This window comes from Indicator indicator, chromosome 13 (genome assembly GCF_027791375.1).
Source record: "Indicator indicator isolate 239-I01 chromosome 13, UM_Iind_1.1, whole genome shotgun sequence".
In the NCBI taxonomy this organism is placed as follows: Eukaryota; Metazoa; Chordata; class Aves; order Piciformes; family Indicatoridae; genus Indicator; species Indicator indicator.
In genome coordinates this window covers 18,245,659-18,534,016 of record NC_072022.1, presented here as the reverse complement: position 1 = coordinate 18,534,016, position 288,358 = coordinate 18,245,659, and the positions used below count along the sequence as shown (strand labels likewise).

Sequence of the window (288,358 nt, the reverse complement as noted above, 5' to 3'; positions counted from 1 at the left end):
GTTTTTTTTTTTCTAGGCTGGTTTTTGGGGTGGGTTTTTTTGGTACCAAAACTCATGTTACTTTTCAGACAAACTCTATGTTTCAGATCCTTGGGTAGTTGTCTCTGTTGCGTTGGTACACAGCTCACTCTCACGAAACTGCCTTGAACTGCATGGTGTTTAGACTTTCTGTCAACCAGAGAGCTTAGTGATGCTCCTGGGAAGATGAATACCCAGCAACTGTGGGAGAGAAGCTTCCCAGAAACTTTGCTCTTGGTGGAAATGTGGCTGTGATTTGAGTTGCAGTTGGAATGTGCACACTCTGCCTCTGTGGTCACCTCCAGGAGTGGGGACTCATTGCTGCTCTCCCAAGAAAAGGCAGGTTCCTACACTGTCCTGCAGGTCCAACACATTAACTACCTGCTCATCTCCCACCTGCATCTAGCTTCATAGCTAGGTAGCACTGAGTGTCTTCTGCTACAGGCAAGAAAGCATCCTTCTAGGTCCTATGCACAGGCAGAGAATTCCCATAACCAGAGGAAGAGCTGGGGGACTAGGGAAGGTGTTTCCTTGGGGTGTCAACATGGTTGAGGGCATTTTCATATGGCTCCTGCCTGAGATCTGTAGTCCTCCAGTGGTTTAGGTAGAATGGACCTAGCAGGTCTCTTGTGTGGCACCTGGCTCAAAGCAGGATTAGCTTCAAGGTTGGCGACGTCCTGAGGTCGTTCAGGACTTGCCATGGTAATGGTTGTCTGATCTTATCTTGAGGCATGGTGATGGTGTGTGCCTTGGCCAACAAGAAGAAATATTATGGATTTGGAGGCTATAGTCTGTTGTCGTGTAGTGGAGCAATCAGGTTTCTGGAAGAGGGCCCATAAGAACAGTCAGCTGTTCTGAGTGCTACAGTGACACAGGTCCTATGTCAAATTCCCCTTGTCAGTCAGGGAACACCATGCCCAGCACTGCAGGATCAGTGCTGCTTGAGACTGGATGCCACCACAGCCACTGGAAAAACCACATGGCTCTCCTTCATGGTGGATGGAGAGGGATGATGGAGGAGATAGGTGGTGGCTGCGCACGAGCACATCCTCCTTGAGGAGGAAAGTGCCTGCATGCTTCTTGCAGGGAAAAAAATTGGCTGAAAGAATTTAGCTGTGATAAATGTCATAAAAATACTTATGCTGGAATTTGTAAAGCCTGGAACATCTGTTCTCAACAGCGCTTTGATCATGTTGTGAGGCTTTTAAAATGATACTTCCATGAAATAAGTGAGATCCTTATGGCTGCAGGATTCCTTTCAGTGCCCTTTTTTTTTCATGGAGCAAAAAGGCAAATTTCACAGGGAACATTACATGACTTGAAACACATATTTTAATGGTTAGTATCAACCAAACAATGTTTTATTAGGTGCTAGAAAAATGTTCCAGTTACATACCCCAGGAAGCAAAGCACTCTCATTTACTTTTAAGCTTATGGGAGCTGTACTTTTAAGAAAAAAAGAGACATTCAAGAATTCTTTGCTTGTATATTACTGTATTCAAAAACCAAAACAAACACAGCAAAATGAGCTTAAACATTTTGAAGCTGTTGTCAGAAAAAGGCCTTTTTGGGTTTTGTTTCCAGGCAGAGCTACAGACGAGCTGGGATCTGCATGAGGGACACACAGGGAACAATTGTGAGACACTGAGAATTTAGCTTCCTCGGTGTGCTGCTGTGGATTGAATAGCTTTTTAGTCATCCATTTCTCTCTGAAGACTCATCCTTTCCCGTTTCTTTGTTTTAGCAGGATTCTGCCTGTTGTCCTTCAAGCAGTTGTGTGCTTGTGGCTGAAATGTTGTGATACCAAATGTCTCGGCATTTTAAGGAGCATGGAGAGCTCTAACTGCAGAGCTGGGTTCTTGTAGTGTGATGCCTAGCAGGAGATTTCTGCTCCTCTGCCTTCCTGCTACACGTAGGAAGGAGAAAAACATCTCCTGGGTTGTGTTAGCTGAAGCAGCCTGCAGGACATGAAGAGTGGCAGGCAGAAGGGACAAATTGAAAAGGAAATGTGGAATAAGGGGGTCTTCTCCACCACCTCATCTCATATGTGTCCATATGAGGCTATTCCTTTCCTACTGCTTCAGCCATCAGGTCTGGCAGCTCCCAGTTGGATGCTGGTGCAGGACTCCTCATTCCCCATCTCCCCTTTGCTGGATGGATGAATGGCCAAGGTGTCCCTGCAGCTCTCCCCAGCAAGTGGAGCCTGGGGTGGTTCATGGTTTCTTTGTGTAAAGACTGCCCAAGCTGTGAAAGAGTTACGGTCATAAATAACAGAGAAGGAATATGGCTGTGCTTTCTAGTAAGGTTCTGGGTGTCAGGGGTTAATGTACGAAAAATAAATTGTTTAATTAATTTCTGCAGCACCCAACAGGTGAACTGTGCCATATCCATTTATAGCAGTCCTCCAACACTAACACCTGCGGCTCAGTTCTGTTTCATGCTTATGCTGTCTGTTAATTATTTACCAATGATTTACATGTACAGAGTGCAGATAAACTGCTTTGATGCTGAAGATTGCATTGCACACCTAAAATTCCTGGGATTTATGCCATTGTGCTACCAGGTACAATCCCATCGTCATCCATGGAGTTCTGATGGAGAAAAGTGCATGATCAAGCAGTAGCCTCCTTTGGGGCTGTGGTGTTAGTGAAGGATTTGCTGCACGCATGGCTGGGGTGCATGAGTGGATCTATGTCCTTTGCTTCCTGCAATCTGATTTTTTTTTTTTTTGCCATTTTGAGGGACTTTCTCTTCCCTCCTACAAAAGCTTATTCTTCTTCATAAGTGGTGGCAGAAGCAGACTGTTTGAAAAGAACCACTGTGTGATGTGTTTGTTTTTTTGGTGGTGTGGGGTTTTTTAAAATTTTTATTTAAATAGTATAAAAGTCAAGTAGCAGATCGAGTTCTGACTCAGCTGGTAACTTATGATCCTGTGCTATTTCTGTAACACTTTTAGCTTATGACCAAGTTTTTCTAATATTAGGATACTGCCATAGAAAGTGTGTCAGAGTCTCAAGCTGCCAGAATCTATCACTGTACAGTAAGCAAGTGTGCAGGAGCACACTTTTATTGTGGTTTTAAATTGCTGCAATTTTTTTCTTTTTTATTTGTTGATTCTCTTAGCAAATATTGCTATGCAATAGCTGCTCCTTATAGCTCATGGAGTCAGGCACCGGTCTTCTGTCCTCAACTATGCCCTATGCAGACTGGACTTGCTTTATTGGTACATTTTCAGCCAGTGTGAAGTTCTGTGAATCAATTCAAGCTGTACTAACTCAGTGGATTTTATGGAAGTTGAGAATCTAGTCATACAGCTCGTGGTATTAGTCAGGAAAGACTTCTGGAGATGGTTGTCTTGTCCTAGGCAGGCAAGAAAGTACATGCAGAGTTTCCTTAAGCTCACTGAAAGCGTGTGTGAACAAATAAGCATCTGTGTGGCAGTACAAGGGAAGGCGATCACTGAGGAAATCCCAAAGTTTACCAGTTGGATTTTTTAATAGGTTGAATTCTGGTGTGGTTTCAGAGTACCTAAGGACACTTAAAATAACGAAGCTCCAGACAGTCCAGCCCAAACATGCATAGCGCACAACAGCAAAGCAATCGTTGTGTTTAGCACTACCAGTCAGTTAGCTAATGCAGCAGCTGCTCTGGGATTTTGCATTTCATTTTTATCTGGATAATAATGAGGAACGCAGGGGTAATGATCTGTGTCTGGTTTCCCTCTGGAAGTGCTGTATTTGCTCTTCGTAGCTGCTTTTCGTGGTTGTTTGCAGCAGCCCTAAAATATCAACTGACCTGGAGAAATTGGCAAGAGATACTTAAAGAATCTGAAAGAAAAGCTCAAAAGGATGTTGCTTCCTAGCTTGTCATGTGAACAGCTTCTGCTCAGGCTCCCTTTGATTAAGTAACCAGCAAAACCTTTTCACATGTACTCCAATTAAAATTTAATGAAGCAGGAGGATGTACTGATATATGCTGACTAATGCAGGAGAAATAGATTCCAGTAAATCAGCTCTGGGAGCCCTTTGCTTCATGATCAGTGCTCAGTTTACTAGAAAGCTTCTCAGCAGCTGTGGACCTCCTCTGTCATGAACAGCCCTTGCAAGTCTGAGTTCTAGTGATTATAGCAGGAGGTGATGGTGGCTTGAGTATGAAATTATGTGGTTCTTTTGTAGGGCAGAGCCTTCTCAATGAAGCTCAGTTTGGTTGATTGCAAGAGGTGAGGCAGAGATTTTTGCCCTCCTGAACTGCTGCAGAAGAGGTCAGGGAGTCAGTGCATGTGTGTGTTTCATCTGCTGTTGTATCAAAACTCTCAGCAAGCAACAGCTGGGGAGTGGAGCAAGACATAGCAAGAAGAGAAGCCCTACTGGCCCTGATTTTTAAGGGAAATTGGTGCTCAAATGGAGGCTGTATGCCAGCTATGCTGGTGTCAGAAAATAGCCATGCTTTTGGTGCCTCTGCCTTGCTGCAGGTTTACTGGGCAGTACCTTTGGTACATGGGTGCCCAAGGGCCCTGCTTTGCACTTCTAAAATGTTGCTTCCATCAGGGAGGAATGCACAAAGATCTGCATGGACAGTGGAGCAACCTGCCAGGGGCAGTGCAAAGACTGACTTAGTTTCACACTTTGTCTCTTCTTGTGTATTTCTACCTCTTGGACTGCTGCAGAGCTCTTGTGTCATCTCACACTGTGGATACGAGTTGGAGAAATGGCATAAAAAGAGCTCAACTGCTCATTGCACAGTGCCCTGTGGCTTCAGCTCTGCATGGGGTTTGATATCCCACCTCTGGAGTGGAGCATGGCAGCAGGGTGATGCTGCAGAGCTATGTTAAATGGCATTTTTGGATAAGCAATGAAAGATCCTGCTGTATCCAGCCTTGATAATGGGTTGGGCGACAGAACGGAAATGCCACGGTGGAATTTGCCTTTGCTGATGACCCTTGCATGACACGCAAGAGCTCCTCATCACCAGACCTTTGTTTTGCCTTATCCAGAGTACAAAGCAGTGCTTCATTGGCATGGCTGGCTGTTTTCCTTCTGGCTTGACTCAGTGGCAGAACTGCAGCAAACTTTCCCGAGGTTTACTGGGTTTCCAGCTATTATCTGCTTCAATCCCCATTCCATCCTGCAAAGGCTCTCACTTGGTCTCTTGCAATGAAGTGCTGAAGAAGCCTTCAAAGGGAGATGTGGCTCTGGAGCTGAGGTCTTGTGCTTCCTTTTTGGCCTAGAAAGCTGTCTTGGAACAGTAAGCATGAGATTTCTCTTGAAACCTTCTTTGTGTGTCTTTCTGAAGAAATAGCTGGAAGGAGAAGACCTGACAGTTGAGCTCTAAAAGAGAAACCTATTGGCTCTGAATACACTGGGGACATTATTTAAGGTCAGTTGATCTGTGAGAAGGCACAACTTATCTAACGCAGCCTAAGGTTAGTTATGCAGCAGCCAGGCTGTTCTTTGTTGTGAGGAACAACTTGAGTATGCCTGTGAAAATCAAAGGTCTTGCTGAAGGCGTGTTGTGTTCTGACTGGAAGCTATTGAGTGTCCTCCTCTAGTGGTTTTCCTTCACTAGCAGATTATCGTTGCAGAAAGGTTTTGAGGGGAAAAAGCATGCAGCAGTTGCAGGCTGCAGAAGCCGAGCTGCTCGTAGATGCAGACTTTAGTGGGTGGTGGTGCAGGGCTGCACACGTATCGTTACAGACCAGCCTTTACTTCCTTCTCTTCTCCACCTTGCATCTGTCAGTGTCATGGAGAGGGTCACTCGATCGTCTAGATGCTGACAAAGGGTGGCATTTTAAAGCTAACCACTGAAGAGGGGTGTTTTCTGACTCCTGAAGAGAGAAATGCAACAATTTGACGTTTATATTGGTTTGAAATGCATGGTTTGAGATTTGCAGCATGCTGGCTGCGTGGCACTGACATCTCTTTTCTTGGACAACCTTTCTTCCCTCTCTCATCTCATGCTAAAACACACTGCCAAGCCAAAGTGCCATTATCTCTTCAGAAAGACTCAGCATCACTCAGCAATTTGAAGAAAAGAGATTTTTCATTAAGACTAGAGTTGATGATCTTTGCCTTATGGAGTGGGGAGGAGTGAGCAGTTCTGGGTAACCATTTTTGGGTTTGAGCCTTGGTGCACAGTGAAAAATGCTTTATCCCTTGTCCAGAGCTAAGCATAATGCTCAGCAAGATTGCCTGACATACTTGTGGGCTGCCTGCTTTCTATACTTTTTATTTTTTTATTTGTGTGGTGTGTGTTGGGAGGTTTAGTATTTGCTTAATGAGGATATTTTAACTAGCTTTGCACAAATACTGGTCTTGTGTGGTTTGTTAGCTGCACACTCCTGGGCAGAACTGGGGAGTGATGAAAATAATCAACTGTCTCAAGTGTTTTTTTGTTGTTGGTTTTTGGTTTTTTTTTTTTTTTTTTGAGGGCTTTATGTATGAGATGGAAAAATTAAACCTTAAAAGGAAACAATCAAGATGTTTAGTCATAGAAAGGTGTTTTTCCTAGAAGCTCAACTTTATATTTAGATGACTTGGTGAAATCTAAGTTGCTTGCCCTGGAAAGGTGATGAGTGTGGTATGGTGTGACATTGGAGGAGTCGGGGAGCAAACAGCTCTGGCTGCGGTAGTCCTTGTTCTGGGCATCTCAGAGATGTTGATGCTCTGAGACTCAGAGACAGTGTTTGCATCTCCCTCTTGGGACTGGAAGGGTTTTTCTTAGTTGCCTCTTTCTCTGGAAATCTTTTGGTTGTCCAGCTCTGCTTTCCAGTAAGCTCCCTTTGAAGAACACTAAGGCGTTACAGTTAATGAGAGGTTTCCTCTGCTTCACAAAATCAGACTCCACCTTCCTTCTTCTCAGCATCCAAAACAATTAACAGTTTCTGTAAATCCAGGCCTATGGATTTTATCAGGACCCCTGAGGGCCAGGGGTGATCGTGTTTTCTCCAAGTGTTGCCTAAGTAGGAACAAATCAATGCATGAAGGGGGACTGTGCCTGACATCTGTTAATTACACTGTCCCCTTGCATCTAACCTACTGGAAAAGGGTCTGAAAGGCAGCTCCTTTTGCCCTGACTCATTGATACAGAAACAAATTGCCACAAGTGAATGTAAGCTGGTGTCTACGAAAAAGGCAACATTTGTTTGGTATTTGGAATTGGAAGGAGCAGTTGCAGACTGAAATAACAAGTACAGTAGTGTGAGATACTTGGCTGCAACACACCCTGTAAATGGTCCTACCAGCCCCACAGTGCCCCATGCTAAATGCTTGGGAATAAAACATGTCCTGCTGTTAATGCTGCCTCAAATGAAGGCATTGTGGTACATGCCTGGGGTGACGGGCTGGGGAATAATTACTGTTTTCTTCCCATATACCATAGATGAGATGATTTTTGAAGCATTACCATCCTGACTTCTACAGCACACATTAAGCTGAATGTGACATCAGTGTTAAGAGTTGTGGCACTTGTGGTTACAGCTTTGGGATTCCTTATGTTTACTTTCTAGGGAACTAAAATTCAAAGCAGCCTTGATGGCTGTCACGAGAATACTGTCAGTTTCGAAGAGGTGGGCAAATGTGCACTGACCTTTAACTAGTACAGCCCTGTCTTATTTTCTGTGTGTTTCCAATTAGGAGAAGTATGTTAAGATTTTTTTTTATTATTATTTTTATTATTTTTGCAAAAAATGTTAAAATAGGAAAGTTACTTAAGTGGAAGACGACTTCTGTTTTTTTCCCCAAAATAAAGATAGTGAGTTGTTGTTCAAGGGCAGGATTTTTCATACAATTGCTGTTATAAGCTAGAAGTCAAGATTTAATAATAGCCTTCACCATCTGGCAACACTAGTGGAAGGACAAGACCAAACCCTGGACTGCTGTAAGCAGTTTTAATTTGCAGCTTGCAGTGAGGCCGCAGGGCTTCACATCCCTCTGCAAAGGAGAGGATGGGATTATTGGTTGCTGCTGATCTGCTTCCTGAGCTTTTTGGCTTTTTAGCACTGCAGATTCCATGTGTGATGTCTTGTTCGTGGCTCAGTTTGGTGAGTTTTGCCTTCAGAGTAAAACAAAGGAGAGTGACTGTGCCACACTTGACCCAGCTATGTCTGAAGTAATCTACAGAGTCCTGGCTGTCATTGATGAAAGCTGGACCCTCTCTTTGGGAAGACTGTGGCTATTTTTCTCTTGTATTTTGTTGGTAGTGGGAGGTGATGGGCACATCGGATTGACATGGAGAGTCCTTCCCTCCTGCTTATTTTTCTGAGTGTGTGTTGCAAAATAATTTTGTACCGTTTTTCCTAGGAGTTGAAATCCTTTTCATGAGCTGCTGTGAATCTTTTGCTGCCTTAGAAAAAAATGAAACATACTTTTCCACTTTCAAAAACATACTTTGCTAAACAGATATTTTTGTCACATTGCAGTTTCCTCCAAAGCATTTTTCTTTATATAGAAAATGGGATTCCACCTCTCCTAGACCTTTGCTAACAGCTGTTCTGCTAGCTAAATGTCACTGAATTAAAATGAAACAAAAATAAGAATATGTTTTCAGTTAAAGATTTTAGTTGGCTATTTTGGTCCCAGGTGTAGAAGAAATCCTTCTCTCTTCTGAATACTAAGATACTCTGGGGTTTACTACCCTGCTATTTCCCCTTGCAGAACATTGTAATACTGAAGCATTTCTAGAAAACTGGTATCCATGCTCATGTCTATGAACATGCTCCCTGCTGGCTTGCCCCCCTACCCAGAGAAGTGCAGGGACACCTCTGTAAGACCCTTGGTAACTGTGAGTGCTGTTGGTTTTGGCAACTCAGTTTCTGGAGCTGATCTATAATGAAGGTGGTGCAATGGGGTAGTTTCAGGTTGGGGTGTGTAGGAAAAGGGGATGTGTGCCAGACTTTTGAAGGTTGCTTTGATTTGTTGCTGGGCACAGTGAGGACTCCTGAGGTATTATCTGAGGATTAAGTGCAACATTAAACATTGGAACCGGCTTGTCAAAGAAAGGGCAGTTTATCAAAATATAATTTATAGCCAACAGTTTACTCCTTGCTACGGTAATTAATACAGAACATGACGGGGCCCATCATTAATGTGCTTTGTTGTCTCAGCTTGCATTACTGCTGCTGGCAAGGCCAGCTTCTGAGGCTAATGAAGGACAGGGAAGAAAGAAATCTGTGCTGCTGTTAGCCGATGGTAATATTTCTCCAGGTCAGACACTGTACTGTGCATGGCATCTGATCACAAATCTCAGGCAGACATATCTGTCCAGTAAAAAACTGGTTTTCTGAATTCTTGCTTAGAGAGGCAAGAATTACTGTTCACACCAAGGTCACTCAGAGGCGATGACAAACTCTGTTAACGTTGGTATGGGGTAAAGGCTGTGCAGGCTGCTCTGGAGGATGGAGAGAAAACTTTTCACCTCATCTGCAGTGGATTACTGGTGAAGGATAGTAGCTGGCATCCAGTGGCGATGGCTAGTGAGCTTGTCTGAAGGAGGAGGAAAATGGAAGAAGCTTTTCCAACATTCTTTAATGGCCAAGTGCCCAGGTGAGGGCAATGGCTGCTACCATGTTGCTGATGGGAATTTCTGTTGGCAAGGAGCTTGTGGTCAGTATGAGATGAGTCCCACTTCCTGATAGCCTTTCTTGAGCTGCCTGAGAGCCATATGACTTCAAAGGAAGTTTTATTATCACATTAGTTTCCAGAGAGATGTTTGGAGCGGTTCCCAGCATTAGTTTTAAGCTGCAGCAGCAGTGTGAGGCTCCTTTCAGATGCTTTGGTGAGGGATAGGCCATCCAGTGGCTCTCTTAAGGTGTGTAAGGGGTTCATATTAAAACAAACAAAACAGTTCCCATGGTCTGTTTGCTGTATCACATCTGTCTTTGCCTATATTCCAAAGAAAGATCCCACAACGTCATCATACTTTAAGAAATAGCTGGGGCTGGAGAGGCTTGGGTGTGGGGTAATAGTCAGGTCTCCTGCATGGAGATAGCAGTGTGAAAACCAAGTGCTGTTGAAACTTGGCACACTTGAGCTCCGTGGTCACTGCAACCTATTGTGACATTTATTTAGAAGAATATTTTTGGTTTAACACCCACCCTTAATTTAAACATTTGGTCAAACAGTGCTTTCTGACCTGTGGTGGCCCATAGTGGCAACACCTAACTGGGATGCTTTTATAACAGAGTGTCTTGTCTGTTTGTTTTACTGAGCATTGTCCAAACAGTTGAGAAATTCTTTTTCAAGTGCCTTGCATTAGGCCAGATTTAGCTATTGCCATTTCCTGGCAGTGTCAGGGCTACCTGCAGGGATTCTAAAGGACCAAAACCAGATTTCAGCAGGTTTGCTCCAGGTAGAGCCAAGTAAGCAATATTTTCAGTTTTCTCTGTGCATCTCTTTCCAAAGGTGTCTTTTTGGCCATGTTTGATGATAAAATCAGACAAACTCACTTCATGTTAAGGTAGCAGGGTAAGTGTTACATTTCCCACTTTCATTTCCATGGCCCTGGTTTTAATAGGTTTTGCTGTGTGCTCTTAGTCGTCCCTGTTGCTGATTGTAAAAGGTGGAGGGATGTGCCTTGTGGGGAATTATATATACCCATCATGTCCTTTTTTAGATCACAGCATTTGACCCTCCTTACTTATCCCCTAAAGGAGCCTCTTGAACATTGGCTAATCCCACCTGGTCTTATGCAGACTGGCTGAAAGCCAAGTCCTCCCTGGCTAGGTGCAAGATGCATCAAGGAGGTTGAACAGCTTGCAGCTGGATGGCTAGGTAATGTGACATTATGCCATCACAGTTACATTAATGCCACATAGGGTATGACAATTTTATGACCATGAAGAATATTTGTGTGTGAATTATGAGGCTGATCCAGAGAGGTGCAGCAGAATGAAATCCCTGGGAAGTGGAGAGTGCTTAGCATGTGTACTTAGTAGGTTCAAACTCCAGAGCTGATGAGATGACTTGAAACAGGGTTGTTAGTGAATTTACATTTCTAGTTTAGAAGCATTTACTATTCCAGTTGTTTTGAGATTTTTATTTTTGGGTTGTTGTTTGTGTTGTAGCAGCAGGTGAATTCTTTTTATAGGACCTTTGGTATATTTGACAAAGATGCATTTCTCTGAGAGCCACAGGGGCAGTACAGGCAAGGATTCTGGAGTAGACTTCCATGGACAGAAACAGCTATCTGGAAAGGGAACACTTCTGGCTAAAATATTAGTGAAGAAGGTCAGAATGCTATAAATGACCTGGTTTGATTTGGTGCTGGAGCCAGCAGATTACCCATTCCCAGCACTTACAGTGTCCTTCTTGTTTGGGGGGGTTCTTAAATTTTTTTTTTTGCTAGGATTAGGTTCATACTCTGCAGAGGGTGGTGGGCAGAACTTCTAAATATTTGGAATAATCTAATCACAACCAATTGCACAATAGTGATATGTAAACAGTGGTTTAAATGTCACTCAGTGTTCTTTACCCTCAGCGTGTATTAGAGCTGAACTCAAAACTGGTCTTTTTCCCCAAAGAAGAGTTTGTGTTTGCTGCTTCATGTGTCTGTATCCTCAGCTGCTTGCATAGGTAGACTTAGTAACACTAATGCCATCTTCTGTGATTTGACGCCGTGTTAGCAAGGAGTGTGTTGTGGCAACCCGTGAAAGGTCTACACAGTGTAATAAAATCTTGTTGTTGGGAAAATTGTTCTAATTTTGAGATTGAGGGGTGTGAGAATAAAAGATGCTTTACTGTAAATTGTAGGTAGATAACAACAGAAACTCAAATATTAGAAGAAACTGGATATTGCACAAACCACACACTTTCACATCACTAAAACAAGAGCTGTGCTCACACAGAAACATGAACCTCTTTACAAACCACAGAAAGTAAAAGGGAGCACTCCTGTTTCATTATTGATCTAATTGCTCTTTTCTTGCTATGAGTATAGATATGAAATGCTCTTGAATATTCCAGCATGCACAAAAAAAGACTATCACTTTCTGAAACTTTTAAAGGCACAGCACATACTGATAAACAGCAAAGGCATTTAATTCTCAGTTGCAGCTACCTATCTAATGTCACCTAATTGAACTGAATATATTATGGCTTTGACGAGAACTTTCCACTCAGGAGTATTAAATGAAGTGAGCCTAGCCCATATTTTCATGTGACTAATCAGTTTTGGAAGATCAGTTGGTGCAATCTTTTGAAGTAAGTGTACTGTTTTAAGAAAAAGATCCTCTGAACAGTGGATGTTTTGGGGAGCCTCTGTGTTGGGCTCCTCCAAAGCCCTCCCAACTCAGGGACTACTCTGGAGTTCTTTGTGGTCCTTGCCTTTATCTCTAATCTTTTTCCTTTGATTTAAAATCCAATTTAAGACCAAGTTTCCCAAGTAACCTGTAAGTTTGGCCCTGCGGGACTTGTGCAAAATATGTGTGGTTAAAACCTTGCTGTGTTTGCATGTGAGAACAAACATGCATAGGAATGAGGTTCCTGGATCGATCTAGTGAGGGCTGGATGTGTTTCAAAGATTTGAGTCTAGCAAGGCGTGCTTTTCTGTGGGGGAACTGTGAAGGTGAGTGTCAGTCTGTGCTCACCTCCGTGTTTTACAACACTCTTCCACTTACGATCTCCACCAGCTTTGCTGCTCTGCCTGCTCCTGCCAGCAATTGCACCTCCTACTCTTCTGCCAGACTGAGCACATTCTGGAGTCAGGCAAGCTCTGTGCTAGTTCCAGGCAATGGGCAATGCCAGCTCCCTGTCAAAGCTCTTCCTAAGGCTGTAGCAGAGCTGAGGGATGGGGCTCCTTGGTTCTCCTTGTGTTTTGCTACTGGCTTGCTCCAGTGCTCCAATGGTATCATCTCTCTCCCTTGGTTTCAACAACTTCTCTCTCTCTCAGTTTTTGCAATGTAATAACCACCTGTATCATCAAATTTGGAACTTCCAGCTAGAACTGCATAGTAGATGTTTTCCTGTAGTGCATAGTCCATGTTAAATAACCAAGGATGAAAGAGAAGTAGGATGAAATCTTTAATAAAATGGTTTTGAATCAGTTTAATTCATTTTTAAGCTGTTTTGCTTCCTGAAGTCTCCAACACTTAAAAATCGTGTAGAGATCTGCAGAAAAGGTCACTTCCAGTGGTGATCTTATCCTTCTAATAATAATAAGTGGAGAGGAAGAATGACTTCTCTTCATAGCTTCTTCTTAAGCCATCTCAATCACTTGTTTGATGAATCAGAGATGATTTTTTGCCTGAATTCCCTGTCAGTTCACTTTACCTGTAAATCATGTTCAGCTCATTGTAACTTTCCCTTCTTGTTTATTGATTATTCTCCTTCCCTCAGGAAAACCAAATTAATTACTGTTTAAACCAAAATGAGGATGAGTCTCTAGCTGGTAAGAACATAACTGAGTGGTTGGAGAGAGGTCACTTCTATAGTGAAATGGCTTGATAGTAGTTGTCCAAATCAATGTATCACCATCCATGTTCCTTCTAAGGAATTAAATTCCCTTGAATTGTTATGCAGTCTCATGATACTGATGACAAACTCTCCCAAACCCATTCAAAATCCAGCCTCTCAGAAATGCTAGGAACTTACTGGCTTTGGGTCTCTCTTGCTGAGCCAGTATGAGAGGAAGTTGGCTTTTGGTTTAGACAGATCAGGCCAAAGTGACTTGTTTGCATTTGTGCCCCAAGTTTTGGGTCGTTTCTGAAATGGCAGCTGTATGTAGAATACAACGTGGGAAAAGATTAAGCAAGCTGCCTTCCAAAAAGCTTTATCAGATGTTTGCCAGAAGAAATAAAAAGTAAAAAAAGGTAAAGGTGATGATTTTGTTCATTATTTCCTCAGAGCTCAGAAAACCGTTCTTTTGAGTCAAGGTGAATTGTTGATGTGTTTGTAGGATTAAACAGCTGTTTCCAAGATGTAGGTAAATAGTCTGCAAGATGCAGGTGCTGTCAGGAGGAGAAGGAAACATGCAGATCACTTGCTCAGGTTTTCTTCCTTGGAGGGTTTCTGTACTTCTTTTTTGTTATTTCAGTAGTATGTTAAAATCCTGAGTATGGGTCACATTTCTGTAGACCAGTGCTGCAACAGCAGTCCATGACTCTCTCCCTTGAGGTGACAGCATGGACCATGGGCACAGCAGGGGGATGGGAAGGGCAAAAGGGAGAGGATGAAAATGTCGGTGTCTCAGCAAAGCTGGTGATAGGCAAGACCTGCTTTCATTATCAGTGTTGAATAGCAATGCTTTGCTTTCTTTCAGCCTGTTCTGACTACTAAATGGGACCTAGAGAGAGAAGTGATTTACCCTAAACTCCATTTGAAGATAGCAGATCAACCAGAGGCAGAAAATCCTGATCCCTCAGTCACAGGGACAGTAAGAAATTATTAGTAAACCCCAGTCAGGTTCAGAAATGAAATCTCTACCTTGCTTCTGTTTTCTGTAACCTTTTGAACCAGAAACTGGAGAGCAGTGGCGTACACAGGTTTGATTCCCACCTTTTTTACAGCTGGTCACTTTTAAGTACAAGATTGCATGCACTCAGAGTACATGTGCCCAGCCCACATTATGCTATTTTGAATCATATGCATCAAAATTAAACCAACTTCCACTTCCCAGTAGAGTGGTCCAGTTCCCACTGAAGGCTTATGCCTTTCTAAACTCTCACACAGTTTCTGCTTGATGATGTTCCTCCCTTCATCATGAGCTGTGCTGTGTTGCTGAGCTGAGTACTTACCCAGAGATGACCATGTTTCATTGGCAGATTAAAAGATTCCTGCCTTTGTGTGTTTACAGAGCACTTTGGGATCCTCTAGGATGGAGGTATTGTTTGTTTGTCTGAGCCAGCATTTTCACCATACTTTACTTCCATTGCTTCTGTTAGATGTGTTGTTTTTCATTATATCTTCAGATAAGGCTCATGTGAAATGGGCTTCTGTTTTGTTTTCTCACCAGAGGAGTGATTCATATTCAAATGGAAATGTATTGCTCTAAGCCAGCCTTCTCCCCATGTTCTAATGGGAGAAGAGGGAAATGCAAACGTGGACCAAGAAGGATTATTTTTTTTCTCCTACTGCATTTAGAAGCTTCCCAAATGGCTTTTCAGGAAGGCATGCAAACTTCACTGCCTGGCTAGGGAGAATCCCGGTCTCGCATGATTTAAGAAGGTGGGATGAGCCCAAAAATCATCACTTGTCAGTTTAGCCTGCAGGCTCATATACTGCCAGCAATGCTGCTGGGAAAAAAAAAAAAAATCTTTAGCTGAGGGGGTTTTGTTTGTTTGGGAATTTTCTTTTGTCTTCGTTAAAGGGATCCCATATTTTGTCTTTATTCATAAGACTCATTTTAAAGAAAGCAACTTGCACTTGCCTTGAGGCAGTGACTCCTCAGGCACTTCCTGCAGCCCAGCCGAGGCCATCAGCTCATGATCTCTGCTGCTGCCTGACACATCCTTCAAAGGAGCTGCTTGTCAAGGTGAAAGAGAGCTGCACAGTCTAGTAAGTTTCTGAACTTGTTAGAAATGGATGCTGACTAGCCCAGTCCAAACTTTCTCAAGAAACTTTGTCACAGGTGTTGTAAAGTAGAGAGAATGGATGCTGAAATTCCTGCTAGGGGGTTTGTGTGTTTCAGAGCTGTTGTTCTGTCACCTGCATCTCAAAGTGAATGTCATTGTAGATCTTGTGGAGCCTACTGCCTGTTGCATAAACACCCAGACTGAGGGAATATTTCATGGAAATGTGTTTCATGGAAATTTCATGGACTTGTATTTCATGGAAATCTAAAATTCAGCTGGTATCCTCACCTCAATTATAGTGACCTTAACTAACTGAGCCTACTCAAGAGGAGATTTGCTGTGTTTTGAACTTAGAGCTCATCTCTGTCTATTTGCTTCCTTGGTATCTCCAAATTGGCTGTGGCCATGTCAAAGAGTCCATCACTGCTTGCCCTTTACATCCCCACAGATTTTGTGAAACTGGTTTTAATGTTCTTAAGGTGCCCTAAGGTTTTTAGATAAATGTGACACTTTGAAAGTAGCACCTGAGGAGCCACTGAGCCTTGGAGGGACTTTAATGGAATATTGGTGTCCATGCCCTTTGTGTTGCTTTGTCAGTTCAATTACACCAACACCATGAGGGCATTGCAAGGATCCAAAATGTTCTGCATAAAATTTGAATTTATATATAAGGTTTTCCAAGGAGGAAGAAAGAATGGAGACATTGACAGGTCTTTATATCTGATTTTAGGTTTGTTCACCACTGGTGAGACAAATGTGAGGCCATGGTTACTCGTCACCTCACTTGGTTGCACTTTCTTACTTAAGAACATTTGAGCTAGAGTCACTTGAAATTAGGCATGGGCTTGGCAGAAACTGGCACTGCTGTTGTTTGCATAGCCATTTGCATAGTCCAGTTGTGCCACGGGTAAGTCTGCTCTTAATGAGTAGCATAAGAGTAATTTTGAGGTGGTGTCTGTTCAGTAACTGCTTTTACAGCAGCTGATGCTCTTGATGGCACAGTGGCAACTCTAAAAGCAAGAGCATTGCTGTCTGTCTCTGTACTGGTCTCTCTCACCTATATGTTAAGGTTTTTAACCTTATCATCATAGCCACATGTTTTCTAGGCAGCTGTTGGTGTCTAGGAGCTTCTAACTGCATTGCTTGTGAGAACCTAGGCCTGTGTATTGTTCAGGGAGATGTGACCATTGCTCTGCTCTTCACAGTCCTCTTGGGTGAGGCAGTTTTCACTCCAGTTTACTGTAGTCAGGCCGATGCAGAGTGCAACCTGCCGTAGACTCAGATGACCTCTCTGGGAGCAACTGCCCACCTGACACAGTAAATTATATCTAAGAGCTTGTTAAATTAAGTAAATAGTAAGGACCAGAGGGCATTTGCTGGTCCCTATAACTTATGTTGCTGCTTGGGAGTCTGGATAAGGTGTCTTCTGCCTTGCTCGATGGAGCCTGGGAGCTTGTGAGTGGGTGGCGTGGGAACTGGGGACAGTTGAGGGTTCGTACAGGGATGCAGAGCTGCTCCTTGGGGCGGAAAAATAAGTGTGGGATTCTTGGCCCTAGAACCAAGAAAGCAAGACGCTATGGACTTGTTGCAACCCGTGCAGTCTGTGAATGTTTTCTTCTTGTCAGATGCTGTTGTCACATAAGTAATTTTATTGCCAAAGGGCAGGGAATGAACTGCTGAAGTGGGATAGAGGGCTACTGATTGAAGGGCTGCATGTTGTGAAAATCTGGGCATTAAATGTATGATTCTTCACCTTCTGCTCTGGTAGTGTTTATTTATCTGTCTGATTTGCAGGGGGCAGGCATCTGTCTCCTCCAGGAGAAAGCATGTGTTCAGATGAGAAGGCATTATGCATACAATGCCTGAAAGTAGCCCTTAAAATAGCACACTCCACATCTTAGTAATGTATTGAGTATACCTGAGTAAGAAACAGTCTGATTGAAGTATTGAGTTTATTGTAGTGGATCTGCCGTGACTCATCAGGAAATTGGAAGTCTTGAGACAGAACTCACTCTGCTTCAGCCTTTTTGGAAGAGATGGGAATTAGTCTTAGAGGGGAAGTAATTGTTCTGTGATTGTCATAAATAGATACCAAACAACGTGCTTATACTGAAGTATTTATATCCTAAGCCCTGTCTTGTAAGCCCAGCTATCAAGAGTCTCCATCAGAGACAGGGAAAAAGAAAGTTTTCTGGAATGAGCAGCACTTCCACCTACATGCGTTTAAGTGAGCCAGGATGGAGGTGAGCTGGTAGGCTGCATGCTGTAATAATCCATTTACTGGGATAATGGCTGCAGGCTACAGATGCCGTTTTGACTTTGTCTGTTCAATGCAAACATTAAAAAAGAAAAAAGAAAAGCCCCGCTACCTCAGTAAAGTCTATAATGCTTTTAATCCCCAGTGGAGTCCATGAATATTAACTTCACCAATGTTGCAACAGTCCATAAAGGCAGAGGACTCGTGTGTGCAGCCTTCTTCATCTGCCTGAGAAACTGAGACAGTGAGAAGGGCTTTAACTTAGGCTTCTGGTTTTAAACAGGGACAAAGTCTTGGGCAGCAGCCTGGCTTGACAGTGAGCAGGATGGAGGTGTCTTTCAGTTCTTGTCAACAGTGTGGGAATTCTGACTTTCAGGGACTATTCTCATAAATTTAGGGATTCCTTTGGAGAGTTTTGCTGACTACTGTTGCAGGCAGCACTGCCCTGCGTGCCAGAGTCACAGAGGGCGTACTGGCACAGTTGGCAGAGCTGGATTGAGGGGATGAAGGTGTGCAAGAATATCACTCATTTAGTGAGTAGGTATAACCATTTATGTATCTGTCTGACTGTGAGATATTGCTGGAAATCCAGACGTTGGGAAAAGAAAGAGAATCAAGATGATCAAATACCTGTTTAAATGAAACAATGCCTGGGGAAAAGGAGCTTGATGGCTTTGTGTATGTCTGCAGTGAAGTCATGGCAACTGAGCACTCATTTAGCAAAATTAACTGTTTCTCCATCTTACCAAAAAAAAAAAAAAAAGATGGAAATGATACAAGGGAACATCCTTTTATCTCAACCAAATGAATCCATTTGTGCCAAAGCAGAGGAGTTATCCTGGGGAGTTTGCTCCAGAGAGCTTTATTAGAACAGAATGTAACAGTTGTCTCAAAGCCATAACTGTAAGCGCCTGGTGCCCTAGGCGAGCACTTTCAGTAACAGGAAAGGCAAAGTTAGGTTCCTGTGCCCGTATGATGTTGAAATGCACTTTAGAGCAAGGTTTGAAGCTCTTGGTTGTTTGGGATTTCAGCTCAGTTAAGCTTGGGATACAGCTTTCAGAAGGGCTATATCTCTTTGAAGTTCCTCATGTGTAGTGCTTAGTTTCAAAATTATTTAGGCACCTAGGGATGAAATGCTGATGCTCCTTTGCTTTGGGTGTACCCAAGTACTTGTAAAAAGCCAGTTGCCTCTAAGTTCATTTGGCTTTAATAGAGGCATAGGCTTCTGTGTGCCTAAGACTCCTTTTTGGCTCCTAACCTTAGTAGTATTTGAAGTAATTCTCATACAGACCCTGGAATCAACAATTTTGTGCTACTGGAGACAGGGATCTACTGGAGAGAGTCCAATAGAGAGTTATGAGGATGATTACAAGACTGGAACATCTCTGCTATGAAGAAAGACTGAGAGAACTGGGGCTGTTTAGTCTTAAGAAGAGGCTATAAATATCTGAGGGGTGTGTGTCAAGATAAAGGTGACAGTCTCTTTTTGGTGGTGCCCAGGGATAGGACAAGGAATAATGTATACAAGCTGGAACACAGGAGGTTCCACCTCAACATGAGGAGAAACTTCTTTACTGTCAGGATGACATAGCACTGTAGCAGGCTGCCCAGAGGGGTTGAGCAGACTCCTTCTCTGGATACTTTCAAAACCCACCTGGATGTGTTCCTGTGCTGCCTGCCCTAGGTGATCCTGCTTTGGCAGGGCGGGTTGGACTAGATGATCTTTGGAGGACCCTTCCAACCTCTAACACTCTGTTTTGATGCTCACTGCTGGTCTTTATGCATAGACTGCTCTGTGAAGCATTGCCCCAGGGAGGACCACACAGTGACTGTACTGGAAGGTGCAAAAGCTCATTTTGCATCACCAACAATCTCATATTTGGAATTCAGAAATTGTTCATCTTCGTGCTGAGCGGGGGCAAGCTCCAGGGAAAATATCACGAATTCAAACGTGTTGCTTGAGGCGCCTGGAAAGCGATGTTTCTCTTAAAGTAGTGTTTTCCAACCAGATTGAATTTTCTTTTGTGGCTCTCCTGAAGATAGTTTTAGGCAATGCCTTATGGCTTCCATGAAAGCGTTTGACAGCAGAGATGCAGAGCTTTTATCTGTGCAAAGGAGTGCAACGTTTTGGGGGAAATTTTTAAGGACGATTCACTTTGATGTGGTTTCTGTCAAAAATGTTGGGGAAGCTTCAAACTAATTGGAAACCTGACCATTCATTGACATCAGTGCTCACCAGGTGAATGTGAGTTGTTTTCCATTGCTTTTTATATGTGGATGAAACTTGTGCCTTTCTCCTGCAAGTTCAGCTTTAGTTTACTGAAAGAAAAGCAAGCACTGAGCAGAGGTGAATGATTTTTGGTCAGTCAAGGAAAACCAGAATCATTTTATATGCAGATATATATCTAGTATGTTGCTGTAGAGGTTTTCCACATAAAAACCCCTGTGTTTGAGGTCTTTTTTGGAAAGCATCTTGTTTTGGAAGGGATCTCACCTGAATGTCAGTACTCTTCATGCTGTTGAATTGTGCTCATCCAGTGGAGTGCAGAGGCTGGCTGGGGGTGGGTGACATTTCCCAGCTGGTGTATTTGCAATATAGTGCAAATAGAGTGTTTCTTCCTACTAGCTTCTCTTCTCCAAGGCTGGATGCAGCTCTCACTTTAGCAGTTAACAAGCTGAGAGCAGAAGGGCCAGGCTGTAGCAGCCTCCTGCCAGAGCAATGCTTGTGGGCTCAGATGTGAGTGCCCAGAGGGAGGAGAGGAAGTGAACAAGGGTGGGAGTACAGATCCAAGGAAGTGGCACATGAGATTTTGTAAAGGACATTTAAGGAGTAAAAACTCACATCTAAGGCTTTTTTTGGGTGAGGGATGAGATCTCCAAACAGGAATGTTTGCAATTTAGGCTGCCTCAGCCCCATGGGTTGTCCTAGTATGCAAAGGGCAAATAAGGGCGGTGGAAAAGCCTGAGAGACTGCTGCTAAACGGCTGCGAAGATGCAGCCCACGATGTCTGTTGTGTCTGAGATCTCTCTAAAGTCTCTCGCATCCTTCCTCAACTTTAGTTTTCCAGTGGAGGCTGTTGCAGTATTGAGAATGTCTCCCATCTGCTCCTCACATGGCTTGGCACATTTAGCTAGAATATATATATTTTATTATGGGGCTAGCCATGTGGTAACCATGACGATTAGACTTATCACGCAGCATTTTTTTTTCCCTCCTTGAGTCAGTTTGAAATGCTGACAATTAAATAGATACAGTACACTTTAGAGATCCATCAGTCTCTTTGTTGTCTTGACAACTGGACTATATTTAGAAATGTAACAAGTACATGGAGTTCAATTGCACTTTAGCTAAAACATAGTTTTGTAGCTTGAGAATTTAATCTGTTGTTTGTAGATGCAGGTGCTTATTTGAGCTGTGCCTGACGTTTGTTCTCTTTGGTCTCTCTGGAAAGCTTCTACATACGGGTGGGGAGATTTGGCTGGTGGTAGGAGGGTCCTCGTCAGTAAGAGAGCAAACCTGCCTATTGCTTGTTGGAGATGCTGTGCATGGCAAAGGCCTGTGTGAGGGGCTGACAGCCCCAGTCTCCTCGAATACTGTCTGTCCTTTACCTCTCTCTGGGTGCTCGTGGTGCCTGCACACTTGGGTACTTGTGGTTTGGCTATGGATTTGCAGTGCAAGAGAAGCATGTGTGATTGTTGTCCCAGATGTGCTGCTCCTGCAGATACAGCTGAGCAAACAGCTCTGGGGAGCAGTAAGCAGCGTGTTTGAGTGTCTTCCAGCCTCCCAGATGAACTGTTCTCACAGTTTAGTAGCACTTTGGTAGGGGAGGACAGTACCATGGAGCGTGACATTGGCAGACTGTGATGACTTTCCTCCTGTACCTGAGAAGCCTGAGCTTTGGTTGCAGCTGAGAGTTGAGCTTTGCTGCTGAAGCAGTAGTGGAAAGTATTTCTCCTTATCCCTTCTTCTGTTTTGTCTTTGATTTGCCAGGGGCATGTTTGTCTGATTGTAACATAATACTATTAGTACTAATATTCTGGGTTCTTCTAACATCACTTTGCTTCCACCATCCTTGTGTTTTAGTCATTATCTATCAAAAAATGTGGATGACTTTGATAGTTTTTTTGATTTTTTTGAGGTACACAGCCCAGTTTAATTTTTCTGTTTTCTTTACTCCCTCTGTTTTACCAGTTTCCCAATGAAAATCCAAAAACATAGCTATATCTCTACTCCAGCTTTGTTTGTAAACTATTAACATGCCCTTTTCAAGTGTTTAATAGCTGCTGGGGTTTACTTTTAAAATACAATTATCAAAACCCAATGATGCTAATGGGTCTTCAAGAGTGCTTTAAATAAGTTATCCCAATCAATCTGACAAAGATAATGCTCTTCTATTAGAAGATATTTAGCTGGAGGTTGGATGAGCTGTAACGTTTATGGGCCTGTGATTCCGTAACATGACAAAATCAGAATAACTCCTTCGATTTCAGTGGAGCTGTATCTCTTTATTACAATCTAGGCTTAGGCAGCACTTTAGATGCAAATTGCAACCTGTCTGAGTTAAGTGGGGTTTTGATTTAGTTCCTGGAAGCAGTAATGTCAGCAAAGAAGTGAAGAGCTGGGACCCACATACCCCGAAGTCTGTAACTTTGGGTTGCTCTCTTTCCCTTACTGTTAAGATCAGATTCCCTTGACTGGAGCTAGTAATTAAAATGCAGCTTCTCCTAAGCATCTCCCAAAGGCAGGCAGAGAGAGTGGAAGTGCAGCCTATGCAGATTATGTATATGTATAGATCTCCATACTTTGCAGAAAAGCCCAGCAGTTATGTTGTTCTCTGTCTGCTCATGGTTGGGCTCTTGGCCTGGAGCTTCTGCTCTCTGGTTCCAAAAATGCAAAGGCACTACAGATGAATTACCAGGCTGCAATGCAGGGAGGGCTGGAATCTCCTTTCCCCCAATGTATTTGTATCTGTGTGGTGCTTGTGAGACAGGGACCACCATTCATCACCCCCAGTGTGTGTGGCATGAATGATTCACCATGCATTCATTTCTGGTCACATAAGGGGCATTAGTTTAAAGCAGGCTTGAGGCACAGGTTAGCGTCAGCTTTTGAGGTCTTCAGTCTGAAAGCAACATCAAACATGGAGCAGAAAATGTATCATGTTAAGAAAATTCTCTGGGATTTGTTTCCCCTTTTAAAATATAACAATAATAATAAATTCCAAGCTGTTCACATATGCTACCTCCTCTGTGGCCAGGACACCTGTCTGCTGCTTTGCTGTTACTTGATATGGGCTTAGAGTGCTTGCAAAAATGTTAACATTAATTTTTTGCCTTGGTGAATACAAAAGGAATATCTAGTGTCTGTGTGGCCACATCCTCAGCAAATTTCTCTGGGCTTCTTGTACTTTGGTGTGGATCTGAAGCAACTGCCACAATTCTCCTCCCTTGTGCTCGCCTTTCTGCACTGCAGATCAGGACAGCAAATCTGCTGCCCTGCCAGACCCATGGTGGGGCTAATGAGTTTCAGCCTGGTGAAAACTTACGTATGTGCCTGGCTAGATATGTCTCTCCTCTCTCTCTTTTAATGATTTTTTTTTTTTTTTTTTTTTAGCTCATTGGCTAATCTCAGCCCTGTTTGATGAGACATCATTAGGCTTTAGGATGAGTGAGGGTGCAGTTAGGAAGAGCTAGGGGGTGACTTGGGGCAGCCAGGAGTGTGGTGGGCTGGGAGAGCTGAGGCAGGCAGAGGTGGACTGGACCTTTGACTGATCATCACTAGTGTTTTTAAAACTTGCTTATTTTATTCCCTGACTGAGATGAAAGGAAATAAAAAACACCAGAGAAGGCTCAGGGATCAATAACCTGGAAGTATGAAAGGCTGCTGGTTGAAAGCAGCTTGTGGTAACTTAAAAACCCCATGTTTTCTTTTTAACTGGTTGTCTTTAGAGGCACCCAAAAGGAAACCAGAGCTGGAGGTAGGTTTGATGCTTTTTCCACAGTTGCTGTGTGTTCAGTATATTCCATCTCAGTTTTGGTGGTTCTTGGTGCTTGCATGGCAAAGCCAGTGCTGTGAGGATGACTCATTGGTCTGAGGGGTGGAGGAGGCTTGGGAAGAAAAAGCCCTTTAGGCATGGAAGCCAGAAGGGTGTCTGAGTGAGGCTCTGAAAGAGACTTTGTTACCTGCAGCCCTTACGTCAGTGCCTTTCACCAGCTCTACCGTGATTTAAAAGAAGTAGCTTCTCTCCCAAATAAAGCTCAGTCACTCTGACACTTGCTCAGATGTAATCTGTCCTGCTAACGTGTGAAAAGCCCTTTTATGGGTCAAAAGAGGGACAGGCTGACACATGAGATGTATCAGAGAGGGGAAAAAAAGCTATGGGCTGCTCCATACAGGAAGGCAGCTGGTGTTATGGGCCCTTTTGGAGCTTTTTTCTTGGTGAGGTGTCACAGCCAGCTTGATTTACTTTCTGCTTTTACCATGAGCAAAACATTGATTCTGGCCTTTCTGTTTGCACCTGCAGAGGTCCCTTGGAAGAGCCTGTCCATACATCCATCCGGGTGCCTGACGCTGCCTTGTTTCCAGGTGAGAAACAGATCAGGTCCTGGGGCTTTTGCTAACTGCTGAGTTTAGAGAGAATGGGAAGATCCTGGGACCATGTTCAATCATTGACCAAATGATGGGCATTTCTCCAAAGCCTGGGATGGTAGGAGGCCAAGCTAACCCGGGAGGCTAGGGGTGGGTCCAGCTCTGGAAGCAACAACTCTGCAGCTTCCCCTGGGAATGGGGCATTGCTTGGGAACGATTGTGTGCTCCAGTGGGCTGTATTACTTTGACTGCTTTTTGAACGAACTTTTCCTGCTATTGGACTTGTGCTCACTCCCCATCCATGATGTGGCTCTCTACAATCAGGATAAGCTTCCAGCTGATGAAGGAGAGCTGTTACTGGCTTTAATCTAAATGTGCTTCAGTGGACAAAACTAGAAAAGTATCTAAGAATATTAGGAATAATTTGAATAGAAACTTATGTGAGAGGCCAAGTAATTTGTTCTTCAGAATTGTAAGTTCCATCAAATTCTCTGGAGATACTTAACTGTGACTTAAGAATGACCCTGATAAACTACTCCAAAGTCTTATAGGGGTCTCTTGCTGGATTGTATGTAGGATGTGAGTTGTACTCTGTGACAATCCCAGGATATGAGGATTTGATTGCAGTAAGGGTAAGATCACAGTGTCAGGACATTAGGTCTGTCCTCAAGCCTCTCTCAGTTTTGCCATCCCAGGAGGCAAAAGAGATGCTGGCGGTACTATGAAGTCATGGCAACTGAGGGAAGAAAGCAGCAAGAGGCTTGTTGAAAAGCAGATAGTGAATGAACAGGGGTAGCTGGTGTGTAACTGTTCAGTGGCTGTGAAGTTCTCCAGGAGGACACATGGCTTAGGAGGGTGTGGTGGTGATGGTTTCCTCAGCCTGGTGGCAGCACCAGAAGACCACACATGGCATGTGCACAGGGGCAGCATTATGAGCCAGTGTGTGTTCAGAGCATCCCATTGTGCCATGGCAGGGTGTGTGCTAGGTTTTGTTTTTCTGCTACCCTCTCATGATTTTGACTAATGGAGATACTTTATCTGCCTTGATATTACCTGACTTGAGAATCCTAAAACACCTGTATGCCACAGCAGAACTGGGAGTGCTTCTTCACCCTGTTGTGTCACTGAATATAAATGTGTTTTCATTCTGCCCTTTCGATACACAGCACACATCCCTCCCTTCTTCCTTTACTCTCTTCTTGTGATTTTTTTTTTTTCCTTGCAAATTACAGCTAGCTGGAGATGAGATTTCAGCATCCTGTTTACTGCAAACAGTTGGGGACATCAATAAATGTTGAAAGACAAAGACAGACAAGGGATTAATAAGTAGAGGACAGGAGATTAATAGCAAGAGAGAAGAATTTGGTTCAAGGCCTGTTCTTCCCAGTTGCTGGGTTATGGAAGATTAATAGCAGCTCTTCTGTTAGTCTCAGTCTTTCCATGGCAGCTTTCCTGGATAAATCTAATAAGCTGTCCCAATGGGTAGCTGTAAATATGAAATCTAGTAAGAAGCCTATTTTTATAAACTGTTAACTAAATGACACAGCATTAGTTTTGCTTTCTATTCAAAGCTTAAGCGATATATTTGTGAGTGAAGTCGTTCAGGTGCTTACAGCTCTTCTCAGGACAGAAACGTATCATCAAATGTATCTTGCCAAGCAAGATCAATTGTCGTCTCCATCAAATTATTTTTTACTCTTCTGTCCTGTGCAAGAGACTCATTTCTCTTCTCTTGACTGGGTTTTCAGCTTTGTTTCTGTGAGAAATTGGGCTCTTGACCTATTGCATCTGGCCTCTCGTTAGGCTTTGTGTGAGATTAGATCATTGTAAGAAAACGTTGCGAAGAGTATTCCTAGTTAAGTGTGTGGGAGAACTGTAGAACGTGGGACTGTGTCGTGGAAAGTCTTTATTCTGGTAGAAAGGTGCATGCTGTTCTGGGTGTCCTATGCTGAGGCTGATCTTCTCCTCCTACCTTAAGGCTGAAACTGCCAAATCAAGCAATGCAGTAGTCTTTTGGCGACTACCCTCATGTATTTTTCATAGTCTTCACAAAGATGATCCCAAGCCTTTCATGCATAAGGTTATAGCAATATATAGGTATGTGTGTGGTTGTTTTGGAAAGGCAGCAGATGTGTTCCTGTAGCAGTGAATGTGACAAGGCAGGGCTAACATGAGAAGTTCATGCAGCAGTAGCCAAATTTCTTTTCCAGGGAAGAAAGGCTACGCTCTACTCATGTCCCTGTAACAAAGCTCTTCTCTTCTTGTCTGCGTGCAGTGCCCTTGGCTTTTCAGAAGTTAATTGATTTGTCTATAGCATGATTCTCTCTTTAATTTTATTTGTGTAAAGAAGAACACACATTAATCTTTCTCCAGAGAAATGTTTCACACTGCTGCTCTTTGAATGCCTGGGCCTGGCTCTGCCACATTTCTTAATGAGTCTCTGACTAAACATCTACAGTTCCCACATGCTCCAGCCTTGACACACGCATATTTGTACACCCACGTGCCTGCTCCCAGTTGAACCCAGCTCCCCTCACATGCTTACTGCTTTGGGATTTGCATTAGCAAGGCAACACCTCCCTCAGAAGCCCATGAGAGCGAGCTTTATACCTGCAGGTATAGATAGATTTGGCATCAAATGAGCTGTCCCATGAATCAGAAGGGCTGTAACTTCTTTTTCACAGTCTCCCCACTCTTAGACTCATTTCATGTGTTTCTCTGGGGCCTCGAATTCCTGTGGGTCTCCCCACTCTTAGACTCATTTCATGTGTTTCTCTGGGACCTCGAATTCCTGTGGGCTGTGCTACCCATGGTGAGGACCCGAGCTAGTGCTGAACCTGAAGCTGAACACCCAACACTGACTTACTGTCTGGTATGCCACTGGCTGCCAGATCTTTCATAGCTTGTTTTTAATGAAGATTCCTCCAGTAATTCCTAGAATATCTTTCAGTGCAAAAAATGAGCTGTGTGTGTATTTTGCTGTGGGCTGAGTTTTTTTTTCCTGCTCTTCACAGTTCTTTCTGTGAACAGTGAGGAAAGGGAGGGGGAAGCAGCTGACTGCTTTTTTTTGTTGTTGTTGTTTTTCTCCTTGACTTCTGTGAAATATGTGGCGATCAATCGCTCACAACTAACAAAATGTTTTTGTTTCTCTTTGCAAAAGCATATGGGAGCTGCAGGAAAAGCATATGGGTGTTTTTAGGAAAACATATTGGTGAATGGACAAATTATAGTGGTGCCAGTATGCTGCTGATGTCTGACTAGACCACTGCTACTACCACACTTGCTGTCATGCAAACACATCCACAAGACTTCCAGCATGTGCAGGTGTGCAGTAGCTCTTGGAGAAATGCAGGCTATGCTGGATCCAGACCTTGTGATCCATCTTGGGTGTGCATGACGAGACTCTGGGCTTGTGTTTGTGGCAGCATATCCATTCTCTCAGTAGGCTAAGCTCAGAGCTCTGTTTGTAACTGGCTGCAAGTAATGGTAACCATTTTTCTTTCCTAAAGTACTTGACTGCAGTACTAATAACACCTGAGTGTCTTGCAGACAGGCTAGGCAGCCTCTGGCACTCCTCTGCTGCTCTGTCAGGTCTTTCTGTGTTAGCTGGAGTGATTATTTTTAGTTTATCCTGCAGGCTGCTTTTGAGGAAATGCAGAAACTTTTCCATCATTGCTTCTGGGTCCGGACCTGTTCTCCTTGATGCTGGTGATCCAAGGAGAGGGATCCATGAGCTGATAAGGGGATTGAGTGGTCTTGGTTCATGCATCAGTTCTGGTAGCTACAGCATCCCTACATCTGAGTTGCTCTGCTGTGGACCCCTGTGCAAGGAGACATCCTTGATAGCTCCACCTAGGTAGCCCTTCCTGCTCACTGTGGCAGTGAGGGAGTGCTGCATGCCCTGCCTCTGCCTGGGGAGAGGGCATGGCTGTGCTGTGTTGCAAGGGTTGATAGCAGCTCTCTACCCACATAGGGGTTTCATCATATCCTGGGGTACTAGTCGAGGTCTCCTTGCACAAGGAGAGATGCCTTCTGTGCATAAGAGCTCACAGTTCAAGTCCACAAACCACAGCTGTTGAGATGTAATGGTCTTTGAGGGTTGTGGGAAGTGGACAATAATTGAACTTGGGAGTGGTTTCATGAGCAGGTTCAACCAGTCTGAGTTCATACCATTGCTGGAAGAGATGGTCCTGCTGTCTGTATAACCCCAACCATCATTTCTGCCCATTTAGTCACTTTTATTCTTTATAGATGTGAGTGTTGAGACAAAGGAGTGTGGCTAAAAACTGAGGGGATAAGTAAGATGCACACTTGGACACCACATTGTTTGTCTTGGTTATGAACCTGCGCTCTCAGATGTTCTGAGTGGTAATTCAGCACCTTTTAACATTCTTCCTTTTATGCCAACTTCAGGATGGTCTGCTAGTGAGTAATTTTACATTATTTAATGTAGCCACTTTCCTTATAGCTCTTTTGTTCCATGAGACAATTCCCTATTTTATTATGCAAACAGTACATTAAAATCCTTGTGGACCCAAGTTCCCAGCAGTGCTTGAAATGGTGGCAGAGAAGTAGGTTATTTCAGAAATAATGATTCTCTCCTCTAGAAGCTTTCTTGGAGTTCTGCTTTAACTGCTTTTGATATTATACATGCTTTTAAAAAAAAAAAAAAAACCCACAGTACTTCCTAAATGTTACAGAGCTCAAAAACTACACGGTGTGCCTTGTCACAATATTTAATACAGAGTGCTATTTACAGTAATGAATCAAAATGTCAGTTTTTAAAATATGAACTGTCAGAGTGTTCCTACTTTGCAGAAAACTTTGATATGACAGTTTGTTAATCATATGACTATTACATCAAATGTGTCTCAGAGTACTTTTTTGCTCAACAAAGTCTTTTTTTATTCCTTCCCCCTCCCTTTCCACTGTTAATTCTGGCAGAGTTGTGTGACTGAATGCACTTTGATTAGAGGTCGGAAGAATCCAGAGCTGAACATTTTTGCATATTGACAGATGGAATGGATCAATGCCTGTATTCATGCCAATCAGGATCACCTAGTCTTTGGTACAGCCTGCTTTGGATCATCTTGACCTTGTGTCCCCAGTGTTTTTGTTTTTGTTTTTTTTTTTTTTTCCCCCAAGCCTGCTGTGACTGGGAGGTGGGATGCTTTGATTTTGATATGTACGGCCATAACTTGCATGCAGGCTGTGGTGGCAGAGATTCCAGCCTGGTGGCATTTTCACAGACTGGGTGTTGGAATGCAAGCAGCTGTCTCCTATCAAGGGAAATGGAAGAATGCTCTGGGTGAGGAGACCAAGCCTTTCTTTGGGATTAAAAATGGCTTTCCCAACACCAACCTAGGTATTGCTCTCCAGCATAGCTGTTCTGCAAGACTTCAGTGGTTTAGATGTGTGATAGCAGCTCTGGTGGGACTGGGGGTGCTGCAGAAGTGGATGGCCATCCATCTCCAAAGCCAGCTGGCCATGTGGGCTGGGACCAGGACAGCAGCAGTGGTGGAAATGCCACCCTCTCTGAACAGCACTGGTACCTCCTGGTGTAACTCTGCATTTAGGGCAGCTGGGGTAAAATTTGCCTGTAAAATAAGAAGAATCTGTCTTGTACAGTAACACTTCAAATTCCTATTACTTTGGCATGAAGGGGCAAGCAAAATAAAGATCTCAAGGCTGCCTGTGCATCCTTGTTAGCTGAAGGGGATGTAGTGCAGGGCAGGGTTGGTGTTGCTCCTGGAGCAGGAGGAGGCAGGGTGCTGGGGATGCCAAGGTCTCCTCCCCAGTGGTTTTGGTTACTCTGGATCCAGGTCAAGGAGTGTGTTTGTGCTCTGAACTCCCTTCTGTGAATTTAGACCAAGATACTGCCTTTGTTTTTTTTTTCCTCTTTTTTTTTTTTCCGCTGTTCTTTTGTTTGCTTCTCTGTAAAATGGGAGTAATTAATTGATATTTGTTAACTCACAAGTCCTCTTGAAGCTGGTTACTCAAACAACTGCACTTCATGATGAAGACAAGGGAGAGCTCATGTGGGTAACTGTGCTCTAAAGGCCAGAGAGGAGTCTCAGGTATTGCAGAGCTAGGTACCTCTGCCCCTAATGTCTTTGTGCCACATTGCCTGGGGCTTCAGATTGATTCCCACTGCTTATTAAAACTTGCAGAGTTACTGTTGCATGGGTCTTATGAGTGCAATATTTATGATTTGGAGTTGTCCCAGCACAGCTATGGGAATAGGAGGAGTCTAAAAAAGGCAAAAGCTATGTATCAGCAGTCCAGAAGAGTGGAGTGTGGGCAATGCAAGACAGTAAATCTTGTAATCATAAAATCCTATAAAGTTTTGGATTGGAAGGGAGCTTTAAGGATATCTGGCCCAACCCCCTTGCCATTTTCCTCTAGGTCAGATTGCTTAAAGCCCCATCTAATCTGATCTTAAACATTTCTAATGATAGGTCATCCACAACTCTGGGCAACTTCTTCCAGTGTCTCATTGTAAAATCTTTCTTCCTTAGGTCAAATCTGATGATCCTTTTTTTGTTGTGGGTGTTTCTTGTGGCCTGATTAACTTGGCATTTCAGCCTGGTATGTCTATTAAACAACCTCAACTCTTTCATTAACATTGTGGAAGAGATGATAATAACTTTTTAGGGGCATAATCACATATTCAACTCCACTTTTGGTTAGCACATTAGCTAGCTCTTCTATGTGGACAGCACAAACTGCACACATCTGAAAGTGGTCTACTGAGTTCCCCTGGGTCTCATGAAGCTGGGGAAGGTGGAGGCATTGCTGTTGCACTTCTCACAGTAATACCCTACTGATAGATGAGATGGGGGAAAAAAAAGAGGGGTAAAGGAAGGGAAGAAGGAGGCTGGTGGGTTACTGGTGGGTTTGGCAATGATGGCATGAGAGGCTCTGGAGCTGGTGGTTGTTCCTGGTGTAGACCACCAGGAAATCTGAAAGAAGTCACCCAGTGAAGCCATTCTCTTACACAAATGTGTCCAGGGAAGAGGGGCTTGTAGTAGCAAGGTCTGCCAGCAGGGCCAGTGTGAAAACATCTCTTTTTAGACTGTGTATTTGTCACCTTCATTGAGCTTGCTGCCTTCCCTCATCCCACAGAGGAAAACAGGTTATTATTTAATTTTCATTTTAGACAAACCACATTCACTGTTAGTGTGGTGATTTTTCTTTTTATTATCATTACTGTGGTGGATGGAAAAAGAGGTCCAACAGATGTATGATTATCAGGGCATGAAATTAAAAATGTTTGTGTACAAAGAAAAGGTTGTTTAGTACCAAATTCCTCATTTGAAAATTAAGCCATGCTAAGATTGGCCATGTGATTGTGCAAGCAGGCACACAGCCCTCTTCTCTCCCTCTCTCCCAGCAGCATTGGCTGAAAAGAAACAGTATTTTAAATGTTACCTTTATTTAAAAAAAAAAAAAAAAAAAGGTAATAACAACTGAAAGGTCAGTACCTGCCTTTGGAGGCAGAAAGAGCTTATTCCCTAGTTTTGACACTGATGGTGTCAATCTGAAAAAATATTTTGACTAATGCTTAAGCCCCCATTGATTAGGGTAAATTGAACCTTTTCTAGCAGAACTCTTTTGGGTGGAAAATAAGGATCTGGTTGAATAATTCTGAGTGTGGGTATGTAAATGAGTGAGGAGTATTTGTTGTCAAAATGCTGAAAATTTTGTATTTGGAGTTATAGCTGCAGCATATGCAGAGGGGTTGCAGATTGGTATGCACTATCCTGTTCTTTCCCCCTCTTTTGGGTCAGTCTTGTGGCCACACCACATGTCCTCAGTCTGTGCAGCCTGGGAGTCCCTGGTGCACTGGGGCAATGGTGCCTCCTGGGGTGTGCAGTCTACATGGGCACTTCAGAAACTAGAAATCAGCCTTCCACATCTACAAATGATGTCAGTGCTGGGATGGTAGTTTTCAACAGAAATGCTTTCAGGATCTAGTAGAAAGCCATCAGCATTTAGATTTTTCTCCTAAAAGTGATGTTTTGGAGTTGTCCTTCCCTCCCTTCCCCTCACCCCTCCCCCCCACCCCCCCCAAAAAAAAAAAACAACCCTATAATTTTTTTTCTTTTGTAATGAAATTTTTTATTTGAGAAAATGGTCTGTTGTCTAATGACCTTTACCTGTGATGCACAATTCTCGGGTACAGCTGCTCTTTCCTGATTTCCTTCTAAAATCTGGTACTCAGTTCTGAAAGCTAGTTTTAACATGTCCATCAGAAACACTTGTTCATCTGTGTTATGATGTTGAGGTAAACCTGGTCCTACCCAGGACTGACCATTCCCCAGGTACTTTGTCACCTATCTGGATCTATCCTTTTTGTCCTCTGAAAACTTTGTGGCCAAGTTCAAGGTTGACACTGGTTGAAGTCTGTAGGGCTGCTCATGAGTAAAGTTTTATCTGGGTGTTTGTAGGACCCAAACCCCAAGTATTCTTGTGATGGATTTTGCCCAGTGAGCCTGGATGGCATTAAGGAGAAAATAGGAAGAGGGCTAGAAGATTGTTCCTGCACTCTGGGAACAATTGAGACAGAAAATTGCTTCCAGGATTTCTTCACTTTTCCTCAGAGGGTAATCAGCCTGTGTTATTCTCTGCCAGAGGAAATACTGCCTGTATCTGTTACCCAGAGACAGCAAGCAGAGTTTAGGTAGCAGCCTGCATACCAAAGGTACTGCAGAGCAGGGACTGTGCCTTACTGGGGTTTTTTTGGTGTAGTGGCTGCTCTGTGTCATAGAATGTTAAGAGTGGTGCAGTTATAATATGACAGATAATAAAGTATTCACTCAAATACTTGGCGTGTTCCTGGTACGCAGTTAGTTTTCAGTGCCCTAAACAGGGAGACAAGTAAATAGAATTTTGCTTAGTGTGGTACTCAATTTATAAGCCTGAGATTGTGGAGGAGGTTAGAGCAGTTCTAGGGAGATGGTGGGTGTCTGTGAACTTCAGTCCTGTGCTTGGCTCATTTTTCATTGTTGCTCCATAAATGTAAGCAAATTGCAATTTCTGCACCTTTTATTTGTTCATCTGGAGGATGGGAGGGGCAGCACTTGAGCTACTTTCAGGGGTTTGTGTTAAGTTTTGCATAAGGCCTTTCTGCTATATGTTTTATTGCAGCTTTTAGGGGAAAATATTTAAATTATGTATTTGAGAATAGTTGTGGCTCGATGACTGCATGAGTGTTACACCTGCTGGGCACCAAAACTTGATTCCTAAATTTCCATTAGTGGGTCATACTGGGCCAAAGATTCTTGGGCTGCTAGAAGAGAAAAAGAACAAAACAGAATGAAGTTGGTATTTGGTTAGGGGCTCTGCGTGTCATTGTTCCCAGTTGTTCATCTGGCTAATGTTTGCCTTTGTGAAGTATTTGTCTGTGTCTGTGCTTCTGTGCACATGGGGAAAAGGAGGATGAATATCACTAGGGTGGATTAGCATTAAAAAATAGTTAACTGATCAAAGCCATAAAGCATGTCCAAGTGAATTCTTCAGAGAAATAGCTTTGAATTTCCCAAGCAGCCGCAGGCCATAAAGGCGAAGCGCTATCATTCAGAGATGCAAAAAAATCCCCTTCTGCTGGAGTGTTGGACCTATTTGTTCCTTTTTAGGAGGGCATTCAAAATGTTTTCTTAATTTTCTTCTGAACACTGTTCACTGTTATCCATCATGAGCCTTTGCCCGCTGAGATAGCTCTGTTCTCGCTCAGTTTTAACCCTCCACTGAAATCTATCTGTACTTTGCATTTTGGGTACCTTTCAGCTTAGTGCACTTTTCAGTGGGGGTAGCCTGCATAGAGCACTTTTTGCCTCTGAATGGAGGTGTCAGGGAAGGTAGGCTGCAAATGGAGAGTGGTGCCTGGAATGATTTCTTACGTGGTCAAAAGGGATGGCAGGAGAGCTCCGTTCCTTGATGCCATGTTCTGTCTTTTCATCAGTCCTGCCCTAGCAGGAGCACCAGACCCACCAGGTCTGCAGAGCTGGTGGAACACAGTGGGAGGGAATTTCACTTTACTTACAGGGAGGAAAGAAAGCACAGTGTTCAACTGCTCAGAGAAAGTTATTGAAGGATCATACTGAAGGTCAGGCAAGCAGCCTGGGAATTGGGCACATAAATTTGCTTTACACTTAGAAAAATCTCTCTTTCACAGTGTTTTGCTTTGTTGCCTCTTCTTAAGATGTGCAAAAGAGTGAAGTGTTGGTGTATGGTCCATACACAGAATATCTGGGTAGCATGGTCATTTACAGGAATGAAAATTAGATTGCCAAGAAAAAAAGGAATTAAAAACTCACAGAGGACATGAGGTGCTTTGTAGCTGGAAGTCCCTGCTGCCTTGCAAAGACTCAGCTGTCCTTTTTACTTCAGCTTTTCTCTTGCTGAAAATATTTTACTGCCTAATACCTACTAAGTTTTTAATACCTCTTAATTGTATGCACACCCTCCCCCAAAAAAGCCACACACATTTTTCTGCTCTTGTAAATGCTCAGCTTTAGGACCCTGAGGGAGGAGTGTTAATGACCATGCCCTGGGTACCTTTCAGGCACAGAATTCCACTGTTGCTTCCCTTGTGAAACTTGGAGTCTCATTCTCCAGATAACCCAGATTTCAGTATAGCCACATGCGAAGTGTGTGTGTTAATGAAAGTCCTAAGTAGGTTCCCCTAGAGCTGAGGTCATCTTTGTAACAGGTGGACAATGCATAGAGAGCAAAGCTGTGACTGAGCAATGAGGCAGCAGCTTTTGGGAATGGATTGGATCCTTGCACAGGTGCAGGCATGACATTTGTCTGCAGTGTATACATATGCTGTGCTTGGTTTCTGTGGTAAAGCAGAGATGATTACCCACATATCAGGGCCATTTGCTCTGGTGACATCATCAGTACTCAGTAAAGCAATGCAGAGGTACATCCATATACAAGATAGGGCAAAGTAAGTGTGAAACTCATCCCTCTTTTCCCAGATTGTTCTCTGGCCTCTTGTAGAGGCTATATCTTACCCTGAGAGGGGAGCAATGCTCAGCTGTTGATAACAGGGACGGAAATTGACTTGGAAGCCTAGGGCCTTTCTGCGCCTGGACAGTATTGTGAAACAGAGCCAGGGTGTGAATTTAAAGTGCAATAGCTGTTCCCAGCATACTTCTCATGTGGGCAGTCTTGTTCTGCTCTGAGAGGGCTTTTGTGGAGTTCTGCTTCATCCGTTGCCAAAGGCACTCTCAGTGCAGAAAGAAGAATGCCCACACAGGGAGCAAATAGCTTTTCCAGGCTATTTCACCATGCTGAGGAGTCCCGGGAGATGCACATGGTTTCATGTCTCCATGAATGTTACAGGAGCTTACTCTTCATTTTGTTCTTCCACCAGAGCTCTTGCATGGGGAGACCTGCTTTGTGATGAGTGGTTAGCAGAGTTGTCTTCTGGACCTTGCTACGTGCAGTACTCATCAGTGTTTTGCCTGAAGTTACAGGGCTGGCCTCAGGGATCTACGAGATCTTGGGCTTCTCTAGACTTTACTGCAATTTAACATTCTCCATCAATACCATCACCTGTCACAGTGTGTCCTAGCTGTTGAAGAGGGCTCTTCTGAGATCAGGTCTGTGTTCCTGTGTTGTGCCTTTTCCTATGAAATTGCCAAGCGAAGCTGTGCGCTGGGTGTGATCCTTATCTGCATATCCTTGAACGGGAGGGAAGAAAAACCCCATCTGTTCTACAAAGAGGCAGTGTAAAGAGCAGGCTCTGTGACTAAATAAATTCACATCTGTTTAGCAGAACCATCAAATGGTGAGCAGAGGGGCCTAATGTGAATCACATGTTGAAACCACAAGTATGAGTGAGATGAGCTGCAAAAGAGAGAGCCTGGAAGTGTTGATCCATGTGAGCAACTGTTAGTTTCTCTCCTTATACTTTCCCTCTACCAGTTTCCTGAGCAAATGATGTAGAATCAAAGGAACAGGGATGTGCACACGTGTATGCATACCTATGCGCATCTGTTCATACTCCTTGCATGATTAAATAATCTGCCTGCATCATCTTGAGCCATTAGATCACAGCTTCAGTTAGAAGAGCAGTGGATTGTAGAGGGGGCTGCAGAGGAGAGGGAGCAGAGCTGGCACAAAGAGAGCTTCTCAAAAAATGGCCTCAAGGTGGCTTGCTTTAAAAAGGAGGCTTGCCTTGGAAGTGATTCTTCAGGATGACGTCTCTAGCAGTGTCATCTCAAGGAACCTGACAGGAGCAACCTAGAAACTTCAAAGGATGGATTATGCCTTGATGTGCTCAAGCTAGTTTCAAAATATGTATCTGGATACCAGTCCTAAGAGACTGTATCTTTTTGTGGATCAATTTAATTTGTTGCTTAGGTTTTCCCCTTAGTGTTTTAAGTCCTGCAGAAAGAAAGGGCAGCTCAAGTTTTGATACTGGTTACATTTGCAGTTTGGTTTTTTTTCTGTGCCAAGAACATATCGATACAATTTCAAAACATAGTATTTTTATGACTTGAGGCAGCAGTTTCTAACTTGAAAACAAGAATGCTTTGGGGATGCAACTCAGGTGCCTTTGTCTTGTCTCTCTACCCCCTGGAGACTCTATGTAGAGGAGCAAGCATCTTCTCTCCCTCAGGATTTCATGAAAAGAAACATGCAATAATTCCAGTCTCAAAGGTGGTTTCTTGCTGCTGTCTTGCCTTTTGTCCTAGATATTTTGCAGTAAACGAGGCCAAACTTGCAGCAATAAAGAATGATGGTAGATAGGCTGCTAGACCTGATTCGCACAGATCCTGATCTCCCGCAGTTCAGTCTGCTTTCTTTAGCTGACAGAGAGCTCTGCTCATACAGCTCACCTGGGATGTCAGCTCTGCAAGAGTGTGCTGGAGGTAATGAAGCACTTAAGGGGCTGGCAGGGTTGAAGGTCTCCATGGAATGATTAAGGTGTTGGCAGCTGTGTTACTTTGAAAGAGAAATGTGTGCATGCTGAAATGCCTTGCAGACGCTGAGTTGTGTGTGGGAACGTGCTTTGCCTTAGTCTTGTGAGATAGCAGTAGCAACTATTGGAGGGTATTTGATTAAGTGAGCTGTGTGGGTACTTCCCAGCTGCGTGCCCCAGCTGCCCTGGCATAGTTCAAAAGCAGAACACAAGTGATTGCCAGCAGTGGCTAAAACACAGCAGAGTATCACTGTCTCTAGATAAATTAGAAGTTTGGTTCCTCCTTCCCTCCAAAAATTCCCTCTGCTCATGATTCATTTCCTCTCTTTCCACCCCCCACTCTCTTCTGAGAAGGTGCAGGGAAGATAGATGAACACTGTAATGTTTTCCTGGAGACTGTTGGAATTGAACCATTGTACATCTAGAGAACTGATGTGGCCAGTCAGGTACTGAAACTCTTTTGTCACAACAAACTTCATCTGGATTTCTGGGAAGGGGAACAAATGATTAATTTGCATGGTCAAAACCAGAAGATATCAATGCAATGGTAGAGGAGTGTCTGGAGTTACCATTTTAATATGATGAGCTTATTTAGCAAAATTGCAAGGCCAGTGTGACTGCCTGGCTGGGTTAACTTCATTGCTGGAACTGCGGTTTGTACCAGTTGAGGAATTGTCTCCCAGAGCTTTGAGTATCACTGTTCTTGAATGAATGGACAGTGAGATACAAGGGAAGTGCAACAGTTTCCTAGGGTGGTGCTTAGTGGTTTTATGAGTTTCAAAGAAGAATTGAAAATTAGATCTCAAGCGATTGTATTCAGTTACAAATTTCTATTCAAAGCAGAACTAATGATCTGCAGTTACTAAAGCAGAGCTTTATCTTGATGTGCTCCAGAGTGTCACAACATGCTTGTCTTTGCTTTTAATATTCCTTTTCATCCATTTCCCCATGCTCCCAGAAGACCTCTTCTTGAACAGCTTCTTCTCAATGAGCTCTCTATCATGTTTATTGCAGATAGCATAGAGATGGCTAACATCACCTTATGACTTACCCTCCTATCCATGTGACCATGGAGGTTCTGGAGCTCCTCCAGCCTAGGTGCCATCTCAGAATGCCTTTTATTAATTTTTATTAGTTGATGAAAGGACCTGTAGTAGGCAGTGGACACCAGGTCAAATCTGAGTCTAGTGTGTGCTGTCATTGCCAATAAAGAAAACTGGATATGTCAGGAGAAGCCTGGACAGTAGACTTAGATGAGTTGCTGTTCACCTTTGCTCTCTTCTGGCAAGGTTATTATCAAATCTTGAGTCCTTCATTTGAAGTAGGATGTTGAAGAGCTGGAGAGGGTTCAGAGAAAGGGCAGTCAACTACCTACAAGAAGGGAAGTTTGTCTCCTGTCCCTGATGGAGAAGAGACAAAGAGGGATCCAGTGGCATCCTGTGACTACTGCCAGGTGCTTCTGACCAGGTGGCAAAACAAAATAACATGGATATGCAGAGTGGATTGGGAGATTCAGCTGGAGAATTGGAAAAAAAAAAAACATTTTTACTGGTAAAGCAGTGCAACACGTTTTGGAAGTTTTCAAGGAGAAAGGTACAGTAGGTTTTATCTGGTGCTGGTGGTAGTCCAGTCTCCTGCTAAAACCAGGACTTGGTAACCTTCAGAGATCCTCTTTCTTTCCCAGCAGTACTACAGGCTTTCAGCTTCTTAAAGGAGGAAGCACTTAAATCTTTATTTTTGCTTTCTGTTGCAAAGGGAAACAAGGATGCATCGGAGTGCTCATGTCTTGATGATATCAAATCACCTGTTGTTGTGAAACTCAGGGAAATGTAGCATTTTTTTCTGACTGTTTATGTGAAGGGGTCTGTGCACTTCCTTTCCTTCAGTTCTCATTCACTCATCTATCTTTCTTCCATTAGCAATCTCGCCACAGCATCAGTTCCCAGCCATCTGGTAGCAATCACTCTTCCATGTCTTAGAATATAGGATTTTCCATAGGAAAAAGGCTGCTTCCCCTGACTATTTGTAAGATGCCATGGACTAAGCTGCCAATAATGAGGCACAGGTTGGTGCAGTGCTCAGGAATGAAGATAAATCATCCATGGACTTGTCATACTGGAGGCTGTGACTTCCAGAATGGCTTGGGATCTGGGGGAAGAAAAATTAAGTGGATCAGGTGGGAGGAAAAGAATCAAGGATTAAAGATTTTGATCCTGAACACATTAATTTATTTAATTGCTTTTTAGGCACTACAGTTTCAAAATCTGGTTTGTACTGCAGACCTCTTGAGGTGTTACAAGAAGATTATAGTGATGCTGGTCTCACACTCACATCCTTCTTGAGTGGGGCCCATGCTGTGCCCATACTCAGTACTGCAGCTCCTTTTCTATTGCTCTCAATGGGTTCAGACTGCCAATAGTAGATATGTTTTCTTCCAGGGACAGTGTGAGCTGACTTCCTGCAGCCACAGCTATTTCAGAAAAGGACTGCATTGCAATTAAAAAACCCACCTACAATCATGCCAACCTGGCTGGGTAGGACCTCAAGCTCTGTTCACTCTGTGTTGTCAGTTTCCCACTCTCTTCTGAGCTCGGATCCCTGCTGTTTCTCCCCAGGCTGCAACATACACACACAGCACTCTGCAAAGCTAATACAATTATCTGTGTGTCAATATGCTGCCATGGTCCCATTTGGTCCCACTGGGATCTTGTTGATATCTCACTGCTGAGATGAATGTTAGTTCTGCACGATTCCTTCTTGTTTACAGCCAGCATCAGCATCCAAACAGCCTGGGCTTTCTTTAACAAGCTGGCAAGCTTTAAACCTTGCCATCTCTTGTCATCCTGATTTCTTTTCCCTTATGAGGGATTCTCTTGGTAAGCCTGATTCCAGTATGCCTTAATTGGTTGAGAAGTCCAGTACCTTACCCATTTTATTGATGGATAATTTCTATGTTGCCTGGCAGTGCCTTGTTGAAGTAGAAAGCCAAGTATTGAGCTGTGCTATAGACAAGAAAATGCATACAGGCACAGAAGAAACAAAAGCAGCTTTTCTTGGCAGGGGGATCTTGAAAATAAATCATGTGCAGGAAAACAGTATTTGTGTAAGGGAGCTGATGGTCTGAGGTTCCTAAAATAACCTTTCTGCATCATCCCGCCTGCTCTTTTGTTGTCCCTATTAATACATTTCCTTTCTCTTTATACACAAAATTCTGAAACATCCATTTCAAACTTTTCTTTGTGGTGCAGCAACACCCTCACAAACTTGGCCAAGTTATCAGGAAGAGAAGTTTTTAAGAATTACAAGAAGTTCGTTTGGCTCAGAGCTACAGTTTCTGGCTTAGCTCTGAAGATTTAACCACAAACTTTGCTGTATTGGAGTAAGTGTTTTGGGCTGGCCACCAGCTCTGCCTCCTCTATTGCAATTGCCCTGGGGTTTGTTGTGACCAGAAGTAGCAGCGGCCCTGGGTTAATGTTTTGTCCAATACACTTAGGTTTTGGAGTGGCTGAGGATCGTTTTGTACCACAGAAGTCAAGAATCAGCCTGCTCTCCAGTGAGATTGTAATGTGATCACTAGAGTTGTATTAGTGTAGATAGCTCTTTCTTCCAGGGAGCCAGAACTACCTCCTTGTTTCAGTGAACATGGACCAGTCAAGTTCAGTTTATTGGGATTTTAAAGCCTAGCTTATCTAACACCTGAATGTGCCGTGGCTGTAATAGCAAAATCATGTTCATCAGCTTTTATCTGTGTTGTGCAACAGTCAAATTCAAATAACCCACATTTAATCCCCAAACTACTAATTCAATTATATTGGGGAGGAGAGAAGTCTTAATGTTTAGTTTGCCCTTTTACCTCTTCCCTTCTTGAAGCTGCTATAAGAGAAATGAGCAAAGAAGGAAACTTAAGAAAGGGTAAGTTTTTGGTTGATATCAAAATTGTCCCACTGGCAGGGTTTTGGTCTAAGAATGAATGTGGTATTGGGTTGGTAGCTGATGAACTATGTTCATGGTGACATAAACCTATGTCAAGCATCTTTGTAGCAGAGAGCTCATTCTTTACCATCATGTCTTTACCACCTCCACTATGGACTGGCTGTCTTCTACTTCAAGACTGTAGAAGTTGGAGTGAATTTAGTACATAAAACAAAACTTGCATCTCAAACTGGTGTAGATCTGCTGGCAACAAAACAAAGTGTGGATGCAGCCATGCTGGGAGGGGAAAAATAAAAAACAACAACAAAAAACCCAACCAAAACCAAGTTGTTTTCCAAGCATTGGTTATTTAGTTAAAAGCATGGGCCCTGCTGTGTTCATTTGTGAATGGTTGCAACTAGAGAATAAGGAATATAGCATTGCATTGCCAGTAGGTGATATTGCTGCATATCTTAAGTGGGATACTCCTACATTGCTTCAAACTCTTCTGAGTGCAGATGAAGTTACAGCTGGAAGTCTGGGGGTTTAGAGTCATAGAATAATTGATTTGGGGAGGGATCTCTGAAGGTCATCTAAGACAACCCTTTGCTCAAAGCAGGGTGAACTTGGAATTTAAATCAGATCTTCTGGAAGATCCCCTGGAAAATTGATTGAAACTGTTAAAGCCAGAGTGAGATGATACTAGATTATATGCTTCAAGGAATAATTCAGCAAAAGCAGTGCTCTAACTAGGTTTCCTTCTCCTTTAATTCCTGTGATTCTATTAGTGATGTCCTACAACAGGAAATTGGTGAATGCTTTGAGCCCTGTTTAACTGAAGCAGTGACTTCACTTTAGTTATTTATTTAGCAGGGATTGAGCTGAAGATACAAAACTCTAGGTCTGGGGGGAGAGGGAGAGTTAAACTTGCTTCAGTAGACTCCTGCTTGTGAAAGAGTGAACCAAAGCATTGAGAAATGGCCATAACAGTGTAAGCTGGGGGGCAAACAAAGAAACCTCTCGGGGAGAGGAGTCCCTGGGCATGAAGCTTGTATATAGTCAAGAAGGCAGTCACTGGGGGGTGACAGCATGTTCCATTCTTCTTCATCATATCTTGGGGTCACTTGGTGGCTCGGTTGACTCCTGTTTTGCTCTCCACTGCTCACCAGTGATGAGGGTCACATCAGCTTCATGCACAGTCCTCAGAATTATTCCTGGAGCTTTGCAGTTCTCTGGCTTCCTGACATGATGTTTGAGGAGCATAAGGGCCAGAGTCAATCTGCTGCTGTGAGGATTTGAGGGAGGAGCTTCTTTGGACTTAATATCACAAGACTTAAATTGGGTGCGATGTTGTGCAGATTGGCAGTGATTTAGTGAGTTCAAAAGGAATCCCAATTTCCCAAATCACATAATTTCCCATCAGATGTGAAACTGATGAGGATAAGCAGTACCATATGGGAAAGATATCCCAGGAGAGCTTGGGTTGAGTTTGTAAGTACCTATGGCACTTCCTATGTTTGGTTAAAGACCTCTAATGAGACCAGAATTTTGACATTTTATCCTCTTTTGGAGGCCAAGAAGCAGGAAAGCTTCATGGCTAGAGTTCCGTGGCCATAAATGGAGAAATAAATTCATTTAACATTCAAGCTGGACAGTGCCAAGAGAAACAAGCGGCTTTGGGAGTTTGTGAAGAGCAAATCTCTCTGGTCAGCCTCAATTACTGTTTTTGGCTAATTGAGGGAGTGTAGGTGATGAGGATATAGCAAAGACCTGTATTTTAGCACAGCATTTGTGTGCTTTTGGAAATTTCAGGGGAAAAAAAATATGTAAGCCTAGAGAAGAAACATCCAGTCTTGTAGGTTACATCTTTGCCTGAAAGGGGCAATGTCATGATTTCGCATCATGAAGGATGTTCCCTTGGTTCAGTGCTAGAGCTGATCTTTAAAACTCAGTTTGAAGGTGAAAAATGTTCTCTGAGTTCTTTTAAATGGATGGAAGAGAAAGTGCACAGAATGCAATGTGCCTTTCTAAACATGGATCCTGTAAGCCCAGGGAAGGGGATGTCTTGATGTTGTTCCTGAGTAGCATCAGATAGAAGCCACTGTAGGGTTTCCAGTTGCATCTAACATCAGCAAACAAGGTCCTGTTTCCCTGCATCTGGTCAGTCTCTTGACTTTCAAAGTGATGGTTAACTAGCATGGATGATATTAAGAGAGAACATTGTGGACCTACATCAAGCCAGTGGATTTAGGGAGGAGTGGGATGGAAGATAGAGCAGACTGTCTGAAAGCTCAGACTGTTGTTGCTCAATTTTTGTTAAACACTGGTGCTACCCACTATGAAGCATTAGCTTAATTAACTCAGGGACAAATTCTTCTGTCGTGGTAAAGTCCATCAACATTCAAGGAGCATTTTGGTCCATGTTTGGTCCAACTATAAAAATGAAATGAAGATTTATTTGGGTGCAGTCTAATCATAGAAAAGCCAGCCTGACTCAGAGATGAATGTGCTAACAATCTCAAGAGCAGACAAATTGATACTCTATCCTTCCATTGCTTATCTGATTTGAGACTAAATGGACTTGGAACCTTCTTTGTTTTACCTTCACTTCTCAAAGGTGAATGACATCCTGTAATTAAGGGCAAAACCAAGCACTTATGCCCACACATAAAAAGAGAAAAGGAAAAAAAAAAAAAAGAACAAAAATCCTTGTCAGGCTTTTATTACTGCCTGGTATTATCTTCTATTGATATTCCTCTTCTGACATTTTTAGATAATGTGGTCTCATCTTGGGATTCGTGCGTTCCAGTTCCTCTACCGCGGTGTATTCTTTCATGGTTAGAATTTTCTGAACTTAGAGCATTAAGATTGTCCTAATGATAGAACCAGAGCACACTGTTTTCCTTATTTATACAGTGTGATTTCACTCTTTGCTTTTAATGTTATTTATCATGGTTAGTCCGGTCTTATCCTCTGCCTCCAAAAGTAGGTGATGACTAATGCTTCCAAGGAAGGAAGGGTAACAGAACCTCAGGCAGCCGCAGCAGATTTCAGTCTGCTTTTTGTCTTTGATATTATTCATCGTTTTACCCCCTTCCATTTTAAGTTCCCATTCTTGGAAAAAAAAAAAAATCTTATGATGTACCCTTTCATAAAAGGTAGCTGGAAAAATTGAAGAGAGTTCAGAGTAAACATACATGAATGAATCAAGAGAAGCCTGCTCTTTACAGTCAGTTTAATTGGTACTTAATTTAAATGTTTTGATTTGATTTAACCAATGACCTGGCTGTGTTCTGAAAGGATCTGCCTAAGGCAGGTCTGTAATGCAGATGACAGAAGTGTTACAAAATCCAGTGGCTGGAAGTGGAGCTAGATAGGCTTTAAGTCAGATGTAAAGGAGAAGCTGTAATTATGGTGCTTAATTGCTTGCCCAAACAATTTACCCAATGCTGTGGTGGATTCTCTTAACACTTGCATTCTTTCGGTTGAAGCTACGTGTAGTTGATAACAAATACTCCTTAGCTCAACTAAAGCTTTGTGTAGTAACAGCTGGGTAGAGTTCAGTGCCCTGCACAGTGCAGAAGGGCTCGATGATATGGTCAATGAGAAGGGCTTTCAGAGAAGAAACGTAAGGAAGATTTAAGAGATCTTTATCTGAGGTGGGGCAGTGAATTTGTGAAAGGGTTGCTGGGAGAATGGTCAGTGAATATGAAGTCACAGGAAGGGCTTGTAGCAGCCCGATCAGGAATGGAGCTGCTGAGTTACTGCTGACCAAGGAGGATGGCTGTGTGAAAGTGGCAGAAATCCAGAAGGCTTCAGCCAAGAGAGGGGGAGATCTGACACTGATCAGGAAACAAGAGGTTGCTGTCCTTCTGGGAGACTTCCCAGGAACATGGGCTCTGATGATAAAGGTTGTTCCAGCCTGGCTTTGTTAAATGTTGTGTGCTTGATTTATTCAAGTTTGCTAGGAAGGGACCTGTTGAATGCAAACCATGCTGGACAAATGATTTGCTTGGAGCAGAAATGTGGGAGCAGCTGTAGAATTTAACCTACAGTGAGAGCTCTGTGGTCCAGCTGCTGACTTTGGCATCTAAGGAGCAGCAGTAGGTGGCTTGTCCAGCAAAACACTGGTGAGACTCACTATTCTCCAGTGGGGGAGAATTATTTTTGAAGAACTGAAGTGATCAGATTGTGCTTGATTGTTTTGCACCCCATCCACTATTAGCCTTGAAGGAAGAGCTTGCAGTATTCACCTTTAGAAATGGGTAATGTGGCTACTGGAACAGCTCCATCCCTGACAGCCAAGGTGAGCAGATGCACATCACCACATTATCCCCTGCCAGTCTGCATGCTCCTAGGATGTTTTTTTTCTTGTCTTGCTTCTTGGATTCCCTCATTCCATCCATTTTGATGCTCCTTTTGTTGTGTTTTATCTGTTCTTTGGTTATCTCAAGCTTGAAATATCCAATACACTTTGTCCTTTTTATTGTCTGAGTTTCTTAGTGAGTTTGGCCTTCTTGTAACCACTGACTTCTGCAATCCCCCATATCTCACATCTAATTAGAAACTTCTGAAAACAGCACTGTTTACTGCAGAACTGGCAGAAATAACTTGTTTTTCTGGAAACATCTCAAAGACAAAAGTGAAAGGTATGTTTGCTGGCTATCTAGAAAAGCAGTGGGGTTGCCTATTGGAAGTTCTTATCCAAGTGCAGGAATCATAGAATCATTGAAGTTGGAAAAGACCTCTAAGATCTCCAAGTCCAACTGTCAATCCAACATCACCATGCCCACTAAACTGTGTCCCAGAGTGCCATGTCTGTATGTTTTTGAATGTCTCCAGGGATGGTGACTCCACCACTTCCCTGGGCAGGCAGTTCTAATGCTTGACCACACTCTCTGTAAAGAAAGGAATTACAATGACACAGAGGTAGTGCCACATCTAGGAGAAAACAGAGTAGGAAGATCAGGCATAAACCTAAATTTCCCTGTGCTGTTTTGATTCCTTGTTCACATCACAAAAAGTTCATCTGTTTTGCTCTAGAGAAGCTTCTGGTTGAAAACCAGGCAATATTGCAAAGAATACCGAGGGATCACTGATGGCTTTGTCTGAACTAGCCAAGGTGCTCTACCATGGAGAAGTCTGCAGAGAGAGGTGGGGGACTGTTCCCATATGCAAGCTACTGTACATTGTATTTTACTTTGCTTTTCACAAGATAAAAAAATGGTGGGAAAATAACAGCAAACCCAGAAGTTTAGCTTCAGGTATTAAAACGAGATGAATTCATTTTCTCTTTCTATGATCTCATGAGTAGTTAGGCTAAATTGAATTGAGGCTAGGGAGCTGGGGTTGGAACAGATGTAGAAGAGGGAACTTGCTGAAAACATTGTCAAGGCAGATTGCAAAAACAAGTGGCAGCAAATGCATAACAGAAAATGAGAGGGGGGGGAAAGGGGAAGGGAAAAGGCTAACAGGGAAACAATTAGAAAATGCCAGAACAAGTATGTTAGAGGGTAAGTGAGAGGGAGCTGAGTGCTAGCTTAGAGTAGCAATTGTGTTACAGCAGCGTGGTCTTCACACTCCCAAACTGTCCATGAGAGCAGTCTGTTTTTTAAGCTCATTCATTGAGATTCACATCCTCTTCACCTGTCCTTGGCGCTGTGCAACCTGGCTACTGAAGCAGATATTCTTGCTTTGTACATCAGTCAAGCCATCCCTGCCATCAACCTGGCAGACCATGAGAGCTCAGTGGGCCCAAGGTGTGTTGCCTGGGAGGTTGTTTAGGAGCAGCTAGAGAGCTGCCAGAACAGGAGCGATGATGATCTGATCAGTACTGGGATTTTTTTTTTTCCTTTGAATTGGTATGAAGGTAATGTCTGAGGTCTGAGTGTGCTTCACCCAGCAGGATGCCCTTTCATATGAGATGTCAAGGCAGGAGCTAAAAACCTGTCAGAAGAAAACTCCAGGATGCTTCTAGCAATGGGTTAGGTATAGTCGTCTTTGGGTCTAGTAACTCTGCAGAGTGCAGAGTTGTCCTATTTAACCCTGAATGCCCTCATTGCTTTCTGCTAAAGCCTACATAGTTGCCTGAGTTTTATTGCTGAATTCTACAGTTTTGAAGGATGTGGGAGGAGGAGGCAGCAGTGTAGGTGAGTCTTACTGCTTGAGTGGCAGTTGTTTTTTAGGTCCATCAGGGCAGGTGTTGGTAATGGGAAATCCCAGGTGGTATAAACATGGTTTGTGTGCCCTCCAGCCCTTTCTGTCCTGGCTGGTTTCTTCTCTGGCCCTGTGGGGTGGACCTGCCTTTCACTTCTTGCTTTCAGAATGATACTCTGCACTGTTAATTTAAGATTGGAAGGCAGGCTTATATGGGAGGGAGAGTACATCCTTGCAACTCGGCCTTGGATGCTTGTCCATCTCCAGGGTACTCCTGCCGTCATCATGTCTGTCTCATTTCCAGCCAGTCCTACCATGGTGGCCCTGGTGTCTTCCTTTCATGGGTATCAGATGTCTAGCACAACAGGTTCATCTTCCAGTAGCAGGGATCATGGAACTGCAGTGTGCTTGCTGAGCAGTCACAATGCACCACGAAGAAGAGCCAAGGGTTTGGGCTGATACTTGGTGCTTGCCAGTTCCTCTCTTACACAAGAAGAGATGGACATAGAAGATGACTACAAATTGTATATCTCCTGGTATTGGGTCAGACATTGGAACTTCAAGCAGAAATGACTCCTCATGTGGGAAACCTGCTACCTGGAGTAAACTTACTGGACTGGAATAAGCACACACACATGCATAACAGTTTTGATAGTTGGAGGTGCTGTCCCATGCTACCCATGTGGAGACCTTGCTTCTTTCCACAAGGTTCTGTGATTCTGTTGATTTAGGATTGCTAGAATAAAGTTGCCTATTCAGGAACCCACAGGACTACTTTCTTTAGGTTATACCCAAGAGTCTTCATCTGCCTCTTTGATAAAGGACTCAAGTGAGTTTGCTCTACCACAAGGCTTGTAGGATGCTGATGCTTTGCCAGTCTGGATGAGTTGGCAAAATATTTCTGCTCCTAAGTCCCAGCAACGTAGTCTTCATATTTCTAGTGATGTGTGAGCCCAGATTAGAAGAAAGGGGAAATGAAGTATGATTTCTGCCTTTTTTTTTTTTCTTTAGCCAGACTTAAGTATTCTGTCAAATATGCCTTCTTCCTGACTGTATGTTCCATGCAATCCTGGGGGCTGGTTGAAGAGCTCAGTGTTGTTTGTTTCTCTGAGAAGCATATGTGTGCATGGTAGCCTTATCTGTAAGGGACCAAGAACATACCCAGGTAAGCTAGGAGTGGACCTGTGGCTACCTTCCTGCATGGTATCAACGAGCTGTATGTGACTGCACTTACCAGCTTTGGAAATACCTCCTTGTGAGCCATTCAAGTAGAGGTCTGCACACATGACCTCATAGCTGTGTCAGAATAGTTAGACTGTAGAGTTTGGTATTGATTTCACTCCAAGGATGTCTACACCTGCCAGAAGCCACCTTTTGTCTGTCTCCTTTCATCTTCCCACCCTGAGCTCAGAAGACTGTTCACACAAGCCAATACAGCCCTATGCAGCCATGCACAGCAGAGCTACAACTCTCTTGCTTCTCAGCCCCAGCAGGTTGCACTTGCTGCTGCAGTTAAGACACCACCTCCTTGCAAATCCAGCAGCCCCTCTGCTGTGACTTGTTGCCAGATGGAAGTGCTTTTCTGCAGTGGCAGTCTGCTAATGTCTTCCATGGCCTACATATACCTCTTGCACTGATCCTTTTCTGTGATCATAACAAATCTTTAATGAATGGGTTGCAGCTGCTTGGTGGTTTTGATGGCCTTGAGGAATCCTGACACCAAAACAGAGCATGGGTAGAAGTGACAGGGTGCTCAAGAGTTCCCAAATCAGTGTTGGAATTAGTGTTGGCTTTTGTCTGTATGGGACCTTCATTTCTTCATCACCTCTGAAATCCACATCTGTAGGACTGCTTGATGGCATTTGTAGGACTGTTGCTGGTACTCAGCAAGTGTGGTCCGTGCCATACAAAGCATTTGTTAGTGGCAATGAGCAGATTTTTTTATGGGCAACATTTTCAGTGGCAGCTGAATCCAATTCTCAAAAGTGAGGTAGGCTTTTAAGAGGCCAAAGCCAAGATTTTCATAAATAAGTAATGATTTGGGCTGCCTCTGTTTTCTTTTACACAAGTTGAGATGCCTAAAGGAGCCTGGTTGTCAACAGTTGTGCATTTCTGGCCTTTTTTTTTTTTTTTCAGAATTGGCATGCTTTTAAAATAGCTTAAGCTGGGCATTCAGGAATGGTGACATCAAGAATAATTAGCTGCTTTTGAAATCCTTTTTATTCAGAATTCGAATTAAAATCCCTGGGGTGTGAGGTCCTAAACGACATGTGAAAAAATTCTAAAGGTGTATTTTGGAAGTGCCTCTGCCTCAGAGCACCTACACTGTTGTGTGTTAATGAGCTAACAAAAGCCTAACAGAGAAAGGCAAATATATCACTACTATGCTGAATAGCTGCTGAGATTGATGAGCTTTTGCAAGGTACCAGCTTGCCTCTGCTTCGGTTTGAAGAGGAAAATAGCAGGACCCAGCAAGGAGGCAGTCAGTAATTCTGACCTAACAGGGAAAGAGAGACAAGTTTGTATTCTGAGTCCCATACATTAGGACCATTATGTTTAAAGATAAGGGTGCACAAGTTAAGCATCTGAAAAAGCTTGGTAGGTTTTAATTTGTAAACCATAAAAATAGTAGGCTTGCAACTGTTATTTCCCCAGCATGAATTCCTAATGGATGTGTGACTCTCTTTGCCTTTCCTCTCAGATCTGAACCATGTCCCACCCATCCTGGCTGCCACCCAAGAGTGCTAATGAGCCTGTTGGTCACATTACTGCAAGGATGGAGACCACACACACCTTTGGGACTCCCAGCATCTCTGTGTCCACCCAGCAAACGCCAAAGAAGTTTGCACCTGTTGTTGCCCCCAAGCCAAAGTACAACCCATACAAGCAACCAGGAGGTGATGGTAGGTACTGATTCTTTTCAGATGGAACCACAGCTGTCTAGTTCAGAAGAACTCACTGCTATTCAGAACTGGCTGCTAACACAGGCTGTTCTTAACTTACTCTTTGTAGATGAGTTTGTGGGACCCTCTCTGTTTAAGATCATTCAAATCAAGAAGAATGTGAAGTTACCTCTTATCTCGGTTCTAGCTAACTCCTCTCCAGAGGGATGCAGGGCTGGGGAGGACACGGGGGCAGATTTTTCTCCTTTTTTAACTGGAAGCAGATGTCCTGTGTCCAAGACTGGTACTTCTCCAAGGTATTTTGCCTGTATGATACCTGCTGGCATGTGTTGACCCAATGAGCTGGGCCTTGAACAACCCCTTTTCAATATTGCTCCCTTCATTCCATCACAGTTGGAATTCTTTCTTAATGTGGGATTGAACTGTGGGAATATGAATATAATTGGGGTAGCAGGCCGTAAGTTTGGCAGAATGGAGAGCTGCTTCTGCAGCATGATGGTTTGAATCAGTTTTACTTTTATTGTTTTCCCTCTACTATGGAATGCTCTTGAAAATGAAATAACTTAATAGTATAATTTAGAGGGTATTTACATGACCATTTCAATAGCCTCTGGAGTCATTATGTCAGTAAAACAAGCACCTGCCAATCACCATGTGTCAGCCTTCCTCTGTCTCCTGTAAAGTCCTCCTTTTTTCACATAGTCGAGCAGCAAGTGTGGGAGTTGAGTTCCTGGCTCGTGGAGCTCGGGGCAGTGGGAACAAATGGCTGGGAGCATCCATGGGGTGTGCAACTGGAAATCTGCCCACTGAAAAACCCAGGATGCCCTCCTTAGCTGGCAGTGGAGACTGTGATAGAACCTTACCACAGCAGAAATAAGACAGAAGCCAAGGATTTTAAGAGAGAGTGGTAGCTGTCTTGGCAGAGCAGTGACTCTTCTATTCCCAGTGATTTACTGTGGTTAGAAAGGAGTGGAAAACTTTTCCATATCCTTCTCCTCTCCTTTCTCCCACCAAAGAGAAATTCAGCTGTATTGAAGAAAACTGACCAAACCAGTTTTTGATTTTTTGGTTTTGGGTGCTCTGCTTTGTTCCATCACCACTGTTCCCTCTTTATGTTGCATGCAATAAGATGAATGTCATCTGTACCTTTTTCTTCTCTTTTGCAAGTGCAGGTATTTTCAGGAAGACTACAGAATAATGGAAGGGAGAAAGAAAAACACAGCAGCTTGTTATATCTGGTACTTGAGCAATTTTCTAAAGTGAAAAGACATTTTGTAGGAAAGTTGGAAAAGTACGATGACAGTTTCAGTTTTTTGCCCTGCTGCTCTAACTTTGGAGAATTCAGAACGAAAAAAGAAAATGTGTTGGAGGGGAGAAGTGAAGTCATATGCACCTGTTCTGTTGCCTTCAGTAACAAAACATTAACGAGTACTAGGGAGAGAAAGACATTTGGAATTAAAAAAGTTAAAAAGAATCCGTTTCTGAAGTACAGTGAAAATGTTGCCTCCAAGACAAGTGGAAATTTTTATTTTCCTAATTCCCTTAAAATTTGAAATAATGATGGAAAGTGATGCACTTTTCCTAGGAAAACTGCTGTTTGTTTACCACTATTTATTTTTGGTGAAAAATGTAAGAATGCCTTGATTATTGGTGCTTTAATGATTGTAGATCCAATTTTATGTGACCGGGGAGTATTACCACCTTCTAAAAAATTCTGTTGTTTCTTGGCTTTTGGCTTTCCCGAAGAGCAGAGCAGGTACTGCAGGCTGAGAAGGGAAAGCAAGGCACACAAATGTTTCTCATGCAACCCTATCCTGCAAGCAGCTGAGCGTTGCCAGCTCTGTTAGAAACCAGGATATATCAGGAGCTCACAAGAGGACTCACAAGGCCAATCCATTGCCTTCTCTGATGGTGGGCTTTTGGAGATTCCCACTGTTCTCCCAGGCCTGGAAAGAGCTAAGGATTGGCCAGGACCTGGTCAGGGACTGGCTTAATGGTTTGACAGTCTGCTTGCAGCTTAAGCTAATCCACTTTCACAAACTGACATGCTGCTGGTTGATGTGAGCATTGGGTGCAAAGCTTTTGAAGATTCCTACCATTCTCCCAGGCCTGGAAAGAGCTAAGGATTGGCCAGGACCTGGTCAGGGACTGGCTTAGTGGTTTGACAGTCTGCTTGCAGTTTAAGCTAATCCACTTTCACAAACTGACATGCTGCTAGTTGATGTCAGCATTGGGTGCAAAGCCATTAGCCAGCCATATATAACCCTGAGAACATGAGGCTTCTGGCAGGTGAGAGGGGAAAAGGGAGAAGATACTTAGCCCAGTGTGCTTCATTAACTTTCCATGGCTTCCTTCTCTCATCCAGGCTCCCTAATTCTCTTTTCACCAACCTCCATTGTTTTTGCAGCCATAATTAAGTCTGGGATACATGGCCATGCCCTACTGGTTCCCTGCATAAAGGGCACTGTGAGTCATTTTGCCTAAATATGTTCTCTGCTGGTCGCAGGTCTTTCCCCTCTGCTTAGCTCTGGGTCTGTAGGTGAAGGAGCTGCACATCAGCATGTTTTCATCCCTCCTGCCCTGCCAGAGCTGTATTGCTGGAGGTACATGGGCTTTCCATCCTGTGTTCTGGTAGTAGGCAGCACAGCATCCTTCTGCTGGTGATGAATGCCAGCAGCAGTGCCGCTCCAGGGAAAGGCTGTCCCAGGGCTGCCGTGGGGCAGAGAGTGGCCGTGCACAGCACAGCCTGGCACAGCCTTGCCTGCCCCAGCTGTGCCACTGAAGTTGGTTCCCTTCTGGTATCAGGAATCTCTCTGTGAGACCAGCAAATTCTATTCCCAGTAGTTGCTTCATCTTGTTGCTTTTAACGTTTGGGGAAATGCATCCTCTGGCCTCGCGTTTCTTCATTGCTGTTGTTTTGCTCGTGTGTAGTGGGTCTGCCTGACTGATCACATTTGTGGTTTTATTTCTTGATCACTTGAAAAGTGCAGGGGAAGGACACTGGAGTAACAGGCCATGGAGCAGACATTGTGTGTGTGAGCAGGATTGGCTGTACTCCTCTCCCACCCACCTTCTACCAAGGCATTTTCTTGGTCCACCTTGACTTTGATATTTTTTTTTTCCCCTCCTCGATACATGCACAAAAATCATCCAGAAGGTACTGATTAAAAGCTACTCAATGGAGCTTTAGAAGAGGTTAGAAATGGCTAAATAACTGAAAAAAGTGAAATTGCAATAGCCAACAGTTTGTAAAGCAGCAGCATTTTAATGTGGCTTGAAGCACTCAAGGCATGTGTGGTTCAGACCAGCTAAATGAGCAATTTTCCTGGTGCTGCCAGCCGCTCTCCTCACTATTAGCCATGCTGGCTTGCTCCAGCTATTTCAAACTAGACTTATCAACTCGTCAGAGCAGAGACCATGTCTTGCTGTTGCAGGGATCTGTTTGGAGGCCCCAAGCTATGACTGCAGCAGTGATAGTAGTAATGATGATGATGATGATGATGATGATAATAAAAATAAGACTACAGCTCTGATTAACATCCTACGTGAGTCTCTGCTGTGCAGCCAGACAAAGAGGTGAGCACAGCTGTGTTTTTATAGGCCTTAGAAACACCAGACCAGACTTCTATGTGCTGTGGCATGGACTGGGTTTATGGAGGATTTAGTGTTAGCATTCCCCACTGAGACAGTTCATGGAGGATTAATCTTGTGTGATCCTGGGAAGTGTGAGCACTGTGGTCCGTGGGATGTGCAGATGCCCGATGTCTTACACAGCTGTGTATTTACCTCACAGAGGGAGGAGAGCTGTTCTAGCTTGGAGAAGATGGTTTACTACAAGATAAACAAGTGCTCATGGAGGGAAGGTGTTGTTGCTAATGAATTAGGTTGGAAATCAAAATTATACGTCCAGATGCTCGAACAATGGTTCTGAAGAACAGAACCAAGACCAAGGGTGGCCCTTGGATGAAACTGGAGGTGTTCTAAGTTCGAGAGCATTTTCTCTTTGTACTGGGAGAAGATGGGTCCTGAGGTAGATGAGTGGGTCCTGACAGTCCACTTCTCACATCTGGCTTCCTTTTCTGGATTCTTGTTTTGGTGCTACTTACCTCCTCCTTCTGTTCCTCAGCAGATCCTGTTTAGCAGCATGCATAACAGATCTTGTCCTCTCTGGACAAAAAAATCTCTTGAGTGAAATAATGCTTCTTGCCAAGGAAACAGTAGTAATTTTGTTTCCTTTAAAAAGCATTGGCTGCCCCATTGTTGTAAGTGCTCAAATCAGGTTGGATGGGGCTTTGAGCAGCCTGATCAAGGGAAAAATGTGCCTGCTAATGGCAGGGACATTGGGTTAGATGATCTTTGAAGGTCCCTTCTAACCCAAACCTTTCTATGGTTGCCCTCTGTCCTTCTAACCCAAACCTTTCCATGATTGCCCTCTGTCCTTCTAACCCAAACCTTTCCATGATTGCCCTCTGTCCTTCTAACCCAAACCTTTCCATGATTGCCCTCTGTCCTTCTAACCCAAACCTTTCTATGATTGCCCTCTGTCCTTCTAACCCAAACCTTTCTATGGTTGCCCTCTGTCCTTCTAACCCAAACCTTTCCATGATTGCCCTCTGTCCTTCTAACCCAAACCTTTCCATGATTGCCCTCTGTCCTTCTAACCCAAACCTTTCCATGATTGCCCTCTGTCCTTCTAACCCAAACCTTTCCATGATTGCCCTCTGTCCTTCTAACCCAAACCTTTCTATGGTTGCCCTCTGTCCTTCTAACCCAAACCTTTCCATGATTGCCCTCTGTCCTTCTAACTCAAACCTTTCTATGGTTGCCCTCTGTCCTTCTAACCCAAACCTTTCCATGATTGCCCTCTGTCCTTCTAATCCAAACCTTTCCATGATTGCCCTCTGTCCTTCTAACCCAAACCTTTCCATGATTGCCCTCTGTCCTTCTAACCCAAACCTTTCCATGATTGCTCTCTGTCCTTCTAACCCAAACCTTTCCATGATTGCCCTCTGTCCTTCTAACTCAAACCTTTCCATGATTGCCCTCTGTCCTTCTAACCCAAACCTTTCTATGATTGCCCTCTGTCCTTCTAACCCAAACCTTTCCATGGATTGCCCTCTGTCCTTCTAACCCAAACCTTTCCATGATTGCCCTCTGTCCTTCTAACCCAAACCTTTCCATGATTGCCCTCTGTCCTTCTAACCCAAACCTTTCCATGATTGCCCTCTGTCCTTCTAACCCAAACCTTTCCATGATTGCCCTCTGTCCTTCTAACTCAAACCTTTCTATGATTGCCCTCTGTCCTTCTAACCCAAACCTTTCCATGGTTGCCCTCTGTCCTTCTAACCCAAACCTTTCCATGGTTGCCCTCTGTCCTTCTAGCCCAAACCTTTCCATGATTGCCCTCTGTCCTTCTAACTCAAACCTTTCTATGATTGCCCTCTGTCCTTCTAACCCAAACCTTTCCATGATTGCCCTCTGTCCTTCTAACCCAAACCTTTCCATGATTGCCCTCTGTCCTTCTAACTCAAACCTTTCCATGATTGCCCTCTGTCCTTCTAACTCAAACCTTTCCATGATTGCCCTCTCTCCTTCTAACCCAAACCTTTCCATGATTGCCCTCTGTCCTTCTAACCCAAACCTTTCTATGATTGCCCTCTGTCCTTCTAACCCAAACCTTTCTATGATTGCCCTCTGTCCTTCTAACTCAAACCTTTCTATGATTGCCCTCTGTCCTTCTAACCCAAACCTTTCTATGATTGCCCTCTGTCCTTCTAACTCAAACCTTTCCATGGTTGCCCTCTGTCCTTCTAGCCCAAACCTTTCCATGGTTGCCCTCTGTCCTTCTCTCGATACTTATTTCTCTTCTGCTCTCCAGTTTTCACACTTGAATCAATATTCCAATATCTTTGACAGATCTAAGGCTTTGGAGAAAGGCTGCCACACAGCTCTCTTCCTCCTGCCTTTCCCCATCTCCTCCAAATAAACTCCAGAGATGTGTAAGAGTGCAGGTTCAGGAGAAATCGCTCTCACAGACCTTGAGCCCTGGGGGGCTGCTGCCCAAGCCCAGGTGGTTTGCAGGGTTGGGCTTTCCCATCCAGCATTCACATGCACTACCACAGCTCCCTGTGAGTCAAATATACCTCCTTTGTCATCATATTTGGTCACTTGAAGGGTGATTTGATGGTGGCAGGAAGGGGAACAAGTCCATCCTTGCCTACTGGGAAGCCACTTGGCATCAGGAGGTCTCCTGCTCCTGCAAAGATGACAATTTCCACTCTCAAGAAACCAAGTTCTTTATGTTCTTGCAATGCCTTTCATTCATACAAATCAGACCATTTGTGTTTGTCAAGCTACCTGAAACAGACTGAGATACTGCAGCGCCTACCCTGGCCAGAACGGGGTGTGCAGACAGCATCCCTCCCAGGACAGTCACTTGGTTTACAGGACTGTACAACCTTTGGACTTGCTTCTCTGAGGAAATGCATAGCCAAATGCACAAATGCATGAATGTTGAACTCATGAAGTTCAACAAGGCCAAGTGCAAGCCTTGCCCAAGGTGCAGTTCTACACCTGGGTGAAAAGCCATCCTTTTTACATGGGGTATAGTGATAAGACAAGAGGGAATGGATTTAAGCCTAAGGAGGATAGGTTTAGGCTAGTTATTAGGAAGAAATTCTTTACAGCAAGTGTGGTGAGATGCTGGAACAGGTTGCCCAGAGAGGCCTGGAGGTGTTCATGGCCAGGCTAGATGAGGCCTTGGGAAACCTGGTCTAGGCTGGCCCTGCCCATGCAGGGCGGTTGGAACTAGATGATCTTTAAGGTCCCTTCCAACCCAAACCATTCTATGAAACTATGAATCTATGAAAATGAGCCATTTATTTGAGACCTTCTAAATTCAGAATTTATTAGCATTGATGTATTTTCCTTTTAAGCACTGGTGAATAAAATACATGCAGTAAATAGGGATTTATTAATGGAAACTAAATGAAGGGATGAGACTCAAAGCTGGTTCTTCCCTTCTCCTTCCTTTCCTTGGGTGACTTTCAGATACGGTGAACAATACTCATGTGAAGGACTCAGAGGTTTTCATTGGTTTTATGTTTTGTTGTTAAACCATCTCTTTCCATTTACCTTGATTGAAGAACAAGGCAAGTAACTCATGATATAAGGCACAACAATAGGACCAGCTCCAGGGCAAGGTTACATGGCTGGCACCAATGTCTCCCTCCCTCTTCCTCTTCATGTATGTGGAGGTTCTTGAACACTGGCAAATTACAATCTGCTATGTCTGCAGGGGACTGGGGGCATGAGCTATCAAGCTGGCTGTTGTTTTGTTATTTTTTTTTCCATAGGCATATATACCTGGAGGGTTCTGTTTACTGTAGCTGCTATCAGTAGCTCTAATCTTTGATGTTTCCTATGAATTTATTAGACTAGACAATCCATGGTTTAGCTGTGCTGTTGCCTGCCTCTTTTTGACAGTTCACAGAAGCTAACCAGGTTCAGAGTCAATTCATTACTTGGATGAAAGCCCTGAAAGAGCTAATTTGGGAGATTCTGCAGGTTTTGTGTTGCTTTCTGGTTGTGTGTGCCGGGTCTGCACCATAGCAAAGAGGAGTCCTTGCTGCTGGGAGGGCTGTGTAGAGTGAGAGGCAGAGAGGCAGCATGCCTGCTTCTTGGCACTTCTCATGACCTTCTGGCAGTTCTGTGTTCATCAGTGGAAGGAGACTGGGGCTCAGAAGCAGTGAGCTGTCTCAGCCATGCTCCAGTAGTGGTTTGTGTGTGCACTGTCCAACATAAATATGAGATAATAATTTGGGGGAGGAGCCTGGAGAAGAGAAGGCTCCAGGGAGACCTTATTGTCACCTTTCAATACTTTAAGGGGGCCTATAAGAAAGATGGGAACAATCTTTTTAGTAGGACCTGTTGTGACAGCACAAGGTGTAATGGTTTTAAACTAAAGGAGGGGAGATTTAGAACAGAGGTAAGGAAGAAATTTGTTATAGTTAAGATGGCAACATGCTGGAACAGGTTGTCCAGAGAGGTGATAGATACCACATCCCTGCCCTGGGAACATTCAGGGTCAGGTTGGATGAGGCTCTGAGCAACCTGATCCAATTGAAGATGTCCCTGCTTATTGCAGAGAGGTTCCATTAGATGACCTTTAAAGGTCCCTTCAGGGGCTTGCTGTCTTTCATGTGTTGTGAGTTATGTATGTGCACCATTGATGCAGCCCAGATGAGGTTGCTGCTGGATTGAGTCCTTGAGTACCAGAGTTTTTCCTGTGGGATTGTGCCTTTTACCTCTCTCTGCTCTGCCACCAGCTGAAATAAACAACTGATGTTCCAGGGGTTAGACCATGTCTCAATGGTGGGACAAAAAAATAGGCTGAGAATTGGGCCCTATTCTGGTCACATCATTACAGTGGATGCTGTGGTCTCACCCCTCTTAGGACTGAGCTTGCGGAGATGAAAAATGTAGTGGGAATGAAGAGGTAACCTTAATGCTGCAAATCATCTCGACTGTGCCCCATGTTAGTCCTTGTTTTTTAGAAAAAGTGCACATTGTAAACTTTCACTGCCTTAATCCTTTCTCTCCTTCTTCCCTGTGCTGCTTGTGGTGAATGAAATGGAGCAGATGAAGCAACACTTGATTTGTTAGTGTCAGAACTGCATCATCCACAGGCTCTTACATAATACAGCCAGGAAAATGAACTTAAAGCTCCAGGCCTCTTTTTGATGGCTTTACTACTTTCTACACAAGAACATTTAAAGGACAAACAAGCTCCCAAACCCTGCAGAGCAAACATTAAGGCAGGGGTCCCTCTTTAAGGGGTAGCTGTGAATCATTTCAAAGTAGCCTTTCAGAAGTCATTCTAATGACATCCTCTTCCCTGTTGGGAAAGAACCAAGTGAAGCTGGTTGGAGATAAGTGGTGGTTCTCATTTGAGTAGCAGCAGATGTAAAGTGTCCCAAGCAAGCTGAGCTGTGTTGAAGAGGCATGAAACCAAGCTGGTGCCTTTCTGCTTAGGCAGCATCCCTCTGCTTGATAGCTTCTGAGTTAGGGAGACATGGAGTTGTGTCCAGTTGTACGCAGTGACCAATATCAGGACTTGTGACTCTTACCTTTGCATAAGTCCTTCTGTTTTGATTGCAAATTTTGCTGCCTTTAAAAGCATTGGATGCCCCATCATTGGAAGTGCTCAAGGTCAGGTTGTTGTTGCTTGTGCTGGGTAATGGTGTTTGCAGCTGCTTTTTTACTTAAAGGAAAGTACGTAGGTCTGTGTTGTTGGCTTTGCTCTCAGGATAAACATTTTCTGTTTTGAAATACCACCAGGAAAAACGCAACAAAAAACAGGTACATAAAAGCTGTCATTGAGCCAATATGGGTATCCATAGTTCACAAAATGTCAATTTAAGCCACCAGTTTCACCCCCCCCCTCCCCAGTTCTGACTGTGTTTTGTTAGAATTACAAATATTAAACTTTTCTAGGCATGGGAACATGTTGCCTCTTATTTGGGAACTACTTGAAATAGTACCTAGCCTTTTTTTTCATTCTGGTGAGTGAGCTTCTATTTTCTGTTATTTGGTATCACAAAGCAAACATTACACTCCTCAGTAGGTAGATTTTTAGTTTTTTCTGCCATACCTTTTCTCCTCCCCCCCCCCCCCCCATTTTCTTCTGTCTGTTCTTCCAAGATACTGTATTTAATTTTTCCACTTCATTATTTCAAACACTGAATAGTGATTCATCTTCGCAGTGGCCTGTTCTGTGAACCACAATAGTTTGGGTAGAACAAAGAAAAAAAGGCAAAAACAGGAAGGGAAAAAGAGAGAGGAGGGAAGAAAAAAAAGAGACAATTCTGACATGCACTGGAATGGAATGAAGCCATCTTTTTATAACTTAGATGGCAAACATCTGCCACTGATATATCAAACCTACTTTTAAAAAGATAATGTTTGTCCTCTGTATAGTTTTAAAGGGCTGTGGTGCCCAATCAAAGTGAGAGAGCAGTGTTGATACAGAAATGGCTTGAATTCAAGCAGGCAGCACTTGTCCCTTTTAGTTTAATCTGAAATTTTAACATCATCCAGATGCTAGTCTGTTAAATAATAACAATTGTTATATAGCAGTTAACAGTTGAATGATACTATTATTTTTTTGTTGTCCTTGTTCACACAATGAGCTCTTCCATGCCCTGAAAAGTAGCTGTTACAATAAACAGTTAGTATGTATGTATATAGAGAAACAGTTAGTAAACAGTTAGTTATATATGGGTATTTGCTTTTTCTCTGCTGAAGCTTTTTTGCTCTGCCAGACAGAATACTGCTAAGTCAGAGCAACCAGTAAATGTCTATTGGATTATATTACAGGTTGGTCTAATAAAAGGTTAGAAGAATGAATGAGCAACTCTTGAACCCACAGAAGCTGTAGTTGTGGCCAAAGAGCAGGCATTTTTGGCAGTGAATGCTACACAATTAGAATTTGAACTAAATATCTGAAGCATGAAATGCTTGTTGCTAAGCAAGGTGTGTTGAGATAGACTGGGCACAAGAGCTGAGGGCCTGTGACTGGAACTGAGAGTCCTGTGGCTCTGGCTGCCCCAGGGGGAGGGTGGTGATGCAGAAGGGGATGAACAGGGATTTGGTGTAGTTCCTAATAAGCAGACATCACCGTCTAAAAATTCTACTTCTGTCTTCTTTTACTAGCAAAAGCACTGGAGAGTCATAGCCACAAAAGAACGTGCAAACTCATGGAGTCTCACTGGGGGTTTACCCAAACTATTCAAGGATCTGTGAAGTGAAAAAGACCCACAGGTCTTTTCCAACTCTTATATTCTGTGATGACAATGACTATGGAAAGGTTTTGGTTTAGTCTCAACACAACCAAACCTTATCTTATCAGCGTCTATAAATACCTGAGGGGTAGGTGTCAAGATGAAGCTGCCAGTCTCTTTTTGGTGGTGCCCCGTGATAGGACGAGGAACAACAGATACAAACCAGAACACAGAAGGTTCCACCTCAACACGAGGAGGCACTTCTTTACAGTAAGGGGGACGGAGCACTGGAACAGGTTGCCCAGAGAGGTTGTAGAGTCTCCATCTCTGAAGACCTTCAAAATCCACCTGGATGATGCGTTCCTGTGCAGCCTGCCCTAGGTGATCCTGCTTTGAAGGGGAGTTGGACTTGATCTCTGGAGGTCCTTTCCAACCCTAATGTTTTGTGATTATGTGAAACCGTAATGCAAAGCCTGATGTGCAGGAGTAACATGAGAACTGCCCAAGCACTCAGTTTATGGAAAGGCTATGGAGGGAAGGATTAATTAAAAGAGGAGGGACTTGTGCATGTGGGCCACCTCTGTTACAAGGTCCACTTGGAATGACTTAAAAGAGTTTTCTAGATATTCTGCAGTGGCATTGAGCTTTGTACAGTCCAGTCACCTGTGATGTGATGATTACCTGGGGATCCTGCTGTGGGGGCTGCCCCTGAGTAAGCTGGTAGGAGGAGAGGGGGCCCTAATGGGTAGAAAACCAGTACTAAAATAGTACTAGTAAACGTAATCTTTCAAAAGTAGGTGTAATGAAAGAAATCATAGAAGTTTGAAATTTATGTTCTAAAAAGTGAATGTGATGAGGGTTGAATTCTTACTAAGTAGACACTGCTGGTTTCTGAGGTTGGTAGCCCCACTCTGAGTTGTAGCATCTGGCAGCAGACCTGTTGTTTGGGAATAACATCAGCAAAATCAACTTCCCTTAACTTTTTGACGCATCTGCCCCTCAGAACAAGCTCACAATCTGACCTCCAAGTTTCCCATCTCCCCCGCTGTCCCTGTCACTCAAGGTTCTTCTGTAAAACACACAGTGCCAGGCATATTGGGAGTGTATTTGGCATACTAGTGGCCACACCTACACACCTACACTCGGGTGCATTTCCAGCTGCTTTCCTTGTCCACAGCAATCCAGCCCAACACTTTGAAGAACCAGATCACCTCTTGGCCCCTGAAGTGTGAAGCAGCTTTACAATGAGCTTTCAAACTCTCCAGAGGACTGTGCTAACATGACATGTGTTATGTGTTTGCAATGTTTGTTTTCAGGAGAGCGAAAGGGGGAGATCAGAGTTCCTGGGCCATTTCTTGGGAAGGGTACGGAAAGGAGGGTTTCTCAAGAAGGATCCATTAACACTGCTCCCTCTGCCAGGCAGTGGAACACGGGAGGTAACAGTCCATTCTTCTCCCTTCCCAGACCTGCAATTTAAAGTGTTTGAACGTTCACTTCAGAAGCCGGGGAAGTAAAAACCCCCAGTTGTGCCAGGAGACTCTGCAAAGGCCACGATGAGCAAAGAGGCTGTGGAGTGTTAATACAGTCCATCATTTTGTAACAAGCCCGATGTTCTTGTAGGAGCCGTGTCAGGCTGTTGTCTGCACGCTGTCTTTGCTGATCACAGTAATCGGGTCATAAGAGAGGGAGAAGTAATAGTGCGTCTCTTAGCAACCAGCCCCAGGAGAAAGAGAAAATTACTCAGACTATCCAGCCAGGGAAGTAGAAAGATGAAATTTTCTGAAAGTCTGTTGGAAAGTGCTCAGGGACATAATTCTTTTATGTGTGAGATCCTTATAGGCTGGATCCAGTGATTTTTTTTTTTTTTTTTTTTATTTCCTGACATCTTCCTGGTAAACTTTTATTTTTAATTGGCCTCAGAAAATCGGAAAGGGAAAAAAAACAACCCTCTGAAACAGAGACATTTTAAAAAATAAGTGGCAGATTTCTGTATTATCTTTAGCAATGCCGGGGAGAAGGGAGGGAGGAGGTCAGTGTGGCTCAGGCGGGAGATGATCGGAGTCTCTTATCTCTGCGTGAGTGCTTTGAATGCTTCCCACGTCAGTGGTAGCCAAAGCACGTTGCTGTATCTGCCGCCGCCGCGGTGGCACGTACAAAACAAACTTGTTGGTTCTCTGCTGCATTGCACTCAGTGTCACGTCTCATGAGTGTTGTGGACCATGTGCTGTGCTGATTGACAGCTTGGCAGAGAGCTGGACTCAGTGTGCTCTCGCAGCAGCTGCACCAGGAAAGCCCAACTGAGAGGTCAAACAGGGCAGGTACTCGGTCAGGTTCATGCCAGAAGCCTTTCCCTCATTAACCTGGTTTTCTGTCCTCTTTGAGCTACTAGTTTGTGTTAGACCTGTAGGGGAACATCTCTGCAGCCTTCAAAAAGACTCTTTAGCCAATGTTGACTCGAGGGCCCAGAGGGGAGGGCAGCAGTGGGGACAGTCTGAAAGTTGTAAGAAAATCATGCCTTTGTGCTGTGTGTGCGAACAAGCTCATGTGCTCACACCTTGTGCTTTTAAAAGATGTTTTTATTCCAGAAAACTACACTTCTGCAGTCAACTAGTTTGCATCCTTCCTGATGGGATGTGCTGGCTGCTTATGGAAAGGAGGACCATGTCTGGGATAGTTTGCCCACCTTCACTAAGCAAGAACACAAATCCATGTGTGTTCAATGGAAAGATGCATGTTTTAAGGTTGTCAAGCCTCCCTCAGATTTGTGGTTGCATCCTCAGAACTAGTGTGGGGACAAAATGTTTCTCAAAGCCTTGCTTAATCTGAGGAGACATAGGGATTGCATATGTGAAGAGGAACAGATTTTTAGGTGACTGATCCAGCTGCTAATCTGTGCTTTTCCTCATCTTTTGCCTGCCCTGTGATAGGTTGAGCAGGGAGATCTGTTTACATCTGCATTGGATAGCTTGACTTCAGTAACAGCTTTACCACAAAATCACAGAATCAACCAGGTTGGAAAAGACCTCTGAGATCATCAAGTCCAACCTATTTCCTAATACCTACCTAATACCTGCAGTTTTAATGTGGTTTAAGGAAGACTGCAACCGTTTTCCCAAATCCAGGGTCCTGCATGGTTGGGTGAAGGGTTCAGGCTGACCTCTGGGCTGCTGTGGTTGAACTGGCTTTGATAGCTGGGTTTGCTTGAGTCTTTGTGTGTATGGGCTTGAATTCAACCTATGGATAACATTGCAGACATGTGAAGGAGAGGACTGCTAGAGTTTTCAGGGACAGGGCTGACTTCAGCATCTTATCCTGGAAATAATCAGTAGAAGAGAGAGTAGAAAAACCTAACCTTGCAGCTGTGCAGAATTAATAGCTTAGGAGCAACATCTACTACTGTCAGGGAAAAGTGAGATAAGGAACAATATTAATTGTAAGTGCTTCCAAGCAAATCCTAGAGGCTGCTGCTTTGCTGTCTTGTCATAAAGCAGAAAGACTTTCTTCCTTAAAAGTTTAGTAATTCAAGAATTTCCTTGCTATTTTTGTGAGTGCCAGTAAGTGATGTTTCCTGAAAATTTTCCCCCAACTCTATAAATACAGCCCAAGGGCTTACAATGGTGACTCAGTTTGGGAAGTCAACACCATGCACTTCCCCAATGTAAAAGGCAGTCCCCTGGGCAGAGAGTGCCACATCTGCAAAGCCATTAGTGGGTTGTTAAAATGCAGTATAATCAGGCTCCTTCTTGAAAACTGGATTCCAATTTCTCAGGCTTACCATCCTGTCATGCTGGAGATGAAAGCAGGAAGGTCTGGAAAGTTGCAATGGTGTTTCTAGGTGCCAGCTTTCCTCTGGGGAATCACAGAATACATCTGGTTGGAAGAGACCTCAAAGATCATCCAGTCCAACCCTCCACCCAGCACTGAAGGGTCAACACTAAACTAAGTGCCAGGTCTACATGCTGCTTAAACACCTCCAAGGATGGTGGCTCCACCACTGCCCTGGGCAGACCATTCCAATGTTTGAGAACCCCTTCAGTGAAGAAATATTTCCTTACATCCAGCCTGAACCTCCCCCTGGTGCAGCTTGAAACCATTTCTTCTCATCCTGTTGCTTGACACTAAGGAGAAGAGGCTGGCCCCCACCTTGCTCCAACCTCCCTTCAGGTAGTTGTAGAGAGTGATGAGGTCTCCTCTCAGCCTTCTCTCTTGATGTGCTTACCAGATGAGTCCAACTGACAGATAGATGAAATATTCCTAATTGTCACCCCTGGGACCAAGGTTATCTCACAGATCATGCTTTTCTAATTGGGTCCTTTCCTCCTTCCTGTTACCTTTTGATTAACCACTTTTTGTACCACTTGGGCACAAATAGAGCTATTTGTAATTTCTTTCTGTGGGGCATGAGGATGAATAGGACTTGGCTGACGTAATTAATTCTGCAAGGATAAAAGGAAAGTTGCACTGGGAGTTTGTCTGCCACAGCTATCTTATGCAAAAATATATTTATAAAACTAAGAGGCACCACATGAGAGGCATGAGCCGGGTAAAAATCACAGCTGGCCTGCATCTCCTCCAGTATCAGAGTGGACATGAGACCAAATACAGTCAATAACAGGTAATGTATGAAGTGTTGCAGTATATTCCTCATCATCTGCTTAGTCCTTCCAGTGCCTTATGTTTGGGGTCTAAATTGAGTTTTCTGTGTTAACCCATCCCTGCCAACAGTGATCCTGCAGAATTTGAGCTTGTAACCCTTCTTTACAGCAGAAAAGGAGTTGGGTTTGTAACATGAGAATACTTGACCGACTTCTTTTGGCACATCAGGTGCTCAGCCTGTGTGTGTAAAAATGGGACATACGCCCTCAAGAGGGAGAGATGACCTTGCAGCAGCAGGAGGGGGTCAGGCTGGTGGATCTCTAGCTGCCAGGTCTCTAGATTTTGTTCAATTGTTTGCTTCCCTCTTTAGGGACAAGAGTCTTTGCAGGAACAATTAGTTTGGCTGAACCTATAAACTCTTGATATTTAAAACATTTCTCCATGCCAGATTCTTGTTGGCCAGACAGAAAATACTTTAAATTTAGCAGCTAATCCAAGACATGGTGGTTCAGCAATTATTTGCTTAAAAAGTTCATTGTGATTGTAGGAAAAGAGGTCATCTGTGATCACATGTTTCCATTCTGAGTGTAAGCAGTGTTTTCCTGAGATACTGAAGACAAGCTACTGAAGGATCCATTTGCCTTGTTATGCCTTCTCAGATGGGAAGACTGTTAATTTTCCTGTTTCTGCTCTGCCTGTTTCTGTGTGTCCAAAAGCTCTCTCACTAATGATCCCTTTTGCCCCGGCAAGAATGTGTTGTGTAACTGTGGTAGGGAAACAAGTAGAGGAGAAACAAGGTATTAGGGTAACTATTCTGAGAGATGAGCTTTCACTTGGCATGTTGATTTTCCCAAGATATGTGGCATGTCCAATACCTCCTGTCAGTTGCCCATCCAGCATGGCATGGGTCTCGCAGAGTGGGAATATTCCATTTTAAGAATCTGTTGGGCGAGATGCGGACTTGTGCTTGATTGATGCTGCCAACTATTTGAATGTTTAGTGCTATGAATTCCACCTGTGAAACTAGAGGAGGAGGTAACACAAGTTGGAGAATCTGGGCCTAAATGTCAGGGCCTAAAGGTCACATCTTATCAGTGGAAAGCGCAGTTGTCATCACAAATGGGAGGCTGCAGGAAGGGAATTTTGAGGATCCCTACGTATTTGATCTCCAGGAACCTGACCAAATGTGCTTAGTTTACACCAAGTCTAACAAACCTGCCCCATGAAAGCTCTTTGGATCGTAGGAATCAAACTCTCCTTTTTGTGTTTATTTCCCGCCATGATCCAAAAACAGTGATGAAGCTTCTGGGCATTTGGTCATTGACTGGGATGGAGCTGTAATTGGAGCTTTCTCTTGTAGCAATTCTGGCTCTGTCATGCCCAGAGTAATGAAACCTTTTTATGAGGGGAGCTGGAGAGCTCATGAGGGATCAGAAGGAACCCAAGGAGGCATCTTGTTTCTACAAGCATTTAATTGTGAAATCTTTTGGCTACTTAGAAAAATCATTAGTCAAGCCTATTGGAAGGCAGCAAATATCTATTTGTGGGGACTAGGGAGGGTTTAGTCATCTCAGATTTCTTACCTTCTTGTTTTCCCTTCTCTATTGCAAATGGTAAATAAGTAAATTGAGAGTGTGTTTTGAAAAGATTGCTAAGGAGAGCCAGGAGGAGTCTGTGCTTGTTTGCTCATTTCATATGGAATCATCATAATTTGCAAATGGCCAAGAAACAACAAAGCATTTGTTTGCTGATCCCCATATTTTAGCATGCTTGAGAATGAAATCTTGGGGTTTGTCTGGTTGTCCCTCATTCAGTGGTACTTCAGGTCATGTTTCCCTCTGACACTTTCACAGGTCAGTAGCTGCTAAGTTAGGTCAGCGGTGGCTCCTCTGAGTGGATTTACAGAAATGCAGCTGTCTGGACCTTTGCAAATAAGCTTATTATTTATGCACAAGGAAGATTTGAAGCCAGATCCTTTTTGTCAAGGTTGGCCCAGCAGAGCTGACAAAAGGCACAGCCTGCAAGCAAAAAAATACTTTCAGCTTTAGCCAGTAGCTCTAGCTCTTACAGGGAATAATCTGCACTGGGACACAGATGTGTGTTTTATATCATCCTATCTATGTGTTTGTTTTTTTTTTTTTTAATATATTTGCTTGAAAAGAAGATAATGGAATTTTCTGTCTTTGATAAATATTTTCCTGTTAAAGTTTGGAAGCTCTGTCCCACAAGGCTCATCACATAGTGTACTTCAGCTGTAGGCTTATCTTATTGGGGAGAGAGTTTGTTTTGCAGTTAGCTGGCACGTGAAGACTAGAGACTAGTGAAATCTCAGTTAAAGCTGAGTGTTTGTGAGTTAGCAAGTAGGAGTAAAGCTGTAAGCACTGCGTTATCTTCAGATCATCTTAACTCTGGTGAAAATCACCAATTTCAGTTTTGCCTCCTGGTTGTCATATGTGAGCTATTAGAGTTAAGGCATCCTTTAGCTCTAAGGAAGTCCTTTCTGAGCTTCTCAGATCTTATGACCCAATGGCATGGAAGTTACAATGCAGGAGGGGTAGTGGATTTGTATTAGTCAGCTGGTGTATGATCTATACTGGGGGTCTGGGACCTTGCTTTGAACATGGTGGTGAAACCTGATACATTGCTCATCAGCTTGACATGTTCTTCAATCGACGTCGGTACCTGAGAAGCGCAGTGTTACTTCTCAGACTTCATTGACATGTTGTCTGTTGCCTGTCATCTCATAAATTTCTCTGTGAAGCTCTAAGTAAACACCCCTGGGTGAAATCAACAGATCATCTTTGTGGCATTTCTTGTCATCTAAACAATAATTCATTAAAAATTTAATGACTCTTTTGCTCTGGAGAGGAAGAAAGAGAGCTGGCGCCTGCCTTTAAAGTTTCTGTCTTGTACTTTTTAATTATTTTTGTTTTGTTTTGGAGTTATTTTATTTTGGAGGAAATCAAGTTGATAAACTGAAAGAAAACCATCTGATTACAAAAAGCTTGAGTGCTTCTGAGAACATTTAAAACAAGGATGACTAGAAATGACCTTTCTGTCCTGGAGCGAACTTTGAGTGTGTTCTCCCTTTGGCATTTCTAATGATAGACTTTCCATCTGGTCTTTGCTTAAAAGCTAAGATGAAGTTTGGGGTTTTTTTTGTTTTGTTTTGTTTTTTCACATTAAAACTGTACATGCTCTAAAATTAATCCTCTTGATCATTTCACTTCAGGGAGAGGAGTGCAGAAACGCTGGGAATATTTTTTTATTTTTAGCAACTTCATTCAGTTCTTCTGTCAGCAGATTCCTTTTGTCCCAAATTAAGTAGTTTCTGATTTGGGGGAACCCTGGCTTTCCCTCTGCTTGAATTTGGGGAGGTTATACCCCTGAGAGGACATTTTAAAAGAAATTGAGTTGTCAGTGGTGCTGGTGGGGTGTCTGATCTGGATCAGTGGGAGGAAATTGTGGTTACATTAGCTACCCCGGGTAATACTGTCATTTGTAAGGCTGCAAAATTCCCTGGTCTCAGTTTCCCATACTGATTCCCCAATGCTGAATGTTCAAGAGTGATATCCTAGCAAAGGAATGCTTTGGGGAAGAATTGGGGATCTCCTGAGAGGTACCACTGCAACCTCTCAGCCTCTTTTCAGCAGAATCTTTTGGGGAAAGTATGCACACTGCTCTTTTTGCTTAGCAAAGCCTTTCAGCAAATGCCTAATTTGATACATGCCTTCCAAAGGCCTGTGGGACATAACATTTAAGCATACACTTGAACTTAAGCATGTGACTGAGCCCATGCTACACACAAGCATGTTCATGCACAAAGGGAATGTTTCTATGGATTGTGTGTAGGAACATCAGATTTTTGTGGTTTATTTCTGTTTTTTCATCCCTGTAACACTGGTCTCTACTGAATGTAATTGTTTCTCTCTCTTTTCCTTCTTTATCCTTGAATGAAGTTCTACAAAAACGTACGTAGATGGTAGATTACTAGTGAGCCATCTATTTCTCAAACATTGTTCTGGTGGGGTCAGCAAAAAGAAAGGCTATCAGCAAAGCTGTGTTTCTGTCAGAACTGCATGTGGGACATGCACAGAAAACATGTTTTCTGGACATGGAGAGGGCTTGGCAGAAAAGCAGATGTTTTTGGAGCTCTTGGCAGGTGGATGTTTTGCTGAGAGTATTGATGTTTCTGCTACAGGTTCTTCTGGTGACCAACTCTTTTAAAACAATGGGAGGGTGAAAGGATGTTGCAAATAATGGAAGAGAACAATTCTGGCACTCACAGCTTCCTCTTCATAAAGCTGCTTTTCCCTTGAGGCAATATATCTTGCATCTTATGGGAAGGAAATCTTCCAGTATAAAAGGAAGTCTGAACTGCTTAGCAATGAATTTAGAAGCCTAGAAGTTGGATTCCTTTTATGAAGAGATAATATGGTTCCTGTTTCAGTATATTAGAGAAGCTTTATTAAGATGCATCTCCAAAAATAGGAGAACTCTGGGAATCACTTCTTTAAAACAATATTTGTGTGTGGCTGATGTTAATATTCCTGGAACCTTAAGGGATGTATGCTCAGCAAAATGAAGGTGTTCAGAGAACAAAAGCAGAAGAGAGATGTTATCTTTAGCCTGAGCTGCTCAGCAGTACAGAACACGAGAGGATGGCTTTATGTTCCTGGGGATGCCTGTGACGTGAGTTAGAGTGGTCTGAGGGCTGTCCTCGCTTTGCTCTCCTGCAACAGCACCTGAGGGGCTGTTTTGTTTCCAAGAATAGCTGGCACATTGCAGTGCTGTGCTTATGCTTGCTTCCATACCCCATCTCCTGCACTGGGAACGAGGTGCCTGCTGCAGGCTTTACTGCCCAAAGGCTACCCGCCTGCTGGGTTTGCTCACTGGCAGCCCTGCTGCTGCAGATTACAGGTACCTATTGTATCTTGGGGTAAGAAGTGGGTTTTCTGAAAGCTTAGTCCTTTCAGACTCTTTCCAGTGCTCTCTTCTCTTCCCACTCACCTCAACTAAGATAAAGGCATAGAAAGAGAGAGGAGAAGAAAGCAGAGTTGATTTTCTATGAGAAGAACAAGCGATGAAGTCCAGGTAGCTTCAGTGTGCATATTCAAGTAAGGATATTTTATGCAGACTGTAGCAAGCTGAAAAGCAACAAACAACAACAGAAAAAGAACAGGGAGAAAAGCAGCTACAATCCTTCCAAAGAATTTCTGCATTTTCTGCAGAGTACGTAATTGAAAGGGACTTTTTTTTTTTTTGATAAAGGCTAAATTGTGTATGGGCATGAAAAATTCAGCAGGGAATTTAAGCCATTTCCAAAGCACATGAAACATTAAACATTTCACTCAAGAATAGCTTGAAGATGGCGTGCATCATCCCAAGCTTTAAGCAGTCATCTGATTTTTGTCTTGCAGATGTTAAATATATAGTAAAGGAGAGACAAAGTAAGTTCTATTTTCTTTCTCATGATAAGTGCAGGGCCATTGCATTGAATGATGTTGCTGGCTGACCTCACACACACCTTTGTTCAGCTGTCTTGGCTTGATGATTTTAGCTGCAACATTCTGAAAGAGGGGAGCAGATACCAGTGCTGCAGTTGCAGTGTGCGATTTCCTGCTTGTGATCACCTCCAGCTTTGGGCTCTTGTCTGAAAGGGCTCTCAAATTAGCCTTTTAAATCCAGTGGAATTAAAGATTTTAATATAGCAAGATGCTAATCACCATGACATGATGTGACATTTATGGCCCGATAGGGATACAGAGTAAATCTCTCATTCTCTTGATAGCAGAGTATCCCTTTCCTTAAGTGAACTTCAACATTCACATTTAGGTTTTGCCTAGATGTGCTACTGGATTTTAGAGCTATGTTATACCTGTAGTTTTTAAATTCAGTTACTTCTTGTTTTCTGGAGAGCCCAGGTTTTCTCTTAAAACAAATGTTGTTATTTACTTGGGTGTCTTTCAGCAAGGAAATCTGACTGCAATTGTTTAAATCCTCTAGGAATGAGCTTTGCTTTTGCATAAAGCAGTCACCTTGGATGACTGCATGCAGCAAGCCATGCATTGCAAAATTGCAGTGTGAGTTGTCAAAACTCAGTGAGTTGCTCAGTTTCAGTTAGGAAAGCTGGTTAGTGTTCTCCAAAGGAGGATGATTCTCTTCTTCTCTAAGCAGACTACCAGGGCCATGACTCAGGTTTCTGTCACTGTGCCAAAGATGGTCCTCTAAGAAAACTTTGTACCCTTAAACATCTCCACATGCACTCTTACCAGGGCAGACAGCATGCTCTCTCATTTTTATGCTGTAGAAAAACTGCATTAGCAAGCAGCAACACAACCTCCTTGTTGTTTCCCTGGTGCAAGACAGTGCTCAGCTCCAGGGCACTGCTTAGGTCATGAGAGAGATCTAGATCAGAGGCTGGATAGTGTTGATGCAACCGGTCTGCTACAGGGAGCCCTAACCTTAAGCAGTGTAGAGAGGAGTCAGTCCAGAGCAGCTGGCTCAGAAGACACTTCTTTCCTTGTTGTGATTCATGAAGAAAGTAGAGACAGTGGCTATCGAATTCTCAGAGCTTGGGGAGCCCAGGCTAATAAGCAACTCTGAATGACATGGGCTCTATGATTCATCATAAAGCCTCAGCACATCAGGCATCTGTGTGCATTAAAGTAATTTCTGAGCAGAGCACCTGCCTGGAGGCTCTCTGGCTCTTTGCACTTGCTGGAAATGTCTCCTTCCTGCAGCACCTTCTGTCCGATAGAAGAAAAGGTCTACTCTTTCAGACCCACTGGTAGAGGGAGTTTTTGAAGAAAGGGAGCTGGACCATCCACACTTCTCTTGTGCTGCTCAGGACTCTCTCCTTCCCATTCACTGCTGCAGGCATGTGCTTGTGTTAGTATGGGGGGATGCATGTGTTACAGTGAATAACCTTTTTATGGCACTACAGGCATCAGCAGCCCTCAAAGTATGATAGAGCTTTTTGTGCTCATAGAAGATTTATCCTCTTCTCTTCTTCCCTGAGCACAGACTCAAACAATGTATCCATTTTAATTGTTTTCTGAGAGGTTATTAATATTGGAGTGGGGATTTAGAATGAAGATCAATCATTAATCTGAAAAGAATGGATTTGAACTTTCCTACGCAAGGCTGGAAAAGAAGTTGGGATGAAAGAAAATCAAAAGAGGTTCCCCCCCCTAACTTAAGTGTCATCAAATCCCACTTGTCATTTGGAGGAACAATCATACATTATCAAATCTGTGTCTCCAGTACTCCATGTCTGAACTTACACTGCACATGGAGAACACAGAGAAGAAAGCAGAGTGGAATCCAGCCTCCAGCACTGCAGTCATGAGCTCCTCCTGCTTGAAGGGAAGGTCTCTCCCTGGCTGAAGGTGACCTATGGCAATAACTGAGTCAATCATGCAGGAGGAGCTCATGACTGCAGTGCTGGAGGCTGGATTCCACTCTGTTTTCTTCTCTGTGTTTTCCATGTGCAATCCCAAGCACAAATACAGGCTGGGTGGATGATGGATGGGGAGCAGTCCTGAGGGGAAGGACTTGGGGGGTGCTGGTTGATGTGAAGCTCAGCACGTCTGGAGAAGAGGAGGCTGAGGGGAGACCTCATTGCTCTCTACAACTACCTGAAAGGAGGTTGTAGAGAGGCTGCTGCTGGTCTCTTCTCACAGATAATTAATGATAGAACAAGAGGGAATGGCCTCAAGCTATGGCTGGGTAGGTTTAGACTGGACATTTGGAAAACTTTTTTCCCAGCAAGAGTGGTCAGGGATTGGAATGTGCTGCCCAGGGAGGTAGTTGAGTGGCCAGCCCTGGATATGTTTAAAGGTGGTTTGGGTATGGTACTTGGGGATATGGTTTAGGGGTGAACTTTAGAGCAGACTTATCAGTTGGACTTGGTGATCCTGAGGGTCTTTTCCAATCTGAATGTTTCTGTGATTCTGTGAGGTGGAGGTCAGTCTTTTCTCTCTAGTATCAGGTGATAGGATGAGAGAAAATGTCCTGGAATTGTGCCAGAGGAGGTTTAGATTGGATATTAGGAAAAGTTTCTTTATGGAAAGAGTGGCCAGCCTTTGGAATAGGTTGCCAAAGGAAGTGGTGGAGTCACCATCCCTGGAAGCGTTCAAGAAATATGGGGACAGGGCACTTCAGGATGTAGTTTAATGGTCATGGTGGTTTTAGGTCAATGGTTGGACTTGATGATCTTAGGGTCTTTTCCAACCAAAACAATTCTATTATTCTATTATTATTATTATATTTTTTTTTTTTTTTGCCTAAAACTATCCATGTAACAGCTCTGAAGGGGAAAGCAAACCTCAGAGTGAAGATTTCAGAAGTCCACCCTAGAAACTGTAGCAATAAGTTACTGCAATTTGTTATCAGTTTTTTCACATCATTTTATTTCAAGAAAAAAAAAACAAACCTCTGGCTTTTCAAATAAACCACAGTCTTTGCGGAAGATTTTAATTTTCTTCCACATTTTTCCTTTTTACAATATTCACAAGTATTTCAGTAATTCATTTTCTGTTGGTTAAATAGGAGAGTTTTAATTCAGTATGAAAATGATCTCACCTAGGTTTCTTTACGCCAAATAATTGACCCCGGGCTAGTGCCAGACCCTAATACTTTTTCTCTGGAAAAGAGGGCACCATATGCTGAGCAGAGTTCCAGCAAAGCTGCTGGTTTGATCAACTGCTTTCTTAGAATGGTCAGAAGCTGAAACATGTGCTTGGATAACTACAATATCATGGTCATCCCTGTTGGGAATGGTGAAAGCCATGTGTTCCTCAAAACTAGTGCAAGCACAGCACTGCCACCATTTGTCCCTGCTTCTCTTCTGAGAAGGGGGCCAACAAGAAGGATGGAGAGAGACTGTTTACAAAGGCCTATAGTGATATGACAAGAGGTAATAGCTTCAGACTAGAGCAGATTTAGATTGGATGTTAGGAGCAAGTTCTTTACTGTGAGGGTAGTGGAACACTGGAACAGGTTGCCTGGGGAGTGGTTGGGGCCCCATCCCTGGAGATATTCAAGGTGAGGCTTGACAGGGCTCTGGGCAGCCTGATCTAGGGGCATCTAGAGGATGCCCCTGCTGAGTGCAGAAGGGTTTGGACTAGATGAACTTCAGAGGTCCCTTCCAACCCAAATTCTGTGATTCCATGAATAGGTAGTCTGCCTGGGTCACTCTAGGGAGTGTGGTTTAGTATGAGAATATCATTCTCATCTGTGAGAACTCCTTTTTGTGCCTCTGTCATTCACCTCTTCCTCGCTCATTTTAGGATGCTCCTGAGGAGAAGCATTCTCCCTTTTCTTGTTTTCCCCATTGTGGTGTTCTGGGCTCTGTCCAGCAAGGAGAGGGTGGAGCAGTTTTCAGTAGGGGATTTTGTGGCATGTGGAAAGCGTAAATGCAGCTGCTTATCTAAATTCAGTTTAGCATGTTGTTGTTTCCTAACCAGTTACTTTGTTGTATTATGCACATGTGTAAATTTAAAAGCATTTCTGCTCAAAATATGGCAATAACTGTACATGTAAGTGTGTATAGTAACTTTGGGATGTTGGGCAGTGATCCTTGGTCCAGAAAGTTTATGCATCAGTATCTTAGGGTAAAATCAATCTAAAAGAAGAGAAAACCCTCTTTCTTTTTTTTCTTTTTTTTTTTTTTCCATGCCTTCTCTGTTCTCTGGAAACATAGGAGAGAGAGGATGTTGAGCACCTCCCTCTGGAATCTTTTTTTCTTTTTTCTTTTTTTTTTTTTTTACATTTTGAGTATAATCCCATTTCTCCTCCATGGTCAAACCAGATCATGTGTGACATTTCTAGTAAAAAAAAAAAAAACAAACTCCCTCCCCAAAACCCACCACTACTCCACATAAATGCACAGAGGGAGCATTAGTTATTTACTTTGAAAGAAGATAGAGGTGAATTCTGTTTACCCAACATTTAATTTTATCTTAAATTATCTTCAGGGATTAAGATGTACTTATTTATTCAACTGTTGCGCTGGTGAATAAGAAGGCAATTAGTTTTGTAGCATGAAGAAAATCCAGCTACTTTCTGCTCCCCAGTAGCTCTGACTAATTGCAATAGAAGGAAGAAAGCTAGGGCTGTTTGTGTTGGTGAAAACAGTGACCTGAGACACAGCTAATAATGCCACGTGCTTTGCTTTAATCTTTCCAAGTTTGGTTGTTTATAGGGAGGGGTGGGGAAGAGGATGTGAGGAACTGCATGAGCCAGTTTGAAAATCAGTTTATGGAGGTTTGTTTGATCAGTTTGTCCAAGAGCTGTGCATGCATTCCCCACTTGGTGTTTTTGCTTTGGTCTCTCAAGTGAGCAGCAGAAGACTTTGTGAAAAGAACATCTTGCAGGAAGGTTGACCTCATCACCCAGGGAAATGGTCTAGTTCTGGAAGTAGTTTTTGTTGTCCTTCTTTGCATTATGGGCAAGCAGAATGGAGCCAGCGCTTCCAGATGTCCTGCAGCAGGGGCCACTGCTGGCTCTAAGGCTTAAACCAAGGCTGCAGCACATCAGGTTTCTTCTGACTACTCAAACGTTTTCCTCCAAAGTGGAAAAACAACAGAAAACTAGTTACAGGCAAAGATAAGTCCATGATTGCTTAAAGACTCTTGGCTGCACCTTTCAAAACTTGAAGTCCCTTGATGGTAAAGTAGTCTGAGAGATACTTCTTTTTGAGGTCTGTGTGCTGTTTTGTGTTTCATCACAAGGCACAGAGAAGGTTTGGTTGGTGATAAGAAAGGATGTTTCTGAAGGACATGGTCTGCTTCTTCCCTGCCTGCCTGCTTGGGAGAAAGCTGACCAAAAAATCAAATTTGTTTTGATTGTGCCTTGCAGCAACAGTCAGGGAGAATGAGGTCTTAATCCAGTGGCACAGCTCATTTTTTTTCAACTCCTTCACAACAGCCCTCTTCAGTAAATTAATGTATATGTCAGCTCTTGTCAGGAGCATTTAGCAATGAACAAACGAGTTGAACACCATAATCTAATAAACAAACAAATAACCCATTCCAATTTTGTTCTGAGTGAGGCAGCGTTTCCCTTCTTGTGTTGTGTCATGAACCTTTTGCTCCTCAGAAGGACAGGTATGGTGTGTGGGAATGCAGCCTGTGCTTCCCCTCCAAGGACAGAGTTTGCTGTTCTGACTTAGATGCGTTGATTTCCAGCATAGTTCCAGTTCTTTCCTTTTCAGCAGGCTGTTTTCTGACATTTGTTAGAAATATCAATCAGAACTACGTTTATTTCCATTATTAGACCTGAGCAGCTGCAACTGAAAGCAGAATCTCGTCGTACTAACTGCTGCATAAACTAAGTAAGACGGACTCTATCCTTATGTTTGCAAATAAACGCTGGAGAGTAGGCAAAGGAAAACTTTACATGCCCATGGGCTGAGGCACAGTGGGGCTAGGTGACATCCCAAATGTCCTAATCTATGACAAGGAACAGTACTTCGAGCTTTTCTGTTAATCTTATGGCTCTTCTTCCTCCTTCTATTTCAACACGTGTTTTAATTAAAGTTTTACAGTGCCGTGGGCTGTTTCTTGCACTGGTTCAACCTTAGTTAGTCCTTCACTAAGCTTTAGTAAAGAACTGATTTATTTTCCTCTCCTCCAAGCAACTATCTGCTTCATGGAGAAAAATGTTACATGTAACGTGATCTGAGCAAGGAGCAGAACTGGCTCATGCACGTTGTGTTTACAAAATGGGTTGCTGAGGTGAGCAAAATAAGTCATCTCTATTGCAGAAAGGTTAGCGTGGGACATTAGATGGAATGCTTTGCTCCACAGTCATATAGCAAAATAAGCTGAAGAATCAAAATGCAGCCTTGTATTGATGTTTTTGTACTTCAGGAGGTGTATCATAGGTGTGCAGCACATAGGGTTTGGCTGATGTGCGTGGGGCAAACAACGCAGTAAGTGGTCATTCCCACCTGCCCCGCTCTGCATCCATCGAGGCTGCAGCAGCATCAATTGCTTTTTGCTGGGGGAGTTGCACAGCTAAATATTTACAGACACAAGCTGAATAAAAACACAGTCTCATAAAAAAAAAAAAGAGGCAAAAAATGTTTTCACAATAAGGGCCATCTCCTGTGACGAAGCAGGCTGAGATTTTGCATAATTTGGGGAACTGAGCCCTCGTTTCCTTCCCTCGTGCTAATTACTGCCTTTTGGAGTGTTTTGAGAGGGAGGTCAGCAAGTGCTGATGTGAATCAGTAGTAGGTGGGATTTTCCCCACTGCTGACCGGCACTGGAGCAAAAGATCTGTGTTCAGAACTCTAAAGAGAGCCAAATGTTGTGCCAAATCAAGTTGCTCGATAAAAAACTGCATCACTTGAGGTGAGCCTGCCATGGTGTGCCAATGATCTTCCTTTTAGCGGTCACAAATGTGGAAGCAATGCAAAGGGTCCAGCTCCAGTCCTAGTGAAGAACAAACCCAGTTACCTCATGAGAGGTGAAAAGAAAATAGCTTCTCAGCTGCTGCCTCAGCTTAGGCCCAAATATCAGAGCAGGCAGTATTGGATCTCCCCATTGGGGCTCTATTTGGCTCTGTTGTCTGCATGAGTCTCATCTGCTACTCCTGAAAGCTTTAGTACCCTGTCCTGGCTCTAGTAATGCTGGAAGAAATCCAGAGCAATTCCAGCAGAGCTATTTTGGATTTGCATTTGCAGGAGGAGTTGTACCTAGAGGTTTTAAGTTAATCGCACGGTCATTTTTCCTCTGTATATTTAGCCTCTGTAGTTAATTAACATTTGAAAGTTTCACAGGCTGCTTCTTTCATTATCTCAGCTCGCTGTGGTAAAAGGCAGCATGGTGGGAAGGTGGTAGTCTGGCTGAAGTTGCACAGATAGGAAAACTGCTGGGAATTGTCTCTATTGAATTGCAGGGGTTTGGGTAGTTGGATGGTGGGATGAAGGTGGAGGTCGGGATGCATAAGCTGCCATGGTACATGTCACCTATTGACTTTCCATGTAGTAAACAAAATTACCAGATGATTGTTGGCATGTGGGCTTTTTGGTTTGTGTTTTGTTGTTTTTTATTTGAAAAGAATATTTTAAGCAGGACTGCGATTCATAGTCCTGAACTGTAGGGGACTAATGTTCCTGTTCTCCAGCTGGGAGAAACTAATTCAACATCTTGTGTTGTAAACACTCACTCATTTTAACTGATTACACCTCCAATGTTCCTCAAATCACTAAAATTACTAATTGCTATTCCTTGCACATCAGAGAGTGAATCCTGAATAATTAACCCCAAATAAAATTAGATGAATTGGCCCTTTTAATTAGAATCCCTGCTGCTGTTTGTTCTGAGCTTCCTTTTCTTACTGTTAAGAGACTTTTAGAATGATTAAAACTGTTTAAGACTTAAACAGCCAGTGACCTTTTAATACAATATAAATCCATAAAAGCAATATTTCAGCTAGCAGGTGGTGAAGTAAATTTTCAGTGCAACTACCTGACAGACTCAGTATTCCTGTTTTAAAAGCTGAGGATGAAATTAGCCAGTGTGTTGGGGTTTTTTGTTGGTTTGTGGATTTGTTTTGGATTTTTTTGTTTTTGTTTTTCTTCCCTCCTACTTATTAATATAGTAGCTGATTAGCAAAAGTAGTTCAAATGGTAGGATTAGCAATTGGTAAGTGAGTGGTAATTTAAGCAGTGCTTTGGGTTGGTAGAGCTACTTTATTGTAAGAATCAAAGGCCAGTGTGGTACATTCAGCTTGTGGAGCTGGTGTGTAATCCTGCAGTCATTTCTCCTGCACTGATGTGCTGGCAGTGAGCCCTCATGCCATGGTTTTGACCAAGGATGCACCAACACTAAACATGATTTTAATCATGTACTTTTCTTGTCCAGGGATGTATGTGAAATACAGATGTTACAGGAAAATGTTCATTTTGGGAAACTTAGCAAGATGCATGTTCACACCTAGGATTCACCAGGTCATATCTAGCTGAAGTTTTCTGTAAAAGTCCTGTGGTGTCACTTCTGCAGTATTAAGTTTCCCAGGCCACTTAATTAATACTGCAATATTCTGCAGGTTTTTGCAGTGGCTGTGGTGGAATACAGGTTCATGGTAGCCTCAATTAAAAGGGTTTTAGCACAGTGCTAAGGGAATTGGGATTTAAGTGTAAATTTTACTTGTTTCAATGTAAATCACCCATGAATTGCAAACTTTGGCTTTCCACAGTAGAAGGTAAATGGTTGACCAGGCAGTGGGAGATGCCTGTACCTGCTCAGTGCTTTGCCAAATGGAGTCATTTATATCAGACCAGAAACATCAGTGGGGCTTTGGTCCATGGCTGTCCTTAGTCTAATGTCTGGGTCAGAGGAGAGAGGTGTTTTTCAGGTGATCCGGTCTGACTCAGGACCAGCTTCAGACTGAGAAATTATCTAGATGACAGTGAGAGAGGGTCATTTTTGTTTAGAAGGAGAAAAATAAAAACATCTGGGCACACGGGCTTCAGACATCAGCCAGAGATGTCTGGGATTACCAGTGTGAATCCTGTTTTGTTGATAGATTTCAGTAAGTTATTGTTTCAGGGAAAAATAAGTTGTTTTGGTTTGCTTTTTCTCTGTTTCTGAGGGTTTTTCCCCCAAACAGTCTCTTCTTACTGAACATGTGAGATCATCTTCGTGTCTAGAAGTTTCAAAGCTACAAATCTTCATGTCTAAACAACTGTGTCAGTCAAGGGAGGAGGCAATTACTGTGCTGCAATTCATTTGTCTACTGGCAGATACATCTCCCCTGAAAACAAAGGCTTGAGACACAAGCCTGATCCTGCCAAAATCTGAAGTGCACTTAAAAATTTAAAGGTTAGACTGTAAGTTAGAAAGGTGCTTGCTGCATAAGACAGGATGTTTTTCTCAGCTTGTATTTGTACCCAGAAGGCATCAGTTAGCCAATGGCAAAAAATCTGATGAGTTTCTATTCAGCCTGACAGGCTCATAGTGATGTAGATGCCTGTTAAGGCTTTGAACCATTTTTTATTAGTGCATTTGAAAAATATAATAATAATTATATGCCTAAAACTCCTTGGAAAGTGTAAGAGGGGCAAACCCTTGCAAATACCTCTGCCTGGCACAGGTTTGATTTGAGGCAGAAACCAGGCTGATGCTTGAGAGGAATCACTTCCACTTAGGGCTCTGGCACAGTTTCCCAACATAACCCTGATGGACTAACTTAATTTCTGTCTAATGACTTGTATGCAAAATATGGGGGAGAGCAATGGAATCATCTATCATGGTGGCACCAAGTGATGCTCCATCAAAGGATGGGGCATGGGTGATGGGTGACGAGAGAAGAGCTCAGAGCTGTGGTTTCACAGCACCTTGCACCATCATATCTGAAATAACTGATCTGGTGCCTGTGTCACACTGTGCAGCTCCTTTGTAGCTTGACTCATGGTCTTCACAGCTGTAAGAAGAAGAAACAAGTAGCTGGCACATTAAGGAGTGTTTATTTTCTTCTCTAGACATAGAGTAATGGGTATAGATTTCTCATTGCAAGATCTGAAGGCAGGCTGCACCGTGGTTTGAGGAGGGGCAGGATGTGGCACCCTGCCTGCCCCAGGCTGTATTCCTGCCCCTCCACAAGGCTACTTGATGTTGGAAGGTGATTTTACCTGCCTTGAAGTATAAAGTGCCTTATGGAGGCATTTTGATGAGTCTCCATTGACAGAACTCAGTGCAGTTGCTCTCACAACTGAGGTACATCCAGTGTTCAGGCTTATGCCAGATGAATGCCAACCAAATGGCAGTCTTGGTGCTGAGTAGTAATCGATACTAATAAGCCTTTTGCCCACCTTTTATTCACAGAGGAGCAGCAGAGTGAAATCAGTCAGGCTCAGGGTGGGATGTATCCACCACCAGCCCTTGGTTAACTCTGGTAATCCCGGAGGCCCATTCTCCCTTCAGCTGCTGATGCATCCATGTGGGCAGGGGACAGTCCCTTCCCCTGGTTGCTCCCCATGAAGCTGAATGGCACTGGAGGTGGTCAGCAGTGGGTGGCAGTGATATGCTTCAACTGCACACGGACTTTTCTACATCCTCCCATAGCTTGCCCAGATCTAAGACATTGCAATCTGTCTGACTTGCAAAGCTTCGGGGGTGAGGGAAGTTCCCCAAGATATGTTGCAGGAACATCCTGCTCAAAGGGAGTGTGAGCTTGCGTTCAGCTGCTTTTCCTTATTGACTCCCTCAAACGGAGACCTGTTTCTTTCACATGTCATCTAAATGCTGCTCAGGAGACAGATTTGAGAGTGTTTGTATGCTTCCCTCTCTGCTGGAGGGAGACTTCCAGCAATGCCAATGATAACAACAATACAGTAACAGCTTTCCCTCCTGCATCCGAGGGAACACTGTCCTGCGAGCGCAGTGGGAACAGCACCAGGTCCTGTGCCTGTGTGTGGGAAAGAGGAAAGTGCAGTGGCAGAATAAATAACTGAAGCTGTGAAGGAGGAAAGTCCATCTGTTCACAGAGGACCAGGAAAAGGCCAAACATCTGCAAGGTCCCCCCAGTTCATCAGGCATCTGCTTACTGCTTCCCAGTCTAAGAACCTTCCTATTTGTGGGGAGAGTGGAGCCAGCAGCTTATCTGACACAGAGTCAGCAGAGTTGGGCTGAGATGTGGTAAAGCCAGCTGTCTCCTCCTGCAAAGAAAAGTGTTTTTCTTCCAAACTCTAGAAAAGAGCTCTTCTCTGTTTCTCTCCTTTGCTCCTTTTCTAAAAAATCTTGCCAATGTTTTTTCCTTTCAGTAGGAATGAATCTTCCAAAGGGGAAAAAATGGTATTTGTTGTGTGTTTGTTCTAGCAATTGTCATTTCCCCCTTCTGTTATAGCAATTACTTTTTTTTTTTTTTTTTTACCTTATGCACAAAGCCTGTCCCTTTTCCGTGTCTTATCCCCTTCAACACATTCCCCACCTTTATTTTGCAGTGTTATAATAAAGCAAGAGTGTCTGACTAATGTGCTGTGCAGGGAGATGAGTCTTTGGCATTAGGGCTAGGACTAACTGGAGAAACATCATCTGAAGTGTATTCTTTGGGAATTAGGTGTCAGCTGGAGTTACATTTATTTGCAAAATCGTGTTGGTTGCTTGGAGGGTCATTTTCAGAGCAAAGGAGAAAAGTTTACTTAGCACTCAAACATCCCAGCATTTTTTTGAACTAAACACCAAGATACTAATTTCAAAATAGTTGTTCTTTTCTTTTTACATTATATCACATTTCATATGATTTGAAATAAAAGAATTAGATTAATTATAGGGCAAAGAGGAAGACAGTGCAGATGTCATTTGACATTTTTCATTTTATTTTAAAGTCAGTCTTGGCCTGTGTAGCACCATGGAGCAGTAGGTTTCACAGGATTTTATGATTTGGAGCAACATGATTGTCTTAAATTAGTTTTCAGTGTGTTGTTTTCAAGCTGTCTTCCTGCATCTGTATTTAGGATGTTATTTTCTTAGGGATTCAAAGTGGGGGTTTTGAGTCCTATCCATGCTTGCTTTAAGGAAAAAAGGAAGAAATTGCTTTCCTGGGAAATAAAATCCCTGAAAGTCCTAGAGGGAGTTTGTGCCTTTCAGAGGGAGTGATTTGAAATCAAACAGAAGAACTTTCCAGAGCTGCAGACCTATTTACTTCTACAGCAAACAGCACGAAGGTGCCGTGCTGGTGATGCCGCCCATCTGGTGCCTCTGCCTGGGGTGGGCTGAGCACAGGGCTTTGAACCTGGGCATGGGTGGTCCAGAGGACTGTGGGTCTCTGAGATTTGGCTCAAGGCTTCTCTGAATTGTTTGGAACCCGCTCCTTAGTATTTGCGGGTGGTACTGAGGGCCTGTAGCCAGGAGGCAGTGTGGCACTGCATGGAGATGTGGAGGGTCAAGTTGGGAGCCCAGGTTTCCTCCCTAAAGAGTTGAAACCCTTTAAAAGCAACAGTTCCTATATACATGAAATACCACAATTTTATTCATCTTAAGCTTCCATCACAGATGCTGCACTCAGGAGAGCCTACAGCAAACAGCTCTATTTGAAGTATCAGCTTTTATGAGAAGAAATAAAAATATACCAAAGTGGTCCAAATTACAGGCAGCTGCCTCCCCGGGAGCCAAGTCCAGTGCTAATGGCAAACACCCTTTAATTCTGTCCTTAGGAGGTGGTTTCAGAGCCTGTTGTCCTGCTACCCACAGCCTGCTCTGTCCTTGTTGTCTTCTTTGTTCTCCCATGAAGTTCTCAAGGAGAAGTTCTCCTATCTCTGTGCTAAGCTGAATGGCTGCACAGCCAATATACTGCTTTGTCTTCACATCAGCACTTTTGGAATTTTAAAATGAGCAAAATAAGTGTAGATATTTTGTACATCAGCCTCATGTAAAGAGCTTCCTCAGACTTCAAAGGTGAATGCTTCCAAGCTTGCATCTGGACCATCATGTAACTGTTGTCACTGAGAAGAGCCTGTGCTCTTCCCAGAAATTCTGTACAGGAAGCTGCCCTGGTGAGGCTGGATCTGTAGTATTGTGTCCACTTCTGGTCTCCCCAGTTCAAGAAGGACAGGGAGGTACTGGAGAGAGTCCAATGAAGGACCACAAAGATGATTAGGGAGCATCCATCTTATGAGGAGGGGCTGAAAGACGTGGGACTCTTTAGTCTGGAAGAGAGAAGACTGAGAGGGGGCCTTAAAAATGCATAAAAATAACTCAAGGGTAGAGAGCATGAGGATGGGGTTGCTTTCTTTTCAGTGGTGGCCAGTGACAGGACAAAGGGCAGTGGGTGCAAACTAGAGCACAGGAAGTTTCACTTGAACTTAAGGATAAACTTCTTTATTTTGAGGGTGAAGGAGCACTGGAATAGGCTGACCAGGGAGGTTGTGTAGTCTCCTTCTCTGGAGACCTCAAAATCCCACCAGGACATGCTTCTTTGCAGCCTGATCTTGGCAACCCTGTGTTAGCATGGATTTGGACTAGATGATCTCCAAAGGTCCCTTCCAACATTTGCTGTTCTATGATTCTGAGCTATGAGGTCCCTATAGGAAGGGAGAGATGAAAGGAGTGTGGCTCTGCCAGTAGCAGGGATGCAGAGATGATGGCTTAGATTTTGCAATCCAGCTCCACCCCTCCATGTATCCTCTGCAACAGGACATCCCTGCTTATAGACAACATCTGATGCTGTCCTTATAGTGATCAAGAAGAGGTGGCGTGATTTAGAGCATGAGAACATGGGATCCATTGCTGGGCTGGACACTGCACATTCATTATTGCAAGTTCTGTAGTTGCCTGCGGCAGGTTTGAGATACAAGCTTTGATCTGTGGAGATGGTTGGTGGTGCCTTCAGGCTTTGTGGCAAGGCACCTTCTACACAAGGCCTGTGCACCTCTAAGCAATCTGCCAACATTACTGAGCTGTCATAACCATCTCCTGAGGCAGTGAGAGATGCAGATGACCATTTAATGGTTAAGTGGTGCGTTGCTTCCTGTGCCATAAAACTGATGTCAAACCTATGAGTATGGCAGGTTTCATCCTGAGCATCCATGTCGTGATGTGGGGAAATGCTGGTGAGTCTAATTTCTCCCATTTTCTCTTCTAGGGGACTTTCTTCCTCCACCCCCACCTCCTGTGGATGACCTCGGGAACATCACATCATCACAAGGTGCCTTTCCCCCTCCACCCGCTCTGGATGACGTTACTTTCAACGTGCAGGTGAGGAGACAAGGATTCCATGGTTTGTGCAGAACCAATCCAAAAATTGTGGAAATCAATGGATGATAATAAAACAAGGTGGCAAAGTGCTGTGGTTAGTCATCATGTGTCAGAGACAACCAAGTCAGTTCTTACAAGCTGTTTCCCAAGTAAGGAATATTTCCATTCAAATCTTGCTGGGCTATTAAAGGATTTTTCCCATCCGGCTTGAATTAGAAGACTAATTGCCTTGTGTCTTTGTGATGGCAGATGGGAGTAAAACCTTCCCAGAATGAATTGTTTTCTGGAAGGGCCAGCTTGTTCCATGGACTGTGGAGAGACTCTAGGGCAGTAATCTGATCCTAAAAGTGCTTTGTTTAGATGTCTAAAATTAAGTGAAGCAAATAAACCCTATCCCAGGCCCCAGTGATGTCACTTGAGACCCTTTTCACTCCCTTGTTACTGGCTTGGATCCTCTAGATTTGCTGTCTGGATGAAAGTGCAACTTCTAAGATGCATCAAGTGATGATGGCACATCCTGTGTGGATAGGAACATACCATGAACACCTTTATGCAGACATCACCAGCTTGACTGGAGTGCCAGGTACACATATGTGTTAGCTTGGGCATATTCAGGAGATACGCAGTCATGCTGCAGGGGCAGACTGCCAAGGTGATCAAGAGGCTGATCTTGCCAGTTGAGGCCAAAAGAGTCTGACTTCTTGTCTGAGCAGAAGGAAGACTAAAGAGGGGGTATGGTTGTCAATTTGAAATATATTTGGGAAATAAGAAGCAGAGAAGAGGAACTATTTCAGCTCTGCATGAGTGTTGGTGCAGGAACAGGAGAGGCTGAATGTGGCAGAATTATCTTCATGCTGGTATTTGGAAAGTTTCTAAGTACTGAGGCTGCAAAAGTCTAGAATAGCCTTCTGGGAGAGGAGGTGAGACCAAAGTGAGGGTTATATAGTTTTGAGGCTAATGAGAGTTGTGTTACCTTGATGACCCTGGAAGGTTGTGGTAGTCTTGTGTTCCTCAATGGATTTGAACCTGACAATAGTCCAGCAAGCAGACATTAAAGAGGATTCAGAGACCTGACTTAGCTCCTGACCCCTCCACAAACTCTAGTCAATTCATCTACTTTGTGTCTCTCTAAAAAGATAACATTTCCCTTCCTCATGGGCTTCCTGTGATCTCTTGCCTGTGGCAAGATGTTCAGATGCTATCACAAAGTCTCAGCGTGTTCCTGTTATGAGTTCAGCAATATAAGCAGCCTTCAAGAGGGAAGGGGTTAATGAGGATTGTGTTCTCCCTTGCCAGAAAAGGCTGCAGCCATCAGGGACGTTAGCCAAGTGCAGAGCATGGCTTTTCCCAGCCTTGGGAGAATGAAGTAATTCCCCAGCAAGTGTTGTTCTGTCTCTTATCTCTCCGAGAACAGTGGACTTGGTGGGAGCAGGGGAGCTTCCAGATTGCCCTGTACAGGGGGGAGGCATCAGGATACTGGTTTAGGGCAGGGTGCTGCCTGCAGAGCTGCCTGGGCAGCGGGAAGGGGTCAGGCACCTCATGTGGTCAGTCTTACTCCTTGCTGGATCACCCAGTGAGGGGACTTCACCACTACTGGAAGGGGCTTGTATCTTCAGCTTCTCATGCCTCCCTCCTGTGATGGGTTTAAAGATGTGTGTGAGCCACTCAGGGTTGTCACTGGGACGAGCTCTTTGGTAGAACCACTCAATGGGATGGCTCTTCCCTGCTGAACTCAGGAAATTGCTATTTGTCACATCCTTTCTGACTTTGGAAAACTGAGGCTGGAGCTGTATTCACAGTGTTGGGTTTTGGCAGGAGCTTGGTTAGAGCAAGATTCCTTTGCATAGCATCCTGCTCAGAGGAGGGTGAGCCTACCATTTTTACCCCAGTATTCCTGCCTGTCACCACACCTACATGTACTCTCTGTAGCCAGCACAGGCCCCCACCTTTAATCTTGTGTGCTCATGTCACCCTTTTCCCCCTTTCTTTTTCCTTCAATCCCCTGAAGGAGATAGGGAGCAGACAAAAGCTAAGTCAAGAGCAGGCAAGGTCTTGTGTTGCAAGATCAGCTCCTTGTCTTGTAGGAGCAGCAAAAGCTGTGCTGAAGTAAGACATAAGGCCCAAGAGATGAAGGAAAAGGGCAAGTGTCAATGGAAAAGCTGCTTGATGCCTTTGTGCACTGAAACCAATAATTTTTATGATTCCAGATGGCATTTGCTGTGCTGAAGGAGCAGAACGAATGGAGGCTGTGTTGCTTTTGCTATGAATCCTTTCTCAATCCTCAGGACATGGTTCCCTGAAGGCAGAGGTCTCACAGATGTGTGTTAGATGAGGCTCCAACAAACTGAAGCCAAACCTGATTCTGCTCTCCAATGCCAGGCTGCTTCATTTCCATGCCTCAGTTTCCCCATAGGTAAATGTAGTTGCTGGAGCGTGGGCTAGATGCACACAGGCTGCACACATCTCCGTTTCCCCTTTCCTAAGCATGGACCAGATCTAATGTTGCTGCCTGGAAAGGTTTGGCCCCCATGGACCTAGTACAAGCCCTCTGGATTTACTCCAGAATTTGAAGTTTACCTGCTCTAGCAAATCAGCCCCTTTAAAAGAGAAATTTTTCTCTGGATGGCAGAGTGCTGATGACAGCTTGTGAAATTTGTATTCTGTGGCTTTAGGTAAAGCTTTTTATCCAAGTTGTTAAGTTGATGAGGGCTGCAGAATGTGTATATTTAGTTTATTATCATTTTGTGTGTTACTGTTAGCAGACAGCTGAAAGCTGCACAGATTATTGCAGTTTAAGTTGTAGTTTAAGAGCAGTGGTTAAAATAATAACGCCCAGTTTTCATAGGCCTGTTTATCTCTGGATCTCTATTTGAACAGTGGAACTGGCCACTTAGGACCAGATCCAAAAAGGTACTTTAGTATCTGACTTCCCTTGAGGTGCTTAGGATCTGATGGGAATCAGAGGAGGTCTGGTCATGAAATACCTTTGCAGTAGATCCGGCTTTTTCTTTGTAATTTCTATTTTCCCATCTAGATCCAGGATCACAGCAGGGCTGGAGAAGAAATGGGAAAGAAATTTAAACTCTTATTAACTGTAATGCTTTAAAAAAAAAAAAGAGAGAGAGAGAGAAAATGAAATATTTTTTAAAAGAGTGAATTGAGGCTGGGGGAGAGTTGTGTTGGGAAGTTCCCCTTTGGCTGAAGTCAGGTGGTGGAGGCAAGGGCTTGTTCCCAGAATGGCGGTGAGGGCGCGGCGATGGCGTGTTTGACAAATAAGGACATGAGCAAAGAGCCTTTTGCCACGTTGGCTTGGGCTCAGTTTAAAAGAGGAAAAAAAAAAAAAAGAAAAGGCCTGGACGGGAAGAAAAATGAAATCACTGTTTGTCAAAGAGAAATAGATAGATCTGGGAGGGAGGCAGATTTTTATTATTTTATTCTTGCCTTCTCGTTTCAAAACAGGCATTCTGCCCAGGCCAGGGAAGCTAAAGGGAAAAATTCTCAAGAGCAATCTCTTAAGTGCCCTGTTTCCTCACAGAGAGGGACCCTTGCTCGTAGCATCAGCAGTTTCTTCCATCCTTGCCAGGCAGGCTTGCTCAGGCATGAGGACTGAGCACGGTTGTCCCTACCCTGTATTCCATTCCTCTGGAGCCATGTGTGCTATGGGGGCATCTCAATAACCTGTATCATGAGGGCTTTTTGTCTTCACTGGCTTTGAAATGACTGGTTCCCCTTAAAGGAGGGTTTCAGAGCCCAGCGTTTTGTGTCTGGGCAAGACCTGGGTAGCTCAGGCAGACATGATCCTCAGCTACAGACCTGCCAAGGGCCACCTTGGAAAAAACCTGCATTTGTGAATAACCACTAGTGACCCCCAGATGCTGCAGCTGCAGTTTGGGTCTAATTTCCAGTTGAGACTCTAGATGTTAGGGCACCATGGAAAGGAGAGGATCATATTCATCCAGGAGACAGCCTCTTTCCCAGCAACTCCTGGCTGTTATCAGTGTGGTTTTTTATTGACAGACCACAAAAACTTTACAAAAGAAATAATGTTTCTCCCTGATAAGAAAGCTGAAGCAGGGATAGTGCTTTGCCTGGATCAGTAGGCTGACCAGCAGCAGGCTGAAAATAGGACCTAGATCTCTGTGTCCCAGAGTACTTCTGTCTGCTACACCACCCCACCTCATTACTGTAAGCACTGTGAATTAATAAGTAAACAGTATCAGCAGCTGAAAACAGAAAGAATGTGGGATATACCAAAGAGGATGTGCAGAAGTGGTTCAGGATGAGGGTTAGAATGAAGAAGCAACCAGACTTTGAACAGTTGCATGAAGTGCAATATGAAATAGTTTAACATAGCAGTTGTTACACACACCTATGCACAGAAGGGCTGCAGTGCATTCAGCCCCATGGGACTCCCTGGTGGTACCGTTCTGTCGTGATATGTGGAAAACTACCCAAGGGGCTCAAATTCGTATTGCTGAGGAATTTTAAAAGGAGAACTGTCAAAACATGGTCTGAAGGCATATGTGCCTTCCTCTGCAAGGTTGTTTAAAGGAGGCCTGGCTTGCTTCTACCTAGTGCTCACACCTGGGAGAAGGTGGAAACATGTTGATAGATGCAAGTGGCATGAGCTTCATCCCTGCTATAGGGGAGGTTGCCAGGCACTTCACTGTCTGGCTCTCAGAGAGTGGTGGCAGTGGTGCCTCTTTGTGGGCTGTGACTCACTGGCTAAAGAAAGAGCCGGAATGGAGGAATTTTACTTTTTCTTTGGAAAAAAAAGATGGATGCACCTATTGCCAAATAGTTGAGGAGAGAAAAGCATAGGTTTTTACCTATAGGAGGTGCTGCCTTAAATAGCACATCTCCTGCTCAGCAGTGTGGTGGCTGGGTGCTGGGCTTGCTTTAAATTGCCTGGCTTTTAATGTTTAGAGAAGCTGAAAAGGCCAAAGAGAGCAGAACATGTGTTCAGCCTCCCTCTAGTGCTAGATTTTGTTAATCATCGGAATTATTGGCCTGGCTGTAGGTGCTCGCTGGCGAGGAATGTGGGGAAGGCAGGGCAGCTCTAGCTGCCGACAGCACTGCTGGGCTCCAAGCAAGCAGCAGTAGCTCCCAGTGACTGTAAACAAAGCCCTGGTCTGTGTGTATTGCTTGCCATTCAAGATCCAGCTTTTGCAGATTTCTGGGGCTCCTGACCTGATTTATTAAAATTCATGGGAGAAGCAACTGCCTTTTATCCAAATTGAAGCTGCGTCCAACAGTATAAATAAATTACCTGGTGAGGTTAACCCTCTTACTCAAACCTTGGCTCTGCAGGAATGCTTTTGATCTGTTTCCCTTCTGCCTTCCTCATGTGTCTGAGAAACAGGAACGTGCTGTGCTCTGAATGAGATTTGAACAAACAACATGTATGCTCTCTGCATGTTGAAGTGCTCGCTGGGTCTCTACAGGTCAATATGTGTTTGTTCTATAATAGGGGTTTCCAGGCACCAAAGTGAGAAAAATCAGTAATACAAAGTCTGTATATACTGATGCATGATAGATAAAATGCATGTTTTTCTCATGCATATATGCATACACTAGATGTATACATGAAAAATGTTTAATGAGTGGGGATATAGAGCAGACCTCAACATTACTGGGGAACAAGCATGCACTTTTTATCCCTGCTGTTCTTTTATCCCTTTCTGTGGATAACATGACCAGTAGATTCAGGATCACAAGAGAAAAGGAACACTGGGCATGTCTTTCAGGCAGCTCTTGATACAACTCATCTTATACACATTTGTTTTACAATGCCAAACCACGTTCTATTTTAAATCTTTAATGAACCTCTGTTCCCATCTACATAATTTTCCAATCCTTACTCTCTTCAGAATAGGCAAAGGTGCTTATTATAAACCACAAATTTTACTGAAATGGTAAACTGGTAAAGGTTTAATTGTAAAGCGTAAGCCTGCCACTCATCTCCCTGCCTGGCTATTAATACCTTGGCAATGTTATAATGCAATACAGCCTTTAATAGCTAAACCTCTCAGCAAGGGCTAAGAGGAAGTAAGGATCCAAACAGTTAACTGTGCTCATTATTTTCATCGTGGCTATTACTGTGATATTTAATGTATTTGTTATGTTACTGTTTAATGTAGTAACACAGCATGCAGGATGCACCAGGACCTGCACTGGTGCAGTCATGCCTTCGTTGGGAGAAGGGTGGTGACTGAGACTTGGGAGACACTGAGGGATGGAACAGAGGAGCTTTTGATAATCTGCCATACAGCAGGTGATGAGGTGAAGGAGCAGAAGAAAGCAAAAGCCTATATAAACAATGGTTGTAAAAAGTTGTGATAGGAAACAGAAAGGTCAGAGATATTGCTGATCATGATGCTCAGATTTCAAGCTAAAACCATCACAGATTAAGATACAGGGTAATGTTATGTATGTGTGCTGGCTTGTGTCCAAACAGCAGGCTGTGGTCCCCTGGTGATGTGCCTAACATCACAAGCCCTAGTAGGCACCTTCTGGCTTGTGTGGCTGCGTATTTGTGGGACTCTATCACACTGCTGGTGCCGAAGTCAGGTTCACCTCTGATACCTGCAGAAAGGTTATCTGTAACCTTAGTTATCTGCCGATGGATAATAGAGACAAGAATGTGGGAAGTAACAGTGGAGGCATGGAGAAAAAGCAGGCAAATTTATCCTGTCAAAGCTGGTATCAGCCTCTGACAGACGATAAGGAAGCAAAACCATCACTGTATCCAAGGTAGTATTATTTAAACAGGGGAATGGGGAAGATAATGAAGATGTGGGAATTCTTCCATCAAAGCAGCTGAGCTGAGAGAAAGGATAAGAAAGCATGATCAGAATTGAAGAAATTTCCTTTCTTCTTGTTTTTGAGTGCTCTTCAAATCTTCTGTTGGATTATCAGGTCTTAGGAAAGATCTCCTGGAAGATCAGTTGCTCCTATCTCAAATCTTGGGTAGCCTGTGTTGCGTTAGGGAACTGTAATATAGCAGTGAGACTTAGACTCTCAGGAGCAAGAAGGAACTCTAAAAATTGCAGCAGACAAATTATTATGTCTGAAGCTGGGTGGGATTGGAAGATGTGGTTTAGAAAGTCAAAGTCTTTCCATGCATCTTGGTGATAGTGGTAGGCTGGAATGTGACAGTGCAGTGCAATCTGATTCCCACCTTGGTTTTTGTGCTTTAACTACTGTGATGCTGCACAGTAGATAAATGACATTTGGCTAAACAAGGGGAAGAGAAATACAGCTATACCAATTGGAGAACAAAGCTGTCCATCTAAATTGAGTTTTACAGCCCTGGATTGGTTCAAAGAGTAGGGCAAACTTCATCGTATTTTAATGCGAATTTTGCTTGGCAGTAATGAGATGTCGATATGGAGAAGTTGTGAGAGAATCCAATTTCCAAGAATGGAAGTGACTCAAATGTAGGTTCCTGTCTCTGCTTTCTTAGTTTCCATCATGGTTGAAAAATAGCCTCAGCTACAGGATAGGTGGTTTTGTTGTCAGAAAATGTTGTCTCTGAAGAGCGTGTGGCAGTGATTGAGCAATCTGAAAGCTGGTAGAAGGACCAGTGAGAAATGTTGTATTTGCTCCAGGACAGAAAAGCAGGCATGATTTTAAGTGTCTACTGCCACTAAACTCCCCTCTTTGAAGGACCATTCCTCGCAATTCTATTTTTCAGTTTTGATTTGCTGATGAAAATGACGGATGCTGATTAGCTTTAACAGACAAAGAACAGGTAAGGGAAAACATCTGGAAAACATCATATGACGTTTTTAGTGTTGGTGTTAGTGGTGTAAGTAAAATAAAGCATTTTGGAAAGCTGTAGCAATTCCAAATTGTTGCTGAAGCCATCAAGTGTCAACACTGCCAGAGGTGCTGTGCAGGCTCTTCTCATTCAGCAGTCCTGAGCTATAGCTCCTTCCTTCTATGTCTCCTCATTTTCACATCTCTCTTTTGCCATGGAAACAGCCTTGTCATGTCCAAGGTCTAGCCTTCCTCTTCAGCTCTGTTACTCCACTTACTGCTTTCCCTTTTCTTCCCCTGGCTCTGGCTCTGCAAATTCTGCCCTGAAGTACCTCTCTGTGTTCCCAAATGATGCCACTGCCAAGGTCTGTGCTGACATTCAGGTGTCAGTGCTCTGCATGGGTTGTCCTTGCGCTGTCCTCTGGGAGCAGTGTTTGGTCGATGCTAAGGTCAGGATGAGCCTCTTAAAGACATTTAGGTAGGGAATATACTTTCTGTGCAGAAATAAATCCCATTTGGCCTCTAGCTCTATTGGCCCCAAGCAGAAATACGGTTATAAGATATTTTCCTGAGGTCTAATGTGTACTTGGGACACCACATTTTCTGATGCATGAGTTCGTACTGAAAAACAACAACTTACGTTTGCATATCAGCATATCAAAATAAACCTTGGAGCTCACCCAGGAGGGATCTACACACTGGGGATTCTCTCTGCAGGGTTTTGCAGCACAAGTTACTCATTGTTCAACATTCCATGCAGTTCACATCCTTTTCCTTCAGCTGAGGAAATGTATAGAAGGTAAGGTATCTGAACGAGGAGGTTGTTGGTAAAAAAGAAAGAACAGCCATGGTCATCCAGCCAAATCAAATACCAGACACACATCTGGCAGCCTTGAAGGGAAGGTAAAAGTGAGCCTAATGGTTTGGAAAATGAGGTTGCAAACTTCTTGAAGGCAAGGGCCTTCCTCCATGAATCAGAACTGCGGTATCTGCCCAGCTGAGGCTTCCTGTGCCTTTGGTCCATGGTGGACCAGAACCATCAACCACCCAAAAAACATGCAGACTGAGGCACAGTCCAGGTTTTCCTCCTCTCATCTTTGAGAGCCATACAGTAGGTTTTTACCATGACTCATTTCTGCAGAAGCCAAGTGCAAGCCATTGACTCTTGTGTAGTTTTGTACATGCATTTTGCTGACATTTTGCCAGACTCTCTGGGAGATTCTTGAATCCTTGCAAACGTTTTGGCATGCCCCCCTTCCTATTACAGCAAAACAAGCAAACAAATTCAGTGTGTTACATGTTTAAACTTCTGCATTTGGAGCTTATTCAGACTGTGAAAATTGACTGGGCAATTTTTTTTTTTTTTTGGGGGGTGGTGATTTCCTAATAGCTTCACAGCCCATGTTCAGGAATGCTTTCTCAATTTTGGAGAAGCTTGGCTGTGTGCTTAAACTGCGTTAAAAGTTGATAGAACTTAAGCACACGTGTAAAATTAAGCATATGCTTATGTTTTATACAGTCTTTTTTGCAGGTGACACAAGCAGCTGCATATGGGTTTCCAACATGTGATTAAATTCCAAAAGGAGTTTTTAAAAACGGTTTGTCAACCTTAATTTTCTGAAATTGGTGGCTTGAACAAAACCTATCTTTTTTGATTAAAATTGCCTGAGACGTGTCCCTTTTAAAAAGCTCTTCATTTAACTGTCACAATATACAGTCTTGTGTGAGATAGATTTTGTTCATGCAAATTTAATTTCCAGTTAAAGCAGTACAAACACCAAGTGATTTCAGTAGATCTGTATGAACACGGCAGTGCTGTTGCTTTCTCACTTCTGTCAATGTGGGGGCCAGGCAGAGCCATTAAATTGTCAGCTGTGCCCTTCTGTGTATCACAGATCATAAAGCTTTGCCTGGTCACCCAGGGAGACCAAAGGCATCCAGCCTTGATCCACAGACATCAAGAGAAGGAGAAATCTTGCAAGTTTGTTCTAGGATTTAATTACCTGCAGTATTACACATAAGTGAATCTCTCTGTTATTTTAAAATAGAATTTCTCTGGCTTTGGCTTCCTAGCTGCAGCATTTTTTTTCTCTTTTGTTAGGCTGGACAGTGTTGTGGTATCTGGCATTTTCCTTCTGTGAAACTGTTTAGATATTGTTATCGAGCTACTCAATCTCCTTCATAAGTGAAGCCAAGTGAGCTCTTTATGTGCCTGCTTGTCAGCTGTTTCTGTTTTTCTGGGGTTTCTCTCAAGTTTTTAAAATGCTGCCTTCCCAACTGGAAATGGTATTTCAGTGCCGGAAGTGTCAAAAGGGGTAAAATCCCCTTCAGTTCCACACTTGCCTTGCTCCAGGATGGTGTGGCACTGGGCGGTGTGTTTGATGTGGTTTGGTGCAGTTTTCCCCTATGGAATATAAATCCAGAGTCAGGGGGCTGGTTGTGACAGCTTACCCTGTGCGTAGGTGTGTGTAATTCATGGCTTGTCAGACATGTCCTGTGCTACTGGAGGCATCCTCCTCTTCCTTCTTCTCTTACAACAGAAAAGGAAAGAGGAAGATCATGACTTGGGCAGGATGTGGAGATGAAGGGAGTCTTTGCTCTTGGACATTGCCATGGGATCTTTTACAAATGTAACGTTCGTGTTGTACGAGGCAGTGGGAAGGTCTTCCTTTATTGTGGTGGGCACTTAATGAGCTACTTGGATTTTACATTGATTAAACTTCGCAGCTGTATTGGAATAATTGGTTACTCTTTGGTTATGGTTCCCCCTTGGAGGCAGGTGATGAAGTATCTGATATCTTCCCTCGATTGTCATTTTTTTCCGCAAGCAGCAATACACTGCAGAGAACATCAGCTCTGTTTGATGGCTAATTAAACATTAATTTGTGACGATATTGGAACAGATTTTAAGTTGGCAGGGCAGGGAGCAAAGAAAGGGGAAACTTTTACAATCACCATAATTATCAATAATGAGTCCTAATGTAATTGCTTTAATTAAAAGAAAAAAGATATATTCCGTGCTGCTGTAAAGTTACTTACAGTCAGTGAAAGTCATCCTGGGTCAAAAGGATTTCATGGCCAGCTATCATTGCCCCATGACCAGAGAGGTAGTGCTGTCCTGCAGAAAGCACAAAGAAAAAAATACGTATTCCACTTGATATTGTATATTCTGTGGATGAACAGGAACATTTCACTAATTCAATTTAATTCCCAAGGACGAGTGATTGTAACTCCACCCGGAGAATATTAAATTGCCTTAATGGAAAAATAAACTGGTTTTATTCTCCCCCTTCTCTCCCCATCTTCCCCATTCGGCTTTCAAATAACTTTATGTGCCTCCTTAGTTTATTAATACACTTCTCATCTTGCTGCTGATTTTGCATCTGGTAGCAGTTAACGCAGACAAGACTCCCAGAGCTTTTGATCAGACACATTAAGTAAACTATTGGGACTGTCGGATCTGCCGCTCTGGCAGATGTCGGCTCATGGGACTCCTCCTCTCTCTTCATCCCTCAACTGTTCTTTATCAAAACCATCCTGTTGCTTTCATGTGCTTGAGTAGCACAGTGCCTCTTTCCCATGTACTAGCTGGCCTGAAGTACAAAGATTCTTCAGCTGATTAAATGATATTTTCTGTTTTGCTGTTTTTCAGTGGTGCTGCAGTTTTGAAATCCCAGCATAGCTGACCTTGAAATCTCCTGAACTTCCTTACATGAGTAAAATACAGTAGTCAGAAATGTGGAAAAGCTGGGTGCAGGTTTGAATGCCTGAGGTACAGGTGTCATTTTATGAGACAGAGAGCAGAAGGCTCTATGACATCATTCTGGGGCAGAGCAGCTGGGAGCTGGGGAGATCTGGCAACACAGGACCTCTGTGTTGGCATCTCCAGCTTTGGGGTACCAAGAAGCGCACACCTAGGTTGCAAGGCAGATCTTGTTGAATGTTTTCAACTGCATCCTCTTTACTTGTGTTGCATAATTGGCTTCTGTTGTCCCCAAGGCACATGGGACAGGGAGTGTTGCACATCTCATGGGCTGTTGTTCATGATCCATGACAGCCACCAGTTTCATCAGCTGCTGGCCCAGTGCTCCAGCAGAGCATTCTGCACGCCATGGTGGCTATTGGCTAAACCTCTGTGGTGCAACTTCATCCTTTTTTGTTTCTCCTCACTTGTTTACTATCCAGGGCCAAATCCTTTTCTGTGTTCTTGATAAGTCTGGACAAACCATGCTTGTTTGTAGCAAAAGCTTCTCTCCAGCATTAGGAGCAGGAGCTGTTTGGAAAGAAATGTAGTCCTGGGGTCTACCCTGACATTACCACTGCTCCTCTGTAATGGATGCCACTGGATGCCACCATCCTGTCCCTGAGTGGAGTGAAGGTGCTGGTTTTGGGATTGGGGCCCCTCTCAGGATGTGCAGAGGGAAATGGCTTATTAAGCAGTGATGGATGAAAGGCAAAAGCCAGTGCTTGACATGTGCTTAGATCCAGTGATGTCAGGGCTACCCAGCAGTGAAAGTGCAGCTGGAGCTTGGATGGCATTTTGTTGTCTTCTGACATGTTTTATCAGGGCTAGGATGGCAAATACTAAGAATGAAATGTCCATTAAGGAGTTGGTTGGATTAGTGTCTGACCAGAAGGAGCTTGGTTGTGCTTCTGGATTGCTGCACCTTGCTCCACCCCTCTACCTGCTTTCCCATCCCAAGGCTGCCATCCAGTTGACAATAAGCTCCTAACAATTGTATGTGATGAGCAGAGCCTGTCACACTGATCTCTAGGGAAATACAAATCTTTATTGCCATACAGATTCATAATTGCAACAGTGTCTTTGCTGTCTTTCATATGTGTATCCCAGGGGACTGAGTGCAAATGATTGTGATTTCTGTTTTCTTGGCTACAGGGAGGGAAGTGCTCTATGAAGAGACAAATCAGAGCACTGGTGGTCAGTAGTGAGTGTCCAGAGGAGAACGTAAAAGGGGAAGCACAGAATGGTTTTGTGGGGTTTTGTTTGTTTGTTTTTTGTTTTTAATTAAGTATCTTACTGGAGTTTTCTTCCAGATGTTTCTCCAACTACTTTTAAAATCTATGCCAACTCATAGCAATTATTGCAGCAGAAGTAGCTGTGCAGCTTAGCAGCATGTTGTATGATGAAACACCTACCTTCTTTTCTTTGTTTTAAGAGTGATGTGACAGTTGGACATTTTAGGCACAGCAATCACAAATTGATAGAGTTCTTGACTGCTGGAGAAGTAATGAGAAGGGTTAGCAGAACTGCCACCTTGGATTTCCAGTGGGCAGACTTTGCCCTGTTATGGAGACTGGTTGATAAAGTCCCTTGGGAGGCAACCTTGAAGGGCCAGGGAGTTCTGGAAGGTTGGACATTCTTCAACAAGGAAGTTTTTGGCACAGGAACAGGCTGTCCCCATGTGCCAAAAGATGAGTCGGTGGGGAAGATGGCCTCCCTGGCTAATTAGAGAAATTTGATTGCAGCTCAGGGAAAAAAGGAGACTTTATGGAAGAAGGCACCGGCCACTCAGGAGGACCACAAAGTTGTGGACCTATTCAGGGAGAAAATTAGAAGAGTCAAAGCCCTTCTAATTTTGGTCAAGGAAGAGGAAAAGGCTGTGGATGTTGTTTACCTGGACATTGTTTCCTCCCAGAGCAACTGGCTGCTCGTGGCTTGGATGAATGGACACTTTGCTGGGTAAAAAACTGTCTGGATGACTGTGCTGAAAGAGTGGTGTTGAATGGAGTTAAATGCAGTTGACAGCTGGTTACAAGTAGTATTCCCCAGGGCTCAGTACTGGGGCCACTTCTGTTTACTGTCTTTATCAATGATCTAGATGAGGCTGTAGAGTGTTCTCTCAGTAAATTTGGAGATGACACTAGTTGGGTGGTAGTGTTGATCTGCTCGAAAGTAGAAAGGCTGTGCAGTGGGACCTGGACAGGCTGGATTGATGGATTGAGGCCAATTGTATGAGTTCAGTTTTGGGCCCCTCACTGCAAGAAAGACATTGAGGTGCTGAAGTGGGTCCAGAGAAGTGCAATGAAGCTGGTGAAGGATCTGGAGAACAGGTCTTATGAGGAACAGCTGATGGAACTGGGGTTGTTTAGTATGGAGAAGAGAAGGCTGAAGGGAGACCTTATTGCTGTCCACAGCTACCTGAAAAGTGGTTGTAGCAAGGTGGGGGGTGGTCTCTTCTCTCAGGTAACTAGTGATAGGATGAGAAGAAATGTCCTCATGTTGTGCCAGGGAACTTTTAGACTGGTTATTAGAAGAAGCTTCTTCACTGAAAAGGTTATCAAACACTGGAACTGGCTCTTTAGAGGAGTGGTTTAATCCCCATTCTTGGAGATGTTTAGAAGATGTATACATGTGATGCTGATAGACATGGTTTAGCACTAGACTTGTCAGGTAATGGTGGGACTCAGAGAACTTAAAGGTCTTTTCCAACAAAATTGATTCTATGATTCTATGATTCTGTGATGACTTCTGGTTTTGTGCTTTCTTCATCTGTTAACTGCTTTCTCTTGTTTTGTTTTGCTTTAATACATTTTTATTATTGGTCCTTTTTATAACCCTCCCACGCCACAGTGAGTTTATAAATTGCTAGTTAAGGTTTCACAAGATGCCTCCTAGCAATGCTTAGCAAGTAGCTTTTCTTCATCTGCTTTTTTGTCTGCCCCAGCTGTAAGCCTGTGCAGTTCTTCACAATACCTTATTGCTTTGGAGATAGGATCAATTATTCCTCAGAATACCCAGTGCTACTTGCATTTTCCATGACTGAAAAAACTGAATGTGGGGCTGTGGCCACCCTGGGATCATGCTGTAGGTCTGGAACTGAGCTGAGTTTGAACCTCAGGAGCTCACTCCCCTATACGGTGTTGTGTCTGCTGTGGCCCACCTGCTGGCCCTTTTGCAGGCAGTAAGGTAGGCTGGTGTTTGGTGGGTGATCACCCCCAGCCCATTGAAATCCCATTCCAGGCAGGCCCACCTGCCTTCTTACAGGGAGATCTTCAAAAGTGTCTGGAATTGTAGAAATGTTCCTCAGTTAAATGACAGTGGCGTCTGAGAGACACCCAACAATGCCTTTGAACAGCTCACTTAAAACTTCTGAAGTGTTTTCTTTTGCTCCTGCTAATACTCAGCAACACAAACCAGGTAAAAGTATTCTGTGCCTGAAAAAAAGAAAGAGCAAGGGGAAAAAATAAATCAAAATCTTACTTCCCTTTGGCTTTTATCCTTGAAGTCATCAAAAGACTAAAAAGGATATTTCAGGCCTGGCTTCAGCCTGATGGAACAGCAGGGAAGTTCTTTTCTATTAGATGCTTGATACAATCACGTCTGGTGAAATCACCACAGTCACATCTGCTGAAATCTTCCATCATTTGGGATTTGTTTCAAAAGACTCAATTTTTCTGTTTTAAAAGGGCACAACTACTTTTCCAGCCCCTCCTTGATGCCTGGTACGGTGATTAGGCATCAATCAAGCATCTTAGACATCCCTTACTCCAATGTTGCAGTCAGCTCTTACCTCCATGTGCGTGCTTGTTGGAGCCTCCTCTTGGGACTATTTTAACATACATTAGGGAACTTGAAACAAAATGTTTGCACTTGTGTTTAGGCTCAGGGGAGAGTAGACACAGAAGCTCATCTTCAAGGTGGCTCATTTTCCTGATATATACCCTTGAGGTACGTATTTTTTCAGTGCAGTGTTTTTTGTTCTATGGATGGCTTTTGTGACCTTGGAGAGAAAACTGGGAGCTACTACAATGTGAGCGATTGAGGTAGCAAGGGTGCGTGTCTGAAAAGGAAAAGTTAATCACCAACCCCATCCTGAAGTATGTCAAAGAATGAATCATTTCTTCCCAGTTAACATTGCCCACAGTCTCTTCCGGCGGGTACAGTGGGTGCCATCAAAATGAAGCATTTTTCCCTCTTCTCCCCTGCCTGCCCCAGCTAAAACAAGACATAAGAGCCCCATCTTTCTTTCTAAGCCCAGTGCCCAAGGCCAGGGAGTAGGAAGAGATCCTAACTCCTTGTTTGCAGAGCCATTTCATTTCTTCTTTCTATCACCTCAGAGCATACTGTAGGATTTGAACAGCCTGCAGAGCATGGCAGGCAGCTACCATGGGTGCAACCAGACAATAGGCATTGGATTTATCAGCTCTGCCACCTCATCTGTGTCTCAGTCATTTACTGGAAGAAAAGAAAATAAAGTCTTTCAGGACAAAAGTCCTTATTTACTATCTACTTGCTCACACACCCTGATTTCCCCTCTTCCTTGCACTTCTCATTACTTTAGTCCTTCTTTTCCCTCACTATGTTTGCTGCAAAGGGCTTTTCTGCTCCCTGCTTTTCCCTGTTCTTAGATGTGTAAATGCAAACAGTTTTGACCAGTTGCAGCCCAAAGAGAGCTCCCCAGGCACCTCAGGCTCCCATAAGACAAACGCACTGTGGTAGCAGAAGGTACTGGGGGCCCCCAGCCTGTTTGTTTCAAGTCATGATCTGTGACCCTTCTTAGTATCCACGGTGTTCATCTCCATTCTTCCACTTGTGAGTTATGGGGTTATCAGTGACTTGTGACAGCAAGCTGATGCTGTAAGGAAGATTGTGTGTCTGGGTGTAGCTCTGCTGTCTTGGAGGTGTCTGTACATATATAACAGTACTGCATTTCCCAGTAATGACAGCTCATGTTCTTGAGGCACAGCTTGGAGGATGAGCAGGTCCGCAATGCTTGTGAAACACACTCAGCTCAACCTGTTTTAGAGAAGACTTCAGTGAGTTTAAGGTGGATGGGAGGAAGATGAGATGAATCTTGATGCTGGAAAATTGCACTGTGGTGAGCAAAGTCCTGATGCTCTGAGAATGCTTAAGAGTTTGGCCATTGCCTTGTGTTGGCAGAAAATATACACTGGGACTCTGTGGAGTTACTTCTGACCCGCTCTCCATCTAAGTCTGCAGGTTGCTACTGCAAAGCCACTCTCTGTCTTTCCATGACACAATACTAACTTGATTTCCTATAGAGGCTCAGAGGCCAACCAGGCGGCCCACATTGCATCTCATCCCAGGGGCTAGTGACTGTCCCAGGCTGCAACATTGCGTGGCAGCAAACAGGGCATAGAGAGAGGGGAAAACAGAGAATAAAAGAAAGGCAGCTGGGCCTGAGCAGGGAAAGGAATTTGGAGCAGGAGCTAGGAAGGACATCTGGAAGCCAGATTCTTCTCCTTGAGCCTATTGCGAGGAGCTGGCTTGGACAAACGAGAAGCATTCTTGTTTCTCTGCTATAACCTGCAAAAGGTGCTAAGAGTAGGTGATCTAGGTTGTAGGAAGAGGTGGCATCTAGGGAAATCATTGCGCTTTTTATGTCTTCTAGCTCAGTGAATAGCCTTATGGCCTTCTTAGCAGGGTGGGCTGAACTTTGAGGCCATGTGTTGCCCTTTGTGCTGCATGTTCTGTAATGGATGTCCCTTGGGGTGTTGTGTGGTCACCTGTGTCACTGACTGGTTTTCTGTGGTAGGATTAGCAAAATTACAGCCAGTTTTCAATGGCATAGAGTGGGTTGGCAGGGCTCAGGAGTAGATTGCCATCACAGCTGCTCTGAGATGCACACCAGGAATTCAGGGGTGGACAAACAAGCCAAGCAGGGAAGCGCTCTGCTGTTTTCCTCTCTTTTGCCTCACGGCAGGGACCGAGCCAGGGGATCAGAGTCTAGGCATTGCAGAAGTTCACGTGAGTGGATAGTCTCTGGCATGAGTAATTTGTCAGAGTGAGTTGGCTTATGTTTGCTTTTTATCGAGCTCACGTTGGCCAGGCCAAAGACAGCATCCTTTTTCTTTTTAAACCCATTTTTCCATATTCTGTTGGCTGAAACGGAGGGTGAGCAAGCGACATGTCTGCAACAATACCATAAATCCAGACAGGAATAAAATTAGCAATGCTTTCTGGTTCTGGTGTTTGTATCTGTGAGGTAGTGAGCTTTACCAGTCTGGGTTCCTCAGAGCAGAGCCACGTCTGTGAGAACCTGTTGTGCCTTGGGACCTGGTGCTTGGGTTTTGTTCCAGAGCAATATCATAAAACTTTTATAGCACATCATGACAGAGAGCATGAGAAGAGAAATAATTTAACCCTCTCTTGCTATAGTTCATGTTGCAAATTCCCCTTTTTCCACATGCAGCAAATCCCTCAGTTGAATCTGGAGTGCTGTGGGGAGGAAGAGGTAAGATTTGTAGAAATGGGGAAGAGAGAGCAAGCAGAAACCTGTCTTTGTGAAGATTGCCATTTCTTAAATGTACTTAAAGTCCAGTCCTGTCCCAATAGGGCATGCATCAGTACTGTTATTCATTGGCACTGTCATACTGCATTGTGTTCCAACATTTGTAGAATTGGGCTCTTAATCTATGCTGATTATGTTTTAATTGAATAAATAAATCTTTTACAGAGCACTGAATCAATAGAGATGTTTCCATGCTATTTTATTTTATTTTTCTAGGTTTCCTAAGGACATTTAACTTTTACAACCTTACAACTTCTTCTGCAGCATTTGCTCATCAGCTATTGCGTAATTGTTCTGGGGAATGAGAACTTGGGAATAATATGGCCCAGAAATGCTAAGAAGCAGAAATGAAATTGCCTGAACTGCTCATCTGCCACCACCATCTCCCCTCTCCATGGTCAGGGTACCAAACAGAGCCTTTGTGGGCTTTATTTTTATTCCTCTGTGTGCTGTTTTCTTCATTTATCACCTCAACTGTTGGAGCCTTGGATGCCCTTTGCATCTCCTCCCCTTTCTAGGCTGGATTTTGGCTGCCTAGCTTAAAAATTCTCTGCAGTGGAGCAATCACAGTTTTTGTGTCTGAGAAGCTTGTGGCTGCCTTGTAGTTATAGGCCAACAACTGGAGGACAGAGTGCAATCAAATGAGAGCCATGAAGTGCACCAATAATGGAAAGGAAATTGTGTTTTTGCAGGTTTGAATGTCCAGGTGCCTACAGCTAGCCAGTAATGGTCTGGGGTAATTCCTGTGAAACTTATTTCTTTTTTTAAACAATAGTTTGGATGGAAAAACCTTTGGCTCTATAATAAAAATAGGCAAGAATAACTGAGTTTGTCAGTAGTTTCTAACTGGACTCCCAGCTTTGTAAATGATGTGTTCTTGCATAAAGCACATTGGAGCTTCCATTTTCATATTAGTCAAGACAAATTTATTGTAATCCAATAAGATGTAGTAATCATTAGGAACTAATGAATGCCTCAGCACATAGAAGCTTGGCAGATCAAGAGCCTGCCTGCTTTGCATAGTCTGTGTCTCATTGACCATCTTGCCATTTATGTGTCAGACTGATGACTGGGGAGCTCTGTAAAACAGGTAATGATCGAATGCTCCTGAAATGAAATTTCAATAAAAACTATCTGAAGCAGCCAGTGAGCCGAAGGAAAAGGCAATTTTTGGGCTTGGAAAATTGAACTGACTTGGTGAGAGTGAAGGCAAACAGAGCTGGATTGTCTGTGGGGAGGTGCCGCTATGGTCTGAACAGACTTTACTGTTGAAATTAAGTGAGATGTTAGGTAATTCTTGGGTATTTTTATTATTGAAGTAGTCACACTGTGAATGAGCTCTTCTTCCCTGAGCTCTGTAGTTACATGCACACAGAGAGACAGTCTGGGGGATTTGTAGATAAGTCAGACATGGAAGGACAGAACAAAAACATTGACTATGACTCAGGCTGAGAAATGTCTTTCAATGTGTAATATTTCACTGGACTCAAGAACTTTGGGTTCTGTACATGCCCTTAAATGTGGGCTGGCACAATAAAGCTAGCTCCTTGTACCTGCCTCTAAACTAGTAGGAATTCTTAGCCGGTTTTCTTGAACCCCTCATTCCTGATGGAGCTGCCTGATTTCAAAGGACTGAAAACACAGAGGAGGAAGATGTTTCCTAGCTTATGCCTGCCTTTGTGTATTGCTGGGAGGTACTGCTGTTGGATTGAGCTGTACAGCACAGAGGTTTTGGGCTAGGTTGATTTTTTCAAAACCAAGGTGTGTCAACGACTCCTCTCTTAAAGTGTTTCTTGTAGCAGAAATTGCAGTGCAACCCTTGAACAGTGGTTTGGGGATCACATACTCTCCTGTGGTGCTGAGCTGTGGTGTTTACTTTTGGAGGTGGCTGGTGGTGGTAAAATTCCTGTCTCTTCACTTCCAAGTGAGCTTTCCTACCAGCCCAGGTACAGGTGGGGCTGTTTTGAAAGCAGAGAAAAAGCAAGATGTATAGAATCAAAAAGGGTCCTGGCTGTAGGTTGGTCTTTGCTCTGTTTATGGGCTTTCCTGTGTAATAGTCTTTTTCACAAGAACCTTATTTATGTTGTTTTGTGACTGCTTATTGCACAACATGCCCTTCACCTTGAATCTGCTAGAAATTCATTGAACGTTTTCGTGCCTCCTTAAAGGAGCTCATTTTTCAGATGGAGGTTGTGAAGAGCTGTTGAATCAGACAGGTACAGCTATCACAAGCTGATTTAAAATAATAACAGTTGCAGGTGGCCAGTTGCTGGCCACTGCGGCTTTCAGCTCTGCTCTGTTTGTGCTTTTTCTGGGATGGGAACGTGATAGAAGAGATGCTCTTGGGATCCAGGTTCCCCAAGCCTGTTTCGAGTTCTGGCTGCCCAGCCAGGCATCCTTCTAAAAAGCATTTCTATCTGTGAGAGCAGGGGTTGTCCTGCCTCTTCACCTGCACAGTGAATTGCACACCAAGTTGTGTAATCTTCCCAATTAATTTAAGACAATGGGACCATTATGGGAAATAAAAGAACAAAAGCCCCAAAGCAGCCCAAATGCTTGTGAGATGGGGACATGCTGCTGCTTCCAGGAGAGAGCTATAGCATTTCAGCATGTTTGTCCCTGCAACCCGAGAGTTATTGCTGGGCATGGTAGCAGCCCTGTGAAGACAGCAAGAAACCACGTGCCAGGCCAAGCGGTTTGAATAACTGGAGCTCTTCTTCCTTCTTTAAGGTGAATCCTGGCGGCAAGACACTTGAGGAGAGGCGGTCCAGTTTGGATGCAGAAATCGACTCTCTGACCAGCATCCTGGCTGACCTAGAGAGCAGCTCTCCTTACAAACCTCGGACTCAACAGGTTAGTGGCACGCTGCATAAACAGAAAGTGGGAGAACAGCCAGCATCGACTGCTGGAGTCAATTTGCTAACCGCTTGGTATTTGTTCCGAGCCGGCATGCCAGTTGTTCCTGATAGCATCCAGATGTGGCTGTCAATGGGGAGATGGGCGCAGCTGCTCTGGAGGGGGCACTGGCTCAAAAGCTGCCATACCTCAGAGCAAAGAGCCTCTGATCCTGATTGTTAGATTGCCACGGAGACTGTTAGAAAAATACTTGCAAAAGATGGCATTTCATTTGCCTTGATTTTCCACTAACAATAGCTTGTGAATTAAAACCTGCTCCGTTCGTGAGTACTTCTACACTTTTATTTTCTTGCTGTTTTTTGTGTTTTGCTAACTTTTATCTGTCACACTGCCTGAGAAGGATCCAGATATCCGTGTCTCAAGTTTTCTTTTGTTTTTGTCATCTAATCAATGGCGACGAAGTGGCTTGGATTGTAGCTCAGCTGCCAGGGCGGCTGTAGCCCAGCACGGCAGACTGGAATTCGCACTTACTCTGCTGTGTCTAGACAAGGACTGCAGGGGTGACAGCAGCTCAGCTAATTTTTGTCACTCATCTAGGTAGTGTTTGAGTGGAGCTATTTAAGTTCTGGTGAGATGTCATCTATTTATCAGAGGAAGCAGTGACACCCCAGTAGCACTTTAAAAAGGGCAGTTCTTGAGGTCATGTAAAATCATCCTAGATGTGTTTGTGTCCAGTTGTGGCCTGCCTTTGCTGCTTGATCTCATGACTGGTCTCATTTCCTGCAGGCATAGGAGTCTGTAGGCATGTATGCAGCTGTAGGTATGCTGTGTTTGTCTTCCCAGTGTTAAGTCTGAATAAAACCCCCAAAGTCAAAAGTACCAAAAGAATGATTGAGGGCTGCAGTGCACACCCATTATCTGAACAGGCCCTTTCTTTGGTTTGTGGCTTTTTTTTTGTTGTTGTTGTTCTTTTCATTGCTGCATTTGTTCTAAGTAACTGGGAACTATTACATTTGGAGCAGAACTGAAGTAGCAATCAGAATTTGTTTAGATTTACTCTTAAGTATGTGAACTTAGCAGAAGCAGAGTTAAATCAGATTTCTGTACTTCTGAAAGTGTCCATCTGCACACAGAGGCTGTGGCATGGTGACCCATGTGGGTTTTTTGTCCTTTCTGCAGGGACCTACCATTATACTTCTCTTTCATTCAACCAGCATGTGCACAGTTACTGCTTAAACTTACAGACTCATCCTTAAAAAACAATCTGATTTGGGCCAATCATCAAAAAGAGCAATAATGTAAGCCAGATAGAATTCAGTCCTTTTCCTGGTGGGTTTTTGTTGTTGCCATAGATGGGTCAAAGTTTAACAGTGCTCAGGCTCTGTGTCAAATAACCCATGCTCATTTTGTGTGTGTGGGCCAGACACAGAGGATGCACAGTTACTGGGAAATGCTTTATAGTGACAGAACACTGTGAGAGTTAACTGGAAGAGATTTGTATTGTTCATTTTCTGTGGCAATGCTTTCAGTCATCTCCAGTATCTTCATAGAGACACATAACTTCTGTAACCACTTCTCTGAGCTTTTGCAGCTTGCTGACAGTGTCTCCTGATACTTCATTGCTGTCTACAACTACCTGAAGGGAGGTTGTAGCCAGGAGGGGGTTGGTCTCTTCTCCCAGGCAACCAGCAGCAGAACAAGAGGACACAGTCTCAAGCTGCGCCAGGGGAGGTTTAGGCTGGAGGTGAGGAGGAAGTTCTTCACAGAGAGAGTGGTTGGCCATTGGAATGTGCTGCCCAGGGAGGTGGTGGAGTCACCATCCCTGGAGGTGTTCAAGAGGGGATTGGACGTGGCACTTGGTGCCATGGTTTAGATAGTCATGAGGTTTAGGGTGACAGGTTGGACTCGATGATCTTTGAGGTCTCTTCCAGCCTTCTTGATTCTATGATTCTATGATTCTATTTATCCTTTAAGTTCTGAAAATTCTGATCTGATTTTTCACTTTGATTTTGTACCAATATCACTGGGGAAAAAAATAAAAATTTAAAAAACCCCACAACACTCCAATGCAAAATTCTGCCAGCTGTATTTGAGTTTCTGGAGGATCAGAAAGCTTAGTCCAAGGCTGGGACTTTATCTGACTTAAGTTCATTAGCCTCCAAGATGACACGTGCTGCTCGGTGCACGTGCTTGTTCTTTTGGCTTTTTGCCCCTAGTTCAGGTAGGGGCTCTGAAAACCTGTCCCCTGTTCCCAGGAGCAATGGGATGCTGCAGTTCTCTGGTGTGTTACAATCACTGTGTGCAATCCAGTAGGTGGAAGTAGCTGAATTTCATCTCTGGGACCATATCCCAATTTTTTTGTTCAGTTTATCACTTTTCAGGATTTATTGGATAACATAATGATGTCCTGTGAAAAGTACAGCTACAGCAACTTCTAACTATAGCTGTTAGAAAATGCCAGCATTGAATGTATCATCTGCTATAATTAAAGAGTACTCAAACAAGTCCTTGAAAGGTGGAACTGGAATGTAAAGCTTTGATTTTTTTTTTCTTTTGTTTGATCTGTACTAAGTATTAAAACTGGTGAGTCATTTGATGGTCTTATGGTAGGATAATAGATTAGGCTGAAAATTGTGAGGTACTTACTCAGAGCATCAGCACATTTATTGGATTACACCTTAGCTGACCTTCCCAAATTTATCAGGATAATGGCTGCAGATAGGAAAATAGAGTTACAACTTGTTTTCAGAGAAGAGATTTCCAGTTGTGCTTATGCAGTTAAAGCATTATAATAATTTTATTGATATACCTTGCCCTTGGGGATACTCCTATTCTGGAGTAAGAGAAATTCTGTTGTTAGGTTTCATTTTTATGTTGTCTTCATGATAGTTTTAAAGCAACATAAAATAAACTGTATCATCGTCCTCTCTCACTGGAGTAGGATTGATAGTGGGATAATGACAAGCAGTTTATTTAATGTGCCCTACCCATTGGCATAAATTCACACAGAGGGAAGCTCTTCCCATCCTTGGTACAAGTTCAGGATTGCAATGAGGCACACTGCACCAGGAGGTGCCTCTGAAGCAGAGGGATTTGTGCCTTTCGGTGTAGGTTTGGAAAGTCCATAAATAATTCTCATAATGGGTGGACCAATGTCAACCCCAGACCATTCCCTTTGGCCAGCACACCTGCTGTTGAAGACATGAATGAGTATGAATCTCTGAACCATCCCAGCATTGCTTACCTGGGCATTGCTCTGGTTACATATTTTTGTTTGCCAAGCAGGTGACAGGGACATTGTCACGAGATAAAAATGGCTACCATTAATAGAGAGCAGGAAGAGAGTTTTGACACCTACAGTCAGCATCACTGTCCTTGTACCCAGTGGTACACTGCCTAGTTCAAGGCAGCTGACCTGGAAAATGAAGGCAAAAGAGTCACCTAGGTCCTGCTGGTTGCCTCTCATGTCTTGGGTAGAGGTGGTAGGATGCTGCTGGCCCACAGAGCTGTGTTTCCCTCTTCTCTGAAGTGATGAGTTTGAAAAGGGTTTTCTCAACATAGATCCTTTAGGGAGCAGAGATCTTTTCTACCTATCACAGCAGGTTTGGTGGGAGGAGGTCCTTTGGTGCATCTGGTACCCCGGTGTGAGTCAACACCGACACTGCCGAACCTCAAAGTGAAATATCCTCTCAACCTTCATTTCTGGTTAGTTCTTGTCTCTGTTGTTAAGAGAGTCCCCTGTGGCAGAGTTTTTCCAGGCATTGATAGCTTACTTCATATTGGCCATCAGCAGTACATAGGTGAGAAGCAGCTTTAATTGCCATTACTTCAGCCCTGGGCCAACACCATGGCTTGCAAGTGAAAGTCTGAGTCACAGAAGCAGTCAGCAGTGATTAAAATTCTAGGGTTTTTTTTTTCTTTCAAAATTGCTCATAGCAAAAAGAACAGCAAATGGCAAGGCTAAATCATCATCTTTAGCTGCAACACAGCAGTGTCTAAGGATGCTTTCTGCCATGTAGGGTGGTGTAGGGGAGACCATATTTCAAGAACTCAGCTGAAGCTGAAGTTTTAGAAAGGACCACACATCACCTGAACTTAGGAAGTTTCTGTGTTGCCTTCACCAACATGGCCAGTTCCAGCCTTGTGGTGCATTTGTGGTGAATTGAAATGGAGGAGGAAGCCAACATGATCTCAGCATTACCATGACTGCAGTGACATGTTACTAGATGAGCTTGCCTCAGGTATTATTTATAGAACTGCAGATGCATTGTGGAAAAAGTCTAATTAATATTTTCCTCTTCTCTGGTAAAATTTGGAAATGCTAGTGTGATGAGTAAAGTACAGAGGTCTTCTTGTGTTGCTGCAGTGTGGTTTGTGTTTACATGTCACAGTTTCTAAATTGTTGTAACCCACTGGAAAGTTCAGAGGCAGAGAACTCACTATGCCTTTAATTAATAAAATAAGGCTGTACAGACAAGGAATTTAGGTGCAGAACTTCCATGGATGGGAGCAGGGGCTATTCATAAGATGGTTGAACCCCATCTAGGGGCCCTAGTGAATGCTGTGGTCATCTGGCTTCCCTGTTAAAGAATATTTTCCCTGATTTTTCCCTGGATCAAACCAGGACATGCTTAAACCCTTCCTTAGGAGATGAGTGCAGTGAGGCTTTAAGCAAAAGGCATGCCAAATTTCAGCCCACAAAATAAATGTCTGCATTTTTTTAAAAACAAGAAAACTTTGTGACTCTGGAGAGAAGGCTTCCAGCAGAGTCTGTGAAAATGAAATACTGGAAATAACAGCATATGAAAGCTTGGAATTTTTTGCCCCTGCTGTGAATTATGTATTGAATGCTGATTGCTTTGTCCAGAATTGGACACCTACCTTCTGAGGTGCTTGAATTTTGTCTTGAATTTCCAACAGATCATCTGTTTTGCAAAATAGAACTTTGTAGGAGGTGTACCAGGCAGTAAAATGTACCTGGTGCAAAGGTAATTAGCCTTTTTTAAAAAGAAAATACTGGGTGGCCAAAAATCATGGAGTGTTTAAATAGCAAACATACTTGGATGGTCAAGATCAAATCTACTTGTGTACAGCTCTCAGAGGCAGCTTGATCCAGAGGGAGCTGTGCTGGTACATTGGAGACTTGTTTCATTCCTAGCTACCACCACTGTGCTAAATGACCTTGAACATAGCATTTCTACTCCACTTCCTCTCAAAATCTCTTCTGTACTTGTAGCTTGGCAACCTCTTCAGTGTGATTTGCCTCTTACTATTGGTTGTACAAATAATGGAAAAGAGAAAGATATTTTTTTTTCATCTAACAGATGGGGAAAATGAAGGCAGAGTTAGACAAGCTATCTAAGCATTCATTCCCTATGTCCCTGCCTTTGCATCACTGCCCCCACTACTAGACATCTGCCACTATCCAACACTGTCAGCCTAAAGGAGTAATATTTTGAAGGAAAAGAAGCTCATTCTCAATGTGAGTTGCAGAACAACAAAAAGGTAAAGAAAATTAAATTTTAAAAAAATCAGTGATACATTCTCATTAAGTTCCAAACATACTGGGAAATAATGTCTTATACTGAGTGGAATTTAAAAGGGATTTAAATGTTTGATGGCATTGGTTGTTACCCCATCACTTCTTTTGACGGCCACTTGGGGATAACAAAGGCAGGGAACAGGCAATGGACATATTTTCTTGCAGAGTGATGGGACAGGACTGAAGAGTTTCAGCTGTAGGATGGCAAACCACAAAACAAGACAATATGTTGAGCACTGAAGGCTCCTTGGAGCAGTCTTCTTCATTTCTAATTTTAGTGCCCCACTTACAGCTGCACCAGGAATGGACTGCTAAGGGTTTGGGTGTTTTAGATTTGTTTACGCAGAGCTGTATCTCCAACCATGAACAAAGCCTCCTACTCAGCAAGCAGCAGCACATTCCCCCAGCATCAAGGAAGAGCCTCAGGATTACCCTCAGTTTGGGCTATGGGATGAATATGTGGGCTGTGTGAAAAAACAGATCACTGAATCTGTATTCAAAACAGTCCATGCACGTTTGCTAGTCCAGGCTCAGAGTCTGGTGCCCTCGTTTCTGTTGTTTGCCTGAGCCTGCCTTCTTAGGTTGGTAGGCACCAAAAGGACTTTGTGAGTGCAGTGTGTGGGGTATTTGCTAACATACCAGTTGTTGTCAGAAACTTGTTTAGGGAATAAAATTTAGTGGTACAAACAGATTAAGATTAACTTGGTTAGCTCAAAATTAATTCCCCCCTCCTGGGGTTGCGGGGAGGGGATTAATAGCCAGGCAGTGCTTTTGCAGTGGCAAGTGGCCCTCTGTATTTGTTCACTCAAAGTCTTTGCATTTTGGGTTTTGGGGGCTTTTTGAACTCTTAGGTTGTAGGACAGAAAGGGTCATTGGGGATAAGCCCACCTGCTAAAACTGGGAAGCATTTTAGTGGGACCATCCAGCTACTGTAGAGCTAGATCTGCTGTGCAATACTTTTCCTGAAGGCTGTGAGTTGCTGCCATTTCACCTCTAACACAGATGGCTTGTGTGATCACAGAGATAACAGTGTCCCATAGAGTTGTGTTTAAGCTGGCACTGAGTTGGTGAGCTCTGACACATCTAGCAGTACCTGAGGGGCTCTTGCAGGCTCACTTGCAAGGCTGCTGGCAAGGGTTGTTCTCAGGAGGCTGCAACATTTTTGCCATAGCTGTGGACATCAAAAATTGCACAGGCTGTTTAAAAGCCAGGGTCACCTCAGAGAGCTGCAATTCTACTTCTGGCTGCAGCGTGCTGGCTTTGTGCGGTTTGGAAAATCCTGGTGGATTACTTAAAGTAGAAAAGGAAGCATCCCATCTGTAGCAATTTCAGTGGGTTTCTCCCAGCACTTGAAAATCAAAGCCTCTACATCCAGGAAACTCTGCTTCTGCAGTTCCTCTCTCCAAAGGCAGAGTGACATTCCCACCCCATGTGGGTGGTGTTGGAGAAAGTCTCAAGGTCGAAGCTTTCTAGGAGCGGCGCTGTGGGTGTGCTGGCTGTGGGCAGCGCACGTCTGTCATGCCGTCCCTCACGCCTGCAGGCAGAGGAGCGAGCACAGGGCAGGGATGTTCAGCCACCTACGTGTGAGCTGAGAGGTGTAGCCAACAGATGAGTTCATGTATGTTTGTATTTGGCTCTTCTCTACAAGAAGGGAAACCTTCCTGCACTCATCTGCTCCAGCCAGCCCATGCGGCAAACTGACGCCGCTCTGATTAGCAGATGCTGGAATTGGTTGCATCTGCTGGTATGTATTAAACCTTAATCCTTCTGATAAGAGCATGTCCATGAAGATTTTTAAAGAAAGTTTTCTGAGATCCCAGATTATCAGCTTGTCACAGATGAACAGGATAAGCGTGACCTTTGCAGGGTATTATTTCTTCCTCTTGTACTGTCATCAGAGTGAAAATAAAACAGCTCCTGCTGTCTCTTTTTCTGATGTGTAATAAAGTTCACAGAAATCTCAGTAAGGTTTACTTTTCCTCTTCCCCTCTTATTTTTTCTTTTTTTTTTTTTTTTGTTCATTTTGTGTTTTCTGCCTACGTGCTTGGCTACAGCTTGGCTACAGATGATGACTAGGATTGGATACACTGGACTTTAAAATCTGTGCAGGCATCTAAAATTTGTGTGTAGATAAAATAAACATTTACTTTGGGAACGGTGATAAAAAGCAAATAGTGCCTCCTAATTTGGTCATTTTTTTTTTTCAACATTTGTGATTATTTTGTTGTGAGTGGTTGAGAGCAGGACTCTTACTCTCTAGAGCTGTTCAAGGCCTTCTAGCTATTGTTGTAGTTTGTTTTCTGTCTTTTTTTCCTCACAATGGGACCAAGCTGCAATATACCATCATCTCAGGAAGCCTGTCATCATTTCCCCATCCTCGTATTTTGGCACTCACTGCAATTTGGCACTCATCTCAAAGGGATCTGCCGCACTTCCCTAGCTGTCTGTGTGCCTACCCAGCAAAGAGCAACCTCCTCTGGGGCAGAGACCTGTGTTTCATTGGAACGCAGACTCTGCTTGCATCCTTGCATGGGTGGATGCATCTGAGTGCCTCAGTGACATTAGATTTACCACCATGACAGCAGCCCTCTGAAATACGGAAGCATGCTTCCTATTTCATGGGCGAGTGAGGAACCAAGACCTTGGGAGATTAGATGTCTTGGTTTGTGCATGGATCACCAGAGCTGCTGAGGCCAGACCAAAAAACTTCTTGATGCAATGTCTTGACAGTAAACCCTGAAGGATTCAAAAACCATAGGCCCAGAAAGTTGTGGTCTCCTGGACCTGCATCATCGCTCCCTGATCTCCCCAGCACTGAGTGAAGTGAGAAGTTGTTTTCCGCATCTGCGTACGGCTGAAAGATGAACTTAGTCCTCTGGCACAAGGTGGTGATTTCCCCATAAGTGCAGCAGCCAACTTGCACAATGCCCACCAAAGAAATATCTGATGCATTTTGAAATGAAAGTATAGGTGATTAATTCCTTATACCCACAGCCACCGGTGTCTGGCAGTTGCCTGCTTTCCACATATGATTTGAATCCTGTGACCACTTTTAAAGAAAGTTCCATGGCTGGAAAGGAGTGACCCAGACCCATGCCTCTTGAGGAGAAGAGCATGGTGCTGGCAGTCCTCACTGTGGCCCATGGGCTGGTCTATTTGCACATGTGCCCAGCAAGTTCTGAGCCTCCTGTATGTCTTGCAGGCAGCCTGAACTTTTGCTCTTCCAGACTGCGCTGTAACCAGGATCTCTGACCTGAAGCATAGACTTTTTGGCTGACATACTGAGATAAATGCCAAGGCTAGTACTAGGGGAGAAGGGAAGCAGGAGGAACGGTCAGGAGAGGTAATGGACAAGAACAGGAAGGGTCAGAGTCTGCTCAAGATGCAAGACATAAGTTCATAGGAAATTAGGCTTCCTTTGCTCTGTTCTTTATGTTTTCTGTTTCTTTTGTTGACTATTTCTCTTCTGCACACACTAGGAACCAGCTGTGTTTCCCTCTCTATTAGGGAAAGGAAATAGTTCGGAGCCAAGGGAACAGCACAGCAACTTGGAGAAACACCTGCATGGCAATTTGTCACTTGGGACTTTGCTCCCACTGTGGCCTGTGCTGGATGTCTTCCTCAGGTCATTTCCACAGAAGTGAGAACAATGACTTTGTGATTTGTGCATTACACTCACAGCAAGGAGAGCATTGCCTTGATAAACCTTAAAAGTCTTTTGAATCTATTCTGAGACCATTGAAAGGCAGGCACAGATCTTGCTGATTGAGTTACTGTTGAGTTGAGCTCTTTTAAAAAGGAGGGGAACTAACTTCTACAGTTGGAGATCCTAAATACGTTTGAGGGGCAAGGGCTAAAACATGCTGGGAAGCCCTAGCATTTAAAGTATGTGCTTCATAAGTTTGTCATGGCTGCTACTAAGTGGTGCTTGTTTGTGTGTAAGCACTTGTACCTTTGCTTTAGTTTATCTTTGAATTGTCCTGAGAAAGAAGTCTGACTCTTTTTCTGCAAGTGGAGAGCTGAGCCACAGAGAGACCATGCAGCTTGCTGTAAAACCAGGCCTTTGGATACACATCAGTGACATTCTGGGATAGTTGTTGTCGTTTGCTGGTCTGTCCTGTTTTTACAAGGGTCTGTCATAATGGGAAGAGAAGACCCCTCCCTAAAGTCCATACTGGATGGCTTGAAGGCACAGCAGATTTGTTCCCAGTCTTGTTTCAGGTAGGGCTGCCTGGAAGAATGTAGAGCCCTACTGAAAAGTGAGCGCTGGCCTTGCAGTTTCTACATCAGACCCTGCTACCTCATGCGTGATACATTTATAGCCTGAACATTGCTCAGGAATGCTGAGGTTCAAAACCGTAACCTGTTATAGTAAGGAGGCAGATTCATCAGTGGATGGTTTTAAGGGGCTGTGTCTATATTTTCTCTTATTGATTGCCTTTTGCTTTCCTGTCTGGAACCTTTTGAGAGATGACTCTGATACTGAGATGCATTGTCTCTTTCTGTATATTAAAGCTGCTTAGGCTAAAAAAAAAAAAAAAACAACCCACACCCAGCCTGTATCTGAAAGCTATGAGTTGATAGATCCTTGCTGTAGCTCTTCAAGTAACTGTAAATTACTCAAGGCTGTTACAGTTTCATTGTAGGGAAGTTCCTTCCTTGACTCAGTCTTCTTTGCATCACAGTAGAAAGCAATTAGGTGACGTATATATTGTGGCTTGGAAGCACTTAAAATTTTCTCAGCCTTGTGTTGTCAGCTTCTGCTCAATAGCAGGCTTGTGGACTGTGTCACTGTGCCTGTGTTAGCATATATTATCACCATATGGTGTTTCAATAGTGAATAGGAAACTTCTATCAGTATGTAAAAGGGTATAATGGAAAAAATATTACATCAAGATAAACATAGCATGCTTTTTCACAGCTGAAAGTGAGCCTTCTAACTGCTGGTTCTATGGGAAATCAATAGTGCCTTGGGCCAATGAGTATTGCTGTCTTCTTCCACAGATTTAAAAACAAAAAGCAAAAAAAAAAAAAAAAATTCAACTGGTGCAGTTGTTACAAGTGTTTCTGCCAATGATTGCAGACCAAGACTGATTCCTCCCTGCTCAAGCAAAATATTCGAAGTCTTACAAGGAATTGTTGCCTTTCAAAGCAGTAGTTTAATGTACGTAAGTACAATGAGAGCACGAGCAGGTTTTTATTGCCTTATGTGTAGAGACAGATAGGGTCATCGTGATCATCTCACCCGGTTGTTAGCATTACCCAGGGCAGAGACTTTGCTATCTTGTCATAAGTAGCAGTGTTGTTTATCTTAGAGCTGATGGGAGACTGGGTTTGTTACCTGCTCTGGAGTGATTTGTCAGTGAGAAGCCGTTGTTGTCCCAAGACGCTCAGAGCCATGAAGAATTGCCTTCTTGCATACCAGCAATCACTCCAGTCAACCTGGGGGCTCAGGCAATTTTGATTCCCTTTTCCAGAACCAATGATCCATGGGGAATTCAATACAGATGGGAGACAGTTTTGCCATCTGACAGAAAGTTGGGATGCACATGCAGTTTCAAGCTGTGATTATTAAGAGGGGAAGAGAAGGTGTTGGAGTTGATTGCTGTGCTGGTTTGCAGAAAGGCTAGCTGCGTGTTGCGTGAGATATCTCTGAAGCTAAGGTTATTTTGCAGTCTTAAAAAGTGATGGATAAGCCACTGTTGTTCAGCTGGGACTTTTTGAGCACTGTATAGTTCAGCGGGGAGACAGCACAGATATTGCATTGAGTTCTATTTAATCTTTTTCTAGAAATATTTTTACTGGAGTCCACATCAGTGACTATTTGTCTGAAGTGCAAGACAGGGGGATCTGGCTGTGCAATAGGGTGGCCACGGAGGTCATGGTGCTTTATGAGACCCCAGTGACAGAATGCTGCTACTGTGCTCAAGACAGCACTCTCCACTTTGCACGTAAAGCCATGGAGATGCCATGCGCACGGTGGAGATGCTGTGCACACGATAGAGCTGCCGTGCACACAGTGGAGATGCCATGCGCACAATAGAGAGGCCGTGCACACGGTGGAGATGCTGTGCACACGGTGGAGAGGCCGTGCACACGATAGAGATGCCGTACACACGATAGAGATGCCGTGCACACTGTGGAGATGCCATGCGCACGGTGGAGATGCCATGCACATGATAGAGATGCCATGCACACGGTGGAGATGCCTTCATACGATAGAGATGCCGTGCACACGATAGAGAGGCCGTGCGCATGGTGGAGAAGCTGTGCACACAGTGGAAATGCCATGGAGATGCCGTGCGCATGATAGAGATGCCGTGCACACGGTGGAGATGCCATGCGCACGGTGGAGATGCCATGCGCACGATAGAGAGGCCGTGCACACTGTGGAGATGCCTTGCACACTGTGGAGAGGCCGTGCGCACGGTGGAGATGCCATGCGCATGGTGGAGATGCCTTGCACACGATAGAGAGGCCGTGCACACTGTGGAGACGCCTTGCACACTGTGGAGATGCCGTGCGCACAGTGGAGAGGCCATGAACACGGTGGAGAGGCTGTGCGCACGGTGGAGAGGCTGTGCACACAGTGGAAATGCCATGGAGATGCCGCGCGCACGATAGAGATGCCGTGTGCATGATAGAGATGCCGCATGCATGGTGGAGAGGCCGTGCGCACGATAGAGGTGCTGTGCACACAGTGGAGATGCCGTGCGCACGGTGGAGATGCCGTGCGCACAATGGAGATGCCGTGCGCACAATGGAGATGCCGTGCGCACGATAGAGATGCCGTGCACACGATAGAGAGGCTGTGCGCACGGTGGAGATGCCGTGCACACGATAGAGAGGCTGTGCGCACGGTGGAGATGCCGTGCACACGATAGAGAGGCTGTGCGCACGGTGGAGATGCCGTGCACATGGTAGAGAGGCTGTGCGCACGGTGGAGATGCCATGCACACAGTGGAAAGGCCATGGAGAGGCCGTGCACACGATAGAGATGCCGTGCGCACGGTGGAGATGCCGTGTGCACGGTGGAGAGGCCGTGCACACTGTGGAGACGCCTTGCGCACTGTGGAGATGCCGTGCGCACGGTGGAGATGCCGTGCACACAGTGGAAATGCCATGGAGATGCCTTGCACACGATAGAGAGGCCGTGCGCACGGTGGAGAGGCCGTGCACACGATAGAGATGCCGTGCACATGATAGAGAGGCCGTGCACACTGTGGAGATGCCGTGCACATGATAGAGAGGCCGTGCACATGGTGGAGATGCTGTGCACACTGTGGAGATGCCGTGCGCACACGATATAGATGCCGTGTACACGTGGAAATGCCATGGAGATGCCGTGCACACGGTGGAGATGCCGTGCACACAGTAGAGAGGCCGTGCGCATGGTGGAGATGCCGTGCATACAGTGGAAAGGCCATGGAGATGCCGCACACACGATAGAGATGCCATACGCACGGTGGAGAGGCCGTGCACACGATAGAGAGACCGTGCACACGGTGGAGAGGCCGTGCGCACGGTGGAGATGCCTTGCACATGATAGAGAGACCGTGCACACGGTGGAGATGCCGTGCGCACGGTGGAGATGCCTTGCATACGATAGAGAGGCCGTGCGCACGGTGGAAATGCCGTGCACACGATAGAGATGCCGTGCACACGATAGAGATGCTGTGCACACTGTGGAGATGCCGCGCGCACGGTGGAGATGCCATGCACATGGTGGAAATGGTATGGAGAGGCTGTGCGCACGATAGAGATGCCGTGCACACGGTGGAAATGCCATGGAGATGCCGCGCGCACGGTGGAGATGCCATGCACACGGTGGAAATGCCATGGAGAGGCCGTGCACACGGTGGAAATGCCATGGAGATGCCGCGCGCACGGTGGAGATGCCATGCACACGGTGGAAATGCCATGGAGAGGCCGTGCACACGGTGGAAATGCCATGGAGATGCCGTGCACACGATAGAGAGGCCGTGCGCATGGTGGAGATGCCGTGCACACGATGCAATCATTAAGTGCTTCTTTAGGGTAAAAGTAGATCACTGTCAGATTTTTTGGAGCTACGTGGAAGAGCCAGCACCCTGAAGCAGCGCTGTGTAACACTGGAAATCACCAGGCTTTTCAGCTTTTTGGTAAGGCTTGCCTTTAACAAGGCTTGGCTTTAAGGCTGCTGAGGAACGTGGTCATTTCTAACTAATGGCAATAAAACTCTAGGGAACACCTGCTGTTTCTCTGTAGAACATATGTGTGTGCTCCTGTAAAATCACAAATGCATGCAGGTCTTAAGAAAACAATTTATATTTGGCATCTTTCCTACAAACTGTATTTTAGAACACCTTCCTGTAAATACAATCATTTCAGAATGGAGGTTGTTAATGAAGAGAAAGAGGTGGGGTAAGGTACAGTGGTGAAGGAGGAAAAAGAGTGGGGGTTTTTGTTTTGGCTGATGGGCTTTTTAAAGGGAAAAAAAAAAAAACAGTTGCTAGATTTGATCATTTGCTGAGTGTATTCAGTGATTTCTTAGGAGGACATATGGGCAGTTTCAGGAGACTGCATGATAGGAACTGTATGGAGCCAAAACTGAAATGATGGTCTGATCCACTTAGAAAGTATAAATGAAGGGAACATCTGAGGAGCTCTGACTCTTTTGCTTATGAGCCAGTGCTGGATTATCCCCTATAATCAGTGCTTTCCCCAGCCCAGTTTCAAATAAATTAAATTTAAATATCTTGCTGCTTTCTTTGGATGATTACTCCAGACTGAAACATATACAGCTGCTAAGAGCTATTTGACTTCAGCACTTCCTTGCTTAATTTAATCTCCTCGTTCCCAGTGACACTTCCTGTATGTGTCTGTGCATGTGTGCTCCTACCGTGTGGATCATACCATTTCTATACATACAGAGTACAAGGATGGTGAAATTCCCCAATACAAAGCTGTAACAAAAGGACTGACAGGCTGGGTCTGTAATGTGCCTGACCTGACAATTAAGCAAACTTATTACTGTGTCAGCCTGCCAGATGGATGATACACGTTACTCATGATGTAACGTGTATTGCTTCTGAATGTATTGGGAGTGCAGTTCCTATTTTATGTTTGCTGAGCTGAGAAAGGGAGAGGGAAGAGACATTTTTATTTGATCTAAACCCACTTGTTTCAAGTGTGTCTAATGATAGCAATATGTGACAGATAAAATCCTAGGCCCTCGTCCATGTTTATTTTAATTTCAAGCAATGGAGAAAGATGGAAAAGATAAAATTATGGGCTAAAAATATCCATTGTTGTAAAACAGCAGCTGGAGCTTTCCTTGCTGCACTCCTCAGGACTCTCAAATATGTCTTGCAGTGGTTTGCTGGGTGGGAATTTGGGGCTTTGGCCCTGAGAAAGGTCAGGTTGAACTGCTTTTCTAATTGTTTGCTCTAAGCTTACTAAAGATAGTAAGTCTATACTGAGGTAGAAGGGAGGAAAGAAATAGTCTGAATCATCTATCACTAACCTGGACTTTCTTTTAACATAGTCCCACCCTGAACCTGAGAGGGAAATTCATAACAACACTCCTCCAGAGTATTTTCTTTTATCTAAGTATTTGCTGTTCACAGAGATTGTCTTGGTAAAAATTATGTCTTCCATAATACTCAGGGATTTTTCCCATCAGATCATCCAGTTGTTTCATGAATTCATGTAAATCTCTGAGATTTGAAGCATCCCATGGCAAAGAAGGCCCATGGAAGTAGGGCAGACCCATCTTCTTTATATTCTCCATTTGCTTCCTAATAGGTGGTTTCATGTTGCTTCTTTCTAGCACTGGAAGAGACAGAACAAGCATTCCTCCTCTTTCTACCAGTCAGAGTTTTAGCTGTCTCTTTTTAAGGCTCAAGGCCTCTGTTGCACTTAGTTGTTTCAGAGGAATTTGAAAATTTTATGTGATATCCATTTATTTCTGATCAGGTATTGCTGTCTAACTGCCAACTGGTGAGTTTGAATGCCAAAAAATAAAAAAAAAGGAAGTGGCTCTTGGATCTATGTTATTCCCTTGGCTATTTGCTGTTGACTTACTCCGAAGCGATAGATTAACTGTGGATTTTGTTTATTAGAGATGAAGTTTGTGATTTGACTGTAGGACTCTCTTTTCAGAGTAAGCCACTCTAGGATTAAACAATTTATTAGATTTTGAGCTCCTTGCCAACATTTTTGCGTGATCATTTCCAAAGACAGTATCTATGGGCACTTTGAAGCTTGCAAATAAAAAGTGATAGGAGAAATACAAGATGAGTGATTTAGGAGAGTGTTCTGATACAGCTGTGGTACTTTGGAACAGAATGGGATCTGTTGTTTTTCCCTTTCCTCACAGATCTCTGATATTTTCAGAAAGATTTTGAACTCTTCTAGCATTAAGTTTCCCTTCAGTAAAACAGAGAAGGTAATAATCACATACCCTACCTGGCTGTCTGACTTCAGAAAGGATTTTCAGATCTTCAGCTGAAAGTTCTTCTGCAAGCACAAAATATTGTGGTTTTGTCAGCTTGTGTGAAAAAATGGTTTCTTCCAGTGAGAAATCAGTTTATCTAATAGTTTTACTTTCTATAAGGGAATTCAGCATCAGACTCTTCCAAACATTTTAGGTGATGTTTTGCATTATAGATTCTATGCTGTTAATTTAATTCCAAGTTCTATGCAGAGAAGAAATTGTTGAGTGTACTCCAGTGTTTTAGACTGCGATTCAATCAGTGTGTTGGTAATCTGGTGATCTCAACTTTCAGAGACAGCTAAGAGCTCAATGCATAAGAAATGAGTAAGATATGTACAAGAACATGTGTGCTAAATTAAAGCTAAATTAAAACTTGAGCGCTTTTGGGCTGAAATTGCTATCACTTCTGCAGCTCTTTTTCTGTCTTCCAAAATTCCTCTGTGCAACCAGTATGGATCTAATATGCTCTGCTTTATTTTACTGCTTTAACGTGGGGACCTGTAGAGACAGTGAAAGCTCTGTATAGAAAGTATTGTAAAGTGAGGGAGGGAGCCCAACAAAGCTAATTATACAGACACTCCCACTCTATTACCCTTTAGAGAAATTGAGCCTAACATTCTGCTCTTAAGCTTGTTAAACTATTCTTTTTGGGTGCAAGGATCTTATTGAGGGAATGAAATAGCTACACAGCATAATCAGAATGGGAATTGGAGCAGATCATTATATTTACTCATTTGATTAGCCATAAAATAGCTACTGAAGTCTTCATTTCAAATCTGCTTAGCAATTGTGCAGCAAGGCAAACTGGGTGTTTAATTAGAAAAGAAAGTGTGTCGGGTTTTTTTTTTACAAGTAATAAATATATAAACACATGCATATTGTGATCCTGTTTATGTAAATAACCTCTTCCCTGTGGGTGTTCTTGCCTCCTATTTGTTCAGGACCTGTCTGTTTCCAGATGCAAAGGAAAGGAAATTAAATGAAAGGTTCTGCACATCAGTTCTTGAAAGTGCAATATCTGGGACTTAAAATCCAACAGAAAAGATTCAGGTTAGCCATTAGGGTAAAACTACTATAGGAGGGATAGGTAAAAAGGGCATGGAGAAATGGTAGGACCTCAGTTACTGGAGAGACTTTAGGTCAGGTTGTGCAAAATTCTGTCAGGAACAGCTTAGGTAGGGTCAGTCCTGTCTTAAGGGAGAGGACTAAGCTGAACAACCCCCTGAGGGCCCTTTCAACCTATAAGATTTTCTTAAGAAAAGTGAGGCCATACTGCATCATCAGGGGGTAGCCTGTGACCAACCAGCACCCATTCCCTGAGGGAGCTGAAGTCTCAGGTGTGCTCAGGCAGAGACAGTGCCTTGTCTCCTCTGCTATCTCTGAGACACACAAGTCCCTGACTGCCTTGCAGTCACTGACTGTCTTTGTGCACAGAGAACAGCTGAGGATACCCAGCTTTCTCTCTAAGAATAATTCACTGCCCTGCCACTGATCTGTCCATAAAGGCTTGGAAGTGAGCCATAGCCGAGGTTACATTTTCTGGCTTCCTTTGCAATCTGAGGGACTTGCAGATCCAACGTTCCAGAGGCAGCAAGCTCTGTAGCCACTGCTTTCTCTGTTCAAGATGGTCACTGTCACTAAAGTGTTTCTTAAATGTATCATATGCCTTTAGGAAGCTCAAAACCTGCAAAAATATTTCAGCTTTTTGATTTATTTATTTGGTTTTAAGACAACCTGAAGCAGTGAAATAAGCTTGGTTACAGAGAGAAGATTTGTTTGTTAAGGGCATTAGACTATGTGTGTAGAGATGACCGTTGCCAAGTATGTGCTGTGCTGCTGTACCTTTGTGGGTCACTGAAAAGGTCATATTAATAATGACAATAACAAAATCATTCTTGTGATGTTGCCTGTGGATGACAAGACCTTTGGGCAGCAGGACTGGGGACAGTAGCACTTTAGCATTATTACAAGGGGTGAAATAAGTACTTGGTCTAGTGGCCATTTATGGACAAATTCTTCATCTCAGTGATGTGACTGACAGTGAGAATTAAGACCCACTTGCAAATGGCCAGGAATCCTACTGTCTTGGGAAGTCATCCCCAGAGAGGCTCAGAGCTTTCCCTCCCAGATGTGCTTTGAAGGCCTAGAGGGAACCACCTCAGAGAAAGGAGGCTGGCTGTTCTGCGTCTGCCAAGGAAGGTATTGATGCCTAGGGTTGTAACACTGGCATCATTACACACCTCTAAGTTGTATAAGCAAGACATTGGGCAGCCAAAACAAACACACAAAACCATTACAAACCCAAAAAAAACCCCAAACCCAAAAGATTAATTATTAGGCCCAGCATGCCATTAGGTATAACTTCATGTCCAAGAGAGCAAGCGTCTGACTATAATGAAGTTAGAAGTATACCATAAATTGTAACAAACACCTGATTCTCTTCTTTTATGTGGCTGGAACACCTACAATTAGGATGGGGCTGTTCTGCATAGCCTTGCATCATTGTAAACACCTCAGGGCTCACCTGGCTGGCAGGATGAGCAAGGTCTAAGGGGAAAAAGTGGGAGGCTGCATGGTTCAGCAGGGAAGATATTTAAGGGCTTTCTCTGAAGTGCTGCAAAGCTGTGGCTGCCATTGAAATGAACGGAACACTCAACATTGATGCCAGTTCTCCTTTTCTTCCCATCCATCAGTCTTTGCTCTATCTGTGCCACGAGGACAGAGAGAGCCCTGGATCAGTCTCAGAAGCACAGTATGTGCAGAATAAGTGGCCGAATGACCATGCTGAGGGAGCATTTCTAATGTTACATCTACCCTTTCAGCACATGCCTTTCCCGAGGGAGAGCTGCCTTGCACCCAGGGAAGCAGGGTTTGTGTGTAGAGCACGTCTGCGAATTGCCATGGTTGGACTGGATCAAGCTGTCGCTGTGTCACTTAAATGTTACAGTCTCTCGAGTTGTCACAATGACTTTTAAACTGAAGCAAAGGTGCTGGCTTCCTTTTCACATCAACAGTCGTGCTATTGACAGAGCTGTGCATTCTGGCACTCCCGTGTCTGCTTTTTTTGTTTTGAGGATTTTTATCCCCCTACTCCTGACCTACTTTCCTGGGGTTATTTGTGCATCACCTGCTATGAGGGCATGGTTAGATCAGGACACCTAATTCCATGTTTTCAACCAGTAAGGTGTTTCCAGACAAGGCATAACTTTTCATAGCAATTTTGGGTCCTTTTCATACTGTTCTATCCCTTCCAGGGAAAAATATACTCCTGTAATTTAATCTAAAAGGGCTCCTGAAGGAACTATTTAACTATTTCTCTAGAAGTATGTAATAAATTTCCCAGGAGGACTGATGCTCTTCTGCGTGGTGGAGGAATGAGAAAGCATTTAGTAAGATTTCCCAAGGGATGAGTGTGAATCTGTCTATTCCATAGACAAATCTGCTATTACTGCTCATTGTAGGGACATGCAGCAGTGCACAGAGCAGCTTTGGATTTGCTGGTGTTCAGCTGCTTCAGAAAAGGAATCACAGAATGTTAAGTGTTGGAAGGGACCTCAAAAATCATCTGGTCCACCCCCCTTGCCAGAGCAGGATCACCTAGAGTAGGTCATGCAGGAATGCATCCAGGTGGGCTTTGAATGTCTTCAGAGAAGGGGACTCCATAACCTCTCTGGGCAGCCTGTTCCGGTGTTCTGTCACCCTCACAGTGAAAAATGTTTTTCCTTATGTTCACGTGGAACCTCCTATGCTCCAGCTTGATTTTTTTGGGTCCAAACTCTTAGGTTCCTCTGCTCAGTCAAAAAGTGCCAGGTTGGCTTGCTGAGATGGTGTCCCATAGGTGGAATGAGCTGCCCTCACACAGTCCCATCACCACCACACACAGAGCTTTTATCTGTGAAACAAAGGCAAAGGCACAGCCATTTCTGTACATATCCAGTTGTAAATGTTGGGAACTCCCTGTGGATTTTTTCCAAAGGCTGTGAGCTGCATTTTGGCATTTACAAAGCAAGAAGATTGATGCATGTGTTTATGTAACAGGCGATGGAGGATTCATTGCAGTCCTGGTGAATCTGTCAGAAGTTACTGGTCTTGTGCTAATCCCTTGAGATCCTGTCTGGATTGGAGCAATACCCACCAGGGCTGTGATGAACCTGAGGTTATGGCATATACCTCTTCTCCCAGTCCAGCTGTAGTGTTGGTGTTTGCAGGTGAGGCATTGGTAGGTGAGGAAGCGATGACTTGCTGTGAGGGCAGGTGAAATGCCTGAGCTACTCTGGCAGCTGAGCACTCAGATGCTAGTGTTTGAGCTCATAGTTGCAGAGATTTTGGACAGGAGGAAAAGAAATTAAAATCTTGAAAGATTTTTGATTGAAAGATTTCCATTTGAAATGGGAAATTTGGTCTTTGATATCTGGATTGGAAAATGTGTGGCATTCAACATTCACAGGAAGCTCAGCTGGGCAGAGCTAGAGGAGCTGAAGATTACAGTCTTCTGACCGTTGTAAGGCAGGTATGTCACAGCCTTTCAGCCTGCTGAGGCTAACGCTTTCCAAAGGGCATCCTTTCCCAGGCTCAGCTGGGAGCTGCGTAGGTTGCTGGTTTTGTGTAGCCATCTGAACACAGGAAATCCCAGAGCCCCATTTCAGCCCTCCTCACGAAGGACCAAGTCACCTCAGCTTCTGTGTTGATGTTGCAGTTGAATTTCTCCTCAGCCTTTGTGCTGCCTGCTGTAAGGTGACCTCCAGTTTCAGATGATCAGGAGACGATGTTGAATTGCCCCCCTCCTGGCAGAGCCGGGCAGTGACTAAACTCAGTGTTGTGATCAGCTTTTGGCCCATGCATTCCATCGGTATAATTAATGCTGCATAGGGGTGAGCAATTACTTCTCTAAAGCCCTTGCAGGCTCTTTGGAGTCTGCCCGTGCAGTGTTTCTGTCTATGTGTTCCTCTCCCATTCAGGGTTGGTGGAATGACTAAGTAGTGCTGACGGCATTGGTTGTTGGCCTGTATTAATTATTTCCGCGGGTTCTATTTACTTGCGCGCTCCCTGTGGGAATGCTGTGCATACGGATCACAGCAGCACTTAATTTTATTGCAGTAAGCGGCTGAGGTTGGGGAAGGGGAGGAGGGAAGGGGAGAGAAGGGGTCGTGTATGCGTCAGCCCTGTCAGCCTTCTCCTTCTGTTTCATTTGTGCTGAGGTTTTTATTATCATTAAGCCGATTGTATCTGTGGCACAAAGGGCTGAGTTACCTCGGTAACCACACTAGCTGGGATGGTAATCCATTTATAGCATCACTGCTCAGGTCTGATTAAATTAGCATGCCGATGACGTAAATGCTTGGCTGGGTGATGCTGACAAGGCTGCTCCTAATAAGAACTCTCGCCCTTACATTTATTCTCATTTATTTCATGAGACCCCTGCAGGAAATGTACAGAAATAAGGCTACAGATGATTGACTCTTGTTTTCAGAACAACTTGTGCTGCTAGCAACAGACAGTGCTTTATCTGAATGCAGACGACAGCCTGCACATTTTGCCTTGTTTCCTCCCGCTGCAGAATTCCCCACGCAGCCCTGCCGAGGCAGAGCCCTGCTCTCAGCCCTGCTTGCCATCTGCCACAGCAGCAGCGGGAGCAGCTCCTCTGTCTGATGGTTATTTCCAGACACCGCTACAAAAGAAATAAAAAGGGTAATAGTAAAAGAAAAAGAACACCCTGTTTCTTTACTCCCTCTTGTGAGTTTCCTGCAAACACAGACATCCTTTTACTCATTTGAAACAAGCCAGTTATTTATGTCTGAATTTTTCATTATTGAACAATAACATTCAATCCTAGCGTTTAATACCATGTGGATCAAATGCTTTCAGCATCTTCTGTCCAGCCCTCCTTGAGGGAAAACACTGACAACTGCATGATCACATAGCTGTGCCTGTTTGATGAAGTGGTGAGAACAAGGACTGAGAGTTGCTTAAACTCCTGGCTTTCCTTCCCAGCCCAGCTTTGGGGCCAGCAGCTTCCTTGCAGTCTGTTTTGGGCTCCCAGGGCTTCAGTTTTTCATCTGCAAAAAGAAAATTTAAAAGGATGCTTTCTCCCCCTGCTTTTTTGTGAGAGGTATGGGAGTGATTAAGTGAGTTAAGTTCCAACAGTATCTGGAGATCCTCAGGTGGAAACTCTGAGGTTCTGAACAATTTACCACTGTAATTGTCAGATTTGATTTATCCAGTCAGCATAGAAGGATATAAAAGGAATTTTTAAACAAAAGCCATTTTGGGATGGAGGACTAAAAACGCAGTAAATTTTAAGCGGCAATAAATAGTTTGGCATTTGCCCTGGAGTGTGAGCAGATGTGGCTGCATGGAAACCGCTGGAGCTACACCTGCTTTGAGTCGGATTTGGACGTGAAAATCTGTTATTTGTGAAATAAAGAGCATGATTTTGAGCCACAAAATTTGCAGGCCCAGTGCTATCATTTTCTGGGCCTGCCAGTTCTCATCTAGAGCTGACAGGTATGGTCTTTAGGAGCAACAGGGAAAAGGGATGGTGTTTGGGTACGTAGGAGCCCTTTCTCTGTGCCTTTCCCAGCTTTGGTCACTCTCTTTGGGAGTCTCTTGGGGGACCCTGGCCAAAATTTCAAGGCATTGCTCTATAAAAATGAGGGACACTGAATTAGCTAGCAGCAGTGCTTCACCAGCTGAGCTGGAACATCTGGATACTGCTGTTTTCTCAGTGTTCCCAGCACAGTGATGGGGAGCAGCCAGGCTGGGGACACTCCTCCTGCCCACTCCTTGGTCTGTGTGGTGGGCACATGCTGTGGCCATGGCTTCACCATCACCATGCTGAGATGTTGCATTGCTCATCAGCCTGCTGCCAGAGCAGGTGCATATTATTAATGAAGATATTTCAAAGGGTTTGATTCTACTTCTAGCTCAGTTCAAAGCATCCTTCCATGGAGAAATCCTGCACCCATGTCTGGGATTCCTTACCCCAGGGCTTTCCTTTAAATTTAAACTTTAATGGCTAATACTACTAATTTACAATTTTCAGTGGAAAAAGAAAATGTAAAAGCCAGCAGAAGCAGTGTGTTCAGGAGGGGTTGCAGCAGTCCTTGGCTGGCCTCTGTCTCCTCCAGAGGTGACAGGCATGAGTAGCATTTTGCTGCGTTATTTACTAGATAATTTTCAGCTCCTGGTAGAGTGAGCTGCCTCCAAGGGACATGAACTCCTAGTGACCCACTCAGCACATGAGGTGATGGAAGCTCTTAGCAGAAATGTCCATCAGTTTGCAATGGGGACATTGGACTTGTACCAGGCCTGGGAAGCCACCTCTTTCCTCTTCAGGTGCATGGATCTCTGCTTAATAAGTAAATAATCAGTCCTTTCTTAATTACCACCCTTTATTTGCTTAACCTGTGTGCTGGGGCTGCCGAAAGTGTAGGGAGAGGAGGTGGCTGTCTCTGTTCCAGCAATGTTTGCAACCTGACTGGCAAAGTTTTGGCATCAAGACCATGTCTGTTCATTTCAGGAGCATCATAAGAGCTTACCTGAGGTGTGCACCCCTGATTTTCAGCTTTGGTTTTTTTTTTTTTTAAGATTTGTCAAAAATAAGAGTCATATTTTGGTCTGAAAAGGTCTGCCATAGGCTTGGTTTGCTGAAGGACAAGTTGCTCTGGCTCAAGCAAGCCTAAGTCAGACAACAACCACTGCACAAGAGGGAAAGTCCCACCGAAATTCCCCTCCCTTCCCCACAGGTTTCTGTGATTTTTTGGCATGAGAGCGTTGCTTTAGAGTGCCTGGAAATTTTCATTATAGGTGAGCAAAATTTCAACTCATTTGTCTACCAAATTAGAGCAAGGCAGGGGATGAACAGTAATAAAATTCCTCTTTGTTGAAATGGGCCTGTTCTTGCTCATTTGGAGAAAGAGAAAAGCCTCTTGTGTTTGCATATATTTTGATGTTGATGCTGCTCAGGCCTGGTCCCTCTTATCTTTGAAGTCTTTGGGATATTTGTATTTCATTCAAGTGAGAGGGGAATCCGTTGGCAGAATTTGATTTAACACCATGGGGATTTCTTTTTATTTGGGGAATGGGAGTGAAGCAAGAGTTGTTTTTTTTTTCTTTTTTTAACTATTTTTATTGTTCTAAAGGAAAGTTTGCTGGTTATTATTTCACAAGCTTTTATCTGGTGCTGAGTCATGGAAGTGAGAGCATGTGTAGGCGTCTTAGCATAAGAGAGAGTAATTCTGTCATTTACATTTACAGACAGTTATGCTTTCCAGAAAACTTTTTTTTTTTTCTTGTGGGTTGCAAAAGTGATTAATCTGCTGCTGAAACTGTCAAAGGAGGTTTTCTGCTTAAGAATTTTTTTGAAAGAGAGAAGGATCTGTTTCTACTTATAGGAAAGAAAAAGGTAGAAATTGAAATGAAAAAAGAAAAATACTGAAAGAACAGACAAGAAAATGTTCCCTTTCCTAATAGTATTTTCCCTTTTTCTTTGTATATATCTACCCATCTGTCTATCAGCCTATATATCCATCTGTCTCTCATGGAAAAGTCATGTAGACTTTGATAGATACAAAACTAAATATAGCAGAATCATGGCTGAGTTCAGCATCATCAATTCCAGCTGTTAAAAATATCATGGCATCTGTTTAAAATAATTTGTATTTTTTCTTTAAAAAAAAAATTAGTTTCTTCCATCAGGCTCTTTAGCTTTTATCATGTTTTAATTTTTTTTCTGCCTTCTTAGAAACTACTTTTTTTTAATGAAGTCCCAAATCTTCAACTAAAGCTTTCTTTGGAGTAGTAGGGTAAACAACTTTATTTATTTCTCTTCTTCCTTTTTTCTTTTATCCTTTTCCATCTTTTCCTTAAAAAAAAAAAATAAATCAAACAAACAAAACCCAAACCACCACCAACAACAACAAAAAAATCCCCACCAAACAAAAACCTGCTGGTTGGTGTTTCTTCTGTTATTAAAAAAGAAAGAAAGATGATTAATTAGAGCTGAGATAAAACCTTTCCTCCTTAGGATGTATTCTCAGTGGTGAAAACTGTAGCGCTATTGGAAGGCTAAAGAGAGTTTACTCTGATTTCAACTAAGTATGTACAGACCATCAAAATCAGTGGCATGATCTTCTGTGATCCCTAAGGAGAAACTGGACACATGAAATATTTAGCTTGGAAACGCAGGAGTTTTTCTAACAAACTAGGCACTGATGTTTTCAAATGGTCTTCCCTCAGAGTAGGGTGGGGGTACAAAAACTTGAGCTACTTTGATCCCTTTATAGAGTTGCAGTGTAGCTGATACTGTGTTTAATTAGAAGCAGGCTGTAGTTGTCACACTTAGCCTTGAAGAGGGAGATTGAGTACCTATAACTTCATCTCCCCCTGAGGAAAACATGCAGAGCAGAAGGGATGTCCTCTCCATGTCTCACCTAGCTGAAGGCTGGAGCCCAAACCCTAATACCACATCTGCTTGGTTGCTTTTGTTAGAAGGCTTGATTTTGGCATCTCCCTTTTTGCTGCTGTGGTGAAAAAAAATCTGTTCTCTATTTCCTACAGCTGCCCTTTGCCCCTTTCCAACCATAGTAGCTTTAGCCATGGTCCTTTGGCCTTCAGCAGAAAATTATTAGTGCCATGCAGGAGGAATATTGATTTTTACATCACACAGCCCATGAGGTGATGGAAATCACATTTCCTGTTAGTGTGGCTTATCTGTAGCTTTTAGGAAAAGATGAGCTTTGGGCCCTGATTTGGGTAAATGGCCACTCCATTGAGATCTTTCCACGAGAAAGCCATGCACTGAGCTGGACTTCTGCATTTGGGGGGGGGAGGAAATTAACCAGGCTTCACCTACGTTTTGACAATTCCGTTGAGAGGCCAGTGACTCATTTAGAGAGTTCAGTGAGTCCACAAGGGCTAGGATGATACTTCTGAAAGCTTATAGAATGTTATTGCTTTGTGTTTTAACAATTGGGTCCCACAGTGAATTCTTGTGGGTTGTTATGGAAAAGAGATTTATTGATGACTTGTGATGCCAGGAGCCTTGCTCTGTGTATGTTTTTATTTTTCTTAAGATATGAATGCGTCATGAACCGCACACACACACACACAAAAATCACACAATTTAATCTTGTGCTAAATTCAGACCTGGACCTGAATTCTCCCTGCTCCGCCTCAAGTTCAGGCTTAACTTGTGACAAACAAGAACGGCAGCTGCAAAACTCCAGTTTGGATCCAAAATTCCTTTCAGTTTTTGGGCGTCCACTGCTGAGTTTTGGACAGCGTTGAGCCCTTGTTAGAATGTTGTTGAAGCCAAGCTGCTCAGAAGGACTAAATTAATACTCTGTAGTCCCAAGGTTTTTAACATTTAGCACTCCTGCCCCAAGGCTAGAAAGTCACTGTTTCAAATTCTGAAGTTAAAAATGTCAAAATTGGTTAGACTATAAATCCCAGTAGCCATCAGTATGCATTTATACATCCACCACAAGGAAAGAAGTGAGGAGAGAGGGAGGATATGGCTGTTTGGTTTGAATTAGCACTCTTGTTTTTAATTCCTAATGCAGAATTGTGTGTGTGGATGGGTGCACAGGTCAGGGTGCAGAGCTGGCCTGAAAGATGAACTGGTTGATGCTGCTGCTGTTAACGTGCCGAGCTGGGTGCTTGGAGGTGCTGAGCTTTAGTCCAATGCAGGCTATATTTAGCTTCAATTATAAATTTCATTTGCTTTTGTTCAGGTTGCAGCAGTATGACTTGCCAGGACCTCCTTACGTGATGAGTTTGAAGCAAGGCTAGGTGATTGTTATCTGGAGGAAGTTAGATTCACAGGATTCATTACAATTTGCATAGAAACCTCTGCTCTGTTCCCAGTGGGGAGAAAACCCCTCCAAATTCTGAGGCAGTGGTAGACCAAATCCCCATCTGCAACAGCCAGTATATTTGGACTAAATCTGCTGGAGTCAACACATGTGCTTAAGATGGCAGCAGTGTCACTGGCTTGATATAAAGCACTTCCAAAAAAACATTACTTAGGCAGCAAGAGGTATTAATATTCTGGTTCTTAGCCGTGGCTGTGATAACCTTAACCCAATCAGCATCCATGGAGCAAATACCTTTGGTGTAAGAACAGTTTAAGCGAAGAAAATGATATATCATAACTTAATCAGGCTCATTAGGTCGTTGTTGATGAACTTCAGCAACTTTTTCCTTTTTTCTTTTAAATTTCTAAAACTACTGAGGTGATAGGAGTGTGGCACAGGAGAACGCCTGGTATTAAATAGTGTATGGGACTAAGCTGCATCCAAAAAAATTGGCATTTTTGGACTGAATATATAACCTGTTCAGCATTATCAGTTGTTAAAAATGTAGCTTTTGTGTTCCAGTGAAAAATGAAGAGAAGATGGTTTTTGTTGTTGTTTGGGGGGGTTTGGTGGTTTTTGTATTAAAACTTTCAACTAGGTTAACTTAAAATGCTATTTGCAACAGAACCAAGCCTGATGAGGCAATGCATTTGATGGTACTTTATACAGGCTTTTTAGAGTGATGCTGTTACGATTCTAAGTTTCTATCAGTGTGTCTTTTGAGTAAACATTTTGTAAACCATACATTTAATGTAATTATATGTTCTCTCCGAAGAGAGGAAAATAGTGGGGAAAGACTGATTATTCTGGGCTAATACCTTAATTTAAAAATATTCTAACTTTCTAGATTGCTTTGTACTCAAGTATGTCTGTGGTACAGATGGCGTCTTGTGCTATGAAATAATGCTCTCTCTTTTGCTTTCCTGACTTGTTACAGTACTGCTTTGGTGTTTTGACTAGATGTGTGACAGTGAGCAAATTCTGTGTACCTTGGTGAATGTATTTATTTACATATAGAATAATATAAAAGCCACAGCAGGTGAAAGAAAATCCCATCAGAGAGATTTCTCCACCTCATACTTGGAGCCTGTGATGTTGTGGAAAGACTAAGGTATTTTGGGCAGTGGTGATAACCCAGGCAGATGGATAAATGAGGGAACGTTCCACTCCACTTCCCAGAAGAAGCCGTCTGGGAAAACAGTTAAATTTGACCTGTTGTTGGAGCTCCTCAGCCTTTTGGAAAGGTGTACATTGGACTTAATAGGAAAATAACTTCTCTGTCACATTTGCCTATCTTTTATGATTTTTTTTTTTTTTGGTTGTGCTGTTATTTCTTTGGTGAAGCTGTATAGTTTTTCTCTGCTGCTAACCACTCAAGTTACAAACTTGAATCCTTTTGTAGCCCTCTAAAAATGCTGGCGGATGGCAGTGGGTTCTGGACCTCAAGTGAACCATAAGAAAGCAGATGCTGTATGAACATGGAATTGTTCACTGGTGCTTCTGCCCTTCTGCACTGCTCTTAGCACAGGCTTTAAAATGTGGGGAAGAGAAGAATAAAACCACATGGTTTTCACGGGAAATAGAGACAATACTAACATTGAAAATGTTTATGCCCTGTGGTAAGATAATTTTTTAAATCTGGTTTAATAGAGTTTTGGAATTTGAAAAGATAAATGGGTTATAAAGGCAAGCAGTGCAGCAAACAAATGGAATCATAAACAAGTAAGAAGTAACATGAAGTAAACCAAGTAGTGTCTGAGTGCATATGTATTTCATATTATTTTATGAGTGTATATGCACACTTTTTTTTTTTATGTTCTCTAGAATTAATAAAGGAAGAAAGCTTGCAGACTCTATAAACACTTTTAAGATTCCTTTGCAATTTAGTAGGAAATGAGAAGCTTTTATAGAGTTTCTGGATTGTTATTTGTGTGTTCATCACACAATAGACAATGATAACTTTTCCATGTAAGTCGTAGAAGACTTCCCCAGAAGACTTCATGAATGCATGTGTTTTGCCACATCAGTCACCAGTGCACATCCCTTCCCCTCACTCACCCATCTTCCATTATGCATTTTTAATCCTTTCTTTAAAAATCACAATACAGATCCATGGGTAGCACCATAATTTGTATAACCCTCCAGCCTGATCATGTTTATCTATCACATGAGCTTCTTTTCCATTAGAAATGGCAAGTTATAAAAGGAAGGAAAAAAAAAAACATTTTGAAGTCTTTAGACAGCGTAATTATGATACTTTAAGCTTCACTAGCTTAGTAATAGCAAAAGTCATAAAAATGCTTTGCTTACCCAAAAGTTTTATTTATAGGGAGGTGGGGGCTTCCCCATTGTCAGGCAATGCCACATTTTGCCTGAATTAAGCAAGGGGACTTGTTCAGCCCATTAAAAGGGCCCATTTTGCTGAATGAAAATGCTTTGGACATTCCTGCATTGCTAAACTTTGGAGGAGGTCTTCTTTATGGTGCTCAGTTTCACTACTCCATACACATAATGACTTGTCTTCATGTGGTACCACTCAACCCTCTTCTGTGGTCTTCTCTTCCAGGATTGTATTCAGTAGTTCTGCATTTTGATGTAACCTAAGGGCTGTGCTGCACAGTTCCATATGTAATTTATTGCTGAGTTCATGTGTCACCAGTTCAGCCAGGGGGCTGCCTTTGTGTGTTCTTGAGGTCCAGATTGGTGCAAATTTGTCATTTTGGTGATGAGAGTGGGAAATTATAGAAATATCCCAAGATGAACTCAGAAAACATTTCACTTGCATGACTGGCATCTTCTGTAGCTTTTTAACAAAGGTATTTCTCCTGCTGATGAACTTATAATTGAAGTTGCTACTGCATTTGAACTGGTCAAGTTGAATTGCTTAAATGGGAGAGTTTTAATTGTAACTACCTCTTTCAGTGAGTTAAGCTAAAATTATGGCCCATGTCTGTCCAACAGAGCTAGAAGTATTTAGGTTAATTGTTTGCATGTCTTTTAAAATTGGTCTCTGACATGGTCCTTCTCATAAATAGCAGGTGATCACTCATCAGAAGAGGAAAAACAAATGGAAAAGCATATAGTTTTTATTATGGTGATAGGGTAAACAAATTAAAAAAAAAACAAATATAAAACTGAGTAGGAAAAGGAAAATTCTTCCTTTGCATAACACTGTTGTGTATTGGAGACCAAACTTTTCAGATGTATGCAGGCTCTTTGGAATGAATGGACTGTTGGAGAGTGGAAATGCAGACTGCATGGAACATGTTTCCTTAACTGTGCACATCAGTTGCAGAAGGTTGTTTTCCATGATAAAATATTGGAGATCAGCTTGTTACCAACTTTTCTTTTGTGCACCCTCTTCTCCCTTGTGTTACAACCTGGGCCACAGGGAGTACAAAAGAAGTTGTGAACAGAAACATTAACAACTGTGTTGACTTCTATTCCACCCATGGTAGCAGCTGAAAAACAGATCGGCGCTCAGAAGCAGTTGTGTTCTTGTAATACTTTATGGCATCTCTAAGGTATTCTCTTTATTTAAGAGCTATAGATGAATACTTCTCTAAGTTTTTTCTTTGTTTGGTATTATGCCTAGGAGCAATCTGTTCAAATACCTTGGTAGCTTCTGATGATCAAGCCAACAAGCTGAATCCCATATGAGCACATCTGGGAAGCGTGAGTGTGGCTGCTGATCTGAACACAGTCCATGCCTCCATGACACTTGCTTCTCAGCTGTAAACTAGAAATGAGACAATGATGAAACTGTAAAGAAAGCTCCATCCAATTATGAGCATGTTTTGGCTGGGGGTTTTAAGGTTTTGCACCAGACTTCAAAATTTTTGGTCTGGATTCTAAAGGCATTTTGACACCTGAAGAAATTTGTGTCAGCAGCTGACTTTTGTGCACCACGTAACAGCAGTGCAAAGGAGACTAACGTGTCCTCAGTGTGCTTGGCCTACTGTCTGGACATTAGAAAAGAGGTCAGAAAATCCTGTATATTGAAAATGCATTATGTGTGTTGAATGGGAGCAATGCATCTGCCCAGGATCTCTGGATACTAAGCGACTCAGCTGGAGCTCTGCCAGGACTCTAGGCATCTGAAGGTCCCAAATGAAAGGTCAGATTTCTTTTCTTCATCTAGATATTTCAGTCATAAAAACCAAGATATGTTCAGGAGAACCTGGCCATACATTATCACTAGCAAGGCAGCTTGTTCAAATAGAAGATTTGAAGTCAGCAGACATTAGATGGATCTGCACATAAGAAAAGCCTGTAAAATGCCTGTTCACGTTTTCAGGTACTCCAAGGCCCAGGTTTCAAAGTGGAGTCTTTAGTTTTCCTTGTGGTTGTCTTTCCTAAATTGAGGGTGAGTTGGGACCTGCTGCTTCACACAGGAGAGAGGCTTAGCCTAGCCACTGCTACTGGCAAGGCAGCAGCTCTAGTTCCAGTGGGAGCCATTATTCAGCATGGAGGTGGAAAAAAAGGTGAGGAAAGATGGCTCACCCATGTCACCCTCACCCCCTACACTAAAAATGCCTTTGCAGCCCAGCCTCTTGGTCTTGCATTGGCTGCACTGTGTGACAGCATCCTGGCTGATTGATTGAGCTGCTGGCACTCAGAAATCCCCTTGGTGTGCAGCACTAGCTGAGCTTGAGTGGCAGTGCACTTAATACAGGGAGAAGATAGCTGTGCTTCTTACAGTCACGTTAAAATTATCTGCTTATTGTGGAATTTGTCTCCACTAACTTGTGCTGTCTAAATATTCAGTGACTTGGCTTTTTATATGCTGCTTTTACAGTCAGTGAAGTGATTCCCCCAGTGGATGATTCATCTTCCCTGTTTTAGGCTTCGATAGTAGAGTAGCATAAATGACCCTGTGGAGATGCATTTCACAGAGAACTTTAGGCACCTCCAGCTAGCCACAGTGAATGCCAGTTGCAGCTTCAGGAGAAACCAAGTTATTTTTCCACCCTTCACTGCCTTTCCCACCGAGGCCTCCGACTGTCACCACCACTGAGTGATACTTCAAAGATTTCAGCTGGCACATGCCTGAACTGTCCCTGTCTTTCAATCCAACTTGTGCTGGTGGACAATGCAGAAGAGTGGCTGAGGTAGGAAGAAAGATGCTGTGCCAGCACTAGGCACTGGCAGCCACCTGGAAACTCTGTGTCCTGGGTTCAGCTCACCAAGGTTTCTGCCTTTTGAAGAAGAGGTGTTGTTATATTCCTATCCTGGAGTAGTGACTGAAATGCTTGTGAAAAGGCAGCCTCAACTAGAACTGTGGTTCTCAACCTGTGCTCTACAAACCTCAGGGGTTCATACATCACTCCTGAAGTAACTAAGAAGTCAGTGAAAGGTAACTTAAAAAAACCCATGTTTATTGTCAGTAGATTAACTCTCTCAGTAAAGGAACTCGTCTCTCCTCAAAGCATTTGGGGGCTGCTGAGCATAAAGGCTGAAAACCACTGATCTGGAGTAATGCATCTTTATATGTGATCATTTGACAGCTTAAAGGGCTAAAACTATTCAAGGGTACCTTTATGAAAAATACCTGGAGAATTGAATAGAATGTGATAAACTTTGTGTTGGCATTTTTGATCCAGTCTCTGAAACTGAGTAACTGAAGGGTTCTATAGAACATACTCTACAAATGCACAAAATAAAAGGAGATTGAAAGCCTTTTCATAAGGGTTCCAGCTGATCATACAGAATCATGCTCCTGCTGTAGACTGTCATTATTCTGTATCCTTTTAAAGTTTTAATTCCCACTAATAGTATAAAATTATAGGCTAGTTTCTATAGAAGAACAGGCTTCATCCCTAGTACCTATGTGATCACTCTTAAGTTGTAGGTATGCACTGAATTTAATTTAAGTTCTACATAAATAATTTCTACAAAATAAAGAACCACAGGGATGCTCAGGATTTCGAGTTTCCCCATGAGGGTAGCTTTGAATCCAGACACCCAGCTTTGACAGTCAGACCTCTAGGACAGCAAGGGTTTATCACAACACCATAGACTTCTCCTTGGTTCAAAAAACTCCTTGAAATGTTTATAAAATTTCACTGCCTTTAGGAAGACAGGACAGGAATTAGCAGGCAAAATTATTCCCTTTATGGTTACATAGGGCAACTTTTCTTGTTGTGGGGGTTTTTGTTTGATTGGTTGTTTTTTTTTACCTCCCACACTGAGTTTTGCTTGATTTTGTCAGTATTAGTTCACCTTCATTTGAACTGCTGGATAATTCATTTGTGGAAGAGGCAGTACATTTAGGTACTTCCATCTGTGTTTAAACAAGGCTCTTGTGCTTTCCCCATTAAAAAAAAAATCTTTTGTATTACAATTCTTGTGGTAGATGAGGTTCTGAATTTAACTTCTTCCTGCTCTGGTTTCTCTTAACAACTCTGCATTATCAGCACCTGGGGTTTCTAGTTTACTTGTTCTTTGCAAATATGAATTTGCAAGAAGAGGTTGATGGTAAGTATCGTGGTTCTGATTTGCACTTGCAAAGTGTGTCAGACAGTTTCGTCTAGTTCATGGTGAGAAGAGGAAAGCCTGTCTTCCTCTGAAAACAGCCCTTAGAGGATGTCAGAGAGTGTCTTTGGCTGTGATAATCACAAATGCAATATGGTTTTGAAATGCGCTGTCCAGGAGCTGCTGGAGGAAGGGTTGCCTGCACTCCTTGGCTTTCTCCTTTATCTTTCTTCTGTTTCTACTTGTATTCATGCTTCTGAGCTGTCACTTCAATGTGCTTCTGGATGAGTCTGCTTCATTGTGCTGGTAGAAGTTCTGTGGACTCATTTGGAAACATTTGTGACAGTCATCTGTTTTGTTAGGACTGTGATATAGGTAGCCCTTTCCAGCTTTCTTTCATTACTGCCTCTCCATCTACCTGGCATCTTTATAGCCACATCCATTCTTCCTATCCTCCTTGTGCCTTCCAGACATCTGCTGAAATCACTCTTCCCTGTGGCAGCTGAGCACCCTTTTCTGCACATGCCCATTCTCAGAGCAGGAATCTTGTCCATAGTTTGTGTGCATTTATAAAGTCTTAATCTAGAGCCTGGGGGGATATTTGAGTGCATGGCTGGACATGCAGACTGTGGCCATCCATCTGTCAGGCAAAAGGGCAAAGGATTTATGGTGATACCTCACCTGTGCCCTTGCTCAAGAGCTACAGCCAAGGTTCCTTTCTATGTCCCCATAAATCATCAGTGCTCCAGCATGTTGAATTCCCCGACTTGTCCTATTTCTCTACTACACCATGTTAACTAACCTTACACCATCTTCCTCCCCTTAAAGCCCAGCTTTCATCACACACTTGCCTAGTGCCCTCAGAGGAATTCAGAATGAGTCACATTGGGTGCCTCTGGGGACTCCTACTGATGCAAACTTCCTCCTCCTCAAGGCAGCCTGTGGTTTGAAGGCCACAATGCAGCCAGTACTTGTTAGCTTGAGCCTTTGCTATGAAGTTGATGGCAAAGGTTGGTCTCTGGCCTGGGCACCAAAGTTCCAATTTGAAGGCAGTGAGGGTTTTTTTTGGATAAAGGGTTTATCATTCATTCCTAAAGTGTATTCCAGCCTGGGCAGGAGATTGGAATCTACATTAAGTGTTAGGTGGATGTTTATATGTAATATTGAAGTCCCTTGGTTCTTAGGATGGAATAGATTTCTACTGCATAAGCTTCACTAGTGGTCTGTTATCACCTGTTTCCAGAGTCTGCCTTCAGAAACATAAGACATGATGAATAGGGCTCTGTTCTGTTGATTTGGTTTGGTCTTTCCCCCTCCCTCCCAATAGGCCATTGTTTTAAAAAACATTATCTACCTTCTCCCTCTTCAGATGGAAAAGAAAAACACTTTTATGGTCATAATTACACAGTGCCTTGTTGTGAACCTTTCATCCCATTACAGTAAATGGACAAACTACTGTCATTTACAAGAATGAAATAGATGAGGAAATGAGAAAGTTTCTAGCACTCCTGAGCACAAATGCCAAGCTGACACGGGAGAATAAGTCTGAGAGAAAGTAAATTTTCTTGCTAGCAGTGAGTGCAGTTGTGTTCTGATGTTGGGATGGAGGGATGCTCGCTCCTCATCAGATGTTTCAGAAATAGAAGAATCAAGCAGTATTAATGGAGGGCTGCAGACTCTTAACCTATATCTGCCTTTGCAGTTCAATTGAGACATGCTTCAGCTCCTCCTTGCTCTTAGGTTCAAAATCTCTTCAGTTCTGTCTATGTACTACCTTGTCATGGATCTGTTGGCAAGGTCAGGTTTTGAATACATTGAGATACTTTTTTCTCCAGCAGAAATTTGTCGTCTTACAATTCTCTACCTCTGCTAACACACCTTTTACATGTCTCTCAAGATAGATTGGTGCTCTTATTCTCCTGTTTTTATGTTCATTTATAGTGATTCCTCATGGGAGGTTTACTTTGATGGAAAGTTGTGTGATTGCAGGAGTAAGATCTTTACCAGTGCATCAGCAAAAATGTTTATGCATGTCACCAGAGCATGTCCACTACCATCTGGGTAGTGGAGCTTCCTTTTTCCTTTGGTAAACTTGCTTGTGGGCTGTGGACTAGAATGTGAGCGGCTTCCTCTTTATGTCCCTTTTCTTCATATGTACTGGTTGCCACATGTTGTGGAGGGAAGGTGTCTGCCTTATTCCCTCCTTCCATGGAAGGTGAGTTTGGTATCCTTGGAGGCCCAGAGAAATGGGTGGTTGATGTTCCTTTCCAACCTCTGGCCTGGGTTGGTTTGGCAGCAATTTACTGCCGCCACCTGCTGACCAGGCAGAGGATTTCTCTGGTGTGTCCCAATAAGCCCCCACTGCTCTCCCCTAGGCTCAGTGGTCCCAGCAAGAGAGGGATAGGGCAGTAGGTAGAGCTCCACGTGCCTGCATAAAGTAGGAAGGCCTGGGGGCAAATGCAAGGTTAGTCATTTAAGTGAAGGCGGCGTGTGTCATTGCATGAACAAAACCATCAGCGAGGACTAAGCTGGTCTGACTTAGGGCTACTCTGAACTTGCAGGTTGCCAAGTAGATCATGGGTGAGATCAGATCTGGTGCACTAACTTTGGATGAGATATAACCTCATACAAACGTCATATTCAGTGCAACAGCAAAAAAATACTTTTCAGTTGCATGTCTTGACTTCAATGCATCTCTGTATAGGAAGGCATGAAATTCAGGTACTCTTTCAGAATACAAGAATGTTTTTAGAGGCAAGAAATTTTACCTAATTCTAAACTCCAGAAATTCAAGTTTTTTCTCCGTTAATTCAGTGAAAATGCATACAAGTGGTCTTCAGTTTTCTTCAAAAGACGTTTCATACAGTTAGCTCTTTAACAAAGATGTCCTTTCACATGAGTGCTTTTGGGCAAGGGATTTAAAGAAGAGGTAAAACCAGACAAACAAGTACATTTGACAGAAGGATGTACGATGCCTATTAGGGCAGTGTCACTGCACTAAATCTTCATTTGGTGGCCAAATTGCAGGAAGCATTGGAGCTTGCTGTGAACTTCTTCCCTGGCTGCCCGAGCACTGCTGTGCCTGGGGCACTGGTGCAGGGTTACATGGCTGCCATGGTGGGAGCTGACTTCTGAAGCTCTCAGGAATCCTGGCCTGCTTTCTGGCCTTTAATGAGCCATGCGTAACATTTGCCTTCACTGGGGTCACTTCAGACTTTCAACCAGCAGTGCTTAGGAGCAAAGCCAGGGACAGAGACACCTCTGCATTTTGCTTTGATCCAAGTTAATTCTTACAGCTTAGGATGTGCTTTCAGGCCATCCCGTCTTGCTGCCTCCATAGAGACTCTAATCTCATTTCCTCTCTTTTTCAAAACTCTCATTTTCACAGCAACGTGTAGCTTTCCCCCTAATTATTCTCCAGTGAGTCCCCCTTTTGCTTGCATTTATTGCTTTTTAGTTTGTTTGTTTTGAGGCAGAGGAGAAAACCCTAAGGAGAGACAAAACACTAGCGTGGCAGTTCTGCTTGGCTGCTGTGGAGCTGTGCCTGTTCTGACAGAGTGGGGAAAGGTTGCTAGTATCATCTCATAATGTGTGGTCTCAGGTACATTCCTGCTTTCCTAGGCAGTTTGGGTTTCTGTGCAGGTGCTGCTGTAAACCCCTATAATTCCACTTAACCTCTTGCTGCTTGACCTGACGCCAGAGTGGCCCCTCCTGCTGACACTGTTGCTCTCTCTCCTTGCTCCCTAGGGTTCTGGTACCTTGAGCAGCTCCGCCACCACCACTCCATCTGTGTCCACACCTGTCACTGGCCACAAGCGGATGATCATCCCTAACCAACCTCCCCTCACCGCCACCAAGAAGTCCACCGCCAAGGGAGCAGGGCAGCCGGCACCCATCCCAGTCACTCCTGTTGGGACCCTGAAGCCGCAGCCGGTGCCAGCCTCCTACACTACAGCATCCACCCCCAGCCGTCCGGCTTTCAATGTGCAGGTGAGGACGGCGCAGCCCAGCCCGCACTACCAGCTGCCCGGTCCGCAGCCCACGCACTACGGCAGCCTCGGGCCCAGCCAGCCCTATGCTCCCTCACCAGCTCGCCCGCCCGGTGCCCCACAGTATGGCCCTCCGCAGACCCATGGGCCTGACTATGGCTATACCCCGCCACCCGCCCGGCCCTCGGAGCCCGCCTATGGCTATGCACCTCCGCAGGGCCGCTACCAGAACCCCTACTATGAGGGGTATGGAGGCAGGAACGGTTCTGAAGCACCCTATGTACCACAGAGCTCCTGGAAGGCTGAGCCAGCGTATCCTGCTAGTAACACCATGGGGCAGGCTCCTTCTGGGCTCTACCAGCCGCCTGGCATGAAGAAGACCTACATCACCGAGCCGGTGCTGGCCCCACAGCCACCATCACTGCAGCAAAAGGTAGGAGATGTGCACTCGCTGGCATCTCTTGGGGAGCAGGGGGCCACACAGCTGAACGTGCCCTGGGCCCTCTACAAAAGGTGGTGGTGGGCGTTAAATGCCGCCTGCTGGGGTTGGGGCAGGTCTCCCTCTGTAGGGCTTCTTAATAGGTGGAAATAGGGAATTGGTGTCTGCTTCGAAGAGGCTTTTGTGGCACTTAGAAATGCTGTCAGCCTCAAAGGGTGAGATGGTGTTACACGTGGAGGCATGATGCCACCCCTCTCACATGCCATTACCATACCATGTACCCCATACAGCCTTGCTGCACCTAGGTCTTCTCTTCTGGGCCCTCCCAAGATCAAGTGAGAGGTTGGGTGTGAGCTTCTGCTCTATGTGCTTGTGGACACCTCTGGTTCACCAGACAAGTCCTTCCTCTTCTCAGGCAGATAGGAGGTACACAAGGCTGGTTTTGGTTGTGGTTCAGAGTGATTGCAGAGGTTGACCTCTGGTGTGTTGCTGTTCAAAAATCACTTATTGCTGAAACCACATGGAAATGAGTTCCCACAGAGCTCTGCACTGATTTTCCTCTCAGGTGGTGGTACACCGGATGGTTTCCATCCACTTTGGTGCCCAGACCTCATAGGGCAAAGGCGATATGAATAGAAAGTTAAATTGGTCTGCCTGGTTTCTCTGCTCAAACTTTGACCCTGTCCAGCTTTTGTCGCTTCTACTGTTGGCCATTTCTAACCTTTTCTGGGGGGATATAAGCATTTTATCTTTGTGGAGTCCTCATAGCACATGGTAAGCTTCCACTGAAGGTGGAAGATGGCCAAGTCTGGGTGGGGAGGCAGTGAAGCCATTACTGCCCAAGCCTGCTGTGACACATCTCAGCACAACTCTGCTCTCCAGCTTGTGGTTATTCACAGGGAAAGGGGAAAACGCTTCTGACACATAACAGAAAATCTGTCCTTTTGGCATTTCCTACACTAGCAGCACACAGACTGTTTTCCCTGGATTCCAGATTTACCGACAGTGGGAACTTTTGAAGGCAAAGATGTTTCTCCAGGCGGTTTAGAGGGGGCAATAAATTAGAAAATTCTTTGAAATATTATCTACTAGCAGCTAAGAAATCGCTTTTTCTCTTTTCTTCCCCTTCCTTACCAAGAAGCTAGAAGTGGGGAGAGAAGTAATATGCTCTCAGCTCTGAATGTACTTGAAACAGAGCTTTAGATTGGAAAGTTGTGAAAGACACAAAATTTGCACATAACCTTAACTGGTGTAAATCATTGTGGTTCCAGTGGAGTTACTGAGGAATTGCTGAGGTACAGCAGATCCATATTTAGGCTTCTATAGATACAAGCAGGTTTATATATATAAAAAAGTTGAATTATTTCAGTCAGCATCTCTATGGAAACGCAAATCATCTCGAACCGCAAGCAGCACAAGCCTGTTAGTCTCATTTGCATTACAAAGCTGGGGGGACAATTTCATTTAGCTCAAGCTTGGGGTTTCACTTATATATATATATGCATATATTTTTGTGTGTGCACGTATGACATTTGCAGATACACATGCAGAAGTACTTCTTATCTGTCTCTATAAAAATAATTTCAGTTCTTCTGCAAAACAGACTATTACCTGCTTGCTGATAGATTCCTCCAGAACTTTCATTCCTTTCCAGCCTGATAAATATCTACACTATTACCTATTTCACTTTTGAGCTTACAGCTTTTCTGTAACGTATTGGTAGCAGTCACTGTGTTTGATTGCTGCTTTGGAACATGCATAGTTTAATTGGTGAAGAACCAAAGGTGATCTTGCAGCCTCACAGGAAAGACTCAATAAAAAAAACCACTGTATGCTTTGCCAGTGAAGCAGCGTTGTCCTGGTTTACCACATGCTGTTCTCTGCCTTTGCAGACTAACTCATTCATAAAATCAACTTTTGGAATTTAAAGGGGCAAAAAAAAAATGAAGGCTGTGTTAGAGCCTGGTATCTGATTGGGAGAATTGTAGTTTGACTTGTGGGCTACAGTGTGAATTTTAACATATTTTCCTTCACACAACTGGTTTCTGTATTTTGTAATGTGGTGCTTTTTCAGTGTTGATTTGAGGCCTTTTGTTTAAGGAAACTGATTTGAGAGATGAGAGTAAGAAGCAAGCATTAATACATAGCACATAAAATGCAAGAAGACCTTTAGGAATTTTTCTTCTTGCAAGGAAATGATCTTAAAATATAAAACTATTTTGAAATGAATTCCAAAAAGTGCAATTCTTAATTCTGAGTGCACTTTGTATGCAAAATACTAAAGATGTTGTAACAAATCCACCTCAGTTTAATAGTTTGTGGTCTTTAATTTTAATACATACCGTGATCCATCACTGTGAAAGGTATTTTTTTTAATTAAATTGGTTTAGGGAGGTTAAAGGGTTGAAACAAAATGTTTATATTTTGCATTGTGGCTAGGAAGAGGTTCATGGTATTGTGGCTCTGTGTTTTTTGCCTCTTACTAATCGTGTTGGAGTCGCTGCTGATCCAAAATAAATCTGGGTTGGTATGAGAACAGCAAATAATCTGTACTGGTTCTTAAAGCCCACTGAGAACAATGAGTTTTACTCACAATGCTTTGTTGCATTCTGTCCTTGGGCCAGTTATGGAAGCGAGAGTCGTGCATACGAAACTTCTGTGTGTTTTAGTCTTTTGTAGCACCTCATCTAGCATTAGTGGCCAAACCCTAGCTAGGCAATGAACTGGCGGAGCGCTTGTCCTCATTTAAACCTTCATGTGCTTCAGGGGCATTCCTGGCCAAAAACCTCATGAGGTTTCCCCTCTGAGTGGTAGGTGGTGGGTATTTCTGTAGGAGCAGCAGCAGAGTTGTCATGAGACCATGACAGAAACATGGGACATTACCATCCACTCTTGTGCTTGTTGCCAGTAGTGCTGTGCCCACTTCGACCAAGTCAGAATCTAAAGCTTCTCTCTTAACTTCACCTCTCCTGAAGGCCAGAGAGCACACTAGGGTGACTCATTACATATTCAGGTTTCTGGCACCAAGATGTCCATAGTAGAAAATGAAAATTGCAAAGCTGGTTTCTGACATGGAGATTTCCTGCAAGTTTGCCCTGTAGGCAAAACAGAGTTGACAAAACTCCCACCTCTGACCAGCTCAGCTATCATCAAATATTTCTGTGCTGAACTGGTTAAGACACTGAATGCCTATCTCCACATAGGTCTAGGTCCTTTCACTAGTTCTAGTTAGTGCGTTGTCATGCTGTTGCGTGTCTTCCATATGATTTTGTGGACCATTCAGGGACCTCATGTGACTCCTGTGGTCTGTTCTTCCTTGGTCTCAGATCCCTTGTATTCTCCTTCCTCTTTCTGAACACACTTGCAGGTCTGAGAACCACATTCTTTTATAAAGGCGTCTGCAAATTTTCAGCATCCACCCTGAAGTCACTTGAGATAGCTTGTGGCTTTGGTCCACAATGGTGGAAATCGTAACAAAACCATTTGTCTTTGGGACATGGTTTAGTGCCCATGGTGGTATTAGGTCAATGGTTGGACTCAATGATACTTTAGAAGTTTTTCCCAACCAAATCAATTCTATGATCCTTGAGAGCTGTCTGCCAATTTGGGGAGGACAAAAGCATCTTGTAGCTCTGATTTAGAGCAACACCCAAACTTGTGCTTCTTTGCTGAATATTTGCTGGAAGGAGTAAGAGAGCAATGTTCTTTCTGGCATGGCACAAGTGTACAACTTCCCTAACCAGGTCAGCTCAGCCATGAGTCCCATTGTCCTTTTCTACACACGTATGGAGCATGACCTCCTTGTCAGACAGCTCCTCAGTGTCGAGCACCATTCTAGATGAGTGCTGTGGAAATTATGTGAGGAGACAGCTGGAGAAATTAACAAAGCAGCTTATGCTTTTGGCATGGTTTAGGTGGTGGCAGCAACTCGTGGTTAGCAGACCTCAACCACCACTTCATTTCTGCTCTGCTGGAAGTGGTGGTTTTTGCTGCCTGCTGCAACCAGCGTTGACACAGTCTCACAAAACTTACAGTGCCCAAAAGGGGAGGGGGACTGCTCACTGGTTTTCTCATTTTACAAAGCTTTTGTCAGTTTTTCCACTGTGTTTATACCTGTGATGGAGGTGTTCATTTGGAAGCTTCATCTTTGCCTGAGAAACATCTGCTCACCAGTGTCCTTTGCTATGACTGATGCACTTCTCTTGTACTGGTTTAATAATTTTTACAATCTGCCATCACTCACATAAAGTAGATACCTCCGGCGCTTGCGTTTGAACAGAGACTAATGCTCTGGCTCTTTGCTGTTAATCTAGCAACTAGGAATTCTTTGTTCTCTGCAGATGAATAAATGCAATCTGCCAGATTCCTTCCTGCTGTCACAGCGATGTATTCTTTCTTAGTGTTTCTTTTTGCTTGTGGAGAAAGGCAGGCAGCTTGCTGTACATTGCATGTCCCTCCCTGAGTGTCTTCTCCCCCAGAATCTCTTATCTCCACCCAAATGTCCTCTTCCTAAAGTCATGTATTGAAAATTTTCACTGGGTGGGATTCAAACTGTGTAAAATGATGGTTGAAGGTGGTGGGTTTTTGGTTGTTCTGGGCAAGTAGCTTCCCATAGTTTTGAAATGCTAAAATAACCCAAACCCAAATAAAATTATAAAGGCTTATTTAAAACGTTCTACTTCAGAATTTAATGATTTTTTTTAAAAGACAGAAGGTAATGTAAAATGAAATAAAAAGTGAAAATCCCAAATTCAGAGTAGATTTTGTGATTTCAATTGACATTTCAAAATCTCTAGAGAATGTTTGGTTCTTTTCTACCCTGAGAATAGCAAGAAATGTCAAAATGTTGATGTTCTTCACAGAACGGTAATTCTGAGTTCTAACCAGCACTAAATGTGTATCTGCTGCTGACTCTGTCATTGCTTCTGGGTGGATTAAATTAAATGCTGTTGCCTCTGTTCAAATGAGGAGGAGAGGAAGAAGGCAGTGGTGTCTAACAGTGAGATGAGAAGCTTGCAGTTAGGGCTTGGTGGTAATCTGTGGCATTACGAATGATGCTTTCCTCTTCAAGGTATTAGGAATCTCTGCACCAAAGTCTTTATGGATTTCTTAAGGATTTTTCAGGTGCAAAGGTGCTGGCAAGAGGTGCAAAGATGTGTTTTCAGAATGGTGTCTTTATCCTGACTGCAGGAATCTGACACAGTCTGGTTCATACCCTAAACTTTTGAAAGTGCCCAAGTCTTAGCTTGGAATGAGTTCAGCATTTTCATTGCAGAACTTGACTGTTTGTTCTTTGTATTATATTTTTATTATTTAAGCAAAGGACTTATACTAACAGGAACCAGATGATGACAGAGCAATTAATCAGACTTGTCTCTTAGGAGTCGCATATTTGAGTTGTTTTCCTGAAACAGAGAAAGGACGAGTTGCCAAACAATTACCTTGAAGTTAAAGATAACAGTGAGCCTGCAGTTATGGGAGTAAGTCAGGTCAGCATATACTGAGAAACCAACTTAAATTTACAACTTCAGGATGCAGCTTTTGCAGCTTTAGCCTTTAGTCAGCCACAATGGGTTAGTAATATAAGAGGAATAATTGAGAAAGAGGCTTTTGACATAATACCTGGATGTTCTTTCTTGCTCCTTCTTAAAATAAGCTGAGGACAATGCCTTCATACATGATAAGGCATGGGGCAACCTTGAAGTTAATTAAGGGCTCTGCTTCTGTGCTGTTTAACTCTTGATAACCAAGTGTCTACCTTGGCAGATATTGCCACATCATGTTACAGTCTAACAGGTAAGAATTTTGTATCTGAGGCCATAAAACGTAGTAAGCATGTGGAAGGGAACATCTGATGAGGGGCAGCTGTCTAGTTTTTGAGCAATGGGACTTACCTGAACCCTGAGGCTGGCTGGTCATAGGTCTCTAAATGGGCAACTTGGTCTGCAGCACGATGAGGTAAGGATAGTTTAAGGGTGGTTGGCCTTGGCTACTGGTTTACAGCATTCAGTTCAAAAAGTAGCACCCATAAAAGTGAGTGCCACTTAATTAATTTTTAGGCATACTCTGGCTGTTTTGTGTAATGGTGTTCCTGATTACTGGAGGAGCTGTTTCTCTAAGTTTTAAAATACACTCAGTCCAATCACACCGTAATTCTTCCAAAGCCAAAGCACCAGGGCCTGTGGTGAAGCTGCTGTTCTGTCAAATAACCTCTGAGTCATTATTGCAATGAAGAGAGGACATGAATGGATAGGGAAAGTTGCCCAGACTTAGGCACCGATCGATGAGGAGAGCTGAGGAGAAAGAGGAGATGCGAAGCATCTTAGTGTTGCTGAATAGCTCTTTTGTTTGTGGTAAAAAGGGCTCAGGCTCCCCTGTTGCTGTGAAATTCTTGGGACTTATGACTCCAATGGTAAATGCTAGTATCAAGACAAGGAACTGCTCATGTTGTGGTGATGCTTTGGTTGATGTGATATTTGGCTGTGTCATTTGGAGTGGGTCATCCTGCATGTGGATGATTTCCACACTAACCTTCATGAAGCATATTCGTGGTTTTGATCCAGTTCTTAATGGCACACATACACATATTAAGTGATGGTTCATTACTAAAGTGCCACTTTCTGCAGGGTACTTTCCACAGTTTAAAAGATGATGCATTTCTCCATTGATAGGCATGGTTGTCCACAAGTAGACTCTTGAGCCTAGTACTTTTATAAGCATGTAAGTTAGAAAAAAGTCATGGCTCTGAGTGAGCAGTGTAGGCCATGCAGGATTCCACCTTAAATAGTTATTCAGTTATAAAGACTAGAAAGTAGTTCATAATGGCTGATATAATATTTTTTCCTCAAAGAGTAATGGTAAGAAAAAGTTGGTAATATGTGGTTCCATTTACTGATATAAATGTTCTGTTACTAAACTAATTTAGGCCTCCACATAATGGGCTTCCTGTTAAGATTTACATCTAAATAACTGTAAAGAAATAAAATATCAAAAAAGAAATAGCAGCCTTTGTTTAAGGAAAAAAATAAAAGGTTTGGTTTTGTTTTGGTTTTTTTAAAGAAGAGATTTCCTATCACAGGCTGAAAGAACTCCTGCAAGGCAAACAGAATCTGCAATTATACTGACAGTTTTGTTCTTAAATGAAAATAATAGTGAATTATAAAGCTCTAAAACTGTTTTCACAACAATATTTTGTTTTTATAACTCATACTATTTCATTTAGTAGCTGCCTGGCTCCAGAACAAGTTATATAACATGATATTATGAATCCAGTGAATCTGAACTTTCTGTCTAGGGAATTAATGTAAGGGCTCTAAACTTTCCAATCACATTTTGTTTTTTGTTCCAGATGCAGTGTATTCTCTCTGAAAAAAGTATCAGATGAACTGCATCTTGCTTGTAACAGAGTAGTATTCATATGCCTCTTTACCCATGCTTAATAGGGCAGTGACTTAGTTTTACATGGATTCTCAAAATAGCCCAGATGGAAATGTGCTTTCTAAAATCAGCTACATAAAACAAATTAGAAGAGCAGGGCTGCTGTGTGTTAGCTGATCAATCTAGCATTAGCAAGGATTTTCCACACTGTTGTTTAGCACCAGCACAGACAGGTGAATTATTATTACTGTCCGTGTCACTCATCCCTCCCCTCAATTACATTTTTTTCTAAGCAAACAAACAAAATTTCCTCAAATGAATTGGCAGTAACTTAAACTGACTCATTAGGATTACTTTAGTCATCAGTAAAATGGAACAACACCTGAGCAATAATACAGCAGATCAGATATAATGATTTTCATCCCTCTGCCTAGTTAGACTCTCTTATCAACACCTGAAGGATATTTTTTCAGAGGTTTCCTTCAGTTTTGTGAGAACTGGTGGCTCATTAAAGGCATCACCTTCTTGTCTGTTGTTGCTGTGAGAGAGACTGAGTTGAAAACTCCCGGCTTTTTCATGGAAAAAACTGCATAAATGGCCGAGGAAGCTCCTGCTGTGTATGTCACTGATGAATTCCTTCTAGAGTGTCACCCAGAAGCCCAGTGGGTTTTATTTTTCAGTCTAAGTCAGACAACAGAAGAAATCTCCATGAAGAAGTGCCCTGCAACATTTGTCCTCTTGCAAAACTCAGTTTAATTTTTATCTTGCAGACTTAGTCCCAGGTGCCTATCGCGTTCCCCTGGTCTGATGATCAGCATCAGACTGCTGCCCTGCACCTCCTTCTCCAGACTGAGTTAGAAGAAAGCCCTTCTGTTTCCTTTCCCACATCAAAGTCCTTTCTTTCTCCTGTTAAGCAACAGGATCTCTCTTCCTGTGGGCTACATCCTAAGAACATGCTTTAGAAACACATCAATTCTTGCATGAGCTCATATGAATACTTCAGTTAAAACTTTCTCCTGAACACATTTCCTTGACAGCACTTCCTGTGATCTGGATCTTTCATGACTTCTGTGTGTTTCCACATGGTTTTTCCTGAGGATGCTTGCTCCCCAAGACAAGCTTAAAACCAGGGCTTTTGCTGCTGTTGGATTTCAACATCACTGAGCAAGTGGTGGATGAGTTTTTGTAGCAGACTTGAAGCACAGTGCAACAGCACAGTTGTATTACAGGCAAACTCTAGATAACAGAGGATGCTGGAAATACATGTGCTTGTGTTTGTTTCTTTTGAGACTGCTCACCAATAAGTACATCCACATATAGTTTTGAAATCTGAATTCAGCTTCCCACCTACCTTTCTTTACCCTTTCACCATCAGGTCACCTTCTGATGAATAAATACAGCACAGCAATTAAAGCCATATGTGTAATTAAAAGAAATTCAGCATAAATTCAAACAGCATGAAGATAAGGAAGGTAAAAGGATAAAGACAACTGCAAGCTCAGTTCTGTGTGACCTGCTTTTGAATAAACAACATTATATTCCACAGTCAATTATCCAAAAAGTACAATGTGTTCTGTTGCCAAAAAAAGGTTGTCAGATAGAAGTGGTTAGTCAAAAGGACACATGCACTGGAGTGAACATTAGTCTATTGTATTCAGTATAATATTGCAGAAACAGGGCTGGTTTGTTGCTGGCTTCTTTTTTAAATTTTGTTTATTTGTTGGTTTTTTGTTTTTTTTTAAAGAATTTTTGACCACAGATGAGATTATGCAGCTTTTTTGTATTATTTCATAAGCATCTAATTGCAGGCTTCAGCAAGAGGTGCAGGCATTGCTAGGGAAATCAAATAAGGTATGCTCTGTGCAGCCCAATAATAAGGTTTCCAATACAAAAGTGGAAAAACAAGTCATTAGTTGCAGCCATCGAACGGAAGAAGTCTAATGGGAGCCACAGGATAAACATTCCATTTTATTATGTCTTCGTTATATGTTTTGCAAGACTCCATGGTTATAAATTAAAATTGCTTTTTGCAGCAGTGACTGTAAAAAGTTCAAAATCTGTAAATGTACCTATTATTTTTATTTATATCGCAGCGGGCTGCTAGCAAAATTAACTTTTTTTTTTCCCTTCTTCTTTCCTCCTGTTTATTAGTTAAAAGATGGAAAATGCATGCAAATGTGTATCTGCAGGCTAGATTCAGAAATGTCCTCCTCTCCCTTTAGTTTTAAATCAAGGTGGCATCAATTGAAAGTGGGAGAGAAAAGTGAGAAAGGGGAATACAAACATCTCAGATAAAATTAACTTCTTCACCATTACACAAGTTGGTAGGGTCTGGTGTTTGTTTAAAAGTTTAAATTAATGCTAGGGAAAGCATCCAGGCTGTGTAATTTGACAGATGAGATCGGATTTATACTTGAGGCCATGTCACTGACAAAGCAGAAGACTTTCCAGGGCTCTTCTCCAGTTGAACTGGCAGTCTTGAAGAGCCTGATTATCAGCAGAAAAAGGCAGTGTTAGAGCAGAATTTTCCCATTCTGTCTCCTGCCTTCTGAGCAGGCAGAACACATGTTGCTGTGTGAAGGAATGTGTTTAACCTCTGACTCTCTTGCTCCAGAGCCTTTACTGAACCTTGCAACAAAATAATTTATTTGTTTTTTAATTCAGCTTTTGGAGATCATTGCCCCAAGGTAATAGTGAGAGCAAGAGATTCGTGGGATGGAGGTCTGTGGTGGTTGGTAACATCTGTTTCTCCTTTTAAAAAGGATACGAAGGCCATGCAGTCATAAACCCTCATCAGCCCTTCTGCACCCATTTAGGAGTTAATCATTAGCTGAGGGGCCATAGACAGCTGCTTCTCTGGAGGACAGGCTATCCTGTGCATGTACAGTAGATAGGTGGCTTTCACCTTGCAAATCCCAAGCATCAGCAAATTATTTCTGAGATGTACTTCTCCCTGCTCTGTGAAAGCCTGTTGTCGGAATCTTAAATTCATTGTACAGAGCCTGCACATCCAAGGGAGAAAAATAAAGTGGTATGAAAATTAAAAGAGGCAGAAAACCTAAAGACTTTTTCCTGCTCTTTCATATTAGCATTCCCCATGGGCCATTGAAGGAGGCAAGCTGAGGTGGTCTCACTTGGGCTGGGAATTCCTGCTGTAGGGAGGGCAGAGGTTCTTGAGCATCTTTTTCTGGGCACTGGACTGAAAGAGTCTTCAGGCAGGGACAACAGCACATTGCTACGTTGGATCAGATTTAAACTAAAGATTACATGTGCTTCTGGGTCTACAGAGTGCTGCTGCTGTTCTCTGCAGCCACTATGATTTTGCTAGTGTTGCTTAATAACTGTTCCAAATACTAGATAATGCCAAGAAGTCGATACCATGGGACCTAATTGTTTTTCTGTCATCAGGAAGTTAAAAAAAAAAAATTAAAACCAAAAATTGTTCAGTGCCAAGGGAGCTGTTTTAGGGTAGAAACCTGAAGTTTTCTACACAAGCTGAGTTCTTGCAAACTTTGCTTCCCACTGTGCTGACAGTTTCTGAGAAATTATTTTATTTCCCATTTTAGATGTAGGACAGTGACTCAGTGTGCCCTGGAAATGCTATCATTCTAGCAATTTTTTCATGTGGTACCTCAGCTTAATGTCAGAGAAATGGGTAGTTATGAGTCCAGACACTATAACGTCAGACTTAGGTTCTAAAAATAAATGTTTCGTTACCTTTTGGTTGTCAACAACTTTTCTTTTGCCACACATGCTAGAAAATGGAATAAGTGGCCTCGTGCAATTCCAGGCACACTTCTGTGGTCAACAGAAATATTGATTGAAGATTAAGTAGGTTGATAAGGCAGATAAATGCTGTGACTGCTCTTGACATGAAGTGTATGCATCCTGCTGTATAGAAGTTTGGGAGCAGAATAGTTAACTGTTTGCTAAGAGGAGCAAGTGAGCAAGTGTGGGTCTTGATGGGCCTTGCTAACATGCCTTATTTCTCAAATGTCTCCTTTCTGGCTCTATGCTAAGTACTTCAACCTTTTTCCTTTTTAGTTTCCTCTGTAAAACAAGTATAATGTTTGCCTCCTGTATCACAGTGGGGGTTTTAAGACTTGATTGTCTGCAAAGTAGTTTTAAAGTCTATAAATGCAAAGTATTATTCCTATTTTCTATGTGAAAGGCAATTGAAATCATGTGCAGAGCTTCTCACAGCAGGCACAGTGGTTATTTGCAATGAAGGATATTTCTGTACCTTTGGATAGAAATGAAGGAAAGACCTCTCTTAAATCTGTGGCTATTAAAAACAGTTAACTTTTGGCATTTATGTAGTGGCTTCTATTTTTCCAGCTCTCTTACGAATCTTAAGCAAATTTTTCACAAAGCCTCAGAAAGGCATACAGCAGTGGTATGGTCCTGCTCTTATGGTCATTTCCCCATACTTTACAGAGGGAGAAAGTAATTCAGCTGGGCTCATATGGATAGCAGCCACATGGCTTTCTCCTTCATCAGTCTGAATCTCGATGCAATGACAGAGGGATAGCTTGGTTCCTGCACTGAGGGGATAAAAAGTTTACCTCAGAGGTGCAGAATGAATTAATTAACCAAGTCGGTTTTAAAGATGAGTTATCTTTAGGACAGTGAGGTATATATGTGCTAGCATTGAGGAACAGTGCAGCATTCTGACCTTATTGAAGTCTAAGGGCTTTGGCAGGATTTAAGGTGAATGTGACCCTCTCTCTCATCTGCTGAGTGTGTGCTTAGAGCAGGAATAAATAGTGCCTCGCCATGGCTTAAGTCACTGTTCTGTTTTGCTGCCAAGCATAGGGAAAGGCCACAGAGACCAGGCCATGACTCCTAGCATCCTAGGCTTTTCTGTTAGTGATGCATCTGCATGTTTTATGGTGAACCAGATGCAAAGAATATGGGAAATGAGGAAGAGGATAAATGTTACTGCTCAGTGTTTGGGATTGTTCAACCAGTTTCCTTTGGTGTTCAATCTGTGATGGCTCATCTGACATTTGGTGGCCATGTTATGCCCCATTCAATTTTAAAAGGCTGTAAACCAAACTCATTTATGAAAGGAGCTGTTTTGCAGCTCGAGTCAGGCTAACTCTATACAGTAATTCCAGCTGTTGGGAGTTTGAGATGTAAAGTCAGGAACTGAAACATTCAAGCATCCATAAAAACCACAGCAGATATGGCACCACATGCATAAAGCCTGTATAGAGAACATGAATGGAATAGTTTTATCAGTGGGTTTGATTTGTTCACTTGAGTTGTAATGTACAGGTTACCATTTTGTGATGTGCATATTGGATCAGTGATGTTGGTAGAGTTGTATTAGCTTTAGAGCAACTATGTTGATTTAATAACAGCTGGGAGTATAGACCAGAGGCTAACACAGTGTTTGTCATCTAAGGTTCTCAAGCAACAACTAGAGACCAAGTAAATCACAGAGTAGCCTCTTTTGTTTCTCCCTGTCTGCCTTAAGCAATCACACATTGAACCTAATTCTGATGTTCAAGTGGCTTTACAGTTAGCTCCAGGGGAACTGATACCTTATACTTGCTGGTATGTGGGAGTGTATACTACCCTTAGCATTTTTCAATACTTTCTTTCCTGAGGCAATGATTCTGAGCAAACAGAGATTTTACTTGCCATATAACAAGGCATCCATGTGTGAGTTCTTGTAAAGAAGCAAGAAGAGGAATGTAGTAACAGAACAGCTCAGGTAAAGGACACCTCATGGTGGATACCCATTCATGTTTGGGGAGGTTTGCTACAGCTGTCAGAGTGGGATGTGTCTGATTGGGGCTATTTGTGCACAAACACCACCAGTGGTTTGGGACAGGTCAGAAGGGACCAGGATGTTGAGACAGGTTGATTGTGAACGTGCATCCTTGCAGATACAAAGCAGAAATAATACTGAAAACTTGGACCATCTTTACAGATATTTATTTCCTCCTAAACTTTCTTTCCAAACCCCCTACTCCTGACTTTTCCCAGAAGGATTTCTCTGTATCTCTCATCATATTTTTCTTGGAGAGAGGTTTTTCCTGCTTCTCTTATGCTCTGCACAACAGGCAGCTGTTCGCTCCTCCTCAGCAATGAATATACACAAGGTCTGTGTGTGAGGTTCAGTATACAAAGTCCAGAGCATTGTGATGACAGTGAGCAAGGCAGCTCTGCTGAGCTCTTGCTGAAGAGAGTTTATTGCTTATAGTTTCATATCAGCTCATATCTGCCTCAGCTGCTCTGCAGATGCCTTTCTTCCCTAGCATTGATTTTTCACTTGAATTGCAGCAGGCTGTCGTTCCTCTGCAAAGGTGTGCAACATTCCTCAGACCTGTGTTATTACCCCTGGATAGATCTAGACTGGCAGGAGCCCAGGATATTTGAGTGCTGGAAAAATCATGAGGACTTGTAGATCGGAGGACTATAAGCAACCTGGCAACTGCCTGACCGTACGTTGAGTGTGGAGTTTGCTGTGGGATGTTAATACCCACATGCATGTGTATGTAGGCAGTTACCAGCTGGGTAACTGCACTTTTAGAGCTCTAACACATGTTCTTGGTGTTGGCTGTTCACCTGCCATTACCCATGATTGTTGCTTCTTTTATGTCTCATATCCAAGAAGTTCAAAATGCTTGAATGCTGAGAATCGTAGATTACAGCTTTCAGCTGAACATGGGCAATGAGTTGTTTCCAACCAAAAGGTGGATTAAGTGGCCTAATGTCAGCCTGTAGCAGACTTTGATCAAAGAATTTACCAGCTTGATTTGATGGCTTAGCCCTTCTATTACCTTCCTTTTCCCCAAGGGTTACTGTGGATGAGCTGTTCCACACAAATTTCCCAGGTATGTGCAATTCAGGCAGCTCATTCTGTTTTCATAGGACACTGGTGGGGATCACTGATTCTGATCCAAGGGCAGAGACCTGGGGATTTCTGTGTGCAAGCAGTGAGAGGTGGTAAGAATGCCTCTGAATAGCTGGCACTCTTCATGCAGATGGGGAAACCAAACCTTGCTTGGGTGAATTAACATGCCCAGGTCCAAAGGGCGAGTTGATGCTGAGGTGAGGAAGTGAACCCAGAGGTTTTGACATGCAGTGGTCTGTGCTTCCTCCTAAAAGGAGAAGTTGTGATGACACCTGTTGGGTCTGAGAGTTGCTGTGTGAGGCCATTGAAACCACTAAATCCAAGTTTCAATGAGTCAGTCAGTTTTCCTCTGTTCCTGCTGCACTGAGTTCCCACAGGGAAGCTCTGAGGGAAGAGGGTATGTCTCTGTGTCACCTTGCGAGCTACTGAGCACCACAGGTGATCCTAGGCTAGAAGCCAGAGCTGAAATGCCTTTCAAGTGATGCTACAGAATGACATTGCCTCACTGGCTGGGAAGTGCAGGCTCTGGGCAGTGAGCAAAACAAACACGTGTTGGTTGGTTGGCCTGTATGTGTTTGCACATCAGAGTGCAGCTGCCTTCTCCACTCGTTTCAGAGAGTGAGGGAAAGAGGACAGCCAGTGGTCACTGGCTACCTTTAGTAAAATGTAATCCCAATTAATCATAGTGCTGTCCACACATGTAAGTATATACCTTATTTTGTCTTCATCCAGAAGCTAGGGCAGCTGACCATGGAGCGAGCCCAAAATTCCTCCTGTGGATGGCACTGAAAGAGCAAACCTCAAGAAAGGCTTTAAGTGTAGCTCAAGGCATAGTCAGTGCTGTTTGTTTGATCTCTCCCTCTTCACAGGACAATGCACAGGAGAACTTGCTGATTCATGAATGTACATATTCCCTACTTTTCACTCTACAGCTCTCTCTCTCTCTTTCATCTTCTAACATATAAGAAGGAATGTGAGCCACTGACTGGCTTCTGTTGAAAGCATTGACCACCTTGCAGCATTGACCTTGAGCATGTCTTTCCCTTGCTATTTGTATTACAACACGAATGTGTTTTAAACCTAGAAGCAACAGGTCAAGACCAGGGCCAGGCTTCCATCTGTTGACCCAGCAGTGTTCGTCCTGGTTACTTCTCGTAGCAATGAGTTCCATTGCTGTTTTCTTTCCTATTTCCTCAGCACCCTGATATGTAATACCAACAGGCCTTGTTTTTTCACTGTTTTTCACCAATCTGAGAGACTTTTAGGCTCATGAGTTTCTGTAGCCTCATGTATTGTGGAAGACCATTGAATCTATCCGTTGCTCTCTTCATTTGTGTGCCACATATATCAAGCAGCATTTTGGGAGACCTGCTAATTTTCCCAGCAGTACATGAGCTGTTCTGATCCCAGTGTTCGCTTTGGAGAGTTCCCTGTTGTCACTCCCTGGCTGGGGAGCTGCTGGCTTTCTTGAGCACTTATTCACTTGTGCTGGGACACTGGCACTTCTGCAGCTGGGGCCATTGATCTGCGTGTACTTGCCGTATTGTTTGCTCTCATCTTGCCATATGTCCTCCAGTTCCTCAGTCCTGGAGGGGGACAAGATGTACAATACACCATGAGATGGCACAGAGAGGCTTTACTCCTGTGCTGGAAGACTTCATCTTGCCCTTTTAGCATATGTTTACTGTTCACAGGAATCTCCAGAGCACTCTTTTTGTTCTCAGTGAACCAGGGCCTGGCTCTGAGCAGTTGCAAACAGCCACTCACTGCCTTGCACATGCGACTGTGTGTGATGAGAACACGTGGCTGTTTTCACATAGGTCCTTCCTCCATATGAGTGGTGTCCTTGATGCCAAGTCACCTTTGGGCCACAAAGTGCTTACTGATCCCAAGAAAAGCTCTCTGACCGACTGAGACAAATCCACCTTTCAAAACTAAACTAACGCAATGCGATGACTCAGAAACATCAAGAGATTTTTGTTTGTTTGTTTGTTTTGAACCACAAATGCTTCTGTTTGAAGTTTACCTAAGGTCAAGCTGCAAACTATAGAGCCTAGTTTTGACTGTGCTGATGTTTGTGGCTTAGCTTATTATAAGAAGGCCAGTCCTTAACTGGGGTACATAATCAGATTTGAATTTTGCCTCAGAAGCAAGAACTGATCTGTAACTTCTACAGTTCTGCATTTTCTGTAAAGTACATATTTATAGCCAACATTACACTGCCACATGACTGGTCAACAAATAAGTCCTAAAAGTAAACACCATAAAATAAGAAAACTTTGGACAGGATTTACATCATCAAAGTTTCCCTAAATATTTTCAACTATTATCTTTCATACAGTGTTGTCATCATCTTGTTTGTTGTTTTTTGGGGGGTTTTGTTGTTAATTTTGGGGTTTTTTTATTTGACTCTACAGATTTCTTTTACTGTGAGCTACAGGCCATGTCTGGCTGGTGTTAAGCTCAGGGGAATATGTGCATCTGATTTGGAGGGAAATCCCTTTCAGGCATGGAGATAAAGCAAGGTTTGTGTAGTAGGTGCAGATTAGATAGGTTTGCATCTTTTGTAGTATGGGTATAATATTAATGCAGGGCGAGATGGGCTTGTTTCTAGTGCAAAACCAGTTGTTGATCCTCCTCAACTGGGCAAAAGTATCTGAAAAGAAGCAGAAAATCCCAGGAAAAAAATAAAGAAGGATTTTTGGGGACATGTTCCATCTTGGACTGGGGAAATATAACTCTTACTTTTTGTATCTTTACATGTGATCTTGCCAACATTTCTTGCATGCTCGTAGTTCTCTGTCTTCATTGCTGCTATGCTTATTTTGACTTGTGATCATCTCAGCTTCATTAATAACAACTAACCCCTTTCATCACTCTGTCTGTTTATTTAGAGGTTGACCTTTTGAGTGTTTGCACTAACAGTTTCTCTTTGTGAAATGTTCAGCCACCGAAAATAAGTTCCAAGAAAGGGAATGTTATTTTTTCAGTCACATACTTGCAGCTTTCAGGGGACGTGCTGGCACACCTGCTTTTCAGAAGGAGCAGGCCCAGTTGCTCTTGCCTGTTTTGGGATGCCTGGAACTCGGGAGATGTGCCCTGTAATGACTGTTAGCAGTTGTGGTTTGGCCTGGAGGGCAGCATTAGGATGTATTTGCAGTGGTGATCACAAGGGGGTCAAGCACTTTGTTGTGCATCCTCTTTGAAAAATTCCCTCTCAGGGATGCATTACTAAGCAGGGTTACTCCAGCATTTTCTGAAGTTTGTTGAGCTGGCTACGAGACGGATCCTGCAGAGAATGCAGCATGATGAGGACGAAGAGAAATACTGTCTCTATTTCCTTACAGCACCTAAAATGTAAATAAAAGGCAGAGAGGTCTTGCATGTAGAAGAGCCTGCATATTTCCAGTTTCCTATAATCCTTGGCTGCATTCAGAATTAAACTGTAGATTTGTCAACAGGATGGGGAGGATTTGGTTTAGCAGTCATTGTAAAGGTGAACCATTGATAAAATTTTAGCAGGAAAAGCAGAAACTGTGACCAGAGTAGAGGAGAAAGCAATGAAAAGGCAGAAAACCCCAGCTCCCCTGGGAGGAAACCAAAGCTGAGGAATGGAAGACCCAGAGAAAGCAGGACACTAAGGATTCATGTCTAGTACAAACAAAAGCAGCTTTGAAACAGCTCTTGCACAGGACAGCATTTAGGTACCCCAGTGCTTAGAACCAAGCTAGGGTGACTCTGGAGTGTTTGGACAGAGCTTTAGAATGTGACTCCTTTGCTATATGTGAAAGAAACTACAGAGAAATGACTGCAAACTCCCTTGTCAAAAGCTTTGAGAAATCTTCCTGTCTTTGTCTTTTCCAAACTTATCCTGTCAACCTGAGACATTGGTATTCTGAAATCTGTTACAAAGCACAGCACATGTGCAAGCTGCCGAGATGCTGTTCAGTGAAGCATAGTTTCCTATTGCCTGCGAGACAGTTTTTACAGACATGAGGTTTGCACTTTGATTTGGTTACTAGAGCCTAGCCCTTGAGACTGCAAGTGAGGGACAATCCTTCTGTTATTTCTGCTCCTCATTTAGCAACCCCGTTGAATTTACTAAGACTAATCAGATGAAAACCATGGTCAGATTCCACCTCTTTGGCCCCAAGAAGAGCTATGAGAAATTAGTCTTTGCGGTATGTGGTCTCACTGTTCAGCTGCACTGTCACCTGCATGGTTGTAACCACACAGTGCAGGAAACAGCAATGCATTAAAAAGAGAAAACATACTGCCCCCATCACAGTCATTTCAGGCTCAAAGCCTGGTCTGGCCATGTCCTCTGGTGCGTAACAGCTTTCACTGGCTGTGGGTTCTGGCACTTGCCTCACACTCAGGTTTCTCAACATTCAACCTGTTAAGAGCGATGTTTTGTTTAAGTCCAGTAGGATTTGCAGCTGGCCAGGTTGTTCATGCTGAAATATGTAAGTGCTGTGCCTTGCAGGACCCTGTGATCCATTTGCGAGAGCAAATAACCTCCTGGGTATCACTTGCCCAATGCCTGAGCCTAGACATGTCCAGGCTCTTTCTCAGCCAGTAATTCATGCTGGTGCTGATGTTTATTTCCCAATATCTCTAGGTTAGCCTGTAAGGTTTTGGTTTTTTTTTTTTTTTTTTTGTTTTTTTTTGCTCCTTCTCCTTAATTTATTATCTCTGAGACTGTGCAAAGTATGCTATCTTTCTTTGGCCTTGGTTGGAGAAGGTTTGGCTTTGCTCACTGCTTTTATATGCACTTTTCCTTAGTGGTTATCTGGCTGTAGCTTGCACACCCAGAATCCATGGTTTATTCACCTGTCTGCAGCTTTGGTCTCTTCTTTTCTATGGTTCTCACCTTTCTCCTGTTTGACACTGCCTCCAATCTGATGTGGAGGAGGACCATGACAGGGCCCATGAGTTGCACTGGTTTACTCTGGTTGTTTGTCTTCAGCCTCATACATCCATTGCCTGCTTTTTGGCCATGATGAGAACCCACCACTCCCTCTGTTGCTGCTGTTCTGCACTGACAGTCATGCTGATAGGATTTGATGCAAAGCCAAGCAAATTAAGCAGAAAGATTTACACCCAATGGGTTTCTTTGGGGTTTGGGTTGTGTTGCGGGGACAGACTGAAGCGTTTAGCACCCGGCATGCCACTAGTGTGCTGAAAGCAAAATTTTAACAATGTGGTCACCACCCTAGGTCCATCACAGGACAGCAGCTCCATAATGCAGCATCCAAGCCAGGCAGGCTCTGCCCTTCTTCTTTGGTGACATTACAAAAGGATGCCTTGGAGATGGGCAGGCGTGGTAGCCCAGCTCCATACATCTGTGACCTTTGTGAGGGATGAGACATAGTTGCCTACATGCTGTGTCCTGCAGCAATGGGGAGCATGGAACAAAGTGGGGACACTGCCCAACAGTTACAGGCAAAGCGGGAGTCACCCAGAGGCAAGGATGGGGAGGGAGTAAGGAAATTCCCTGGTGACAGTGCAATAATAGAACTCTCCCTGCAACTGTCTCCCTTTTCTGGCTATACTTTGCCTTTTGATTTCTAGCATGGAGAACAGCAGGGCAAGCCAGAAGACTTTCCTGCTCACCAAGAGGAGCAATTTGGATGTCTCTCTGCCAAAAATGTACATTCTTGAGGGAACAGCCAAATGCATTGGCATCACCCAGGATGCCTCAGTTTGTTGCATCTTAGAAATGGAAAGGCTGAGAAGGGAGACTATCGTCAGTAAAGCAAGATTCAGCTTCCAGACACTTCTCCTGGCAAAGGCTACTTCTGCTTGGGAATCCCACTGTTTCTACCAAATATCTGCTGGGCTTCTGGCCTGAGTTTGTGCTAGTGTGGTGCTACAAGGATGTTCAGGCTCTCCCAGCATACATTTTCAAGCCAGCCCTGTCAGGGTTTTTCCTACAAACTAAGAAGTTTGGTATCAACAGAGATGCAGGCCTGCCCTGGGGATGGTGAGCTGCAGTGCTTTTAGCAGTAGATTTGGGAGATCTTTAGACCTAGGCAGCCTTGTCTTGTTTGGTTCTGTTGCCAACTGGTGATTTTTAATTTTTATTCTTAAAAAAAAAAAAAAAAATCAAGACCTGAAGCACTGTCCTTGCAAACACAAGTTGGAAGCTGAGCTTTCCTATTAGAAGTACCTGGGCAGTGAGAAAGTGATACTGCAGCTGTAACACATTACCATCTCTCTTCTCATTTTTTTCTTTCCTTTCAGGCCAGTTTTTTCTCTCTGGCACCCAGCAGTAGACATATACATCTATATTTGGCTATTCAAGAAGCAGCCTATGATAGAGCTTTCCATAGCACAATGCATTTGACTTCTATAGGGGCTGCAGGGATGCAGCAGTTCAGAAAAGATGACCTCTGATTTAAGCGTTTACACATGCACTCCAAAGCTTGACTTCAGGCACCTGAATTTGACAATGTTTGACCTCAAGTCGTTTTCCCCTTTCAGTTTATTGCCAGCTCTTATCTGGTCGTTACTGTAGCAGGTCACCACATTATCCCTTAGCAGCAGCCATCAGTAAGTGTCAATTCCCAGCAAATGAATTCAGCCACTTGCCTTTATATATATATATATATTTTTTTTATGTTGACTATTTAAAGATGACAGAAATCATAAATCTTCCAGGCGTGTCACTGGGAGTGTATATTGAGTTTGTTGATGAAACAACTTCACAGCTCAGTTGAAGAGGAACTGCAGGGCTTGAAGAAGCAAAGGGCTTTTGATAGTGTGCAGCAGTCCAAAAAATTGAAGATAATACTCAGCTTGCTGTCATTTTGTCCATATTCCTTCTTCCTACTCAGAGACAGAGTTTCTCTTCACTCCTAAGGGAGGGAGCATGTTCCATCCCATGTAGAGGCCAAGAACCACATACAGCAAGGGGATGCTTCTAACTAGAGTTTGGAGAAGGGGAACTGAGTAAGGCCCAGAGGGCAGCCGTGGGGACAAGCGTGACCTCCTGCTTGCAGCCACATTTCTTTCTCTACCTTTTTGCATCCGGCTGTGGAAAATTCCATTGCAATATTGCTGTTTTACAATTGCTATTTTTAATTGCTGAGGAAAGTGTGAATTTTGTGGATGTTTTGATAATGACCAATAAACTCTCCTCCATAAATCTGGTGAATCCCCTGGTTGACATTTGCATTCTCCTTCTCTGTGCAGGCCAGTGGCTCTCATTGACACTTACTTAGTTTGCAGTCAAGGAACAGATGAGCAGAGGTTATGGAGTAATTGCAGTGTTATGCAACAAGTGGGAAGGTTTATAGCTATTACTGTGACAATCCACACAGCTGCTTTAGCAACCACCATAACACCAAGTTGGTCTACAAAACTCCAAACTGGATTGAAATGAAAGTGTATAAAAAGTGTGTTTCAGGAATAAACCTCTATTTAACAGAGAGGAATGGATTTTAGCTGGTTTTGGCTGTTCAGTTTATTTTAGGTGTCATTTACTTTTTCTTGAAAAGCAGGGATTTGCTGATCCTCCAAGCTTCAGCTGACTGCTGTTTCTGAAAAGCTAGGCACAGTGGTTCTGAGGTTGTGCATTTATCAGTCAAAGTTATGTTAATAGTAATATCTTTTGTTTTAACAATAGTTATCTTGTGTATCTTGCATATTCATTCGGTGAAATGGTCACTCCTGTGTTTCCCAAAACAGAAGCCCCACTCTCCAGAGATAGAATCAATCTGTGAGATAAATCCAATGTTAGATCATGCTGGCCTCTGAAGAAAAACTATGGTTTGCAAACTTGGCCCTTAGTTAAACTCTTACTGACTCTGGTGGAACCAAAATTTCACCTATGATATAGGAAGCACCATTTTTTTCCCCCTTAAGTAAAACTGAGTTGCATCAAAGGCCCTTTAATTGTCCTGGTGTTTTTCAGTTTTCCTGCAAATGACATTTTCATACTCAGACAGAGCCTTTGTAAAACAAGCATGTGCTAAATCACAAAACAGTGGCACAGAATTGTCTTCTATCTTGGTATAGAATGTAAAGCCATTCTTTCCTTTTTGCCTTGCTGTCTCAGAGGATCACAGCTCCAGAGACTGGATATTGTTGTCCTCTGAGATGAGTTTAGAAACGCAGATCCAAGGTGAAATTTCCTGCATTTCAAGTGATTGACAAGTGATTTGGCCTTCTAAATGCTCCTTCAGAAGCACTTCCATCTCCTTTCTCTGAGCTGCCCAGATTCATCATTTAGATGCTTTATAGGTGGGGGTGTGTTTATATAGCTATACTGTCTGTATGTGTGTATATTGTATATATTATACATAAGTATACTGTATACTTGGGCTTATATTCTTGAAAACTCTTGGTTTTGTTCCCTCAGTAACTTTTCTGCTGGTACCCAAAGTAGAGTGTGGAGAGGGTAGGTCAAAAGAACTGAGACTGAAGTGGTGGAAATGGGATTTCACAAGTATGCCCAAGTGAAAGAAGTAACAGTAATGTAAGTCTAATGCAAAGGATTACAAAATGTTGACCTCTTGTGCATCAAGCCTAGGTTCTGCAAGTGTTTTTGATATTGCCAGTTCCTCAGATGGGTTTATTTTAAACTACCAAGCAAAACTGCAAAGCCTTTTCTGTGTAATTGCTGGAAGGATCTCAGAAAACTAAATTTCCACAGCAGAGTGCTGTAAGCTATGACACTTGGCCTAACAGAGCAGCCATAGATTGCTGTCCTGTGTGTGGAACAGCACAGAGTAGCACAGTGCAGTCTGCTTGCCTGTGCTGCCTACCAGCTAAGCTAACAACAGCAAAGTGTTCTGCAAACATCTCTCTAGTCATGCATATTTTAAAATCCCATTTTAGTGACTGAAGGCTTAATGGTAAACTTGCAAACTTTTAATCTTGTTTATGCAACATACAAATTAGATCAATTTTGACAAGCCCTGAACCTTTGTCAGGTGAAGTTATGAGCTTGTTCTGCAACAGCACTGGACTTTCAGGAACTGCAGTAATTGAATTCATGAAATGAGTTGGTGAACTCCAACCAGGGCAGTGGATTAACTGGAGGCTGTCTGCCTGCTGCAGAACACCACTCCGTCTTCTCTGATGAATCACTGAGTTGTGTGTGGCATTAATAAACATGAGCCAGAGAGCCAAAAGGGCGTTATCTAAGATGTGATGAACTCCTGAACTGACATGGAGAACATGGCATGCTGACAAGGTGTCATCAACTATGAAGCAAGGCAGACCCCCTCACCTCCAAAGCCCAGCCATAGGTATCACAAAGCCACTGTTATCTGAACCATTATCTGTAGAGCCAGCCATGCATGGTTGCCCCATTAACATTTCATGTGCAAAGAGAGGAGGCTGTGAATGCTTAAAAGACTCCCAGTGGTTGCACTGCAAAGCTTTTATATTTTCTTTAACTGAAGACTTAGTTGTGTGTGTGGACATAATCTTCAGCGTGGAGATTTCCAACTGTTAGGTAAATGAAATATTTCAATGAGAATTTTGGGTGTTTTGTCACTGGATACTCTTAGCCCTTAGTAAATTAGGAATAAATACTTACAGAAAGAGTTTAATTTTTCTTTAGCCCTATTTTCTGATGGCAGCTGGACAGATAATGCAGCCACAAAGTAGAACTCCTTTATAAAGAAGTGCAAGTACAAGCTCTTCTGAGGCTTGCAGGCAAAACCCTGCAGCTTCATAGCAGTAGTCAGCAGTATTTCAAACAGTGAGAAGATAATGGTCACTCTGAACGGTAAGAAATGGATTTGGATGGTGGGATTTCAAAATCAAGCACCATTCCACCAGTTGTGACCTCGTCTGATTCCAGCAGAGTCATGCTGAAGGGAGACCTGAATCATAGTCAGGCTTGAAGGCTTTGTGAATCCCTTGATTGTTTAAAAAAAAAAAGGTCTTAAAGTGCCTGCCCACTGCAGGAATTTCTAAAACGTTGTAGGGAAGATGTGAACCAGGGATTTTGTGGACAGGAGACTGATTCTTTCGGTGTTATAGGCACTTACTGAACACAGGTGTTTTGGTTCACTTTTATTTTTCTCTTCTTGCTATTAGGTGAAAGTCTTCAGTATTTGTTTGCCCACCTTGGAAATGGTGGGCTGCTCTGGTTCTCAAAGGGTGTTCAGTGGTTTTTTAAAGCCCAGTTCTTTCAAGATATCAGGCTGTGAGATGTGTCAGTGTTTTCAGCAAATGCTAATTTAGGTTTTTGAATCATTTAAAGTACTGTGAGCTGTTAATTTAACTGATTTTTCAGTCTGTCCTGCCCTCTTGTGAACCCAGATGTTCCTGTCTAACCCTAAGAAGGGGAAGGCAAACCTGACCACTGTAGACAAGAGACTTGCAGAAAAAGTAATGCAAACTGTGAAAACAGCAAGAAGTCTGTTGTGTCTTCTGTCTTGCTTATACATTCCTTCAACATGGGCAAGTCTTTAAATTCATGTCTTTTCTAAAATACCCCATTTCCTTTTTCCCCTCTGTAAAGGCTCTTGCTAGCCACCACTACCCACTCAGCCTCTGAGCTCAGCTCCAGCTGTTTACATCTTTCATGTTTTGCACATTAGTAACAGGGACGAAACCCGCTGGAGGAATAGGGATGAAGGGCCAGAGGAGCCCTGCAGCTCTTTCAGCATTGGACAGAGCTCTGCAGCAAGGGAGAGCAAATGCCTCAGGCTGCCCTAGGCAGCAGCAGGACTTCAGAGGTGAGCAGCATAGGGCGAGCTTTGCTGATGATGAAAGGGGGTTTTTGCCACACATACTGGCAACACTAACAAAAGGCCATAAGAAGAAATCAAGAGTAGCTTCCTTGGGTAAAAGTTTCCCCAGAATTTAGTTTGGGCTGGATGGGGGTTGTAGGAGTGTGCTCCTTTGATGGTTATTGAGATAACCTAGTGGAAATTTAAATATTCACTTATAAACCAGTATAAAAATAATACTCCCCATCTGTTTAACTAGTCTTGGTCTGTCTTGTAACAGTTCACTGACCATCTGTTACCGTGGCGTAGAGACAGACATTATGAATCCACTTGACTGTATGCATTTCAAACTTCAGTTTATTTTTGGTTACTAGTACATATGGACCATGTTCTGTTACTCTCCATGTGTTTGTTCACAAGGACTTCTCGGCACAAATTTCCCTGGGAGGGCTGTTTCAGAATGGGGGGAAGAAGAGGAAGAAAAGCAATTAATTTTCTACTTCAACAATCATAAATAGTTTCTAATTTGGATCCCATCACACTCTCTTTTCCCCCAGCGAGCTGTGTAGATGGATGAAGCAGCCAAGAGAGGGTGGCAACCCAGATGTGAGCTGATTAATGAAGTCACTGTCAGGGATACATAGTAAAACTTGGACAAAACGAATAATTTCAGAGTTTCTCCTCTCTCCCCTCTTTCACATTCTTAAAGGTTGCGCAGGTTGTTCAGGCACACACCCACTGCCTCAGTGCTCCTTAATCTCCATGTCCAATGGCTCCTGTAAATTACAAGTGCATTTATCTGGTTGGATGCATTAGCAGGACCTGCTTTGAGACATGCTCTTGGTTTTAGCAGCAATCTTCTGGGTTTTATTAGTGATGCCCAGGTCAGAGTAGTTTTTGCAGCAGGCAAAGATGAGGGAGAAGTGGTTCCTTTCCAGGAGCAAACAGTATTATGAAAAGAACCTGGTATTTGGTTGAGCTTTTTCATGGTGCAGATCACCATTTGTTGCTGCATCTGTGGTATGTGGCTTTTTCATTGACCTGTACCATGTTCAATCTTGAAGCATTCATTGGAAGCAATTTTTTTCTAAGATCATAGTGTTTTTCCTTGTGAACAGCTGCCAGATGGGGACTTCATAGTCCAGAGGAGCTGCGAGAGGGGCTGGATGCCAGAGCTGGCTTTTCCATGAGCCACCAATGTGCATTCACAGCTCAGAAGGCGAATCATATCCTGGGCTGCATCAAAAGAAGTGCAGTCAGCAGGTTGAGAGAGGTGTTTCTCCCCTTCTACTCTGGTGAGACCTGGAGTTCCGTGCCAGCTCTGGGGTCCTCAGCACGAGAGAGACATGAACCTGTTGGAGTGAGGCTAGTGGAGGCCACAGAAACGATCAGAGGGCTGGAGCACCTGTCCTGTGGAGACAGACTGAGAGTTTGGGTTATTCAGTCTGGAGAGGAGAAGGCTCTAAGGAGACCTTCTTGTGGCCTTTCAATACTTAAAGGGGGCTTATAAGAAAACTGGAGACAATGTTTTTTTATCGGGGCCTAACCTTCTCCACACAGGAGAAGTGGTGATGGTTTAAAAATTAAAGAAGGAAAAATTAGACTATATATATATAAAAGAAATTCTTTTATAATGAGAGTGGTGAAACACTGGCACACACTGCCCAGAGAGATAGTAGAAGCTCCATCCCTGGAAACATTCCTGGTCAGGTTGTATGGGGCTCTGAGCAACCTGATCAAGTTGAAGATGCTCCTGCTTACTGCAGGGGAGTTGGACTAGATGACCTTTAAAGGTCTTTTCCAACCCAAAGCATTCTGTGATTCCCTGTCAAAACAGGGTAACTTAGTTCATGTCTGAAGGACTCCTGTCTTTGAGTGGCATGAGGTGGAAAAGAAACTTCCACAGCCTAACCAGATACGAGCTAGGTAGCCATGTAACTGCTAATGGATTAAGCTAAGCGTTGACATAGCTTCCATTACTTTGATGAAGGTGTTCTAGAAAGGCTGTGCAGGTGACACAGGAATGCTCCAGGAGTTAGTCTGTATTTGTTCCTATTGCTCATAAAATGTTTCATGCTTTCTTTCTAATTTAGCTTATTTGGACAAGCAACATCATCCATTCAGTCCTCCAAAATAGTCAAGTTCAGCTCTAGGTCATCTATAAACCGTTACAAATTCTTTTGTCAGGAGACCCTTTTAGTGCACACAAATGCTGTGGGAAGAAATACAGCTGTGATCAATGTTGTACTTAGAGGAGCAGCATAAATATCTAGATGCTGCAGTGCCCCAGCAAATTGCTGTTTGCAGCCTGGAGAACCTCTCAGGATCCTAGCAGGGCCCACGATATTACTGATTATTGAGCAAAAGGAGTGGGCTCCTGTGCAGTGTGGAGAAACAAGAGAGTCCCCCTCATCAAGAACCGACAGCACTTCTGCATCTGTAACAAACATGTAGACCAAACAGGATTATGGTTCTGCATTAATTATCAGCTAATTAGCCCCCTTGTTTTTAGACAAAGCCTACTTTATAAAAATCAGGTTGAAAGGATTTCTTGCATATATTACTTTCCAAAGCTTTGTTAACACTTCACCACCTTTAATCCCTCTCCATTCGTATTTGTATTTAGTAGTCTATCTGAATTAGCAGTGGTGTGACCCATTCTCTGCTGAGGCCAGACTGCCAGCTTATAGAAATTACTGAAACGAGGCGCCAAAGTAATGTAAGGACAAATGCCTCCCCGTACATATTGGCATGAGCACTGGAGGCAGCATTTGAGCATAATATTGACTAATTATTTAACCATGAGTGGCAGCTTTGAACATTGTGTTCTTTTTGCTTCGCTTCCCGCATTTACTGTGAATCTAATTACAAAGGGAACAAGTATTCCTTCTCAGGTCGCTGAAAACACAGCAGCTAGCTTTGGGAAAGTGCATGGGATGCAAAGTGGAGGCAGCCATGGACTGTATATTAGTACTAGCATGCTCACACTAGTACTCGCTGAGCAGAGAGAGCAGATATTGGTGGGGATCTGGTCTGAAAATCCAAGAGCTGCTGACAAGCAAAAAAATATGTGTAGTTAGAAATAAGACACTCAGCAACTTTTTTTTTTCTCTCTCCCTTTCCAGAGAACTTGGCTTTTTAATGATGATTCTTTCTGTGATGTTAACAAGAAGTGTCCCTAGTTGCATACTTTTCAGTAGAGGTCATATGTATCAGGAGATACGATCCCTAAGAGAGGAATGTAAGGTTCTGGCATTCACTTTGTGTGCAAAACCTCTCTGCTGTAGGCAGGATTTAAAAGAATACATGTGTACAGTAAACAGCTGGATCCCCTGAATGATAGGAGACAACTTCCAGTTGCTCAAGATGGCAGATGGCAATCTTACTTTTTCCTTTTCCACTATCTTTTGATCTCCTAACCCATAAGATAAGAAATAATAGACCTCAGCTCTTAAAGAGCTTAAATAACAAACATGGCAGTAAGGGAGGGAATTAATTTTTAGGTGCTGCTCTGAAGTTTGCAAAATCTGAGACTATTTATTCTGCAGCCATGGAAAGCAGGACTGTCTTCAAGTGGGTTTGTACAGTCAGGTCAGAGTGATGACATGGACCTCAGTGGAGATTTTTCTCCCAGAGTTACTCTGTGCTAACCCCTCTTTGTGCTGAAGAGTGTTGGCTAGTCTGTTGAGGTGGCCTTGGGCCTCGCCTCACTCCTTTGGAGTAAGTCTGTCTTCACTGTTGGGTTTGTCAGGTTCAGAGAACGTGGTTTTAGCTCAGCCAAGAGATGAGCTGTGAAACCTGAGTCCATGAATCCTTTCTGGCTGTGTGCATATTGCTGGGATTTCCAAGGGCACTCCTCTGCCGCAGCTCCTTGCGCAGCTGCCAGCTCAGCCTCTCTATGGCTTGCTTGGTTTCTCTTCCATAAGCAAAAGGTCACCTGGAAGATTTTACTTGGCCCTTAGGCTCATTCAGAACTGTGTGAGGCAGATGGAAGGCAGTCAGTGCCTCAATGGTAGAGCAAAGCTTGCTGGATTGCTAACCATACAGCCTTCCCCCAGCAAACCTGGCTGCACACACCTATACTTTTGTGGCAGATGAGCACAGCAGGTGTGGCAGGCTAAGGACACCGTTGGGTGAGACCACATTGCTACTGCCCTGGTTGCTAGAGTCATGTGCAGTACAAATATATTCTCTTACCCTTTCTTTCTTCAGGAGTCAGGTGATGCCAGGCTATTACAGCAAATGCTGTGTTGCAGTATGTAGCCTGTGGATGACTTTGTGAACAGTACTTTTTTGCACAATAAATTAGGTGGCACTCACCTATCTCTGGACTCTGGGGTGTTGATGCCAGCCATAGCCCTTGCTTCCCTTCCATTAGGCATTACTGAATTAGCTATGGTTCTTACTTGCTGGCTTTCCTCTGTGAGAAATCTACTGGCTGTCTTTCCTGGAGGTGCCCAATGGATGATTTTAACTACAGAGGTTATTGAGACATGCCAAGACCAAGATGTCAAGGTTGGCCTTGAGCATTTGTCTCTGTACTACTGGAAAATTTATTTCATAAGTAAAATGATTGCCAAAACACCATTAGATAACTTGATGTCCTTTATTCCTGGTTATTTCCAAAGTCTGCTACAGGGCTCTGATCCCAAAATGCACTTTTATTAAACTTGCAATTGCTCTGTTTGTTTTAATTTAAGGTACCATTTCTGCAAACACAGAGTTGTACTGTTTTCTCTTTGCCCTTGATGCTGAGTTGGTTCTGCATTTTAATTAAGGGCCATCAGGAGAGCAAGTGCAGAGCAGTGCAAAATGTGGCTGAGCACATGTGCGATGCTGCAGTCTGCAGTGTTCTATGTTGCTCCACTTCTTGATGGGATTTGAAAAATTACAGGTGAAAACATATTCTTTGTGTATTAGCCACTATTATTAGAACCATATGGCTTAAACCGAGGAGTAAATTGGGCCTGGCATGTATCAACTTAGCACGTCTGTGCAGATAAATACAATTTTTGAAGCATAAATTAAAGGGGAAATGAAGGTGGGCTAGCAGTCTTTGCACAACTGCTCTAGGAGATGCTGGCATTATTTCTCATTTTTAAGGTCATGCCACAGAATCACTGGAGGGGATGACACAGTGGTGCAGGGCAAGTTCTCTATAGGAACGCTGACGTACTGGCATACACTTGCAGTCCATTATTTTGTATCCCCTCATAAAATGAGAATCACCCTTGTTTGTGTGGAGGTTAACACGTGATCCATAACACAACTGTGGGGAGGGTATATGTGTATTAGCATGCTGCTGCAGTGCCACTGAGTGAAGTTCAAGATGAGACCTTGACCATCCTTGCCTGCCTTGTCATGAGATAAGAAAGCATGTTGTCACACTGTGCTAGAGAAGAAACATAAATCCTCCTGTCTCAAAACAGTCTAATTACAGATTACCTGGACTCAAGGAGGAATTAGTCTTTTGATATACTATTTAGTATTTTATTGGTTTATGCTTACATTTTTTACTATTTCATCATGAGGTGATGGTCCTTCTTGAAGATAGGACACTGCAGCCAGTAGAAACTGGAGATCAGGTCTGCCCTGGTAATTACATGAGTTTCCCTTTCTCTTGAGGGTGTTTGGAGTACAAGCACTGTGGACACCCAAGATTTGTGCTTCTTGGAAAATGAAATGCTTCTTCTTCAGTCCTCAGAATTAACAAGTTTAACAGGAGCTCAAACACATACTGTATTTTCCTTATTTTTGGGATAAGGAGTTTTATTAAGCAATCTCCCAAAGTCACTTCCAAATCTGTTCTCTCTTGCTATTTCCTGGAGTTATACAGACTTAGATGTCGTGGCTCTGTCACTTTTAGAGTTTAATTAAGTCTCTGTTGGTACTGAAGGGCATTGGACCAGGCCTGCATCCCTGGTGTGTGATTACAGGTGTGGGGAGCCAACCCCAGTCCTCCACTCTCACGCTGTCCCTTCTTGCAGCCAGAGGCTCCAGCAATAGGCAGCATCCTAGGGTAAACGAGATCACACTTCTGATTGCCATCTCTCACCTGGCTGCCATTTCAGAAGATCCTCATCGATCTGACAGCAGCCACTGCCAGTCTAGCATCAACTAGTAGCTAAAAATAATGCAGAGTGGAAAAAAACCACCCAGCATCTAAATATAAATCTCCAGTGCCTCAGTGGGGAGCACTGCATTTCCTAATCATTTGGTCAAATTATTTAGAGATTGATTAATACTGGAAAGACTTGTGTTTCCACCTTGGTCTCTGACCTCTCCTTACCCCAGCCCTTTCTTGAGAAGGCAGAAGTTTCCTATGGCTTCCTTCCCAGTTCTCCAGCCAGCAGCCCTTTCCTTGTTCATGTGCCCTTTCTCCCAAGCCCTGCTGCCCACTGGAGCAGTGTGGGGGAGGACCATGTGGTATCTCCTACAACAACCTTTCAAAGAGCATCACATTAGGGCAAGAGAAAGGGTCCAGAGGCCAAAGCGTGGCATTCAGGGCATCATGTCGTGCCTGATGCAAGCTGGCAGGGCTCCCACAAAGCCGACCTGTTGAGCTGCACCACCTGGACTTGCCACCCACCCCTCATCGTAGCACAGGTTGAATGAAATAACACGCAGACGTGGAGAAAGTGGTTTTTCCCCCAACCCATCAGCTGGCTGCCTTTGCAAATCAAAGACTGGCGAGATTTCTTTCCTTGGGAACACATGGCAAGCAATCGTGCTCCATTGTTGCTGGCAGATTTGTTTCTGCACACTTCAGACAGGGATGAACGGCACTCTTGGGGCGAAGAAGCTGGCACAGCGCGAGCGAGGTGGGAAGAGGAGAAAGCCAGCAAGTGGCAATGGAATCTGTGGCGGCTTCGCGGCGTTCCCTAGCAACCCGTGCCCCGGAGAGCCGCTTGCGATGCCTCCTCTTTGTGAGCGCAGCTGCGTGTGATGCACTGGCCTCACCGTGGTCTGGCTCGCGCTATTTTGGGTTTGATACCGAAGCGTGTGATTGCAGTGCTGTCATGGGCATAAGGACTTTGGATTGCTCTCTTGCACAGATGGGAGCAATTTACAGGGAGGGTTGGGAAAGTGACTTTCTGTTCTTGCTTGAATGTTGTCTGGTACCAGCTAGTAAATACTGTCTTGTGGCTTAAAGACTTTGTGATGGCAGATTAGATAGCTCCCCTGCCATTTGTTTTCCCCATAAGGTGGTATTGCAGGGGAGAGCTTGTGTGGATCTTTCTGGAGTATCTGCTTTCCTTCCATCCGTTGCAGACACACGTGGATCTTTGCACAACAGACACGTGGAGCATTTTGCTGTCTGGGGCATCTATGCTGATTTTCTGAATGCTTTCTTGCCTGCCGTCTCCCTGCTCCTCACCACACTCACTGCATCCTGTCAAGCTTCTGGGAGGTTTTAATGGGGATTCAGCACTGACTGCTGGATGGGTGTTGCTGTAGACCAGGAAAAAAGAAGCCCTCTGTTTGTCTAACACAAATATTTACAGCTCATACAGTGGGTGCTCTGAAAGTGAGCTGCCTTATGCACCTGACGTCCAAGCTGGAGATACAGCACCTTGGAGATGGTAAGAGAAGGGCGGTCAGTGTGTCTGTTTATGACCCAGCTTCTCTGTCACACCATTCCTGGAAAAAAGTTTCTTTAATTTGGTGTCTGGAGCAAAACCATAAAGTAACTTAATACTGTACATGAGCCTCCTATCCTGTAAGCAGCTTCAGCCTTGAAGATGATCCGTAGGGCCTTCAGCTGGCTTTGCTCAACTCCGTTGCAGAATATGTCACAACTGCTATCACAATCCCAGAAGCGTAAACAATAAGGCTGGAACAGACTTGAAGATCTGTCTGCTGCTCAGGGACAGGATCAACTCTGCCTAAGCCATTCTTCACAAATATTTGTTTGTTCCCACTCTGAAAAGCCTCAGTGATGGAAAACACAGAATTTCCACAGGCAACTCTTCCAACGCTTTGCTGGCTTCACTGTTTCTCCTCCTCCACACTGCAAATCCTCTAAAGTGTATGAGTGATTTTCAGGGATGTCCCCTACACAGGGGCCTGAGCCCTCTGCTTAATAGTGTAAGGCAGAGAAGCAGTAAGGGAGCATGAAAAGCTGAATACGTAGTTTTGAGGGAAAGAAGAAGAAGGATCTGGCAAGTATTTGATATTTGCAACTTTTTTTCTAGATAAGCTTTTGAAATTTGCTTGGCTCTTAGGAACAAGGGTAGGTGAGAAGGGAGGTGGAAGAGGCTTGCTTGTTCAAAGGCCCTCTCCAAGAGAACCAGCTCCTCAAAAGGAGAAAGGTGAGAGGAGGCCCTGAAAAACAAGGTAAGCTGAACTGAGAGGTGGTTGTAGAAGTCCATGAAAGCCAGACTGAGAGGGGCTTTATAGATAGGGACAGGGACTTTAACTAAGCCATCGAGCGTCACCTGCAAGGAAGCAGGTTTCAATCACCCATATCCCCAGAGAGTGGGGTGTCTGTCTGCAATTTTTGCTCTTGTTCTGGCAGCCTGGGAGCCAGTTTTCTCCCTGTGTCATATGTTCCTGTGAAAGACAAATGCAGCTGAGGGTTCAGGGGGCTGCAGTTAGTCTGAGTTGGGCTTGGACAGCCTTGATGACTCAAATAGTGCCTCTCGACCAGCCAATGTACACCTGAGTACATTGCTCACTTTGGCGTGCTGAGCTAGATCCTCCACTGCTGTGTAAATCAGCGAGTTCCCTGGAGCGACTCTGATTTGCACCATCTGAATGTCTAGCCCATCCTTTTCAAGTAAATTCTGCTAGCAGAATTATATATATATACCTTTGTTTTTCCCCTTCAGCCTTTGCCCAGTCAACCTGTGAGCTGCTTAATCATTAAAAAACAGAAGGGGGCTGCTGCTGTTGTGGAGGTTGAATAGGACAAGAAGACGTTTCACAGACAGAGTGAACCCTTTAATGCACAAAGTGGTCCAGGCACAACATGATGTCCAGCCACGGCCTTCAACCTCCTCTTGAGTTGCTTGAACATGTCCAGAGAAGGGCAACAAAGCTGCTGAAGGGTCTGGAGCACAAGCCCTATGAGGAGAGGCTGAGGGAGCTGGGGGTGTTTAGCCTGGAGAAGAGGAGGCTCAGGGGAGACCTCATTGCTGTCTACAACTACCTGAAGGGAGGCTGTAGCCAGGTGGGGGTTGGTCTCTTCTCCCAGGCAACCAGTGACAGAAGGAGAGGACCCAGTCTCAAGCTGTGCCAGGGGAGGTTTAGGCTGGACATTAGGAAGAAATTCTTTGCAGAAAGAGTGATTAGCCGTTGGAATGCACTGCCCAGGGAGGTGGTGGAGTCACCGTCCCTGGAAGTGTTTAAATTAAGACTGGATGAGGCTCTTAGTGCCATGGTTTAGTTGATTAGATGGTGTTGGGTGATAGGTTGGGCTAGATGATCTCTGAGGTCTATTCCAACCTGGTTAATTCTGTGATTCTATAATGGTGTCACGAAATTCTGTGATTCTGTAGCCGTAATTGCACACACCAGTGCCTCTTTCAGTTTACTCCATTCTCCAGGAGGTTCTTTGCTGCATCTCTGTAGACAGAGGAATGTTTTGACAGCTAAACATGGATCTTGTTGAGCTGTCAGTTCTGCTCACTCTCCCTGGTGTCTCTTATTTATTGAGCCATCAGGCTCTTCTTGACCTCCTCAAAGTCAGTCCCAGCCTCACACAAAAGACAGCACAGAAATGCAGCTCAAGCATGGCCTTCTGAACAGGGCCAGTTTCTTCAAGCATTTGATGTCTTGAACAGTGCAGATCATTAGGTCTGCATGTCAGTGCCCTCAGGCTGGCAGCAGCCTTAGAGGCTGCAGCTGAGGAAAATCAGACTCCCTCCCTTAGTTCACATCTTAAGATCTTGGGGCTTTTTAAGAGGTTGATGGCAAAGCAAGAGGACAAGGGAAAGCAGTAGAATGGTTCTGAATCTAGGGACCTCTGTGTCTCCTTTGGTTCTAATGCCAAGCAGGGAATTTCTTATCCTTGCTCTTTATGCCTAACCTCAACTGGCTTGGAGGCTGTAGGTACTTCTGCAGTGCACAGCCCAATCCCCACAGCACCAAGCATCTATGCACTTACATCTGGAGCCTCATGACCACGGAGTAGCGTTTCATTCAGGTGGAAGGCGTGCTTGTGACAGACTTGGGAACACACACTAGATACAGCAAGGGGAAGCAGAAGCAGGGAGCATATGACATTTGAACCCTACATAACCCTTCCATGTGGGAATCAAGTGAGACTGCAGGTGTAGAGCTCTGCTCTGGGTGCCCACCCTCCCTGATGCCCCACCAAAACCACACATGCACATGTGTGTGGTAGCATCTGACCAATCCCATACTCAGACAGGTGGGTTTTAGTTGGTATTGGATAGTTCTTGTACAAAGCAGCCATTTCAGTAAAATCAGCTAATGCTGATATCTCTCATTTGCACTTGTTTTCCTGCTTGCTCCCTGCTCTGAGGATACTGTTAGTCCATCCTTTCATTTTATCCAGCTCCTTTGCACATTAGTCTTCCCTGAGCCACTCTCCATTATGTAGCAGGTGGACGACCATGTCTCTATAGGCTCTTGACAGTTCCTAGCTAGGTTTCACTTCCTTCTGCTTCCTCTCTGCATAATCCCACCCTCTCCTCTGATGCTGGGTTCTGTCTCAAATCCCCAGTTGCACATTGCCTTCTGACTGTTCTTCACCTCCTCCTGCCAGCACTTATCTCCTGCCTTTGTCATTCTGCCTTTTTTAATTGTTATATTTGTGTTGGAAAAGGTTAATTTGCTCCTTCCTCTGCTCTATTCCCATGTTACCAGAGCCCTCATTCCACACATGCCCTTGACCTCTCTACTTCTGTGACTCTTCTCCTGCAAGAGTCATCTCCTGCCGTGTCTGCAAGAAGGATGAGCAGCATCCACAACAGCTGTGAGTAGCACAGCCAACTTAGATCTTCACTCCTGTTCCAGGAGGTTGTAAGGAGAAGGCTGAGAGTCTTTGAATAGTGAATAGCCACAATGAAACTACTCACAGCGTTTTTCAACAGTCCATAAGCCCAGTTCCTTTGCCTCCCCTTCACAATTTGGCCACCAGATGGGATATGCTGGGTCCTCATCCTGTGGTTGTCTCTGAGGGAAAAATAATTTCTCATCTCTTGCCCTTTTCTTGCCCAATCACCTGTCTCTGATTGTGAGAAGTTTTGGAGCAGAGACAGTTATTCAAGGGAAACTTGGAGCTTTTATCTGAGTAATATGTAACTACCTTGGACTGTATTACAGGAAAATTATGACTCTGAGAAATTTCTACTACTGTGAGCCAAATGGGGGGTCATTTTCATAAGTACATTGGGTGAAATAAATGATAATCTAGATGATGAGCATTTATCCTGCCCTTTTCCCCCCAAGTGCAGTATGGAATTTGGCACTGCTTTGTTCTGAAATTTTTTTTCTGATTATTCTGAGGTAATTGATAACGAAACATGCAAGACTCTTCTAAAACAGCAATGCTTAGGCTATCAAGAGGATGTTCACTGGGAGCTGCAGCTCTTCACTCTCTCCTCCTTCTTTTCTTGTGTATAATTTCCTCTGCTCCTCATGGAACTGTTTAATTTCACCACCTTTTGCCCTACTGCCAGTGCATTGTATATTCTGTGTGGCACAGCTCAGCATCACAGGAGCACCTGCAAGCTACAGCTAATAACTTGTAATGTGGACTGCACCATGGGCTTGCTGCCACTTTCCCAGACTCTAATGTGGGCAGGTAGTCCTAGGTATGCAAGTAAACTTGCCTACTTTTGGTGGGCATCTCCATTCCACAAAACATCAAGAGGGATCTTGAGTTTTTAATCACCTCCAGTCTGGTAATTTTCTGAAGAGGTCATTGTTCTGGCTTGGGCTGGAGATAAGAGAGGCTGGGCTGGTAGAAGTGATTTGTGTGAGCTGCTCTGAGCCTCAACACTGATGGTCTGGATGATTGCTCCTTATAAATTAAATAATACTTTGAAGGTCCCTTCCAACCCAAACCATTCTATGATTCTGTGATGCTCTTCTATGATTCTACCTGACATGATGTTAGATGGCCAAGCTGAGATTTAGGTGACCCAGGGATACCTGCAGAGGGCTCTACATGAGGAGAATTAACTGCTCTAAGTGCAGTAAACCTTCAGTCACTTCAAGGTGTATAAAGCAATTCAGCAACAAAACCATCCATATAGATGTATAAAATACAGAAGTGCTCTAACTGATGCAGAAGTTAGAGGATGAAGTCTGATCTTTACTGCTTACATATTGTTTTGAGCTGTGCCAGTACCCTTTTAGTACTCTCCTCTACAATCTTTCACCACAAGTCCTCAAGGTGGAAGCAAATGAGCACTCCCTGTGACTTCTAAGAGTAGCAATCTTCTCATTATTATTTGCAAATTCTCTTTCCTCTTGCATCACTTGAAAAGGTGTCATCTGGAATACATTTTTGTCAAAGCGCACCTCGTCTGAGGGGTGAGCGTAGTAGATGGCCTGGGCAGTATGCGGATGTCTGGACTGTCTGTTGAGTTTCTGCTTCCTTTTCCCTCACTCAGTCACCTGAGAGACTGAAAGTCAAATGAAGGATCACTCTCAGCACTTACACTGTCTGACGTGTTTGGGGCTCCCCATCCGCTTTCCAAAGGAACTTGTCCTTGTTGTTAACAGGGGTTGAGATCCTTCTGCGACCCTTTCAAGAAACAGAGTCTGTGCAGAGCTAAAAGAGAACCAGAGAAGCTTTTAGAGCAAAAGCAGCTACACGTGAGGAAATGAGAACAGGTGATTCTGGGATCAGAACAGGAGTAAAATGGCAAAATCTTCTGGTCCTGAGATAAGGAAGAACTTTCTGAGTCCAGCAAGAATGTAATTTGCTTTTGCCCCACTATTTATCGGGTTTAGTATTATTCTTATCGCTTGTATTTATACAACAAGACTTGGGAGACCAGTGTTTGTTTTGAAGATGTTACAATCTTAAAAGACCAAATGTAGGCACAGTTTTGGCTACTATAGATAATTAATAATAGTCATAATTTGTACTCATTCAGCATCTTTCATTCAAGGATCTCAAAGCATTTTGTAATCAAGAATTCATTGAGACTCTCAAACTCTCTTGAGACAGCCAAGCATTATGAACACCATTTATAACAGCAGGGTGCAGGATCAGACTGGTTAAGAATATTGCTGAGGATAAAACTCAGGAATCCTATCCTCCAATCCTGTGGATGCTCAGTCAAGCACTTGCTCCAGTCTGAGAAGCTTCTTTTTCCCCCACTGTAATTTATATATATAATCCTTTAATGTTAAGCAAAATATGTAGTCTTCATTTAAGTCATTGGTGTCCTGGGAAGTGTAATGGCCCATGTCACAGATGACTAAAAGTGAGACTGCAGACAGTGTGTTAAACACATTTGGTTAACCATTTGTTTGCTGTTAGAGTTTTCACATGAAAAAAGCCTTAGATCGAAACCTGTCTTGGTGATGGAAAGTGATATGATTTTGAGTTTCTTTGTATATTAAAACAGAAACCCACTTTGCATATTTTAAGTATCTTTTCTAGCATATTCAGGCATCTGGCAAGAAAGCTATATTTAAACTGTTAATACAGTATGAATGCAAGTTTCACATGCAAAATTAGTACCATTAAAATGGTGAGAGTTATTTTTCTTTTGAAACAAGTGATGCCCCAGCACTTCCTTTTTTGTTACCTGATCAGGCACTGCAGCTGGGACAGCCAATTTTTTCACTAGGCGATGAACCTGAACCACAAGGCAGGTGGTGCTCACTGCACAAACACCCTCCCCCAGCACCACATGGTGAATGGCAGGGAGCTCCCTCATTGCCCTGAGCCACCAGAGAAGGCTCTGCACCGGGGGTGTGTGTAAACCCAGCAGGCAGTGTCATTTTTCATTGTCTGTGAAAACAGTTGATCTCTGCCTTTGTGAAATGTTTTGAAAGATAAAAACTTCAGAAAGAACAGAGCTTCCTTGGGTTTAGGGCTGCTTCTGGAAGAGCAGGCTTTAGGACAGTATGTTTTTTTTCCAGTGGTTTTATTGTGGCTAGTTTTGTACTATGTGAGCAAATACATCTTCTTCCATCAGTATGAATTTTGGAACATTCCTATTTTCACTAAGTGTGCCCCTGTGATTGTCCTATAAGTAGGCAGGTTGATTAGTGAAGAGACCATGAGCCCAGCTTTGGATTGCTGTGTGCTCTGGCCAGTGTCTCCCACAATTCTATGTCTTTCAGTAGTGCTACCTTGGATTTACACAAGGAAGCTCTAGATAGGTCTTGATGCTCATCATCTCCCCAAGCAAGTTGCCCTAGGTGGCACTATGTACCCCAAGATGTGTAGCCAAGGTGTCAAGAAGCAAATTCAAACCCATCTGCAACACTTCTGTGCACAGTTTGGGATTAAGATTTTGACACTGTCATCTCCTGTGGATGGTTATGGCTCCTACTTTGAAATGCAGATTTTGACCTGCTGATAGCAGCAAATATAACGGTTAATTAATTAATGCTTTGCTTTGAAGGCAGCCCTGTGAGCCTACAGTATTACAACATAAAGAGGAGAGGAGTTGATAAGCAGCCTGTAGGATCTTTACTGCTGGTGGTGATGCATGGAAGTAAGAGAGTGCTTGACTCTGAGCACAGAGAGATGTGGAAAGGAAAGCAGCTTAGAGCAGAATAAAGCCTTCAGCCTTAAAACAAATAGAGAGGTAAGTATAGGACCTCCTGATGTAATTTCATGACGCAGACCAAGCTCTGGCAGCCAAAAACATGGGGCTAAAATGATGCAATCTCATTATCCATACATTGGTATCATGGTGAAGTTCATTCTCCCTCTCAAGAGAACCATGCAGCTTGTGCCTTGACTTCCCATCTCTTTGTTTTTTAGAGTGCCTAAAATGTTTGTTGCAGAGTAAGTGGGGTTAATAGGGAAACACAAAGCAGCCACCCCTTCTCATATGAGATAAGCCTTGACAAGTAAAGTGTATTTCTGTAATGATGGGGCCAAGAAGCCCCAGGCAAGATCGGGCACTGCTGCAATTATTTCTGTGTATGCATTTAAGCAGCAATGGGACATGAAAACGTAGTATTTTATAGGTGTTCTCATTTGAAATATAGCTTAAATCTATTATTTCCTGAGATAACATGTGAAATATTTATTACTTGGAGATGTTTGGGTTTCTTTTTGTAATGAGCAATGGCGAGTGTTGCTCCATAAAAATCTAGCTTATCTCCTGTTAACCTCAAATTTATAAGCAAACCACAGTGCCTAGCAGAAACAAGGACTCTATACAATAGAAGTGGAAGCTGTCATTTAACTCGGTTGGCCTCAATGCAGAAGCAAGCAGCAGAAAGCAGTGTTTGCAGATTATCCAACATTTACACCACCTAGCAAAAAAATAACCAGCCCTTCCAGATTCAAAACACCGTGGAGAATGTGAAGAATAGCAAGAAAAGCTACTTAGTTTGTTTTCATATAATAGAATACAGTCCAAGGACAAAACAGTCGTGCTCATTTATTACTGTGCTTGATGATTAATAAAACACTGTCACTGTGTAGTCACATCACAGAAGCTTGGAGAGCTTTGCAGGCATGGATTCATTAAAAGAGAAATATTGTTAAAGCCATTTTACAGAATAATTAGGGCGCATATATGGTGATCCTATTGAATTCAGTATCAATACACAGCGACCACGGTTTTGTTTTCATGACTATGAGCTAAAAGCTGGGCTCCAGAGAGTCAAAATAGGTATCTGTATGAGCAGCCTGATTTTCAGAAGTCCTGGGAACTTCTCTGCTAGTTACTGATTTTGTGTTCTAGTTCTATTGGCTTCCTTTTAAGACTATCAGGCAAGATGCCTTCTCTTGCAGCTGTCTGCATCCTAGTTTCATAATGTAAGGAAAAGAAAGAATTAGGCAAAATTGCAAGCTATGAAGTTAAAACAGAAAAAAAATTGGTTTTTTTCCAATTATTAGTATTGCTTAAATTCTGTGTAATTTACTGTCACAAGAGATCATTGAAACTAGGACCTTAGCAGGATTAAAATAGGAGTGACTGGGAATGTGCATGGATAGCTAAGTGAGGATACAGTTACAACAAAGAAGTTTAAAAATAAAGAAAAATATCCTCTAGAGCTCTGAAGCAGTTACAGAACTGTTTTATTTCAAAGCAAGCTAGTATTTGACAAAGGAGTGCTCTGCTGCCAGAACCACCTGTGCTGGATTGCTGTGGGAGGCAATGGCGCAGGGCAGGTAGGTAGTGAGGGAACCCCAACATGAGAAAAAAAACCTTTTTTACTGTGAGGGTGATGGAGCACTGGAACAGGCTGCCCAGAGAGGTTGTGGAGTCTCCTTCTCTAGAGATCTTCTCAACCTGCCTGCACACATTCCTGTGTGACCTGCCCCAAGTGGTCTTGCTTTACAGGGGGGTTGGACTCGATGATCCCCTCCAACCCCTAGCATTCTGTGATTCTATGATTCTGTGAACCTATGGCTTGCCCCACTCCAGCATGTCCTAGAGGAGACCTCGGCCCTGCCTGCCCAAAGACTTGTGATTTCGGGCTGCTGGTATGGACAGAAGATCATTGGCTGTCAGAGGGTGCCTCCCTGTGCAGAGCAGCTTCTTCAAAGGATGTAGATGAATTATTCTCCAGCCAGCAGTAAATCCAGGAACATGTGTGTCATAGGGAATCTAGGCTGGATTGTCTTTTCAGGAATCTGTATGTACTTTGGCAGCTGTAACTTTTCAGTGGGAAAATAAATCTAGATTTTTAATTTTTTTTTTCCCCTAGAGCATCTCCTCTGTAAGAGAGATCAGTTGACCTTAATTATAAACTGAATTACAGCTGCAGGCAATCTTGTTGTTTCTCATGAGACATGTGGCACCGTGCTGGACTTGTTGGTCTCAAAGTTCATGATTGTTTTGGACAGTCAATAACTGAAATGAAAAATGATGGTCTTTGTCAGGCCATTGAATGAAGAGTGTGCCATGGTGCTATTTGACTGTTTATTTAACTGATGATCAGTTTTGAGGAGTGAAGTGAAAGGAAAGTGCTAACTTTATGCAGATGAACAAGAAGAAAAAAAAAGAAAGGGAAAGTAAGTATCAGTGAAAAATGTTTCTGGCTGCCTTTCAATTCCAAATTGAGCTAATTCTACCTTCTGAAAAGAAGATAATTTCTACATTTCTGCAATTGGGAATGCATAATTGAAGTTATTTTCTTTCAGAGAGAAGAAGCTGCTTCTACAGCATTTGCAAATGGACAAGAAAAATGACCACGTAGAGTGCACTCTGAATGATTGTGCATTCTTCATAGCATCATCTTCTGATGTCTTTGCAGATTTTGCACAGCGCTTTTTACCTGTTTGGGTAAAAATTATGTGTAGATGGGAAAGGTTCATGTCTGTGAACGTTCCACACTAACTACAGAGCTCCCTTTTCTGGGCAGCCATTACATGAGAAAGAGCTAATTACCAGAGAGGTCTGAGGTAGGAAACAGACAGTAAAGAAACACTGAATCGAGGATCAGCTTCATGTACCAAAATAATTATGCGATGTGATTCCACACGACTGCTTCTTTTGACCTGGCTTTTTAGGAACTGAACTTTAACGAGGAAGATGTGCCAGATGTTGTTGCAGCACTTTGAGAGTGGCCCAAGTGATTAACTCACTTCCTTTCACTCGTGGCATGAAGATAATTTCTGCCACAGCGTTTTAACCCTGGGAATGCTGGTGTTTTCCTAAACATCTAAGCATGTTTCCCAAACACTAACAAAGCATGCAGGACGGTGTTTCTTCATGAATGCATTTGCATCTGAAGACGTGGCTGCCGTTGTCGTGCCTCTCACTGAGTTTTCTTGGTATTTGACAGCAGTAGCAAAGGTCAGACTCAGGTGTTCATGCTCCCAAAGCATGGTCCCTCCTGCTGGCTTTTTGCTGACCCAAGCTCTTTTCTGTTTTCATGGGTCAGTTTAATCATCCCTGATACAGCTGTGGTTAACAAGACAGAGTGAAGCTCGCAGAATTCAGAAGGCCATGTTGCAGTTTGGCTCAGAACCCAACTTTAGGCAGCATCTAGCGAAGGAAGTATATATTTGTGTGCTTTCAGGCATCACAGAGGAAAGAGAATGCATGGAGATAATTGTGGTAGATTAGATGGCAAATTGGATTTCTAGACAGGCTTGGTCATTGTACAGATCAGGAGAAAATAGAGGAAGCTAATAAACAACAGCAACACAACTCTGTTTTGTCAGGAAAGCCAGAGTTATATTTTCACCCTGACCTAACAAAGAAGGAGGAAGGAAACTGTTTTGCTGAAACAAGCATTTTAGACTGGAATAAGGAAATACTTCTCTATGTTTGTGTGCATGCCCCAGCAAACTCAACAGCATGTTCATATGCATGAAATGCATTTTCCTTCAGGCACATAGTCAGCATGTGCCATATGAGGAGGAAGGAGATGTGCCTAGCACTGCTTAAATGTTGGTCCAAAAAGCATAGCATTTTAGTCAAAATAAGTTAAAACATCTCATAACATTGTGGTTGGTATTTGTTATTTTTGCTGACTTGGGGCACTGGATAAGAAATCTTCCTGGTTTGGAAAAGTGCATTGCAGATAAAATACGAGAGGAGCCTTTTTATTGTGTGTATGAGGCAATGTGGCCTCCAAACCCAGAGAAAGTCAGAACTGAAAACCTGCAGATTTTAGTCTTATGTTTGAAACAGCCCAAGCCCTTTTACTGAAGTAGGCATGAGTGGTTCCCCTGATCAGGAGGTGTGGGGAGCCATCATGGAAGTGATGGAGAGATTTCACACTCTGCCTGTCCAGGGTATCCTGCCAAAGCCTGGCTGGTGGTGGCCTGCAGATGGGGTAGCTTTGGGTCGAGGAGTGGCCAGCGTAGGTCTGCAACACTGAGTCCAGCCCTGGTGAGCTGTGTTCAAAGCTGAAGACACCTGGATGTAGGTTTTATCTTTGCCATAGAGCCCATCGTGATTATAGGCAAATTACTTCATCTCCATGCATTTTGCTTCCCTTTTCTGTGAACAGACAGCAGCTTATGCCTTCTGGATTGGTCCATTTATGTTATAAGGTCCAAAGGTAAAAGTGATGTTGCAGACTATGGGTGGGCAGAGCTCAGCAGAAGACTCTGAAGCATGGCACTTCCATGCATTCCTGCTGCACTGCTGATAGCTAATAGGGAAACTATTGGGAAGGGGGCCATCATCAGCTTTGACCCATGCTGTCTTCCCCATGCAAGTCTAGAGAAGGAGTCTCAGGCAATGGGGTGGTCATTCCTTTCTGTATGGAAACTGAAAAAGGTACAATAGATGGAGTATTTTAAGAGGCTCAATTGCCAGATTGATTTCTCAGGCAAATAAATCCTTGGCTGCATTTGCTGTGTTAAAATATATATTCAGGCGAGATTCATGATCAGCTCTTGGGAACAAGAGGGCACAGGTTAAAAATAGGTTGTTCCAAGCTTAAATGGTTTACATTTGGCACCTTTAATTGGCTTCTGAATAAACAGCAGTTTTTGGGGATTACGGTATTTATTATTTCCAATGGAAGAGTTGTGGACCATCCTTCTAAAAACAGCCACAAAGCACTGGCCAAAGGTGTCTGGGTGAGCTGGGTCAAGTACCTGGCTTCAAAACTCCTAGTGTCTTGGGTAGCCTTATACCCACCAAAATTGCATATCCCACAAAGATGGCACTTACATGACTTAGAAAGCAAATGCAAGTTCTGTGCACTGGACAGACCTGTCTGCCCATATGAAAAAAATCAGTTGTGGTAACCCAAACACATTAATGTGGTTGCATTTGTATAACAGAGTTTGCTGAGTTGTATGTGGACATTCAGTATTTCTAGATGTTCAGCAGCTTCTTCAGAACAACTGCTAGGCATCTAAAAATCCTGGACAAATGCACAAAATCCTTGAATATTGCTGAGAAAAAATCCTAGAGCAGAAAAAGTAAACATTTCTGGCAAAACCTGAGTGCGTGGTAGGTCCAATCTCCTATTCTCAATCAGGAAAGCTGAGCATATGGTAAATAGCCCTCGAGGGAAATTCATCTAACCTAGGGCTTATTCCAGGTGCCCTTTCTTCCAGGGAGCCATGCCATCCATCTCCCTGTGCCCTTGATACTCCTATGTTAGCAGGCAGGCTGCCGTTGCCATATGGTGTGTGTATGGCAAATCCAACACTTCCAGGCCAGGCAGTCATGCTGCCTTGCTCGTGGATGCAATGCCTGAGAGATAGATCAGGTCAACAAGTGAGGGAGGTGGTGGTGTACAGCTTAGCATGAGCCCTAGAAAAATAAATATGACAAGGTCAGGAACATGCCAGTGTTTGGTTTCTGGGAGTGGATGATTGAAGTATTATTGCTAAGCACTGTTCTGAGACCTTCTGTCCATTGATTGATGTCTCATTTGAAATCTCCTCCTTGCCTGAAAGAAAAACCTGTGAAAGCATTTAGTTAATTCTCTTGTAGTGCTTGAAAGCTGCTGTTCTCTGTTGAGTATCACTGGCTCAATAAAAATTCATTGTGTCAGATGTAGTCTCTGTAAGCCAGATAGAGGTGGCCAGTGTATTGTTTCTCCAGTGATTTTGCATTGTCTTTGTGTTTAAGTATGTATGGAGCATGAAAAAATGCTTTCTTGTATACTAAGCCTCGTAAGTTTCATATCTAAGGTCCAGTCCTTGATGAAGGCAGCAATTAATCAATGGAATCACTTGCTTTACTGCAGTGATGCATTTCATAAATAAGTTAGTTTTTGCATGCAAGTCTTTCAAGAAAGCAGTGCATGCAAGGAGAGCTGGTGTTAGCATTTTTGTAATCTTGAAATGACCGAGTTTCTCATTATGGACAAACTTAGCTTCTTCTAAGAAACTTCTAGGCATGAGGCTATTTTTGTGCTTCTCAAAATATGCCTGTACTTCTGCTGTTTTCCAGGGAGAAGACTCACTGAGACAGACTGCAAATAGTGTATGCCAGCTGTTAGTGTATGAAGGCCAAGAGGTCTCATTTTCTAAGCACATATTAAAACCTCTGTATGCCTAGTTCTAAAAATCTATGGGGCAGCTTCTGCTCTCCTTAATATTGAGAGCAGACTTTGTGTCAAAACAGACAATCAGAGAGCATAGCTGGGAGCTTGGGATTGTCTATCTTTGTCTATATCCTCCACCATGTAGGAAGGTCGTTCTAGCATCTTTATTATTGTGTTGTTAAGGGATGGAAGCTTTTGCCAAATACAAACTGAAATGCTTCCAAAGCCTTTTTCAGTGTTGGAAAAATGTTTGTATCAAGTTATCCTTAGAATAATTTTCTTCTTTATTTATTATTATGTGCTGCCCAGTAGACACCTAATTATGGGACACAGAATATTTCCCATTCTAGGAGGGTATGTAGCATTTCACTGGATGTGTTCAGGAGTCCATTTTCATTACATTAAATGAGATATTTACCTGTGTGAATTCCTTGGGTTTTAAAAACAGCAAAAATAAGATGAAGAATAAAGTTCAACAGTGAACAGCCAATAGACCCTCTTACTGTGGGTGAATACTTTTATACCACATCACAGACTGTTTGTTCTTTGTTCCTTTTTTTTTTTTTTTTTTTTCAGAGTGGGTATCCCGGCACTGGACCTGCAGCAAGCACTTCTGCCTTCAGGCCTGAGGATGAATTGGAACATCTGACCAAGAAAATGCTGTATGACATGGAGAATCCACCTTCTGATGACTACTTTGGTGAGCAGTGCTACATCACATTGAATCAATCTGTCTTTAGCCCCTCTTTTTACCAGGATTGGTAACAGGGAGACCTGACAGCTGTGCTATTAATGTAGTAACATTAGTACTGATAGATTTGCTCTCCATGCTTGGGCTGGAAGTGTAATCATCCATAGGAATTCCTCTGTAATTTCAGCATAAATCTCATGCTCACATGCTGTATGTTTACAGTCTTTCTGATTAGGAAGTTGAATTTTTCAGTGCCTCGTTCATTTTCACAACATATGTCCTTGGCTTCTATGTTAGCAGGCTGAATTCAGGTGTGGTACACTGTCTTTCCTATCTGCCCCATCCCTTCACTTTGCAGCTGCAAAAACCCTGGCAGTATAATAGCATTCTGCTCCCAAGGCATGGGTTTTCATTTTCTGTATGCTGGCATAGATTAAAAGGAAATTAGTTTTGAGTGATTCCAGTTGGTTTTGCATGGGGACCAGTTAGCTGAGAACAGAGTTCAGGAAGACAAATCTGAACCGGTTGGCTCATAAGCAGGTCATCTTCCTTACCTAGAAAAAGATAAGCAGCTCATTTCATTTTTAAGTGATATAGAATGGAGTTATCTTGGGCATCTGTAGGTGTAAAATATATATCCTGCCTTTATATAAATCAAAGGTAATATGGCCTCTGAACTCTGCATTAAAGTCAAGAGCCTTGGGCACATTTGATGCATCTTGTCTTGATGCTTAGTTTCTTGGAGGCCTGGGTGATAGTATTATTAGGAAACAAACCACTGCAGTTTGTACAGTTGAAGACGTGGATGAGCCATTCATTATGTGTCCTTTCTCTTCCTTTATTTCATCATTTCTTTAAAACTTCGTTTGGATTACTCCCTAGGTCTGTTTGCCATGGATTTTGGTTGGACCAAAACATTTCTTGCTTAAAGAAGCTTTTGTGGTTTGGTTTAATCACAAAGTCAGTGGGATCAAGGTTACACTAATCAACAAGGCTCTTGCAGTGGCAAGGATCTGATTACACAAGAAGGTCAGGATGTTCTCATAAACATTGCTATTGTAGATGGGGTTAATATCAGTCCACATTTTCCATCAGTGCCTATACCTTCTGTGGTCTCCACCCTCGCAGCCAAAATGTCTTCTCTATAAACAGTGATAGTCATCAGAGTTGATGACTAGGACAGATCTGAGGTGTAAACAAAGATGACTAACCGAAGAGAGGATAACCAGAGAGCATTTTCTGTGCTGCTGCATTTGATTTCATCTCTGCCCCTATCCACTTGTGTTTGCTCTCTGATGTTTTAATAGCAAAGCAACAACCAAACAAATCTAACTTGCATTTAGCCATTAGCGTGGGTGGGCAAGAGGGAGAAACCTTTTTTCCACTCCCTGCAGGCAAATGGCTGAAGCCCTGAAGCATGAGATTTGATTACAGTAATTTTCTTAATGTAGACCTGTGAGTGGCAGGAGCTGGTTGATGGGCCCAGCCCATTCTCCTTATAGCCCAAGAAGGTAGACAGGTGAACAAAGAACTTGGAGATTCACAGGATCCAAGGTCAGAAAGGATCTTGCCATTATATTGCCTAGTGTCCTACTCTTGTTTTCTCCCAGAAATGTAATTGAATCATAACTTAAAAAAAAAAAAATCTAATCTTATCTTAAAGACTTCAAGCAATAGTGAGTCAACCACCTACCCTGATAAGCTGTTCTAGTGATTAATTTTCCTCACAGCTCAGAAATTGCTTCTTGAAGTGGAGCTTTAGTTTTGTTTAACACTTGTATTTATGAAGCTGAAGTGCTTGGGTTTTGGAGGCTAATACTGTATCACTAAGATGGATCTGCTCTGTTTGAGAGTGTGGTACATAAAAGCTCTTTTTATCCAAAAGGGATGCATAGCTCAAAGAGTTGGAACATAATGTCTCTCAATGTTAGGTCATCAGTTTGGCTATCACATAGGAGGTCGGATCAGTGCCATCCCAGTAGCTCTTAATTTATCAGGAGACAGAAAAAGGGAAATTTTTGCCAATGCTTATATAAGCAATAGCATGGTCAAAGGTGGAATAATCATACATGATGCAAGGCAGAAGATGAAAACCAAACAACAAACCTAATTCTACCTCAGGCAGATGATGTTTAATTACAAGCTGCACCTGACTGATCTAATTGCAGTGAGTCTGTGCCACTGAAGGTCATCTCTGAAGTGATGTCCAGTCTTGGCATTCCTGATGTGCAGAGGAACCATGTGTTGGGCTCTAAGCATGCTGTGCCTCATGCAACCATTGGGACACATGGCCACGACTAATTATGTATCTCCCAAGAAAAGGAAAACTAGCAGTTCTGCAGCACAGCTGCTTTTTATAGCTGGATAAAAAAGGTGGACTGCCCTCATCCTCCTAGGTTTGTTCCAGAGTGAGCTACTCCTAGGAGAAGGTGGTCTCTGGAGTCACAGGGGATGAAGCTTTTTGATATGGCAGCTCAGACTGGGAGTTTGTACTAATTCTGGCAGTGTCAGAGCTAAATACCCATCTACTTGAGCTGTCAGCCAGTGCCTTTCAGTAACTTCAAGCTCATGTGGAAAGAACAAATTAAGTGTGGGAGGGAAAAAAAAGAGTCTTTCAACTTTGTTTAACTGTCTCAACCAATATCTCTGCCTTTGTTCTTTATTTGTTTAGCATAGTAGCATGGATTTTACAAGATTCATATGGCACATTGATCAAATAATCAGAAAAAGGACAAATGGGCAGAGACATTGACTCTGATTTGCATTAAATATCTTCTGCCTGAGGTCTAAATGCCATGGTAATTGTAGCATACCAGATAGCTGTCAGCTAATCACTTTTATTAGTTTGAATTTAGAAAACTGGATTTCAGCATATTAAAAGTTGGTTAAGAGCAGATAGGTTTTGAATTGAGGAATCTAATTAACCTTGCTAGAAAGCTGCAAGGCGTTATATTAAGTCATGAAAATAATTTGTTGGAATAATTACATTTGAACTGTCAGGCTAGAGAAAGGTCATTTTACTTGTCCCGTCAGCACGCTGGGATCTTTTCTGTAACCATCTTCCCTCTGCAATTTCACTTGCTGTACCTCTAGTTTTTGATCAAACCATCTTGATTCTGGAGTCAGTGTGGGCAGAGGGTAGGTTCCTGGGGAGGGAAGAGGAGTAGAAGCCACGGAAGTTGTCTCTTTACCCTGGAAATGCAGTCTAGTACTGCCATTAGGGCAAGGCAGCTGAGTTCAGGAACAGGACAGCCAGTGCTTTATTCAGATCTGTCCTTACTAAACCTCTCTGCAACTTCTCTGGGTGGAAATTACTGAATGTGATATCAGAGTTGGGGGAACCGTTCTAGGCAGTGATCACTCATGCAGGCACACACAGCTGGCAGCACAGCATGCATCATGCTGTGTTCCCAGGGGGTGCAGGCCCATGGTGAAAGCCAGAAGCAGCATGCAGGAGACAGACTTTGGGGTAGTAAGATCACAGTTTGCAGCTGTTTGTTGCCTAGACTTACCACAGCAGTGTGATCCAGTCACTGTGAAATCTTCTAGCTGCCACTGGGAAGGCAGTGCTTAAGCATGGAAATACCATGACTAAGTGTAATAATTAAAAAAAAACCACTGCATTTTTCAAAGTTAAATATACATGCTGAGTTTTCTGCCACACTTAGTTCTGCTGAAAGACTACACTGCCATAGTAAGCCTAAGCACTCTGATCTCTAGTGTGTGTCCCCTCCTACCCTTCTGTAGGTTATGGAGTGACTTCTCCTGGGAAGTCCTTGGCAGATCAGCAAATTGAAGTCTCTTAAGTCTAAGCTACTCTTCATTCTTTACTGCTGATTCAGTTGCTGATCTGTGGTGGTTTGCTGTCTTTAATCAAATCCCTTTTTATTACAAAGGATTCCCACATGTGTTAACGCACTGTGCAGTAGGGATAGTTTCTTTCTGTCACAGCCCTCCCCGCTGATAAATGTGATATTGTAGATAGACATGTCTGATTTGTTGAAAACTGCTTTGTGGAATGGGAGTTGGGTAAGGTTGAGGGAGGAGAAATGGATATTTACAAGAGATTAGGATGAAACTATCAAAATTGTTTGTTGGCCACCATGGGAAATTAAAGCCCTTGATTTTGTATTAAAAACAAACAAACAAGCAAATCCACCAACCAACCAACCAAAAAAAATCCAACCAAAATACATGCAAAGATTACAACTGTTCTGGACCACTGTTTCAAGTCTTATAGAAATGACTTCTGGCAGCTTATCAGTCTCTATCACCATGCAGACAATGCTGATTAAGACTGGAAAAGCGCCATCAGGGCCCCTCATCTCCTGTTGCTTTCTGGACTGTGTCCCAGCTGAGTCATTCCCCACAGCAGAGGAGTTTCCCTGGCTGGTGGGAATAAACTTTTGATGGTTATTTTACAATAAGCACTCGGAGCTATCAAAGGAATCACCACTAGCAGTCTCCTTTTGTAGTTCCAGTGTGCTGTGGGGATGCATGTAGGGAGAGGAGAGGTGCTGAGATGGTCCTGCTGAAAACAATCAGTTTGTGTACTAAAGGGACCTCGATTTGTCTCAGAGTTTGTCATTCAGGATATGGAATTTTGTTGTGTATTTGCTATATTCCCTGACTTCGACTGTGGGAGAGTTAGGCTGAGGTCCATAAGCAGGGTGCTTGACTACCTTTTCTGCTTCTCATCTTGACATCTTGTGAGGCCTATGCCAGATCCTTTTACCTTTCAAAACTTCTTTCCTCTCTCCCCTTTCACCCTATTTGCAGGGCACTTAATCTGCATAGTCCTTCAGACAGGAGCTGATTAACAGCAGCTATTGTGTGAGTGCCCCCCACAGAAAAGCCTTCATTTCTAATGTTTTCTGTGAGATGCTGTGTCACACTCAAGAATAATAAGTGTCAAGGCACTTTCCAGTCTCTGGCTTTGTGTCTCCATTAGCCTTGAAAGGCTGCATAAGCTAAAAATCCTTCACTAGACAAAGTCCTAATGTCAAAGGTGTTTTCTAATTTTACTTCTTGAGAGACAGGCCAAGCCTTAGCAGGTAGCAGTCCAAGATGTGGGAAAAAAGCTGGAGCAGAGGAGGCACACTAGATTGTCCAGGTAGTGCTTCCTTCAGTTGATGGTGTCCTTATTTCCTTTGACATGGCTCTGTGTGCTGAACAGTTCTAGTGTCTGTAAACTGAACATGTTCTTCATCACACTTTTGTCTTCATTAGGCATTTCTGTAGCCTTTAGGAGGCTCAGGTATCCTCTTTGTTCATCGGAATCACCACCAGAAAATGAAAATAAAATTTACCACATCTTGCCTGTACTGCTAGGTCATCTTGCCTGTACTGCTAGGTCATCTTGCCTGTACTGCTAGGTTGTCTTGCCTGTACTGCTAGGTCTCTTCTGAAAAGGTTGTCATTGAAAGATGCACATCATTATTGCAAGAGCATAATTACATCATAATTTTGCAGGGTAATGTGATGTGTCATCGTGCCTTTTCTTTTAAAGGCAGGGTTGATGGTGCAAAATAGCGTGTGTCCTCATCTGAACAACATCTGGGTCAGAAAGTAGTAGGTTAGATTTTCAGTGACTGATGAGCTGGCAGTCATTTTCTCTTCTGTAACCACTCACAAAAGCAGGAAGAGCAGACATATAATGGGGGCCCTTTTCTGCATTGTAGTTCAAGTTATTTTTTTACGTTCGAGCCATATTCTACCATTTGCGCACAGCCGCAAAGGTTGCACTCGGAGGTCATGGTGCGGTACCATCAATATCCAGCTGCCCTCTTGTGGCCTGCCGCAAGGGGACTCACCCTCCCCATGTTCCCCAGGGGCTTTAATTACCCTGGTAAATGGCTTTCAGAGCCTGTTTCTTCAGTCTCACTTCTGTCAATGCTTGCCAGCCCTGTCTAGCTTCCTTTCAGGGAGTCTTGTAATTGCTGGCATCCTTGCATAGCAAGTGCAGGTAGAGTTTGGAGAGAAAATGTATAAGGAGACTCTCAACACAACCCACAGGCTGAATTTTTGCTTGTGGTTCCAAAGCTGGAAGAGAAAAAGAGAAAGCCAGTGAGTGGCTGGACAGCAAAATACACGATGTCTACGTGCATTTATCTTCAGCCACGAGAAAGGCAAGAGCAACCAGGGAGGCAGGGGCTGTGAGCCTCTGTGTAAATGGGTGCAAAAGTTTTATTCTTCTTGCTGCTGATGTAATCCACATCCTGCTCTGCTGTAATTGTGGGGAAAATGTTTTGTGAGCTAAGCACCTACATCTTTTCATGCAAGGATCTTAGCCTTACAAAATCCTGAGTGCACATGTCATCATGAAGATCAAGCAGATGTAGCAGTCAGGAATGAGGGAAGGTTGCACTCCTGGAAGGCCTGAGCCCCTGGTACCCACTTGTTCCAGGAAGCAGGAGACTCGCGTTCCCTTTTTCTTCTTCTTATCCATATGAGAGCGGACGAGATTTTGCATCATGAGTGTTTCTGAAGCACAGTCTCTTCAGAGACCAGCATTGCTTTACAGTTGAGATCTAAATCTTTCATCAAACCCAAAATTACCCTTTGTTGATGATAAAATGCCAACTGGAACAGGTAGCAGGCAGCATGACTTCCTTGGTGTTTTTAATTCTCTGGTTTAGCTTGAATTGCTGGCACTCAACCTAGACATACTTCTGTTTTTACATGGAAGAGATCTGATGCAGAAATGGAGAATAAATGCAGATTATCAAGATTATTTGCGTTTTAGCAAAGAGATTTCCATAATCACCTCTGTGCTGTGAAAGAAAGGTGAGTTTCAGGCCCTGAGTGGAATTTGCTTTGTCCAGTAAATGAAAGTTGACAATTTCCTGCTGTCTTTTCAGAAGAGTGAAATACGATAATGGAATATCAGGGATGTATCTTTTTAAATTACAGCTATATCCTACAGGATTCTTCAGCGTGTGTAAAAAACTAGCATACCTGTGGCAAAAAATCAATCCATGAGGGTGGTAGATATTTCTTATGTTGTGATAGGGCCCTTAGTGTACTAGGAACTGTACAAATGGATAGCAAAGCTCAGCCACTTTCTGACAGGTATGAGGCTAGTAGCCAAATCCCCCAAAATTAAAAGTCCTACATGAAAACAAAGAGAATTTTTCTACCTTTATTTGCAAAGCAGTTCAAAGAGAATCCAGCTTGTTTATGATAAACTTACACACCCAAAGTAAACTTTCTGTAGGCTGAAATGGCTGAAGAATTGATGATGTGCCATCAAGTCTTGGCTGCAGGTTGTTAGTCCATGGCTAACTCAGGTCATTAAGAAGAGAAAGTGTGACCTACTTTATGGATGTTTCCTGCCCCACATGAAATGAGTTGATTTGTCTCATGGGGCATTCTCTGTGAGTACATCATCACCTCACTAAAAACCATAACTTGTGGTACCCAGGGGATCCTTCGTTAAGAATCTCCTCAAGAAGACCAGTAGGTAAAGGTAGACTCTTAGTCTAGGGGTACTCAGGATGGAGAAGGTTGGTTCTCCCTCTCTTCCTGTTAGATCTGTTTTATGAAGATGAGTGAAATCAGGAGTTTCCATCCAAGGTCTCGTAAGCACCACATTCTCACACGCAAGTACTTTGGGACAGGGTGTATGTATGCATGTCTACAAATGAGTGTGAATGTTCTTCTGTATTGTAGTCTTATAGAAATAATTTTAATTTCAGATAGAGCTTTGATGCATGATAAGCCTCAAGACATTCTTGGTTAGGTCACTGAGTTGTGGAGAGAGATACAAGCAATCACTTTTTGAGCTGGAGGTAGAAACCACTCTTCCAGTTATAAAGTCTGGGACAGATCTTTGTCTCGGGATCATGAAAACAGTTTAGTTTCTCTTTGTTTCTAGTTAAGTTATGCACATGACCTGGCATAAACAAACCTTTCCCCTCCTTCCCCCTTTTTTAAAACTGGAAACAGCTCACCTATTGTTTGAAGCTGGTTGCACTAAATTTCCAGTTGCTTCTGTGTTATAATATGGCTTATTTGTACTGCAGTAACATCTGAAGCCGGCTAGCAAGGCTGTGGTCACGCTGCACTATGTGCAAATTAAGCATGAAGTAAGAAACAGTATGCATCCCTCAGAGCTCCCCAACTGAAAATACAGCAAGGACCAGGAAATGATTATTGTCCTTAATTTACAAATGAGGGGCTGACTGGCAGAGTTTAGATGACTCACTCAGAGTCATGCAGAGAACCAGTAGCAAAGTGGGAATTGAGCCTAGAATTCCTTCAAGTCCTGTGCTTTACCCACAGCTGTGGCCACACTCCTTATGTCAAAATCAACAAAATGGACTTGTGAGCCTCGTCTGATGAGAAATCACAACTGGCCTGAAGTTCCCAGCATTAGGATCACAGGCCCTATTTCCCAGCGTTAGTAACGTGGCTGCGAAAATAAAAAAGGGGAAAAAAGTGCTCCAGGATCACACTTGATAATTTTAACTGCTATTAATATAAATGTACCCACTAATGCTATCACACTTCAGCATTTAGATAGTTCAAGGCTATTAGGAAAATTGATAATTCACCATAGTAATCTGTTACTTTCCAGTCTAGCAATCCCTGTTCCACAGGGGTGGGCAAGGGGCACAGTGTGGCATTTGTTAATTCTTCTTCTGGAAGCATTTGTCTCATGCTGTCTTTTTTGATGTGATGGTTTGTCTCTTGCCAGTAACGTTTAGGGTTATTTTGAATGTCATTTGAAGTTTAGTTTGGGGGAAAGGCCAGACTTTATCTGATAGTGAAATGTGGTTTAAAAAAAAAATAATTAAATGGCACTGTCTCATTTGCTGAGTGTTCTCCTCCAGCCTGTTCTCTTGGTGGAAATATATCAAAACTGCCTGGTTTTTTCTCCTTTTTCTTTTCCTTCTCTTCTCTTCTCTTCTCTTCTCTTCTCTTCTCTTCTCTTCTCTTCTCTTCTCTTCTCTTCTCTTCTCTTCTCTTCTCTTCTCTTCTCTTCTCTTCTCTTCTCTTCTCTTCTCTTCTCTTCTCTTCTCTTCTCTTCTCTTCTCTTTTTTTCTTTTTTTAAGGAATCACTTTGACTCAGATTGTGTGAGATGAATCATAACCTACTTTCTCATCTGAGATGTTAAAACAAATAAAATTCGAGCTCTGCTGTCAGTGTCAGCAATAATCAATAGAGTGTTTCTCAGTGGTGCAAAGAGGTAGGGGTGGATTAAAAGAATCAAAAGTAGCCAAACTTTCCTGCTGCACTGTTTTCATGAAGTCTGCAGATGTACCTTGCTGTTCATTTTGTCATCTTGGACATGAACACAGTTTTCACATCTCTGGCTACAACCCAAAGTCGCAAATGGTGCTGAAAAGTCAGGAGACTGTCATCCCAAACTAGCAGACAGATCACGAGAAGGCAGTTCTGGCAGACATTTGGAATCCTACCAGAAACCAGGAGTAAACCTGTTTCAACTTGTGAAACTGTCTGTTAAGATGTCACCTGCCTGGACTGTGCCAGCACAGATTTTGTCAGCTGAACAGGAGAGAGTGGCAAAGCACTGTGTCTGTCTGTCCTGTGGCCCTGCCTGAGCCAACGCCATGGAGGGAAATGGAACACTTGAACAGCCATAGGATTGCTGTGGGTCCAGATAAAAGCAAGGGCCACATCTGACAGCTCATCACCAGTTTTCACATATGAACTTGCTTGTTTGCATGCTTGGTTGTTTGTTTGGTTGGTTGGTTTTTTATCTTGTGTATCTGCCAAAACATACACAGAGATGTAGAAGTAGTTACCTCTGGTAGTATGAGCTAAGAGTGAGCTCTTAACCCCCGGAAAACAATGTTCACAGTATCAGGGTCAAAAGGGAGCTGCACAGATAGGTGTATGGGTTTTCACAGTTCACAAAATTAATCTCCACATTGAGCACACCTTTTAGAGAATTGAGAGGTGTGTGTGCAACTATCTTCCAAAGCATGAGGCACTGTCTGTAGCAAAAGACAGGCAGCTGGACTTCAGATACGAATTATTTTTCTCTCGACGATCCTTCCCATTTACTGTCCCAGCCGTGCTAAATAGTTGTTTAAAGCTGTGAAACAGGCATATCCAGTTAGCAGCATTATTTGACTTTAATGTACAATTTCCTCAACAAATTCTAGTTCCAGACAATATCTTGAGAGGTTAGGAACTTACTGTCTACTAAGCCCATTTTCTGCTTCTGTCTGTGCTGTCAGGGACAGACTGAGATGATGATGGGCAGCATTTCATGTGAAGGACAGTTGGATCTAGGCAAAGTTTTTGTGGGAGTTTAGGTTGGTTTTGTTATCATTTAAAATTACACTTTGTAAAAAACCCCAGTTTATAAGTGCCACTAATTTCCTCATTATTCACTTGCTCTGAAAGGCAAGTGGATTCAGCTGCTGGCTTCCACAAAAACCTGCAGAAAGCAGACTTTTCTCTTGTGTTGATGTATGGCTAGCATATGACAATACTGACTTTCCATCTCTTTTTAATGTGAGGATTGTTTGTGACCACATGAGCTAAGGAATTGTGTCTGATATTTCCTGGAGGGAGACATAATGTGGGTCACTTAAAGCCCTGCAGAAGACTGTCATGTGCAGTCAGCTCTTCTGGACAGGAAAGTCCCAGCAATCATCATTGCCACCATGGAGCTAATTCTAGTTCTGTGTTCTCGTCATCAGTGTGAGCTGGGCAGCTGCTTCTCATTTCTGTCCCATGGCTGAAATTAGTGAGATTTCTAAGATGCATATGTATGTGTGTGTGCATATATATAATGCAAGTTGCTGCATGGACCTTGCATTCTAATGATGTTTCCTTCTTTCTTGTTCTCAACATCCTTTCATCTCAACATCTCGCATCAACTTGACCCAGTGTTCAATTCCTACACGGTCTTGTGAAGCATGACTGTCTCCAGCATTGGCAAATGTGATATGTGTGTGTGTGTGTGTGTGTGTGTGTGTGTGTGTGTGTGTTCAGAGGAGGGAGAAAGGTGTGGAGGAAAGACAGGATCGAAAAGGGTATGGCTACAATGAAAGTGAATGTTTGAGTGGGAAAATTGTAAATATTCAATCGTTTGTCAGTGTATGTTTAAGACCATTGGCTTCTTCTAAAGTTAGAATGGCAAAGCACAGTACTGGTGTTGAAACAACCATAACCTCTTATTCTGCGTGTACTCCCATTTCCATGGAAGGCAACAAGAAGAAGAGGGGAGTGAAAAAGTGAGGTGGTCAGAATTATTTCCACTGGTTTTTCATAGGCATAATTCAGAAGGTAAAGAAAGTGGAGCATGTGCACTGATAACGTGCACAGTTGCTGCATTGCTATCTCTATGGCATCCATCTTTCAGAAAGAGTGGCTGAAAGGAGGTAGAAGGGCTGTGTCAGTTACATGACCAGCCCCTAGGGAAAGCTTGTTTAAATTCTTTCTGTCTCTTTCTGTGCTGCTGTCTCTGTACTGACTGAGGAATGGAAACTGCTCTGTTTTCTTACACAGGGGAAAGACACATTCAGATGACACAAGTTTCAGGATCCTCAGCAGGAGGATCAGAGACAGGCATCTGAAAAGAGGCCACCTCCAAATTTAGGGCAGAGGGACATGGCTTTTTCTGGGGTTGCAGATCTGTGCCCTGAGCTAGCCCTGGGCATGCCATGTTCACGAGTAAAGGGCTTTGTTCATAAGGCCTATTGATCTATGGGTGGCTTAGTCTTTTAAACAAAACCAGTACTTCATAGAAAGCCAATTAGTTCTGGGATTTCAGTGGGTTTTCCCTTATTTCTTTGCTCTGATTATCACAGTATCACAGTACCACAGCATATCAGAGGTTGGAAGAGACCTCAAGAGATCATCAGGTCCAACCCCCCTGCCAAAGCAGGATCACTTAGGATAGCCTGCACAGGAACACATCCAGGTGGGTTTTGAAACTCTTCGGAGAAGGAGACTCCACAACTCCCCTGGGGAGCCTGTTTTCAGTGCTTCATCAACCTCACTGTAAAGAAGTTTCTCCTCATGTTGAGGTGAAATCTTCTATGTTCTAGTTTGAACCCATTGTTCCTTGTCCTATCACTGTGAACCACTGAAAAGAGCCTGGCCCCCTCCACTTGACACCCACCCCTCAGATATTTATAGACATTGATCAGATCCCCTCTCAGTCTTCTCTTCTCCAGACTAAACAGCCCCAGGGCTCTCAGTCTCTCTTCATAGGGGAGATGCTCAAGTCCCCTTATCATCTTTGTGGCTCTCTGTTGGATTCTCTCCAGCAGGTCTCTGTCTCTCTTGAACTGGGAAGCCCAAAACTGGACACAGTGTTCCAGGTGTGGTCTCACCAGGGCGGAGTAGAGAGGTAGAAGAACTTCCCTAGCCCTGCTGGACACACCTTTCTTGATACATCCCAGGATCCCATCGGCTCTCTTGGCCACAAGAGCACATTGTTGTTCCCTGGAGAACTTGCTGTCCAGCAGCACTCCAAGGTCTTTCTCTGTGGAGCTGCTTTCCAGCAGGGCAGTCCCTAACCTGTCCTGGTGCCTGTTGTTATTTCTCCCCAGATGTAGGATCCTGCACTTGTCCTTATTTAAACTTCTGAGGTTTGCCTGCACCCAGCTCTCAGCCTGTCCAGGTCACGTTGGATGGCTGCACAGCCTGACAGGTGTCAGCCAACCCCCCCAGTTTTGTATCATCAGAACTTGCTAAGGGTACTCTCAATGCCCTCATCCAAGTCGTCGATAAAGATATTGAACAAAACTGGACCCAGTACTGATCCCTGGAGGACACCACTTGCCACAGGCCTCCAAGCTGACTCTGTGCCACTGATGACAACCCTCTGAACCCTGTTGTGGAGCCAGTTTGCAATCCACCTCACTGACCAACCATCTATGCCGCATCTCCTGAGCTTTTCTATGAGAATGTTATGGGAGACTGTATCAAAAGCTTTACTGAAGTCAAGATATATGGCATCCACTGCTCTTCCCTCATCTACCCACTTGGTCATAACTTCATAGAAGGCTATCAGATTAGTTATATAATATTTCCCCTTGGATAGCAGGGCATTGGATGAGGAGCGATAACTAAGCTGTTTCAGGTCTGCTAGCCTTGTGTTTTGTATAATAACAAAATATCCACACAAAGTCTCATTCCCTATGGCCTGTGCAGAATGACTTTCTTTCATGTAGGAGGGAAAAGAAAGTGTCCGACCTATGGCTTTGAATTTCTTGTAGATGGCCAATTAATTCTGAGACTATGAATAACAGCTGTTAAGCAGCAAGTAGGAATGGTGTGCATCCAGCAAATGTCTGATTACAAGAGCTATTCTGGCCTTAGGAAGATCTGTTTGGAAGAAGTAACATTTTATAGGATCTTGTTTCAGAGAATCATGGTGTGTAGTGGGTCACATCTCAATAGGTGTGTGTTGACTAGAACTGACATCAGTGTGGCTAGAGGACTAACTAAATAAACACAACCTGTAGAACTGTATGGAGTTTGGAAGAAACCTTTGAGATCATCAAGTCCAACCATTCTTCTAGAGCTCACAATCCTACCACTACTGCCAAGCCCAAAAAATATTAAGCTCTCAGGAGGTCTGTGTATGCAGTGGCTTCATGCTTGTGCTCTGGGGACATGGGAGAACGAAACAATCTGCAACAGAAATAACACTATAAAATGATCTATTCATTATTGTTTCCTCTGGGCAAGTGTTTTACCAATTTTGCATCTTTCTTAGCTAGGAATATTGCATGGTGAGCCTTACTACCTCAGACAGGGCTCATCTGCACAAAAAAGAAGTTCATAAATCTTAAATCTGTTGTTTCTAAAATGCCAGACTCTTGTTAAGGATAGGTTGCTTTGACTTTATTGTGGAGCTGTACTGGGATTCCAAGTTTTTCCAGGTGTTCTTATGTTTGGGTATGAATCTGAGGCTTTACTCAAATGCTTCTGGAGTCATTTCATCCAGAACACAGGCTGGAGACTTCCTAGGAGCTGCATAATGCATGTTATTTCACAGGTCTTCCTCTGTGGAGAGGCTGCAAATGGGATGCTTAGAGCAGTGCAAAAAAACAAATTAAAGATGTTTTCAAAACGTTTGAAATCTCAAACGTTTACATTGGATTTTATGCTGTTGTAATTCTCTGTTTTGGATGCTCCTTTTTGCAAGTTGTAGCCTTTTGCTGGCAGGAAAATCTCCTGCATGGTTTCCTGTGCTGGGGTATGAATAATAGCTTCCCTGATCTACCCATTCCATCTGGCTTTGTCATCATAAAAAAGTTGCATCATTTTAGGTGCCAGTGGAAAGCAGGTGACTGAAACCAGCGCTGGCTTTCTGAGATTGGTCTTGCAAATTCAAAAAGCATCTGAATTTGAATAAATTTGTATCAGTTCAAATCAGGCTTGTGATAAACTGAAACGAGTATCTCTACATGTACCTCGGATATAAATTTGGAGATCTAGTGATGTCAAATGATTCCATGTAAACAAGTCCATCAGTTTTCCTACTGTCATAGCAAAGTGCCTAATGAGTATTAAGTACACTTACCATCTTCACAGTAAACTCACATGTACTTAGGAAACCAGGAAAGAGCACCTTGGAAGTTCAGAGCAGACTTGAAAACTTGCTTCATATGGAGGTTGTTGTCGCTGGTTCAGGACATTAAGGAGGTTTTTCAGCACCAAGATTCTGGCAAACACTTCTAATCCCTGCTACTGATATCGCTTTCCAATGCCCGCACAAGGACATTGGACTGGCAGGCCTCATCCTGACCTCTGGATACCGGATCGGTCCTTTCTCATTGGTTCAGCCCAGTCACAAGGAGGGAAGGGTTTTGGAGTTTCAGTTTCCATCGGCGTAAAATTCTCAGGTCAAGAATTGTGTGAATAATTCAGGAGACAGAGATTGGTGCCCTTCACGCAAAAGCCAATTTAGAAAGAGCCTTCCATCTTAGAAATGTGATGAGTAATACTTTGAGCTGATCAGCATCAGGGCTTCCTTATGCAGGACTTCAGGTTAAATGTCAGGATAATCTGTATCGTAATAAATATGATTCAGAACCCTCATATCCCATGTCAGTCAAAGACCCTAGAGTCTACCAACACCTCAGAGCAGTCTTAGGGCCCCTAAAGACCTTGCCTTTACGGTGTGAGGTTTTTTTCACTTACTATTTTTTAAGCTTTGCTAATTATGAATCAAAAGCTGTAGGATGTGTGAGAGTGACACATGCAATTGTGCAGATGGGTTTTTCACATACTTTCTTTAAATAAAATAATTTTTATAAATTTATATCTCATATTTTGCACTAATTCACTTCTTATGGAGGCAAAGCAAGAAAACTTTTGTCTCCTTTTCCTTCAAGCTCTAAGAATGTGACAATCAGGTTGAGAAATAATCATCTGTGGATACTCGATACCATACTGCTGCATCATGGACTCCAGATAAACAGCATGTACCACAGGGAGGTAATTTTGAAAACAGTTCAGAGTTATCAGTATTACTTTCCATCTACCTCAGCCAGTAAAAGCAAGTCCCATAACCCAAAGGATGCACAGAGTTGTAATCATTGCAGATTACATGAGTATACTGAATATGGTGTCATCAACATAAAATGTTATTGTAAAAGGGCTTTTACTCAATACCAATGTCACATTTTAAGGTCATGGCATGTGTGGTCATGCTGTGAAGAAACAAATACTACACCTCCCCTCCAGAGTGGGAGTACCTCTCCATCTCAGGTTGTAAAGCTCCTGTTACTTGTTCAACAGAGTAAACAAATATTGGACCTTGCATCTGGCTGGAAAAGTCCCAGATTTTGGGGTGAAGAAGGAAACCTCTGTCCAGTAGGTTGCTTATATGAGAAAAAACAGAGTTAGTTGATTCCAGCTGCTGAGAAATTGGGAGTGACAGAATTCAATGCAAGGGACAGTGGTGGTCAGAGTACAGGTGAGGCAGATTCCGGCGCCTGATTTATGACAAGGCTGCTGACGATGTGCAGACAGCGCATGTTTCAAAACAGCAAGGAGGCTTCGGGCTGCTGCTGGATTGTGAAAGGCAGGGTTTTCAAAAGACCTTAAAGAAATGAGGTGCTGCTTGAAGTTTGATGGGACACCTTCTAACACAATCAGACACCTTTGAAAACCCCAGGCCTCAAAGCAGTTGGAGATACGAGAGCTGCCGCTTGTTCGGGACCCTGTTCAGGGGAGGGTGGGATCCAGCCTTTCTCTACCTTTTTAATTTTTCTCTTTTTTTAATTTTTGGCAAGGGCAAGACAGGTTCCCTCCCTGCTTCTTGTTTTTTTGTCAGACATTTTTCCCCAGGCAGGCATGCAGGAGGCAATGCCAGGTTGGTAGACTGGAGCCTTTGGCACGGGAAGCATGTCTGACTCAAAACTTCACCATTACGCAGGCATTTTCACCTTCTCTGTTGAACGGAGCCTTTGGTAAAAATCACTTCATGCCACCACCCTGCCAGTGATGCAGCGAGGCAGAGACAAGCTGCCGAATAGCAGATGGAGCACAGCCAGGCTATGGAAGAGTGAATTGAGTCATTCATGCCCAGCAGCGGATGTGATTTTTGGCTAGGCTTGAGTCTGGTGAGCGCACTGATGGCGCCTATCCTGAGCTTATGAAATGGGTTGGCTGGGCTGGGGGACAGAAGTGATCTGAAGTGCCCTTGCGTAACATGGAAGCAGTTGGAGGTGAACGTGTTTGGGAAAGGGAACATTGTCCGCTTTGTCTTTTTTCAGCACCTAACATCCACAGGGCCTTGACCCATCACTTGGTCTCCTTGTAACTGCTTTCTCGCTGAAAGCAGCAAACCTAAGCATAGTCCTTTGGGATGCAATAGAAGACAACTAATTTTTTGACCTGGACATAAACGCTGCTCTCTCTATCAATGTGAGTTTTAGCTCGTCCCTTCTCACTACACCCTTGGTTCACCTCTTAAAGCAAGAGCGAAAGAGAAATTGGTCGATATTCAAGGCATACTCGCACTGAGCAACATCCTGAGCCTGTGGGCAGCTGGTTGCTGGACCTCCCCACCTGGAGGAGTGGGTGGGAGAAGATGCATAAACCGTTGTAAAATGAACACTATGTGTCTGAAGAGGCGACCAGCTCATCTGGCCTCCAGATCTGCTCTGTTTTACAGCCACCATTTAAGTATGAGGTTGGGTGCAGCAGCCCCTAAAGCTACCCTCCACTGCTCTACCAGCAAGGCTAATCTGAGTTAGTGGGCAAGCAGGCTGGGACACCATGCTCTGAGAGACAGCTGTGAGTGGGCCCAGGCAGTCTGGGGACTGGCGGGGTCTTCTGCCACTGGCTCTCTGAAAAATTGGAAGGTCTTCTTTGTGGCTTTCCAAAAGAGGATCCTGAAATCTGGTGTGGCATTACAGAGTGACCCAGGAAATTCCCCTGCTGCCCATTGCCACCAATGAGGGTAGGAGGAGAAGTGATTTCTTCCTCCTATCCTGCCTTCCTTTCCCTGCTGGAGGTTCAGACATGCATGGTTGCTTACATTATGATGTACTGTCATATATTTGAGCCTTCCACTGCCCAGAGTTTATTATGCAACATGGCTTTTCAAGTTTAAGTGCAAAGGGACCTGGCTCAGTGGTTGTTGCTGTTCATAGGAGAGGTACTCCAGCCCTCTGACCATCCTCATGGCCATTCTCTGGATAAGTTCCCACACGTCCATATCTTTCTTGTCATAGGGCCTCCAGAACTGGACACAGTACTCCAGGTGGGGTCTCATGAGATTAATGAGTTGTTTGTCAGCTAGGGTTTTTGGTGCAAATCAGTGCTTTGAAAGTCTTGCCCCAAACACAAATATATCTTTAATATTTAAAAAAAAGCAATATTACTTCTTTCCAATTCTATACTTGAAACTTAAACTACTTTATTATATCCATGCTTAGTGTTAAGCCCACTCTGGGAGAACTAGTGAAGAGAAACAGGTAGCAAGGAGTGTCCAGAAAGCAGCATGGGACATGGCAACCTGTTTATGGTGTTGGAGAGCCCAGGGAAGGCAGGGTGTGGAGGAGGAATTGCTGTTACTTCCAGAGACAACATCCCATGCCCTGGCAGAGAGCACCTGGCAAAGCTACACAAACAACTCTCTGCTCTGTATCCCGAGCTGGAGCTCTTCAGTAGATATACAGCTGTAGTCTCTGTTATCTGGTAACTTTCATCAGCATTAAAGGAAACATTTATAAACTAAAAACAGTACGTTTTACTCCCTCCCTCACATTTCCTTGATCGATCAGCAAAGGGAGGAATGTTTCCTCTCTCCTCCTCTTTTTTCCCCCCTTTCTTTTGTCTCCAGATGTTACTGAGGCTCTCTTTCAACCCATTTGCACATGGTAAAACATGTGCCAAAAAGTTGACACAATGTAACAACAAAACAAAACAATAAAAAAAAAAGGCAGAGCATGCTGCAAAAAAAAAAAAAAAAGGAATCTGGAACCTTAAATACTGTAGAGCATCACTGACCCCCACTGGGCTGGGACACTCACTGCAGATCACCCACGGTGGGGGCCAGTACCTCATTGATGTGTTGGGCACATGGTCAGATCAACATTTGCCTACTTTACAAGGTGCCTTGCCTGAGGAGGGAGGGGGGCAACTTTGCTCTAGGGTTCATGCTGATCCACATTTCAGAAGCTTCCCATACAACTGGTGTAGACCAGACAAAGCCCCTATGTGTTCTTTATGTCCATCATGAGTAAAGTAAAAATGTTGGCTTAGGCTACTGTGAAGGATGTTTTGGTTGGATGGAAAGAGAGGCTTGCTAGTGGTAAGGTTAGATTCTCACTGAAATGTTTTGCCCAAGTTGTTGGTGAAATTTCCATTACTGGAGGTTCTTAGGGACAGGTTAAGGATCTGTCAAGAGTGACGAAGAGAGTGCTGATCCTGCCTTTGAGGCAGTGAGATAATTTCTGTGACTTCTCAAGGTCCTGTTCAATTTGAGTTTTTATAGATTTGTAGGAAAATCAGGAGTATTCCTCTCCAAACCTTTCTTTTGTAGCCACAACAGTTTGCAATTACAATAATTTACAAAGGTACCTCTACCACTTTTGTAAGCACTCTCTGTAATCTGTTTTATATCAGAAACAATCTAATTTGTCTTTTCTGTCCCAGGGAATTGAGGAGTGGGTGATGTAGCTGTGTAAGGGGCAGGGACCATCACCACAAGGATGTCAAAGGAAACAAAGGCCTTTCTTCCTCTCTCATTAAACAGAGGACAGTAGCAGAGGCACAAAACTCTTTGTGTTTGGTTGTTGCATGGTGCAGCCAGGCTGCCTGAAAGTGATGGCATGGCCTGCACAGGGAGCATGTTCCTCCTGCCAGGGAGGAGATTCCAGCAGGTCTGGTGTTGGGACCTCCCTTTGAAATGGAGGAGTCTTCATGCTGCAAGCCTGTATCACCATCAAGTCTTCTCAGAGATGGCCTTGTGATTTAAGGGACTAGCCTGGGACCGAGAAGATGTGTTTTTAGTTCCTGGCTCAGTCACAAACTTCTTATGTCACCCTGGGCAAGTTACTCTAACCTATGCGGGTCTTCAAGTTCCCCACCCTCCACATTCCTGGTGTGTTGGCAAGACTCACCAGGAGCTAGTGACTGGCTGGGATAGTAACCATGCTGTGGTGAGCAGCATGGAGAAGCATTTGAAAAAGTATAGTAAAGTGTTAGCAGTGTGAGCCTGCACAGTTGCAGTGCATTTGCTCTGTGGAGTGGAATGAGACCTCCAGGGCATACTGGGAATGTGTCAGGTTTGCAGCCAAGCAAAGTGAGAGTATAAAGTTGTATTGTGGCTAGGGGAAAGGGCTGCAAACAACAGGAGAGTGCAGCTACTGCTGGACAAGTACAGTACAAATGACAAGGAGGTCACTGCAGGGACCTGTACATCTGGAGTACAAGGGCAGTGCAGTTAAAGCAGAATAACCAGGACACGTTAATTAAATCACAGCCTTGGATTTAATTTATGAAGTGTAACAGGCACACATTGCAGTATGAAGCTCTGTTTACTGTGAAAGATTGTGTTTTCTGACATCTGCTGAAGAAGAGGGAATTAAGATTGATCTGTCTGGTATCCAAAGGCTGTATAAGACAACTGATGCATACAGCCTGCTACTGTCAAATGATGAAACTTCAAGCATGGGTCCTAGCACAATAAACTATTGCCAAGGGCTTCTCACCCAGTGAGAAGTCTTGAGATCAAAAGCAAAAAAAGGGTAGGTAAGGAAAGCAAGGATAAGATGAGAAAAATGCCATAGCTTCCTACAAAATGCACAAGCTACCTCCGGGTTTCGCTTTGTGCTATTATTGCCATGCCCTGAGTGCCAAAGTGTTGGAATAACTCTGGGATACATATATAGTCAGTGCAACTTTCACTAACATAATCACAGTCAGACACATAGCTCTTGTGCCCACAGGAAGGGGATAAACCCTCTCTTGTGGATCAGAAATTCCTGTTTTATTTCACTTGGATAAATCAAGGATCCATTAGGTGCTTATAAGGTGTGGCATTGAGACTTGATTAAAGTGTACTGGCAGTTAAAGTCTGCTGTTACACTGCTATCATAATGGATTAACTTCTGGTCACCATACCCCTTTAAAATGAAATAATTGTGCCTGTCTGACATAGGTGCCCTGAGGAATTCCACGTGCTTGGAAAATGCTTGAAACCCTTGATAAAAGTCACTAGGAAAGAGGAGGGAGAGCGGGGAAAATCTTGTTACGTTGTTGACTTATGGTCAACATTGTCCTCGAAATGCTGTTTTGTCATCAATATTTCTTCATTAGGAATAATGATTTTTCCACATTTACTGCCAGCTGATTCAGAGCTGTCCAAAAGGAGAATGTGTCATGAATCTCTAAAATGCATTTGCTGGCGAACTCTTAAACAGAGATGATTAGAAAAATAACACAGCGGAAATACTGGGTGTCTTGAGGCTGCCAGGGGAACTTTTAGCATGATATTTTGTTCAGTGTATTTACATATTTTAAAAATGTTCTTAGTACACTTTTGTCAAGGCAGTATGCTGCATTTCTCTAGTTCTTTCTTGCATAACGTATCAGGGCTGCAGTGAGAACTGGGGAATACACTTAGCTGATCAAGGGAAATCGTGTAATTGATAGGCACCAAGGATATGACCTTGTGGTATATTCCCACAGTACTGTTAGGTGGGAAATATTTTTTTCCATCATGCAGAAGTTTTTTAGATATCAACATTCCCCCCCCCCCTCTCCCTCCTCCCCCATTTCAGCAAATGCAGAACCTTCCTACTTTGATGCTTTTATCAGAAAATTATCCCCTATCTCCTCTCTCCATAGAAAGCATGCTTGGAATTCATGAGTTTAAGCCTTTTGTAGAGAGGAGGTTTGCACATTTTCTCTCTGCTTGCTTTACTCTTAGTATCTCTAATTATTGCCTCAATTGTCTGTTAGGCACTGTACATCACATAGCAAGAGGCAGCCAGTGCCCCCAACAGCTTAATGTCTAATTAAGTATGACAGACAAATAATGCTGTAGCCTAAAAAAGGCGAATGCAGTCCTTGGGTGTGCAAACAGGCACATCTCAAGCTGGCTGGAGGGAGTTACATTACCTCTATATTTGGCTCTAGAGTGATTGCTATCAGAATATTATACCATAAGCATTAGTATGGCATGTACCTGTTCCATCATCTATCTTCAGTGGTGGATGTTTGTCTGAGTGGCTCACAGTCTTGATCTGACATTTTAAAGTGACTCATGTTCTAGATAAGGTTGGACACCCGGTATCTAATTCCTCATCTCCAGATCATGCCCAGGCTCTGGCCAAATCTTAAGAATCTTGCTGAGTAACAGATTATGGCCTTTCCTATTCATCTTCACGGACAAAATCTGTATCCAAGATCCAGTGACCTTGAACCTCTGCAACATCCTTTTCTATAAATGCAGTTTCTCTCTGTTCATACTCAACTAGAATGCAGCTGCAGAAATCAGCTGCAGAAATCTCTAGCTTAAAACTTAGATCAGATCATTCCTGCCTCTTAATCTCTTCTGTGGTTTCATTTCTGCATCATATCAAACAGAAGGTTCTTATCTTTACTTGCATGGCCTGTAATGACCTACTTCCACCCTTTTTTCCTATAGTATTCTCCAGTGGCTTATTGACTCAGCCTTCCCATCTGCAGGTGCCTATGTTCAGTCTTCAAGCACTTACATTCTCTTTTGTGCTCTGTCCTTTCCACAGAAGTATCGCATTAAATTTCCCTCAAACTCCCTCTGAATTTTCCTTCAAATTCTTACTTAACCTTTTCCTTTGCAGGGCGATCTACAGACTCCTTGTCAACAGTAAAGCATTTAGAGTGCTGAGACAATGACTTTCCTTGCTGATCAGTTTTGTCTGATTGCTGCTCTGTATTCCCTATCTATACTTAGTTGTTATTGCTTGTATTAGATTGTAATTGCCTGCAGTTGGGCCCTCCTTTGAATACTGTTTCTGTACAATACTCAACACAATGGGGCTGTTCCACAATCTAAGTAACCAAGATCTGTGGTGGTATAAGCAAAAAACCTGTAATAATAGTGAAAAAAATATACAGGAAATTAGAACACAATATCATGGGCATTATGAGCTCCTCTCTTCTCCCTCTTTCTTCAGATTCACAACATTTCAATTTTTTTATACAACAGAAGACAGTAAATGAGGAGGTTTCAGAATATAGTAGCTGATGCTTCCTTTCAGCTGCTGAAGCATTTCCCTGTGATCCATTCAGTAATGATGGCATTTCCAGCAGTTTCAGCAGGGAAGGCTCTGTGGACACTTGTATGTCCCTGAAGGTAAGACCCAACATCTGGCAACCAGGCTAGGCTGAAGGAAGGTCACAGCCACTTTCATGTAAAAAGTGAGAACTCCAGTCTCCCAGGCTTGCTGCCAGTGTACCACCTTCGAGTTTTGCTGAAAAAGGACCTAAAAAGAGCTGAAGGGATGAAAGAAGAATCTTGAAATGACACAGTTTCATATTCATGTAGTTTAGTACTAATTTTGTCCTTTGTCTTTAAGCTGCCTTTTAAGTGCTGTTTGTCTCTGTGGGAAGCAAATGGGTCACGTTGTTCTGTGTTTCTACTGTAATACGCTGCCTGCTATTTTTCTCTTAGATTATTTGTGTAATCTTTTTTTGTGCAATCTGTTTGTTCTTGAGTCTTGCAAGCTTTGCCTTTGCTACTTCTTTCCCAATAAGCAGTGGGACTCGTTCACTCATGGGTATTCTGCACACAGCAGACTGGGTTATTTCAACCAGTGTGAAAATATTAAAACGGGGAACATATGTGGGCACTTAATTGTGGTGAGTCCAACCACAAATACCTTTGCTGTTGGTAATTGGCACAGAGGAAAAGCAGACCTTTGTTTTGTTTTTATCAGGCATAATGATAGATGCATTGTTTTTAGTGGGGTTTTTCTGGTTTTCTAAGGAAATGAGGCTTGTGCAATCGCATGGTCTGTGTGCATGTGCCTGTCTGATTGGCAGTTCCACCCTCATCAGCAGTGCTGCAAACTAACAGCCATCTCCAACCAAATCTTGAGCGTGGTGCAGGAGCTGGGAGAAGTGACCAGCTTTTACAGAAGTCTTGCGAGTTCCCCAATTGCACCAAGCTCTGCAGAAGGTGCAGGCTCATGGCTGCATCTCTGCAAGCCAGATCAGTTGTGTGTTTGCCCACACGCCTTTATGTGGATCCAGCCACCTAACTGTAAGCTCCCAAATCTGAGTATTTTGGCTTACTTACTCTTACCCTTCAGGCAAGTGAGTCAGCTGGGGGTGTTGCTAGGCACAGAGCTTGTGTTTTGATTCTCGCTGGAGTGGCCATGTCTCATGAAAAACATGGTTTGCTCCAGGCCACAGTGTTAAAATTTGCATGTAAACTTATGAAAAAGGAAGCTTTCTTTAAGCTTTCCTGTGTGAGGGTTTATAGGAGCATTTCTGTCTTGTGTACATGATAGCAGAAGCTGGACTTCTCATAAATGTAGACAGATTAAGTCTGTCACTGCCTGAATGGGAATCTTCTGTGGAAAAACCCAGAAAGAGGAAGGAAAGCCTAAGGAAATAACGTGTTCAGGGGGAGAAGTTGGCCAAGACTTCTGTTGTGCTGCACTTTGGTTTGTATGTGGCCACCAGCAGTGTAGTTGGGTATGCCTCAGAGCTGTGCAGGAATGTAGCCTCAGGGCACCTTTGGAAGGCAGAGAAGGTGTCTTTATGCCCTTTGCTCAAAGAAAGGATAGAGGTACAAAGGTACCAAGTGATTTGCCAGGGATTATGTGAGTATATATGTGAGTCAGAAAACAGACACAGGTCCCCTGACACAAGAAGTATTGCCAGAAGTATGGTCTACATGTAGACAGCTTCTCCAGCGAATGGAGAGATGCCTTGGTCAAAGAGGGAAATAAACACTGAAGTATATAAGACCTGGCTAAATTGTGAATGTGAGAAGAGGAGGAGGGGAAGAAAAGATCCCCACATGTTCTGCTCAGATGTTAACAAAGAAAGCTGAGAAGTGTTTGCATAGACACTACATTATTCTGTGTCCAAATGCCTCATAAAAATAATACTGGATGATCACAGAATGGCACACTAGGGAAAATAAATTCTTCAGCGGAATATTCCCTCTGGAAAAACACTGTGTAAAGTAATACACTAATGGCTTTCAATTTCATGTTTTATATCTAGAGATATTAACTGCTCCCCAGACATCTCTTCATATTACAGCCCAGCTACATGAGCAGTTTGGAGAAGGCCCCAGAGCATGCTCGGTCTTGTCTGCACCCAGGACCAGGCAGTGCTTTCCTGTTGTACATGCAACTCCTGTGGTGTGTACAGCAGGTTTCTTCTGCCTCCTTCCCAGAGCAGTACTGCTCCTGTGATTCTCCGCATTGGTTTGCTTTCTTTGTTGTTGCTGTTGGTTTTTTTGTAGTTGTTGTTGGTTTTGTTTCTGTTTTGTTTTACTCTTCCAAGTCTTTATGGTTGGGTTTTTTGGGGGTTTTTCCCCACATTTTCCCTCTATGCTCTGTATCCTCACCCCCATGCTGGGAACCTTGCATTCCTTCTCTGCTTGTAAAAATGGAGTCCTCACAAGAAGCATTAGAGTGGAGTGATTAAAACATAACGCTGTCAATCAAAATGCTAATAACAAGTCCTAAAGAAAGTTAAGTTTAAAACCACCATTATTGATTCCTTTTTTGGGGGGTTTACAGGCTTGTCTGTATTTATCTGGTGACTTCTCTCTCAACATTGCTCAGACTGGGATCTGTTTCAGTCAGGAACTGGCTTGTATAATGCCAACTATGGTTATGCCATTGTAGCAAATCAGAACGATCTGGGTTCTTTTCCAAGCTTTCCTAATATATCTCAAATGTGTATTTAGATCATCCTGCCACATCCTGAGGGATCTAAAAGTAGCTCACATGCTTTGTTCCTTGGATGTAGGCTGTTGGAGTCTGGAAGAAGTCATGAGTGCAGGGACATCAATGGAGCACTGTGCAAGGACAGCAGCCCTGCTGTTGGGATGACAAGAGGTGTTGAGGTCCTTTTAGGAAGTTTTGCAGTGTTTGTTTGAAAAGGCCAATAAACACAGCCCGTGGTGTGAGAGAACATTGCGTCGTTGCTGGATTAGTTAATTATTTTTAGGGATATATTTGTGTACACATTTATGAATCATTCTAGTTTGAACTCACTCTGCTTCCTGCTTGCCCCCCAGCTCTCGCTTTCCTTCCCCTCCTTCTTACCCGCAGTGACCACACCACTCCACCCACAGAGCCTTGAAGGACAAGTGCAGAGTCCAAAGACTGAGGACTCTGTAATTATTAAATGGGATAACACTGTTTTGAATGGACCACAGCCATAGATTATAGCTGCTGTGTTGCCTTCACTGGGGTCCTCCTGCACAGAGTGGCTGAGGTTGTTTGAAATAGCTTTCATGACTCTGCATGAAGTATTTTCAACACTGATTGCTGGGTAAGGATATCAGATGTGGATGGGCTAGAACTCAAATGAATGGCAGAAGAAAACTGGAAAGGTGTGCCTTCCACCCATCCTCTTCCACTATCTCGACACCAGAGCCTTCTGTAAGAAAATGTCTTTCCCATGATCTAAGAAACCCTCTTCCTCTGAAGTCCTATCTTCACTTTAAATCTGTCTGCCAGTGAATATTTTCCACGACAATCAAAACAAGGCAGAAAGCCTTTTGCATGTGTGTACAGATTTTTTGTGTGTTATGCATTAGGGATCTCTTTCTGAAACAGAGCTTTCAGAGCTTGTCTTTGCTTAGAGTCCTTACTAGCACCTTCTGATACACCTTTCTTGGAGGATGGTGAGAATAAAGTACCCACACATCAGATTCTTGAGGAATAGTTTCTGTGCTTTAAATAGATACAGTATCTTAATCCATATTAATCTTCAAACGTAGAAGAATTGGCTCCTTTGAAGGAATTGCTTTAAGCTGTACAAGCTAAAACTACTCTTTAAATGGTAACAATTGCACTGCCACCAGGCAGCTTTATGAGGCATACTACCACAAAATGCTTTCATGTGGAGGCAAGGCTTTAAGCACAGGTTTATCCCATCTAACTGATGAGCTAAGGATGACTGTATAGCTGGGTTAGCTGATAGCTGAATGGTTTGTAACTGGGGCTCAGAGTCCTTACCATGATCATTGGCTAACAACAGCAGCAGTAACAGAGTTGATAACAGTGTGGTTCTAGGAGTCAGTTTCAAGTCTCTCTAGATCTTTCCATGTGGGCCATCATCAGACTACTTTCCGTTGACACTGGATCTTTGACACCACTGGTACGAATTGCTCCTCTGTTGACTGAGCAGCTGTGTCCCCCTTACCCACCATTCAGCACAGGTGTGTGGGAGAACCTTTCCTGCAGTTGAGACTGGGAGCTTACTTTGGTTCATGTCCTTTCTGTTTGGTCCCAGGCCGCTGTGCCCGCTGTGGGGAGAATGTTGTTGGGGAAGGCACTGGCTGCACAGCCATGGACCAGGTCTTCCACGTGGAGTGCTTCACCTGCATGATGTGCAACAACAAGCTGAGGGGACAGCCTTTCTATGCAGTGGAGAAGAAGGCTTACTGCGAACCCTGCTATATTGTAAGTGCCCATTCTTGTTTGCACCCTGATTTTAATGCACAGACATGGGAAATGTGATCTTTTTCATTGCTGTACAGTCACCTTACAGTTAAAGCCTGAGCATCCCATGGCAGTACTGTGGGTGCCTTTTTTTTTCATGATCTTCAGAAGAGCTCTGATCCCTTCAGCTTTCTGGGTGAATTTTGTTCCCTGGTCTTACCTGTCTCTGAAATGAAGTGACCAAAGTGAGGGAAAGAGGTGCTTTTTGTGTTTGGGGTTTTTTTCAGCTCTCTAAAGAGCAGTGATTTCGGAGTGGTAGTGGTGCTCTCAAAAGCTTTCTGTGTTGAGAAACCTGATACCAAAATGCTTAAAGACTGTTGTGCCCATTAGGATTAGAGATCTGGATGCAAGGTAACACTAAAACTTCTAAAATCAAGACCTTTGCATTGTTAGATAGGAGCCCTTCTACTGAGCTAAGAGTCTTTGGATCAGGTATCTTTTTAAGCTTACTTTACCCTAAAATTTCATTCTATGTCTACAACAAGCTCTTAAAGCAAACAGTTGCTCTGAGAAGCTGCACCTTTTAAGAGGCTTCCATAAGAGCTACTTGGAACCTGTGGCACAACTGAAAATTAAACATCACATTACACACCTGAGGCCTTACATTGGTGTGACCTCAGTGTACAGTATATAGGGATAATCCTTGTAAGAAAAGCACCAAAACATTTTTAAAGTGTTGATAGGTCTTTCTCTACACCTCCAGTTCTTATAAACACTGAACTTGAGACCCTTCCCAAATTGGATTTTCATTTCTGAAAGTAAAAACTGATGTTTTTCTCAAATTTTCTAATATTCCAATGATAATTAAAGCACTAGTGTGTATTTCTGAAAATACCACCCATATCTCAATATTCTGTATGGTTTTTCAGCGCCTTCACAGTGAGATTAGTGCTGAAATACTGTATGTTCTGTCTTATTTACAATGGCAGTGATACATGGGCCTTGTTAATTTCCTTTTAAAAACGAAATGATCTTTTGATGGAATATGTACCTTTTAACCCATTTCCAGTTTTGTTTGCACTGAAATGATTGCACCATGAAAAATTCAAGGTTAGTCTCCTGGCAAGCTTGACCATATGCACATGAAGGTGCATTTGTAATATGATTGGAGCAACTTTATGTAACTGGAACTAAACATTTCATTGACTTCAGGCTGGAATTGACTTCATCTGCTTGCAGATTGGTACTTTCTTTTCCTCTCTTTTAAATCAAGCATGCATTCTTCACCACTCATCTGCTTTAGTTTGGGAAAACATCTGCATTAGCCACTGTAGTAATGGTTTAAGATTATTTAATCCCGTTACTTATACACTTCATTAGCCTGAGTGAATTGTTGGCAAGGATTCAGTAAACTTCATACATTGGGAGATAAAAGGATAAAAAAGGAAAACGAGAAAGATTCTGTTCCTCATTTTCTTTCAAATGTATTTTCTATCTATTTAAGGGATAAAGGAACAGTCATTGCCTCGTTGCATCTGCGCTTTTACATTCTGTGATACAGCTTTGCAGCTCTGAGTACAGAGGAAAGAGTAAGCGTTTAATTGGGGTTTTTAAAAGACCCCTTCTGGTTGTATGAATGTTTACCCATGCAGTCCACAAAAACCTGGTTATGGACTTAACCCAAAAGACATCTGGATCCATCTGCTGCTGCACATGCAGGGTAAAGGATGGCTGTGCTAATGGGGCTATGTATGTGTAGCTGGAGAGCTAGTATTGTGAGTGGGAAATACAAAGCAGGAATCTGGCAATCTGATGCAACAAAGCAGGGAAAAAAAGAAAAAAGAAAATAACACCCAAGCACACATTAAACTCTTAAATGTTAAAAAACCTGAGTGTTGAGAGCTGAAGTCTCAATACCCTTCAGAAAGCTTAGGACTCTGCTCTGCCAAAAGCCAAATCTAGGCACCTGCCATGCTGTTGGCTTTAGGCCTGAGGAATTTGTGTCGTAGAGCATATGTCTCATTGATTTTTCAATGAAATGAAGTCTGCAGTGGCTTCAGTAAGATGTGAGTGCCTAAGTACACTGAGGGCCTGAGCTAGGCTTGCAAGTTGTTCTTGCAAATGGATTGGGGGCTGTTAAATTGCTGAGGCACAATCTGGATGCTTTTTTGCCTTCAGATGTGTGATGCGGTCATAGTGAAGTCAATGAGAGTTAATGACCTGCTTGAAATACATCCTGTGCTTAAGGATTTTTGCTGAATTGTGGCTTATGGTTTTGGTTATTTTTTTTTTTTTCCTTTGGAGCTTTCCCAAGACCTATTATCAGAAAGTAACTTGGGACTCTTGGAACCCTAGTTCAGTAGGAAATCCATGGGACTGAAGAGCCCATACTCAGATTCCCATGGACCTGAATTCCCATGAAAGGTGGAGCCTGTATGGCTAGCTCAGGATTGCACAGCAAATGGCTGGGGCCAGTTTAGAAAACAGGAGTTTGAGCTGGTATAAATCTGAGTAATTCAATGAAGCTTGTTTACTGGTCTGTCTAATTCACACTGATTTCTAGCACACATCCCCATTTCCCCAAGTCCAAAACTCTTGACCTATTATGCAAGTCATTGGGACAAACTGCTTTCTTGTGTAAGGAAAATTAACTAGAACATTTGCCTGTTTGTAATAAATAAATTCATTAATTCTTTGATTATTATTTTAATAATCCCCTTGTGTGACTTGTGGGCTTACATGCATAAAAACTATGCACAAAAATAAAAATACACATTTTTCAACAGTTAGAATTGGCTAATCTTCTCAGTTTATTATGTGACTCTCCTTAGTTGTGGTGGAGTGAAGCCATAATTAAGATTACTGCAAAGAGCTGTCTTTAATTACTGATTAGTCAATACCAAACCTAAACAGCCTGAAGAAGGGTTATTTTTTTGGTTTTGTTTCTGATTTTATTTACCAGTGACCCAGTTAAGATGAAATTCCCCAAAAGTCTGAATTAAGATCTAAGGAGATAAATCATCTGTTTATTAAAAAAAAAAAAAGTCTTAATGGGAATTTGAGTACCAGAGTTAATTTCTTGCACACAAAAATCCCCCTACCCAAAAGCCAGTCACTATCATTTCCTCTTGCATCTTATGAATGCGATGAGTTCTGTTGCCAATGTGTTTGCTGGTTTTGCTCTGCATCCAAAGATTCTTTCATTATTGATGTTATTTCTAAAAGAGTACCAGTCCTCTCCATTAAGACACTTCTGCTGATCTAAAAGCAACTGTAAAAAGCAGCGTTAAGAGGAGACAGATGTCTCCTAGTCATTACAACAGGCAAGTAACATCTGAAATATCATGATAGGGTTTCCAGTGTAACCAGCAAACTGCTGCACACGTGACGAATGCTGTGCCTGCAGTATGTCACCAGGATACTTTTCCCTTCCCTTGCAGGGCAAATTACTGACAAAAAATTATTTGGTTTGCCTCTTCTAAGTAGTTAAAAAGATTTTAGCACTGGACTTGGTGCAGAGAGAAGGTTAAGAGTAATATCAGTGGAACCGTTGCTATAAAAGATTGAAGAGCAAGATGTTAATGCAGTGCCAGCTGTCAGCTTTCCAAACATCCTATTATCATAAGGACTGAGCACAAGGTTAGCCAGGCACACCGGTCTGGCAGGAGTGATGCTGCTGTTTTGTGAATGGGATGTTCTTTGATGTCCTGATGACTTTCTCTGGGATGGGGATATTTTCCTCCATTCTTTATCCCCTTTCCTGGCAGTCCGGTGGTTGGCAGTTGGAGATAAGCACTTGGAAGCTGAGGGGTGCTGAGCACCTGCAGTTAGCACAGAAAGCATCGATGTCTTCAGATGTTCCTGACCTCTCAGAGTTTCTCCTGCTGTGTCAGTCAATGTGACCCAGCACTGGACTCTGAGGAAAGGACCGTTGTGTGATGGGGAAGGGGACAAGAAAGCAGAAATAACTAACCAAACCAAGCAGAAATATATTGGGTCAGATGAAAGAGTTCAGAGAATTGGTGGGCTGAAAATAGTGAGCTACTAAAGGAGGGAAAAGAAATTGTCATATGTCTGTCTAGCTAGAGTAGGGCAAGATGATGGATTTGCTCTGCAGTGCCCTATGGAGACCCAGGAACTGAGGTTTCATGTTTCTGCTGTGTGCTGTGAGATCTTGAGGAAATGACCTTAAACCCTACCCCAAAGATCACTTACAAGGATTTTGCAGGGTGAGGTTTATCTTTCCATAGAATTAAAGCTGTGGAAATGCTTGAGGAGGGAAGAATTGTGTGGAAGTCATGTCCTAGTCACTGTCATTCCTCAGCTTGAAACTCATGAACATAGTCCTCCACTTTTTTTCCCTGATTGTTTTGTGAGGGCAAAAAAGTGTACCTTCAAGGTTTCTCTCTCTTACTAGCTTCTTCTAACTTCTTACCCTATTGGAGTCTCAGTTGGAGAAGATAGTTAGACCAGAACACGAGAGAAATGCTGATGTTTTAGGAAATTACTTGAGCCACTGGTACCATGGAGCATCCTGGGAAAGCTTAAATTTGCTAATCATCCTGCAATGTCAGTAACTCAATTTGTGCTCTTGAAATCTCTGGTAAAACTGCTGTGGGCTTCAGTGTGACTGGTATTGCAAACCTCACCCTGTGTGAGTGTGTGGTTGGTTGAGAGCTGTGCAAGACCAGCTACCTACAGCACATACAGTTTACAGTGTAAGGTTGGTCCCTGCAGTGAAATTACATCTATTTTTAAAAATAATTCTGCAATTTGTAAGCAGAGATTACAGCACTAATTTAGCAACCATGTAACAATTGAAATTGGACCAGAAAAGAGAAACTATAATTTAAAGATTTTTTTTTATTATTTTTTTATGATACAAGTTTTCTTCTTTTTAAAGTAGAAAGCTCTTTATTCTTGTTTTTGTCAAGCAACGTATTGAATTTGAGAGTAATTTATGGAAAGTGCTGCCAGCGTGGTATTGCGAGTGCTCCACAATTTGAATTTAAACTGCTCAATGGGATCATTAAGACTATTATGCCTGCTTTCCAAAGAGTTTGAATTCAAAATGACAACTGGAACAAAAACGTAAAATAAACTGAAGAGAAGTCATGCACTCTTTACGTGGTGGAATTTTTCTGCCCTCAACGTATTTCATTGAGATCAATGCTCTTCTTCAATCCTCTCCTAGGGAAGAAAAAAAAAACAACCTCAAAACAACCCTCTGGTGTTCCTAGTTTTAGTTCAATGCTCCTGTGTGAGTCATCAGCAGCAGGGAGCTGAACCTGTGACCCATGGTTCTAAAAGCGTTAAGTCTCGGCTGCCGTGGTGGAGAGATGCAGCTTGGCTGCACCAGGCAGCAGCAGGCTCCTGCCCTCAATACTTCTTATCCGCAACAGAAGAGGTCCATGGGTATAGCAGACACAAAAGAAGGTCCAGAGTTTTGGTTTGCTTACCGGCATGTTTTCATCCTATTTATTATTAGCTTTGATAATTTTGCTGCTCAAGGCTGAGTTGGTAACTTCTTTGGAAAGAAAGTCGTGGCAAGGGAAGACTCATTCCTGGTAAACTGACCATCATCTTTTAAGCTAAAAAATCAATAAATCCCTTAAGAGTGTAATAGCCCTTTCTATTAATACCATCCAGCAACAGCTGATATAAAAAAAAGTACAGATGGAAGCTGGGGGAGGAGTAGCAGCCATAAGCTCAGTGCTACTACTTTGAGTGGTAAATGGTCTTGTGCAATCAGGGCATAAAATAGAGGGGGAAGAAGTGCTATTGCATAAGCTTCACCTGGAGCTTCCAGGAGTCCCAAGTCTAGGATGTACAAAAAAGTGTGTCATCAGAGAATGTCAGTGAAGCAGCTTCTGTCAAAACTGGGATGGATGTTGGACTTATCTGACCCTTTTGAAGCCTGCATCTGTTTTTTTCAGGGTCTTACCATCGGTTGCAAGGGATGGTTTGTGCCTTTTATTGTGGCACTAGACAGGAGGAAGAGGTTCCTTTGTAGAGGGGAGGGAAGAGGTAGGACTCAGAAACCTCCTTTACAAACTGGAATTACAAAGAAAGGGGAGGAAGCATACCATGAGATGATGAGGTATGCTATACAGGAACTTCTCCGTGAAGACTCAGAGGCTCATATTAAAGAGGACAAAGCTAATTCATCTTCCTGCCCAACAAGGGTAAGACAAAAAATTTACAAACTAAAGATATAAAAGGGAAAATTCCTAGTGCTTTTAGAAGACATGAGAGCCTGAGCCCTTCCAAGAATTGCACTGAGCTCACCTTGGCAAAGGATCTCTGACACCATGCACTTTGCTGTGGGTGGCTTAGGGGATGAAAGTATTTTTTTTCTCAGTGCAACAGCAAGTGCTTGGCTAACTGGTCCAAATCACTTGATGGGATTAAAGAGGTAGTGCGTCCCATTTTCAACCTACAGTTGCTATTTGCCTTCATGGTGTTGACTGTTGTGGACACAGATGACTGATGTTGAGGTAGATCATGAGGGGATCAGGTCACACCTTGGTATGACTGACTTTCCAGAAAGCTGAGGAGAGCATTGCTTTAGAGGAAAACCAGCTCTATAGATTGTGGAGGTAAAGCAATTTTATGCTGCCAATGCTAATAATGTTATCAGGGCGTGTTTTTGAAACAGTCACCATAGTGCTTGACAGTATCTTAATAGATACATCTTTGTGGGAAGATTTGGCATAAAGTGCCAATTAACTTTATCAGTGGTATCTTGGTAGCTCAAAGTTTTGCTAGTTATGGATAAATCATTCCCAACTCCTCTTTGTGATCCATTTTTAAGAATGTCTTTATCAGGTGAAGACTTCTCCACACCTGGGCTAGCTTGAGACTTTTGTAGTGGTTTGGTAGAATCCAGATATTTTCTCCTGCATGTGTTGGCAGCCATAACAACTTGAATTGTCTTCTTCTCTCTGCCTTGCACTTCTTTAATTTGAGGCACTTTTCACGTTTGATTATATGAACTAAGCATTGATTTGACATGTATAATCTAGAATACCATGGGAAACTTTGTGAAAGAAGGTTGTTAGTGTGAGTAAGTGGTGGAAAATAAGGTGGACCAGCTGCTGCCATTCAATGAATTTCTCACCTCACCGAGTGAATTCCACTAACCAACTGCATTTTCTTGGGAAGCAAATAGTCTCCCTTTCAGAAGGACCAGTGGGATTTTATGCCTCCTGGCTATACATCTGCTTGTGGATCATACTACATTAGAGGGGATGGTGAAGATTTCCCTTCAGAAGGTAGCCCAGCTCTTGTCTGCCTTTGAAACCTAGCAGAAGCAGCTTAAAAGGAAGGAATAAAGCATTATGCACCAATATCTTTGTAGTAGTGGGAAAATCTTCCTCATCCATGGTCAAGTTTGAAGGATTAGATGGCAAGCCATATCTACTGTTTGTAGCCTTCATCTCTGCTTTACTTGCAGTTGTGCTTCACCACCTTCTCAGCAAACTATTTGCTGCTTTTGCCCATTGCTACCTGAGTAGCACCTAGAGATCCCACTGTAATATCATTGTGATGTGTCACTGAATGACAGGTGAGAGCCTCTGCCTCTAAAAACTTTCCAGGTAGACAGCAGAAAGTGAGGGGGGGAGGCAGTGACATTGCCTCGGTAGTGCAGCTAGAGGATTAGATGCAGTTTGTTTACAGCATGGATCTCTGTTGCTGGAGGCCTTGAAGTACAAGCAGGGCAGTTACAATCTATCTGCACCTCCTCTGGGCAAGAACAGACTCGTGAGTCTTTTCTAGCCCTTGCTTCATTTATTTCTGAGCTCAAATGACCTGTCCAGAACCACAAACAGCCTGCAGCATGCAGCTCAGGTCTTCCAATGGTCTTCCTAGTTGCAGTCTGCAAAGATGTTGAATTGGAGGAGCTACCCATCTTTTCTTTCCCTCCTCAAACCACTGCTGTTTGGAGACAGGGCATGAACGAACAGGCAGCTGCAAGCTGAGTAAGGGCTCTTGGGAAACCCAGGAGGGTGGGAAGTACCATGACAGTATTCTCTTCCATAAAGTCTTCCTGCTTGCTTGCAACCCCACTGAGACAGTTGTCAAATGAAACTGAAGACAATTATTTTGGAAAGGTTGTGATGTATTTGAAACAGGGCCTGTATTTTAGATGTGCATTTCCATCAGATCCATGTATTACTGAGTTTGCTCTGTCCTTCCTAAGGCAGTGATATCAAAGTGCTGCTGAGTGTCCAGAGATGAAAAAAAAATCGGAACTCACTAATGTAAATGCAGTTAGTTGTTTTAGCAAACTTTTGGTTATTTTGCAGTGCTGATGCTATATTAGCAGAGCTGCTGGTCAAGCACAGGCCTTGCAGGCAGGCTGTGATACCTGCCAGTAGCAGAGCTGAATCTGTCCTGGGAGAGATGTGTTTGGATTTAGCAGCTATGATTTCCCTTTAGCAGCCTTGCAGAGAACAGAAAGTCTTTTCTTGCTCTGATTCCAGATGCCCTCTTCCTTCAGACCAGACAGCAATTTGCAAGCTTGAGTGCCAGGGAGGCAAGTGGGCTTTTGCAGCATGCCACTTCGGCCATCTCCTTGGTGAAGCCACACTCCAAGGAATTTGCTCTGGCAAAAGCTCAGTCTGTGAGTCGATCCTCCCTCTAGCGTCCTGCCTCTGATTCTTCACTCCAGGACATCAGTTTTGTCTGCCTGTGATGTTTGTTTGCAGGAAACTGTTTAACTGTTAACTCTTTAACACAAACCCCAGTGGGCTTGGTAGATTTCTGGTTAGAAGAAACAAAGTCATCCCAGCTTAGGGAAAACACAAGGAGCATGAATGATGACAGGAGAAAAAGTTTATTCATTCTGAGAGAATAGTGATTGATTGGTGCTCATGGAGGGTCAAAGCAATTTACAATTATGTTGCTTTTTTCTCAGATTATAGATCTGTGGGCCAAGTACAATACTGAGATGGAAGAGGTAAATCATCCACTGGGGTATTCTGGGCAGAAGGATGACCAGATTATAGCACAACTGCAGTGCTGTAGCATTTGCTGGGAGCAAGAGATGGTTGTGCACTGATGGGATAGCAGCTTTCACAGAAGCAGAGAGTGTGTTGGTTAATGTGGCTAGAAATGCCTGCATCCATCCCTGTGAGCACCATCCATGTGAGCTGAGGCAGTGATGGCACCATGTGCATCGGTGGGTTTGGAGCTGGTAGGGCATCTGGACAGTTTAAAATGAGTGGCAAGAGCTGCACATTTGTCTCTGCTTTTCCTGGCTGCTGTGTCCTGACAAACGTTTGACACAGAAGCACCGTGTGAGTTTTTCGCTGTAACCTGATGCTGTAACTGTCAGTGCAGACCTACCTCACACCTCTCTGAGACAGTGCAGTAAGTGCAGGGAATCAGAAACTGGTGGCAATCTTTATGCTACATGCCCATGCCTTCAAAGGCTTTTGTTGTTGTCAAAAAGGGAGCCCTGTGGAGTGGGGGAAGGAACCCACATGCCAAGAACTTTTGTAACATTTTCAGTTCAGGTACAAATCAGGAATTCAATAGACTTCTTCAGACATCACAGGAATGTGCTTCTGCTGGGAACTGGAAAAGATCTTTGTATTGTTTGGATTTTTATTGTCTTGCTGAAGTTAATTTGCTAATGGGATATTTTAATGCTGTGGCTTGTTGTATTTACATCCTTGCTGTTTGTAACACTTAGTGGCCTTCAGTTGTTTTCAGATTCTCAGGTTATGTAATGCTCTTTAGGTAGGTATTTTTCCAAACTATTCTGAAAATCTAAACAAATAGTGACTATGGTGCCCACTCAAAGTTGCTACTAACCAAACTTGGGTATTATCTCTTGCTCATGAAGGGAAATATAGTGGGGGGAAAACAGTATTGAAATATAGGTTGACATTCAGATGTTATCAAGGACCGAGACTGTAAGTATGAATCTTCCAGCAGCTCCTCACAATGTAGTTTTTTGTTTAAGGGCATGTTTGAACCAATATACCATCTTGGCTTTCCACCAACAGAGGTATCTGTATAAATGCAATCTGTGTTAAAGCCAGACAACACTTTTAAAAATTTATTGAATATTTCCTACAGCAAGCCATCTGTGACTGGTCATATTTTAGGAAGCAAATGAACATCATGGCAATGTTCTCCACTCAATTTGAGTAACTTTTAGACTTTCTAATTTAAATGTGCTACCAAATATTTATGTTCTGTTGTGAAAAGAAAAATATTTGTTTGACATCCTATTCTCTCTGGCAATTCACACTCAGTTGCTCCTCTTAGGAGCTGTGCTTTTCTCATGGATAGTGTAGGGCAAAAGAAGGGTATGAGCATCCCTGAAGCTGTCTTTTGGTCTTGCTCCTAAGAAGCAAGTAGGGGTAGCTGTAGCACATGGTGAGGCATTGTAGGGAGCAAAAGAAGGTTGAGCTCTTGAGTCCTTGCATGGCAGATGCAGTGTGCAATGGGGACAGATTTCAGCACTTGTCACAATCTGGCCCCAAACTGGTGGGTCGAAGGGTGGTGGAACAGCCACCATGGCACAGGCAGCTACTACAGCACTCCTGCCAACATGCAAAAGGCTCAAGAGTTCCCAGAAAAGCCAAAGCACTTTGCAAGATGTCTTCCAGAGCATCTGCCACAGACACTGCAACCATCACCAAGGCAACCAACTTGCCAGAATTTAGCAGCAGCAAGGCAGAAGGAAAAATTAGTGATGGCCTAAATCATGACCAGCAAATGCTATTGAGCCTAAACTGCCCTGCTGGAGTTGAATTCTGCTCTAAGTAATATATGCCCTGCTTTTATTTCATAAAAGCCTTGTATTATATCCTGTTCCACAGGATTAAACTTAATCACTCTGAGGTAGTGAAATGCATTTGTTGAAGAGCTCAGAAATTGGCATGATCTTATTACACAAAGGTACAAGTAAACAACTGAAATATCTGAAACAGTCCTGTAATAGTTAATTCCATTTTAGAAAGGCTGAAGAGTCCCTGGTGGTGTAGCACCAATTTTTCACTCAGCACTCACTCAGAGCAGTCTGTATAACTTGCCTGCACTTACCACCTTGGGACTACTGCAACCAGTGTAAGTCCAGATGAATCACCAGCACATAGCCTTGTCCACATCTGTCTGTCACCTATGGTATCAATGCCATACACAGTATGTACATACTGTTACTTACATGCTGGAAAGAGGCCCTTGCAGCATAGAGAAGGAAAAAAAAGCATCCTGATTTGCTCTATTAGCTCTGACAGGTTTACTTTCACTGTGGCATGGCAATAAGATTAAAGTTTTATAGCAATATCACCTTCATCCAGACCAAAAAAAAGCAAGCCTCAAAAACATAAAACCTCTCCTCTCTGCTACTTCCATTTCAAACTCTTTTTACAGAGCTTCTGCATCTGTTAATAAAAGCCTTAATTCATTTTGAACATTTTATTGTCACTTCGGATAAAAGTTTAATCAGAGAGAATTATTGCCCTTCTAATATTCCCTTAACCTTTGTGTTTTAGACTTAGACCATACCAGTTAAATTTTAAAATCACTTTTTTATAGACTTGAATGCCCCCATCTCTGTTTTTAGAGGGTACTTTTGCACAGAAATGCTGTAGTCTGTCTTAAGGTCATGTGAAAACTTAAAAGGCTCTACTGTGAGCACTGCTCACTTTCCACTGAAGTGTCTTGCATGCCCTATTAATTACTTTAATGGTGACACGCTGGTTTAAAGGAGTTCTTTATTAATACCACTAAATCTTTTTTTATTGTTGTTTAAACACTTTTTCTTTCCTTTATGTAGATGTATTTAATCCTTTCTGTCTTTAAAATAAATGAGTGCATAACTCCTCATGAAGCATTTGACACTTCCATCTTGCATTCTCAGGAGGAGGCAGGGGAGCATTTTGCCTGGAATGTCCACATCCCAGCAGAGACATGTACATCTGTACTTGTGTCTGTAATCATGTGTTAGATTGTGGTGGAGGCAGGCTTTGAAATATGATGTCTGTCTTTCATGAAATAATATGCAGTGGACTCCTGGAGAAGAGGAGGCTCAGGGGTGACTTTATTGCTCTCTACAACTACCTGAAAAGAGGTTGTAGACAGGTGGGGCTTGGTCTCTTCTCCCAGGCAACCAGCACCAGAACAAGAGGGCACAGTCTCAAGCTGTCCCAGGGGAGGTTTAGGCTGGAGGTGAGGAGAAAGTTCTTCACAGAAAGAGTGATCTGCCATTGGAATGTGCTGCCCAGGGAGGTGGTGGAGTCACCGTCCCTGGAGGTGTTCAGAAAAGGACTGGACATGGCACTTGAAGCCATGGTTTAGTTAGTCATGAGGTGCTAGGTGATAGGTTGGACTTGATGATCTCTGAGGTACTTTCCAGCCTTGTTGATTCTATGATTCTGTGCTTTTACTCTTCCAGAATGTTGAGATTTCAGAGGTCAGTTGGCTTTCTTGTTAAAAAATGCAGCACTCCCAGTTCAAGGAAAGACTTGCTTGTGTTTGACCCTTCTCTTAGCAAGGAGGACACACTGAGTTCTCTAAGTACTGGTATACTATTAGTTCATTTTAACCTTAAAGATGTATAGGATTCACTATACTAGTTTATTTGTAGTATCTCATCACCCTCATAGTAAAGAACTTCTTCCAAATGTCTAATGTAAATCTGCCCTGCTCTAGATCAAAACCATTGCCCCTTGTCCTATCACCACATGCCCTTCTCAATAGTCCCTCTCCTTTGAAAGTGTTGTGTTCAGAGCATTGCCTTTCCAGTTGCCATTGCTGGTGGTTTTGCCATGGAACGCTCCCACACTTGAGTTCTATAAATAAACTTCACTGGTTTTAAAGAAAACCACAATCCATTATTGAAAAACTTATTGTGCAGTGGTTTCAGCAGCAGTGGCTAACCTTTTCTTTGGTGGAGGAAGAGTGGGTTTGGGCTGCGGGTTGTGTTTTGTATTCCTCAGGCAAAGTATGAAAACTTGTGTTACACTGTGGGGTCTGTCTCTTGTCCTCTCCTCTCCCAGATGACTTCTGGCTCCTAAAAGCATCTGTGTCCATCTGAGTGATTAGAGCTTCTATGCACCCTTGCATGGCCAGTGTATACTTGTGCATGCACACAAACTTGCACAGGAGGAATCTAGAAGCCTGAATTCAATCTGAACTGATTTGACATTTGCCTGTGAAAGGTATTCCTTTGTCTCATGGACTTTCCCTCAGGTTTGTCCAAACCAGTCTGCAGTTATCAGTAGCACACTTTGCTGTTGAGTGGGCAAAGCCCTTTGCTCACAGTTGCTGTTTTAATTTTGTGAGCAGGCAGTAGACTCAAGCAGTTATAAGGTACTAAATGGGACCTTCTGTATTTTCAGTTTTGCTGAGTGGCACCCTTTGCATTTTAGAATAAGCAGCTAATTAAATGGCAAAGCTAAGTGCTGTTTGGTGGGCCATGGCTGTAAAATCACTCTAGATTAGACAAGGAACCTGATCCTGTGAATTGGATTAGCCTAAGGTATGAGCCTGCTCCCACTGATCCCCGTATGAGCTTTCTTTGATACTATGGGAGCTGAATTAGACTTCTGATACCCAAGGCAATATTGGCTAATGAAAGTGCAAGAGGCATTGACCCCATCCCATAGAATGAACATAGAATGGTCCAGGCTGGAAGGGACCTCGAAAGGTCACCTAGTCTGACCTCCCCACAGTCAGCAGGGACATCCCCAAGTAGATCAGGTTGCCCAGGGCTTTGTCAAGCCTTACCTTGAATATCTCCAAGGAAGGGGCCTCAACCACCTCCCTGGGCAACCTGTTCCTGTGTTCCACCACCCTCATAGTGAAGAACTTCTTCCTGATGTCCAATCTAAATCTGTTCTTCTCTAGTTTGAAGCCATTGCCCTTTGTCCTGTCACTGCAGGCCCCTGTAAACAGTCTCTCTCCAGCATTCCTGTAGGTCCCCTTCAGGTACTGGAAGGCTGCTATCAGGTCTCCCTGGAGCCTCCCCTTCTCCAGGCTGAACAACCCCAGCTCCCTCAGCCTGTCCTTGTAGCAGAGGTGGTCCCAACCCCCTGATCATTTTTGTGCCCCTCGTCTGGACCCTCTCCATCAGGTCCATGTCCTTCTCTTGATTGTGTGAGGCATTTAGCCTGGCTTCACTGAATAAGTTTTCAGTTTCTGTTTCCCACAGCAGAAGAATAAGGAGGATTCAAATGAATTTTAGTGGAAATTCCCTAAAATGAAGTGAAAAGCTAAAAACATGCTTTCTACCCCCACCCCTCCTTAAGCTTCTTGCGCTTACTTCCCTCTTCCCTTGTGGATGCCTTGTTTATTTTTTAAATAAATAATCATATTTTAAAACAGTGTAAATAAATTGCAAAGTGTGCTCCAACGGGGTGGATAAATATATTCCATCTGCTGGGGAGTGATTATTAAATAATTCACAAGTGGCAAACCCAGGAGTGGTTATCCATTTTCCCCTCATTCCTGGGTAATTTTTTCTGCATCCCATAGGAGCTCATTATGTTTTCTTTGTACATAATGTTTAATAATTTTAAAAGTCTGGCACTAACCCCTCCATATCTACAGTTTCTTCAGTTTTTCCAAAATATTTGTGCATGTTTGTGCTTGTATCTGTTGGCAGAGGAAGATATTTGTTTCCTTTCTTCCCTCCCATCCCACCCTTTTTTTCTTTTTGTGTAGAGAGAAGGTGAGTGTTGATGTATGTAGTGAGATGGGGAGCTGAGAAGCAAATCTCCTCGTGTGCATGGAAGTTTGCTCCTGTGTTGATGGTGAAAGGCTCACATCCCTGCTTTCATCCTCGTATGGAAATCAACATTACTTCAGGGCTGTGGCATCAGTTAAGGTTTAGCTCATACTCCAGTATTTATAAGCAAAGAATAGGAAGTAGGGAGAAGGAGTAGGACATGCATCTGAACAGCCCTGTATTTGTTTTTCTCAATGTTAGGCAAAATTTGGTTGTCTTCTAAGAGATCAAGAGTGAGCCCAGTGGGCCTGGTTTGTGGATAAGTAGCAAGGCATTACCTGATAAAAGCTAGAACCCTATCGCATCAGTGGAAAAATTGCTACAGAGATGTGGATTGGTGGGCTTTGAATCTGACCTTAAGGGAGGAGCTCAGCTCCTCCTGGTATGTAGCAGACCCAAAAGCCTCTCGTGTGGGCTTTGAGCAGGCTGGGAGGAGGACTGCGTGGAGCTAGCACATGACAGGAGGTTGCACACTCAGCAGCTGGCACCGCCGGTGCTGGATCCTATCTCGGCAAGGTTCATGTTCCCGTAACTGCATCTGCATTACTGGGCAGGAGGTGAAGGACCACCATCCCATCCTGCATGCCAGCACCCAAGGTCCTGTGGTCAGAGCTGGGCTCTGCACCAGGCTGGAGGCAGATGTTTGCAGTTAGAGGGCAATGCTATCTTGGTGCTAAATGTGTAATTAGCCACAGGAAATTTTTTCCAAACACGTGGTGAAGAGGGAAGGTTAAAGTATCTCTTAATGCTTTCACTCTTTTTCTAGGGAGGTGAGTGAATCCAATTGCCCTCACAGAGGAAAATAGCAGTCCTACTCCCAATCCAAAGGTCCATGCTGTCAGCCAGAGAGGAGCAAAACCCTCTCACTGAGAGGCAGAGAGCTGTTTTCCTTCTCCCTCTTTCTCTAGGGCAAGAAAAGTTGTGTGGTTGTGAATTAGCAGAACCTTGAACATGAACCTTGGAACATTGTGCTTGTTTGTGAAGAAAGGTTTTTCTTTCCTTTGCAAGACACTTTGCAAGCTCATATTCTGCATAGCTCCATCATAGTCAAAACTATGATCAGAGTAACACTTCCCATGACTGATTTCTGTGCAAAACATGAGTTTTGCTGTTCTCAGTCTAAGATTAAAATGTTGCAACTACTGAGACTGGTGTTGACTCTGGGCTCCCTTCCCCATCTCATTTCCTGCTCCAAATGATGGGTAATTTTTACTCCTGGCAATGGTACTCAGGGATGGAAGAGCACAGGGAAGCTAATACCCAGATGAAAGAACTGTGGCAAGTGATCATACTGAATACAAAGTCTTAGAGCAAATGAGCAGTGAGTTTGGCACTGTATGCACCACAGACGTACAAAACAGGAGGTTACACTTTGCAGAGCAAGGGCTGGGAGGATAGTTTGAGGTGTGCTGGCCAGCATGCTAGCTACAGGAAAGTTGGTATAAATTCAGGGTTTGCTGGGCAGCTCTAACTTAAACCTTTAGAAACTGGAGAAAGATAAAACCACTAAGAGCTGGAAGGGTGTTTGAAGGATATTGCTGGAGCTGGAGAGAACAAATTTACTGCCATGCTGGCTCTTCTGTTCCTGAGACTCATCCTCATATTAGCAATTCTCTAGTCATACAGCATGGGAAACACCTGTGTTCTGCTTGCAGAGCTGGAGTGCTGCCATTTCCATCAGGGATGCCATTTAATTCTGTGTTCATCGATGTCCTTGATATTAACCATGGCTGAGCATTGTCTCTGGAAAGCAGCAGGAACAGCAAGATCACTTCTCTGGAGACAAGCTCAGGATGCAGACAGAGAAATTTCTGTGATGTCCTGTTTTAATTCTTACCCCACACATGCTGCTTCTCCCCCTGGACCCTGCTGTCTTCAGGTCTCTGGCTCCATTTTTGTTTGAATTTCCTTTTTGTTATGATGGTCTAATTTCCGCTTTTGCCTTCTCTGTCCAGGAGCTTCAGAGTGAGAGGAGACTGCCACAGGACACACACTCAGGGTTCTGACACAAAGCCTGTCTGCTGGGCTGTAATGCAGTGTGGCACCTGTAACACTGTGCCATTAAGAAAACTGTAGTTGCCAAATGTTTCTGGCTTTACATAAAGCTATTCCACCAAGGTTGTTATCTGATTTTTCTCTGGTGCTGAGAAGAGCAGTTGAATCAGACAAGAGACCTTGTGGGAGGAATACATTATGTCCAAAAATCAATCATAAGGTAAGGTAGGAATAGAATTGAGTTTATTTACAGTCTGTTGACTTTTATAGTTAGCACCATTTATTAGAGAAGATGAAGAAGAAGAAGAAGAAAATTAAGCAGAGGGCAGAGAAATGTTTCTTTGTGATATTTTTGTGCCTGGCAATGAAAAGAGATGTGTGTACAAGCTGACAATTTATCTTCTGCCCTGAAGAGAAATGACTTGTTCTCAAATGGGCATGAAATGAAATGAAATAGTGCAGAACACGATAGGAACTTTTCTGAGTAAATGGGTCAATTTCCTGTCATTCTCTCGATAATTGTATGTAGAGCACACTACGCTCCAAACACTGGCAAATGTGATTCTTTTTCCTCCTGTTATTTTACTCTTCTTGTAAATGGGTGGAAAACATATTCCAGTGCTGGCACTATTATAATCAGCTTTTGCCGGTGGCTAATAGCAGTCCATTTTGGGTGGATGCTTATTACCTCCAAACAGTCCAAGGCACTACATAATAACCCAGCGCTGTGTAGACTGGTACCGCAAGGAACAAGATGTAGTCATAGGAGCTCTGTTGCAAATGCCCCATCACAGCAGGAAATTCACTTGTCTCTTTATCTTCTCCTTCCTACTGGCAAAATAAGCCCCAGTCCTCTAGCTAGAGAAGGAGCCGTGTTTGCCTTCTGAAACTTGCTGGTATGGTTTGGGGCTTTCTGCTTCACCATTCCTTAGCAGGTTGATGCATTTTCCTCCACTTACAGCAGACCTTGCTTTTACTGATGGGGGTTCAAGTCAGACTCACTGAGGATTGAGATGGTGGTAATTTTACTTTGGCTGTTGTTAATTAAAAATAATAGAAGTGCTGTAACAAGTGTACAGTGGGTGATGATTAGGTCTTCTGTGGTGAATTGGGTAAGTCTCACTGGTACAGATTAATACAGGGATAGAGCTTCATGAGAGTCTTTGAACCTCAGCCTGAGGAAGCCTTTAGGAAGAGGGAGAATGTTATAGGGTCAGCTCCAAGGGGCTGGATTTTGCCTCTGAGAATATCTGGATAAATAAAAAGCCAGTATTTCAATAACTCTTCTTCCTCTTAACTGCAAGCTGAGCAAGACCTAGACTTGCCCAGCCCACCTCATCATGCGTAGCATTATGCTCCTACTTGGAGGTTATAGGAAGGATAAAAACACAATCCCAGCCTAATGAGGACTGCAGATACCAGAGCTGTTATGCATCACCTGATGGGTCAGCACATCCCCATAAGAACTAAAACCTGTCCGTGCCTCTCTAGTGACTTAGGGATGTGTACTCATAGTTGCACAAGAAATTATTTCAGCTGAAGGTTGTTGGTAATTTCTGTTTTCAGCCCAATTATCCCCCAAAAGGAAAATCTTAATCACATGTTTTGAGGGATGGCATTGAAGAGCTTTGAAAAGAATCCCCAACCCCAAGAACAGAATTATTATGTTTTTCTCCCCACTAGTGAAAAATAAATTTAGGCATTTCTGAAGCTTTGAGCAGAATATACAAGCTCTCTGAGAATATCCTCCAGGGTCAGTGTCACCTTAATTCTGTATGCAGGGTAGGTTTCATTCCAATGCAGACTGGATGGGGTCACAGCTTTAAAAAGGCTATTGGAGGTTTCTAGACCCCAAGTTTTCCTGTCTAGGGAATTTCCCAAATTTCCTATCCCTAGGATAGGAAAACGGCAGCTTGTAATAGGTGTTGGTTAAGAAGAATAGGTGCTTTTTATGTATACTCTCAATGCAAATGAACTGGAAATAAGGATACCCACAGGACAGATCTTCAGTAGCTACTGCATCTGCTATCAAGAAAAGAGAGGAATTCCTGTAGCCAGCCCACTCTGTGAATCAGCTTACAACTGCTGCATGCAGTTGGCCCTGCTGGGTGTATGTGTAAGGCTCCAGGCTCCACACAAGCTGTGAGGAACTGGAAGTAAATAATCTCTGACCTCCGTCAGCAGGGAGCATGGAGAAATGTGTGCTGTTTATTCCACCTGTCTTTGGAAATGTGCAGCTCTGAAGGACTGATTCAGAAGACAGCTATGGTCACTAAATCTGGAGTAAGTCAGCTGCAGGGGATGGGAACGGCCCACTGTAAACACCACTGGGGGAATCAGGTCAGGATTTGGGTCTGCTGCTGCTTTGACCAGAGTGCGAGATCCTAGTGACTCTTACTTGGAGCAAAACATGAAAAGATCAGGGGCAGAATTAGTCATTTTCCCCGTGTTACATAACAGTATTTTAGAAAACATTCTTCTCCCTGAATGTTTAAAGGCATTACTTGAATAATCACTGGAGACAATGTGGTAATAATATGTTCCTTATGTGTTGGAGGGAAAGCATTTATTCTGGGTTTACTTCTGCAAAATGTATTAAAATATTTAACTTTTTGTTGATGTTTACACACAGGGAGTTGGGGTGGGGGGCAGTGTTTTGGTTTTTACTGCCTATTTCTTTAAGGGAGCACTTTTTGTTTTTGTTTGGTTTGGAGACGACTGGATTTCTGTTAAATGGATCTGATGCTTGTGGTGGAATTCATCCCAGATAATTTCATCTAGCTCCACATCATGTGGTTGGTCTGACATGCATGTCTCTTGGGAGCAATGCTGGAAACTTGTTGGTACCTCTCAGGGAATAATTCTTTCACCAGCCCTATCTGCAGTTTCTCTTGGAATCCCCCCAATGTCGGTGTCACCTTTGCTCGGTGTATTTCAGGCAAGCAGCAGCTGAGTACCTAGAAAGTAGGTTTTCCTCCACCTATGGCTCCCATGTGGCCTGGTTGTTTAGTCATGCTCTAATTCACTCTCATTCAGGGCTGGCTTTACCAGAAAAGGCAGTTCTGACCATTTTCTTTGTCGCAGCCAGGAAAAGAAAGTGGAGGTGTGGTATGCCCAGACTGTTTTATGTGATGTATGTGGTTAGGAAACCACCTTGGAGATGAGTGACCCAGGCTCTGAAACCTCTTCAACTGAAAGGCAAAACCACCCACAAACTGCCTTGTCTTGGAGATGTGAGTAGAGAGGCTGCTCAGGAAGGAGTCCTGTTGCGGCTCCAGCTGAGGCCATGGGATATGTAGGGCCAGAGAGGAACAGGGCAAGGATGGAAGTGCTCTTTGGCAAGATGTGGGTCTGGACTGTGCCTTTCCTCCCACCACAGGCACCAAACCTGCTCCAGCTCCCATCTTGGAAAAGCACATGGCCCATGCTGCTGACTGCAGAAAGGGAGTGGAAAAGTGCTTTGTGCAACAGGAGATGTGCAGAGGGCACTGTGATGGTCATGGTAATGGTAGAGGGGTGCAGCTGTATGGGCTACAATGGTGCCTGTGGGGAAGAGGTGGGCTGAGAAGGCATGGTGTGATTTCTTTGGCTGGCTGGCCAGGAGGGGTTTGTATTGTCAGAAATTGATTTTACTGGGCTTGAAACTTGGATTAAAAATACTAGCTCCAGACAGAGATGCACCCTGGAATCTTGGAAGCTGTTTTACTGCTGGCTTTGGGAGGAAATTTTGGCTTTCTAAGTTACAATATGACTGATATGTTCTATTTGGGTTTTGAGAAGTTTTTGTAATTTTTTTTTTATATTCCCATGACTCGAATCCATTTGGATTTTTCCCTTTGAACCATGTGTTTGTAAGCTCTGGCTAGCATTAGCATTGCATTTGATATTCTGGCATTGGGCAGTGGAGAATGGAGGAGTGTTTTTCCACTGCTGCCACAGCGGTCTTCAGCTCAGTGTTGCAAAGCACAACTCTTAGCACAATCCACCACACTCAGTTAGGCTCTGACACTTCCCAGGAGGAGCAGGCACAAGGATTGTGATCCACCATTGCTGAATAGAAGCACTACACTGAGGCACATGCCTTGTCTGCTTACTATGCCATCTCTTTCTGACCTGAAAAGTACCACCTCCTCCTCTGCGTGAGCTTTGCTGCTTGTTTGTGCTTTAGCAGGGTCTGTGCATTAATGACATAATCGTGGAGGGGAAAAGTGTCATCCTCACCCACCCTCAAGCTCTTTGCATAGTCCTGCTGTTCAGACCACTGGCCTGAGATACAGGACTTCAGGGCTGATTTCAAAGTGAGAATTGGAAGGCAGCCCCCCAGTCTTCATCCCCTGCACTGCAGAATGCAAAGGGTTGGTGTAGGCATCTCTTGCTTTCTTCTGGGCAAGCACTTCTGCTTTGCACAGGTAAATATTTACTGGCCCAGAGAGAGACAGGCAGAGGAATTGATACTGTCACTGTAAGGTCAAGCTGTTTGCTGGATAGAGAGGACACCAGCCTTCCAGGCATGCTCTAAGAGCACACTGCAGATCCAGCTCTGCAAACAAGGTGTACAAGGGCATGTCCCACTTGTGACTTGCCACCAGCCCTAAGAATCCAGCCAGCATTGAACAATCAGTGCATAAATGGTTGGTTGAATGCCTGATGATTAAAATGGAGGTACCTCAGGGACCTTGACAGCCTGTGTGTTTTCTCTTCCTGCACCAGTGCCCCAAGGGCTCTGAGATCTGATTCTGCAAGCCCTTTTGCTCCATTGCATGCTGTTTTGATGGTTGGGCAAGCCTAACGAGGCTCTCCAACACATCATCCTCATGTGAGAAACATCACAACCACTATGGTGCTGCCATGATGCTGGTGCCTGGTGGAAACACAGCCAACATATCTCCTGATGCATGGGAAAGGTTTGGAATCCACTTTGATTTCTGGGAGCTTAGTTGCCTGTAGGGCTAAAAGGGGTCAAAACTCTTTTTTCAGTTGCTGCTGTCAGCTGACCTAGCTCTGATGCACTCATGTAAGGAGGCAGCATTTTCACATCTGTATTGTTTGCTTTAACATGTCAAATAGCTTTTATTTTTGCAAGGTTTCCCTAGCTCCTCCTTCCCTTTTTCTTCTGTCTCTGTCAAATAATACTGCTATAATCCAGTTTGACTCAGCAGGATCCCTCTCATGCTGGCTAATCCCCATATATAGGCATCAGTTCAGGGAGGTGCACCAGAACGCTGCAATATTTTCCCTAACATTTTGTTTAACCAGGATGACATTATTCAGACAAATTAATTCCTCCAAGACGTAAACTTGTTCTGACTGAGTGCTGCAGCAGCCTCCCTGAGAGCAACAAACCATGATCTGACATCTTAACAGCTCTCTGCACAGTCAGGGGGAGTCTTACATAAAAGATCTTCAGCTGTGCATATCTGCAAGGTGCAGCTGCCCCTTTCTGTCGATAGATTTCTTTTCCAGTAGGTTTTGGTGAAAAAAATATCTTCTTTGCCTTTCTTTTTTTTAAGAAGTGAATGGGATCTAAAGCACAAGCTGGTTTGGAAAATATCCTATCATATGGAAATAGAGAGTAGAGACTACCCTACCCCCTGAAATATTTGATAAAGGCTTTAAAAATGGTCACTCTTACATTGTGCATTGAGTTCATCTTGCATGTCTGAGCTAGTGTGTTCCTACAGAGGATTTACAAAGCTCAGGTACACCTGTGGCTGTTAAGTCAGCTTTATGTGCCAAATGGCAGCACCTGTAGGAAGAGGAGAGGAAAATGTAACCAGCCTTTCACAAGGCTTCCAAAAGAAGGAATTCTTGGTGTGCTTTGTGGGAAGGAGGTCACAGCACGGAGAAGTGCTCTGTGGTCCTGCTTTTACCCCATAGAGGGAGGATTTACATGGGCAGGTGAGCTATCCTACACCCTTCTGTGAAACCATCCATTTGGATGTCTGCCAGTGCTGCATTCAACCCTTAGGTTTTCTGTCTGTGTTGCTCCAAGATGTTTTCCTGGTGCTTGCATTACCTTGTGTACTCTGTAATGTTTGGGCTCTGGGAGCCAGCTGGGGAATGGCTTTTTCTTCCTCCTGCCCAGAGCATCTCAGTGCTTCCCTTAGCTCCTAGATCCATAATCCAGCAGGTCTGACTGCCAAACCTGCAGATAGTGTCCAAAAGCTGGAGGAAGGAATTGAGAAATCTGGTTAATTTAAAGTAGCTGGGACTAGGCTATTTAAACACACTCCTGTGTCCATATGTCACAGCCCTTGCTGCCTTATATCTGGTGTTTGCTCAGCTTGAGTTGATTCACTCTGCCTTAGTTTTACCTCCCTGAGAAATGAGTTGATATTGATCATTTGTTCATTGAAACTTGCATGGAGCGACTTCAGAGGGCTTAGCTGACTGGATGGCCCCAGTCCTGGGGTACTGGGAGCTTCTTCTAGCTGAATTTCTCTTCTTCACCTTACCACCTAGGATAGCCAGAGCAGCTTGGGGTAAATACATTCTCTTCTCTGCAGCAGTGTACTATTGACAAAGGGCATCACTAGAAGGTCCTGGTATTTCACTATAAATTCGTTAATGTAATATTATCACCATTAATTCAAAGTGAGTTAAGGTTACAGCAAATAAATGTAGCATCTAAGAGATACTGAATAATTTAAAAGGTTTATACAAGTTGCAGCATGCAGAAATGAGAGTTACAGATGCATAAAGCTCCCTTAGACTGGTTTCAGCAGTTCCTCTGATTCTGTATCAGCTGTTGCAGATGCTTCCCAGTTTCTTCCCCAGGGATCATTTCCATCTCTTGGTTCTGTTTGTGAAAGGTCTGGCATGGAGAACACATTTTCTTTTATGCTGCAGTTTTGTCTCTTGGGGAATAGTCTCCAAGCTCTCTCCATGTTTCCAGCCCTAGGATCATCACTGCCTGGTGATTTTGAGCCCTTTCTTTCTTGCAGAAGTGGCCTTGACCCAGTAGCTTTGAAAATGCTGTCACTCAGGCATGCCTAAATGCAACTATCACCTACACAATAGTAACCAGAGTGAGCTTGCTGCTTTTCAGGAGCTTGTCAATGATTAGCAATGTATTTTATTTATTTTTTCACCTGCAGTAAAGTAAAATACTTTTTCCTCCTGCTGAAGCAATTCTTAAAATCTTTCTGGAAAATCTTTCATATACAGAAGCATTTATTTCATATAGAGCTGCTGAGTAACAACTACACATTATAAAAACCCTGAAATGCCATTGAATCACACAGTTCATTGATGGCTTGTGCTTAAGACTCCCCATGATGGTAACCAGGCAGCCTGAAATAAACCATCTGTCCCCCAACCATGTCTTTGGGACAGTGCAACTGCCCCTACAAGAGAAACCATGTGAAAGAGCATGGCTGAAATAGATTTCTGATGTGGTACTGCAGAGCTGTTACATATGATAGCACTTGATGCTTATCTGTAATTAGCAGCAAAGAAAAAAAATAACTGCTGATAAAATTAGTGAGTTAGGAAGATGTCGGAGCAGTGGAATGAAGGTTCCTGGACTGTTGAACATCTTGGACTCATTTGAAGAGACTTAGTGTAATACACCCAACCATGAGGCCACCTATCTGTCCAGGAGCAAGGCCGTCATCTTCTGGCACACCAACTCTGTCTATAGCTGGAGGCTCATCTGCATCCTACAAAATGGTTTCCTTAGGAAGGAGCAGGCCTTTATCTACAGCCAGCTAAGGAAGTCTTCCAGTGTTGCAGCAAAAAGACTGGTACCAGCCCTTGCAAAAGGCTGCTTGTAAAGACTGAGGAAGACTAAGTGAAAGAGTGGGTTTGTATTGAGTTCAACGTTGGTGAGAAAGTGGAATCCTCTATCTAGTCTGCAGTCCATGCCTTACAAGAACATTGGAAGACCGAAGAAGGTGGAGGAAGGAGACAAAAGTGGGAGAAAATATACTTTAAAGTGAGTTCAAATAGTTCAGCTTCTCAGAGGTGGTGTTATGTGCTGTATAAGGCAGTGTACTGGCTAATGAAGAAACATCTGTGGTGGTGAAAGGCAGGACAATGATGGCAGCAATAGCCAAACACTTGCAGTACAAATGAGACAAGCAGTGCAACAGTATGACTGGTTACTAGTGGAACAAAAGACTAGTAAGAGGTAAGTCTGCATCTCTTGATGTCTTCAGACTATGCCTGGAGAGTGTCATGGAAGCCTTGATTTAGTCAAACCTGTAAAGCACTAATAAGTGCATCAGCTGCCAGGCATGCTGCACAGAAACAATGCTGAGATTGTGCCAAGGACCTCACAAACTGGGGGTTTGGGGTAGGGGTGGTGCCTTGTTTTGTTTTCTTTTCATCATGTTCCCAAAAGAGAGAGCTCAGGCATGGTGGGAAGGTGGGAATCATGCACATCGTATGCTGGCAAGTTCCTTAGGTCCCATACATGACACCAGCTAACACGTTCCTCCTGTTAGACCACTGCTATGGTAGCTCTAGATGTCAGTAACTACAGCTGACACCACTTGAAGAACGATGGCTGATGGCCACTGGAGATTTGTCAGCCTTTGTTCAAGGAGTGCCATAAAAGCACTCAGAGATGCTTGGGGTGGTCACTCATCTAGGTCAGAAGAGGTAAAAGCTGGTGGTTAAAAAATTGGCCTCCTTTCTAGCCATCTTGTGGTTTGTCTTCTCCGTGACAGACTATGGGCTGCTTTGTTTGGTTTTGTTTTTTCCAAGATGCTGAACATACCCCAACTCAAGCTGCAGGCATGGAGTGTCTTTAAGAAAAGGAGGTTTGAATTAACCACCCTAAAACACAGAACACCCCATCCCTGAGGACATTTTGCAGTGTGCGATTGTGAGGGACTGGTAGTTAAAAGGAGAGCTGTACTCAGCGTGAATGAATCCACACATAAGGCCCTGGAAAGACCAGCTCTGCACCCACATGTAGTCCTAGGAACGCTAGGCAAACAGTGGAGTTTAAAGTGCATGGAAGCAGGAGAATTAAATTGGAAAGACAAGTCTTTGGTATACAAGCAGTATTTTCTCACCAGCAGATCTCAAAGCACTTTTCCAAAGCCTGGTTACAACAAGGGGTCAGATGAACTCTGGAGCGAGTGCCTCCTTTTCAGTCACGCATTCCAGATCTCAGCTCAAATATTTTTGTATTGGGTTTCTTTCAGAAAAGTACAGAAGGACCCTGGAGCCAAAAATACTGAATAAAACACGCAGGGTAATTAGCAAACTCCTGGAAACATGTGCAAGTTTAATAAATTTCAAACTCCAGTTCCTTCCCGCTGGTGGAGTCCAGCAGTACTGGAGGCAATATTCACAATTAAACTATTTTTATACCTCCTCATCTAAAATTGTGAGTGTTAAAACATATGTAGGTAGAGCAAATGGAAAGCTTAAAGTTGCCTGTGTGCCATGCTCACTTGAGCTTATTGCATTAACTCTGCAGAAAGCCTGGGTTGCTGCTGAACAATGTACTGAAGCAAAGGTTTTGCAAAGAGAAAAGTCTTCACCTACAGACCTGGCTTCTTGTGACTTTGCAGCTCCAGAAACTATTGACTTTCCCTGCCAACCACAAAGGGGAATAAATGACTCTGGGAGGGCTCAAGTAATTATACAAAGTGCCTGGATCAACTTTTCCATGGGGATCCTATAGCTACTGGTCTGATGGCTTAATAACGTGCTTCTGAAATGGCTGGTTTCCACTGCTATTTCTCTCTGGGGCCAGATTTCCAGCAAGACGCCTTAGCTGCCCTTGCAGAACTGGCAGGAGGATGCTCACTGGACTCTGACTGCATGAGAAAGAGCCAACATTAACTTTTCCATAGGAAAACTTACAGGTAGGGCAGAGTTGGGCTGCATTGCCCTGGTAGCAAACCCGGAAAAAGAGGATGCCTCAGAAAGTCCTAGATTGCCTCCTTTGTCCCCACCCTTCATTGCCACTTGCTGTCCCTCTGTCCTTCTCCCAGTGGTGTGCAGTGAGGCACAGTAAGGTAGTGTGATGCCAACAGCAAAATGTTTTTCATTAGGAGACCACCTGCACTTGTCCATATTCCCTGCATTAGCTGGATCAATCAGGTGCATGAACCTTGTGTTATTACCAGACTGTCCTGTCCCTTTGCACCTGAACTTAGCTCTTAATTAGAGCCTGAAGACAAATGACCCTTCCTTCCTTCTTGTTGTAGATCCATTATATCAACAGCTATGGAAAGATGTGGGCCATGCCAGCCTCACTCTGTGTGAGCTGCTTGGTGAAAGGCAAGGGTCGGATTACTTTGGGGTGTTCAGACGGTCTTGTTGGGAAAAGGGCAGTTTGTGATCTTCAGAAAGTCGGAAGGAAGGTGGATTAGCATACAGCTGAGTAATTCAGCAGTTAATGAGAAACAGCCATTGGTGCAGGTGATCCCAGACTTTTTGAAACACTGTACGAAGCACCGGAGCGTGGTGTTTTCCACAGTGAGGGAAAGGCAGTCCCCATAACGGGATGGAACTGTTAGAGAACAGAATGATCCTGGGAAAATGTTATTTTTCCACTGTGTTCTACCACCACTGCAATTTCAGCCAGAGGGGCTGTACACTGAGAGGATGCTATCGACTGGAGAATGGCCATGTTATATAAGATCTATTATATATTCAGTGTGTTTATACAAATGCACATTTCTTATGTAACTGTGTCACTAGGAAAACGGTGAGGTTGGACGAGTTGGTTTCTCCTTCCGTTGCTGCTCCACTTGGCTTGTTGATTCTCAAGCACTGTCACAAGACTGTGGAGTTTTACTGCTGTGCGTGCCCAAGTGAATCTCTTCTTTTCAAAGGCTCCATTCACATCTGGGCTTTGCTGGTTTTTCTCAACTGATGTTTCTTTTCTTAAATGTAATATTTGGCTAAAAGCCTTTGGTGTTGCTTTCACAAACTTGAGAGTAATCTGGTTAGTATGTATGAGGGGCAGACAGTTAGCTGACTAGCAGAGTGTTCAGTAGCTCTGCTTTGCAACTTTAAATAACATCCAGGGCAGCCTCCTCAAGTGATGTAAAAGCTTTGGTAAAGAAATGCCAACTGTCATCTTGATTTTAGGTCTGCTCTGCTCTGACATAAACCTTCCCGACAGCTCAAACCAGTGTCCTTCATATTCCAAACTAATCCAGAATTTCTCATGATGATGAAAGGGAAAAAATTACTAGAGTTCAGGTTTCCTGCTCTGAACAGCCTTGACTAACCCTGCTGACACTAGAGAGTTACCACCTACTCAGACATGCTCCTGATGGCTGCCCTGAGCCCAAGACATTTATACTTGCATTCCAATGATATTTCCATCCAAGGTCTCTATAACCTAGTCTCTATGTTGTCTCTCCAAAATAAGAAAGCTTCTTTTATCCACAAGGAGCCTTAATTTTTCTAGTTTGAGAGCAAAAGAACAGTGCCAGGGGGTTAGATCAACTAGGCAGGCAACGGTGTTGCAAGGAATCTTCTGCCCAGCAGTCCCACCACAACTGTCTTGAACGGAAGAGTAGCCCAAAGCTTTTAGTTTACTTTTCACACATTGTTTCAGGAAGGATCTGATCTGTAGTGCAAGTATCAGTTTACAAGGTTAGAAGTATGTATCATCCTTTTTCTCCCAACTGTATGCTGAGCCAAGTTCCAGCAGAAACACCTTCAGAGGTGGGCTGCAAATGCAAAGGGGCTGATGTAAAATCATCTCTTTCTGTGGATGAGATCATCTCATAGTGGAGGAAGGAAGCCAGTAGATGGGTTCTCAAGGTGGAAAATCAGTCTCTAGCTAGAAAGCAGATGGGTTTTCACTCTTCTCACGTCTCACAACTTCTTTGGGAGTTCTCTTGTCTGTGCCATGCCTTGTCTGGATTCTTCTTTTGCCTTTTTTGCATCCCTTCCTTCTTTGTCACTCTTACCTCAGCGGGTGGCTCAAACTTGCTTCTCCTGTCCAGAAAGTGAAGCAAACCTCCAGGTCATCTGAATGAAAAGAATAGGTATGTCTTTGCATCTAAAAATAATTCCTGTACCTGCTAGGTGATATTTGGGCCTGGACTTACTCATCAGCTTGCATTTATTTCCAGTTAGGGTCTGACTCTAGGCAGAATAATGGGTGTCACTCCAAGGGATAACTCAGTTTAAGCCTATTAAGAAATCCTGGCCCCTCAGAAAAGAGTAAAATCCCTGGTCTTGTGTAGAAAAGAAAGAGTACAGGAGCATAGTTCTTGCCTTTGACTCACTAAATGCTGTTTTCTGTTATTCTTCACATTGGCCAGTGCTGATTGCCTCTGGTCCCTAAGCAGTGTTCTTCCAAAGTCTTTAAAATTTGCATTTCACTCAGGAAGGTCTCTTTCCAAATTATGAAGCCATCCTTTCCCTCCCTTTGAAAGGAACTCAGAGTACCCACAAGATTTTCAGCCCTTGTATTCCAGACACTGACAAGTCTCCCACTGCCCTAAGGGCTCCAACACGTTCTCCTCACATCAGGGACTTTAATGCATTTGGCAACACTTTAAGAAACACATTGGGGATTTGGGAGAATCGTATTCTCACTGTCAGTTTAGGTAGCAGCAGCATTCGAGTGCTGTGAGAGTTTTGGGGGTTTCTTTCCAAGCTTTATACTGGATTATGTTATCTATTAAAAGCAGCTATTTTTACCCCAAACTGTTGCCATGACCTGTATTTCACAACTTGCACGTATACCTGAAAATATCTTATCTTACATGCAGGTGTTTCAGCGAAAGCTCCATGAAATTCTGTGCAAAATCTCATTACCTTCTTGCTTGTTTCTTGGTTCTGTTCAATCTGGGGAGTTGTTTGTTTCTTGGTAGTTCTAGCTGCCAACTTTGTTGTTCTTAATAGAGATGTGACTTCTGTCAGAGGCTCACAGGCCTGCTGATAGTTTGCTTAAACCCACTCCACAGCTGCTGTGAAGCAGAGAGGTAGAAAATAATGAAATTAAACTTTCAGTCATTGGTGAATCCAAGGAGAGAAGCCAGGCACTTTTTATTGCCAGTGCTCTGCCCCTGCCACTGGAAAACATGACTTTCTCTTGTGACTTGTATGAGAGATTCAGGAGAAGCTTTGCATTCTCTCTGAGCAATTTAGGTGGAAGGGGGGAGCTGCTAAACTGATATTCAGCTGAAATATTTAACCTTTGGTAGCTATTAGAAGCAACTTAGAGACATCCTTATCTGTGACTTGAAATAGCCACGGGGAAATGGGTTGTGTACTTGTCCTTCTGGCTTGGAGAGATGAGGTATTTCATTCTCAAGGAGTCAAGGGTAAAGATTCTGCCCTTTTTTTTTCTTTTTTTTTCCTTGCAACCTTTAGGAATATTCAGAATCCTGAATACCTTGGTTTCTCTGGGAAATCTCTCTTGGAGAGTACAGCAAGCATAAAATGCCAACCTCAGACAGCTTGTAGTTAAAATGCTGGTGATGCTCAGTCTGTAACCAGAAAAGGCTCAGCTCTGTTGGATGCTGGTTTACTGACAGAGTTTCTAATTAAAATTTGATTTCCATGTTAATCAACAAGATTACATTTTTTTGATGTTTGGGGTTTTTTTTGTCACAAATTTTTACATTGCTCAGACAGTCCTTCAGGAAAAGCATGGTAGGTGAGAATTCATTTCTAATGTAAAAATACCAAGAAAGAGGAGGGTGAGGGGAGCTATAAATAACTGCTGAGATGTCACAGAGTCAGTAATTTTTTCCTCCGCAAGTCAGCTTTAGCAGTTAAGGTCAAGATAACATTTCCATGTCAATGGTCAGTTACATCAAAATTCTAAAACAAGAAGATTGAATGGAATTTTGGATTATTTTTTGTCTTGTATTCTGCCCAGATTTGACCAATTTATAGTCTCTTTGGCCTGCCAACTATGAGTTTCAGTGTTATTTTGGTTAAGCTCGCTGCCAGAGTGGCAAACTTGGATTGGAGCATCAGGTTTATTAAAGGCTATGAAATTAAATTCTCCAACAAAAGAGAAAAGAAAAGGAAAAAAAAAAAAAAAAAGCCCATTTCTTGCTGATAGTCACTTTGTATTTCTTTTGATGTGGTTCAGTTTGACTTGAATTTTAGCCTAACACTTTTCTACACAATATTGTTTTGTTTTCACAAAGTTCTAATCAGTTTAAACTGCAAGCGGTTTGAAATGCCTCTCTAACAGCTTCCTCGGCGTTGCTAATTAAGCCTGAAATCTTTGTGTTGTCCACAATTGTATCTAAACAAGGAGCAGAGTGTATCTGCTCACTGTTTGCCACATCTCCCAGCTGCATATAATTTTGCTGCCTGCACAGAATGTAATCACAACAGGACAGATCCTTTGGGTCTTTATTTAGGCAAAACTCCCATGGCGGCATACAAGGTCAGGGACATCAAGTTTGGAGGGATGAGATGGATTTATGGTGAGAACACGTAAGGCAAACAGTGCTACTTACATACTGCAAAGACTGAGAGCACCTGCGGGTGAGGAACTGCTTTGTTTTATCCCCCTGAGCCCTGAGTTATGATTGCAGTTTGTAGGTGCTCTCACCTGATCCGTGGGTGTTAATAACAGGTTTGTGTGCAGGATATCAGAATCTGCAGTGTATTCTCCTCATCCCTCAGCAGCAAAGCCAACAGAATATCGTAGTTTTTACAGCTACTAAGGTTCACCCCAGTGGTAAAAAAGAGTCTTAGCAAATCCTCAGACCCATCTTTCTGCAGTGGGCAAAGCTAGTGGGTGATTTATGTCTAGGTAGTGACCCCAGTTGTATGAAGCCAGTCTTCCAAGGCATGGCTGCCATCATGCAGTGGGGTCCAGGGATTTCAGAGATAGCTCTGTGCCAGTTTACCTGAGCTCCACACGTCTTTGACAAAATGTTTACCTCTGATATTCTGGGAGGGATTTGGAGGGATTTCCTTCTAATCAGAAATCTTGAAAAATCAGCATCTTGTGCCAGGCATTGTATTATGCAATGGACTGGAAGGAGGGCCAAAGGTCTGGCTGTGAGCTCAGGATCTCCACGGATTGAAGAAACTGGTGATGGAAACTGTCTTACCAGGTCATGCCTCCCTAGGAAGGCAAGCTTAGCTCCTGTGTTTTAAGGGTGCTCATCTCTCCAGCCTGCCCCAGTTTAGCAGGCAGATGTTTTGTGGCCCAGATGCAGTCCTGGTGTAGTGCAACTGACTTCACCTGGTTACCCTTTGGTACATACCTGGTGTGTGATGTGGTAGACAGCACTAACAGCAAGTGTGACCTGTGCTCACCAACAAGCACATGGCACTGGTTCAATTGTGCTAGGAATGTGCAGCTCCTCCTTTCTCCTAGCAGTAGACAATATGTGAGAAGATCTGGAAATGTAGCTTCACTAGAATGAAAATGACTGAAGAAACAGGGGCTGATTACCAAGATATATAACAGTGTCCTTCACACAGTAGTTGCTGAGGATGCTTTCAAATTATTTGCTTACCATAGTAGTGCATGCAACTATAGTTATTGGTGTTGAAAAAAATGTCATAAGTATAGACATTTTTGTTCTCCATGCTTTTTTAAGGTCACCCATAAGTAAGAAACATTTCCCCAGTATTAAAATATTTTTCTTTTTGCAAGTTACTGTAGCCACATTGGAACAATCTTAAGTAACAGCTCAGATGCTGTTTCCCAGTACTCTGTTTTCCAGAGTCAGGCGTGGTTAATTTTTGAGGTGTGTGCACTGGTTACACATAAGAAAACTGGAGGGTTTGCTGTTAAAAATACTTTGTTTCCATCAAGTAACCACTTGGGCACACAAACTACTTCAAAAGCATTTATCAAAGCTAACAGCATCCAGTTTCTCACTGGAATGGGTAACATCCACAGCCCTTCGTTTACAGACCAACTGAGGCACAGAGCATGCAAGTGCTTTGCCTCTGACAGTTACTTGGGAGAAAAGCCAGAAGTATTATCCCAGCATTTTATCTCCCAGCACACCAGTTTAGAGGACAAATCCCTCATTTGTTACATTTGTAATGACTGCCATTTTAAAGTGACAAAGGTCTCTGTGTGGTCAGAGCAAGGAATGTACCAAAGATGAGTAGTTTTGAGTTCCAGAAAGTAAAGTAATTTCCAACATCAGGCTTCTTGTGGATTTTTAGTTGGAAGCAGTCAGCGTGATTGTGGTTGGACATTGAGCCTAATGCAGAGCAGACTGTTTAACCCTGATGTTCCTTCATCACTTTCAACTTGGTGGTACTGGAGAGAGATGTGGGTCTTGTCGACACTGGCACTGAACAACAGAAGTCACCCTGTCTCTCCCTATGCTGTTCCAAACGGTAGTTATGTTCACCGCTGAACACAGATACCTTTTGCCCAGGTAGTATGGCCAGCTGGTGTGCCTGCTGGATCCAGGAGCCTTGGAGCCTTCTCAAGATTTCCTCTTCAGCCTTTGGTATGCTCAGACAATGGCAAAGCCACCCCTTAGCCTTCATATGATAAGACAGCTAACATAAGAAGGAGCAAATGGAGCTCCTTTCTCCTCTCACTGTAGAGCATATTTTGACATCTGTATGTCATTTGTGAAGTACTTCTCAAGCCCTGTTCCACTGTCATCATGGCCTTTATGTTATTGCACATTTGTGGACTCAAATCACATGTCATTGTCATCTTTGCTCCTAATGTAAGCCACAAAATATATCTAGTCTTTAAGTTACAAGGCAAGGGGGAAGGGGGAAGGGGGACTCCTTTGCCCTGTATGTTTAGAGGACTTTCTGCCAGATTCACCTCCAGCTGCTTTGAGTCCAAAACTACAAAGCTGAATTCAGTTTTCCTGACAAGAAAAGCAAATTCCAGCAGAGGGGAAGCATGCCAACCATGGTATTGCTACTGTGCTGGGAAAGCCACTAAAAGCTGAGCCGAATGGAAGAACTATTTGAAAACCACAGCATACAGCAACCTCCAGAGCCTGAGTTTACACTGTACAGCTGGTAGCTGTATGCCCAGCTCAGACCCACATCATGCTTGTAATGTTGCAGGGTTGCCAAACGATCTACTCCAGCATCTTCCCTCCCCTCTCCCAGGAAAACAACCTATACCAGCTAAAGGGCACCCTTGCTGCCTACCACTGTGTCTGAATTAAGGGCTTTGCCAAGGTATTTTGGGCTGTCAGCGGTGACATCTCTTGCCCCAACACACTTGACAGCTATGGCAATGTGGGCTGAACATCAAGATGCATCTGCAGGAGGCTTCCTTGCTAGACCTACCCCTCTGAGAGCAGCAGGAAGGGGAGTGTCACCGTTAATAATGTGTCCAGCTAGTCAAGCAAAGTGAGAAAAATTAACTCACACATGGCCAAAATATCTTCTCAAATGTGGAGGAAAGAATTTCATGCTGGTCATCAGTGAATTAAATGTAGTGTTTGCTAGGATTTACCCATCTGTGGACAAAGCAATTTGGGATGGCTGGGTGTTTTAAGGGGGGAAATCAGGTCTTGGATTTTCCTTTTCGGGAAGTAATGCCCAAAAAAAAAAAAGGTTTCAAAAGTGTTGAAATTACATCTTTACACTTAACCCCTCCACCAGTGTCTGCTTTGTATTTAAATTGTAATGCAACTATACATTTGCAGTCCCAAAACCTAAATGAAACCATTTGAAATGATTTGAAGTGCAGTGTTTCAATTGACCTGATCTAATTTGGGGTTTATAAATTCACCAGACTTCTTGAGATTAAAATGCTCTGTCTTTACTTAAGTATGGAAACATTTTCAAGCCTCAAAAATTATCCCACAATGGGGAAAATGTCTCCTGCTCTGCTCTCCTCACAGTCTGAGGAAATGAAGGACGGAGTCACAAGTTTTAAAGCAATTCACTTACCACACTTTACTAAGTTACAGTTCAACTACAGCAGTTGACCATGTGCCTGTTTTTAGCACAACAGTCACTTTTGATTCCTGCAGCTAATACCATCTCCTCTGTGCAGTCACTCCAAAAACTGTGTTTCTTCTGCAGTGCTCACCGAAAGCACGTTCATGTACCTGTGTATGAGCTGCCAATTTATTCCAGCAGCTTCACTCCTCTCTCCCAGCAAAATAAGCTATACCATGCTCATGTCCCCATGCCTGAGCTCTCCTTGCTCTGCTCTTCAGGGTGCAGGAGAGATTGGTTATGTTCATTCTGGATGAATTGCCACTACAGAAGAAGCAATGACTAATCTCTATGTGGCTTTCCTTCAAAGCTAGCTCACTGTGGGAGGGTCCTGGTGCTGCACTATATAGTGAGTTACTGCTGTCACTCAAAATTTGGTTATGAGGGATTATAACCTGCACCATTAGGGAAGCAGGGTGAATTGCAGCCCACAGGCTGTCACTGCAGCTCTTCTCCTTGAAGCCATTTGCCACCTTTCTCTCTGGGATGTGAAGTTTTCAGGAGGGAATTCAAACACTTCCCACTTCCAGTCTTTAATAGCTCTTGCACCCCAGAAGCTTAATCCAGCAGTTTGGATTTGCACTTTGTGCCCCATGTTTTAACTGGACATCTGCAGAGTAGCTCCCTTTGGCCTTCTGTGGTTTCTGAAGGGCCAAGTATTGCTAAAGCGAAGTCCTCAAACAAATTCCCCCACCACTTGCTCTAAGATACTTGCTCCCCAGCAGCTTGTTCCCACTTTGCTGCTGATTGTGCTGTACACACTTAAGTCTCTTAGCTTTCACTTGCAAGCTGATACTTGATGTCTTGGTCATTTCAGTTCTTTGCTTGTTTTTCTTTTTTTTTCTGTCTCTTTGCTTGGGGGTTATTTTTCTTAGTGTTAGGGTGCATTATTCTCCCTAGGTGAGGTTCTTTCTTTTTGCCATGGATAAGCAGTTGTGCTCTCAAGAGATGTGGACCTAGATTCAGCCTTTAACATTGGGTCAACCTTCCACTTAGAAATGGGTAGCTCTTTCCTCATCCTTTTCAAACCATAAAAATTAGTTGAATTTAGAGGCACAAGTGTTTCTAAAAAAGAAGGGCACTCCCTGCCTGTTAGCCAAGAATGTGGGAAAAGGATGGTAAACTGTCCTCTTAGCCTATGCTGCATTTGTGGTTCATATTCTTATGACATGAATTTGACCACAGCCCCAGGTCTAATGTTTCCTAGCTTGTTCTTCCCTTTCTTCTCTCCACCTTGCTTCAGCCCTCCTTGGAGCTCATTAGATGTACTCAGCCCTACCTGTTGATTACAGAGAGGGCTGGCAATGGCAGCTTGGAAAAAAAAAATAAAGTCTGTTAAGTTTTTTCCTTCATCTTGTTTGGCTTTCTAAAGGTCTGAAAGCTCCAGAAGGTGCTAGTAGAGATAGCTAAACTATGAAAGAAAGCAAAATCAAAAAGCCAAATTTATAATCCTACAGGGATGCTACTCCCATAATGTGCAGAAATACCTTTGTGCAGGGTGTTAGCTGCTGGGGCAGCACTTAGGCATGTGGGATAACCTGATTAGAGAATCAAAGAAAACCCTGTTAGCTCCACAGGGCAAATCCTGCCTTTCAGCAACCTGATGTCAAATGGGTGTGAATCAAGGAAGCTTTCCCTTTGGCATCTTCTGGTAACACCTTGAAGAGAAGGGTCTGAGCCAGGGTTCCAGTAAGGAAAGAAGCTTAAGCAAATATACTCCCAGACAGGGAGTGAGCTGGAGTCTGAAACGAATGACTTTGTTTTTCCTCACTGGTACAGACTTGGAAGGATGAAAAGAATAAATTTCTCAGGTCTGATTTTCAGGTTATATAGAAGGCTTAATCAGGAGCTGGTTAATTTTAAATGCTTGTCTTACTTAGCTGCAAAAATGTCAAGCAGCGTGCCTGAGCTGAGATTTGGGAGCACAGGATGTGTGTTTTGTGAAAGCATAATCCAGATGCATGATTACCTGCTGTTCTGGTCACTGCAAAGCTCCCACCAAAGTCAGCATTAACACGAGATGGCAGAGAAGATGATTGTAACCATCACTTGTGTGTCTAAACCATTTGACTAGGAGCTACCTTAGAGCCTTGGTGTGAGCATTTCCAGGCCATGCTGTTTGCTGATAAATCCCTTTGCAGTGTGCATTGCAGCTGCAGTTTCTGCCCTGTTCACAGCACTAAGTAAGCTGTGCTCTGGGTTGCTGTCTGAAGTGCTGTTATGTCAGCTGCTGTAGCAGCCCAGTGGAACTGCTCAGCAGATCAGCTCCCATTGGGTAGGCAAGCCCTGGTGGGTGCTCAATGTTTATCAGAAATCAAAAAGTGATCAGGCAAATTCATGGGAGAAACATCCACTTGATGCTAAGTGTGGAGAAGCCAAGTACTGGCTCAGGAAGTCCATAAGCTGAAACTGCTGGAGGCTGGAAGCGTATCTTAAGGAATTTTCTGTTTTGCTTGCCTTGTTCTCATAATTTGGCCTCTGTTGTTGGCACCTGTTGGAAATGAAGCAAGCAGCAACTTGGTGAGGCAAACGCTTCATACCTGTGCATATTCTCTAGGTGTCATAGCAAATGCCTTACAAGTGGCAAAATCTTCCTTTGGTATCTGCTGCTGTGCTGCCTTCCTTCCTTGGCAATACAGAGAAGAGCATGGCTACAGACTGAGGTGATGTGATCTGCTTATGCAAAGCAGAATGGTAAATTTGCCAGGTTATTTCTCCAAGGAGAAGATTATTTGCCTTGCTTTTTCTGGCATACCAGCTCCTTGTATAATGATGATGATGGTGACAGCAACCAGACAGCAAGGCCAGCAATAATTCTTTCCTGCCCATTATTACAAGGCACTAGTCTGGCTATGCTCTCTTTACAAATGTGAGGCAGTTCTCTTACGGGTTGAAACTCAGGATTTTTTTATATAAACCTTTCAAAACCTATCCTTTTGATCCTCAGATACGAAGCTGTGTATTTCTATGTTTCTCTCTTACCAGTGATTTGCAGCCCAGAGAGTAGTATCTGATAGCAAATATGTGACTCTAGAAGTAACCCCTCCGAACTCCTGGGTGATTTTATCTCCTGACAGTACTTTTGGCTGCACATGTAAGGGCTGGATCTTGCCCCTGAGAATATTGGCTCAAAGAAGCAATAACAATGTGGTCAGTCAAAGCACTACTTTCTCTGGGAATTTTATTGCATGAGGAAGCAAAAGAACTTTAGCCTTCTGTGTTTGTCAACATGATCTGCCTTCCAGCAGCTCTTTATAGTTCTGTCCCATTAGGGTTTTTTTTTTCCCCTCTCCTTTTTTTCTCCCTCCTTAGTTTTGTCTAATTTAATCGTAATCAATATTGTAATCATAGACATTCCACCTCATTCATGATTCAAGCAGTGGTTGATAACATTATTTGATAACTCTAGATGCATCAAGCAAGAGTAACAGATGAAATTTGCTTTCCTAAAGTCCAGTGAAATGACCCAAAGCCATCACCACAGATTTCTTGTTTGTATCTATGTGAGTTGCACCCTGCAGTTGTGGCTTATGTCTTTAAAGTGCTTGGTTTGAAAGAGTAAGTTTCACAGCTGATGTCAGAAGTGCTGGTGTAGCTCACAGACAGCCATCTGAAGCAAAATTATCTTGGTGTTCCTATAATTAACTGCAAGAGTGAGTGAGGATTGAAGGGAGATGAGTCACTTAACGGACCCCACTTGAAAGGTGGGGATTTTTTGGCTCCAGTGCTCCAGGAGCAAGCCAGTATGTAAAACCCATGCTGCAATAATCATAGCCTTAGAGGTAGCATTTTGCAGTTGTTATCTCAAGCATCGTGGCCCAGGGATAAATGAGCAGTTAAGTCATCCTGAACTCCTGTCCCTGCTTTCATTGCAGACGCTGTTTTGTCTCCCTCCAGACTCATCAGTAGTCTCCATGGTGGGAGAGGAAGATCAAGATATGCTTACAAGGCAGATAAAAATCCTTTATGGGAGCTGTATTAGCAGAGCAGTTAGGGGGTCTTTGTGTAGCCCCAGGAGTTTGTTCTTCAGCTTTGCACTGCATGCTGTGGAGCTTGGCTCTAATCAGCAAAGCATGGAGGCAAAAACCTAGGAGTGCAGGCTGCAAATGTCCTTCACATGCTCTTGGCTATAGAAGCTGCAAGATACGGATCACCAGATGTACAGATACTCATCAGATACACCCACCAGATGAGCCATCTCTGATCATTTGTCAGAGGTGCTGAAAGGTCTAGTTTGTGCTCTCACACTATACGAAAGGCTTGACTGAGACCCTGCACTGTTAACATACTCTTTGTTGACTGTACTACACTTGTCTCAAAGAAATCAAAAGAAAGTACCTAGAGCTTCCAAGGAGCCTCCAACCCAGCTGACCTCTGCAAGTGTCCTCCTGAGATGGTGCTCACATTTGCTGTGTACATTTTGTTTGCAGAACACGCTGGAGCAGTGCAGCGTCTGCGCAAAGCCCATCATGGAAAGGATCCTGCGAGCCACGGGGAAGGCTTACCACCCCCACTGCTTCACCTGTGTGATGTGCCATCGCAGCCTGGATGGGATCCCCTTCACTGTGGATGCTGGTGGGAACATCCACTGCATCGAGGATTTCCATAAGTATGGCCTAAGCTGCTGACAGTGCCTTTGCTTATTGTATTTCTCTTCTGTCTCTACAAATTTTCCTTTACCATCTTGAGTGTCCAGAAAGATCTGAGCCCTCTACCATTTCCTCCCAAGGCTCCTAAATGGTAGGCAGAGCTTTGCTCCGGGCAAGCACACCATGGCTTGCAGGATTAATTGGTGTGGGGATGATGCTGTTTGATCTCTGTTTTGCTTAGACCTGAAATTATGGATAGCCTCTGTGTTCCTCTGTTTTAAACACTCTGCCTTCCCCTGCCTTCCCCAGCACTCAATATGTGCATGTTTCTCCTCATCAGTGTCTCACTCCTCCTTCCACTGAGCAATTAAGAGAGGTCCTGTACTGTTGCACTCTGCAGGTGTTTACTTACCAGCTAGAGGGATTTAGGTGGCCACAGGTTGCTTGCACCTCCTTTTGTTTCTGGTTGCTAATTAGCTTCTTATAGCTGCTAAAAATACAGCCCTGGTAATAATTTATAGTGAAACTGCTATTTAAAGTAAGTTGAAAGGTAGAGTTGAAAGTAGTTTCTGTCACTGCTATGCAGCCACCCCCATCATCACAACTAATCTAGGGAAGACAGGTAGATATAATCAGAGCACAAATGTTTCCCCTGTATGGAAAAGACAGACACATTACACCCCTCAATTAAAAAGGGAAATCAATACTGACAAATGGGAGTTTGCATCTCAACCATTTATCTCTTAATTTCTAAGGGGGTAGACTTAATTAGAGCCTCATGACATCAGTGTGTGGGCCTGAAAGCTCAAAGAAGCAGTCTGACTTGACAGAAAGGGAAGCAGTCTCAATCAACTGGCATGTTAAAATCCAATATGAGGATGTTCCCTGTAGCTCAGCTAGGCTGGGTTAATTGGCAGCTGCTGTGTGGTCTTGCTTTTCTGTGCCAGCGGTTCTGTAAGGTAAAATTTGGTCCTGAGCACAGGCTTACACATCACTCAGGCACCACATTTGGAGCCTGCTCTTTCTTTAAGCCTCACAGGCCAAGGGCTCACATGCCTTGAAGGAGAAATGTTGGAAGCAAGAGCTGATGTACTATGTTGAAGTCTTTCAGCAGTGACTGCATGTAGACCTCAGGGCTCTGCAAGTGGGAAGTAGGAGGCTGTCAGTTCAAGAAAAGGACACGGAATCTTTGAGTGAAAGATTGAGGGAAAGATGACAGGAATAGCACAAGACATAATGTGACACTTGTAATGTCTCTGGCCAACTATGTGTTTAGTAGCACTTTGACCAGCCCAGTTTTAATTGATTAGGTATGACATGTCCTCCTAGTATGGAGGTCAAGTGATCCACATATTGTACATCCTCTTGATGCCAGAACTGTTCCTGATGCTCACACTCTAGCTTAGCTACCCCCTGATCTAGATGAGGATGCTCCTACTTACTGCAGAGGGACTAGATAACCTTTGGAGGTCCTTTCCAACCCAGACCATTCTATGATTCTGTCCCAACATCTACATCCCGTGAGGTCCACACAAGATCTCTCCATTCTGGGAGTTAATATTTGGCTCATAATGAGTTACACCCAGTGGCCTGGACAGAGGAATGCTGAAGTCTTTTTCAACGCCACATTTGAGCTAAAGAGCACAAGGAAGTGCCGGCATGGAGCAGCATATAATTAGCTGCAAGTCCAGCTCTGGTCATATCATGATCCATTTAAGTTATTTTTCAGAGCCTTCACTATAGCCACTGTTTAATTCTTCTTTTTTTGCTAGATCACAGCTACGCAGACATCTTTCATCTGCTGCCAGTGAAATTAATATTTTTCTTTATTCCTAGTACAGATAGAGTGTTCTGATGTTTGGATTTTTTTTTCTTTTCTAAGCTAGTTAATTCTGAGGTGGTCCATGTGACAGTCTGGGTGGCAGAGTCAATCTTTCCTAGGCATTTCAGAAGAGAAGGGCTTTTGATCTCCTCATGTTCTGATGTTTTTCATAAGCATTGCCCTCTGTCACTCCATGGCTCATAACCTCAGCTCTTATTACACAGCAGTAAATTCTTTTTTTGTGTGAGCAGTATTTGCAGCCAGGTAATTGGTACCTGTAAGTTTTGAACCAAAATGGCCAATAATAATTCACCAAAGGCAAAAGGTTCTCAGGCATCTTCACCTGCCTAGGTGCAAAGCTGGTCATTTCCCATGGGCAGCCAAAGGAAGCAAAATCAGAGCTAACACAGAATACATTTGAATTCACCAGAAGGGCAGATGGTGGGCAATATAAAGGGAAAAAGAGATGTCTGTGCTCCTCTTGGTCCCTGAGCTGACCCCTGATCCAAGCCACTCCCTTCACTCAGTAAGTGATTGTCACTATACAACTCTGACACAGGCTGAGTGTAGAAAAGGGAGCGTCGATGTCTCTGCTCCCAAACATTTTCCTTTCTAAGCCTGGGTAGCCCACTAATGGATAATTGAGAGCTGGTTTTAGCTCTGGTGCTTCTTGTTTAAGAATGAACACAGCCAGGAGCATGTGTAAGTGGGTAGCATGGCTCAGAAGTTTTGAAAGGATGGGATAAACCTCAACAAATTAGTGTAAGGCAAATCTTTTTACTACCTCTATTAAGATCTTTTTACAAGATTTGTTCCAATCTCCAAATTTTAATATTTTGATATTTTTTCCAAGAGATGCTTTCTGAAGTAGATTCTGGTTATCTTTCCAGCCTTAAGATTTATTGGAGTTAGCCTGAGGGGTGAGCGGTGCCTATATGTCATGATCATGGGTCAATCAACAGGCACATTAGCTGCTAATTAGGACAGGCAGAACATGCTTTGCTGCCTGTCAGATATTCTTGAAGTCCTCTCCTAACAGTTTGCAAAATGTTCTTTATCCAGCAAGCCTGAAATTGCATTTTAATACCTAAGTGCTCCTTCCTGTCTCTCCAAGGAGGCAGCTGTTCAAAGCTGTGAGCTGTGATCTGTACCCGGGCCTGTGCCTGCTCGTACAAATGTGCACATTTCTAGCTTGTTGGGGCAGTTAAAAAAACTTTCATTCTGAGTTTGGCAATAACTGGGATCATCTCTGCTTTCTTCAGGAAATTTGCCCCGAGGTGTTCTGTGTGTAAGGAGCCCATCATGCCAGCCCCAGGACAAGAGGAGACTGTACGCATTGTTGCCTTGGATCGCGACTTCCATGTGCAGTGCTACCGATGTGAGGTTGGTATGCTAATCACGTGAAGGATGGAAGCAAAGCTTGGCTTCATTTTGTCACTGCCTCATGTCATACACACAACAGGCATACCCTGTTATAACACTTCCTGCTCTGGCAGGGGGCTTGGACCTGATGATCTCTTGAGATCCCTTCCAACCTCTGTGATACTTGCTCTACAATTAAATTGCTTCATTGACTTCAGCATGCAAGGAATTTTTAGAATCATAGAATCAGCCAGGGTTGGAAGGGACCACAAGGATCAATCCAGTTCCAACCCCTCTGCCGTGGGCAGGGACACCTCACACTAGATCAGGCTGGCCAGAGCCTCATCCAGCCTGGCTGCAAACACCTCCAGGAATGGGACCTCAACCACCTCCCTGGACAACCCATTCCAGGCTCTCACCACTCTCATGGTGAAGAACTTCTTCCTCACTTCCAGCCTGAATCTCCCCACTTCCAGCTTTATTCCATTCCTGTCACTACTTGATATCCTAAAAAGTCCCTCCCCAGCTTTCTTGTAGGCCCCCTTCAGATACTGGAGGGCCACAAGAAGGTCACCTCGGAGCCTTCTCTTCTCCAGACTGAACAGCCCCAACTCTCTCAGTCTCTCCTCATAGGAGAGGTGCTCCAGCCCTCTGATCATCCTGGTGGCCCTTCTCTGAACACCTTTCAGCATGTCCATATCCCTCTTGTAATAGGGCTCCAGAACTGGACGCAGTACTCCAGGTGGGGTCTCACCCGAGCTGAGTAGAGGGGGAGAGTCACCTCTCTTGACCTGCTGGCCACAATTCTCTTGTTGCAGCCCAGGATCTGGTTGGCTTTCTGGGCTGCAAGTGCACATTGACAGCTCCTCTCATCCACCAGCACCCCTAAGTCCCTCTCCTCAGGGCTGTTTCCTAGCCAGTCACTGCTCAGCCTGTATTTGTGCTTGGGATTGCCTCAACCCAGGTGCAGGACCCTGCACTTGGTCTTGTTGAACCTCATGAGGTTCCTCATTTATATTAGCACAAACAAGAAGAAAATCAGATCCTTTATTTATAACAGGTTCATTAGGAAAGCAAGAGAATATGACTCAGGTAACTGGGGCTTAATATCTGAGAGCTTCGTAAATGATAGCTTGGACACAAATGTTGGTCATGTTTATGTTCTTAAAATGAAAGCTGATGCACATTAGAATTTGAGCAAGATTGTACAGGAAACTCAACATATGGCTCTGAATTTTAATGGACACATAAACATGGTCATTTTTGGTTTGTGCCATGTTTCTTGTGCTACTTTGCTGTTCAGTTTCGTTATGCACTTCATATAATTTTGATGGTAAGAATCCGAAGAAAGAGAAGAAAAATCACCTTAGAGCAATTAACATGCAGGAACAACTGTGTTAGAGAACCTTCAAGAATTCTACAATGCAAGTGTTAACTTGTTGGATAATGCATCAGCCAGATGGTAGGGTAAGGAAATGAGACCAAATGTATTTCTTATCACAGTTGCAGATTCTATTAACTTTAACTGGAAAGAAGGATCAACTAAAGCTTAAAGGTCTAAGGCTGAAACTTGAGGCACCTGGTTCTCTTCTCAATCTGACCTTGGTTTCCAGGATACATATCAGCCCATTACTTAGGCCCAGTTTTTGGAAGACTTTGGGACACTCCTACAGTAAATTTTGCAGAGCCTAATTCGTTGTGCAGCATGTTTTGTCCTGCTGGCTGCTGAGATCCTTAGGCTTTACACAGGAGTGTCTGAAGTAAATGCAGTGGAGAGGACAGAGATGGTCACCTGGCCTTGATCTTCATGTGCCTCAGCTGTGTTGAAAGGAACAACTATAGTTGTCTTTCCCCACTTGTTTGCCAGGTGTATTTGCCAAACAGATTTGTGATGGAGAGGCATGGCCTTTAAGCAAGCCCTAATCCCCTTGCTGCAGCTCCATCCACAGTCTCAGGTCAAGTGACAGAAAATGCCCAACTTTCCTAGCAGATATACTTAGCCTTACATACTTAGAGGCTGAGGTCTCTGGAGCAGGTTTTGGGCCTTTGACTGAGGTTCCCATGTACCCATCTCAGTGACATCCTCATTTTAGTTACAACCTTTTGGGCCAGTTGCAGTACAAGTGCAGGTGACACTTCTGGTAAGAGGAGAGAGGCAGGGAGCTTACTTAGCTGCTACCCCTGGAATGGATGCTATAGCTTTGTGGTATTCACTCTTCCAAAGGAGATTACCCATAGTCAGATATTGGTACCAAATTCTCTTCCAAGTGATGCTTCTTTTTATCCTTTTTTTGCATTAATAAATATGTGCTTAAGTTTTATGTTTTCTCCATTGCTAAAGACCTTTCCTTCCTCGGAAATGTGAAGAGAATAATCTCCTTTTATTTTCAATTGGATTAAATTCAGCAGAGAGCTTGGGAACCCATCTTCTCTGCAGCATTGTCTCTTATCAGGAAATGGCTTAATTGCAAATGACATCAAGTACCTCAGCTTCATGATTTACGCTGACTCAGGCTGGATCCTGTTACAAGGTGGAGAGTGAGGAGGGAGTTTCTTTGACTAATAGATTATTTCCTTAATCTTGTTTTTCTTATTTACTTTGCTTTTTCTGTTTGCATCTTTTCTAGGACTGTGGTGGCCTTCTCTCTGAAGGGGACAATCAGGGCTGTTATCCTCTGGATGGGCACATCCTTTGCAAGACCTGCAACTCTGCTCGGATCCAGGCTCTGACTGCCAAGGCCAGCACTGATCTCTGAGTATCAACTGTGACCCTCCCCAGGATGCTTGCTGGGGCATATTGCACAAGCTTTGCATGATTTCTTTCCAGCCTAGGGTCTGAATCTTTGTTTGAAAAATTAAAAAAAAAGAAAGAAAAAAAAAAAAGAAAGAAAAGAAAATAAAGTAGAACTGGAAGGCCTTGGAACAAGAGGGCCGTTCAAGAGGCCATGTTCAGACTGCCCATGACAGGCACCTAATTTAGACAGGACTTATCAGGAGGACAGCAAGTGAGTAAGACCACTTGCTGTTTCTGGAGCTGACAGAAATAATTGGTCACAGCATCTAAGTTATCTGTCTGTACAAGGAGGTCTGAACGTGGTCCTAACTGTATTTCTGCATTTGATTCCTTCCTCTTAAGAAGTACATGAAGGAAGAAGTTGCAAGTTGAGCTAGTTCCTTCTCCCAAGTTATTCTGAGAACCTGAGCAGCATTGAAGTCATGGGTAGCTTCTCTTTGACTTTAATAGGATCTGCATCACCAGCAGAAGTAGCTCCACTGCCCTAGAAGGTGTGAGAGCAGACCCAGCATTCATCACAACACAAGCAATACAACTTCAGGTGTACTGCAGCTAAGAGTGTAGGTGTGACATTGTACCCTTGGGACATGGATTTGTTATCTTTATCGTTTTCTCTTAGGCCCTTACTTGTCTCCATTTCCTTCCAGTTCAATAGTTTTTTTTCTTATGAAATTGTATTTTGCTGTTGCATAAATTTATTCAGTAATGATGCTTCCAATTCACAACTTATGAGCAATCACACAGAGATGTGAGCTTGCACACACTATACACTACACACACTCATCACAATGTGCTTTTGATTTATCAGAAGTATAAGCCAATTATGTCTGTTGAGAAGGTCTTTTAGGGATGTGGGGCTGGAAACATATTTTTTAAATCTCAGTGGTTAAAAAAAATCCCAATACAGTACATAGAACTGCAGGGCAAAGTGATGGTCAAAAAATTCTTATGCCACCATCTCATACACCCCATTATAATGGGACCACTGTCAGTGTTGGTTTCTGGGTAAACATTTAAGCAATAGAATCTTGTTCTGTCTCCTGTTTATTGCAATTGGAGGATTTTCCTTCAACTGTAACTGTATCAATTGAAGCTGGCCTTGGGATATACATTTCTCTGATGCTAAAATACATCATCTGGAGTTCTCATTAAAAAAATTAAGGAACTTTTTTCAACAACAGCAAAAAGATTCCTCCTAAGTACATGCTGTTGTTCAGGTTTTTATCTTAAGAAAGCTAAGAAAGGTATTAAGCACCTCTCTATGCCATTCCAAAAAGTAAGCGTGGGTTGGGGTTTTGGGGTTTTTTTAACTCTTTTATTTTCATCCCAGCTGCTTATATCCTCTGTCTGCTGAAATGTCATTGCAGAAGAATGCTGGACCAGCAGCAGCATTTTCATGTTCAGTCCAGAATTAATACATATGGCAAGGCAGATGATAAAAGCTGGACACAGATAAACATTTTGTCTCATGTTAGTGAGGTTTTATTACTTTGATTAATTAAAAACCAACCAACCAACCAACAATCAAAAAACCCACAAACCACCAACTTTTAAAAAATTAAAAATTCACAGCACTGAGAGCAGCTATAATATTCTTGTTCATGAAACCCATAATAACTAAGGTGCAAATTACATACTGAGGGAGTAATTTTCATATCACTGAATTCACATTAATATCTTATTTGCAGATCTAATCAAACAAAATACCTTCCTTTGCACTTAACAAATTAAGCAGCAGAACTGAAAGTTGCAGGTTGATTGACCATATCAGTGGCAAGCTAGCACTTTGGAAGAGTAAGTTACAAGAATTTTTTTTTATGTACCTACTGAAAAAGAGTAAGAATGTGGTGCTTTCATCTTTATTCTCTGTAACAGAAGCCTGATAAAATTATAGCCCCTAATGCTGAAAAGTTAGAAGAGTTTAGATTGACAAGAAACAAAGAGGGAAAATTGAGATGTTCACTGCAGCTCCTGCAAAAGGTGCATTTTCTTTCACTTTAACACTAACCTTTATGGAAGAGCACTGTGAAATTTAATAGCTTTAACTCTATAGAGTAAGTTCAAATACAGAAATACCTGTCTGAAACCCCTGTTCCTAACACGGGTTATATGTTGGCAGACTCCACTACTGTCAGGGAAGTTTCCCAAAATTCACAGCTCAGAATGAGTCTGTCTTTGTAGAAGGGTGGCATCATTAAGCAAAAGAAGTCATTCTCCATCATAGTGGCTGTGCTGAAGAAGTTTGCCTTCAAGAATTTTACTGCCTCAGATGGAAACAGGTTTTTTGCACCGTGACTTCTGCCAGGTTCCATCACTGCTCCCGAACCATGGCACGTAAGGTACTTCTCAGCTTGCTTCTTTACATGCAGTCTGCACCACCACCAGCTACAAAAAACAAACAAACAAAAAAAACCCCAAAAAACCCCACTTAAAAACAACTGAGCAAATCCAGTTTGATCTAACCCTGCAAAAACATGGGAGGTCAGAGCTGGGATTGCTGACACTGTTGTATCCCTGCAGAGGATTTTACATCTCTGCAAGCACAGGGAAGGACATGGTCCATTCAGGTGCAGAATAAGTCATTCATCAGGCTCTGATCTTCCTTATGCTTACCAGTCTTATATCAAGTGGCTGATGAGACTCTCCTTAATAAGACTGGGTTGATAGAAATGAGCTGTTTGCCCTTCAAGTAGAATGGGTCTAAAGAGGACCAAAGTCCAGAACCTTTGGGCTTTTTATGGCCCTGCCATAGGCTGGGCTTGGGCCAAGTCAAATGGCTTCTCATCTCCTGCCTTCTTCATGAGAGGGTTTATTTCCAAGTTCCCAGGGAGGGTGTGGGAATTAAACTAATCACAGATTGGCCCAAAGTACTGATTTTTTTGGAGTTCTGTCTTCTCTTTCCAGAAAAATTTATTGGTCTGCACGTTTGGGATTCTAGCCCTTCTCAAAGTTAAGGGCTGGCCAGGAGATCTAGATCTGAATCCTCTGTCTTATTAGGGTGCTGTGGTGAGTTGGACTGACAGGCAGGGATGTGACAGCCAAATCTTTGAAGTATTAAATATCCCATGGATGGAAGATGTTTGATAAAGAGTAAACAGTGTTGATACTTGAGGTACTATGGCTAATGTCTAGACTGGCAGATCTGGGCAAAGGTGTTATCATGCTTTTGCTTTCACCCCTGAAACACCAAAGTCGTCTGTCTGTTGGAAAATTTGAGCAGGTTTTGGTTTCTAAAATTGCTATAAATACATTTGGAAGATATTGCATAAATGTGTGTGTGTGTGCACACACATATATATATCTCCCAGAGGCTCTCATCACCTACCTGTGTATAGAAATCTCCCCTCTGATGCTTCAGGACTTAATTAGGAAATGCTGGTGGACTTACCTCAATTGCACTGCAAGAACCACTGGGATATTGCTTCATCACAATATTGATCACTTATTTATATTATAGCCTGCTTTAGGTGTTCCAAAGGAGGAATCCTTTTGCCAAAGAGACCTTGCTTTTCTTAAGGTGGACTTCTTACCCATGATGAAAATTCACATCATCCATGGCTGTGGTGATCTCCAAGCTGTTCGTTTCAGAAAGAATTGGAAGATCACACAGACATTTCTGTTGAAGTCTGCAGTTTCTACTTATGTTACTTTGGCTTTGTCTAGCCTTTTCTGGCAAGTAAGGCCTGATCCCATGATTTGGGTGGCCAGATGCAGTCCAGGAGGGTCCAAGGTCAGGTTCTAATTTAGCAGAATATTTAAGCCCCTGGTGTTTGTTTAAGCATGGGCTTAAAGCTATGGCATGGGTATGACATGTTATGGTATGACATAAGCCATGGGTCTACAGTCATTAATACCAGTCATACAGATTTGGTCTGGGTAGGATGTGGGCACAGTCAGATTTGTCAGATTTCCCAGAATAGATGAAGTGGCTCCAGTGTTGCCCTTATGCCAACTGCAGGAGGGCAGCCAGTGGCTGATCCAGCATCACATTTGGATATCAGGAAGATGAGATATTACGAGATCAGCACTTTGGTTTGGGTGGCTGTGACAGTTTCCATATGTCACAAGTAGCCCTACAGCCAGTTTTGCTGTATCTTTGAACCATGGCTTTAAAACTTACTTAAACTTTCTGCAGAAGATTGGGTTGCCTCGGTTACAGCCCAATCCTTGAGCATACCCCCAAGGCTAACACTTGTGTTGTGTAAATGTGACAGTTTGGTGCTCACTTATTTTAATCATTGCCTGAACGTTGCTTTTAAAATCAGAAAGCAACACTGTTGCCTTAGTCTGTCAGATAGTGCACCTTTAATTTGGTTTGGTTATTTATTTTTTTTTAAATATTGTAATTCTTAAATTTTCATCACAGTTGGAAAACACTTGGGTAAGGACTTAATCAATAGGTGTGGGAGTACCAAAATGTTTATCATAGTGAATTCTACGTAATAGTCTCACTCATGCCATCAGGATGAATGCTTTCGTGAGATACAGGCCTTAACCTGAGTTTCTGCCTATCAGCAAAACATACTTGAAAAGAAAATTGTCATTTAGAGAAATGGTGGTTGTTGATAGGAATAAGCAACAAGTCACGCTGAAATCTTTTTGGACCTGTAGTAGCTGCTGCCTGGCCACAGTCAGCCAAGCCTAGCTTAGGTTTGATAAATGCTGGTTCCTTTTGATTTTGAGAATGTCCAGCAGATGAGGGATAACAGGGCCCAAGAAAGTCCTTGAGAGACATTCTGTGCCTTTGCCCTCCTTCAGCATCAGAGATAAATGTTGGATACCTGGTAGTTCAGCTGAATGGCTCAGAAAGGAGTTGCATTTGTACCAGTTTTCTGTTGCTGCCTGGTTGCTGCAGTTGGTTTATCCTCTTGATTTTGCTGTTCATTCACCCAGTGGGGTTGACTACACCTTATATAAGCTTCAGGACTTCGTCAGGGCTATCAGAGAGATGTGCTGAAGAATTTCACTGTGGTGAAGTTCCCACCAGAAAACACTACTGATAGTAATCAAGGGCTTGTTGCCAAAGGATAGCAGGAACTACTAAGTACTGTCTAGAGGTTAGTAAAGTACAAAGTAAGAGAGAGCTGTGAGAACACTGCTTCCAGTTAGAGCTGGTCACAATTTTTACACTAAATTATATAATGTCAGAAGGGGCTTTTTTTTAATTATTTTTTTTCCCCAATGTTATTCACAACAAAGGGGGAGGGTGGGGGTGGTGCAATTATAATCTAAACCATACTGAATTTTTATCTAAATTAATTTCAGAATTGTTAACAAATATTTTCATCTCTCAAAAGAAAATCTTTCTCAGATTTTTGTAGTTCTTGGGTTTCTCCTGCTAGTAAATTAAAGTTTATGTAACGATTTTGAAAACTTCTATGGATAAAAATTCTATTTAAAAACAAGCACATGTGTTCTTGGGCAATGGTTCAATATTGAAGCTGATGAAATGAAAAAAAAAAAAACCCAACAAAAAAAAGCTTTGGAACTTTTCACACCATATTTTTCCCTGTTTTTAGCTAGTTTTGCTAATTTTGAAGTCAGTGTTTCCTTTATTAGAACAATCCAAAGAACGTGACTCTTCTTAAAAATAACAGCATTACTTCTGTCGTGCTGTCGTGCTCATTTTCCCTTCCCATCTTACAGGCATGGCTATGGGGAGTGCCAGGGTCGTCTTCTGTGGCAATTGCAATTTTCTTATTTGTTTGTTTGGGTTTTTGTTCCCTGAAATTACTGAAGAAATATAAGCTCATTATGGCAGCTGCCATGAAGATCAAGAGATTCTGGTTGAACTTAATCTCCATGTATCCTCCTTGCCTTAGTAATGGCACGTCTCCTGAAATATTTTGGGAAATGCTACCTGGCTTTCTCAACATTTCAAGTCTGAATTTGCAGCAGTCTGTTGCCTAACTGGCATTTGGAGCATGAGAGAGAGTAGACTTTGAACTTGTGAAATTTTAACATCCACCTAGCATCTGAAAATCTGAGAAAAGCCATAACCTCTGTAGGTTTTCTATAGGACCTTGAGGTCCTAGTGGAGCTCTCAGTTCAACCTGGAAATTCTCTGGTGTGATCTGAAAAGCTAAGTTCAAACACTTGCAGACTGCTTTGGCACCTGTGAGGCGATTGCGAGTCTACAATATTGAGCACTGCTACTTATAGTAGCTACTATAGTAGTGTGAGGTGTCCCTGCCCGTGGCAGGGGGGTTGGAACTAGATGATCCTTGAGGTCCCTTCCAACCCTAGCAGTTCTATGATTCTATACCTCCCTGGGCTTTAGTCCTTGCTACTTTTTCCTGGTCTCTTTGGCTTCACATGACAGGGGGAAGCAATGGGGTTAGATCACAGGTATCAAGAGCATTCAGTTCAGACTTCTTTTTATTTTTGTTGTTTGTTCACACCTTTTATCATACATCTTTTAGAAAATGAGGAAAGAAACAGAAGCCTCCAGTGGTGGTATTACTTTTACACTTCCAGAGGTCAGAATCCTTCAGGAGGAACATGACACTTGGGATGTCTCTACTTTTTTTCCTGTCTCCCATTGTCTGCAAGCAGCTCTCTTACTTGCTCTGTCCATTTGCTCCACGTGCACTCATCTCTGCAGTCAGGAACTGACTTCACAGAGGAATTGTGAGTCTTAGCTAGCAGTTGGAAAAATTTCTCCAAATCTTTAATCGAGTCGTTTTGTACATCCATTGTATCAGTGGCCTGCCACACAGATATCAAAGAAAATTATTATAATTCTTGCTTTTAAAATGATTATGAAAATGTGCAGTACTTTTCCAGTCATATTTAACCATGTAATTTAGAACCACATGATTGCAGGGATTTATCATGAAGAAATTTGTTTGAAGGATAGGGGCTTGGGGTTGGGGTTTTTTTTGTGTTTTGTTTTGGGTTTTTTTGTTTAAAATCTTTTTTTCTCCAAAAATGAATTTATTAGGTTTTTTTCCTCTTTTATTTTTTTTTCCTTCAGTTTTATTCCTTTAAGATGTTTTTGTAAAAGGGCAGCCACAATTTGCATTCGTGAGAGACAGGAGATTTTATTTGGTCTTGTACGTGGAGCTTTCATTTCTTTTATGTTTCTTCAGGAAAATTCCTCTCTGCCCGATTACTCATACTTAGATGTCTTTAAATGCAGGCTGACCAGTAAAGGGTTTTTTTGTTGTTGTTTAATTTAGTGTGTGGCTTGCTTTGTGTTTGGGTTTTTTTTGTTTTTGGTTTTTTTTTTAATTAACCAGATACTGAGTACTGGGGAGGCATTGCACATTAATGCAGAAAGTTAATGCTAATTTTCATAGAAAAGACAAAATTAGACTCTTTCCCTGTCTCCAATGCAGTCGTGTTACTGTTTTGTGTGCAACACCAATGTTAAGCCAGATTGTAAAGGCAAAATACTCGGAGTGACCTACTTCCATTCACCAGCAAGAATCCTTTGTCAGCTGACTCCTGTTTGTTTGTTCATTTTTAAATGTCGGATTACAGAACAAGCATCTCCTAAAGATGAAAGAAAATTGTGTTTTCATGTGCAGGAAATTTGGGGTTGCAGCAACAGAACATTCTCTTTGTGAATTTGGATGTCATGGTGTTTTAAGCTCCTGCCTGGAGCCTAAATCAATCTGGCCTCTCATCCAGTTCATCTCACTGGTGCTCCTAAAAGGCTGCAGCCCTGCAAAAGCTCATGCAGCACTTTTGGCTGCTTTCCCTTGCTCCCATTTGGTACATATTTGCACAATTTAACTGAGCTTTTCTTTCTGCTGAAGGTCAGATGCAAGCGATACGAAACACTAAACTTTATAAACAAGCAAAGCCAGTTCAACCACAGCGTTTTGGACTAGAATGGATTTTTAGGTGGCGCACTGTCTGCCGGCCTTTGGAGAGGGGATCCTGAGACTACATTGGACTGGAACAGGATGCAAAGCCACAATCCTTGGCTTTTTTTAATAAGCTACTTACTGTAATCCAGCTACACAGTTTCAGCCTCACACTTGAAGTTTTCAGCAGCAATGCATGTACAGGCACTTTCTCTCTTGCAGAAAGTGAAACTTTCCCAATCAAAGTAAATTTAACCTATTGCATAAGATGCTGGAAGTTTGGGTTTTGCCTTCTTTTTTTTTTTCCTTAGAATTCTTACTGTAACCTCTATGTGCAGAGGATGAATAGCTTTTCTTTTCCCTCCTTTTTTTTTTCTTTCTTTCTTTTTTGACAAGATTAGATGTTGCATATTGATGAGCAAGCATTTCAAAGGTCCGTGGGGCTTTGGAACGTATTAAGGATCTCTGAAGTTTAATATTCACCATGTTTTAAATATTCAGAAGGAAAAATTTGCATTAAATGGCTTTTGATAAATAAGTTCTAGGGATTTTTCTTTCTATCTTACGCAAACGTTGTGGGGATTGTGGCTGGGCCAATTTTGTTCCAAAGTGTCTTGTTTCTGAATTTCAGGACCATTTTGATCTTACTTGTGTGCCCAGTGCTTGTCCTGAAGTCTTTAATGGTTTTTACTGGAACTTTACAGCAGGCAGATGGATGTGGCCAAAGCAAAGGCACAGCTGAGCATTGTAACTCCTGGTTGCTGGATTGCTCCCTTCTTTATGAGAGCTGGGTGCATCCAGCCTCTTTCTGTACCTGCTGTTCATGGTGCAGGCTGGGATTAACCCAGTGGTCAGGCCTGGCTGAAATCTTTCTGCAAAGGTGCTTCACACCAGTGGGGATTTGAGAATGGAGAGGGCAAGATCCAGAGTGCAGGAGCAAAGCAAAGTGCCATTCAGTGCATCTCAGATGTCACAAGACAGTTTTCCCTTCTTTGGATATCCATCTCTCTGGTAAGAGTTTCATCAGTAAGAGAAGCTCTTTCAGGAGAAATGCTCCCTTGGGGATGCCTTATTTCCCATGCTGTTGAAAATCTGATTGAAGCTTTAGATGAGGAGGATCAGTTATGGGCTGCTTCACGGTATTATTAAGCTCTCCTTTGCCTTACCCTTGGCATCCCAGGGAACGTGCCGTGGGGCGCACGCAGCCCTGACTCCATCCTGCCAGCCGCTGTGGAACTGCTGCCTGGTACTCGCTCTCAGGACTGCCCTGGCCTGGGCTGAGGGCATCTCGAGCTCCTATGCAAAAGGTGGTGTTTTCAGGTTTGGGCTTACAAATAATGCAGCCTTTTCAAACTCGCCTTCCCCCTCTCTATGTAGTCCTCACAGAAGCAGGATTTTAAATATTTCATAGTATTCTTCTTTCTTCTTCCTTTTTGCCAGATGCCTTGAAAACATTGTCAGGTTACGATCTGAGTGGGGGTTTTCAGGATCAATTTCCTTTCCTTCTTGATTGCGTGGTGTAGGTTTGCAATGGGGGTTTTGTCCTTTTGCTTTCCTCCTTGTTTTGTTTGTTTTGTTGTTTTGGTTTCAGTCTTGCAGAACAGATGCCTTCATTTTATGCAGAGTAAGATTGTCTGTGATTAGAGTTAATCCAGGATGGCAGGATTGGACCCCCCACAGTGAAAGCTAGAAAAGTGATTGCAAAAGTATTCTGTTTCTCCTTTATTAATTACACAGGAAGTTTCCACCGAAGGCTCATGTAGCACAACTGGCCTATGTAATAAGTAGCAGGGCCTGTAATTACAGTCTGTCTTCTGATCCTATCTGTGCTCTGACTTTCTAGGCACTGCAGTTCTATTTACATCTGTGTCTTTGTCACCTTTTAAATTTTTGATTGGTCACTAAGGGAAGTAGAGTGCAAGCTGTGCACACTGTGGAGGTGCAGTGAGTCTAAATGAGGGAGTTCTCCTCCTTCTCAGGTATCTGCCTGATGTGGGACATGGAACAGAGCACAAGCAACAAGGGGGTTTTACCAGCCATGCAGCAGAGGGAGTAGGCTGCATGCCAACTGGGTATCTTTCAAGATCTTGGAGTCTTTGTAGGACTGGGAATTTGAACCTTTTACAGGTCTTAACTAGTGTACAATCCTGTGAGGGAGTTTATATATTAGCATTTCTTTGCACTCAGAGCAGTTTCTACAGGATTTGACCTTTCTTTTCTGTAAGATTCAGAGGTTTATGGTTGTAAAGAGATGCTTCCATATATGGTATGAGAAGGGAGATGGCTTTTGGCATCAGGCAGAGAAGCTGGGCTGGGAATCCTTGTATCACTGAGTAAAAGAAGAGCAACTTGAGCGGAAGGGGAAAGGCAGTGATTTACACTGGTTCAGTACCAGCTTCACCAGTTCTGAGCACCAACAAGCACAGCCTTAAGCAGATTAGCTCACTGGGGCGTCAGTCCTGAGACCTGGCAACAAATAAAGGGGCTCCTTGTGAAAGTATTTGGTGCTGGTCACTCTGGCAGTAATCTCTTGCCTGTTCAGGAACATGCCCTTAGAGTTAGGGTAGAACTACAGAATGATACCCTTCAGTCTTTTTCTGCAAGGCATACTTCCAGTGTTATGTCTGATCAAGAGGAATGAAAGCCATTGTGCAAAGAATATACTTTATTCAAAAAAAAAAAAAAGTTAACAATCCACTAGAGACACTTATAATTCTATAATGTCCATTAAACTGTTATGCAAATTGTCCCTTTTCTGCAGCTTGCACTATTATTTAATTATTTTTGGTCTGACTTCTGTAAAAAAAAAAAAACAAAACAAAACACAACAACTCAATTATTTTTTAATTTTTTTGGTAACTCTACACTTCTAAGAAAGTTGATGCTTGAAAAGAAAAAAAAACTTAGTTTCAAACACTGGGTTTTCAGGCTTCGAAATTAATAATTTCTACACCTGACCCAGTTCCTGCAGCTGCCAAAAAAGAAAAGAGAAAGCTATTTAAATTTCTCATAGAACCATTTATCTCTTAAAATATGCCAAGGCAATTTGAGGTGGGGGTGGAGATTCAGCTATTTATCTCAGCAGCTTGATTTTTCTCTTTATGTTGCTAACTGTCAAGGGGAAAAAAAATGGTAGGAAGCTATTCTTGGGCTATTATTGATGTATTGTGTTGCCATTATGCAGGATGTCTGCTTTGCTATATACGGAAGGACATTAATAACAGCCATCTCCCCTACCCCCACCCTTGGTTCCTCTTTGGGAAGATATGGTTTCAACTGGAGCATCTGCCGTGTTCAAATTGCTGCTTCCTCCTCCCTTTCCCTCAATTCATTCCCAAACAAGTTTTGGGAACGGGGCTAAGGGAATGAGGAGACAGATTATATTTTCCATCTTTCTACCTGCTTGTGTAGTTGCTCCAGGCAAGTAATTTCTGTGCTGTGTACCTGTCTACACTCTTCCTTCCTGTGTGTTGCCCCTCCTTTCATTTAGTTCATCAGTGGAAAAAAAAAAAACCTTTCTCACTGTCTTTCTCACAGGGGCTGGCTGGCAGAGCAGGACCTCTGATTTGTTTTTACCCAGCATTTCATACCCAGAAACATTGATTTCATTATTTCCCATAAGCAGGAAAATTTCTAGCTGTTCCCACCCCTCCTACCCAGGTTTAAAGCATTGTTATGAAACTTTAAAGGGTCTGTCCGCTTGTTTAAAGACTTGGATGCTTGTTTTATTTTTGGAAGCTGAGTGCACAGTGAACAGGAATAGTTTGATCTTTAAAAAATAGCCCCACTTCAAGATTCCCCTGAAGTGCAGGAAGTCCTGTCTCTGGAAGGCCTGTGCCAGCAGCATGACAGTACAGAGACCAAAACCAACCTGAATAGAAAAAAAAAACAAAAACAAACAAACAAACAAAAAAAAAAACCCTGGCCCTGCCCCATTTCAGCTGTGAGAAGTGAGAGGTGAAGATAATAAATGTCCCCAAAATTAAAGGGCATAATTGCTCTGATTACTTTTTTAACGGCTGTTCCTACATCTCACAACACTTTTGTTCCATAGAAGCTTGGCTTATTCAGCATATCTGATAGTCAGGACCATGTGCTTTTTCATGCTGTGGTTAATTTTACTTGTTTGTTATATCCCAGTCTCTCTCTGGTCCCTGCATGCTCTTTTGTTTTAGGCACTCAGTTAAAGGTAGGAGCTCTGTCTAGGAAAGCTCACCTAGAGTTTAGGACCAAAAATGCAGTCAGAATATTTTTCAGTCTGAATATAGAGAGAATTTCCAAATATGAATTTGGAATAGGAATGCCTTCACCTCTGAAAGTGCTCAAATTTCAAAATGAAAGGCAGATGGCCATTCAGGGTAGTTTCTTGTTGCTTTTATTTTCTTGCTTGGAGATGGCAAAGGAGGGAAGCACCATCCTCTGAAGTGTTCTATAAACTCAAGCCAGAGCCCAGCACTTGCTCTGCAAATGTCTGCTCCAGCCACAGCTTGCCACAGTGCTGCAGCATGGGAGTGAGGAAGGCCTGTTAATGAAGCAAGGTCCACCTCATCCTCTCCATAAGCAGAGCTGCTCCCCATGGTGAGTCTATGTCCAGCCTAGAGCTTGATCCAGCCTTCCCAGTACAAGCATTTTGCCAGGAACAGGTGTTTTCTCTCTGCCATGAGCTGTGGGATTGTGTGCAATGATTAGGATTTGCAGGCAGGGAGGAGAAGATCCTGTTCCAATTAGGCTGCCTTTGTGCTAATGTTTCATTCAGGGCTGTTTGAGATGAGAGCAGTTTGCACTGAAACGCACAGCTGGAGGTTGTGGTTTGTGTTTCAACTGTGTTAAGATGGTACCCGTTGAAAATACAGAACTGGAGCATGTTTTTCCATCTGCCAGTGCTTTACTGACAGCTCTGTATGTGTTGGAAGCCCATTTTGGTTTGGCAAGTGGACATTTACTGTATTTTCCCCTGAGCCTCATCTAGGTCTTTGCTTTCTCCACCTAAAAAGTAGTATTTCTAATGTGCCTAAGTAGCTAAGCACCTGACAAGGATCTAAGCAGAAGAACCAGCAAGGTGAAGAGCAGGCTATTCACAGAGCTGCCTTTACCAGAAGTCTGTTCCACTTTCTTCACAGTGTGCCTTTCAGAGACCTGCAGTGCTCCTATTTGGGCAGCAGGGAAGTAGCCCTAGTGCCGAGCAGGGGTGGGAGCTAGGAGAATGATGTAGAAGAAAAGCAAGAGGTTACTTTTGAGCCCCCACTGGGATAAGCAAAGCAATGGCTTTTCCCATCAGCACTGCTTGTTGTCTTGCTTAACACACCTCATTGTCTGGTAGACAACTCTTCAGTAGTGGAGATACATGGGCATATCTCCTCAAATGTCTGTTTTATCAGAACTCTAGAGTCCTTCATATCTGGAGATGTTATTCACTTAATTTTATCTCTTATTTCCTCTCCATTATTCATTTTTTTTTAATATAATGTTAGAAGAGAACATTTGAAGGTGAACCAAGGGTTGGGTGTTTGAGTGGTGCCTACTGTATTAGAAAGGCTGACTTGCTCTCACTTTCAATCCCCCAACCTTCTGTTTTAGGAAACTTTTCCCTGCTGTGATCAGAGAGGAAATGCAAGCTTTAATTGGAAGTGCAGGAAAGGGAAAGGTTTTGATGCTCAGTACTGTACCACTGTGACCTTTTCTGCTGACCCTCTGGAGAGTGGGGAATGGTAGAGTGAGGGCAGAGAAAAGTTATTCTTGGACTTTCTTGTGATCTTGCTAGACAGGGTCTGCCTTAGTGAAACTTCAACTTCCTTAAGGGTCCTATATTTTCCCATGCACAGCCTGTGTTTTGGACCATCAGAGAAACTGAATGGCAGCCTCCAGTGCCTTCCCTCCAGTTAGCCAACTGAGAGACCAGGAGTACTGCTCCTGCAGTTTTGGTAACAACATTCTAGCTCAAAACAGACAGCAGAGGTTTGTTGTTTCAGAGCCTAATCTCTCACACTGGCTTGGCATGTGTGCTGATCTGTGGGGGTCTGAACACATATGGGTCATTCCAGAAGGACTTCTCTTGGCCATGCCCTTCTCCTGAGGGCTGGGAGATTGGTTTAGCTCTTTCAAACCGCAAGGAGGAGATGCTCCCAGAAATGTATTTGTCCTGTGTAGCTGCTGTGCTTTGGCCTATCCATACCAATGGTAGACCTGTCTGCTCAAGGGTTCCCTGGTGATGATGATATTGATTGGATGTGCAGTAATTCATACTGGATGACTATGCCAGGTCTGAGGTGGTATTTCACCTTTATGGTAGCTGTTGATTTAGCCCTTGAAATAGAGAAGGGTTTGCATTGTTACTTTTGCTGAGAGGGGAGTGTGATTAATCACACTTCTCCTTGTCCTCTGCCAGCAGACAGGGACCCTCTGTGGTATGGGAAGCATCTTCCTTTTAAATGTGAATCACTAGCCTAGGTGTCTGGGCAAGAAAGGAGCAGAAGCAGATGTTCCCTGCATGAGGAATGCCTTCTGCTGCACACTCCATGCTCTCAGATCCTAATGAAGTAATATTATTTGAGCTTTTAGAACTGCTCTCCTATCTGTCAGAGCTTTTACTTATTGCTGAGCACAAGCACTATCCAAGTTCATGAGGGGCTCAATCCTGCTGCCATTGGAGTTTTTCTGAATCCTGTGAGTTGTTGAGTGCATCTCCTGTGAGCTGCTACTCTGAGTAGCCTCCCCTGTCACTGGCCACTTGTCTCCTCGGAGTAGTCTCCCTTGTCACTGGCCACTTGTCTCCTGCCTTAACTACTTTGATAACGCTTGGAGGGCACTCAGGAAATGCAGTCAGTACCTTACAGGATTGGTCCACTAGGTAATAGATGAAGTTTTTTTTTCCTCTGGTAACTTGAGTGCATGAATTGAAAACCATTTATTCCATTTTTTTTCTGAGAACAGATGCAGCATATACACATTTTCTATATTTATAAATATATAGAGATATATATATTTTGTTCTCAGCTAGTTACCTCTTCTCAACTGCAATTCTCAGAGCAACCGGCATATATTTTTTATTCACCACGTAAAATGACTTTTTACAGTAAGAGAATGGAAGCTGTTTGAAGCATGTGTTTTCTGTATTTTTATTATGCATTATCCAATTATATTGAGATGTATTTTCCTCTTTGCTCTGCTCTTTCGGTTGTTATCCTTTTTATCAGTTATGCTTTTCTAATGTTTTGTAAGGGAAAATAAATATGCAAAATCGCCAGATGCCTTTTTTTCTTTGCAGAAGAAGTATCACAAATGCTTTTTTATTACATTTTACCAATCCAATAAACTCCTTATAAATTTCATTTTTGTTTGCTAGTGTGTGAAATTATTTTTTCAAGTCGAAGGTACTGATTTTCTCCTGACCTCCACCTGCAATTATGCTTCGTATTCTCCATCTCTCTTTCAGGCTGGAAATTTCACTGTGTAGCTCCTCAACATGCTTAACTGAAGAAGCTCTTTCACTGTTGGGTGAAGCAAGGATGCTAGAAATACATTAAAAGAGAGGCTACCCCCTGCCTGTACTGGCCATCTCTTGATGAACTTTGCACTGTTCTTAAAAACATGTGCCTTTGCAGTAGAGAGCACTCCAGCCCTAAGCCATGAAGTAACCTGCAGAGGTGGGTTATATGCACAGGTTGCCCACAAGCATCCTCAAATGAGTTGTGATTGGGTGATGACAGAGCCAAGCACTTTATTTTGCAGCTAAATGGAGGAATATTATTCAAACTGTTATGGGGGGAGTAGAAAGAAGTGTGGCTAGCAAAGCCTCTCTTCTAGGAAATTGTTTCCAGGCTGTCAGTGTGGTAAATAATTGGGATTGTTCCTGGTCCAGTCCAATCTGCTTCCAAAATACCACTGATCACCACACAGCCTGACCTTCACCTCTCCAGTCAGAGAACCTGGCACAGCACCAAACCCTCACTGAACGTTTTCTCCAACTAAAGCACTTCAAGTGACAGGGAATCCAGTGTATTCTGGTAAGCTTTCCAGTGACCATTCCTTAGCTATTAAACACCTGCACCCCGCTTTTAGTCTCTGTTGGACCTTGTCATAAAAGCCCTTTGCTGTCAGAAGTCTCCTGTGCAGAGCTGCACCACCTGCCTTGAAGGTGGAATTCATCTCAATGAACTTTAGCAGCCTGGAAGACAGCTTTGTGATCCCCTGTGGCTCTCTAGTCAGTGGAGAAGGTCTGTCGTCTTTTCTTCAGTTGAGTGTCTTGAGACAGGTTTGTGCCTTTAAGGGTTAAATGAGATCAATACTGTCCTGCAGTCATTATCAGCAAATGTAGTTTTCTTAATCCAGTTCTTCACAGAGTTGTAGAAAGATGCTGAGGCAGACCGTACAGCTACACCCATGCCCCATTTGTCACTCCCAACAAAATTTTACCTACCATCCCCTTGAAGACATCTGCAAAGGGAAATTCCACAACCTCCCTTGGCAGTCCATTCCATAGCAGCCTTGTCTTCACCCTTGGACAGTCTTTCCTACAGTTCAGTCTAAATATTCCTGACTGCAAATTAAATCTCATACTTCCTTTCCCATCTCCAGTGAACATGAAGGACTTCTTTACTAGGTTACGTGTTGTCAAGGGATGCTTTGTTAGCCATAGAAGGAGGTGCAAGCAACAGCTTCACTCCCAGCTCCTCCTCCCCTTCCCCAAGGGAATTTAGGAAGGGCCCGTGTTCTCCCTCAGGAGCTTTGCAGCTTGTTCCTACGGGACACAGGAGTCTGACAGGCTTTAATTTGGCAATAAAGGGAGTGTGATGGCGTAGGCTTTCAAGTCCATTCAAACTGCTATCTAGTTTTCCAAACTCGATATTATTACTTCCTTTATAGCACGAGGTTATTTTTTTCTAAACTTATGATGGAAGAGTTCCAGGGATATGTTGTCTGCACACAAATCAAAATGCATTAGCAGGCCAGGGGCCAGAGGTGAGGGCCAAGGGTGGGGGAGCTACTAATTTGATAGCTTGGCGTTGCTTTTCTTGCAATCAAAAGCACAGAGAATCCTTTGAAGACAATGAAAGCCTGAAGAGTGAAGTGTAACTAAAACCCAGGTGCCAAGGTGAGTCGTCCCAGGGGTTTAGGGAGGCAGTGTTGACTATTTGGCAGCCCCACAGGTTGCTGCTGGTGATGTTCCTTGTCAGATGAAGGAACAGTCATACAGTTATGTTCTTCTCATGCAATGCTGTCTCCAGCTCTGGCTACTACTGTGGATTTAACCACCTGGCTTTAAGCAAAGATAAGTTTTGTATGTTTACCTTGAAGATACCTAGGCTAACTTGCAGTATGACTTCCTGTGTGTCACAACTGGAGTTTGATTACTGAGTAAGGATGACTTTTGCTTTCTAGTCAGTTTTGAGAAGATTTCAGGAGCTTTGTAAGGTTCCTCAAGTTTTTTTTGTAAATGGGGAAGAAACCTGGAAACTGGGGAATCTGACCACAGTGCTGGTCTTTGCAGGTGGGGTGCACCTCTTCCATCTCTTTGGTAGTCCAGGTCAGATGAGCTGTAGGGCTCCCTCTGTGATAGATGAACACGTTCAAAGGGCTATTCCTTCAACATCCTTTAAACACTTTCTTCATAGAGTCACAGAACTGTTGAGGTTGGAAGAGACCTTTAAGATAATTAACCACTCACCTAGAGCTCACAACCCCACCACTACTGCTAAGCTTTTACCACTAAACCACATGGTAGTTGGGGGCAATTTTCAACCTGCCACACCACATCCCTAAGCACTACATCCACGTGCTTCAGATAGTGACTCCACCACCTCCCTGGGCAGCTTGTTCCAATGCCTGATAATCCTTCCTGTGATGAAATTTTGCCTAATATCCAACCTGAACCTCCCTTGGCACAACTTGAGCCCATTTCCTCTTGTCCTTTTTTCATGGCAGAGTGAACTGTTTTCTGGTGAAGTTTCTCACTCTGTTCACTGTTGAGAGGCTCTGAAACACCAGCATAGACCAGACCTCTTGCTTTCATCCAACTGAAATTGGAAAAGGTAAATGGTGGTGCTTAGTGATATGGTTTAGTGGTGAACTTGGTAGAGTAGGGTTAATGGTTGGACCTGTGGATCTCAAGGGCCTTTTCCAACCTGAATGATTCTATGATACAGCAACTGGCCTCTTTCACTACCTGACTCACCACCAAATGGCAAGTGGCTGCATAATGCAGCACCACCTCCATGGCAAAAACAAGCAGGGAAAAAGGAGTTTGGATGGGGCTATCAGGAGAATTTCTATTCCTGTTAGTGTCACCTCTCACAACCTGCCAGGGTCACGCAAGACAAAGTGCCATTCTGCAGTGACATAGAGGAACTTCTTTCTGCAAGGAGTTTTTGGAAGGAAGGCTGTGAGCTCTCTGTCTCTGGTCTGTTGGACCAATTCCAGATGCTCCTGGGAACACTAAGTCAAGGTGGGGAACGTCTAGACCTCTTTGCCTGCTGAGACCAAGGCAGTCTTGGAGTGGAGCAGAGATGTAGCATCTGGTTTGAAGGTAGTAACTGCACCTCCAGTGTGCTGTCACCAGGAGCTGCCTGTGACACTGTTTTCCGCAAGGTAAGGAAAAATAAATCAGCTGAAATCATTGCAGAGCAGAATGGGATGCTTTTTTATCTTGCAGTATTGTTGATGTTGGACTGAATCTGCTGTCTTAAAGTATAAATATAAAGACGCTGCTAAATCATCACTATTTCAGCAACTAATTAAGGGGTAATGCTCATGGTGCAGCAGTATATGAGGCAATAAACGGCTTTGGCGGCTGATTAAACGCTGGCACCCAGGCATTTAATTACAGCAAAAGCCAATTACCATGTGCATATTCCGACACCATGGACATTACTCCTGCTCTATGACAGAACAAGGCAAGGCAATAAACCATGCTGCAGAGACATACAGTATAGGACTCTCTAGTTTTGCCAACCCTCTCTCTCCACTGGCTCTGAGATGGGGGTTCAGTCCCCACAGGGAAGGCTCAAAACAAGGTCACAGAATAAAAATTCTTTGTGATTTGTAGGATTTATTTGGCATCCGGAAACAGAGACAGATCCTCCCTGTGCAAAGGTGCATTTGAGCATTTCTAGAAAACAAGATTCCCCTGATCAGGTAACAGGTGCATTTGAAGCCTCACCTTCGTACAGTTGATGGGCAAGTCAGCAGCAGTGATGAATGAGGCTATGCGTAGCCTTTTTTCTTTCAGTTATTACACTGCAGAAAGCATAATCAGTTGCAAAACACCACATGCCATTCTTCAGCTAATTGATTTAAAAGCTGGAGTCTCATTTTCACAGGCTTTCAGCTCTTGCACCATCAATTTGACTTAACCAGCTCAGCACCTCTTCAAATTAAGCCCTCTCTTTCTTTAACCAGAAGTGAATTCTTCCTTTTGAAGGAGTTTCCTAGAGAAATTCTCTCTTAGAAAATCCTTGGCATGAAACCTTAGCCAGCCTTGGCATGCAAACCTGCCTCACGCTGGCATTAACAAGCCTCTTATTTAAATGTTGATGAGCTCTTTGCTGCCAGTTAGCAATGGGAAATGCAGTCTGTGTGTTAAACGAGAGCTGGGAATGACTTCCAAATACCAAAATGTTTGTTAAACTCACGGCCCACCTCTTCCCTCCTTAGGAGTGGGAAGATTCCTGGCAAATTGGCTTCACTTTGCACAGAAACTGCCAGGCAGGATGAGACCAAGGATCTCTCTCATTCAGTGGCCCACATGGGGCTGATGCCAGAAGCATGGCTTCCCAGGACCATACTACTGTCATGGTGGTCTGCCCCAGGAGACCTTTCACCAGCTATTAGAGATACTTTCACACTTTGAAGGCAGAGTCTACCTGCCATGCTGTATATTTGGGTTTACTTGGTCACTCTGAGCCTTTAATGTTATATTGTGGTTATGTGGCTACTACCTGTGCTGAAAGCTGATGAATTTTACCCCCCAAACCTTTTTCAAGTCATTTGTTTCTGCATGGTGTTCTGTAGAAAAGCATTACACAAGCTGATTGTGATATTATCTGTATTAGTATATCTCTTTAGCTAGATAGGGACACCCTAAAATTCATCTTGAGGCTGTTTGCTTGGCATCCCATGGAGACCAAATGCCTTGTTGCCTCTAAACCAGGAATATATCATATATGGGAGACATCTCATGTATGGTAGAGGCTCTTCTGTGCTTCTGGGTCTCTTCCCTTTCACGGTGAGTCACAGGATGAAATCCAAATACTAAATGCCAGGCAAGGGAGTCTCCCAGTATCCTCGTGTTGCCTCTGCTGTCTTCTGAAATCAACATCTTTCCCAGCCAAAGAACGTGTAAATTCTTTTGGCTATCACTCACTCTTGGATGAATCCCAACTGTGCATATATACAAGAGATGGTTTCCTCAGTGTTTGAATGAACCAGAAAGGCTTTGTCTGCTGTAGATGGGAGCTTTCAATCCCATTTATGGTACATTATATCAGCCTGAGATAGCATCTGCGAGGTCCTTAAACTGAACCGCCAGCAGATTTACAGCCACCGCAGAGGAGTTAGCAGGCTGGCTCCAAAGAGCTCTGAGCAGTAACCATATTCTCTTGAAACATTTGCTTTCTCTGCAAAGCTGACCTGAAGAAGAATGTGTTGCTTGTTTGAAGATCTCTGTTTGTTCATTTATTCAGAGAACATCTTCGTTGACAGCCACTGCAAAGAGATGAGTTTCAGCGCCCAGAGCCAAAGGCATGCTTCTTGTCATTGCAGAGCTGGTGACAGATGCTCGGACAGGGAGTTTCCTGGGATGCACCCACATAAGGTAAAACGTGAGGAATTTGACTTGTTTGGCATCAGGGGATAAGCAAGGCAGTTCAGCTGAGCAGAATCTTCCACTCAAACGCCTCCCCAGAGGATGACAAGGACCATGACTGAAACTCAGCAGACAGAACAGCAAACGCATTCACTGACATGTTCTCAAATTTTAGTATCTCTGTTGCCTTGAAGAGCACTTGAAACACCTTGGCAAGGCTGCAACTGCAGGACCAAAATAGGATGCAACAAAATGCCCCCCAGGAGCCCGTTCTTGAGTGGCTTTGGACCTGTTGATCACTTGTACTCTAATGCAGGCCAAACTCAAAGGAGTTATCCCATCTACCATCCTCACTGGAAACAGCTAGGGGATTGTCTGTTTGTTGTCAGTTGTCCTGGGAAAGTGCAGTAGGGTGGCTGAGATCCAGGAGGTTTTGCTCGATGCTGTGCAGACATGGTCAGTGACAGTGCATGCCTCAGTTGCTCCCACTCTTAAGTAGGCAAGACACAGAAAGAGTGGGCAATGCTGCCAACTCAAGCTGCCAGAGCTCTGTGTTTATGTGAAATTCTTGGCTTTCATTTAAAATAGTCATCACCATAAAAAAAAAAAAAAAATCTGACCCACTCAGCTGGAAATAAGATCCCTAGAGTCAGAAACCACAAGGCCATTCAAAAAGGTCCATAATTCATATGTATGTTCTTACAGCTCCTGATTTTTTTTAAGCCAAAATCATGGTGTTTGGAGGCCCAGCTCAAGACTTATGAATTCTTAGAGGCTGACAATACCAAGTGGGGAAAGAGCAAAATTAGCACATGTGGAAAAAGAGAGTTGCCAAAGGTATGGTGGGAGGTCAGTGGGAGAGCCAGGCCTCCTGCCTCCTTGCCCCATGTACCAGTCACATTGCCTGGCCTCCTTCCCCAAAGGAAATTAAGTCAGTCCTTTTAGCTCTTATTTTCAGCAACATGCAGATCTTACTGCTCCCCATAGGAGCATCTTTGGGGCTCATGGCCATGATACTATGTGCTGATGACAGCTGTGGGAGTTTGCAAGTAGCTTAACATTTGCATGCCATGAATATGCAGCTCTGAGCATGGCCCAGTTCTCCATGCAGCCAGCCTGCGCACGTTTGCCAGGGACAGCAGCATCCTGCATGTGTCTAGATCCCAGGAAACACTAGTTCCTGGTGCCTTGGGTGACGTTGTGTGTGCTTGGCTGTTTATAATCACAAACACCTGGATTAACAGCTTTCTGTTCAGCACCCTGGGAAAACTGGGCTTGCTTTTAATCACAGCAAAAATCAGGGTCTTCCTGGTTGAGTAGCAATCATCCCTGCTTAAGCCATTTCCAGGATCTGATTTCTGCTTGCAAGCAGATCAGGGAAACCTCCCGGCACACAGCACAGCAGTGGCCAAGGGCAGAGCCTGCCAGCAGCTCTTCTCCCTGTCATACCCACTTCTAATTTCTGTTTACCCCAGCACAATGTCAAACATCGCAGCAGCAGCTCTGGCGGAAGGTGAGTCTGTTAGAACGGAGGTGTCGCTTCCTCTGCTGAGGCCTCTCTAATAACGCCAAGATGCTTTTCTAACTAATTAATTACAGGGTTTTGGCTGAGTCTCTTTAATGATCCTCATCTTCCTGTTGCTGCTCTGCAATCAGCACTACTTGCGGTGCTGTTCAGAGCAACACTGATGCCATCAGAGCAGACGGAGGAGCGATACGGGGTGAGGATGTGGGGTTTTAAGGCAGTCGTACCGTGAGCTGCTTGAATTTCTGCTCTGTGTTGGACTTTCTGGGAGAAAAGGATAAAGATACGGTAGGCAGGTAACTCTCACAGGCCTTTAGCCCTGCCCAGGATTGCTGCCTTGAGGGAAAAGCTTGTCCAGAATCTAACTAGTTCTTACCCTCTCATTAGACTCAGGATCCAGCCTGCTTGCACATCCAATTGACTTGGCGGATCAGGAAAAAAATGAAGTTGCAGACTGGAAGCTTTGCTTGTGGACCTTGAGTATTGAGACTGGCTCTAGGCAGAAGAGTCTGGTCAGAGTCAATGCCCATAGTTGCAGTCTATGGCCTCCCATGCTTGCACACATGAAAAGCTTGGGTCCAAATATTTGCAGACTCAGTAGACAAAGACTGCTGCATGACTTGGCTAGGCTAGACCAGAGACACCACAGTGTGTAGGGGTGGCTTCCAGCAGTGAAGCCTCATTAACTGCTATTGCTTTTCATGCTGCAGTAGGAGCCACCTGCCCAAGTCTTGTCCAGTGCATTACTGCAATGGCAAGTGGAAAATGAAAGGCATCAAGAAGAGGTAGCTGGGAGAGCAGCAAGTCAGCACAAAAGCAGCAGCAGCCTCAGGAAACCAGCTCTTGAATGGCTGTGGGTTATTGCAGACCAAGGTATCAGGAAGAATTTGAAGGCAGACGCTGGTGTCCTGTAAGGTCTGCTCCAGGAATATATGTTAACTTTCTAAGATAAATTATGTGAAATTTTGGGTTGTTTTTTCCATAAAGGTTCTTGTTGTTTGGTTTGTTTTGTTTTGTTTTTTTTTTAAGTTTTCAATGCTTCTACATGTCTGTACAGGTACTCCCATTTCAGTCCTTGTGACAGAAGACAACCAGAGGAGATGAGACAAAGGTTTTTGAGCTCTATAATTAACAGCTGAGCAGCAGAAGCAACTGAGCCTGCTTTCCTACAGATCTATGCCATATGTGGATTTTTTGCTAAGAAGGAGCAAATTCCCTCTCCAGTCCTTTGCTTACAAAAGGCTTTACTAAGGTATTTCAGACAAAAACATGCTGGAATCTAGTACCTTTAAGACCTTTCTACCTCCTTTATTCCCTTCCAGTCTGAGTGAAATTGGTAAGGGAATCCTGAAGTTATCAGAGGGTAGGAAAGATGGATGGTAGGGAAAAGATGGGAAAGAGATGAAAGCAGTTAATGCCATTACGTAGAACAAAAAACCTCTTGGGAAGGGGTGGGGGTGGGTAGGAGGGTGTTCATATAGTTATAGTCATGAAGTTTAGGGTGACAGGTTGGACTCGATGATCTTTGAGATCTCTTCCAGCCTTCTTGATTCTATGATTCTATGATTCTATGTGTATATGAAAAAGGACATAAATTCAGGTTAGAGACCCATTCTCCTTGATACCTTCCTGGGGCACCTGTAACACCAAATAACTGACACACTGGTCTTTAGCACACCAACCCACCATCTCAGCCTAATGCACTTGGTGCAGCTCTTCCAAATACATTCCTGCAGCCAAACATTCAAAGAGCCACCCTGTCACTACAGCCTCTACCCCAAGAACATCTAGAAGTAAGCAGAAGTTCAAACACAAAGCATTGTGACCTCCCTCTCAGTGTAATTGAAAAATATTAGCAGTGCCTTTGTACTGGCTTGAAGCATTTATGCTGAATTTGCATCTAATAAGAAGGGACCTTTTAAGGAGCAAATAAATAAATAAATGGAGGAAACCTTCTCTTTGAGCTAATTTTAGGCACATCCATGCTGACAGCTGCTCTTCCCTGATATATCTCAGCCACATCCTGGAGGGGCCAGGGAAACTAAGGTCTGTTCATGGCACTGCAGCTGAGAAAAGACCTTTGTTTGTTTTGTTTTAAAGGGACTGATGGTAGCTGGCTCTCCAGAGCCTGCCATCGTCCTCATTTCCATTATAATACAGGTGGGAACAGGGGAAAGAAGTCATGGCACTTGGATGGCTGTCCAAGCCATACATGAGCCAGCCAGGTGTTGCAATTGCTGGGCACAGGGGCTCAAGCTAAGGGTTGCACTGGGTGGCCTCTTCCCATGTTGCTAGCTGGGGAATAAATCCCAGAGAGCTGAGATGTGAGCCCTGGAGGTATCCCAAACATCCAGCAAACAAGTCTGGCACGTGGGGTCACCTTGGGGTGAAGAAGCCCTGATGGACTGCAGATGTGTGAAAGACAGCTCCAGGGAGGGAAGTGAGGCAGGACTTGCTTGCGTGAGCCTCATGTTCAGCTGTCAGTGACTTGACAGGTCTGGCCATGCTTCTAGTGAGGTGGAGAGCTGTAGGGAAGGCTTCTTCCTTCTCTAGACATGAAGTTAAGCCAAGAACTGCTCCTTGCATTGCTTTGTTCTCTGGGCTAACCCTGTTGTCTCTGTTTTATAGATGTATAAATCTGAGATGAGCATAGTAGGAAAAGTCCCAGCTCAGGTCTGCTTGAGGAGTAAGACAACATGGCACAGATACTGCTCTTTGATCTTTACCTGTAGCTCTTTTTAGTTTTTTTTCCCTGCTCAAATTAGAAACTCAGGACTTGTCTAGCTTGGATGATTGTTTCATTTCCTCATTGAAAAGGTGATTACCCCTTTAGTTCTCATAATTACCTAATCAGCAAGAATCAAATCAATCAATGTTAATTTCAACTCTAATAAATATTCTCTGGTATTCTATACATTTATGTAGATCTCAAAACTCATCCCAATTTAAAGAAAAATATGATTTCACACGTCAGATCAGTTTGCTCAGCATCAGGCTTAGCAGTCTGCCACATATCCTCTGAACACACAGGGAGGGGACAGTGTGTGACAGGGAAGCTGAACAAATGCTCCTGGAAACTGGGATGGGAAAGGCTGATACATTACAAAAGGTCACCTGGTCCAGACCCTACTGGACCCAAAAACGTTCAGATAGATGTTTGCCTCTGTCCTGTTCTTCAAAGCATTTGAGTATACTGATCCATAGTCTCCTTAGCCATTTTTTTCAGTTCTTAA

At 43.3% G+C, this 288,358-nt stretch overlaps 1 protein-coding gene across 6 annotated transcripts; it reads left to right on the top strand.

Moving 5' to 3' along the window:
* The first annotated feature begins 50,081 nt into the window (after nt 1–50,081).
* LPP (LIM domain containing preferred translocation partner in lipoma) lies at nt 50,082–262,949 on the top strand. 6 transcript variants are annotated; one of them, XM_054386028.1, is made up of 10 exons: nt 50,082–50,274; nt 85,248–85,360; nt 106,126–106,248; nt 142,017–142,024; nt 143,368–143,590; nt 190,631–190,754; nt 217,675–217,844; nt 256,851–257,029; nt 260,094–260,214; nt 262,821–262,949. In XM_054386028.1, exons 1-10 carry the CDS (start codon nt 50,082–50,084, stop codon nt 262,947–262,949), a joined length of 1,383 nt encoding a protein of 460 aa, XP_054242003.1. The 6 variants fall into 6 exon arrangements, with proteins under 6 accessions (XP_054242003.1, XP_054242002.1, XP_054242000.1 ...); XM_054386027.1 differs by having other exon boundaries at nt 143,368–144,022; XM_054386025.1 differs by lacking the exon at nt 142,017–142,024 and adding an exon at nt 124,997–125,008 and having other exon boundaries at nt 143,348–144,022.
* The last annotated feature ends 25,409 nt before the right edge of the window (nt 262,950–288,358 follow it).

Bases quoted from the DNA above. Each gene is read 5' to 3' on its own strand.
- LPP (XM_054386025.1), top strand. From the start codon at position 50,082: ATGTCCCACCCATCCTGGCTGCCACCCAAGAGTGCTAATGAGCCTGTT. The intron at 50,275-85,247 runs GTAGGTACTGAT...TTTCTCTTCTAG, and splicing joins CAAGCAACCAGGAGGTGATG to GGGACTTTCTTCCTCCACCC. The intron at 217,845-256,850 runs GTAAGTGCCCAT...TTTTGTTTGCAG, and splicing joins ACTGCGAACCCTGCTATATT to AACACGCTGGAGCAGTGCAG.